Source organism: Mirounga angustirostris, unplaced genomic scaffold, assembly GCF_029215605.1.
Source record: "Mirounga angustirostris isolate CCGP_5_RB_7025 unplaced genomic scaffold, mMirAng1.0.hap1 SCAF_3, whole genome shotgun sequence".
Classification (NCBI taxonomy): Eukaryota; Metazoa; Chordata; class Mammalia; order Carnivora; family Phocidae; genus Mirounga; species Mirounga angustirostris.
The window spans coordinates 704,243-981,401 of NW_026991711.1; the positions used below are offsets into that span (position 1 = coordinate 704,243).

Below are 277,159 nucleotides of genomic sequence, written 5' to 3' on the forward strand. Positions count from 1 at the left end.
CAGCCGGTCGGACGGAGCCCGGGCCTGCCTGCGGCTCGGCCGTGTGGACTCCACCCTGAAGCTTCAGGAATGTGCGCGCGTCTTCAGAACGCTGGCAAGGGCTCAGTGCTTAGAGGTCGCGCCTCTGCGGGGAGGCGGCCGCAGCTGTTGGGGACGCTGACTAAGCCCCCGGCTCGTCGGCTCCGAGCTGGTGCCTGAGCTGACGCGGGAGGGAGGGACGCCGTCCACGTGGCTCCTCAGCCGGCGCGGGAGCAAAGGGGGCCAGGGAGGTTCTCATTGGTGCTGCCTGCCGGCGGAGACAGACGAGGCGTGCCGGGCGTGCCGGCCGTTCCGGAGCTCCTGAGAGCGGCACGATGAGCACGGCAGAGGTCGGTGGGACGCACTGAAGGCCGCTGCTGCGAAGCCAAGGGCCAGAGGAACGGCCTCGCCATGGAGAAGTTCAAGGCTGCCATGCTGCTGGGGGCCGTGGGGGACGCGCTTGGGCACAGAAACGCCCACAAGGACAGCAGTGCCTTGGGCAGGAAGGTCCAGGAGGGGCCGCAGACAAGCGGGGGCCTGGACCACCTGCTCCTCTCCCCAGAGACGTGGCCCGTGAGCGACAACACCATCATGCACCTGACGACGGCCGGGGCCCTGACCACAGGTGAGCCCCCCCCCCCCCGCCGGCCCCCCCCCGCCCCCCGCACCAGCGCCCCTTCGCGCGGCCCCTACGGGTCGTGTCACTGCCTGTCTGCCGTCAGCCTCCGAAATCGTGACTCTTGGTTCCTGTCTGTAAACGTGTCTCCAGAGTGAATCTGTTTGGGGAGAGCGTTCCACCTTTCACGGCAGACAGTAAGCCCTCCGATTTTTTTTTTCAAAAGAATAGGAAATAATAAGCCCGTTTGAAATTTGGACCCATTAAGATAATATTGTTTGGGGATTACTTCTAAATCCCAATGAATTTGAGTCAAAACGCCATCTCCCAAAATAGGATTCAGATATCTGCTTAAACAGAGCGCGTCCTGGGGAGATGCGGTGAATCTGGGGGGACGGGGGCGGGGAGGGAGCAGGTGGACGGCAGGACCGTGTGTTTGCACGACTTACAGATAAGCGCGGCTTTCCCACAAGGTTCAGGCTACCAGCCTGTGCGTGCTATCAGTGGGCAGCTGCAAAGTGAACGCCTGGGGTGATCATGAGGCAATGAGGCCCGGCCTCGGGCCCGCGCCGTGAGCTCACTCAGCTTAGCTCTGTGCTCATCCTGCAGGAATGCTGGCCGCGCCGCGGCCGTTCCAAAATAACCCGGGCGAGGGCTGGGGCACACAGATAAGATAGCGTCATGGTGCATTGAGTGGTGGGGCGCCTCTCTGAGTCTACACAACCGTGACATCCGAGTATTTCCAGTTTCTCGTGTTCTCAGGCTAACCGAAGCAGGGACGCCCGCCCGCCGGCCCCAAGACCCTGCCGGCGTGCGTGTCTCCCAGAGCAGAGCCCTGCGTGTTGGGCTGCACGCAGCTGGTCCTTGCTTCCTCCACGGTGTCTGTGGCCGGGCACGTGTGCTCGGTCCCCCATGTCCTGCGCTCGTCTCTTTGGTGAGGGCAGAGTCCACGGCGTGTCTGCAGTCGCCAGCCGACCAGGACCTGCTCTCTGAGATTAGATTAAGCCCTCCTGACAGAAATAGAACAGAATCTGCCCCAATGTGAAATGTGGGAGGACAGGGGTGTTTGGGGCCTTGTTTCCAAGCAGACACGTGCCCCCTGCCTCTGGCCGTGGGCGGGGGGGGCCGCTGTGCCCTCAGCACCGTCTGGCCCGCCAGCCTTGAGGGGACGCTGGTGAAGACCGCCCCTGACTATGAGCCTCCAGGAGCTCAGCAGGCATATTTTTTTCCAAGTCACTAAAAATCTAAGTTGAAATTTTATTTAAATGTAGTTGTCAAACAGCTGGATCTTTTTTCAATAAATAGCAAATTGTTGGGGCAGCTGGGTGGTTCAGTCGTTAAGCGTCTGCCTTCGGCTCAGGTCATGATCCCAGGGTCCTGGGATGGAGCCCCGCATCGGGCTCGCTGCTCGGCGGGAGGCCTGCTTCTCCCTCTCCCGCTCCCCCTGCTTGTGTTCCCTCTCTCGCTGTGTCTCTCTGTCAAATAAGTAAAATTTTTATTAAAAAGTAGCAAATTGTAGCCTATAAAGGGGCCTCTGAGCCCCATTTGCGGGGACCACCAGCCCTGGTTGCTCTGACCCTGCCTGTGTCCTCGTCTGACCCTCACATCACCCTGAGGGTTGACATCGTTATTACAGCCCGTCCAGACACAGGCACGCACAGAGAGGGGTCGGGTAGCTGGCACGATGCCCCACAGCCACGGCATGAGCAGGGACAGGACAAGATAACTCGCTTCCAACACACCAGCTCCTCAGCGCCGTCCCAACCGCCTGCCGTCAGTGGCCGCACAGGGACCTCGAGGATCCTGACGGACGGTGGTTCTTCACCACTTTTCCCAAAGACCCGCAGACTTCCATCAAGTGGGTTGGTATTTTTAAGTGCGGCCCCCTGTTCCGTGCTGTGAGGGCGTGGGGTCCTGCCGTTGTGAGGGAGATGCCGGGTCGTGGACAGCCCGCGTGACCTCCTACTTTGGGCCGTGTCTCTGGCACATGCAGAATTGGATGAGATCAGATCCTGGCCCCGGAAGTGGTGTCCTGTACCCCATAGGCCAGTGGGCAATCCAGTCTCCACAGGGTGCCCCGCGTGCCCACTGCACACACCACAGGCTGGTGTGTGTGTGGCCCTGTGCCCGTCACCCAAGGATGGGGAGGCCCTGGGGCCTGGCGCTCCCTGGCCCTAAAACTCGTGAGCTTGCTTTCCCTCCTGCCCTTCGGGATGTTGATGCCTTCGTCACAGGGTTAAGTGAGATTAAGTGGGGCAGTGCGTGCACGCAATCAATTATTTTTTTTTTTATTTTTAAGATTTTATTTATTTGCGAGAGAGAATTAGAGACAGCATGAGAGGGAGGAGGGTCAGAGGGAGAAGCAGACTCCCTGCTGAGCAGGGATCCCGATGTGGGACTTGATCCCGGGACTCCAGGATCATGACCCGAGCCGATGGCAGTCGCCCAACCAACTGAGCCACCCAGGCGCCCCACACGCAATCAATTATTAAGGGAAGATGGCTCATGGCAATGTAGTTAATGCCTGTCTTTCTAAGTGTCCTGGTCTGAGGGTCAGCAGCTCCATCTGCCGTGGCCACACAGGAGGAGTGGGGGCGTGAGCCCACTGGGGACCACGGCAGGTGCCATGGGCATGTCCTACCTGCAGAGGAACGTGGGCCTGGCCCACATGTGAGCAGACCAAGCCTGTCCAGACTCACCCTCTCTCTTCCTCCATCACTGGCTCCCTGATGGTAACAGCATTTTGAAAAGTTGACATTTTTACTACAAAGCAAGTTGATAAGGGTAGTGTGCCTTTTCTTTATGGTGACATTGGTTGGGAGACATGTCTCTGAGGAGATTGGGTGGGAAGGCGGAGAAGAATGGGCTGGAAAGCCATGTCACAAAGTGGAGAAACTCTGACAAGGGGTCCGCGACATTGCAGCTTTGGAAAATCCACTTCTAGTTTGAATTTTAACCTGAAACAAACAGAAGACTGTTGCCATTTTGTTTTTAAGGAGGTTTTTTTTTTTTTTCTTTGAGAAGGATGTGATTCCAGAACAAAATGAATTATTAGAGGGACTCTGGAAAGGCCAGGCTTGCTAACCCGGATCGAGCTAAGACAGACGCTTGTAAGGGAGGTGCTGGTTCCCCAGGGTCAGGACGACCCCCGCGGCTGCGAGCCCCGCCAAGCCCACTCCTCCCGCCCCTGGGTGGGCCACACACTCTCCATCCCCACTCAGACCCGGGCCACGCATGGTGCGTCCCACAGGATGCCCGCCATGTGGAGCTGGGGACAGAAGGACTGAGGACCGAGTCCTGCTTCCAGAGCTTCAGGGCCCGAGGGCCCACCGGCCCTGATGGTGGCAGGAACTGCGGCTCCAGTCCCAAGCAGGGAGAGACTTGGCGAGTGCACCTGTCTCCCTCACCCCGACGTGGGAGTCCAGCCCTGGGGTGGCCGAGAGGGGGCTCCCTCCTTCCGTCCTCCCCTCTCACACACCCCCCAAAAGTTGGGGTATGCGCCCCACACAAAAGAGGGCAGTCCCGGCTCCTGAGGCCAGCCCAAAGGCCTGAAATGCAGTTTGGGTACAGAATGAGTTTGCTGGTGGCTATGAAAGTCACATTGGCGCCCTCCACCTGCCCAGCTGGCCCAGCACAGTGGCCCCTCCACCACCTGGCCCTACTCTCTGATGGAACAAGGCAAATGGGACCCCACATTTGGACTTTGTGGCCTCCATCCACCACACTGCACATTTACTTGATGACAGCAATGCTCAGGCCTTGCACCCGAACTCCGTTTACCATCATCTCTGGCCTCGGGCAAGTGGCATAACCCACTGAGCCTTACCTGTAACCCCAACACGACAAGACTGGCGGTGTTGGGGGGGGCGCCTGCAACCATCTAGGGGCAGTGCCCCCCAGACAGCAGGTGGACAGTGCCTTAGCTCCTCTGCCCTCCACGTCCCTGAGCCTCGAGGGACTTGAGACCACGCTTGTCCCCAGGATCAGATCCTGGCCCCGGAAGTGGTGTCCTGCACTGGGTGCGGTTTGGGACAAACTGGGTCTGCAATGGCTGCTTCACAGGAGGGAGAAGGCAGATGGAAGTGCAGGGGTTCAGCTCCCTGTGTGGAGACACGGGCTTGTGAAACCCCAAGGAAGAGGCAGATCTCAGGCCGGTTTGTCCTCATGTGGATAGAACTGTTGGCAGGAGATGAGGACTGTGGGTTTTGTCTAGATTCTCCTGTGTAACCAGAATGAAAAGCACAATCACAAACTGTAATATCTGAATTCTAAGTACAATCTAGAGTGAACTGTGTGCATGCTGCACGTCTCTAGGGAGCCAGGACTTTGGGAGGTAGGTCGCCAGAAGCTTTCTCCTCTTCTACCCACGTGGGGACACGGAGCTTCCTGCCACCCCGGGGGCTTCCTGCTCGGTCTGACCCCGTCCTCCTCTTTCCTCCCCAGACTACTGGTGCCTGGACGACCTGTACCGGGAGATGGTGAGACGCTACGTGGAAGTCCTTGAGAAGCTTCCGGAACATTGGGCAGACCCAGCTACCCTGGAAGGCTGCTCGCAGCTGAAGCCGGATAACTACCTCCTCGCCTGGCACACACCTTTCAACGAGAAGGGTCAGGGAATGCTTTCTTGCCCCCGCAAAGTGCGTGCTGGACAGCCGCCTGGACACTAACCTGTGTGTCGTCCACTAACCAGCAGCACTGCAGGTTTGCGCAGCAGAGAGGGACGGGCTGGGGCCCCTTTGGGCCGCAGCGTGCCGCCCAGCTGTCTGCTCGACACCAACCCTGGGTTCATCTTAAGGAATACTTTGGACTGCTTTCCCTTTAAGTTTGTATTTTGCCAAAAAGTCAGGAAAACATATACTAGCAACATAAAGGTTTGTCTCTAGGATGTGTTTAGAGGTGACATACGCAGTCAAAGTCTCTGCCTCCGTAGCACCTGCTCCTGGGTCCTAGACCTACCCCTCTAGGTTTATAGAGGATGAACTTGCCCCTTGGGGTTTCTACTGAGGATGGACCCCCCCTTGGGGTTTATACTGAGGATGGACCCCCTTGGGGTTTATACTGAGGATGGACCCCTGTCTGGGTTTATACTGAGGATGGACCCCCCCTTGGGGTTTATACTGAGGATGGACCCCCTTGGGGTTTATACTGAGGATGGACCCCTGTCTGGGTTTATAATGAGGATGGACCTCCCCTTGGAGTTTATACTGAGGAGGAAACCCCCTTGGGGTTTATACTGAGGATGGACCCCTGTCTGGGTTTATACTGAGGATGGACCTCCCTTTGGGGTTTATACTGAGGAGGAAACCCCCTTGGGGTTTATACTGAGGATGGACCCCTGTCTGGGTTTACACTGAGGATGGACCCCCCCTTGGGGTTTATACTGAGGATGGACCTCCCCTTGGGGTTTATACTGAGGAGGAAACCCCCTTGGGGTTTATACTGAGGATGGACCCCTGTCTGGGTTTATACTGAGGATGGACCTCCCTTTGGGGTTTATACTGAGGAGGAAACCCCCTTGGGGTTTATCCTGAGGATGGACCCCTGTCTGGGTTTATACTGAGGATGAACCCCCCCTTGGGGTTTCTACTGAGGATGGAACCCTGTCTGGGTTTCTACTGAGGATGGACCCCCCTTGGGGTTTCTACTGAGGATGGACCCCCCTTTGGGGTTTATACTGAGGATGGACCCCCCTTGGGGTTTATACTGAGGATGGACCCCCCTTGGGGTTTATACTGAGGTTGGACCCCTGTCTGGGTTTATACTGAGGATGGCATCCAATCATGTTACTTGGCATGAAAGAAGCAGGAAAATATAATCTATATTGAGGAGAAAACTCAATCGAAACCAATTAAACCTGATGCAGAGGTTAGAGTTATCAAACAGGTATAAAATAGTATGTATTCCATAGGTTGAAAAGTTAAGTAAGGACATGGATGTATAAAAAGAACCTAAATCACATTTCCAGAAAAAACACTACAATGTCTGACTTTCTAAATGCATTGGCTGAGATTAACAGCAGATTAGGCATTTCAGAAGAAAAACCTGGTGAGTCTGAAGGCACGGCAATAGAAACAACCCAGAAGGGGGCACAAAGGAAAAAGAGTCCAAAAGTATGAGAAGAGCACCAGTGAGCCATAGGCAACTTACAGCAACCTCACGTGCCTGTGACAGGGCTCCACACAGAGCGGAGGGCAACAAAATGATTTGAAGAAATGGTGGCCAAAATCTCAGAAGACACGAACAGACATTTCTGCAAAGAAGACATCCAGACGGCCAACAGACACACAAAAAAGTGCTCAACATCGCTCGGCATCAGGGAAATCCAAATCAAAACCTCAATGAGATACCACCTCACACCAGTCAGAATGGCTAAAACTAACAAGTCAGGAAATGACAGATGTTGGCGGGGATGCGGAGAAAGGGAACCCTCCTACACTGTTGGTGGGAATGCAAGCTGGTGCAGCCACTCTGGAAAACTGTATGGAGGTTCCTCAAAAAGTTGAAAATAGAGCTACCATACGATCCAGCAATTGCACTACTGGGTATTTACCCCAAAGATACAGATGTAGTGATCCGAGAGGTTACGTGCACCCCGATGTTTATAGCAGCAATGTCCACAATAGCCAAACTGTGGAAAGAGCCAAGATGTCCATCGACAGATGAATGGATAAAGAAGATGTGGTGTATATATACAATGGAATACTATGCAGCCATCAAAAGGAATGAAATCTTGCCATTTGCAACGATGTGGATGGAACTGGAGGGTATTATGCTAAGGGAAATAAATCAGGGAAAGAAAATTATCATATGATCTCACTGATATGTGGAATTTAAGAAAAAAAAAAGATGAACAAAGGGAAAGGGAAGAAAAAATAAAATAAGATGAAATCAGAGAGGGAGACAAACCATAAGAGACTCTTAACTCTAAGAAACAGACTGAGGGTTGCTGGAGGGGAGGGGGGTGAGGGGAGGGGGTAACTGGGGATGAGCATGAGGGACGGCACATGATGCAATGAGCACTGGGTGTTCTATGCAACAGATGAATCCCTGAACTCTACCTCTGAAACCAATAATACACTATATGTTAGCTAACTTGAATTTTAATAAAACCCCCCAAAAAGGGAAAAAAAAAGAAATAGTGGCCAAAATCTCTCCAAATTTGATGAAAACTGTAAACCCACAGATTGAAGAAACTCAGTAACTTCCAAGCACAGAAACATGGGGAACACTACACTATGGCACATGGCATTCAAATTTCTCCAAACTAATAATAAGGAGAAAACCGCGCTGTGTGCTGACAGCCCAGGGAGGAGGGTGTGGGTCTCTTGTGAGAAGCAGGTCATGTGGGCACCAAACACTCACCTGGAGTTCTCCCAGAACAGAGTCCTACAGAAGCAATGGCCACATAGCCCTTTCCAGGCAAACAGAAGCTAAAGGGCTTCATCACCAGCAGTCACACTGTGAGGAAGGTTAAGGGACGGCCGTCATTCGGGCAGAAGGAACCGAGCACAGAATGGAATCCACAGGAGAAGAACTTCGATGGAAATCGTAATCACATGGCTAAATAGGGAAGAATTTGTAACTTACTACTGAAATCTCTTCAAAGGATCTTCGACTTCAAAACTGGTCGTGTACCGCGGGTTTATAAAGTGCTCGTGAGCAGGTGTCGGACGCAGCGTGGCGGAGGCCGGCTGGGGAGGGTGGAGGTGAGCGGCCCCACGGTGCTTGTCCGAGGCGTGAGGGGGCTGTGGTAAGTTACAGGCGGGGTACTCAGCCCCACAGCAACTATTAACATCACAAGACAGTTGTAACTAATAAGCAAACGAAAGAGAAAGTGGAATCTTTTAGAAGTATTTGCCAGGGAAGCCGCCGCAAGTGACCCGAGTCCCAGCCTGGAACGCTCCCGTCTGGGGAGACCAGGTGCAAGGTTGTCCCTTGGCCTTGGACTCTTCCACCTCATCAGGGGAACACTTCCGCTATTCCAGGTATGCATGACCTTCCCTGAACTGCTGAGCGTCACACAGCCCTAACCAACGCCGCAGGAGTGGCTGCCCCGCAGGGAGAGAACGGGCCTCTGCTGCGGCACGAGCCCCACCTCGGCTTCAGGACGCGCCGCCACGGGAGAGCAGAGCATGCTACCAATGCAGGTTTTCCTGCGTGTCTTCTCTTTCCAGGGAGGGAAGCGTCAACCCTGCGTCCCTGTGTTGCGTCCTCCTCTCGCAGAGACCAGAGACCAGAGAAGAGGGCCGAGGCCTGAGGGCTCCTCCTTGTGGTGGCGGGCGTTGCCCCCACATGGTGGGCATCTCATCTCACTGCTCAGGAATATTCGACCCAAAATAGGCAGACAAGAGAGAAAAGGAAGCAAAAACAGGACGACAGACTTGACCCTGATCACATCAGTGATCACATCTAATGTAAATGGTCTAATGACTCCAAATAAATGGCAGGGGCTCAGGTGGGAGGAAGAAGCAAGTCCCAGCTCTAGGCTGCTCATGGGAAATGCACTTTACATATGAAGGCACAGGTAGGTTAGTCGGAGGAAGGGTTCACCATGCGAACACCAGTTGGAGGAAAGCTTGCTCTGTTAATATCACAAAAAGCAAGTTTTGGAGCAAAGACCACTGCCGGGGAAAAGAAGGCAATTTCTTTCTTTTTTTTTTTTTTTAAGATTTTTATTTATTTTTTGACAGAGAGAGACAGCGAGAGAGGGAACACAAGCAGGGGGAGTGGGGGAGGGAGAGGCAGGCTCCCCGCCGAGCAGGGAGCCCGACGTGGGGCTCGATCCCCGGACCCCGGGATCACGACCCGAGCCGAAGGCAGACGCTAAACAGCTGAGCCACCCAGGCGCCCCAAGAAGGCAATTTCATCATGACAACACACCTGTTCACCAGGAAGACACAGCCAACCCAAGCATTCGTGTACTAACAACCAAGCTGTACAATGTAGGAGGCTGAAGCCGATAGAACTGCAAGAGAAATAGACAAACCCATGATTGTGGGCAGAGAATCAATATTAAGGCCTCAATATTCACATTGAGAGACTGGAGAATAAAGGGCAAATTAAACCCTTCAGATCCAAGTGGAAATCAGTGCCACAAAACAACAACAACAACAACAAAAAGACAGAGAAAATTGACAAAATCAAATGCTGGTTCTTTAAGAAGATGAAGAAGTTGACGAACCTAGAGCCAGACCAGTCAGGACAAAAGGGGACCCAAAGTGCCAGCGTCCAGCGGAGAGGCGATCTCCGCTAGAAGATCATTTGACAGGAAATAAGGGAATATTATTAAAAATTCGTTCCAATAAATTTAACAACTTAGATGAAATGGACAAGTTCCTCGAAGGACACAAACTGCCAAAGGTTACTCGAGAGGAAGTAGATCATCTAAATAGCACTATATCTGAGAGAAACTACAAAGAAAACCCCAGGCTCAGACGGCCTCACTGGAAAATTCTACCAAACAGCTACAGAAGAAAGAGAACCAGTTGCACACAACTCTCCCAGGGAACTGAAGGGGACACATGCTCCCCAAATTCATCCTGCTCTCCAGAAGACGGTTGAAAGAATAAAACAGCAAATCACAGATTGGGAGAAAATACTTGCAAAGCACACATCTGATAAATACTCAGAACTCTTAAAACTTAATAAGAAAACAAACAACCCAAAACAGAAACGAGAGAAATATTAAGGGAGCAATTCCCCCAGGAAGAGACAGGAGTGGCCAACAAGCACATGAAAATATGCTCAGCACGATTATTCTTAGGAAACGAGACACCACCACGTATGCTGTTGTGGAAAGACTGACCGTGAAGAGCATCAGGGGCGAAGAGGAGCTGCCGGTGGGACATAGAACACAACAACCACTTTTGGAAGCCTGTTTGGCAGCTCCTCCTCTCATCCGTCGGGTGAGCTAAACGGTCCAGTCCGAGGAGTCTGCCCGCGAGAAAAGAAAGCGTGTGTCCGTACAAAGATTTGGTTAGGAGTGTTCACAGGTCGTCCACCAATGGAAACAGCCTAGGCATCAGCAGGTGTTGGCAGGTATTAGCAGGTGGGAGGGCAGGTGTCAGCAGGTGGGAGGCCACGTGTCAGCAGGTGGGAGGCCAGGTGTCAGCAGGTGGGAGGCCAGGTGTCAGCAGGTGTCAGCCGGTGGGAGGGCAGGTGTCAGCAGGTGGGAGGGCAGAGTGGCAGCCGCTCCGCACGCAGAGTCCACCCAGCTGGAGAAGGGGTCAGCTATGCCGCAGGACGGCTCGGATGTGTCCGAGTGGTCACCCTGGGTGAAAGATGCCAGGCAAAAGAAACCATCTTCTGCGTGATGCCACACACATGCAACTCTAGGAAATGCATACGGACCTGTGGCCCCGGGTCTGTGGTGGGTGGGAGGGCAGGAGGGCACGAGAAGATCTTTGGAGCGACTGGCGGCCAGGTCCACCATCTTTACCGGGGAGCTGGTGCCGCACATCGCCCCGCGTCACAGCGGGACCCTGTCACACCCGGGGCCCTGAAACCCGCGCATTTACAGCTCAGCTGAACTCCCTTCCCAGAGAGCAAATGTGTCCAGCTTAAAGCCTGCTGTCTGCAGCTCTGTGCACCACGTTTTCCCTGGAGAGCATGTTAAGAGCACTTGCCCAAGCCATCAGAAATTCTGGGTTCAATGCCGGAATAACGTTCCAACATACGGGAGCTCTGCAAGTTGCTTACTCTGTGCTCCTTGTCGGGCATTTGGGTCGTCTGCTTGTTTTCACTCACGTAAATGACACTGTGATAAGCATTCCATACGTGTTCGGGTTACATGTGAAAGTTCGGTTGCCGGAGGGGGTTATTGGAGCACTCGTCTGAAACTGGGCATTCTGTGTTCCGTGTAGGCTCGGGGTATGGAGCCGCCACCAAAGCCATGTGCATCGGCATGCGGTACTGGAAGCCCGAGCGCCTGGAGACACTCGTGGAAGTGAGCGTCGAGTGTGGCAGGATGACCCACAACCACCCCACAGGTGACGCTTCCTGTGTGGCGCCCGCGGAAGCCCTACCCACCGTGTGGTCCGTTTGCCTGTCGGCGGACTTGGCCTTCTCCGTCTTCAGGTCTGCTTACGCTCTGTTTTCGACCTAAAAGCAGGCCTGGCATGGAGCGTGGCGATGCTGGAGGGGAGAATCCCCAGCAGGTGCAGGGCCGTTTGCGCCAGGAAGAAAGAGCAGCCCCAGTTGTCTGAGGGAAGCTGGGCTTTGGGTTGACGTCCTGGGCATGCACATTTATGTCACAAGCGTTGGGCACCATCTGCTGCCAAGTGCTGCCCCCGGGTGGGGCCTGAGCCAGACCAACACTCACGGGCCTCGTGAGCGGCACCCCTTCACCACCCGTGCCTCTGTTTGCCCACCTGGATGGAGGCGCTGGGAGCTGGGTCTCCCTGAGCACGAGGAGAGAGTGGGTAGAACAACGGGCCTCTTGGCTGGTGCTTCGGCAGCTGCACCCCGGGGTTCCCCACCGCATGTCCAGCACACGGAGGGAAGGCAGGTGGGGCCCCAGCTGACCGTGAGTCATGACCTAGAAGGGCAGGCAGCGCCTAAGTTTAAGAAAGAAGGACTTGGAACTCCCACACCTGTAACCACCTTGAATCCTGGCAAGGCAAGTGGCGTGCCCTCCCCAGCCCCTGCAGGTCCACAGACTGCTCGCTGCTGCCCAGCCACTGTTCCTTCTTTCAAGGCCACTTTTTTTTTTTTTAAAGATTTTATTTATTTTTTCAACAGAGAGAGAGAGAGAGAGAGAGAGCACGAGCAGGGGAGAGGGAGAGGGAGAGGGAGAAGCAGGCTTCCCACTGAGCAGGGAGCCCGACGTCCACTGTTCCTTCTTTCAAGGCCACTTTTTTTTTTTAAGATTTTATTTATTTTTTCAACAGAGAGAGAGCACGAGCAGGGGGAGAGGGAGAGGGAGAAGCAGGCTTCCCACTGAGCAGGGAGCCTGACGTGGGGCTCGATCCCAGGACCCTGGGACCATGACCTGAGCCAAAGGCAGATGCTTAATGACTGAGCCACCCAGGCGCCCCTCATATAATTTGTTTCTAATGAAAGATTTGATGAAACACTGAGGGTTTGGTGGCATGCGGGCAACGCCAGGGAAGGCATGTCGGCTCCTGTCCAGTGTTCCAGATACGGCTGGCTGCAAGCGTCATGGTCGTGTTACCGTGTGCGCGTCCTAGATGCTGGATACCCAGAGGGGGCGGGGTGATGGCAGGTGGTCAGCATGGTAGTGGGTCTGAGAACGGGACCCTCACTCCCAGCCCATGGCAATGCCTCCCAGAGTGGCCAGCGAGCCACTGAGAGCATCTCTGGAGATGGCCATGCCCTTTCCTGCGTGGCTGTGGTCTCCGTGCGTCTTGGGCTGGCCTGGCGGCGCTCCTCTGTGCTGAGAACCATCTGTCCCCACGACGGCCCTTGCAAGGGGTCATGGCACCCCTTTGTGCAGGAAACAGAAGGCCAGCGTGCACAGGGCAACGGCCCAGGACGCGAGCCCAGATGCCATCGTTGTGTTGTTCTGCCCCCCGCCCTGCAGGCTTCCTCGGGTCCCTGTGCACGGCCCTGTTTGCATCATACGCTGCACAAGGGAAGCCTCTGGAGCAGTGGGGCAGGGACATGATGCGGACGATCCCGCTGGCTGAGGAATACTGTAAGAAGACCATCCGGCACCTGGCAGGTGAGCCCGGCCCCCCTTCCTGTCGCACTTGAACGGGTTGCTCTGATTCAGCCTCGGGGCAGATTTGGACACACAGGGCTCCCAGACGGTTCACCCCACACTGAAACCGAGGGCTGACCCCACCAAGGGGGCCGGGGCACCCCTGGCGGAGGACGACACCTGCCCAGGGGACCCCAGTAGCCAGGAGACCCGGCACAGTGTGAGCTGCTGCAATCCGACCCCAGGCCTCCTGCTGTCTGACGGCAGCTGGAGAGACGAGAGGGGTGCATGCTTAGGTTTGGTTTTCCAGATGGTCCTTAAGTAGCCCATTCCCCGGAGACGGGCGAGGGACACCCACACTGACGTCTGCACTGCTCCTGCACCTTATGGACGGCCTGACCCGAAGTCTGCTGCCACGAAGGCCAGACGGGCATCTGTGCCCACTGGTGACATTTACACCCAGGAATGTCCCCAGTTACCTCAAACCCGCCGTCAAATGACACACACCCTCCTTGGCCCCCAGTGGGGTATCCATCAGCTTGTCCAGCAGAGGTCCTAGGGGATTGCGGTGCGGCTGCGGTTGGGCGAGTGGTGGCCTGACGGACCAGACGCGAGAAGCAGGTGCAGGACTAGGAAGCCCACGGCTTCTCCTCGGGCGGCCAGCCCTCCACAGGGCTCTCTCCCTCTGGGAGGGATGGGAGCTGCGTGAGGATGTTCTCAAGCTGTCCAGGAGGGTTTCTGGCGTAAGTTGCCGCGCTGTGCACCGTGAGCCAGGAGTTTCCGTCGGGCTGGCGAGGAGCCTGCCACGTTCTGCCGGCCCAGCCGCCTGCCGGAGGGACGCCCAGCGGCTCGTGTGTCTACACCTGCGCTGGCGTAGCTGCCGCCACGAGCGTCCCCTTCACCCTGTGGTTTTGGACGGTCCTTTCAACCCCTCTGGGCTTGCGCGCCGGGCGGTCAGCCGGGAGTAAGGAAACGCCTCCTCCCAGGCTGCGTTGCATCAGGGAAGGGATACAGGCTCAGAATTTTCAAGGGGATGCTCTTGGAAGCACTGCAGTCCCGGCCTTGGGTTCGGAATAGAGTCAACAAGGTTTGGGGTCGCTTTGGGCCCCGTCTCCACCTTCCTCACTCTGGTTCCAAAGTAGCTGCAGACACAAGCATGACCGAGCCGCAGAGCGGTCGCCGGGTGGGGCTCAGCCCCCACCTCCCGCCCTGCGCGTGCAGCCCACCCCGTTCTTTATGTTTAGAATACCAGGAGCACTGGTTTTACTTTGAAGCCAAATGGCAGTTTTACTTGGAGGAGAGAAAGATCAGCGACGACACGGGAAGCAAAGCTGTCTTCCCTGACTGCTACGACTCCGAGGCGAGGGACAAGGTGAGTCTTGCCGGGTCCGAGGGCTGGGGACAGGACTTGTCGGGGTCCCACGGCCTGGGGTTCCCGCCGTGTTCCTGCCACGTCTAGCGCCCGGCCTGGGGCTCCCCCGGCAGCAACCAGGGACCCAGAGCAGCCGCGGGGGCGGGTGTGGAAACCTTCCTGGAGGAAGCATGTGTGAAGCAGACAAAACTTTATCTTTCCATTTTCTCTCATTTAAAGCATGGTACGTGCTAAAAAGTTTGGGGAAAATGCGCTTGTTAAAGATGTTCCATTCCACTTCATTTTTTCTAGGGGCTAGGACTTAAAGTCGTACATGACGAATAAGGTTGTGCAGGCCCTTGTCCTCATGCTGAGAAGACCCCTAACTGGCTGACACGGTCAGCATCGGGTTTGGTAGCACAAGGGAAAACCCTGAGTCACTGTGGCTTAGCCAAGATAGACACTTACTACCCGTATGTCCACGGATGCCAAAGCTGAGTTGCAAGTCCCTTGCGGTGAGGAGCTGAGGACATTCTGTGTGGGCCCTCTGTCTTCTGAGGGCACACTGTCCTCCAAGCTGGCCACTCCAGCTCCAGCCAGAGCATCTGCATTCCAGGTGTCCAGACGGTGCAAAGGGAGAGGGAGAGGGAGGGGAGGGGAGGGGAGGGGAGGGGAGGGGAGGGGAGGGGAGGGGAGGGGAGGGCCCACCCTTCCTCCTCGGGTACTCCCTACCGCCCCTCTAAGTGCCCCCCAGGGACCTCCCCTGGACGCAGGAAGGCCCTGGTGTGCGGTCCTGCAGATGGTGTTGCCCCAAACCAAGCTGACTCTGTCTCCAGGGCACCGGGGTGCGACTGGCCAGTCTGCACTCCGGCCCCTGCCCGCTCCTGGCTCTCTCCAGCCTTTCCACTCATGGTGCACCCCCAGGCTTCATTCAGCACCACCACCTGGCCCACCCTTGCCCGCTAGCCCCATGCTCCGCTCAGACACGGGTCGCGTGGCTCCGTCACCACAGACTTGGCGGCTACTCCAACACGTGGTCAGGTTTGTTTGTCTTTGGAATGCCTGCATCCGTAGGAGCACGAGAAGGGGATCTTTCCCGGGCACGGTCACCCCAGTGACCGTGCGGCACAGTGAGTAGGTGCCCAGTGGCACCCTGGACGAACCCAGGAAGCTCACACTCCAGCCAATATTGGCTTCACGTCTCGCATGACCCTGACCCCTGGCTCTTCCTGCAGGCTTACCGAAAATGGAGCTCGGAAGGCCGAGGGGGCCGGCGGGGCCACGATGCCCCCATGATCGCCTACGACGCTCTCCTAGGAGCAGGCGACAGCTGGGCGGAGCTCTGCCACCGGGCCATGTGTCACGGAGGTGAGACTGCCTTCTTTAATGGTCTTGGGTTCCAGGCGACCAGCACCCCCTTCTCACCCCAAAGCACCCTCCCGGGATGTCCAAGGGCCCGGCCTCCTGAGCCCCCGGAATGTTTGTCCTTCTCTGGGCGTGGTGCTACCTCGAGTGGCCGTTGGAGTCGGGGTCATGAGAAAAGGGCACCTGGGGGAACCGGGGTGTGCGTCCCTCTCCTTCAAGGCACCGGGCTAAGAGTGGGGATCCTGCTGGTACAGATTCTGTAGCCGGAGAGGGCTCTGTAGCCCTTTGCATCAGGCGGCTGCGGGTTCAAGCCCTCCAGGGGCGGCTGGGACGAGGGATTCCCCGCCTCCCGGTGCCCGCTCTCCCCTGTGGGTGTGAAATGAGGGGAGTCCTGGCAAACACCACCTCGAGCTGAGCATGGAGTCTCCATGGGCATCCGGGCCCCTCGGTCCCTGGTGCTGAGGTGGTGGAGACGCCAGCGCCCGCAGACATGAGCTCCCCGAGTGCCCGGCCCCCAGGACGGCCTGGGCATCTGCACACATGTGTGTCAGGGTGTGCAAGGAGGGAGGGTGGGAGAGGGACAGCAAGTCCCCTGGGTTGGGCCCTGGGCGGGGGCTGCCCCGAGGGTCTCTGAGACGGGCCACGCCCGACCGCCTCGACCCTGGGGCCCCTAAGGACGTGCGTTTCATTCCAGGCGAGAGCGGGGCCACGGGGACCATCGCGGGCTGCCTGTTCGGGCTGCTGCACGGCCTGGACGCGGTTCCCACGGGCCTGTACCAGGACCTGGAGCACAAGGAGGAGCTGGCGCGCCTGGGCGAGGCTCTGTACCACCTGTCCACGGAGGAGAAGTAAAGCCCTCCCGCCACCGCCCCTCCGTGGGGAGCCGCGTCCAGCTCTGGCGGCCCACGGCCCTCCTGTGTGTGCGCCACGCCTCACTGGCCATAATCACATTTTAACCCTCTCCTCCCCCGATGTCAGAACCCTACCTGCCGTAGGAAATGCACTGTCTGTCCTGCGAGGATGTTTGTCCTGCCCTCACGTGGCCCGGAGGCATCACTGGCCCCACGCCGGGTCTGTGGCCCCGAGCCTCCAAACACGGGAGCACAAACAGTCTCGGGGACGATCGTGTATTTCACTCCGCGCACGACTAACGCTACGCGCTCACTCACGCCAACAAAACTAACCACGCCCGCCGTGCGTGGACCGAGCGCGCGTCCCCGCCGCTCCTGGCCTCAGACGCCGGCAGCCCACAGCGCGCTACTTCCAGCCGGCGTTTTTAATCACACTAGATCTTAAAATCAGCCCCTTTGGAAAGAGTGCCTGAGAAAACTGGGAAATAAAGGGTCCTCGTGCGTCCCCGCTTCTCCTTCGGTGTGGTCTGCAGCCGTCTCGCGGGCCTGCCAGGCCCGCCCTCGGCCTCCACCACCTGCTCCACCAGCCTTGTGGCTGGGGACCCGCAGCTGCTCGCCGTGGCCGGGGCGCCCCTGTCTGCGAGTCTTGAGGAAGAGAACCCTCGCTCTTGCTAGAAATAACCTCGGACACGGTCTTTCTGAAGTAGCATCTGGTGTGAATAAAAGAGCAATTGGTGTTTCACGTTTAACACGGAGCTCTGGCGGCTTGGCAGGGGCCGCTCTCTTCGTGGAAGGTGGCCTCTGAGCGTGGCCGGTGGCCCCCAGAGCCCGCGGGGTCGCCCCCTCGCTTCTCAGGACGGGGGGCGGTAGATCCGGGGGCGGCTGGCAAGGAGAGTCCTGGAGTAACTGAACTAACCTTTGCTGCTGCTGGTGCTTTTCTGTGGGAAGAGGCAGAAAGCCGCGTGGGGGGCTCTGGGCTGGGCGGCCCAGGCTTGGGGGGCGGGGACGGTGCTCAGCACAGCCTTCAGGAGCAGAGGACCGTGAAGGTAAGCTGCCATGCTCACCGTGGCCGAGCCATGTCCCGCCGACCCTGGCGGCTGGAGGCAGGCCCCAGGGGAGGGGCCCGGTCGGGCGCAAGGACACTCCGTCTCCATCGTACCCGCAGTTTAGGAGAATCCGATCCATCCTTGAGTCAGGAAGTGGGTCTATTCACAGGTTGATGATAAAACATTTCAGCAAAAGTTCACAGGACTCCTGAAAGGAGTAGACTGCCTCCCATCTCACTGCAGAGAAATGCACGCGCTGAAGAAAACAAGACCATAAACGTGATGAGGTGAACAGCGCACCTGCTCAAATTTTAAAACATTTAATACTTGTGATTTCATCCTTATTACAGAGGTAATGCACACACACGGCTTCTGAAATTCAAGTGCGGTGCGTACATGGTGGTTTGTGGAGAGCAGGAGGCTCCCAAACCCTCAGCCAGAGTCGCGCTCCCAGGCCCCTCGGGCGGCCCCAGAAGCGGCCTCTCGCGTACGATGCGGAAACATTTGTGCACACCTGCAGGCCTTCCTTTTGGCATTTTTTGGACCCTGTCTTTTTAGCCGCTGCACTTTCTTGGGCACCGTGATTCATGTAACTCAGTTGTTCCTGCTTCTGCCGCCCCGTGTCTGCTTTAGAATGTCGCTTCCGATCCCTCCTGCAGGATCGTTCATCTCCACGGTGGCCCGGCTTCTTCACATTGTGCGAGCAGGGGTCAGGCAGGTCCCCCCCGTGCAGATGGTGTGTCCCCCCCGCACCGGCTCTGCGTGGGCACATGGGCTTAGAGGCTGGGGCTCCAGACCGTGCTGGGCAGCGCCGGGCAGCCCCGTGGCCTCAGGGACATGCCCCCACTCCTGCCGTGGCCCCAATGTTGGAGCAGGTCCCCGCTCTGCTCACATGCGTCTAGACTTCAGGCTGATTTGATTAATCCGTGTCCCCGGACTCTCCGGTTAAGAGGTTTTGCATTTAGATGTTGAACCCTTGTTCCCAGTGTTTTCGTATCTGGAAGCCAGAGCGGCGGTGGGTTTGGCAGACATGCTGCCCCTCTGGGAGCTGGGTGCCCCCACCTGGTAAGTCCCCTGACATGATCGGAAGGGTCCACTCACAACGGCCTCGGCCTGGTTCTCTGGGACCGACCCCTCCGTTAGGGGGTCCCCAGGTTGGGGGCAGGGCGGCAGGAGGGGCTTTCACGGCCTAATGGACACAGGACGGTCAGAGCTGTTCGTGAATGCAGAATGTACACCCCGCTTCTGAGCTGCCCGGCAGCCTCCCCGATGCCCCCAGGCCCGCAGGCACCCAGCGCAGACAGCACCCGAGGCTCGGCCAGGTGTCCGCAGGGGGGAACTGGAAACACCCCCCGTTTCCGAGGAGGCCACTGGGGACACAGGACCTTCTCAGGGCCACAGCCCATGGGGACGCAGACGCCAGGGAGACCCCCCGCCCACCTGTCGGCTCTCGGCCCTGTGTCCATCCTGCCCCATTGTAATAGCTTGTTTTCAAGCACGTTAAAACACACAAAAAGCCACAAAGTGGCCCAAAAAGCCCCATTCAGCAGCTGCCCCGGCTGCTCGCGTGGGCTGATTGCTGCCGCGATAACCCCAGGCCACATTCGCCTGGTGTCTCTCTCGGTGATGCGGCCTGACGTGCCCAGCAGAGGCCGTGCCCCGGGAAAGAGGGAGGGGCACCCGAGAACCCTCGGCCTGCCTGCTTCTACCCCGGGGCCTCCATCCACCGGGGCTGGACCGACGCCCCTCTCTTCCTGCAGCCGGCCAACTGGGGGGCTCAGGGGCAGGGCTGGGGGCGCCGCAGCCCAGATGGCCGCCCACCACTTCTAGCCAGATTGATTTCTAGGAAAACACGGGCTCGGGTTCCCTGACCCTGACTCATGCACAGGTTCAGCTTCACTGCACCTCATGGCTCTGGGCAGCAGGACCGGCCTGGTCGGGGAGGTGGTCCCCCGAGCGCCCGCGGGGAGGGGCTGCAAGGGCGCGGGAGGGCACAGGCCGTGTGGGGCGAGTGGGCAAGTGTGCTGGGCCAGAGGGCAGCAGGGGGCAGGCCCGGCCCCAGGCTCACCCTCCGAAAGGCAGGGAAGGGTGCGTGCAGGTTGGCAAGGAGCAAGGTCCGCCGTGGGGGCGCAGCTCTCTGTGTGGAAGACAACGTGGGAGCAGTACTGTGGGGGTGATCCTGGCTGGCTTCTCTCCCCTTTCTTTCCGAGGATGCACTTGTCGGGGGGTGGTCCCTGCTGCCCTGGGACTCGGCGGTCTGTCCAACAGGGCCTAGGAGACCCCATATCTCAGAAGAGGACACGGAGGCCAGGGACGTCCCTTTTGCTGCCCGAGGACACGCTGACAAGGGCGGACCTGTGCCTGCTGATAAAGCAGACGGTGAAGGCCAGGCGCTGCCCACCAGGAAGGCCCCACTGAGACCCCCGAGGGACCTGGTACTGCTGGCCTTTTGGGGCCAGACTGGGGTGGAGGGTCTCAATCAGGGGGTCGTCCTGCACCCTGACCCTCCAGGCCCTGTATTTCCAGGTGACCTCTCGGTAGCCAGAGGTGCCAACGGAACCGCCAGGAAAGCTTGTCGTGGCCGTGCTACTCACGCTGGCCCCAGAGAAAGGTGTTCCGGTCCCAGCACGGGCTTGGGGAGGCCTGCCTGCACCAGCCGGCAGGGGCAGCTGCCCACCACGAAGCCGCGGACCCCAGACCGCCTCTGGGGAGCGCTGACCAGAGGGAAGCAAGCTGGCTTTGAGGCACACACGGCTGGTGCTCCCCACAACTGTCCTCGTCTGTGGTGCGCAGGGCCCGTCGGTCCAACATGCTGTTCGGGCTGGGCGTATGGGGCTCGGAGGAGAATGTGCTGGGCCTGCCTTCAAGTTCGGGGTCAGGCAGCCGTGGGAGGCCTGGTGAGTTCCCAGAGTGTCAGCCCCGCTGTGGGCTGGTAGGTAAACACTGACACAGAGGGGCGCTCGGCGTCGAAGCTTGGCGATCCCGGCGGGAGGCGTCTAGTATGGACGGCACAGAAATGGGGTGCAGTCCACACCGAGCTGCCCTCACTCCGCACCCCTTCCAGAGCTGCCTCCTGTTCAGACGGAGGGGTCCCGGCGCCCGTAGGCAAGGGAAGCTGCAGGGGCGCACGAGGCCACAAGGCTGGTCCTCGGGGCCTGTGTTCAGACGTCAGAATGACCCCACATCTAGTTCAGCCATCGAGTGACTCAGTCCCCAGTTGTGAAGATGAATGGAAGGGCCAAGTGAGCGATGGCCCCCAGGAGGGTGGCTGGCGGTGCGGCCGGCCCGTCCGGAGGCCCTCATCTGCATCTGCCCCAGGCCCCGCCTGCACACCGAGGTCCTGGGCCCCGAGGTCCCCTTGTGGGGTGCAGGTGGTAGGCTCTGCTGCAGCCAGCCTCCCCCCACGAAGCTGGGACCCGCGCACAACGACGGGCCCTGGAGGCAACTGCACGGTCACGGCGTCGGCCTGCTGCTCGGTCAGCCACGGGCTCAGCCCGCACTGACAGGTGCATCAGGTACGGAGCTAGGGTCTGGACTCCGCAGAGACGGGCGTCCGGTCGTCGGCCCAGGAGTCGGTCTGGCTGGGATGGCCCCACGCTCCAGGTGGGGCGAGGCTTCCGTGGGTGTCTTCCAGAGCGCGGGTCCCAGAAGGAGGGACGCGAGCGTGGACAGGCGGGCAGGGGTGCAGCACGGGGAGGTGGTGACAAGAACTCAGGGCCGCAGCCTCGCCTGCAGAGTTTGGACCCAGTTCTAGACACGGTGGAGGCTGGAGGAGCCAGAGCATGTGGGGGCACAGGAGGAGGGGTGGCCACGCGGCGGAGGGAAACTGGGATTGCAGAGCCTGGCCAGGTGGGTGGCAGCTGTGGGCCGTGGGGGCGCCGGGAGGGAGCTCAGCGCGTGCGATCTGCCTGAGAGACCGAGGTCGGGCCAGCTGCGCAGAGCCGGGTGTCCCGGGTGAGCCCCCCCTACATGGAGCCACGCGGACGGCGGGCGAGAGAGCGAGGTGAAGTGAGATGAGCCCGGGCAAGCACAGGGCACCAGCGGGGCGCACAGCCAGATCAACGAGGTCAACGGCAGAGCCTTGGGGTGAATTGCACTGAAGAGATGCGGGCCCGCCCGCCGCCTTGTGTCTCCGGGAAACGAAGCCGGCGGCCAGCCAGCTACCCGTCAGGCTGGGAGGCCACTGACCCCAGCGCTCGGTTCAGAGACAGAGCCGTGGTGGCAGTCAGGTCGGCAGGAGGGCCTGCGCTGATCAGGGTCCCACAGTGGCCGCTCCTCCCTGTTGCCGCGGGTCCCTGGATGCGTCTCCTCGGGGCTGCCTTCGAAGGCGTGGACACGAAGCTCGCGGGCTCTGGAGGAAGCCTGGACCGCGGAGCCCCGAGTGGCTGCCGACAACCTGCCTTGGCAGGAAAAGCGAGGTCTCTGGTGACCCTGCGGAGGGTAGCGGGCGAGAGGGCATCCCTGCAGGCCTGGGGGCGGGGGAAGCAGCGGCCGGGCGGTGACGCAGGCATGCCAGTTGGGCGTGCTCGAGAACCAGCGTGGAGGAGCCAAAGGCTCTTCGGCCTCCCCTGGTCCCAGGCCTGGGGTGTGGGCGGCGTGGGCGCCCCGTGTGCCCGGCGAGCCCCTTGGCAATCCCGCTGCTGACCGGCAGAGCTGTGGTCCCGGACTCAGCTGGTGCTCACTGTGTGCACGTGTGGACTCAGCTGGTGCTCACTGTGTGCACGTGTGGACTCAGCCGGCGGCCGCGCCGGCTCACACCCCTCTGGCTTGGGAATGGATTCAGGTTTCTGTTTTGTTTTAGGAGCCTAACCCCCCAAACCCACAGTTGTCTAAGGTTGGGAGAGAGCCCGACCTATCCCAGGGGTTCTCAAAGTGGGGTCCCCGGGCCAGCAGCCACCGCGGCTCGGGAGACTGGTGGGAAAGGCAAGTTCTCAGGCTCCTGGCGACGGCAGAGTGAGACGTGGTGGTGGTGCTGCCTGCACTCTGGGTCGTCGTGGTTGTCCGGTGTCTGAGGACAACTAACACAGCCCCTCTGCGCGAACTGAACGCATCCGGGCTGACTGGGGCTCTGGGGAGCCTGCGGGGGCAGGCGTCCACGGTCACGTCCCCCGAAAGGAGTGCTGCCGGGCACTGGGGGCTGCTCCAGGCACCTCCTCACAGCCGTGTAAGAGGACACGTATGGCCTCTATAAGCCCTCTTTTCTGGGAAATGCATAAAAGCACAAAAAGAAAAGTATCGTGTGTTTCCTTCCAGTCTGGCTTCTAAGCCCACATTGGGCCATGCAGTTTGCCGTTCCACCTTCGCCGTGAGCACTTCCCGAGCCAGGATAGCGCTCTCCTTCCGCGGGGATGTGCTGTGCACTAAAGGGCCCGGTGTTGCACGTTTAGAACGCGCCAACGTTTTCATGGCATCAACAGCAGCGTGAAGACCATCTGTGCAGGATGTGGTTCTTAGCTCTGCATGGCGATCGTCTGCTTGGAAGGAATTGCTGGAAGGCTGAATGGCTGGGCTCCATTCCGGTGCATCTTCAGAGACATGCCCCCGCCCACCAGGGAGGACCCTCCCGTGCCAGGCTGTGCAGGAGAGGGGAAGCCCCATCAAGTGCCCGAGACCCACCCCCAGGAGGCTTGTCAGTGGCTGGGTTGAGGTCAAGGGCCTGTGGCCGCCGTGCTGATAAGCGACTCGGGGGGACAGGGGCTCAGGCCCCTCAGCCGCGGGGTACCTCTGGGAGCATTCCGGGGCGCCCCGTGTGCCTGGCAAGTCTCATCTGCTCTGCTTGTCAGCAGAGACTACTTCCTCCAGCTCCAGGGTTCACGGCCCTCCGTTCCTGCCCCCATGACCTTCCCCAGCTGAGGCCCCCGTGGCCGCCCAGGGCCCGCTGTCTGTCCGCGGCTCTTGAGTCAGGATATAACTGTGGCGTTAACATCATTTCTCATACCTAAAGCTAGCTTTGCACAGAACCCCACAGAAAGTGTTACTTCTCTACGCTTACTTTTTCCCTATTCATACAAGTATAACATGTCCGTTATAAAACCAGTCAACCCCCCCAGCACACTTTCGCTTTCCCAAGGGCCTCCATGGAGCTATTAACACCGCTTCCCGAAGCCCTTGGAAGGACAGTGGGCTGGAAGTGGGCAGCGGACGGTGGCCCGAGAGGCCGTGCGCATCCCTCGTCTTTGCGTCTCCAGGCTTCCAGGCCTCTGTCCTCCCCCGGACTTTTGGGGTATTTGAAATGCGATTGCTCCACAGGAAATGTTCTATGGAGTCACCCTGGGAAAAAAACAAAGATAAAATCTGTGACGATTGATTTTTTTTTCCCTGCAGCTCCAAGCGCGGCAAGATTTGTGGTGGCGAGAAGCCCGTTGACGCCCGAGCCCTGAGAAAGAAGGTCAGCAGTGTGACGTGTGGCCTGGCCGCCCGAGCCATCCTCTATAGCCTGCTGCTCTACGTCACTGACCTCCAGGACAGGCCCCCGGAGCCGCCTCCCGCCAGGACGGCAGCCGGCGGGGAGAGCAGGGCCGGCCGCTCGCCCAGGAGCCAGGACGGCCAGCAGCGGCCCACCCGCTTCCAGCTCCTACAGGCCAAGTTCATGGGCGCGGGCCGCGAGCCCCGCCTCAAGAGGGCCCGGGAGGTGGGGAGGCTGATCCCCAAGGACAAGCAGGGCCCCGGCAGGAGCGTGGTGACCGCCACCATCAGTAAGCTCCTGGAGAAGGCTCGGGAGGGAGCCGGCCGCCCCCTGCAGGACCGGGAGCCACGCCACAGCCAGAAGCCCCGGCAGGGCCTCCCCGCCGGGAAGGGCACCGTGAAAAACATTCTGAAGATGTTCCTGGCCGCAGAGGAGAAGGAGGTCTGTGAGGAGCCCAGAGCGGCCAGGGCGCCCCTGCCAAAGCTGGCCACCAAGAGGGGCTCAGTCCTGTCCAAACTGCGGGAGAAGTTTGAGCAGAGCGGCTGTCTTTGCTCAGAGGCCAGGGTGCTGCCACTGCGCACGGAGGGGAGAAAGAAGAACCTGCAGAGGAGGAGGACGCACTGGCCCGAGACCCGCGTGCTCCGCACGGCCACCATGGCCAGCACCTGCATCCGGACACCACTGGCCCGCTTCCTGGCCTGCACCACGGAGCCCATGCTGGCCTTTAGCATCGCCACCGTCATCTGCGGCCCCAGGAGCTGGCTATCCCACTGCGCCAAAATCAGCCACTCGCATCAGGGGCGTGTGCCCAGCGCGGGGGGCGTGGCACCCAGGGGGAGTAGAACGGCGGGACAGAGACAGCCCGGCGGGGGGCCCGCACAGCCACCAGCACCCTGGGCCACGGCTCGCGCGGACAGCCCGGAAACGGTGTTCCTGGGTGGGGGGTCCCTGCCCGTCCCCGGGCCAGCCCCCTCCTCTGCCTCCCACAGTGGTGGGGCCCTTCCTGGCGGTGAGCCCCTGGTGTCCCTACTCAAACCAGCCAGCCCAGGGCATGCTGGGGCAGTGGGAGGCGACAGGACGGGGGACCCCCCTGCAGGGGACACTGCACAGCACACCGGGGCACCTGGGGAAGCCAGCGTGGGCCTGTGGCCTGGGCTCCCGGGTGCGGGAGCAGGGATGGCCCCCGAGGTTGCCCTCACAGTTTGCAGTTCTGAGGACGAAACAGAAGGAGTGACTCTAGGCTCGGAAGGAGACCCCCTGTTCGCTGTCCAGGAGACTTTCCCGGAACAGAAGGTAGCAGGACATATCCTGCCACTTCTGTTGTCCACGGTCCAGGCCCTGCGATGCACACAGTCAGCCGTGGGGTCTCCCCAGGTGACTGTCGCCCGGCCGGACACGCGCCAAATGTCACCACCTCCTGCCACGCTGCCCAAGGCCGTGGGGTCTCCCCAGGTGACTGTCGCCCGGCCAGACACGCGCCAAATGTCACCACCTCCTGCCATGCTGCCCAAGGCATCAGGTGGTAGAGACAAAGGTTCTAGTCTTCTGAGTGGTGGAGGCAGGGGTGGGGGTGGGCTTGAAAGCGCTTGGGTGCCATTTCCCACGGGGACAGATGGTGAGAGCACCAGGGCAGCCGGCATGGCTGGGGGCTCCCTTAGAGCCCTGAGTGTCCCGCCTGGAAGGGCCACCACCAGCGTGGATCAGGACCTCCCAGCGGCAGCTCCGCAGAGACGTCCCACCCGGGGAAAGGCAAATGGGCACAGCTTTGGGGATTCAAAGGAGCGCCGGCGTCCTGAGGGCCCGGCAGGAGAAGACGTGCCTGAGCGGGCCTGTGAGAAGCATCAGTGGCCAGCATCAGGCGACAGGCCGGTCTGTGGCAGGGATGCCCCATGGCATCATCCCATGGTCTCAGAGAATCGAGGGAGAGGGGACAGCTCCTCGGTCCCTGGCCGTCAGCAAGTGCTGCCTGCCGACATGGGACACCCAGCGGGCGTCTCAGCAGCGCTGGAGGCCACCCCCAGAGACAGGACCCCGTCTGACAGTCCCACCTCTGCGGACGAGCAGGTCCTGTGTGAGCGAGAGCTCAGGGGGCCGCCACTAAGGGGCCCTGCCCGGCCCGGCCCACGGGCTGCAGGGAGCACCAACCCCGGCCTCAGCAGCGACAGACCCACCTCCCTCAGCGAACGCCCCAAACCAACTCCCGAAGCCCCCAGGCGGGCGGCAGCCACAGGGGCCATGGAGAGTCACACCGCACCAGCGAGAGGTAACATCCCGAACCCCGTTAACAGCGCGGCCCCAGAGCGGCACCCAGTGCGTGAGGGACAGAGCCGCCCACCGCCTACACACCGCAGCCTGGCAGCCCCGGCCCTGACCCGGGCCGCCAGCCCCCCGCCCGGCTCGGCCCCACCCGGGCCCTGGAGGCACCTGCTCGCAGCCGCCCAGAGCAGCGCCTGTGGGGTCTCGGGGCAGTGCCAGCCCGAGGCCCCCGAGGCGCCGGCCACCGTCCCACTGGAGGCGGGGCCACGCACGAGCACCGTGGCCGAGAGTGAAGCTAGCGTGGTGGGGGGAGGCGGAAAGTCCGCAGCTGCACCCGGGAGCCCCTCGGGGGGAGACACGACCCCAGCCCCAGGCGGGGCTCACCCCACGCCCCAGGGCAGTGCCGCCGTGGGGCCTCCGCCCTCGCGCCCTGAGAACCAACAGGCCGAGGAGGACGAGCACGTCCCGCCCAAAGACCAGGTTCCTCCCGGCGCCGGGGCCCCCCACCAGCCTCCATCACCTGGAGCAGCAGAAGGAGGGCAGCGGGTAGGCGGGGCGCCCCACAAGTGCCCGGACCCCCAGGCACACGGGCCGCCTGCGTCCCTCACAAGGGCTGGCGTGAGGGAGGGAGTCGAGGTCGGGAACAGACGTCAACCGTGGGCAGGCCTGGGGGTGCCGGAGGAGGGGGCTGCGGGGCCCATTGGGCTGGATGGTCCCCCAGAGAAGGGGGTAGCTCTGTGGGGCCAGAAGCCTCGATCATGGGCTGCAAAAGAGGGTCAGACACGGCCCGGGGAGGTCGAGGGGGGCCGTGGCGTTGAGGTGGGGGCTACTGAGGTGGGGACGGGTCACCAACGCAGTGAGAAAGGCCCAGAACATGCGCAGGGGCAGCAGGTGAGGCGTGCAAAGAACCTCCCTCGGGGACACGGTGCCCAGGCTGGAGAGAACCAGGCATCTTCCCCCCCAGAGAAGCCGGGGCGCCCGGCACAGGCCCAGGCCAGCAGGATGGCGCCCCGCATCTCAGCAGGCCCCCCCGACAGCTCATCGGAAGCAGTGCCCACTGCAGGCGCAAGGGGGAGGTCCCGGGGACCGGCCCCCAGGGGCAGCCAGGCAGAGCCTAGAGCGCCACACCAGGTGGGAGAAAGCCAGCCCACGGTGGGCGGGAGCCAGCGGTCCTCCGGCCCCGAGCCAGCGCCTGGCTCTGCAGTGCCCGCACCCAAGCCCGGGGTCTGCGAGACGCCCTGGACCCCAGCCCAGGAGGGGCCCCCAAACACCCCGGAGGCAGGGAGCGGTGCGTCGGAACGTGAGCGCCACCGAAGGCTGGCGCACTTTGCCAAATATAGAGCCCAGAGCTTCGGCGACCAGAGGTCCTTTGATCTGTCCTTCAGACCGACAATTATCAGGGCCAACGACAAGTTCAAACTTCCCAAGTGAGGCCCCGGCTTCTGAACACGGACACGCCTGGCACCTCGGTTTCTGCGTCTTGGCCAGGCTGCTTTCCTGCTTCCAAACTACCCGGCCTCACACGTGTGCATCCAGGGAGCCGTGTGGCGGATCCCTTTCCCTCCAGGTAACTGGCCCCGGGATGGTCCGCGTCCCCGAACTGTGGAGTTCTGCACCGTCTTCCTGGGGCCCGTGTAGCTTCTTGGGGACGGAAGAGCAAGGATTAGGGACGCCCCAGGACATCAGGTGCTTGTCCCCGTGGGTCCCGCTCTTTACGGTGCTCAAGGGCACCCGGGTCCACATTGCTATCTCCACACAGAGCCATGTTGTTTCCACACCTTCAAACTTGCTGCTGAGCTTGTGTGCGTCTCTCTTGTCCTGTCTTGGCGGCCCGGGCCACCTGCCCTTTGTGGCGTCATCCGCAGGCGGCAGCCTCTCTGCTCCGCACGGGCCGGTGAGCTGCCCGCGAAGTGCGCTCGGGTTGGGACGGAACCAAGCACGGGGACACCGCGTCAGTCCCGCAGGAAGGGACGGTGCACAGGGATGGATGTTTCCAGAGGCACAGTCCCAAGGAAGTGTCCCTGTGGGCGCCACGTGCTGAGGACAGGGAACATCCATGGTGCCATGACCCACCTCTGCCCCCGGGGCCTCACTGCCAGTCCTCCTGCCCGGACCGTTCCCTCCTCCCCTGCTTCTCGATCTCTAAAGCATCTGCCATCTAGAATAGTTGAATATCCTATAGAAGTGTAAGGAAGGAAATAAAATCCCTGGTAACCATGTGGCCTCAGGGTAATTTCTGTCACTGTGGCGGGCGGCTTCTCCTTCACGGTCTCTAAGGCACGGCCACACTGGGGTCACATCTCGTGTACAGCGTTAAACTCCCCACGCTACAGCACACCAGGCTCAGGGCCGTCAGGCAGCCTCAGGAAAGCCGCCAGCTCTCGGGGGGACGGCGGCCCCGCGGCCCCGCACACGCTGCGCTCATGACACCCCGTCTGTGGAAGGGGTTCCTGCCTCTCGAGCACGCCCTGCTGTTGGCTGCCCTTCGGGTGAGCGATGTTCTAAGCAATGTCTACTCGTCCCGTAGAAGTTTCCTTGACGCTTCGGGCTGGGGCGTCCACGTGGAGAAGGTGCTTTCTGAGCGGAGCTCCGGGCGGTGCTCAGCCCTCGTCCGGTGCGGGCCGGGGCGCGGGCGGCTGCGGTACCTCCTCCTCCCCACGGTGCACGGAGGTTCTCGCGGGGCTAAGCAGGAGGCAGAGGGTCCACGCGGCCGCTGTGCCCCGTCCAGCCGTGGGCCCACTGCCTGCTGCCCGCCCCTCAGGACAGCGGTTCAAAGTCCGGCAGACCGGCACCTGCCACAGCTGTGGGGGCCCGAGTCCGGGAGTCCCGAGGGGTCGCCAGAATGTGCCAGGCCTCCTCCGTAGAGCAGAGACAGTGCCCCCCGCGCCGCGAGGGCCCGCGGTGGGACAACGTGCTGCAGCTGCCAATGTGTGCGGTGCTGCCCACGCCCTCGTCTGGGCACCTGGGAGCCCTGGGGGCACCTCGCCCACAGCCTCTGGCTCCTACTTGGAGTTGAGGGCCCGTGGGGACAGGGGCCGTCCCACCTCTGCCGGAGGACGGAGCGTCCCCTCCTGGGGGCACGCAGGCTGGGGGCGTCCGGTGCCCCTGCCCCGGGGGTCTCGGGAAGGCTGCACCTAGTTGGCTGGCTCCCTGGAGCTGCAAACCCTGGGAGGCGCCTGGGCTCACACTTGGGGCCGGGGCCCAGCAGAGCCGGGCGGCAGCGCCTGCTCACACCCGCTCACACCTGCTCATACCCGCGGCATCTGTGCGGGAGCTGGAGGGGGACCGTGTGCCACCGCCTTACTCACTGTCCTCCTTCTTCCTTCATCCTTCGTTCCAGAGGATCTGAGGCCATGTTTGGCAAAGAATGTGATGACAGAGGAGATAAAAATATTACATTCACTGAGTGTTCCCTTTTTAAAATAAGCGGTAGGGTTGTGCTGCTATTTTTAAATAGACCAGAAAGTCGGCTGGAGAATGCTCAGGGTGGCGTGAGTCCAAGCGGCGGAGCCAGACTCTGGGGGCACCTCGCAGCTTCAAACCGCTCGGCACCCAGTTCCGCTTGACTCCTGGCAAGCCCGGCGGACCCTGCTCCCTGTTCACCAAATCCGGCCGCACGTCCACGGCCCAGTTGTGTCTCGGGTGCTCCATCCGCGAATGCCCGCGGTTAGGATTCTACAGACGCAGCGTCTCTTCCTTATTTGAGTTTCAATCTCGTAATTATGTGATTATGTAATAACCCACAGCTGTTCAATTCCATGTTCTCTGCTTTATCCCCTTTTGTATACAAACACCTCTAAAATGGGTTTCTTAGGAAAAAACTGCGAATTATATTTTGTTGCATCTGTTGTGTTCTTCCCTTTGAATTTTTATTAACTTTATGCAGCTGGAGATAATTTCAAAACCAGAAATAAAATAGGTTTCCTATCACAGGTGGGGTGGGTCATCTTGGGGCCCTGAGGAAGCCTCCCTACGGCCCTGCAGACCAGGGGCGGGTCTGTCAGCCGGGGCGTCTGGGCCTGGCACAGCCGGTCATGTGGCCACCACAGGGCTCCCGGAACTCTGGGGCGACAGGTGAGGCGGCCTGAGCGCCCCACCCTTGGTGACCAGGGCGCTCAACTGCACCGGGGGAGGGGCCTTCAGAGGCTGCGTGGCTCGCACGGGCTCTCCGGCCCCCCCAGAGCTGGCCTCTGCACGAGACCCTCCCGTGGGGCTCCAGGACAGAGTCACCACGCGGCCTTGGGAGAGGTGGTGGCTCCGGGGGGGGCGATGGTGGGTGTGCGTGCACATGCCTTCCCCACCCTGAAATGAAACCGCCGCTCCTGCCGTGAGACTTGTAGGCACCCAGTTAGGGCCAGTGCTGTGGGTACTCAGCACCCGCCCCGCGAGCACGCAGCGAGCTCGGTGACGGCGGGCGCAAGTGTCACTTGGGCAGCCCGCTGACACAGAACCCCGCTCCTCAGCCCCCACTCTTGTCTGTGAGAAGGGCGTGGGCACCGTGCATCCCTGGGCCTCAAAGTCCAGGCAAGGAGGCCCGCAGACGCCCACACCGTGTGCGAACGACCGCAAACACGTCCGCGCCGCCGCGGGGCTCACCTGCCCCCGATCCGTCAGCTCTGGAGCTTACGACCCAATCAGTATTTCTGCCGCACAGCTTTCCTGAGAAGAATCTCACTGCAGGAGGGAACCCACTCCGAGAACCCCCCAGGCACGCTGTGCACGAATACCCCCTCCTGTGTAAACACACTTCTCTTTTCTGTGGCTTAGGCAAGCGGGAGGTCCTGTTGGCGGCTCCGAGGGGGCCTTTCCTGTCCCACTGCACCGAAACTGCAGACCAGGGCAGCTCACGGAGCCTCTGGGCATGTTTAACCCTCGTCCCCCGCCCCGGACACACGCAGAGAAGCTCCTTCTCCCCACATCCTGGCCTCCCAGCCAGAACCGTGTCCAACAAGCTCGAAAGAGAACCAACAAGACCCCGTCTTCAGGTTAAATGGGCTCCCAGTAGTCAGGACCGCAGGACATCATGTCAGTAGAAACAAGCCCATCACGCAAGCACAGGTCCCTGCAGGAGCCCTACTCACAGCGACAGAGAGCAGGAGGGGCCCAGGGGCGGGGGCAGTATCTATGGGGACCAGTTTCAATTTGGGAAGGTGAGAAAGTTCTGGAGACGGAGGGCGGTGCTGGCTGCACAATAATGGGAACGTATTTAAGGCGCCTGAGTTGTTTGCTCACTTAAAACTGGGTCCAATGTTAGGTTGTATGTGATGTATATTTTAGCACAATTTTGAAAGCGAGAGAGGTTGGTACGTGGCCTTGGCGTCAGTGGGCAGGAAGGGGACACGTCCAGGGGGTGAAGGGACAGCGCCTCGCCTGCACTGAGCCGCCCGGCCCGGAGGTGGCTGCTGAGAAATGTCAACAGGCCTCTAAAAATAACCCCCTCTGGAACTTCTGCCCTGTGGCCGCTCGTGTATTCCCTTGGCAATCAGCGCCTCCCAACAGGTCCCGGGAAGCCAGCGCCGGCCGTGGTCACTGATTCAGCTCCTCGGCGTCCTGGTGCTGGCGGAGTGTTGACACCGACCTCCGCGTACGTGAACATCGCCCATGGGCCGCTCCTGGCCCACTGAGACCCCACGGCTCTTCTCCTGAAACCCTGGGACCTGCTTCACACCTAAGCCACGGGGCGCCGTCAACTTTGCGGGGCTGGCAGGGGCGGGAGGGCGGTGTTAGAAAAATTTAGAGGGAAAAGCACAGAAACGAAGGGTGGTGTTGTTCTTCCTGCCGAACACACTCTCCAAGAAAGATTCTCAAGGAGAAAAGATCTCCTTACCTCTTGTTCGTAGGAGTCTGGGTCCTGGCATTTCCTGTGCGACCCGACCCGGCCGCGAGCCGCAAGGTGGACCGCTCACTGCACAGCGAGCACCCTGCGCGTGCGCTTCACGAGGCGAGAACACACGAACACACGTGTCAGCCCTACCTCAGTGCCCGTGGAGTGGGTTTCCCTGGGTGTGTGACTGTCATTTCATGAACCTGGGACTTCTTTCTTTACATTATTGCTCTTACGCTCTGAAGTGGACAGTGCCGTCACTTTCAGCAGCAGAAATATTTCTGACCGTGACTGCATTGGAGATACAGCCTTTGAAGAAGTAAGGTAAGACAGGTCAGCAGGCTGAGCCCTGATCCCACAGGACTGGTGTCCTAATGAGAAGAGATCAGGATGCACATGCAACAAGGGTGACCCCGTGCGGACACGGGAAGGACACAGCGTCCAGGGGCCAGCCCTGCCATGCCTGGAACTCAGACTTCTAGGCTCCAGGACTGTGCCTGGGTGGCTCGGTCGTTAAGCGTCTGCCTTCAGCTCAGGTCATGATCCCGGGGTCCTGGGATCGAGTCCCACATCGGGATCCCTGCTCTGCGGGGAGCCTGCTTCCGCCTCTCCCTCTGCCGCTCCCCCTGCTCCGTGCTCTCTCGCCCTATCCCTCCCTCAAATAAATGAATAAAATCTTAAAAAAGAAATGAAAAAGAGGAAGAACAGGAGAAAGAATGATGAGGACAGGCAGCAGTGTGTGCCGAGCATGGTGCTGTCCTGAGCTGGTGTCCTGCCCGCCCCGAGGACTGGTCCCTCCATCTGTAGCAGGTTGAAGCAGAACAGCCTGTATCCCATTCTTGGCTTCCTAGGGAGCAGGGTTCTTGCACCTGCCTAGAGAGAAGCACCTGCTCCCCATCCTGCAGCATCTCTGAGGGTTATGATAGAATATGTTGCATCACAATATTTATTCTTTAAAATGTTCATTTTAGCGACACCTGGGTGGCTCAGTTGGTTGAGCATCAGACTCATAATTTCAGCTCAGGTCATGATCTCCCGTTCCTGGGATTGAACCCTGCATCGGGCTCTACACTCAGCAGGGAGTCTGCTTGAGATTCTCCCTCTCCTCTGCCCCTCCCCCACTCGCGTGTGCTTGCTGTCTCTCTCAAATAAATTAATCTTTTTTTAAAGTTCATTTTATCTCATTATGAAATAAAACTTGCTTATGAGTAACACTCCCTCAAAATTGTCTCCAAAACCAAATCATAAGTTTCTTGCAATGCCCAGAACATGCCAATTACCCGATGTTCAAAGTCTGTACTGAGAGAAGGAGAAACACTAGCGAACCTCAATGCCCTGACTCTAAGCCGCATGCTACCTCTATAATTCTGGGCTCCCTGCAGCTCTTATGCTGCACAGTGGACCTGCCATCCTCTGAAACCTGTTTTTCTTCTGTAAAGGACTTCACGGAAAAAAGCCTGGGGTGACTCCCCACAGGGCATGCAGAACCTGCTCTCCAAGGAAAATGTATGTGAGGCGCCTGAGTCTGGGAGGGTCCAGAACAGGAACGCAATACCTAGCATTTGCTGAGCATGCTCCGCATGCCCAGTACCGACTAAGCCCCTCCTGCCTCCTGTCTGATCCCTTCCAGGCATCAGGTGACCAGCCCGGCCGGGGTCACGTGCCCAGAAACCAGGCTGGGAACCAGCACAGCCTCCAGGACCAAGTTCTCCCCACTGCAGTCATGGGAAGGTGCTTTCTCCCAAAGAGAAAGGCCCACATCGGGTGACCTCAAGGCCAGGTGTGCGGGGGCAGGCCCAGTTGTCGCCTGAGGTCCCGGGACGGTGATTCAGTCCAGCTCCTGGGCCAGACCTCACCTGCAGGGACAGGAAGGGTGATGGATGAAAGCGCCCTGAGGACAGGGCCCCACACTTTCTGTAGCCAGGCAGCCGCTCAGATGCAAAGATGTGGGCATTTGGCGGGGTCACTGGAGACCTCATAGCGCCTCCGCCCGGCCCAGTTCCTTAATCCGTCACTAACAGCATCCGCAAGTGTTCCTCCTGGCTTTGTGGGGAGGGCCCTCCAGACCAGCGGCTGCCACAGTGGCTCCACAGACCCAGGCTGTGTGCACAGTTGACCCCTGAGCCCCAGGGGGCCTGGGAGGCTGAGTGCCGGCCCACCCGGACCAGGAGGCAGGCCCACAGCAGACTGGTGGGGGGCCAAGGCCACAGGGCCCGTTCTGGGCCCCCCTGCCCGCATTGGGGGACGGCATTACTCCTTTACTGGCTACATACGTTATTACGGAAATCTCCAGACATGAAAACCCCTCTGTGGACCCAATCCCCAAGCCTCATGGCTCTGCTGTGGTTTCATCCGCTTGTCTCTTCCTTTTCTCTCTTGCTGGAATATATTTCAAGCCAACTCCAGACGTCGTATTATTTCGCCCATCAATATTCTTCTTCAGTCAAACAGAAAACAAATCTGGACTTTGTACTTTATTGGAAAGGATGATCTGGGGGCTGTTGCCATAGCTTCTCCAGGGCTGGGCCTCCGAGCTTGCTTTATGGAGCTCTGCTGGGCAGGGGAGACTGCAGGCGTGGAGGCTGAGCGGGGTCAGCAGAGGGGATGCAAACACCATCTGTTTCCCCATCAGCAGGGAGGACAGTCCAGCACAGCATGGACCCCAAGTCCCACCTGCAACCCAGGGGCCGCATTCTCTGTGGGGTCTTGTCAGCAGAACACAAAGGGGGTGTGTTTCTCCCCCTTCCCTGTCTGCCAGGGTCATGGGGCTCAGCAGAGCTCAACCGAGTCAGTTTCCGCACGGCAAATAAGGGCTTGACCCCATCACCTCACTGTTGGGACCCCCGGCTCCGGCGTCCCCTCATCCATCTGCCCCCCATCCCGGCCCAGCCCAGGCTCCACCCTGACGACACGGGAGCTTCACGGGTGTGGCCTCGCTGCATCTGGAGGTTACATCTCTCCAGCCTCTTTTCACCCGAATCAGCCGATCCCGCGGCCCCTGTTGAGTGTGGGGTCACCGTGTTGCACAGGCCCCGGCAGCTGGAGCTCCTGAGAAATGCAGAGTCTGAGTCAGGGTCCCCATCTGGGTGCATCGCCCGCGCTCGAGCAGCGCGGCTCCCCGCAGGTGTCCACCCGCCTTCCGTGCCCGTGGCGCCCTCGCCGCGCAGCCTGTGCAGAGGCTCCCGTGGCAGGCGTGCACGTGGCGGCCAGCTACCGTGGTCTCCGGGGAGCGCGGGCTCAGGTGCTGCTCCCTCTGCCCTCCGTCACCCGCGGCGGCCGTGACTGGTCCAGGCGACGGCATCCCACAGCTAAAGCTCTCGGACGCCCTTCCTGACTTCTAAACGGTGGCAGCTTCTACAATCAGGCCCCGAGAGCCTGGGCTCCTGCAGGAAGAGGCACCGTGGGGTGGCGCCCAACACCGGGCTGGGGGTCCCCTCTTCTCACTGGAGGGCTGGTCACGACCCCCAGGAGCTTCAGCCTTCCCAGGGGCACCGGGAGGGGGCTGGCCCGTGGGGTGCCGGATTTCGTGTCCTGGACAACTGTGGCTGTCAGCTTTGAGCAGAGGGGTTCTGGCCAGTGAAGGTGCCCGGGGAACTCAGAGCCCTCGGCGTGGGGGGTGACACAGGCATCCAGCTGCCTCCTGGGCGGGGGGGGGGGCTCAGGCAGATGCTGGGCCCAGTGGTCAGCAGCCCTAAACCCCAGGCCCTCTGGCTGCTGGTCGTCCTTGCCACCTGGGGCCCCCTCCTTGTCTCACCTAATGTGCCCCACATGGAATGCTTGCTGTCCCCTTGGTCAGGTACCGCCATCCTGCTCATGTCCAAGGCACACATCCCCTGGTCTGGGTGTCCACTGGGCCATCAGAGTGAAGGCCCACGCTGCTCTTCAAGGCAGTTGTGAGAAAGTGTGTGGCAGGGAGTGAGACTGGATCCTGATCCCCATCAGGAGAGGGGCAGAACTTACAGGGGAGGGAACGAGGAGCATCCCAGGATGGTTGGGCGGGCTGGAAGCTGGGGTGGTTTGGGGGCACAAGGTGCTGAGTACAAGAGAAGTGGGGGGCAGGAGTGTCAGCTCACCAGTAAAGATGGTGACAGGAAGTAGGAAATGGGGTTTGGCCCCAAAGAAGACTCAGAATGGGAGGGGATTCAGGGAGTCATTTGCTTTGACTGGTAGCAACCTACCAATGAAAGGAAGCAGCAAAGACAGGAGGGCCGGGGTGGGCGAGGGGCTGGGTGCTTGTCCTGTTCCGTAAGATCTGGCAGGTGCTGTGAGGATAAGTCGCCCGATCTGTGGACCTAAGTTTGCAAAGAAAGGACCCTTGTTGAGAGTGCCCAAGGAGGTCAGAGCATGGACTAGGGGCCCTTCTTTGGAAGAAGGGACACTGTCTTTCAAAAGCAAAATGCGGTGAATTCAGCTGAGCTTGAAGGCTTTCCCTGGAACCAGGACTGTTGGCAGAACTGGTCTCTGAGGTTAGGTTCAGTAGAGCGCTAAATTTCCTGCAGTCTTCCTGGGTCCTGAGAAGCATGAGAACATCTGGACAGATGTCTCCAGCTGGGGGTAGGGTGTGTTCCACAATTCCCTCTCCAGGTCCTCTCCGGGATGGACCACCCCTGAAACACATCGGGTGCCTGCAGGCCCACCGACACCCAGGTAGACTTGCAGTGGGGGCTGTCACGTCTTCACCACGTCTAGGCATGGCCCGGAGGCACTTCCCACAAGAAAACGCGTGGGGTGACCAAGAAAGTCAGGTCGTCAGACGAGGCTGTTTGCTGGTGCACTGGGCTCCTGCACACAGAGAAGGTGTCTTTCTGTTCGAGCCCATTTTTTCAAAAAGGACTCTTGGGATGAGGAGGGCTGAGGCTACAAAGGTTTCTTCCTTTTTTTTTTTTTTTTTTTAAGATTTTATTTATTTGAGACAGAGAGAGAGAGCCAGAGCACGGGGAGCAGCAGAGGGAGAAGGAGAAGCAGACTCCCCGCTGAGCGGGGAGCCTGACTCAGGACTCGATCCCACGACCTCGGGATCATGACCTGAGCCGAAGGCAGACGCTTGACCAACTGAGTCACCCAGGCACCCTACAAAAGTATCTTAAACCCCCTCCCTTTCTTACCACATTTCTTTTTTTTTTCTTTTTAAAGATTTTATTTATTTATTTGAGAGAGAGAGAATGAGAGAGAGCACACGAGAGGGAGTAGGGTCAGAGGGAGAAGCAGACTCCCTGCCGAACAGGGAGCCCGATGCGGGACTCGATCCCGGGACTCCAGGATCATGGCCTGAGCCGAAGGCAGTCGCCTAACCAACTGAGCCACCCAGGCGCCCTCTTACCACATTTCTAAACCAAAGTGCACAACAGTTTTGGCAAATTTTCAATGGTCTCCCCAATTTGACAAGCAGCTTAGACATGGTTTTCATGCCACAGTATTGAGATCTCAGGACAGAGTAATGGGGCCGGGGACCAGGGTTGCTCTGGAGTGTCGGGGGGTGGCTGACGAGCTGCTTCGGTGGCATCTCTCCGTCCGAGTAACAAGCACATAAAGCCATGTGCCTACATTCTCCTGGGTTGCAAACAGCACCTGTCCTTGACTCCCACTCCCAAGATTCTGACCACAAGTTTGAGAAGAGGCAGCCGGGGAGGGAGCCCCGACCTCTGCCTCCTGTGGGGAGCAGAGTACACCCTGAGCTGTTAACCTCACGTCACCCCAGGGGGCAATCCTACAGGGTAGTGCATTGTACTCCCCAGCCAACCAGAGATTTTCCCAGGCCTGGCTCCCAGGGAGTTAGGGCAGGGCTGGAACCCAGGGCCCCTCTCCCCAGTCTGCTGTGGGGGCACAGGAAGGAATGGGGCAGGTCCCTAGGTGGGTGCAGAGATTACGATCTCATTAATACGCTGTTCTCAGATCGCCACTGTAGCCTGAAAAAGAGCAGGTAAAAAATAAGACTTGCTCTTTTTCTGCATAAAAGAAAATAAAAATATGGGTCATAGGTCAGAACTTTGAGCTTTGGACCTGCCCCGCCCTGAGGTTTGAAGGTATCTCAGAGAAATCCAAACTGGATTTATCTCCCACCTTTGCTCAAAGCCCAGAAGGCCTAAAGGGAGTGAGGGAGATTCCTCAAGACCCACCCAGCTTGGGGGTGGGTGGCATGCACGCCATCCCGCACCCAGGTCCCCGCCAAGCACCCCATCCCTCCCCCAGTTGGCCCCCCACATCCCATCTCACACCCAGGTCCCCGCCAAGCACCCCATCCCTCCCCCAGTTGGCCCCCCACATCCCATCCCACACCCAGGTCCCCGCCAAGCACCCCATCCCTCCCCCAGTGTGGCCCCCCACATCCCATCCCACACCCAGGTCCCCGCCAAGCACCCCACCCCTCCCCCGGGGTGCCCCCCACACCCCATCCCGCTCCCGGGGGCCCCCACAAACCCCATCTCGCGTCCGGACGCCCTCCCACCCCCCACCTACCCTATCCCGCCCCCAGGTTCACCCCACACGCCGCATCCTGCCCCCAGCTGCCCCCCCGCAACCCCCCCGCCCCCGGTCCCCCCTCCGCCCCGATCTCGCCCCAGCCTCCCATCCCGCACCCCTCCCTCCAGGCCTAACCCCTCCCACGCTCCCGGCTCCAGCAGCTCCGGACACCGCCCTCCGCGGGGCCGCGGGAGCAGGTGCAGCTGCAGCCCCGCCCCCGCCCCGCCCTCGCCGCCCCGCCCCCCGCTCATCCCTGGAGCCCCGCCCCCCGCCCCGCCTCCCGCGCCCGCGGCCCGGCGGAAGGACGCGCGCTCCGGTCCCGGGAGGTGGCCTTGGCCCGTCGGCGTCGACCCCACGGTTCCTGCGCCTCCGGGCGCCCCCACCCCCCTCCCGGCATGGAGTCCGCGGGGAGCGCCCGGGACCGGGTCCCCAGGTGGGCGCGTGGGGGCGGGGGCGCGCCTCGCCCAGCCTGGGGTGCGGGATGGGGACCTGGGGTTGCGGGTGCGCCTGGGTGCGGGGCCGGAGTCCCCCGCTGCGCTCCGCCCTGGCTCCACGAGCGCTCGCGGCCTCGTCCCCGCGGGGACCCTGGGCAGGGCCGCGGGGCGCACGAGCGCGCGAAACTTTATTTGGGGCTCACAGGTTCTTTGTATTCTTGGGTTGTAGGATTGATCCGTACGGGTTTGAAAGGCCCGAAGACTTCGATTATGCAGCTTACGAAGAGTTTTTTTCCACCTACCTGGTGATACTCACTAGAAGAGCCATAAAATGGTCTAAACTTCTGAAGGGGAGTAGTCGTGTTCAGAGGAGTGGGACAGGTGAGTTGGAAACAGACGCGCGAGGAGAGGCCCGGGTTCCCTGAGCCCTCAGCTGGCCGCGCAAGGCTTCGAACTCGCTAGAACCTGCTCTAGTAAAGCGCAGGAGACCCTTCCCCCGCTTTGAGATGGGGACCCTGGCCTTCCTTCCAAACAGGGGACCAGATCTGGGGTCTGGGGTATCTGGCAAGAAAACCGCTTTCCTGCTCTCAGGAGTGAGCAAGGTTCTCCCCTGTCCCATACCCGGAGTGAAGCCCTCCCTCCCGGCTTCCCTCAGGGTCAAAGCCCACCTCACTCCAGCTGCTGCCGCCTCCCTGCCCCCACGGACCACCGGGCCTGCGCCTGCCTCACTCTGGGCTTCTCCCCTCCTCCAGGTTTTGCCTGGGATGCCGCCTCCAGGAGGCCCTCCCAAGCTCCTGTCTGGGATGGCAGGTCCTTCCTGTTACACCCACACAGTCCTGCCCGTCCGTCCTGCTTCTGTTGCCTTCTGGCTGTGTAACTGGTGCATATCTGGTTTGTTGCATTCCTGCTGGAATCAAGCCCCCTCCCTGCAGCGGGGGTTGGTCTCTGTAATCCCTTCAGTATTTGTTGAATGAATGAATGAAGTGTTTGCCTTCCGTGTTCCCCAGGCTGCGGATAAAGGGCTGGTGGAACCTGCGGGTGGGGGCTGAGGGCGTTGGTAGGTGTGTGCTTCTAGGAGTTAAGATAAAGGACTTTCTGAAATAGGACATGAATGACAGAGAAGGGGTGAGGCCAGAGGGCAGCTGCAGGGACAGAGCCGTGTGACCAGCACTGGGGATGGAATGAGGGCGTGCTGGACTTGGAACCAGGGTTCCATCACATGACCCTGCAGATTTGTAAGGGTTTGTAAGCAAGGGGGTGACAAGATCAATTTTTGCTTGTAAAGGGGTTAGTGAACAGGGCCCAGGTGGTCCCAGTGCATAGCCCAGTTGAACAGGAGGCTTGGCGGAGGCAGGTTGATTTTGGGGGACAGCACTCGTGGAGGAGGAAGGCTCTTGCTCGACACTGGGCCCCCCACCAACATGCCTCTCCCCTGCTGGGGCCCCTCCTCGGGGCTGCTACTGATGGGGGAGGGTTTGGTAAGCACTCAGGTAAGCTGGCCTCATTCCAGGAGGTTTGGGGGTGGGGGCTGGGAGGGGCTCAGGCTTGTGCCGTGTTGCCCTGTGGATCCTGGAGGCCTGCGCCCTGTGTGCCTCCTCCAGGGATCGCTAATGGCCATCCCTGCGTCACCCCGGTGTTCCTGTGTTTCCACCAGCATATCTGCTTTTGTTTCCCTTTTCATTTATTCTTAAAAGTTGACTGGTCTTTTGTTCTTAAAAAAAATAGAAGTGCATAAAGTAAACGTAACTTATGTACATGGTAAAACACGTTAATCACATTGCAAGATGTAGAGTGAGCTGGAGTTCCTCTCCTGGTCCAGACCCGTATGTGAGGCAGAGGCGATCGTCGGGACCACCCTGTGTCTCCGCCGGAGCAGGGCGAGCACACGCACGCGCACACACGTGCAAATGCAGCCCCCCCCCCCCCCCCCCGCTCGGGAGTTTGCCTTGATGCAGGAGAAGGCCTCCTGCCCGCCGGGGCTAACTCCGGACTGCTGACCAGCGGTCAGGGAAAGCACGGTCCCTGTCAGGTGTGTGTGTGCGTAAGCCTGTGTTTTTACGTGAAACACAAACGCGCCTTCATCTCCCTACCTTTGGTTTTATCGTTTGGTTCCAGTGTGTCCCGTCCTTCCCTTTGAACGAGGTGAGCCCACTGATTGACGGTCTGCACCGCCTACCGAAGCCACACTCGGTGTCCCGTGTCTGTTTTCCAGCATCTGTTCTCTCCAGGTTGAGCAGGACTGAGAGCAGCCAGATGCAGAAGCTTTCAGATGCTCGTCCTTCCCGTCTTTTTAGTTCTCTTATTTTGGCTCAAATGTTTTGTCTTGTTTTTGCTTCTGCTTTCTTTGAGCACTGGTATCTGTCAACTTTAAGAATTTAAGATGGTTTTATTGAACTACTTCTTTTTTGCTTTAGTATTTCTTTGACTCATGTAACCAGTATAAGCGGCATAGTGGGTTTGGAAGCAGGAATGTTTGACTCCTGATGAGCCTGCAGCCTGGGGCCGGGCAGTGAAGGGGGGCTCGTGGCCTGCCGTCTTCAGGAAGCGGGGGCACAGATCAGTCTGTGAGAGGCATGTGGGCTCACACGGTTCTGTGACGCTGGGTGTCGCGGCTGGCGCTTGGCATGATGGTTGGGGAGTCTGGGGTGGCTGTCAGGCATGAACAGGAGTGCACGAGTCATTCCAACGTGAGAATCCAGTTCTCCCACCAGCTCCAGGCTGACCGCAGTGTAGTCGGGCACGTGGCATCCGGCGGCGGTGGCCGTGGCTCGGTGGGACCAGCCAGAAAGCCGCACCTGCTTCCAGCCACACCTGCACGGCCCCCCTTTGGTCCCGTCTTGGGACCGAGTCTTGTTTTCTTCATCCTGCCGTGTGGTACTCTGTTGTGGAGGACTTTCATCTAGACGCCGACCTTCGGTCACCAGTAACACAGGGACCTCTGGATCTCGGTGTCAGCCTATCTGCAGAGGGCAGCCCAGACTTCGGTTTGACTCCCACTTGTGGACGTGACGAAGGTCTGCTTTGTCCTTCTCTTTTTTCTTTTCGTCTGTAGCAAATATCCACGGGAGGCGTCAGGCCAGCGTTGTAAATGCCCAGGACTGAGGGTGCAGGGTCGTACGGCAAGAAATGAACCCTTGCCCTTCAACGTTGCCTCCCAACGGGCAAGAAACTTCAGTCTTGCCCATCTACGGCTTCTTTCTTCTCCCTCCACCTAGGCAACCGCAGTTGGGCAGACTCAGCCCGGCCTTGGCCAACCATCTTTCTGCTCCCGCCCACGCTGGCGCCAGTCTCCTTCCTAGTGGCTTAGAGTATCAGCACCATTTAAGTTAGAATTAAGTTGCAAAAACAGACTTTCAAAGGCAAATACCAAGACACACAGGGATTTGTTTCACCTTCTTTTAAGAGCCTCCCCCCCCCCCCCCCCCCCCCCCCCGCATTCCCTGAGGTCAGGGAAGGTCAGTCTCTGGGGACAGGTAAGCTAGTTTCATTCTCTTCTGAAGAAACATTGTAACTCCAGAGAACAAACAACAAAAGTAGCAGAAGCCTTCGTCCTTGGAAACTGTTGCAACAGCTCAGCCACCTTGGCCTCCTGGCCCGGGCGCCCCTCCCGGCTGGGCTGGCGGGTCCCAGGGGAGCCCAGTGTCCGACTCCAGGGAGGGGTTTAGGCATTTTGCACTTGCCTTTTTTTTTTTCTATTTAAAAAAAAAATTTTTTTTTTAAGATTTTATTTATTTATTTGACAGAGACAGCGAGAGCAGGAACACAAGCAGGGGGAGTGGGAGAGGGAGAAGCAGGCTTCCCGCGGAGCAGGGAGCCCGATGCGGGACTCGATCCCAAGACCCTGGGATCATGACCTGAGCCGAAGGCAGCCGCTCAACGACTGAGCCACCCAGGCGCCCCTATTTAAAAAATTTTTAATTTGCAGGGAAATTCACCCTTACCTGTTGACACTTCTGTGAGTTTAGACACACACAGCCCGGGGGCACTTCGAGCGAGACTGAAAACTGTCCCCTCCTGCTGCCTGGTCCCTCCCCGCGTGCGGGCTGGGGCCTCTGAGGACGGTGCGGGAGCGGCCCCCCGTGGCCCCCTGTGGCCCCCCGCGGCCCCTGGCCTTCCCGGCTGGCTCCTTCCGCCTCGCACTGCTTCGCAGCCGCGTCCCCGATCTTGGGTCTGTCTGATCGCTGAGGAACATTCCAGTCTCGGGCGACCACGGGGTTTGTGTGCGTGCGTCAGCGGGAGGCGTCAGGCCAGCGTTGTAAATGCCCAGGACTGGGGGTGCAGGGTCGTACGGTGACTGTGTGTTTAACGGGCAAGAAACCTCGGTCTTGCCCACTGGCCGTGCACTTGGGGGCTCCCGCCAGCCGCCTTCTTTGCGCGAAAGACTGTTGTGCCTACGTGGGCTTCCTCTGCAACTTTGTCAGAAAGCAGTTGATCCGCTCGTGTGGGGCGGGTTCTGGATTTCCCCTTACGTCCCCGGGCCTGGGTGTTTCACTGGCACCACAGCGTCGGGTTGCCTTGAGCTCAGGTAGTGACTCCAGCTTCACCTCAAGCCTGTTTTGGTTCCTCCAGTTCCGTTGCCTTTCCCCTGGACTTGCAGAATCCGGTTGAATTTATAGATCGGTTTTAGAGTTTCAGTTTGTTGTTGGCATGTGTGTCCTTCCCTTCTGGGGTCCCCACCGGCTCCGCCCCCGCCCCCCCCACCCCCCTCTCCTCCCCCCGCATCATGGTGGCTCCTTCAGTAGAAAGTGCTCGGCGCGCGGGAGAACCACACGAGCTTCTGCTCTTCCCGAACCTGCGCGGCGACAGTACCCGGCACGGAGGCCGCCACGCCGGCCAAGAGGGTTTCTGGTTTCCTTTGGCTTGCACTGAGCGGCGTCAGTCTGTCCGTCCGCCTGCGCGGCGCTCAGCTCCGAGGCCCCACCTGCCCCCCTCCTGGAGCTCCACGCAGGGCGCTCCTCAGTCGTGGGTTCGCCTGCGGTTTGAGCGCATAGCGCTTTGGCCCTGGTGCTTTTCTTGACTGTTACCCGCGTTATCCCTGTAACGTTTTTCTGTTAAATGCCGCTGGTGCCTCAGATGTTTTTTTTCTTAGAGCAGATTGTGGCTCTTCTTTCGTTGTATGACCTTTTATTTTTTCTTAAAGTAATTTCTTTTTACTTTATATATTTTTAAAGTGCATTTCTTTTATAAGAGTGGTACTTAAATATAACCTGGAAGGAAAACAACAATGCTTTGAATATTTCCTTTGAAAATGAGCTGTTTTGAGGGTTAAATTAAGGTCATTAAAAGCATAATGTGGCGCCCCAGGCTTACTGTAATTCATTTGAATGTTAGTCTCACAAATCTTTCCCAGCTGCCTGGGAAATTAGTGATTCATTGAGGTAGTTCGTGGTTTTTGGCTTCTTTCCCTATATGTTTCTAAGGTCATTAGAAAATTAATGATTACTTTTTCACGTATTTATTATCAATAAAAATATTTCGCCCAAAGTAGTTCTCCACTTACACAGATCAGGTGTAGAATAGGACAGTGACCTGCCGCTGAAGCCCCCAGGCAGAGGGGCCACCCAGACCCCAGCCCCGAAACCTGCTGGGCCTCCTCCCGGTCTCTGGCTCACGCTCGTCCTCTGTGCGACCGCAGAGAGCTTTCCCGAACCCCATCTGACCTCGGTCCCCTGTTTCCCGGTCACCCCAGGGCTGGACCATGCATCTGAGCTGCTGTCCCTGCCCACAGCTGTCCCTCAGACCCTCACTGCTCCCCGACCAGCAAGGGCCTCTTCCTGCCTCTGTCCCTTCACTTGGTGTGGCCTCTCTCCCGCCAGCTTTCCTGGTGTCTCCTCCTGTGTGTGGATCCTGGCCTGTGGGGCCCTGACCCGGAGCTTGGGGCCCAGCCCGCGGCGTCCGGCATGTGTGTGTGTACCGGTCTTCTCCTGTCGGACGTGGGGAGGAGTGAGCTGCAAGCATGGAAGTCAGTGTCCTCGGCCCAAAGGCCTCTGAGCCCAGGCAACGCGTGTCTGTCCCTCTGAAGCAGCCCCTTCTCTCCGTTTCAGTGAAGCGCTATATCCGGAAGGGCGTTCCCCTCGAGCACCGGGCCCGCGTCTGGATGGGGGTGAGTGGAGCCCAGGCCCAGATGGACCGGAACCCCGGCTATTACCACCGACTCCTCCAGGGAGAGCGGAACGACAGGCTGGAGGAGGCCATCAGGACAGGTGAGCCGCCCGGGCAGCTCCCCGGAATCGTAATGCTGAAGAGGAAATGCACATTGTTCAAGAGGCACCTGCTGTTTTTAAGTTGAAATTTTATTTTTCTTAAAGGAAAACCAAAGCTTAAGCATTCATGAGGGGAGAACAGTGCTTTTAATTGCTTCAGCCGGCCAGGACGGACGTGGGTGAGGGAAGGCCCAGGTTTCTTCCGTGGAGAACCCGAGGCGGGTGAGCAGGCTGCTGAGCCAGCGGTCAGGGCGCGGAGGGTAATCCCTGTGAGGGATTTGTGCTGATGACAGCGCCCTTGGGCTTACAGACACGGTGACCCGCATGTCCTGACGCTGCACACCACGGCTGCCCGCCTCGGCGTCAAACTCCCGTTGTCATTTGGGGTGCTGATGGATCCCCAGATGTTCTCAGTGGCCACATAGGCTCACCAGCTCGTAAATGTCCAAAGCGCCCAAACAAATATTTAACCTAAACTGAATAATTAGATTTTGAGGAAGTGTCTGCCTTTATGGTTTTGTTTTTGAGAAATACAAACTTAAACACAAAATACTTTATTTTTTTTAAAGATTTTATTTATTCATTTGAGACACAAGAGATACATATATATAGAGAGAGAGCATGAGGAGGGGGAGAGGCAGAAGGAGAGGGAGAAGCAGGCTCCCTCCCGAGCCAGGAGCCCGATGCGGGGCTCGATCCCAGGACCCTGGGATTATGACCTGAGCCGAAGGCAGACACTTAACCATCTGGGCCACCCAGGCGCCCCTATTTTTATTTTTTTTAAAAAAATTTAAAAAGATTTTATTTGAGAGAGAGAGCATGCACACATGAGTGGGGGGAGCCTCAGGGGCAGAGGGAGAAGCAGGATCCCCGCAGAGCAGAGAGCCCGACTTGGGGTTCGATCCCAGGACTCTGGGATCATGACCTGAGCTGAAGGCAGAGGCTTAACCAACTGAGCCACCCAGGCGCCCCACAAAATAATTCTTTAAAACCCAATTACTTGAATGTGCTGAGAGGTGGGGCTCCATGGTGGAGTGAGATTGAGGTGTGTCCCCAGCCTAAGGAAGGGGGTCCCTCGGCCCTCGAGGCAGCCCCAGCACCGGAACCCGGGGGAGGAGGGGCCGCCGGGCTGCCTCAGGTTGGGGGAGGCCTGGGGTCCAAGGGAGGCCACGCATATCAGATAAAACAGAATGTTGCTGTTCATTTGGAAAGTGAATTTAGAGGTTCTGTTCAGTGCCGGCATTTTTGGATAACAATTTTTTATTGTGGTAAAATATACGTAACAGAATTTATTGTTCCATCTTTCCAAACTGAAACTCTGTCCCCCTTAAACACCGACTTCCCCGCCCCCGAGGCGGCCTCCTCCTCTGTCTCAGGTAAGGGACATCATGCAGAATTTGTGCTTTTGTGTCTGGCTCACTTGGCTCAGCGTGGTCGACATTGTTGCGTGTGTCAGGGTCTCCTTGCTTTTTAGGGCTGAGCACGGTTTGGCTGTCAGGACAGACTCCGTCCAAGTTCTCTCTTCTGCCGGTGATGGGCACCCCGGTTGACTCCTGCCTGTGAGAGTCTGCTGTGAGGAACCGGTGTCCAGAGATTTCTTAGAGGCCCTGCTTTCGGTTCTTCTGGGGACGTGCCCGCAGTGGGACTGCTGGGTCACGTGGTCGTTCGAAGTCTGGTTTTTTGAGGGACCTGGAGAAATCACTTTATAGGGACAGAGGGTGGAGCCATGCTGCGTGTGAGCACAGCCTGAACGTCCCTGTCCACACCTCCTTCCACAGTGGGGAGAGGAGGGGCTGTTCCCAGAGAAAAGTTTCAAAACATGTGGAAAACTCCTCATAAAGAATAGTGTATAAGAATGAGCACAGCTGGTCACTCCAGAGTCTGAATTCGTAAAAAACACTAATTTTCTCCTCTGGAATGTTTAGAATTCCAGGAAAAAAACTTCCTTGTAAACAAACATACAATGAAAAATAACGTGCTTTGAGGCAGGAAAGCTTACTGTTCAGCTCAGGTCTGTTCTCCGGTAAGCAGAGGTTCAGCGCGGGCGCCGTAGGTAGGAACAGAAGCACTGTCCCATGGTGGGGACGCAGGTGCGAGCAGAGGCCGGCCCATAGGCGCCTCGCCCGATGGCGGGCGGGGAGCTGAGGGTCCCGCGTGCCCCAGTCCGTTCTGGTGATCACACCTAGCGCGGCAGCAAACACACCACAAATCTCATCTAAGTGAGGTCAGTGGGTTCAGAAGACGCACAAACCCTCCTTCCTTCCTCCGTCTGCAGGCTAACACGTATGAGCCAGGTGTCGGGTCCGCGTGGGGCCTGGCCTGTAGGCGCTGGTGCAGAAGGCGGACCAGGGTGTCTGAAGGGGATTCTCAGTGTGTTTTCTATCTTCAGAATTGGGAAGATTTTCCAGTGTTGTGAACAAGAGTTCACCTGTGGCCTGGGGTCCTAGAGTTGAGCGCCCTCCCTGGCCAAGGGGGGGACATTGGGGGCGGTGGTGCCGATGGGGTGCAGGGCCGAGGACCTTGAGGAGAGGCGGGGGCCATGTGGCGGGAGAAGCGACCTTGGAGAGAATGTGCTGTTGGGGCCGCTGGGGCACCGGGACTGTAGCTGGACAGGGCGGGACACCCCGCCAACACCTTTGTCTTCCATCCTGACTCCTGTTACCATGGCCCTGTTGCCCGTGGAGGGCGGCCAGGGTTGCCAGGCGGGGTTTTAGGCCTCGTCGGGGGTAGACACAGGACTACTTTGTACATCATAGGCCAGTCTTCCGTCTCCACCGTCTGGATAATTCCGTGTCTTGAATTTCCCTGCAGATATGAACAGGACCTTCCCGGACAACATTAAATTCCGGAAGAGTGCAGATCCCTGCTTACAAAAGACACTGTACAATGTGCTGCTGGCCTATGGGCGCCACAACCAAGGTGTGGGCTATTGCCAGGTAAGTTCCAGGAAGTCAGCACACGCCAGTGGGGAAGGTGAGCGTGATGCGCCCGCAGTTTATAGCAGGGATGTTCTCCTGGTGAAGGCTAAGTGTTCAGTCCCGTTCATGAGCCCCAGACGCAGGGCTGTGACGTTGAAATGTTTCCCAGGTAGAGAAGCAGTACAATGTCTACTTATGATTTCTTTTGGTGCCAGACCGTAGGGAGGGGTGAGGCTGGGAAGCAGGCAGGACTCACTTGTGTGAGCAGGGCTGTAATTACTGGAATGAGTGACCAGCACCTCCTGGCCTCAGTGCAGAGAGTGTGCGTGCATGTATGTGTGCACGCATGTCTGTGCATGTCTGCTTGTGCATGTCTGCACATACATGTGTATGTATGCATGTATGTGTGCGTCCGTGTGCATGTCTGCGTGTCTGTGCACGTACGTGTGTATAGTGTGTGCATGTGCGTGCGTATATGCATGTATGTGTGCGTGCATGTGAATGCTTGTGCGTGTGCATGTCTATGCACGCATGTCTGTGTGCATGTGCATGCCTGTTTGTGCGTGTGCATGTCTGTGCACGTACGTGTGTATAGTGTGTGCATGTGCGTGCGTATATGCATGTATGTGTGCGTGCATGTGCGTGTCTGTACGTGTGCATGTCTGTGCACGTACATGGGTATAGTGTGTGCATGTGCGTGCGTATATGCATGTATGTGTGCGTGCATGTGCATGTCTGTGCGTGTGCATGTCTGTGTGCACGCATGTCTGCGTGCATGTGCATGCCTGCTTGTGTGTGTGCATGTCTGTGCATGTACGTGTGTATAGTGTGTGCACGTGCGTGCGTATATGCATGTATGTGCGTGCATGTCTGCGTGCGTGTGCGTGTCTGTGCGTGTGCATGTCTGCATGTACGTGTGTATAGTGTGTGCATGTGCGTGCGTATATGCCTGTGTTTGCATGTGCATGTCTGCTTGTGCGTGTGCACGCATGTCTGCGTGCATGTGCATGCCTGCTTGTGCGTGTGCATGTCTGCACGTACATGTGTATAGTATGTGCGTGTGTATATGCATGTGTGCGTGCATGTGCATGCCTGCTTGTGCGTGTGCATGTCTGTGCACGCATGTGTGCGTGCATGTGCATGCCTGCTTGTGTGTGTGCATGTCTGTGCATGTACGTGTGTATAGTGTGTGCATGTGTGTGCGTATATGCATGTATGTGCTTGCATGTGTGCGTGTCTGTGCGTGTGCATGTCTGCACATACGTGTGTATAGTGTGTGCATGTGCGTGCGTATATGCCTGTTTGCGTGTGCATGTCTGCTTGTGCGTGTGCACGCATGTCTGCGTGCATGTGCATGCCTGCTTGTGCGTGTGCATGTCTGCACGTACGTGTGTATAGTATGTGCGTGTGTATATGCATGTGTGCGTGCATGTGCATGCCTGCTTGTGCGTGTGCATGTATGTGTGCACGCATGTGTGCGTGCATGTGCATGCCTGTGCGTGTGTGTGTGTGCGTGCACACGCGATGTGGCGGGGAGTTCCTTCCACATCATTTCTGGAAGTCAGAGCTTCCTCTGATTGTAGATAACAGCAAGCCTCATTACCTGTCGATTTTTGTCACCTTGTGTGGGTTTGCTGCAGGAAGCAGCACGTCACGTGTGGACGAATCATTCCTCGTTCCTCCCAGACGTCACTCTGCCTGGGGCGTGGGGGAGGGAAAGTGACAAGGGCCCAAGCACTCTCTGCGTGCCTGCGTGGGACACATGGGCCTTCCCGTGTGGGCCTGTGCTGTCGGGGCGTGTGAGTGGCCCATGCACGCACTCTCCGTGTGTGTCGGCACCGCACCTTCTGCCTGTGGCCCACGGTGGGAGCGGCTTCCCGCTTCCCGAGCTCCGGCTTCTACAGTTTCCTGCGGATGGCGGGATTCACGGATGGGAAGTTTGCATCTGACCGTTGTGGGAGAGGCTCCAGGAACTCGGTGGGGGTGGGGGTGGGGGCGAGGGCAGCGGCTGCAGAGATGGGAGGGGCAGGTCCTTCTGCAGAGACCGGCGGCAGCGGTGCCTACCGGAGAGCGCTGTTCGCTGACCACTGCGCCGGGCTGTTCGAGGTTGCTCTGGTACCCGCGGGCCGTGCCACAGCAGAGGAGGCGGGGCTGGGCTTCTGTTGCCGCCATAACTTAGGGCCCTGGACGAGGACTGGCCTGGAGGAGCTGAGGAGGCCGCGTGGTCCAGAAACCGCCTTTACATATTCCGGTTACTGTTCTTGCAGCTTTTTTTTTTTTTTTAAAGACTTTATTTATTTGACAGAGCACAAACAGGGGGGAGGAGCAGAGGGAGAAGCAGACTCCCAGCCGAGCAGGGAGCCCGATGCGGGGCTCGATCCCAGGACCCTGGGATCATGACCTGAGCCGAAGGCAGACGCTTAACGACTGAGCCACCCAGGCGCCCCTTTTGCAGCTTTTAAAAACAGCATTAAAAAAACAACCCATACAGCTTTAAGCTTGGCGCGATGCCAAAGCTCGGGTGTGTATTTGTGAGACTGCACGCGGGCCACAGGACGAGGTGTGCGGCCACGAGGGTGACACCAGGAGTCTGTTCGGTCTCGGTCGCAGGTGGGGGCCCTTAGCGGCCCACGGGAGGGTCTGCTCCAGGCCCCTGGCCTCCGGTGGCCTCTGGCGGTCCCTGGCATGTGCCTCCCTCGTCCCGTGGCCTCTCCCTGCGTGGTGTCTGCGTGTCCAGATTCATCTTGCTGGCTGTGCCCCCGTTACCAGGGGAGGACACACGCAGCTTAGGAAACAGAGACGCACTAGAGGAGGACAGGGAGGACGGAGAAGGCGCAGTCGTGCAGACGCTCCCCCGCGGTGGGTGAGCCCCGCGCCTGTAGCTCACATGCACCATGAATTTCCCCCTCCGTCTGCATCCACAATCTGTCCACACCCGCCGTGTCAGAGGCCACGTTCCTCGTGGTTTTGGTGAAGTTCGGCCACGGGTCTGGTTTCCTGATGCAGATGTGCCGTTAGGCTGTTGTAGGAACTGGTTGTGTATTGTGTCTCATCGTGAGGCTGAAGGCGGGAGGAGAGTCTGTAGGTCTCCAGGCTGAGCCCCGAGAGCTTCCTCACACCCTGTTGTGTTTCCCCCTCTTCGTGCCGAGTGCGTCACTGAAAGGCCACCCCTGGATGGTGCGGATTTTGGGGGAGGGCGAGGGAAATGCAGTTTGTGGGGAGCAGCCCGAGGTCTGCAGAATCTTGAGGTGGCTTAAAACTCATTTTCTCACTTCAGGGAATGAACTTCATAGCGGGATATCTGATCCTCATAACGAAGAGTGAGGAAGAGTCCTTCTGGCTGTTAGATGCTCTCGTGGGAAGAATACTGCCGGGTATGTGGACCGTTCCTGCCGCGGGCCTTCCCCGTCCCGTCTCTGCCGCCCTCAAGGCGGCTCAGCTGAGGAGGAGGGATTTCATCAGGACGGAATGGGAGTTAAAGGGAAGAGAAGGATTTAGGGTGATGGGCTCCAGCTGAGCAGCCTGGCAGTTCTGGCCCTGGTGGCGTTTTCTTCGTGCTGTGTCTTAGAGCTTGGACTGTCTGTGTCGGGGGCTCGGCCCCAGTCCCCAGCCTGAACCGTCGTGGGGAGACTCATGGGACCTCCGTGCGGGGCCCGCTGGTCCCAGAATCTGAGGGAGGGCTACTTGGCTCCGTGCACACACTTGCTCTCGAGTTTGGGAATCGTCCCAAGAGTAATCGTCCACTGGTACTGTTATTGAGGTAAAATTATTCTTTTCACACGTTTTTACTTTTCTTTTTATTAACAAATACTGTTTTAAAATTAATTACAAGTTAATCGTCAGTTTATTGGCTAATAACCACTGGTTTTGGTGATGTGCAGCGTAGATGGAGATCGCTTGGCGAAGACCTGGGCCCTCCAGAGGGGGCGGAGTGACGACCACTCACAGCCTCACGCCCGGCCTGGGGCGCGGATGGGCATGCCCCCGGAGTCGGGCTGGGGCCGCCCCGCGTCACCCAGGAGAGCTGGCTGCGGCCCCAGCAGCCCCGTGCCGGCTCCGTGGGGGCGTGCACCGTGGTTTCTGCCCCGCGGCACACAGCATGGGTCGGCTCCAGAACAGCTGAGACGCACGGCCCAGCTGCTGAACCCACCTTACAGATGAGGACACCTGAGGCCTCGACCCCACGGCTGTCAGACCTTGGCACGTGTCTCACGGAAGCGTGCACTGGAGTGGCACCGTGACAGGAGGGAAGCATCTGGATGGGGCCACCTCAGGCTCCGGGCCGCCATCCGTGAGGGCGCAGCACCCACCCCAGTGGCCCGCCTGCACGGGCCGCCTTCGAGGAAGATGTGAGCACTCGGCGTCCCAGCTCCGCTGCGGGGGGCCTGAGCGGTGGGCGGGGGAATGGCGAGGAAGCCGGGGCAGGACGAAGGGGGGACGGAGCTGCGTCCAGGGACTGAATTACGAGGAGAGTTTCTATCCCGGATCAATTCAGTTCTTGTCTGCAAAGACCTGCCGCCAACCTGCCGGGTCCCAGTGTTGCTCTGGGGGCTTGGGAACATCTGTGAGGGGAGCGTGAGAGGCCCTGGCGCCACGCACAGCGCGTCACCGACGGGGAGGACAGGTGTCGGGGCGGTAAGCGCGACTTGGAGAACCAGAGGGGCTCCAGACTGACCCTTTTTAGCCCATAAAATGTCATTTCCTATCATCACGAGGTGCTGTTGAACCCAGCTGCAGTACAAACAGGCCTCAATTCAAAACCAGTAAACAAAATCGCCAGGACGGAAGGGGACGGGAGGCGCTGCTCGTCGGCCCACAGGCCGGGTGGTCCCAGCGCCAGTGTCCTGCTTTGACTTCTTTCTTTCTGTGTTACACAGAGAGATGCGCTGCCAGGTCCTCCCGCGAGAAGCTGAGGGGCGCGGAGCGTAGAGTAGAACCTCAGCCAGTGCCGCCCGGTCCCCTTCTCCCTGGAGGCGGCCGCGCGGGTTCGCGGGGTTCGTGCTCACACACGCAGAGACACACAGATGACACGGTGAGGCCCAGCAACACGGAGCATAAGCAGTCAGAAAGATGAGCAGAGACGAAAGCAGGTTCTTTGGAAAAACTGACAGAACAGGCAGGACTGACAGAAAAAGCGGGTAAAGTATTCAGAAATGGAAAGGGTGCTGTAATTTGGAAATCTGTAGACTTAAGAACTTCAAGAGAATATGAATAAAATGAAGTGGCCAGATGGAAAACTGAGGAAAATACCGCCTAACAAAGCTGATCTGAGGGACCCAGAATGTCTGAGATGACCCGTGGGCAGACACGCAGGGTCGCGTCAAACCTCAGAGGAACGGGTCATTTCTTTATCAGTGTTGGAGAAGACAGAGGAAGAAACACCCATCAGTTCGATACGGGCCGGCACCTCCTCGCGGCCGTGCATGCACACACAGCCACGCTCGCCCAGCCAGCAGCAGCTGGGATCTTGACGAGCTAGGGGTTCTCCCGGATGCAGGGAGGGCTTAACTGTGAGATACTCGAGGGCAGAGTGAAGCCACGCAGGCTGGAAAGAATCCTGGGGATGCGTCCTGATGCTGTGATTGTGGGAACAGTGTGGTGTCGGTCAGGGATGGACAGCACAGCGTGGAGCCCAGAAATCAGTCTGCTCCTCCGTAAGTCTGTGGGAACTGGTACGGGAGATGGGTCAGTTAATGGGGAAGAGACAGGCCGTCGACAGCCTCATTCTGGGACAGCTCTGCGTGGAAGGAAACAAAGTTAGACCCTTAGTTCTATTCCGGATGAATTCAAGACGTAGGTGAAAAAGCAAAACTTGGGGCACCCGGGTGGCTCAGTCATTAAGCGTCTGCCTTCGGCTCAGGTTGTGATCCCGGGGTCCTGGGATCGAGCGCCACATCGGGCTCCCTGCTCAGCGGGACGCCTGCTTTTCCCTCTCCCACTCCCCCGCTTGTGCTCCTGCTCTCGCTGTCTCTCTGTCGAATAAATAAAATCTTAAAAAAAAAAAAAAAAAGCAAAACTTGGACCCGAGAAAATAAGATGTACAGTGGTTTCACGATTGCTGAGTATGGAGGAAGATCTTGAACGAAATTCTATGAAAGATGTGATTGATAATTTTAATTACGTTAAAATGAAAAACTGATTTTGACATGGGATCGTAAGCCAAGTAAAAAGAGAAGCTGCAGTTTTGGGGAAGGTGTCTGTGATCATGTAACTAACACGTCAAGGATTCCTAAAACTCAGCAGAAGCAGCTCCATAGAAAATCCATCCTTTTGCAGCGGAGGCGGCCTGCGTGGCTGGCCAGGGTCTCCGGCGAGCAAGGAGCGGGCTGGGGCCTATGAGGCAGACGGCAGAGCCTCAGCACGGCCAGCACTGGCCACCGCCCTGGGCCGGTGACACCCCAGGTTCAGAGTCGTGTTCTGGAACATCAGCATGCAATGCCCGTACGCACTCAACTTGGCCCTGCACGTGCAGACCTGGCAGCTCACACCAGCCATGGGGACGCCAGGTGGCCCCTTCCGGGTCGTCCCCACTCAAACCCAGGCATTCGGCAGGAGGAGGAAGGGACAGGAAGAGGCCTCCTGGGCCTGCAGCTCCCTGGTGCTGACGGCGCCGGCCGACCTCAGGAACACGGGGAGCACCGTCGTGGGATAGCGCACCGAGTCACGAGCCAGCGCCAGTGAATGCATATGCTGGCGTCCTGAGAAGCTGGTGTGACCAGTTTCCCCTCCAAACACAGGGAAACAGGTTGTTCGTAGCCCAGCTCAAGCCAGGTGGTCCAGGTGAGGGACCCAGGCAGTGCTTCGGGGAGGCTCAGGGGTCCTGGGGAGCAGAGGGGCCGGCCTGAGTCCTGTGGATGAACGTGCCCTGGAGGGTCAACCCACCTGTGGGCTGCACCTCATGGCCTGTACCCCTGCCTGCAGGCTGGCCGAAGAGCATCAGTTTTGGAATTCGATTACGTAGGCCTGAATCCCAGCTTGGCCGCTTACTACTCCGCAGTAGTCACACGGCCCTTTCTCCATCTATGCGCCCCACCGCCACCCTGCCCCCCAGCCCGGCTCAGCCCTCCAATGTGCTGACATGGCCATGAGGCTGTTTGCAAAAGCATGCCGTCCCCAGGAGAGCCTGACGCGAGGCCCCGTTCAGAGCTACGTAGGAGGTTCCTCCGTTCCGCGCTCAGCTGAACGCTGGCTCCTCTGCTCAGATGGGCCAGAGGCACGGGATCCGTCTGCCTTCACGTCAGGGCAGGATGCGGGGAGGAGGGTGGGTCTTGGCCCTCCTGCCCTGGTGACTGGCCTGGGCCCGTGGCAGTCTGGGTACGAGTTCAACGGGTCTATTTTCAGAAGTCGCTGTAAGCCTCTCTGGGGCCGGGAATGAGGCCACTGTGCTCGGAGCTCAGCAAACCCTCTTACCCATCCAGGGCTTAACCCCGGCTCCCTTGGCAACGTCACTCAGAGAACTGGGTCGAGTGCAGGACACTCTGAAGGGACAACAGAGACTCTCTGCCGTCATCTGCCCGGGTGGGCCAGGATGTTGCTCAGCTTAAGAGGAGGAGACAGATGCAAAATGAGGATATGAGCAGGAAAAACTGAGAATCCCTGGATTTTATAACCGAATTGGCTTTTATTAAATCATTTCCAGGGTCCTTTAGTATTAAATGTGGCCTACTGCATGCTGACTCTTTGAAAATCAGCAACGTGACCACGGTATCATATCAGTGTTCGTGGGGATCCTGTTTCCACTGGGCTGGTTAATTAACATTTCGTCCCTTCGCTATGGTGAATGGCCAGAGTGTGGAGGGGCAGCAGGACCAGAAACTATCCTATTTATTTCTATTATATAGACCACTTTCTGAATTTTAATAGCAAAAACTAAGCATTAAAATTTATTATAATGTGTTGCGTTAACGAGCTAAGAAGTTCTTTGGCAAGACAAACGTGCCTTCCAAGAAGACTCGCTGTGGGAGGTGTGGTTCTTTTTGAGCTGCCCAGGCCCTTGGACGGCAGAAGTCAACTTAGTGGGTTGTGCTTTCTGTGCTCCTATGGCCTGGGGCCCCCAAGCCACTAACCCCGCTAAGGAATTTCTCCAAATTAAGCCATCGGTTCTCCTTGGGAATGAATAGGACAGACTGTAGACCTCACACTACCTGTCCTTCTGTAGTTAGAGGGGTGGGGACGTTTGGCTCCTTCTAGAATTCTGGGAAATGTAATGTCCTGGACCCTCAAGTGTGCAGACAGCATGTAGGACTGACTCTGTGAGCCGACAAGCCCTTAGGGCTCCACGTGTAGACATTTGTGCCCAGAGCCCCCGTCCTCTGTGAGGCTGCCTGGACCCACAGCTTCTCTGGCCTCCAGGAAGGGGCTCACTGTTGCACTGTCCCCAAGGCTCAGGTGGCCCCGGGCCTGCCCCTCTACCCCACGGCCTCCCTTAGTTGGGTGGGCGGGGGGCGGGCCCCGGCTGCATGTGTCGACTCCAGGGACCGCGTGTGACCGGTCCTTCTGTGTCCAGCTTATTTTGTTCACTGAGGACAACGTCCTCGAGGTTCGCCCACGTAGCAGGTGTCAGGATCTCCTTCCTGAGGCTGAGTGGTGTCCATTCCCCCGGAGGCAGACATGGGCTTGCATCCGCCTTTTGGCGGGTGTGAGTGCCGCTGCTACGGACCCAGCGTGCAGGCTCCTGCTTTCCACCAGCAGACTCTCGCTGCTGCCCGCTGGGGCCTCGCTGGGGCCTCGCTGGGGGAGCCGCTCCCAGGGCTCCTGGCGTCTTGCTGCGGAGGCTCCCTGGAACCTTCTGCTTTCCCCCCCAGCGGAGAGGGGGCCAGGGACGCAGTGCCTGGGTTTCTGCTCTCGTCCGTGTGGCAGATTACTACAGTCCCGCCATGCTGGGCCTGCAGACAGACCAGGAGGTCCTGGGGGAGCTGGTGAGGACCAAGCTGCCGGCGGTGGCGGCCCTGATGGATGGACACGGCGTCCTGTGGACCCTGGTTGTGTCGCGCTGGTTCATCTGCCTGTTTGTGGACATCCTGCCCATGGAGGTGAGCGCGGCGTGAGCCTTGCTGGGACCAGGGCTGCGTGGGCCGCCCTCGCATGATGCACCGTTTGTTTCTCTGCAGACAGTGCTCCGAATCTGGGACTGTTTGTTCAACGAAGGTTCCAAGATTATCTTCCGGGTGGCTCTGACCCTAATTAAGCAGCACCAGGCCTTCATCTTGGAAGCGACGAGTGTGGCGGACATCTGTGAGAGGTTCAAGGAGATCACCAGGGGGAGCTTTGTGACCGAGTGCCACACCTTCATGCAGGTGAGTGTCTGGGGCAGGCTCTGCTCCGCGGCCCCGTTAGCCCCGGGGGAGAACCAGTCTGCATGTCCCTGTCCCCTCTGGGCCTCGGCCTCGGCGGCCCCCTCAGCCCTCCCAGACCCATGTCCTCCTGGAGCTCCACAACAGCTGCCCCTCCTGCTGGGCTGCAAGCCCCATGACGGGCTTCAGGGCGGCCGGGACCCCCGTGGGACCAGTCCAGGTTCACTGGGTCAGAGCACAAACCCGTCCATCTGCCATCCCGTTGGAGCCCTTCCCCTGCTGCTGGCATCTCTGGTTCCGGATGGCTCTCCTTGGCCCCAGTAGGGTCGCACGGGTCTGTTGTCCTACCCTGAAGGGCAACTCCCTCAACCGGGTCCTGGACCCGGTACCGGCGTGTAGACCACTCAGATCTGCTGAGTGAATGAAGCAGGAGCTGAAAAGCCTGACAGGCCTTCTGAGGAGGCCGCGGAGGCTGGGAGAGGCAAATTTTAGGTTTCCCCTTTTCCACCTGAAAGTGGGGAAGGAGGAAGTGTGGGGGAGGTGGCGGAGGGTGCCAGGAAGGCCAGTGGCCAGGGAGTTCTGCCTGCCTCCCAGGAAGTAGCAAGCCCCCAGCTCTGCTTGGGGCACGGGCAGCTGTCAGGCGACGACGGACGGGCGGCCTTCTGCAGGCGGGACTGCCCTAGAATCGAGGATGTTGCAGGTGCGCGACTGGTGTCCTCTGGCCGCATGGAGTGAGGCAGCCCTAGGGAGCAGCCTGGACACAGCCAGAGAGAAGCTGGCGCCTGTGCCCCAGGGCTCAGGGGAGGGCGGCCTGCTCTCTGGCTGCAGTGCTGGGGACCCCAGTTGCCAGGGGCTACAAGCGTCTGCTGAATGGTAGGGCCCAGATGGGGAACGCGGGACCTAAGCCTGCGGCCGACTCATTGGGAGGAGCCCATCACGTGGGACCGACTGCCTCGCCCAGAAGGGCTTCTCTGTCCCCGTGAGCCCTTTGGTACCAATGTTAGGGGCAGAGTCCAGCAGCAGAGGGCAGGGGCGTGAGTCTGGGAATGAGTCTGCGATGGTGTGTCCAGGAATGGACAGGACCCTAGCCCACCCTGTCTGTACCCCCACAGCAGGCCCCTCGTGCATCAGAGGGCTGCACTGGGGGTGGCTCAGGGTTTCCTGTTGAATGAGCTAGGGTCCCCCTTTAACACATACGACAGCTCGGGGGTCTCTGGTACACTCCCAGGTTGTGGGGCCGTCACCCACGCCCTGACCCCACCCAGCAGTCCCCAGTCTGTGGGTTCGCCTCCACGTGTGACGCTAGCCGAGGACCTGCGCACGCACACACGCCAAGTGCTCCGGAAGCGCTAGCGTGTAGAAAGCACCGGAGGGAAGCGCGGATAAGCACGAGGCTGCCCGGCCAGCTCCGCCAGTCTGCCCACAGGGACACGACACCGCTGTGCGTGGTCCCGCAGCATGGATGCACCCCTTGGAGGGACGTTGTTGGGGAAGTGGCCCTGGGACAGTGTTTCTGCATCAGAGCACGCCGGCAGAGGAACCGCAGCTCGTGCGTCCGGGCTCTCCGCGGTCCCGCGCAAGAACATCTAGAACGTTCTGGAGAATATAAAAGCAGTGACCTCGCACGAGCTCAGCGCAACCATCGCGGGAAGAACGCAGCTCCATGCCCACCTCCCGGCACCCAGCAGAGGACGTGCCTGCTCCCCTTTTCAGGAACGTGGCCCGTTAGAACATAAAGTCCACCCTGACCTCAGCGCCGGCTGAACACGCACGCACCTGTGGAGGAATTTCAAAAAACCCTTCTAATGCTAGCCTTACGTTTGGCCTAGTTTGTAACCATGAATTTCTCAGCCGTAACTGCCGAACTTATCAAATCGTTAGGCATAGATGATGTGACGGCATGGCCCTCCGCTCCCCCAGGGCTCAGTCAGGCTGGTTTCAGAGCCACCGCAGGCCCTCGGGGTTCAAGGGTCGGCACAAGCGCCCCTCCCCCGCCGCTGGCAAGCCCTTACCTGGCGCGGGTGGGGGTGCCGCTGAGCTGGTTTCTTACGTGGATTGTTTCTCTTCCAGAAAATATTCACCGAGCCCGGGAGCTTGTCCATGGCCACCATCATCAGGCTGCGCGAGAGCTGCAGGGCCAGGCTGCAGGCGCAGGGCTGACTGGGGCCGCTGCCCGCCGGGGCCGCAAGGCTTCATTTCCAGGGCTGACCAGTTTTTACTGCTTTCCCTTCTTAGTGCTGTGAACACTCGATGTCTCTACGCTTGTGAAATTTTTTAAAAGAACGATATAGAATTCTGTCATTCTGTAACTCGGTATGGGTTATGAAGTCATAAATTTCTAAAAATGTGTCTTTACTTGAGATATTCACCCATAAAATGTGAGATGTACGTATTTATAATAAAGTATGTCAACACTATGAGTTTGTGATCATCTATCAGCTTGTCTGCCGACTGAAAATGAAAACCAAAACAATAAACTGTCATTAGCCTTGTTAATGCCAAATCTTCTTCCGCTCCTTTCCAGGGCACAGCATTACCTTACGTGAGGTTTGTGCACACAGCACGTGACTGCTCTTTAGACGGGTGATTTTTTAAAAATGACTTTTGAAGTCACCGTATCTCGTGAATAAAGCAGAGGGAAGTGGGTGAGCCTTGGGGAACGGCAAGCATCTGCCTGGGGTCCGCAAGTGCAGCCGCAGTCACCCCGGATCCCTGGAGGAAGACCCAGCAAGACACCGGTCTCCCGGCCCGGCGGTGGCGCTGCGGACAAAGGCCCACATGGGGGAGGTGTTACCCGTCAGCACCCCCGTGGCTGCGGTTTCACCCCAGATGGAGGCGCATTCCAAGGCACTGGGCGATGGCAGCCGTGCCGGCGGCAAGGGCCCGGCTGTCCTCACTCCCAGCCCAGCCACAGCAGAGGCACTGCCCTTCCCCCTGCGTCACAGAGAACGCTGCCCTGGGACCACACTGCATGTGTAGACGCTCTCGTGGGGAGGGAGTGGTGGCGCGGGCAGGCCGCCAAAGCCTGGGGCGTCCCAGAGGCCGGCCACCCCTCACAGGGCAGTGCAGCGTGGGCTCACCAGCGTGGGGTCGGCACAGTTGGCGGGTGAGGCCTGACAAACACCAGCCGTGTGGCCCCGAGTCCCTCCCTTCCCGGAAGCAGCTCTGGGGCAGGCCCTGGCTGCAGGTACGCAGGCGCTGCTTGGGGACACTCCAGTCCCAGGGCTGCCTGGCAGGCAGGTTGGCTTCAGCCTCAGCCAGCAAGGTCCATAAATCCTCGGAAGGCACAGGTCTTTGCTTAAAAAGGGAAGATTAAAATAAATCTTAGGCGGCGCCTGGGTGGCTCAGTTGATTAAGCGACTGTCTTTGGCTCAGGTCATGATCCTGGATTCCTGGATCGAGTCCCGCATCCGGCTCCCTGCTCGGCAGGGAGTCTGCTTCTCCCTCTGACCCTCCTCCCTCTCATGCTCTCTCTCATTCTGTCTCAAATAAAATCTTTAAAAAAAATAAAATAAAATAAATCTTAGGCTTCAGCTCCTGCTCTGAAAGCTCTTGAGCACAGCCAGTGGGGCCTCCTGCTGCCGCCATCCTGGAGGAGGTGGAGGCGGCCCATCTTCAAAGGGGTGCGGCCACAGGGCTCCAACCAGGAGCAGCCCCGCAGGAGCCTGCGCCACCCTCCTCGCACCCATCCTCATCCTCACCGTGTGGGTGGGACACAATGCCGTCGCTGCTCACTCACAACTCCTGCTTCTCCTTCAAGTTACCCAGCAAGACCAGCAGCAACACAAGCTCTCCCAAAAGCTAGGGGCACTGGCAGACACCTGCCATCCCTGCTCACACCTGCCCTCCACCCGTGCACCTTCGACGAGACCTCACATGAGAGCAGACAGAAGGATGAGGTCCAGACAGAGAAAGAAAGAGATGTTTTATTAGCATTGTTACAGCAATGCGAGACATGAAGGGTCCTCAGTGCACAGCCACCCGAGCGGCAAGCGGGTAGATCAGAGTGTGATACCCAGTATTTACACAAGTGCAGAACAGGATCACCCTGAACCTCAAACAGAAGACTGAAAATCACTTTACAAAAAGGTAAATAAAAATAACACCCATTTATCTATTTTAAAAAAAGTGCCAGTTCTTGAGTGGCAGAGCATGGAGAGACCAAAGGCCCTGACGCATAGGAGCGACCGTGCCCAACTACTGAGCTGTGCCGCCTGGGTGGGCGGGGTGGCCGGGCCTGTCCTGGCTTCTAAAGCTTAATTTAAGCGTTCCAGATTTTCATCTTCTGGAGTACTTCTGTTTTAAGATCTTCTTTCTCTACTAATTTCTTAAGCATACCAGCCTAACACCTAGCCAGCCCTCCTCAGAGGTCCTAAGGTCAAGACCAGGGAACCTCCCTTGGCGAGGCTGAAATCTCAGTCAAGAATGAAGGGGCCAAACACCAGAATCTTAAAAAGCCAAATGATAGTGGAGCCAGTGCCCCTCTTAGAAAAGCACTCTTACCCTCCCACCTTAAAGTTCTACTTTGGTAAATATTAACGTCGAACCATTAGCAAAATATTTAACCCAGTTAGCAAAATTAACACCGTCATTTCAAAGTTACTCTTGTGCATAGTAAATGTTGCAAGATGAACTTCACATTGGATAAAGCAGATTTGAAATCAGTTTGCAAGAAAGTGTGCCTCTCTCAACACCAATCTAAGCTCAGGGAAAGGAGCAGAGACCCCGCAGCGGCTGCTAGTCTGTGCCTCTCGAGGCCGTGCTAAATCGTCTGGTAGCCGGCATGGCTCCTCTTCCTGCCGATGAGGTAGGCGATGAGGACGATGAGGACCAGCCCTGCCAGGGCACCCCCCACGGCGATGGGGATCAGCATGCTGTTCTCATCCAGCTGGCATTCCTCCACTGCGGAGACAGGGAACACACCGTGCTCACACCGGCTGTCACCGGGCGACCTCACGGGCCTCCCCCTCCTCCCCACCCATTCCCACAGCCTGGCTGGGAGGCTTGAGTTCTCGTCGACTACCGCGGGGACACAACACACCACACGGCCGCATCCCTATATCCTGCTCTCACAGGGGAAGACACATGCCAGCTCTGAAAAGGACCTTTGCGCAACAGTGCCGCGTGTTCACATCTGTAGATGCTGGGCCTTTCAAAGGCAGGGGGACTCAGGAAGGGGAATTTGCTCTAAATGATTAAATTTCCAAACAGAACCACAGCCTGCAGACCCCGTGCAGGGTCTGAAACGCTGCCGTCGGTGCTACTCACCAGACCCAAACTTGTCTCCTTGCACCTGGAAAGCCTGGACCCACACTTTGAAGATATTGATGGAGAAGGCCTCTGTGACCTGCACGCGCTCCTCAGCGTTACACTTGTACGAATTCCCGATGGTGGCCTGAAGGGCCCTCAGAGAGCTGTTGGCGGCCTTGAAGGTGGGGTCTGCAAAGGCAGGTGAGAGTGAGTGCTCTGGGGCACCTGGACGGGCAGGGGAGTTGTGGGGGTCTTACCTCTGGCGTCAGGAAGAGTCATATTCAACTGGATTCCTTGCAGGAAATATCGGCTAGTACTTGCGTTCTTAAAGAGAAGAAGATAATCCTTAACCACTTGCCAGACACATGCTTACTGTCAAACCTGAAGGGTCATCTGATAATAAATTTGACTCCCGTATTTCTACCTTCAGCATGAAGCTGTGGGGTATGCGGTCTGTGTAAGGCATCGCATAAATCTCGAGAACACAAATGCTATGGTTAGTTCCTTCTAGACCTTTTTGCACAATCAGACTCTGCTAAAATAGGGATTGAAGAAGCCACATTCTAAAAAAGCAAGCTTTTCTCAAAGTTTGCTGAACTTTAGGGACATAAACTTTATTAGGAGAAACTGGACTGTTAATCAGCTCAACTGCAGTATGTACTATAAACACTCGCAGACGGTACTTCTATTCTTCCCATATGATTTTGCTAACTTCACAGAGGACTCATCCCTGACGGGTATAAGGAAGAGAAGAGCCAAGACCCAGAGACGCTGCCCCTCAAGGAAGGGGTGACGACAGTGTGTGAGGTGGGAGGCTGAGCTGAGCACAGCTGGGCGCGGAAGGTGGCTGTGAGCAGGCCGCAGGTGCTCCCTCACATCTGCTGCATAAAGAACCAACCGAGGCATTCCTTATAAAAACAGGATGGGGGGGGGGGGGCGAGGATCCAAAACACCAGCAAAAAAAGAAGGCGGAGAAAGCAGACTCCCCTTCTTCACTAAGGCAGAGCTGTGGGTTTTGGCACCTTAATCCGATCTTCACTCTGGCCAGTGCACAGAGCACTCAGCCCAGTGACCGCCGTGCAGCGGTTCTGGCATCAAAGCCCCCAGAGGACACAGGAACGTGGAGCCTCACCATTCCAAACTGGAAGGCCAGGAGGGGGATGCTCTCGCTGCGGAGCTCCAGGGTCACCAGCTGGGGGCTGCAGCTCCCTCCGGCAGTGGTCTTGTTCGGGTTGATGCTGAACACTCTCGTCATGGTCTTAAGTGAAAAAAGCAAACAAGTTACCATTCTGTTTCATGCCCTGGGTCCTCCATACTCTGGGAAAAACAAAAGTAATCTTAAAGTAAGAACTTCAAGGCCACCATCATTTTTAACCAAAACCAGAAAGAAAACATCCCAAGTTTACTCTAGCGCAGACTTCTGGGTTCCAAAACCGTTTTTCCTGCTCCTCCTGGTTGCTATTTTCACAAGGACACACACTTGCCCCTCCACCCCATCTCCCGACAGCCACATACTTCACACCCATCACGAACACGTTCCCTGCGTAGCCCCAAAGACTTGGTCACCAGTAAGGAGAAATATTTCAAAGGAAAAGCACAAAAAAACGTTGCAGTGGTAGCGTTTTAAAGCAAAATCTAACGTTCTCTTTGGGGTCAATAAACTCGTCCCGTAGGGTGCCGAACACCACACGTCTGGCATGTGGACAGACGGGTACGGTGCGGCCGAGTGCCGAGAGGCTGACCGCAGCACAGACACGACCACCATTCTCAGACCCACACGCAGAGTCCTGCTGCTCACGCACCAACACTCCCACCACAGAAGGAAGGGCTCTGGGGGCTCAGCCTACCGTGTTGTCCTTCTTCTTGTAGGTGACGTTCAGCTGCAGCCCCATGCTGGCCAGCAGGCAGGTCCCGTTGGTGCCACTCACATTGTACTTGTACACGGGGGGGTTCTCGGGCGTTGGCGATGGCGAAGGGTGGGGAGGCGGCGGTGGCGCCGTTGTCGGGAAAGGCCCGTCTTGCTCACAGCGCGTCTCTGGACCGACAAGTGGGAAGAGAGACAAAGTCCCAGTTCCTCAGAGCCAGCGGGAGCTAGGCACCCCCTCAGACTCTCAGCTGGCCCCACCCGCAGAATGTGATTTCTCAGTCTGCTCCAGGATGGCACGTGCTGACCCCACTCTGGAAGTACAGGACTGGCGGGCGCCGCTGTCCCACAGGGCCATCCCCACTCCTGCCACCGCGCCACAGTTCTGACTGGATGCTCTTCCAGCTCAGCCTCTGGGCAACGCTGCCCTCACAGACCTACCCCTCTGCACGACAAACCTTCCTTCGTACTGTGAAATAAAGAAAACCTTCATTGTCACCTGCCGCCGGGACAGGCGGCCACACACCACTGCAAAGAGCAACAGTTCAAAACCACGTTCTCCATGCGGCTGCATGCTAGGCACGGTGCCGGAGAGCTCGTAGGCTCTGGAGGGACAGACAGCCCTGGACACATACAGCAGGACAAAGCTGTGCTGTCAGCATGGAGCCCGTGGGAGAGAAACCCAGGAGGCCCTGAGAAGGACGAGCGTCAGGTGGGTCCCTGCGGGACAAGACCAGAGCTGAGACCAGGTACACGAGTCAGCCAGCTGCTGTGGGTGATTCGGAGCAAGACGGGGTGAAGGCACCCACAGGCAGGCACCCTCATGCAGGGAGAAGGCCCAGTAAATGCGAGTGAAGACTCCCAGGAAGGAGACCACAATCCAGCAGTGAGGGAAGCTGGAGCAGGACAGGCCTTGGCAGAGGGCACATGGTGCCCCCAGAGATCTCAAGAGTTTAAATGTGATTCAGGCTCTCAGGATTTGATCCACTGTGATTTACAACAAAAATTTATATTCAAAATCAAGGCCGACTGAACCAAAAGCAAAGATAAACGAACGTTCTCTGCAGGTGCCTCCAGGACAGACAGCTGCCTCCTGTGGAGATGACCCGGCATCCCTCAGCACTCCAGGAGACCGTCAGCCCCAAACTAAGCTCTCTGTTTAACCACGCTGTTTCTGTGGGTAATCAAGGATTTGATTTCTGTGATCTCCATCCAAGTCCCACGTCCACGTCATCCCCATTTCTGCCCCGCGGAGCCGCTGGAGCAGGCCCACCACATCCAGGGCTGTAGCACCCACTGGGAAGACGCTGAAACTTCTGAACACCTGACCACTTCTTGCTCCAGGCTCAAAGGAAGCTTTGCCCTTCCTCCTCCACATCCCATCTACCTGGGTGGGGGGGTTGAGATGGGGAGAGACGGGAAAGTTCACCCTGCGGGACTGACGAAGAAGGGATTCCACGCACTCTCTGGAAAGCTCACGCATGCAGCGTGCCTTCACACAACACAATCTTGTATGGTCCAGTGCCTTTCTAGACAGAAAACAAAGATGGAAAGAGCATGATGGAGTGGGTGTAACCTGGGCTCGCGGCGGCAGGACAGGTGCTGCCAGAGACGTACCCCTCAGGGTGTACCGGCCACAGCACCCGCGTCTCCCCCGGCGCTGCTCTGTTAAGAATAGCCTCATCAGTACTCTACAGACTGTCACACGACGTGACATAATTAATGCGAACAACAAGAACAACAACAGGCGGCCTCCAAATCCTGGCCTAGATGGGCACACAGCACGCACGGGGGAGACTAACCTACACGGATCTGACCAGCATTTTTACACACGACCCACTGTTTTCATAAAGCAGGCTGCAAAACATCAGCCTGGGAACACGCACAATGTACCGTCAAGACTGCGGAAATCTGCACGGACAAAGCGCCCTCCTCCTAACTGCAAATGCAGAGTCCGCACTCTGAGCAGCCCGTCCTGAAGCAGAAACGACAGTCCTCCTTTGCAGAATGCTCAGTCCAAATGAGGAAATCACAAGTAAAATGCATGGAGTGTGCTAAGTGCTACCCACGCATGAGGAGGCCTCTGGGAAGACCAGGGGCCCCAGGAAATGCAGGCTGCACATCCTTCCACGATTCCTCTTCACATGATTTTCAAACGCTTCTGTGCCCTGGAGGCCCCAAATGATCTGGCAGCAGCCGACTTTCAGGGAAGCTTGCGTGCTAAAATCAGAAAGAGTCTCACACGGAGAGAGATATTTTAGCATCAGTTCCTTCACTTTGAGCCACCCTGGGAGTCACTCCTAAGGGAGAAATGATGCCAAACTGTGTGGGATTGGGTGGGACGTGAACTTGGGGTGAACCATAGTGAAGAGTTCCTATTTTGAACTAACGGTCACAGAAGCATCCACAAGTGCCACACGTCAAATCTTAAAGATGCAAAGATGAATAATAGGAACCCTCTGCTGCGCCTGGGGCAGGAAATGCCATTCCCACAAACACAGAGTGGGACACACTCCCCTGCTCAGACTACTCCAGAATGAGAACCACCTGCCTTCCTTTACAGACCTCTGGGAAAGACAACATCTGCTGCTTTCCTCAGCACTCACCTTCATCAACAGAACTGACAGGACAATTCGGCAGCCTTGGCCTGTGCTCGATTCCTTTTAAACTGAAATCTGTAAGTACCAGAGGCTTCTCCAATAGGACAGTGCACGTGGAGAGGCAGAGTGAACTAATAAGGCTCTCTGGTCCAGGCCCCCACAACACTACAGACGAGTGAGGCCACAGAACCTGCCCCAACACTTGCAGTCCATCAAATAAAAACTTTACATGGGTTTTTATGACCAAAAATTTACTAATTCTTGGATAGATCTTCATATAACAATTCTTTATTAAGAATCCATAAGTACAGCAGACTAGGAGAATATAAAATATACTTAACATATTTGAGATGGACTCTCTTCCCTGAAGAAGCTTACAATTTGGTGACAAAAAACCAAACCAAACCAAACCAAAAAGGACTGTGCCTAAGAACCAAAGAAATGAAACTGGCACAAGAGGAGATAAACAAATGGCTCAATTTTAACAGAAACCAAGTATTTCTAAAAGCGATTTATGCTGTCTTGCTATACGTGGTCAGTTACATCAAATCTCCTGCTTGTAGGGAAAATACACAGGTCCCTCTGAGTGCAAACCACGGTCAGAAACAGCAACACAGACAGAAAGTGGTGCGGCAGGTGCTGGCCAGCCAGGGGGCTCTCCAAAGATCAGACCCCAGGCTCACAGGGAGCTGAGGAACAGTGGAATACGCTACCAGCTGAGCTTCAACATGGCTCAGGTCGTGTCATCAAATACAGCTGACCCCCGAATGACAACGGGGTGAGGGGCTCTAACCCGCGAAAAGTCGAAAATCCACGTTAACCTCTGACTCCCCCCAAAACTTAATCATAAAAGCCTACTGCTGACCAGAAGCCTTATCAATAACACAGTCAATTAACACACGTTTTGTATGTTATAGACATCGCATACTGTATTCTTCCAACGACGGCAGAGGAAAAAAAATGGTAAGAATATATTTACAGTACCATACTGCATTTACTGAAACACAACCACGTGTAAGTGGACCCACACAGCTCAAGGTCTGCTGCAGTCAGTTCTGGGAACGGTGCAGCCCCCGCCCGTAGCGCAGACACCCGCTCCGGAGCTCCTCCCTGCCGACACGGCCACTCCAAGAACTCCCCTAGGGACTAGGCCTGGACCCAGGCCACCAGAGGACCACATCCCAGAAAACTAGGAAGACATCACGGGGTGGGAGTGGGGAGGGGTGTGGTGGTGGGGGGGTGCCTGGAGCTTGTCTGCTCATTTCATTTCTTAGCACTCCAGGTAAAGACTGATCAGGGGTGACCTGATGGTGACAGGAGCCCAAAAGCCCTATGGGGACTCCTTCCTGTCCAGTGAAGAGTATGTAGGCGTGCCATGACCTCACCAAGCCCTCCGGCCTGTCACAGGGGCATGCCAACTTGTACAGGACATTCTGTGCATCTCTGGGATGCCTCTTACACTCCTCTTCCCAACAGATTCACTAAGAGAGCGCTCTAGAGTCTTTAAAAGGCAGCAAGTTTCCTTTCCAAAACAGAGACATATCAGCGAAGGCAGATTGAACATAAAATGAAAGCTTTGATGAACCATAGGACACAAAGGGAGGTGGGGAGTGAGGCTGAGCTTAGTGACCAAGTTTCTGATCAACAACTCACAGAATCCTCTGTAGGATGGGAGCAGACCTAAGAACAGGGGGCCAGCGGCTGGGACACAGGTGTAGGGAGGGACGGCCTCCCTGAAGCAGCTTTTCCACTTGGAATCACACGCATACATCCTCCACTGGGAGTAACGTGAAGGATGCTGACAGTGAGGGATGGTGTGCATGGGGGGACAGGGCTATGTGGGAACCCTGCACTCTCTGTTTAACTGTGAACCTAAAACTGCTCTGAAAGATAAAATCTATTTAAAAAACAAAATAATTAACCTTACAAGAAATTAGCCTCTCCACACTGTCAGGTGATTTTAGACCAGAAGCTGGAGCCCTGTCCAGGGCTCTAGTGCCCTCAGGAAGCCCAGCAGCTGGGCACCCCAGACAGGGGAGGCCAGGTCATCGCTGTCTGTGGTCAGAAGCTTTCCACGCAGAAGAAAACAAGTTGTATAGGTGAGAAGCTCTACTCCATGAATGCCTGAGGCCCAGGTGGTAGTGAAGTCACTGCACCGAGCCAGCAAACCAGAATGCTCTCATTGCCCAAGGCCTCTGGCAGTTTTTACTTTTCCCTTCTGCTCAAGACTGGAGGGAGAAGACCGTTGGGGACGAAACCCAGCCACCCAAGACCTGAAACCGTGAGCATCAGCCCCTGAGGCATTTCGTGGGACTCTAACCCCCGTGTCGTCACTCCTCTGCTTGAGCAGGTGGGGTCAGTGGGCACACTTGGGCCTGCTGACGGCCATACACACACGCAGCTCCCCAGACAAGGGGGTGCAGAGAGGGCCCGTCTAGCCGGTCTCCTCAAGAGCTGCTCCAGCTCACACAGACCTCCTTTCCACCCTGTACACTTGCTGCTGGACGTGTTTTTCCCAGTCACAGACAGCAAACGTTTTAGACTCTGTGGCTGTCCGGTGGCTGTGCCCGTCCCAACTCTGCCATGAGAGGGTGAAAGCAGCCATAGAGAACAGGTGTGTGAACGAACACGGCTGTGAGCCAAGGAAACTCTAATTACAGGCACTGGAATTTGACTTTCGTCATTTTCATGTGCTGTGAAATGTTTTGATTTTTCTTAACCTTCAAATCGATAAGCACAACATCCATTTTTAGCTTCCTGGCCGTACAGAAACCGGAGATGGGCTGGATGGCACCTGCAGGCCAGGTCCTGGCCCTGCTAAGAGCATGCATGCCTCTCAGGAGGGCTGCACCCAACTGCACAAAGTGCTAACCGGTCCATCATGCCCTTCAGCACCAGTGACTTGGTGCAAATCAGTCACACGCCAGCAGGCACCTCTATGGATCCAGCCACACCACTGGGGACACTGCAAACCGAAGGCTCACAGGAACATGGCTAACCACCGAGAAGGAAGGACGACTTCCTTGACGCGGTCACCCTTCCTCACCCTTCAGGAAGAGGACAGTGATCTGGGAGCTGACTGGTAGGACTGAGGAAGAGAGCTTTCTTCAGTCATAGTTGAATGACAACATGCTTTACTACTAACTGAGCCAGGCCCTGACATATGCACTTTGCATAAATTTCCTTTTTAACCTTAAGGACCTGCTAACACAGGCTATTATTCTTACTTCACAAGGGAAGGAAACAAGAGGCTGACCACCTTACCCAAGACCACAGAGCTAGGAGGGGCCCGGAGCCTTGTCTTGTTGGAACCCAGAGCCCACCAGTGGAGCTGGGCTGGCAGGTGCCTCCCTGGTACATCATCCGCCCAACACCTGGCCCAAAAGGCACTCAAGGTCCTTCACCATCTGCCCCTTGGCCCCCCAAGCTGGACAGAGCTTAAGCCTAGGTCTTGATGAAAGGACACCTGGCTTAAACTGGAAGAGATCCTGCGTCCTGACCTCATCAGCTCCCCAACAAGGGATGTAACTGCTTTGCCCTTTTAAATCAGTATTAGTCCAACCTCACCTAAAGAGATCACCTTCTTTAGAGAAAAAAATGTTCGCTGCGCAATTCTAAGTGCGAGCTGCCAGCTCAGTCCCTGGCTGCACCAATCTTCACATACACATCGTCCTCAGGCATGGGCTCAAAGCCATGTCTGCATGCACTGGAGTTGGGCCTGGGCATCCGGGTCAAAGGCAGTGTCCTACCTTCCTTGCTGAAGCTATTGTTGGCAAGGTATGCCTGGATGGTGGCATCATGGAGTGTGACAGTGACATTGTGCATGTGAATCTGGTTGTTGCTCACACATCTGTATTTTTTATTTATGTCAGCCCTGATGTCAGTTGCAGATTCCACAGTCTTGATAACTGTAAAGAAAAAAAAATCAATTTTTAACTACTTGAACTACTTGGTTAAAATTTTAGACACTCTCCAACCCAATTTCCTTAACTTTATAACTGGTCAGTTTTGGTTCTTACCCTTGGAGCTTGCATTGGGGAAAATCTGTGTGTCAGACAAGTTATAAATAAAACTCATCAGCTGAACACTGTAACGTGTTGCATTTCTTGTGAAATTGAGGGTCAGTCCATGTCCTCTTCCAAAAGCAATCATGAGACTGAGGTCAGAAGCGTTCTCTCTACCACAGGAGCTGCTATTTAATACTGCTGCATCAGATGGCAGGTCGAAGGTTACATTCTAGAACAAAGGACGACAGACCCAGTCAGAATGCAGGTCACGAAAGGGATTCAGACGCGCCAAAGGAAGACCTTCAGGAAGTCGGACCTCAGCTCCCTCTCAGATGCCGTTAGCATATTCATTTTTAACATAAATAAAAACACGAGGAAAATCAGTATTACGTGTCGGTACAGACTGAAAAACAAAGTGTAAGATAAAGCTGACAATTATTTAATTGAACGTTCTTTGTTAACATAATTTTAATTTACAGCAGAATTAAAACTAAAATTACCTTGGTAAACTGAAATAATTCTTATCAGGCTTCAAGTGAGCTCTGTATTTAATTTGAAAAAGGCACTACTACTTGTTTGCTATAAAAATGTTTAAGGAACATGTCTCTTTATGGGACAGATGATAGCTACATGTGTAGTGAGCACAGCATAATGGATAAACTTGTCAAATCACTAGGTTGTAACCTGAAACTGATGCAACATCACGTGTCAACTGTACTTAAAAAAGTCTCTTTAAACAAAGAGAAAAGGGTGTTTGCTGCAGAACTATTTGAATTGACCACTAAAGACAAAACAAACCACTACAAAACCACCTAGAGACCCCCAAAAGGAACTGGACCAGCTAACCCAACTGTGGTGATGCTGTCCACTAATGCTGCTCCCAAAAAGTGACAGAACTCCACGAGGTGACAGAGATACGGTGATAAAGAGTAAGGCACACAGCAGCATGCGGGTGATCCCATTTGGGGAACACAGTATTCTTCAAAATGACATTAAAAAAACCCAAACACAAAAAAAGTAAAGTAGCAACGACCACAAAAGGCGTTTGGACCAGTCTCTGTAACCTGAACGCTTCTGCGGGACAGAACCTGCCCAGGCCTCTTCTGTCTTGGGTGCAAGCACGTTTACGTGGAGACCCGCACACACGAGCTGATGAGGCCTGAGCACCTGGCACAAAGTCCCGAGTTTTCCAAAGGAGCTCTGTCCTTCCCACCAACACCGGGCCCCACCACTGCCCCTGAGTGGTAGTAAGATGATCCGATGCTGTCAACATGGGGGCCGGGCAGGAAAAATGTGGTATCAACAAAGAACTGAAAACATTTGGTTTAGAGATACATTTAAGAGTCAATGTTAAATAGAAGAAGTGAAATTGAAAAAAAAAGAAGTGTCCACCAACAGGTAATTAACAAAGAAAGAAACACAATTGCACCCTATTTGTTAGAAATCTACAAATGCAAAAAGCCTTTTTTATCCTGCAGAAGTACAAGTTGTTTTAAGAGGACAGCTGAGGGGCATCTTAAAGTAGGACGGTGCTTACAGACGGCTTGGCAAACAGCAGACACAGTGGTGCCCTGAGCCTGAAAGAGTATGAGACGACTGGGGTCCCAGGAGAGGCTCTGACCCATCAGGCTGGTCAGCACTGTGACCACAGAGGGGAGTCGCACACAAGTCTGGGACAACGCTCCCACGGGGCAGTGAGAGCAGAAAGCAGGATAGTTTACGAGTCACGACTGTGGCTTCAGGGTACACGGAGCACAGGCCACGGCCCAGCAGGGCACATGCACATGCTACGGTGTTACAGTGACGTCCTTCTCCAAACACTTACTTAAAACAATAATTTAAAAGACCTTCACACACACCCCACACACTGCATGGAAGACCTGGTGTTTCCTACCTTAGGCCCGCTCCTGGTGTCATAGCTGGCCATGAAGGCAGCGGAGAAGTTGGCCATGATGCAAGCTGTCCCGTTGGCGTCCTTTACCACAAACACCGCTGCTGCGCCGTGTACGAGACCTGCTAACTCCAGGAAAGACAGAAATATCCAAACACAGTTTTGAAAATACAACTGGATGCTTCTGTTGCCTCTAGCCATGGCAACAATGGGCTTTATTAGGAAACACCACTGTACTTCTTAAAAAATGAGATACGTGGGACGCCTGGGTGGCTCAGTTGGTTAAGCGTCTGCCTTTGGCTCAGGTCATGATCCCAGGGTCCTGGGATCGAGTCCCGCATCGGGCTCCCTGCTCAGCAGGGAGCCTGCTTCTCCCTCTGCCTCTGTCTCTCTCTCTCTCTCTCTCTCTCTCTGTCTCTCATGAATAAATAAATAAAATCTTAAAAAAAAAAAAAAAAAGAGATACGTGGATCACCCAGCCTGGGTTCAGCTGGGTCTCTGTCCTGTCCCTCCTAGATACAAGTCTGGAAACGTTAACTCTAAACCTATTGATCAGTTTGCCAACCTGTTCGACAGCTCTTTAATGCTTGATGTCAGGACACTGAGGGGAGGTCACCTGCCAATTTCCGGGTCACCCCTGGGCACATGTTGCTCCACGCTCAGTCCTCAGAGGACCTCTGGAAGATGTGGGAGGGTCCTGGAGGCACAATTCAACCTAAATACTGACCTTCTGCAGAAGCCCATGGGACAACTGGGGCTATCTTTCGGCATGGTCCTAAACTACTATTTAAAGTTGGACCTCTTGTTACCTCTCATGGGCTGCTGGCATGGCCGGAAAAGCCATGGAGTCACAGATCTGAGCTCTTTGCCCAATTTCAGAAAGCGTCTCAAAAAATAACGATTCGATTGAACCTGGACTTGGCTATGTGATGTTAGGACATCAGTCAACATGTCTAGGTAGGGCTGCCATATCCCAGAAAGAAGGGAAAGAATGAAACTCTCACAGGTCCCTCCAGCTTGGCAGCAATGGTGGCTATTTCCTCCTTAAATTCTCAGGGTCAGTGCCATGTCTGGCTTCATGACGTGCTAGAGCAGTAGGTAATTCCTCCAAGCCACATGTGTTAGTACACTCTTCTTCTACAGATGGGCAAAAATAGGTGTTTTCACTAGTTCTAAAGCCAAACACTGTCAACCAGCATCGCGTACCATATGATTCAGAAGTGATGTGCCTCCCTCCTTGCTGCAGCCAGTCCCTGCACGCCCTCTAGCCATCCTCCAGCCACTCCGAGTGTCAGCGTGACACAGGCACATTTCGAAGGCTCAGTAGACACTCAGTCAGCGTTTCATTCTCAAATCCCTGTCCCTAGCAAAGTAAATGTCTCCAGCAAACACAGTTCATTTTACCCTTGGAGCTTTCACAAGACAAAATCTTTAAAGCCAACTGCTATTGAAGCACAAAGCAAAAAGTAGCCAGAAACCCCACATCCCTTCCCATGAGCTTCTGGTACGAGAAATACCAACACCTACGCTCACAAGAAGCTGCCGCATGAGAATGCAGCTAACTAGGGCAAAGAAGAGACCTGCGCAGTTTCTGTCTGGTGTGCAAAACTGTAACCTACATCCTACAATATCCAGGCAAGACTACACTAAAGGCAACTCTGATAAATGAATTTCCATTGTAAAACCTAAAGAACATTCCACAGCTCGTTTCTGACTCAGTGAAGGCTTTAAAAAAAGACAAATCACCCTCACGCCTTCAGAGAGGGGCAGGTTTAGTATACCAGCGGTCCAGAGAGACGCTAGCAGGGCAGAAGCAAGCGTGTTAAAGCACGGACACTGACTCAGATCATGTGTACATGGGCCACTGTCTGCTCCAGTCAAAGGCTCTCTCGGGCCTGAGGCGCCCTCACATGGCTGTGGCCCTGGCCCGGCTGCTGCAGTCATACGTGACTGCACATGCCATGGACACAGCAGGGCGCTGCCTCGCATGGGATCGTGCACGTACCACTTTTTACCAAGCTGCACTTCCATAAACGAGTTCCCTAAATCATTAAAACACTTTCTACGGACTCAAAGCACTTGATTAGGAAATATTTCACATTAAATAACTTCAAACACAGAATTTTTTCACTTAGTAAATATGCTGAGGGTATGAGCCTTCAAAGTAAAACAAAGATGTATTACAAAAACAAAGTTAAAGTAAGTTTTACCACTACTAGATACCCACAATTATTCTGGAGAGGTCCAGAAATTTTCAATTGTTCAAACAAGAAACTTAGCCCTAGAAGCCAAATTTTGGTCAAGAAAAAGAGCTCTACAAGAACATTAGAACATAAAATTATAAGAGAAACGTGTTTATGCTAATGGTCAGAAGTTTTTTTTTTAAAGATTTTTTTTTTTTAATTTATTCATTTGAAAGAGAGTGAGAGAGAGCGAGAGCGAGCACAAGCACGAGCAGGGGGAGGGGCAGAGGGAGAGGGAGAAGCAGGCTCCCCGCTGAGCAGGGAGCCTGACACAGGGCTCAATCTCAGGGTCCTGGGATCACAACCTGAGCTGAAGGCAGACGCTTAACCAACTGAGCCACCCAGGCGCCCCTAATGGTCCAAAGTTGTTTTTTTTTTTTTTAATTCTGTAACAGTGATAGCTGGTTAAGAAGAAAAAAACTCTTCTTAAATTAATTAAAATGTCACAGTGATTTGAGGAGTGTGTGTCCCTCTTCAAAGCTAGCTCCCTGGCCTGCTGGCAATGGCTAACCTCAAGCAGTCCTTCCCACAGGCATGAACTTAATCATTTCTCCAGGGATCATACAAAGGAGTAACTTTGGCTTCAAAGTACTCCCACTGGTAGAAATTCCATTCTCTAAAACAAGTACAGCTGTGAGAAGCATGACTATGACAGACTCCTCCATCACTTACTAGTTGTGTGACCTTGGGCCAGTAGCAATCGCTGCCTTCAGTTTATGCGCCTATGAACTGGAACAAGTGCGCTGACCCCTCGGGGTTATCAGAGTATCAAATGAGCTAGTGTACACAGAGCACTCAGTACAGGGCATGAGCGCTGGCTTTAATGCTCCCTGACGTTATTTAAATAAAGCTATTCAGACCTCATCTACCGAGTTCATCACTGAATCCTCAGTACCTGACACAAAATGTCAAATAAGTAAATTTTATTAAACCAGCACTTGCCATGTGCCAGGCCCTGCACCAAACACTTTGCAGTTAACTATCATGACAACTTAACAGGTAAATGCTATTATGACTCCCTTGTACAGCTGAGGAGACTGAGACAGAGACATTAACTTGCTCAAGGTCACACAGCTAGTGAGTGGTGCTGAGCAATCTGGAACTGGGTGCCACATCTGAACCGTGCTTCCTCTCCAACACTAGCCAAGTGAGCAAACAGGTTTCAAATTATGAAACACTCATTTCTGAAATGAAGACACTGCCATCCGAAGGAACAAGTCAATGAATTTCTACATTAGAATTTTTATAAGAGGGGTTAAGCATCTGACTCTGGCTCAGGTCATGATTCTGGGGTCCTGGATCGGCCTCCCTGCTGGGCAGGGAGTCTGCTTCTCCCTCTCCCTCCGCCCCTCCCCCCTGCTCATGCACACTCTCAAATAATTAAAATCTTAATTTTCTTTTTTTAGATTTTTATTTATTTGAGAGAGACAGAGACAGCGAGATAGAGAGCACAAGTGGGGAGGAGAGGGAGAAGCAGGCTCCCCGCTGAGCCGGGAGCCCGGTGTGGGACTCGATCCCAGGACCCTGGGATCATGACCTGAGCTGAAGGCAGACGCTTAACCGACTGAGCCACCCAGGCGCCCTCTTAATTTTCTTTTTAAGAAATACTTCCTAGTTTGTCTTGGCTTGATGCTTTTAAATCCAGTATTTTTCTTCTTAATCAGTAATACATAATCATCTATGAAGATTTAAAGGAAAAAGGAAAAAAAGACCAAGGTTCCATCCCTCACAGGGAATCACAACCCACAGAGGCAGAGCCCGAGTAGACACTTCTGAAGAGCTGACTTATGCACATCTGATTAGGGACTGCTGCTGTAAAACCGGGTGCTATGTGTACACACGAAACACTTCCTATGTGTGAGGCACAAGATGGGCTGTAAGATGAGGAAGGGAGACCTGTGTGTAAGTAATCACAGCACAACTAAAATGATGTTCTAGGAAAAACTCATGCTACACATGCATGTAGCCAAGATCCGTGGATGCAGAGAGAAGGGAGCGTCTAACAACAGAAATTTGAAACCATGGACCCCGAACACTTTGACTTCAAAAATAGTTAAGAATTTGGTCACCAACCCAAGTAACTGACAAAAGTCCCACAATCAAGAATAACGTTAATTAGAATAAAACTTTTCAAACTTCCCAAGTGACAGTTCTTCATTTGGAAAGGGGAAGGAAATCATCTAGTTGACACCAGTGGTTTAAAGAGTCACATTACGAAATGTCACCTAATCCCAAGCGTTGGACACTTTCAGTTCACCCCCACCTTTGCTTTCTACCAAGTATTCAAACACAAATGAATGCAGGAAGAATTCGTAGTTTTGAAGTTCGAATTATTTTTCAGGAAAGATGCTTTTTGGTAAAATTATGCATCAAAATAAACATTTTAAAAAGACCTAAATCCAAATGAATATACCTTTTCTAAAAGTTGGATTTCAACTGAATATAAATCCTAAAAAGACAATGGAATAAGCGTCAGAAAGCTTATGACACGTACAGCTCCCCCAGCTATCACAATGCAGGGAATTAAGGCTGTTTCTCTTCATTTTCAAGGTGACTTTTAAAATATACAATACGAAAATTCCAATGCTTGTGAGCTCTTCTAGTAAAGAACAGTGCTGCCGTCCTGACCTGACAGGACTTGTTCCAGCAACTCCTCCCGTGGTAATTACACCTGCCAGGGAAGGGCAAGCTCCGGGTGTCCTCCGGAATAAGGCCGTCCCTTGCGGCTATTCACGCAGCTCCGAGAACTCATTTTACACAACAGGCAAGACAAAAACGTGAAACGAAAGCCCATCCAGTCACAGTAACAGAATTTTAGAGTTTAGACAGAGACTTCGTGGGCACGCAGGTGCCGTAATGCGTATGCGCGTCCACCTCACTCATGCGAGCTCCCACGAGCAGTCTTCTGTGTCCTACTTCGGGCTCTGCCCTTTGGATGATCTCCCCGTGTTATCTGGGAGGGGGCGCAAAGCGTGCCACAGAGAGAAGTTCCTCAAGCATGAAAACAGCCTTAAAATCAAGCCACGCAGTGATTCCCCTTTAGGAGACAGCACAGACTCCTCTTTCTTACTGATACAAGGAAGAAGAACAAAGTCCCTCACCCAGTAACACACTGAGCACCCGGCTGCTTCTGAGGTCTGTGCTGACGGAGTCCCGCGTTCGGACTCCGGAACCAGCGCCCACGGACCAGGCGCAGCGCTCTTTACGAGCCCTCACTCGAAACGGACACTGCCATTGTGAGGCCGAGGCCCGGTCTCGTCGCCTCTCTACCACCGTGGGCTCCGCCAAGCACGGAAGGGTAACTTCTAAGTTCAGCCACACAGACACACGTTGGGTAAGCGCTCCGAGCCCGGCCGCGAGGGGGAGAAGCTTAAAGCACAAGAGGCGAGTTCCAAAGGGCCGGGATCGCCGCGCCGTCCCACTCTCCCCCGGCGAGATCCGTGCCGCCGGGAGCCCGGAGGACCACGCAGGTCCTGCCGCCTCGGCTGCACAGCTTCACGTAGCCCCCGAGGATAAACCACAGCTGTCCCGAAACCAACGAGCCACTTACTTTCCAACTGAACACCCCGAAAACGAGTTTAGGGACCCCACAGCGGGACCGGCCCTTAGCCGACCTCCCGCCCCAAGTCCTCAAGCGGCGGCCAGAAGGCTCCGCGCCAGACCCCAGGCGCCGACCTCCGCCGCGGCGAAGACGACTCGCCGGCCCGCCGCCCCCCTCCCCGGGCCCCCCATGTCGTCGGCCACCCCCGGCCCAGCCGGCACCCCCGGGAACTCCCTCCCCGCCGCCCCCGGCCCCTCACCGAGCAGCAGCAGGAGCAGAGGCCGCCGCCGAGCGCCGCCGAGGGCCGCCATGGGCGCGAGGGCTGCCGCGGCCGGAGCGGGAGCCGAGCGGGTCAGGGGCGGTTGGGCCGCGGGCTGGCCCCAGAGGCGGGCGGGCCGGGGGCGGCGTGAAGGCGACGGTCCCGCGGTCCAGAGGCCCGGCCGCTGCGGCGCCCGCGGGAGGCAAGAGACCCTTCGGCCGGCGGCGCCCGTCACGTGAGCCCGCGCCGCGCCCGCGCCGTCACGTGACCCCGAGGGTCTCGCGAGATCACGAGCACAGGACGACGACGCCCCAGCCAGGGCCCGCCTCGCACGTGACCCGCAGGCACGTGACCGTGGCTCCACGTGACCGATGGCCCGGCTCCCGAGCCGGGAAGGGGTCTGGCGGCGTGAAGCGGGAAGTGGGCGCAGCCGGCGCGTGGGGGGGGGGGGGGGGGGGTCCTCAGCGGCCCTCCCCGCGTCGGCCACAGTCGGAGACGGGTGTGCCCCGGAGAAGGGCGGCTGTCTGCCGAGGCCCGCGGCCGACACGCTGCCCCGGGGGCGCAGTGAGGCCCGCGCTCACCGGTCGCGCCCGAGAGCAGTGAGGGTTTCCTCGAGGGCCTCGGCACTGACCATGCCCTGTCCTGTGGGCCTGGGCACGCTCACGGGGGCTCCTCTGGGCCGCTGATTCGCGGGGGGGCTGGACGTGGGGCGAGGAGGGAGGGGACGACTTGAGCGCGCGTATTGAATGTTCGAGGCCAAACATCGACGCCGCAAAGGACCAACTCAAGGCGAGACAAAGCCCTGGTCGCAGGGGGTTCAGCGGTTACAGGACCTGCAGCGGTGACACCCTCCTAAGGACGGATGGGGACGGGGCGAGGGGCCTCAGTTATCGAGAAAGTTCGGGGACACGGGTGCAGCGCGTACCCTACGTGCTCCCTGCTCCAGAGCCGTCCCGGAGTACCTCTCCCGCTCACCGCCCGTTACCCGAGCCCTCGATTTGCCTAGAGGCTCCCTGGGTCTTCTCTTGTCCGACCGCGGTCTGGAGCCCTGGCCACACGGCCCTTCCCTCAGCGTCTCCGCCCTTGGCTCTGCAGTTCTGCAGGCACTTTCCCGGCTCCTCCTCCCTTGCCTTCTGTCGGGCCGCCGCGCTGAGGCCCTCACTCTCACCTCCCCTGGAAGTGTTCCTTGAGCCTCTTCAGCGCAGTCTGTGGACTGCAGTCACTCTACCGAGCAGTCCTTGGTTCTTGGGGCTTTCCCCCTTCGTTTTACATTCGCTTGCTTTTAGTAAGTGTTGTCTTCTTCCTTGTTGTCGTGTTTGTCCAGCTTCCCTTCCCTCCCCTCCAGCTTCTGACATAGAACCAGACTTGCTGTTGGGTCTGCATCTGGGGACAGCGGCAGGGCATGCACGTCCCCTTGCCAGCCCCAGGCTCCATTCTAAACCAGGTTTCCCTGGGGCGGGAGTTAGCAGTTCTTAAACTACTTTGTATGTTTACTGGTGTTGAACGAACAGGTAGGTATTTTGCAGATAACCGTAATTTGCAGGTTTCTCCCTGTGAAGAAAGAAGCTACAAATAAGGAGAAGGGTGGGTGGGTGAGAATGGACCCTGTGATGCTGGAACTGCCATGTATTTAAAGACTCAGAAGATGGACAGTCACGGAAGTAAACAGAATAAATGTACTAGGTAAAAAGCAGTAACGTTTAGTACATTTTGGCAGTTTATACGCCCACCAGTGACCGTTAAAGGGCGTGACATTTTCTTTTGCCTGGTCGTTCATCACACAGGCTGGATCATTTGTTCATATTTTTGTTTTGCGCAAGGTATCCGTCATTTTTCCTTTGCCCAAGAACCAGCTGGCACACAGCCGCTGAAAGGTGAGGTTTGCCAGCACCAGGCCTGCGAGGAGGCAGGGCGCTCCGCGGTGCCGCTCACGGTCACGGCTGGGTCTGTGCCCCGCGCCTCTCATTTACTACCAGGAGACAAGATTTTTCACTTCTCTTTCCCAGTTCTCTTGCCCATTTACCTCAAGAATATCTATTTTGGTTTATTAATGGTCCAAAAGGCAAGTAAATCGTGGCTGGAAAAGTGTAGAAGTTTAAGTCATAGGGTAAGTTAGTGAGGAACATGTCAGAGAAGTAGGAAACTGTCAACTTTCAAGTGAAACGTGTGCTCTGGGGTGGGGAGAGAAGCGCGAGTCACGTGAGTCACACAGCACTTCTGAAGACCAGCCCTCTCCTTTAGGACACTCAGACTGCTGGTACTTTTGCTGTTTAAAGTCCACTGACGGTTACGCGTCTGCCTCGTGTGCATCTCTGACAACTTCCTTTCCATAGATTCCTTGAAATACTCCAACCACGGTAGTCTTCCTTTTAGATGGTTATGAAAAAGGAACTCTCTCATAAAAAAAGAACCAAAACACTTACTTTCTTGGAAAGCAGTGTAACTCACCCAGTCCCAAGTCATTTGCAGCAGGAGTGACCGCCTAACTTCAATTGAGCTCATGTTCCCAGTGACACGCTCACCTGGTCGCGGTCTGTGGGCCCTGGGGTCGGGGGTGGTGTTACCTAGGGCCTATGCTTGTTTGAGAAACGAAATGTGGTTAACCAGAGCCCTTTCCTAATAGTGGGAGACACTGGGAATTGAAATCAACACAGAGATATTTCAACCTTTGTAACCCACGATGGTGCTCAGAGGGGATGGGGTGGATCCCACTGCAAGACCAGGAGTTCACCTGCGCACCTGCAGAAGGACATCTGGGTTGTTACCAATTAAGCTGCGGTGAACAATCAAAACCACATCATTGGGTGGACCAGGCTCTCATTTCTCCTGGGTAAATGTGTTGGAGTGGAAAAGCTGGGTCATCAGGGAGTGCATGTTTAAGAAGAAACTGTCGGACGCTTTTCCATCCATACCAACGTCCTTGTCAACACCTGGTATCAACGGTCTTTCCGATAGCCATTAATTCTCTCGTGACTAGTTTGTGTTTTCCTGAGGACTAGTGAGATGCAAAGATCTTTCATGCGCATCACCATTCACGTATCTTCCTTGGTTAAGTGTCTGTTCAAACTTTGTCCTAGTTTTTAAAAATGGTTTATTGCTTTTTTTGAATTCTGAGTGTTTTTTAAAAATATATTCTGAGTGTGCTACTTCCCAGTACTGTATTATCTCCCATGACGTGGCTTGCTATTTTATTTAGTAGTATCTTTCAAAAAGTAAAATTTATTAATTAAAGTCCAGTTTATCAAATGTTTGTTTCATGACTCATGCTTTTTATGTCCTGAGAAATCTCTGCATTTCCCAACATTATAACAGTTTTCTCCTGTTTTCTTCTAGAAGTTTTATGGTTTAGCTTCTACAATTGGGCCTATGATCAAATTAAATTTTGTGGATGGTGTGAGATAAAAGTCAGTAGCAGTTTCTGTACATTTCTTCATTTGTTCACCCCCCCCCCAATAGATAGATAGCTCTTTGATACAGAGACTTAGCCCCAAGTCCCCTTGGCACCTTTACTGAAACTGACACAGCTGCACCCGGGTGCACGGGTGGGCATGCTGTGACGCTCCCTGCTCTGTTGGCACATCTGTGTCTCTGTCTCTGGCTTCAGAGCAGGTCTCTAAATTAGGGAGAGTTAGCTCTCCAGCTGTTCTTCTACAAGGTGCTTTAACTCCTTCAATTTCCATGTACATTCTAAGATGAGCTTATCATTGTTCTATAAAGGAAAACCCTGCTGGAATTTTGGTAGGTACTGGATTGAACGCACATACCAACTTGGAGAAAACAGACACCTTGACATGATGCAGCTCTTCATTTGCTTTATTCTTTAAATAATTTTCAGCAATACTTTGTAGTTTCTAGTGTGTATGTTTTTGTGCAGTTTGTAACTTAAGTATTCCACACATTTCTGGGTACAGTTGTGAATGGGGCTGCACCTTTAAATGTCATTCTCCAGTTGTTGCTAGAATGTGGAAATACAGTTGACCTTTGTTTAGCGACCTCTCGTGACTTTGCTAAGTTGGCGTATCAGCTCTAGTAGCAGTTCTGTAGATTTCTTCATCTGTTCTACCCACATGCTCATGTCATGTGTGAAACACTATTTTATAAACTCTCTCCCACCTGTATGTGTTTTCTTTCTTTTTGTTGTCTTAGCGCAGTGGCTACCAGCTCCTTCTGTGCCCCGTCCCAGCCGCAGGGGGAAAGCGTTCTGCCTGTTACATTAAGCATAATGTCAACTCAAATCTTTTGTGAATGTCCTTTCTCAGCTTAGGGAAGTTCTTTTCTATTCCTACTTTGCTGGGAGTTGTTTTTTAAATCAACAGTGTTGAATTTCATCAAATGCTGCTTCTATTCAGATGATTATATGTTTTTATTTCTTTTTTAGATTTTCAAATGTTAACCTTGCACTTCTGCACCAGATTTCATTTGGTTTTGGTGTATTACTGATTTTATATATTGCTGGATTCAAACTGCTAATATTTGGTGAAGGGCTGGTCTGTCGTTTTCTTTTCTTGTAATATTTTTGTCTGGTTTCTGTGTCAGGGTAATGCTGGACTCATTCCCTCCTGTGTTTCTGAAAGACTGTAAGATTGGTGTTGCTTCTTCCCTAAAAGTTTAATAGAATTCACCAGTACACCCTCCAGTTCTGGAGGGTTTTTTTGTTTTGTTTTGTTTTGTTTGTGGAAAGATTTAAAATGACAAATTCAACTATTTTCTGTTTCTTCTTGTGTCCATCTGGACAGCTTGTGAATCTCACGGAATTTGGCCATGCCAGCTAAGCTGTAGAATTTACTGGCATAAACCGACTCACAGCCTTCTTTGTAGGACCTGTAACCGTGTCCTTTCAGTCCTGGTATCGATCATTTTTGTTTCCTCTCCTTCAACTAGTCTGGCTAGAGGTTTGTCAGTTTTGTGGGTCTTCTCTATCTGCTCATTTTCTAGATCTTTAATTTCTACTTTTATTATTTCCTTCCATTTACTTTGGTTTAAGTTGCTCTTCTGTTTCTAGTTTTTGAAGGTGGAGGCTTACATCACTGTAAACCTTTCATCTTTTTTTTTTTTTTTTTTAAGATTTTATTTACTTATTTGACAGACACAGCAAGAGAGGGAACATAAGCAGGGGGAGTGGGAGAGGGAGAAGCAGGCCTCCCGCTGAGCAGGGAGCCCGATTGGGGGGCTTGATCCCAGAACCCCGGGATCATGACCCGAGCTGAAGGCAGACGCTTAATGACTTAGCTACCCAGGTACCCCTAAACCTTTCATCTTTTTTAATATAAACATTTGAAGCTATGAATTTCCCTGTAAGCATTTCTTTAGCTGTTTTTTTAAATAAACTTTTACATGTTGTGTTTTCCTATTCACTCAAAATATTTGCTAATTTTCCTTGTTTTATTTGACTCATGGGTTACTTAAAAGTGTGTCCTTTAATTACATTATCTATTTATGTTAGAATTATTGGATTGTTTATTTAGAGGTGTATTGCTGGGGATGCCTGCCTGGCTCAGTGGAGTGTGAGACCCTTGATCCCGGGTTTATGAGTTCGAGCCCCACGTTGGGGGTACAGATTCATTAAAAATAAAATCTCAAAAAAAAGAAGTGTATTGCTTAATTTCCAAACATTTAGTAATTTACAGTTATCATTGTTAGATTTCCAATTTAACTTGTGGTCAGAAAACATATTCTGTATAATTTTATCCTTTTAAACATGAGACTAGTTTGATGTCTCACCGTAGGCCTCCCTTGATGCATGTCCCCTGGGCGCTGGAAAAGAATGTTCTGCTGTTGGTGCAGTACTCCGTAATTGGCCGGTCACGTTTCGGGTTTTTCCTGATTTTCTGTTTATCGAGTACTGAAAGAAGAGGGCTGATGCCCCTGACCACAAGCATGGATTTGTATGTCTCCCATTGATCTTCTCCGCTCTGTCAGGTTTTGCTCCGTGCATTCTGAAGCTCTGTTACTAGAGGCCTGCACAGTCAGGGTTCAAGGTGACAAATGTGTCCTTTCTCTCTCTGAAGTGGGCTCTTCGTCCCTGGGAGTACTCCTTGTCCTCAGGGCTGCTTGGTATGAATGAGGCCACTCCAGCTTTCCTGATCAGTTTTCGTGGTACATCATTTCTCATTGTTTATTTTACCCCATGTGTGTTTTTCTATTTATCATTGCCTGTCTCGTGGATGATGGAGACGCTGGTCTTAATTCTTGGTCTGGGAATCTTTGTCTCTTAGGGTGTTTGGGTCACTTTATTTCTGCTCTTTATTCCCTTCCCGCACTTCCTTGCCCTCCTGTGGGCAGATTTCATCTGTGATGCGCACTGACCCCACTCACCCTTTTGTGGCGGGCGGTACGGAGTAGGAGTACCTTTGTACACGGTAACTCAGAACAGCTCCACGAGACAACTAGCATTATCCCCTTCAAGAAGACAAGAAAACCAGGTTTAGAGCATTTAAGTAATTTTTGTACGGGCACCCGGACGGTGACAGAGCCAGGCTCGGACCCCTGGGCCATCTGACTTGAAAGCTGCAGCCTGAAACCATCTGTCTCTCCACTGACTCTGGCGCCTCCACAATGTTCCATCACGAGAAGCTGACCCAGAACACCGTGTCCACGGTAAAACGCAAGGTCTCGGCCTATAAAGCGGTGGACCTTGATTTGTACATCACTGGTAACAGGAATCCTTGCAAATCTGCTCAGGTCCTCAGCCTGTTGCTTTGCATTCCTCCGTATCTGTGCCTACGTTTACATAATGACCTGTCTCGGCAAGAACATACACACACGTACAGACGTACCCAAATATACATGCACACATACAAACACGTGTATGCACACACACACTTGCACACGCACACAAATACACATACGCAGACACGCTCACACACACACACTCTGGAGCCCCCTCCTCCCAGTCTGCACACCTGCTCGTGTCCTTGCCCAGAAGCAGCGCTGCCTTGCCCCTGCCATGGAGCAGTGGCCCCTGGTTACCACAAAACCTGGACGATTCCCAGCTCCCGGTGCAGTGACCATTTCTTCCCGCAAACTCCCTCCTCAGTTCCTGGCACCCACACTTGTGTTCCTTCTTCGGCTCTACTCCTCATTCGCGTCTCGTAGCGGCGCCTCGGCGTGCACAGCAGCGTTTACTGAAAGTGTACCGTGCACCAGACGCTGCGCACGCAGGGCTAAAATGTGCCCGAGAAAGTCTCCTCGAGGAGACGAGCGCAGCCCCCGGCGACACACGGTACCGCCAGCGCTGGGGCCGGAGGGGAGCGGGCGGAGAGGGGGTCCCGAGGCCGGCCCCGCGACCCTCACGTACGCTGGAAGTCGGATAGAGGGGGGGACACGGCAGTGACCGCGCTCGGCCCACCGAGCCTGGGCTCCCTACGTCCGGCCCTTCACCAGCCCTGAGAACCTGACAACTTCGAAACCGGGCCTCTGACGTGCAAGAAGATACCGTGGCCACGAAAGGGTCTGCTGCTCCGATCGAGGCCTCAGGAAACAGCAACGACAGCCCACTGCAGAAGCACGCGTGGAGAGGGGCGCCGTGGGCGGGGTGGGGAGGCCGCCGCTTCGTGACATCCGGTGGTCTGTCCGCTTAGCGAGCTTCTCCGAAAGAAGGTGGGACGGGAAGACGCGGGGTAGGCAGAACACCTCCCGGAACCGAGCCGCGAGTCCTGGCGGGGCAGCAGCACAAAACTCAGGAATAGAAGACTTCGATTGTGTGGAAGAAACTCCAAAAAACAGGTGAGTTACAAAATGGCAGTAGACGCTAGAGCTGGAAACTCTTGGCGCAAAGCCTTCCCAGTTCTGAGGAAGATGAGCTGGACCCTAGGGTTTTCTATGCAGTCAAGCGAGCAGAAGACAGGCAGGGACCCGGACGAGCGTCGCCCGTGCGTTCTCTCGCAGTCTCCGAAGGGCAGGCACGGCCGGGAGGGGACCCGCAGGGGAAAGGGCAGGCGCTCGGGACACGCCGACCCTGGTGACAGGACGAGGCAGGCGCTTCTCCGTCAGCAGAGCGAGTAGAGACGGCAGGAGAACACAAAGCCACGGCCCGCTCAGCGCGGCGACCCGGGACGCGGAGGGAAGGAGCCCGTCTGTCTGGGGTGCTGAGTGCGCGCGCCGGGCGCTGGTGCAGGGCCACCCTTGGTGGACTCGGGGCCAGGGTGATCGTGACAGCACGGCCGGAGACGAGCATTCGGCTTTAGACGAAACGGGCAAAGTCTGAGCGTTAATACAAATACGTAAACATCAAAGTCACCTGACCAGAGTGGTCAGAAATCGGGAGAAAGGGGCGCCTGGGTGGCTCAGTCGGTTGGGCGGCTGCCTTCGGCTCGGGTCATGATCCTGGAGTCCCGGGATCGAGTCCCGCATCGGGCTCCCTGCTCGGCAGGGAGTCTGCTTCTCCCTCTGACCCTCCCCCCTCTCATGTACTCGCTCTCTCTCATTCTCTCTCTCTCAAATAAATAAAATCTTTAAAAAAAAAAAAAAGAAATCGGGAGAAAGACGTGGGGAGAAGCACGGGGGGGAATACGGGCCTAAGGTCCTCTTGTTCACAGCAGATTCTCTTGAGAAACAGCAAATTCGGGGAGCAAGGAAACGGAGGTTCGCGCGATGACAGGAAGTAAATGACGCGTGGCCGGCGAGCTGGGGCCCGTGCCAGGGGCCGGGGGGGGGCGGGGGGCGCCGCTCTCTCTTTCTTAACTTGTCATTCATTTTCCTTACGTTGCTTTGACAGAAATTCAGACGGCACGAAGGGTACACAGTGCGAAGTCCACTCTGCCCCATCCTCACCCTCCAGGACGCCACGCGCCCTCGCGGCCTGGCACACTCCTTGCCTCGCACGCTCTGCCACGTGCCGGCGGACGCCCGAGAATTCGGTGACGAGACGGCATCACCGCGAGTGAGCGACACGCCGCTGAGTAAGCGCCTGGAAACGGACTCTGTCGGGTCAGAGGTACGGGCGTCTCCGGAGCTGAGATATGCTTGCACGTTCGCTGAGAGGCCGTCACCCCACATCACCGCCCGGTCGGCCGCACGGGGCCTCCCGCCAGGCCTCTTCAGTTCCCATGGCAGGAGCAGGAGGCCGGGGAGGCGGGCTGCGCACCGAGTGGGGATGTTGGCCACGGGCCTGTGGGCAGTGGCCTCCCCATCCCCGTGGCTCCCCCACCACCTCCACTGCCCCCCAGGCCCTGCTTTCCTGCAGCCCGGCACTTCCGGGCCGTCCTTCCACGGGGCCCCTCACCCTGGGCCTGGAGGTGGGCAAGGGGGCTTCCCTTCCGCTCACTGCCACCAGCAGGCCAGTCTCCCCACTCCGTGAACCCCGGCTTCTCTGAAGCACACACCTCCCGTCTCTCCGCCCCGTCCCCTCCAGACACGCGCAATTCCTCCCCCGGCGGCCAGCTTTCGTGGAGCCGGCTGCCCCCGCCCCTGCCCACCTGGGCGGCACCCCCTCCTGGCTCGGGAAGCCTCTCCACACGACGGTGCCCAAACATCTGCAGAGCTCCGAACCGACGTGTCTCCGAGTGACCTTTTGGAGTCCACCCGGGCGCCAGCCGTGGCTTTTCTCCTTTCCGGAAATCACAGTGGGTGGGCGCGCCCATACCCACCTCCTCGGCCCGTCCCGATCCTTGAGGCTCACCCAGAGCACGCACAGCCTCCAGACCCACACGGGTCGCCGGCCCACACTCGCCCACTGGCAGCTCTACGCACACTCACGTAATTAGTGCCGAGTCCTATCCAGCACCCCCCAGGGACACTGTTCCCCACGTAAACTTTCAGAAGGCCACTTGGCACTTGAGAAATACATGTATCTTATTGCACGGTTAGACTTTTTTCCAATGAGAATTTAAAAAAATCCTGGATCTCATGTTTTCTTCTTATATTTATGGCTTCATCTAACACTTAAATCTTTGACCACTGGAACTTATTTTGGTGTCGAGGAGGATAATCCACCTGTGGTTTTCTCGAGGTGGTAATTCAGATCCTGCCCGACGACGCACCCCTCACGTTGCACCACGCTCCTGTGTGTGGGTTATTTGTGGACTATTTGGTTCCGGGAGGCCGCTGCGTGCCAGGAGCATGTCGTTTCACTGATACCACGCTAGGACAGGTTTTAAAGCCACTTGTGGCTATTTTTGCCCATCTGCTTTTCTCCTGTGACTTCGGGATCACCTGGCCTGTGTTCTAAGGTTAAGGGCCGTGTGGTGTCCTCAGATGCTGCAGATAAATTAAGATCAGCCACTCTGCTCCTTCCTCAGGCTTTCTCTCTGCTCCCATGTCATTCAAACACACCTTTCATGTGGCTATTTCCTTGTTTGCTACTAGGAATTTTGTCATTGTTTTGTGGCTATTGAAAACACGACTTTCCATTATGTTTTGGCTTTTCTGCTCATTTTGTGTTCTGTTAAAAACTTAGGTCTTTTTTTGGTCACAGCTTCTTCTCTGCTTCTCTTAGATTTTTTGCGCTCACCGCCTCTCCAGTTTTGCAGCCCCTGCCCCCCCTCACTTCCCCTACACCATCTGTTTGGCCGCGTCGGCCTTTCACTGCAACAACAGCCTCCCCGACCCCTGATTTGTGAGAGGACGGGACAGCTCGACTCCTGAGAGGGTGGCCCCGTCTGCCCCGCTGTCCTGGACGTGGATTTTAAGTCGCTGAAGAGTTATGAAGAATGTAGTTTGCATACCACAGGTTTTATTAATATAATTTTAAGGCCAATTAAACTAATTTTATTCAGAGTTAAGTCTACATTAAATTACAAGATTAACAATCTCTAGAGACAATAAACGTAAAATTTAAGAAGTAGAAATCTATTTGGTCTTTTACAGACCACATATTATAGAACTGACAAATGAAAATTTACAAATATAGAAATAATGATACTTCAAGGGTGAGGATTTTCACATGGAAACCCATAAGATGTCATATTTTAAACACGCATGTTTCAAAAAGGGAGAAATTTTTAATAATTTAGCACAAAATTAAATTATATAAACTTGGTATATTCCAGAAAATATTGCTTTAAACACTCATACCATGATCAAAATTCCTTTGGTAGCTTTTAATCAAAATGAAACATGCTATTATGTAAAATATAAAGTACTTTTAAATGTTACCAGAAAAGTATCTTTGTTACAGTTACGTACTAACATCATCGTCCCCCTGCTCAACCTCACCTACACACACACACATGAAACCAGGTGCCAACAAAGTCCTTTTAATCTTTTGACAAAATAACCTCTGCTTCACAATATCAAAACTTGGAGTCTCCTAGAGAACTTTTTACAGTGGTCACAGCACAGAGAGCAACAGCCGTCCCTGCACAGGACTGTAAAAACAAACCAAACTTTATTCGAGCAATTAAACAAATCAAACAGCAGTTACCCCGATGCACAAACGGGCTGCTAGACGCAATCCTGGAAGAGTAAACACAAACACACCGTCCCCCAAACCCCTAAACAGAAAATTCACAAACAACTCAGTGGAAGTAGAACAAAGATGCGCATGGGTTCCTGCGGCAGGTACGCCCGACCCGGTGTTGTCCCGGCACACGGGAGTGGTCTCACCGAGAAAGCTCGCTCTAAAAAGTCAGCCATCGGAGCTTCAAACGTATGGAAAGTAAAGCAAACAAAGAGATGCCAGGATTAGGTTGCATAATCCATCAGCCAGTGTCTGACACCGACTGCCTCTTCCTAATGCTTGCCCACAGAGGGCTCTCGTTCCTAATAAGCGTCCGTCAACTAAGAGAGCCTGCCTTCAGGACCTCTGCCGCCCGCAAATGCAGCACGGAGGGTCTTTTCAGCCGTGCCTTCATGACCACACACGCACCAAACCAAACCTTCAGCTTTCTGCCACAAGAGCACCATGTGACAAAGGACACTCTTTTAACCAACATCTTCTTGTCCAATCTCAAAGTCATTCTGCAACAGAGCAACAGAAACGATTTAAACACCAAAGAGAGTTAAGAGGAAGAACTGGAGGGAAAGACACATATGCCATTCGCAAACCCTCAAACTTTGTGAAGGGTGATCCAAGAATCATCTCTTTTCCCTCGAATCCCAAAGTCTCCGTGCTGGCTCAATGTCAGAAGTCCTGGAAACAGCACGGAAGTGCTTCACTGCTCTGAAGATACATTCTAGTGTCTCGCTGAGAGAAAAGGGCGGCCGACACATCAGGCCACGTAGTGGTACTGATTCGGATTGTCCTTGTCTCTCTCCATATAGTCTCTGTCTATAAGAGATTCAATTCTCTTTTTCAAATCTCCAGGCTGAAAAAGAAAAACAAAACCCCTCCATTACAGCAGCATTAAATTTACAAACATAGGGGAGCAGAACGTATGCAAGAAGTTTGTGATTATGATTATGTACATATATTACATACATGATTACAGAAAACGTATGTATCTATATGTAAGCTATTTATAATTACTAGCTAATTACAAAATGAACCCGATGGAAGTCCCTACACTTCGAAGACAGTGCTAACCTTACTTCTTGATGGTAGCGCTCGCACGTGAACGGACGGTCAGAGCGGGCCGCGCGTGCTCAAGGGTGAACGCGTTCTTTACCAGCACGCACTCACGCACTCACTCCCACAAGCATGGCCGACCCTACCCCAGGGTAGGACATCCCATCTGTGTGACGGGGAACCTGATGTTGCGTCAGGGCATGTCTCCCACACTGTGTTGTGTTACTGCGTCCTGACTGTGCTCTGGGGAGGGGGTGGGAGCCCAGGCTGCGAGCGCTCCCACGTGAGGAGGCTGCCCGGGAAGGGCGCCCCCGCTCTGCTGCGGGAGGAAGCACACTCATGTCGCTTATGAACAAGCTTCTCCCTGTCCAAGGGCACACGCTCTCTATCAAAAGGCCTAGCCTTCTGTTCAGTTCATACGTTCACAAGATACGGGATCAGGGCTGAATCGCCGCTGCGGCCGCTGCACACCTCCCCCACCCTTCAGTCCTTTAACTGCTGGGTTTCTCATCTGCGAAGGGAAAGCGAACACTCGCCCTGCTAGAGGTAGGAAAGAATGGTGCCCACGGCAGGGTTTCGTGACCGCCCAGGCACTGTGGAGAATGCGCCGTCTCTGGAGGGCACAGCTGCCCCGTGCTTGCTCGGGTAAGACAGCTCCAGCTGCGTCGGCGTCTGCTCACTGACCCACCTCAACTTGACTCCCTCAGTGAGGATGGAGGGTGAGCTGCTCTTCTACCAAACTGGACAACACAGAATCGGGGAACTTCCACCCCAAAGGAACACAGGGCCAGGCTCAGGCACTGAAAAGCCAGGTCTCATGAGAGCCCCATACTTTCCAGGTGGAGGCTCATGTTTCAAAGAGCTTTTCCTAATGCTTCCCTAACCGGTCCGTACTCCACATATGTCCATACGTCCAGGGCAGTAGCTCTCAGTCTGTTCAGGGTCAACTTTCTCATGCACAGAAACAAGGAGAGATTATCAAAACAGAAAATGGTCTGGAGCTCGTCAATGCTGAGTAAATGAGCTGTTAGTGGGATTTCCTCAGAATCCCAGGGCATGACCTGCACAGCTACACTACTGAGAAACATGGTCTCAAGCTCTGCCACGCGCCTCCCCCTCCTAAAAAGGTATCAAGTACAACATCCCTGCAAGCGGGAGTTTAGGGACCTCTCGTTCCCAGATGGTGACAAACAGCATTTGGGACAGAGACTCTGCTGTCATCACTTGCTGGCTGTTCGACAGTCGGTGGGCACACAAAGGTAGACTCGTGCAAGCAAACGATCACCTGTGATGCAGGACAAATGAGTCTACAGTGTTAAGAGCTGAACGCGCTTTTTCAATGTTCAGCACAATACTACAAGTTTAATTAAGCTAATATACATTTACCTTTACTGGAAATTTCAGCTGATTATACAATTCAGAAACTAGAAGATTATGACCAAGAGTCTTTCTCATCTTCATTATTCTGACAATAGCGGCATCAATCTGATACTGTCTGTCCTGAAACACACGCTCGGTGGTGCTGACTTGTTCTTCCACCTGCATTTGCACACAAAAGAGCGAAGCTTAAAGATGTATTTTGGCGTTATTTCATATTGTTGAGTTTGATGAGAAACTTCTGATGCAAAGAAAGGCCAAACTTTGGGTAGATCCTGTTCTGTTATGCATTTTTATTTGTTCGAGCAAAACCTAGCTTCCCAAGGACAACACGACTTCAGTACCAGACCTTGAAAAATAAAGTTGTATTTCCCTTATAAAAAGGCTACAAAATACTACATAAACTCTATATAATCCTGGATTAGATCCAGTAGCACAGTAAAAACAAAACAAAGCACAACAGCTATCAGAGATTACTCTGGAAATGTCAGCTTTGCTCAACATCAGGAAACCTACTAATGTAACTAATATGACCACAGCAGTTTCAAGATTAGATCATATGATCATCCTGACAGATGCTGCAAAGGCATAGTAAAACTGAAAATCTGTTCTTGATCTAAAACAAACTTTAACATATAAGGAGAAATTAAAAAACAAAAAACCAAACCTGAACATTCAGGATAAAAAGCTGTTATCAGAGGCAAACAGTGGGTGGGAGGATGGGTTAGCCTGGTAATGGGTATTGAGGAGGGCACATTCTGCATGGAGCACTGGGTGTTATGCACAAACAATGAATCATGGAACACTACATCTAAAACTAATGATGTAATGTATGGGGATTAACATAAGAATAAAAAAAAAGGATAAAAAAAAGAAAAAAAAGAAGCAAACAGCAAATACTGGTAACAATTTCATGTTAGTTACACAGCAACCTAATGGAGGTCCGCAGATCACGGGTGGGCAGGGGAGAGGGAGGGCTGTGCATGTATGTGACGTGTGTATGTTTCAGAAAGACAGAAGCCATGCTTTCCAAAGGGATCCATGACCCTAGAAAGGTTAATGTTCCCTGTACTTAAGAAAAAATGAGGAAGTGAAGAAAAAGCCTGGTAACACTATTATTTCCTAAAAATGTTGTTTTGGGGGTGGGGGCGGGGTGCCTGGGTGGCTCAGTGGGTTAAGCGTCTGACTCTTGATCTTGATCCACACTGGGTGTGGAACCTACTTAAAAAAAAAAAAAAGTTATTTCAGAGATTCTAGCTATGCACTAAGAGAACTAAAGAGGTATGCTGAGGGCGCCTGGGTGGCTCAGTTGGTTAAGCGACTGCCTTTAGCTCAGGTCATGATCCCAGGGTCCTGGGATCGAGTCCCGCATCGGGCTCCCTGCTTTGCAGGGAGCCTGCTTCTCCCTCTCCCACTCCCCCTGCTTGTGTTCCCTCTCTCGCTGTGTCTCTCTCTGTCAAATAAATAAATAAAAATCTTAAAAAAAATAAATAAATAAAGAGGTATGCTGAAAAGGAGCAGACACATGATAATTCTTTGTAGATGAGCTACAAATCCAAAAATCCAAGAAAATCAACTGAGAAACCATCAAAGACCATGAGAATTTTATAAAGTGGCTGGATACAAGATAAATACACAAAGATAAACGGTGTTAATATATACATACTGGTAATAATTAAACATGCCAACCAGGAAGATCCCCTCTATCAGGTGCCAGCACGTTATTGGCCTTCTTGCCTAAAGTCTTCAGTGCCTTGCCCAAATCCCTCACAGGTGTGACCTGCCTCTTCAGGCCTCACCTAGCTCAGCTTTGCCTTTGGTGGGAAAGCCTTCCCTTACCCACGGTATTAGACTGGCTTTCCCATACTTCTCCATTGTAACTGTGACCTCAAGTCTAACGAGCGCAGCAGTGTGTAATCATCTGGTACCTGTCTGCTCAAAGTTCCCTCAAACAGAGACTTGTAAGAGTATGTTACTGTTAATGGATGAATTCTCAGCGCTTCAGAGAGGACCTGGCCCAGAGAAGGTGCTTAATAAGTATGTGCTAAACTATCTACTAAATAGGCAAGGCTTTTAGTAGAAAACTCCCATGAAGAGATTTGTATTCATATATATACAAACACAGATATGAATCAGATTTAGTATGGTAAAAATGAAAACTGGAAATTAATGTAATGCACTCTGAATAAAAAATGTCCGTGTTCTTATTTGGAGGGCAAAGACAAGATAAAATTATTCTCAAGCTCACTGGGAGAGTAAGTTTATAGGAACAGGTACATTAATTAAAAGACTTTGGGTGCTGGCTATGAAACAGCAATAGAATTTGCAGAACAGAATTGAAAACTGACCCATAATATCTGAATTTAACAAATAAGGGTGACAATTAAAATAAGTTGTCAGACAGTGGTATTTTCAATTCAGTTTTAGAATAGGAAGAGTAATTAGATTGCTTTTTGATATTAAAATATTTTCTACGTTGCTCAAAGAAAAAAATGTAAATACTAGAAAAATACAATTATTATTATTTTTTTAAAGATTTTATTTATTTATTTATTTGAGAGACAGAATGAGAGAGAGAGACAGCATGAGAGGGGGCAGGGTCAGAGGGAGAAGCAGACTCCCTGCTGAGCAGGGAGCCCAATGCGGGACTCCAAGATCAGGACCTGAGCCAAAGGCAGTTGCCCAACCAACTGAGCCACCCAGGCATCCACAAGTAATTATTTTTTAAATGTTGGGGTAAAGGAAGGTTTTTCCTAGGTGTGACCCCCAAGTCAGAAACCATAAAGGAAAAGACTATGCTTAAGAATTTAAAAACTTCCACGTGGGGAAAAACAAAAAAAATCTCAAAACACAAAATTATCTGTCAGAAATGATGAAGGGTCAATCACTTTAATATATAAAGGATGCTTACTAATGAGAGAATGAATATGCCAACAAATGTGCCAGTGACCTGAACAAGCAATTAATTAGAAAAATCTATAAACATGAGCCACACCAACATTTCTAAGGTGCTGAAAGGTGCTCGGCCAAGAGGTTTCGTAAACACTGTTCATGTAATTCACACAACCTGTGGTGGTATTATGTCTATTTCAAAAGCCAAAGACGTGAGGATCAGAAAGACTACATAATTTGTGTAAGCTACTAACTGGCATGAAGATGCTTAAAGAAATTCAAGCTAAAATGGCAATGAACTACTTCTGTGCCTGTAAGAACAGGGTGGGCAAAGGGCCCTCTTGTGAAACTGGACACTGAAATCTGGTAAAAATCTGTCAGACTTCCATTTGGCAAAGGGTGGTCAAACTAACAAAAGTACACATTCTTTGACCTTATATCTCCAGGGCAACAATTTTATTTATTTTTTTAGGTTTTAAAAAAATTCATTTGAGAGAGAGAGAGCAGGGAGAGCAAGAGAGTGCACAAGCAGGGGGAGCGGCAGGCAGAGGGAGAGGGAGAAGCAGGCCTCCCGCTGAGCAGGGAACCCGATGCGGGACTTGATCCCGGGACTCCGGGACCTGAGCCGAAGGCAGACACTTAACCCACTGAGCCACTCAGGCGCCCCAGGGCAACGATTTTATACTAAAGAAACATTCTAACAGGCACACAGGAATCTCTGTGCCAGGATGTTTAATGTAACGTTATTTCCAGTAGAGATGGAAAGAACTTAAATGCCTTTCAACATGGGCACTGCCAAGCTCCCACAGATTCACACAACCAACAACTCTGCACCCATGAAAAACCCAAGTCCTGACGTGGAAAGAGGCCCATAATAAAGAATAAGAACAGCTTACACAATGGTACATACAAATGGCATATATAGAGTAATCCCATTAAAGAAAAAAAAGATTTTATATTTACATCCTAGGAGAAAGCGGCATGAGTGCAAATAAAAGTGGCAGTAGAGATTATCTCTAGGGGACAGAGAGAACAGTCCCACTTTGAGATTATAACTCCAACATTGTACACCTTTTAATCACTGTCAGAAATTCCTAATATTAAAAAAAGATGGATCAAAGGATATATGCATTTAAATCCTTAACAAGTATGTCAAACTGCCCACTAAAAGCATCTTTTAAAAGGTAAAAACATAAAGAGAATGCCTGTTTTCTCACATACTTGCCAACTCTGGATATTATCAAACTTTTAAACATTTCCTAAAATTGATAGATGAAAAGTGGAATATTATTTTAATTCGAATTAAAAAAATTACGCGTGAGAATGAACATCTTTTATGTAGTTTACTGGTCTTCGGCCTTTCTTTTTGTGTAACCTAAACTTCTTTCCAACTGGGCTACACCTGAACACCTGTAGGTAAGTGAAGCAACCGCAGATCAACTGAAGCTGTGCCTGTGCTTCTGGAGGGACCTGGAGCCTTCACAAGGCCTCTCCACTCACGTACATGCCCGGGGGCCGGCTGGACGCCCTGTTCTGTATGCGGTACCAGGGGTGCCACCGCCCTCCGGGCCTGCATGCCGACAACACCCCCGGGGCGCGAGGGCTTCCGCATTAGGAAGGGCCTGAGGGCAGCGGTACAGAACGTGCTCTGGACACGAGACAGCCGAGCGCCTCATCAAAGCTCCAGACGCTCCACCTGCACAGACCACAGCCACGATGTCCGTGGGTCTGTGACGCCCACGACCCCCAGCACTGTCACCCCAGACCCTGGCTGAGGCCAAGGCTGCAATGCGCTGTGCAAAAATAAGAAGGCAAGTGACTGGGTTTTGGACAAGCTCTCGACGCCAACGGAATCCGGCACAGGAAGATCTCTCACTGCACTCTTGTGAAGAGGATGGTAACTTACACGCATTTCCGTCTCACGTTCACTCCTACCGTGAATACGAAGTTGACCAATGCTATGCTAGGGTGCTCAGAAAGGACTCTCAAGCACCAAGGGCCCCTCAGCGAGTGCCCTGCGGGTGAAACAAGGAAGTCGGTACGTACGGTTTCCTTCATCTGGATCTGGTTGATCTTTATCCGAAACAACTTGTGCTTGAACTCCCCATTGAACGTGAACGTGTCCCCGTCTTCCACCTCCTTCCCTTTGGGACTTTTAAGCAGAACTCGTGCTTTCCCACAGGCCAGGGACTGGAGCGTCCTTCGCAGTTCGCTGTCCTCTGCAAGGGAGAAAACCAGGCAGCGGCCACCACCACAGTGAGTGAGACTCAGCAAGAGCCAAAGGAGCTGCGTGCTCAGTGTGGCTAGCAGAGGCTGAGTCTGCACCTTCGCTTAAACAAATACGTGTTGTAACAACACCGACACCACACATTCCACACAACAACACAAAACCACACATTCATCCCGACAGGAGGACTCTTACCTATCCCCGTGGCCATTTTTATTTCTTCAAAGCTGAACCCGTCCCCTTCATTGAACATGAGGAGCACCAGCGTCTGGAAGAGGGACACTTGGAACTCCTTCTTTCCCTGGAAGAAAACGGGCGTAGCACGTGGGGAGTGGTGTGCACAATCTCTGGAAAAGCTGAAGAGGTTTCTTTTTGCTCTCAAACCGTGTGGGGTGTGGGGCTAGGAAATTACTAATCAGCCAGCAAACAAGAAGAAGTTAAGCAATCAATTATACAAGAATAAAATGAAACTGGGCCTTGGACCTCACACCATCTCCCGCTCCTATTCACTGAGTGCCCATGGCAGAGGCCCGCACACGCACGCGGGGAGCACGCACGCGGTGAGCTCCGTGCGGAGGAAAGCGGCAGGAGCTGGGGGAGGGCCGGCTGTGCGGAGGCAGGTGCGGTGTGTAATTCCCATACGCTGTGTACGGGCTGCCTCGTTTACAGGGTACAATACATCAGTGCCTTGTAACGGTAGCAAAGTAGAAATTTTGTAAATTTTCTGCTTAGTGTATACAACCAAATTTTATTTACAATACGGAAGTTAAACAGGAGCATGAAGGCTCTCTTGTGACCTGCTTCTTTCCGGTATCAGTACACAGAACGCACTTTCCTCTTGTATCATGTCCCTAGCACTGCAACACATGGGCTTATTCATTACGCTGTGAAAACGTCTCATTAAGATGAATTTCTAGAACTGGCATTACCGTGACAAAGCCTGTGACTAGAGGCTGGAGATGCGCTGCCAACCGCCCTCCCTAAAGCTCACACGCTCCCCCTCCCACTAGCGAGAGGTGCTGTTCTTTTAAGTTTTAGCCTTGATCAGTTCTGTAGTTAAAATGTGGTACTTCACTGCATTTTAATCTGCAACGCTGTGACTAGCAGAGAGGTAGAACATATTTTCATTGAATTCGACTTTTTTAAGCCTTGCTTTCATGAGCTACCGCTACACATCCTTTGCTCTTTTTAAAGTACGAATGCTTCACGAACTTGCGCGTCATTTTCTTGCAGGGGCCATGCTAATCTTCTCTATCGTTCCAATTCTAGTCTATGTGCCGCCCAAGCCAGCACTCCTTTGCTCTTTTTTCAGTTAGGTAAATGCTTTCCTATTTTTATTGATTTCTTATTGACTTTTAGAATATTAATCCTTCAACTATTTAATTCTATTGACGCAGAAAAGCCAGTGCCAAGTTACACTGAATAATCTTTTTTTTTTGTTTGCTACCAAAGTTCAACCACAATTTAAAAAATGCTAGTAACATATTTATAAAAAATAAATGAAACAGACAAAGAACTTACTTCCTTAAACTCTGCTTTTAAAACAGCATGCCCCAATGTAGTTTGCCACTGAAGTTTTCGACCACTGTGCTTTCCGAGATAAAATGTCTTAAATACTTCCTGAAGTTTAACCATCTGCCAAGCACAGGAAAACAACAAATGTAATGATGCTAAACACCATTCGTTGAAATACCACATACTGTTCAATTTACAGAATTTTTACAATTCTTCAAAGCTGAATCTGGAAGGATAAAAGATCAGTTCTGTATTTTGACTGCTGTTTTTCTGGATTATTCTATGGCCTGTGAAGATGTGCGCCATCCGGGGTTTCCTCCCGCCTGCAACGCTGCAGGGAGTACTTGATGCACCCGATGTTCACACAGGCTGTGCTCTGCAGCGTCCACACCGCACACTGGGCACCCCCAGCCTGCGGCACAGACCGTCCGCAGCACCGAGGCCAGCCCCGGTCAGAGCGCCAGGTCTCGGAGCTGCCGGGTGGGTGCTGTCAAAGCCCGCAAGCGGGCCTGCACAGAAGGCGTGACGTGCCACTGTTTCCATCGTTACTTTCTGGGAGGATTTCCCGTACCTTCCAGACCTTCTCCCACTTCTTTATTGCTGTGATCTCACTTCTAAGTTCCCGAGCCCCTCCTCCCTCCTCCTTGTCCAGGTGCCCACCCCCTCTGCACCCCGGCGGCATGCCACTCTCCCTGATGGACAAGCTCTCTGATCTCCAGGACAGCATTTCCGTGTGCACTCTCAGGGGCACCACACGCCCCCCTACCCTCTCCGCTTGGCTCCCTGGATGTCGCCACCACTCTGCACCAGGACAGCCGACGGTCTGTGCTGCTTCAGGCTTCAACGAGCGAGATGACCCTGCGTGACAGCTTTGAGCGCACAGCCTCCCCTGCCCTCCGTGTCTCCGTGTCTCGTCCATTCCTTCTGAGCCTTCCTTGGTTGCTCTCCCACCAACCCTGGACACAGTGGCACCCTCAGCTCCCAGTCCTGTGTGCTGGCCACTTGGCTCATTCCCGTCAGTATCCTTGGCTGCTCCCAAGTTCTTAGGATAGAGGTGGAAACTCTCCCGAGGCTTGCCAAGGGCCTTTCCTTCCAAACCACTGACCGCACTGGCCTGTCCCGTGCCTCCTCCACTTGACCAAGCGCGCCATGCTGTCCTCGCTCAGGCTGCCACGGGAATCCGCCGCCATGCCCGCTCATCTTTAAGAGCTCCTTCCTCACAGAGGTCTTCTCCAGCTGCTTGGCTCTGACAGCATTTACAGCAACTTGTGAATGTCCCTCCGGACAGAGAGCTCAGGGGGCAGGGCCGAGGGAGGGGACACCGCTCTTCCAGCCCGCGGCACCCTTCCTTCGTGCTCCATCCAAGTCAGAATGCCCGTCGGCCTCGCATCCGCACAGCAAACCTGTCCTCACGCTTCAAAACTATCCCGCACACCCACTACCCATCGCCAACATCAAATCCCAGACACGACGGTCATTTCTTTTCTAAGTCTTTTAGTATATAATGAAAGGCAGTTACTCTTTCAGAACATGTACCTAATACCGTATGACCCCCCAAGCAATAAAAGCCAATACTGTGATAGACTTCTTAGAAACTTTCTCCCTGAGATTAATTCCTGGGAGTGGTACTAACAGTGAGAGGACAGAAGCTAACACTGAGGGATTACTATGTGCTAGTTACAACCCCAGGCTCAAAATGGATCAGAAACCTAAATGTAAGAGCTAAGACTATAAAACTCTCAGCAGAAGACAGGAGTAAATTTTCATGACCTTGGATTTGGCCATAGTTCTTAGACATGAGACCAAAAAGTAACAACAGAAAAAAACAGATCAGACTTCATCAAAATTCTAAAATTCTGTGCAAAGAACACCATCAAAATAGTGAAAAGACATCTCACAGAATGGGAGAAGATATCTGCAAATCACATACCTGGTAAGGATCTAGTGCCCAGAATATATAAAGAACTCTTGCAACTCAGCAACAGAAAGACAGGTAATACAATTACAGAATAGGCACAGGACTCGCACAGACAGTTCTTCAAAGAGAGAACAGTGGCCAATGAGCACACGAAATGACGCTCAACGGTATCGTTATTCATTACGGAAAAGCAGATCAAACCAAAATGAGACACTGATTCACACCCATTAAGATGGCTAAATCACAAATGTGGATGGGGATGTGGAGAAACGGGAAGGCCTGTGTGCCTCCAGTGGGGGTGGGAAAGGGAGCAGCTGCCGTGGAAAACCAGTAGTTTCTCGAACAGTTGAACAGGATTATCACACGACCCAGCACTTCTACTCCCAGGCGTGGACCCCAAAGGAACTGAAAGCAGGGACTCCGGTATTTACAGGGTCCTGTCACAGCAGCGACACCCACAGTGGCCAAAGGTGAAAGCAACTTAAGCGTCCATGGAAGGACGATGGATGGTCAGACAAAATGTGGTCTGTGTGTACCCTGGAGTATCACTCAGCCCTAAAAAGGAAGGAGGCACGACGCGGGGTGAGGCAGATGGGCCTTGCAAATAGAATGTCGTCGAGAGGAAGAAGTCTGACACAAAAAGCCACACACGGTGTGTGGTTCCCACTATGTTAATAACGGGAACAGAGAATCCAGAGACAGCAGGTTGGTGGGTGCCTAGGTCTGGGCGAACGGAATGGGAGGGAGGGCGTGCTCAACAGGCGCAGGGCTCTGTCTGGGATGAACTAGATGGAGATGCCACCCAACTGCACAGGTTAAAGTGGTAAATTGTAGGTACGCTCCACCTATAATTGCGTTATTTGTATTTATATTGTAGGTATATTTTTAAAAGGCACAGTATGGTAAGCCTCAAACATCTTCTGCTAGAAAACAAAAAAGTACTAAAAAACCCACAAGGGCCTGTAGAAGGACAAAGGGCCTGTAAGGCGCTCCAGCAGCCAGATGCGGGACAGTGTGAACAAGGAGACAAGTAACCAAGAGTCTGTGAGTTCGTACAGATAAAGATAGAAAGAGCCACTGTTCGTCAACAGGACTCAGGAGTCACCCCGCAGGAGAGTCTGATGGGGAAGAAGAGGAGTATCTCCCCACAGGTTACTTCAAAATCACAAAAGGAAAAATACTAACCACAGTCGAGAAACCAGCTAACACCTTAACCCAATGACGACATGGGCCACCACCAACAGACGGGGGCCAACGGACAGCACGGGCCTCCTGACGCAGCGCTGAGCAAACCCGTGTGTGATTCTGGCTGGACAAGCATGGCCTGAATCGAGTCACACACGCCCAACGGAGATAATTCATGAAAACACGTGAGCCTCAAGAAAGGAGGAGGGTGGTGTAGCTGTGACGGAGAAAGGAGACCACGGCTAAGTGCAGTGTGGGGCCTGGGCTGGGCCTGGACAAAACTGGAGAGGGCTCCGCACGGGATAGTCACTGCAGCAGCGTCAGGGGTCTGACTCAACGACGTGCTTGGGGAAGCACCCACTGAGGTAGTAAGGGGTAGGGGGTCTCTCTCACGTGGCAGGGACACCCCACCCATCCACGCAGAGGGAAGGATCACCACCAGCAGCAGGGCTGGAGACACAGGCAACAGCTTCTGGGGACACTCTGAGCGGTTCTCACGAAGTCCCTGTGAGTCTCAACTACCTCTGAGTAAGAAGTGAACAAACCGGCAGCACCCCAGCAGGCACAGGTGTGGCTGAGCGCGGTGAGGAGGTGAGGAAGGGTTTCTGCAGGAGACTCCATCTCGGACAGTGACACCCCGCGGCCGTGGAGAACGTGGGAACGGGGGCGGGGGGTGCGTGGAGCCCACAGGCAGCTTGGGATGGAGTCTCTGCATCTAGCAGCTGCACTCCCCACGGGGTGGGGACTCAGGCAGGGGGGTGGGGGACGACAGCAATCTGGGGTGCTGAGCCTGGGACGTCCGTGTGCACTCAGGCCCAGGGACTCACAGGCTGGAGTCTCAGTGCCTGTGTGGGCTGAGGAGGGAGCTGAAGGGCTCTGGGAATGTCAGTGTCCAAAGCAGAGGCAGAGGCAAAACGAAGACAGTGTGTAGAAGGGTACATCAACGGTACTTCAACAATAAATTAAAAACAAACAAGCAGTAAGAATAAAACCACAAAGGCAACCAGTGGGGCCAGAAACAAGAAAATCCTGAAAGACCTGGTCTTGGAAATGGAACAAGCAGCCTCCAGAGGCACTGTTTCCAACCTGGGCTCCCTGTTCCTGCAACTCCATGCCTTCCTGGGCCCTTTCTAGAAGGTCCTCGTCCCTGCTGCTTCTACTTCCCCGAGCCACACCAGAAGCAAGCTCTCTTCCACGTCACCTGGTATTATGATTGACGGTGCTGGGGCTGGTTTTAAGTTCCCGAGCCCAGGACCCTCCCTCCTCTCTGCAAATCCCCAGCAGGCCCGAAGTTGTGGCCGACCTACGAAGCCCTGAGCAGCGGCGCCCATGAGACCCGGAGTGTCCACACTGGGACTGAATGACAACCAGCAAGCAGCGCCTCCCAGCACCTGGGCCGCTGCCTTCTCGATGGTCAGCCAGGGGCCTGGCGGGGGGAGGGGGGGGTGTCAGAAGGAGCCGGACAGGGTCACAGGCAGTCACTGAGCAACGCTGCTTTCCAGAGACTACAAGGACACTGGGTCCGTGATAGTGGGATTTAAAACCCTCTCATTAAATATCTCGTGACAGATAACGCATCTGTGCACGGAAGGCGTGTAAGAAGCCTACGGCACTTTGGCAGCGCTGACACAAGAAATGCGAAGGACAAATGCTCTTTCAAACACTCACTTCTGGAGTTAGATGCACTTCCATAGGCGTGTATGTGGGCCAGTAGCCCATCGTAAGTATGTTCACTGTTAGATCTATAGAGCCCGGGTCGCTCTGATTCTGCATATACTAAAAACAAACACAACAAGATAAAATAAGTACTGTAGAATACCATCCAAAACAACTAGCTCATAAAAAGGTAAGTGGTGTTAATTTTCAAAATACGGTTCAACATGTGTTTGTATTTAGTCCCGAGAACACATTCCACTGAAGACACATGACACGGTCCAAAGCCACTTGGGGTATTTCTCCTTCTTCTTTGGTTGTTACCAACACAGGATACTATTACACTTATTAAATTGGATTTCTGTTATACATTTTTAGGGATTATTTTTTTTTTCATTTTGAATTTAAGTTACTCAAATGTGTGAGGAGTGTCACTTTTAAGGCCGAGGGCTTGACATAACGTAAAGTGGGATCGCTTACATACAGCTGTTCTACTTGAACAAAAACACAGCTTGCCTGCTTGAACTGGACCATGATGTCCTTGGAGAGCTCCATGTCCTTGAACATGCCTTCCAGCTTGCTGGTGAAAGCGGCGCCACACTCTGAGACACAAGCAGAGGGCGTGAACACCACTGGGGACAAGGCCCAGCACAGAGGAGGGACACACCCCGGGGCCCACACACTTACCATGCTTTAGTTTTGACAACATCGATTTCTCAGCATCTACTGAGGCGCTTTTCCCAACCAGGAGTCTTTTGGCCAAATCTTTTTTATAAAATGCTTCAAAGACATCTTTCCCTATTTATAACCAAATGAGAACGACACGAGACATCTGACAGTTAATACGGAAATCTTCCCTCCGACTGTGGACAGTCTAAGTGTCCGTTCTGCGGCATGCTGCCCTAGCACGCAAGCCTCCTGGGACGCCACCACAAAAGAACACTTGCAATGCAATAGGCGGCGGCCATCCCTCTACCTCCTGTGCTACCACGAAGGGGAAAGGTCTCAGTCAAGCTTCCTCAAGAAAAGACAGGGCCCAGGGCGCCTGGGTGGCTCAGTCGGTTGGGCGACTGCCTTCGGCTCAGGTCATGATCCTGGAGTCCCGGGATCGAGTCCCACATCGGGCTCCCTGCTCAGCGGGGGGTCTGCTTCTCCCTCTGACCCTCCCCCTTCTCATGCTCTATCTCATTCTCTCTCTCAAATACATAAAATCTAAAAAAAAAAAAGAAAAGACAAGACAGGGCCCAAATCCAGATTTCTGGACCGGGTAACCTTTTCTCCATGCTCAGTGTTAATAGGAACAGCGTAGAGGGTATCTCACCGTGAATGAACCTGAATATTATCATGACCTTGTCAAGAATCCTCTCCAGCTCTTCGTCTGTTGCTTCTTTATTACCCGCTCTCAACTTTGAATCAACGTGCTTTGCTGTGAGATTAAGAGTTTAAATTATTTGAAGAATAAGTATTTGTTATATGATACATTTTCTAAACAAAAAAGAACATCTCTAATTCCTACAAGCAAAAAGCAGATGGCAACCCCCTGGAACCTTTCCAAAATGACATTATATGACAAAAGGCAGATAATTTGATTTTCTAAGATATTTTCAAGTTATGTGAGAATAAATACTTGAATCACACGCCTGGGTTTCACAACGCATTACTGCTCCACTGGAACAGCCCGTCTTTGACACGTGGCATCCCTGAACCCAGGGGAGAGCAGGCCACTCGGCCTTCTTGTTGCTGAGACCACACGGATCAACCGTGCGGTTTGGCCAAGAGTTAAATATCCATCTTTGGAGAAACCATAGTCCATAAAGTGGTACGAAGGCCAAACGAAACTGCCTTGTATATTTCTTTTATTGCTGCCTTTTAAGATTTTATTTTTTTAGAGCACTCTACGTTCAATGTGGGGCTCGAACCCACAACCCTGAGATGCAGAGTTGCATGCTCCATCGCCTGAGCCAGCCAGGGGCCCCTCTTGTTGCTGCTTTTATTAATTTCTTCCTTCACGATTTTTTATTATGAAATACTCTGAACATACACAAAAGTAGAGAACTGCATGATGAACCCCACATTCCCATCACATATCCTCCACAATAATCAATAAGCCCAATGTTGAATCACTGTATTTACTATTTCTTTCTTTGCCCTTTGCCTAAAAACCTTCACTGATTAGTGAGAGGCTATGAATCCTGAAATATGTTTTGGTATTACTACAACATAATTGGATAAAGTGATCATTTAAAAACGGTTTCATCTTAAACCATGTTCTTTTTTTTTTTTGTTATTTTAGTTTTTTTTATTATGTTAATCACCATCCATTACATCATTAGTTTTTGACGTAGTGTTCCACGACTCACTGTTTGCGTATAACACCCAGTGCTCCATGCAGAACGTGCCCTCTTTAATACCCATCACCGGGCTAACCCATCCTCCCCCCTCCCCTCTAGAACCCTCAGTTTGTTTCTCAGAATCCATAGTCTCTCATGGTTCGTCTCCCCCTCCAATTCCCTCCCCTTCATTTTTCCCTTCCTACTATTTTTTTTTTTTTAACATATAATATATTATTTGTTTCAGAGGTACAGGTCTGTGATTCAACAGTCTTACACAATTCACAGCGCTAACCATGTTATCTTTTAAGACCTCATCCAAAAAAAAGAAAAAAGAAAAAAAGACCTCATCCAATTTTATCTTATTTTAGTACTGATGAGAGGATGCAAAGGTAGGGACTGAGTAATATCTTCCTGCTAAATGTACTCTAGAGATCAATCAAGTCATCCTCATAACCCAGAGACATTCGTGTGGAACAAATCCTCTTCATCCAGTTTCTGAGCACAAATTACTTGCAATCAAGACAGAACCAGGGCTCATTTCTATCAAATACAGCTCTGGAGCTGCCAGTGTAGGAAATGCACACGAGAATAAATTTTTGTCTCTTCCTTCTGTGACGTCAAGCTTCATCTTCACAAAATTACTACTATGTTCAGCATTGCGGAAATGCCATGTGCTTATATATGTACATAACATACACACACATTTCTGAAAAAAACGTGCGTCCTAATAAGGTGTAATACAAATCCTTCCTCACCCTCCCCAAGAGGAGCTTAAACATTTTGGGAAAAAACGTTTGCTTGAGCTCTGCCTTATTTTCCTATATTAAAAAACTGTATGGAAGTCTGTTTTCCTACCTATCAGCTCCGCGGGCTTATTTGGCCTCTTGTTGATAAACGTTTCGAAGGACTCCTTCATCAAGTTGATGAACTTCTCATTTCTCTGGAAGCACACGTCTATCACATGGTCCACCCGATCCTTAAAATCCAGCAGATCCTGTACCATGTCTTTGTCTTTTTCGGGATTGATCACAATTGTTGTCCCAAAAGTCTACAAGAACACACACACACACCCCAACTCATCCACAGGCATGGTACCACACATTTTCTCCTGCTCTCAACCAATCATAATACTTTTATATAAATTAATTACTGTTGGTGTTAAATACTAAATAATTTCAAGTTTCAGATTCGGCCCACATTCAAAAAATTAAGTGAATATACAATTAATGCTTCAGTGTTACAATTCTGCTTCTGGAAGAATTTATAAATCAGTGTCCACGGTTTTAAAAAAACCTTTTACATATGAATTCCTAAACAGAAGTTCCCATTAACCCAATACACCCACTTGGGCTTCTTGACTATAGGGTTCTTTCTCCCCCACTGCTAACCAGCAACAGCTCAGTTTTTAGCCTGTATTTTTAAATCAAACACGCCCTATTCAACATCACGAAAAGTCTGTACATGGCAGTAACGGCTTCTGAGGAAATGCGCTCCCAGGTGGTGTAACTCATGCTGAGTACAGCTCCTCTCTGACGTGTTTACAAAGAGAGAGACGGCAGGCCCCGAGTGCAGTCCCCGTGCTCAGCCCCACGCCAGCAGACCGGGACCTGCGGCCTGCCCCTCCAAGGAATGGAGTCCTGGAGCGATCAGCAGGCTTGCCAGCACGAGGGAGGACCTCTGCCAGACAGATCCCTGCCGTCCCCCGAGGAAGGTGACCTTGCCACACCAACTGCTCTTTACTACAAGAACTTCCTGTCCTGCCCGCTCCCGCCTGTGAAAGTCTCCCTTATCTCCTGGGGCTCCTTTCTATCTGCTGGATGGTGCGCTGCCCGGTTCATGAGTCACCAAGTACAGCCAGTAAGATCTTCAAAATGTACTCAGTCGAATTTGGTCTTTTGATAGAAATAATATATAGGTTTTTGGAAAACCGACCTCAGTAGCATATACATGCAGACTCAGGTGTCACACACGTAAGTGGAGGGACACTGTATGACCAGCAGGGCTGGGACCTTCTGCTCTGTGTTTCTGCACTGACGGCAAGTAACACACACAGCGCCAAGGGTCATCTTCCCTGTGACAGCCACACACCTGTGTTGTGTCTCGGTGTGACTGCGTATCCCTGATGGACACTCACTTTTACTACACTTTTACTACCCGGACTGAAACTCCCGAGGGAACCTCCCATGTTCGCTGCATGTCCCTGCTCCCTGGAGGGCTACTCGTCAGCAACACCGCACTCCCCATCAGACTTCCCGTAACATGAAGCTCTGTCGCTGACCCAGAGCGAGCCCGCTATGACTTTCACCTCCGATGCTGCTGTATACGTCTCGGGGGTGTGGTGACGTGTGCATGAGCGTTCCACGTGTACACGGATATGCACTCTTAGGACTGACTGTTCCGTAAGGCAGCATGCAAGCTTCCCATTACCCCTTCTATTTAATGGAATTTTTTCTGGTGATAATTACAGATTCACATGCAGTAGAGAGTGAAGAGATCCTTACACACTTTGCCTAGCTCCCCCCGATGCTAACATTTGGCAAAACGATAGAGCAGCATCACTGTTGGGGTATGAGCACTGATACCCTACACCCACCTTCTCCAGACTGCCCCAGTTTCACCTGTTTCTCCCTCCCGCCCCCCGGTGTGTACTGTTCTCCGGACTTATCGCTGGGGGCAGCCTTGTGCACCCATCACCGTGGTCGGGCATGAGCACTCCAGCCCAAGAGCCCTCCTGCTGCCTTCCCATAACCACAGGCCAACGTGCCAAGAAACATCAAAGTATTGTGAAAGTAAGAGTCCTGGATGGCTAGAAAATGAAGCAGCATACATAGTACACGGATGTTCCAAAATGTGTAATAATTCTCATGAGCAAAGGCACGGATGTTTAAAAAGCAGATTCACAAAATGGCAACTCTGAAAATCGTGGTTGGAACTGGAACTGGAGCCCAGGCAGCTGATGAATGGCAGACTTTCATCACACCTGGTTGTAGGCGGTGCTCGCACTGTTGGTGTTATCTTTAAAAAAAAGGTTTGCACCAGCGATCTGGAAGGAAATTCAAGACAGCTGTCCACCCAAGCACCTGCCACAAGAAAACCAGGGTGTCTCCAGACTGCCCAGCTCCTCTGCCAGGCACCGCACGCCCCACAAGGCATGGTCATCGCCCGCCGACACGGCCCCACGCACCTTGATGTAGTCACTCCAGTGCTGCAGCAGGATCTGCTGCCCGCCCTTCACGCGGCTGAACAGCTGGTACATCTGAGTGAGGTCGGGCACTCTGTTCTCATCAAGCAGGTGGTCCAGCCCTGAGACCGCACAGCAAACGTAAGCACATCATGTTAGCGAGTCGGCGTGGTGTGCACCATGCAACCGCGCTAGTATGTAAGTCACAAGTGCAGGGACTGCTGCTTATTTCTATGTAGGCAAGTTGGTCTCCCGAATCTGAGAAGACCCTGTCAGGCAGGGTCATTTTCTGAGCAGGCGGGCAGGTGTGTTCCTTAATCCCTCGGGTCATGGAAGCCTTGGTCTCACTAACAGCGGCCTGGCCAGTGCTCCCCGATCGCCCCCGGGGCCTCACGGCCCCATGTTACCTCTGATCAAGTTTGTCGCTCAGATCTGTCACAGGGGGAGTTACCAGGTCTCATCTTTCAGCTGATTATTTTTCTTTTAATTTCTAATTTATGTTTATAATTCTGGGTCTTCCCATGATTAAGCTTTAAGGTCTCTACTATCTTGAAATAGATCCTGTAGCTCCAACCTGACTTTTAAGTGGTAACATTAAATACCTGAGAGCTATAAAAAGTAATGCCAAGTACAAACGTGTTATAAGAGGTGAGACTGGGCTGACTCTAATGTCCAGGGAAGGAAGCACACCTTGAAGGGCAGGAATTAATGAGGAGAGCAGACTGAACAAATCAAACAGCAGGAGCATGGTGGCTGCTGGAGTCGCTCCTCCCCAGGGCTTGAAGAGCGACACGAGGGATGTAGCGCGGAAGAGAACACTGCTCAGTCAGCAATGTCATGTGCTCGCTCTTCCAGGAGACTCAGGATGGGAAAGTGCACTCTGGCTTACATCCCCAGCCACCTGGTGGTTCAGCTGGCATTCAGCTGAGCGGAGGGCATGGGGAGGAAGCCCCGAGACAATCTAAGGGCCTGTCCAAGCAGCCTACACCCGTGGCGCTCTGCGTGGGCCAGCACCGGTGAGCACCGATCCAGCGAAGGAGGACAAGCGCCACACGAGGACCCAGCCGCAAGTTGTGGATGGGAGGGTCTCTCAGCAGCTTTGGTCACGAGCGCATTCCACGGGATTTCTACCAGAGGCTGTTCACTATTTCTCTGAACTCATTTTCCCCAAGGGCTAACATGTTTGTTATTCCTAATGATTTTTAATGATTGTCGTATTACAATAAAAAATGTCCTTTACGTTGTTATGTGCGATGTCTCACTTGCTTTCTTAATATATTAAAGACCGTCATTCGGTCCAACTGACACAAGTTAGGAAAACCTACCTTTGTGCAGAATTGCTGTTAAATGTTCTCCTAAGAGCTGCTTCTCCACACAAGCAATCAGCGGTTTCCTACATGAGACAAAGATGAAAAGTCAGAGATGAAGTAAAAGGAGAGACTCTGGTCAGCTGTGAAGAAGCGGAGTTGACAGTCACAGACATCAGGTGGAGTCAATCAGAGACCAACGGACACCACAAGAGCCATTCCCTCTGACCACGAACATTCTCCCTGCCGTCCGAGCAGACGCCAAAGTCTTTAACTATCTACTGAATAACATAAAGGGACCGGGGGTCCAGGGAGAGGGGGACACCAGCACCCACCGCACCCCCAGCTTGGCCGGTGGTTTTCGAAAGAAGACTTTGCCCTTTGAGTGCAAGGCACCCTAGCCTCCCCATCTTCCATTGCTTGGCCTGCTCCGCTCCAGCCCCATCACCTTCCACTTGGACAGGCCTGTCCCCTCCCATGACCACTTGTCAAAAATCCTACTTATCAAGGCTCCGATGTGAGGCTCACACCACAGGAGTGTCACGCAGAACAGAACGTCTGAGAATCTGGAACGTCCGTAAATGTGGCTGCCACACTCACAGGGACATGTGGAACTACTCTTCCCGGGTGTACCATCCACAGTTCCTTTACTTTCAGTTGTTATTCAAAGGTCACAGCATGTACTTTAGTCCCAGGATTATTAATTTTGGGCATCTTCCTGAGCCTTTGCTTCATAAAGAACTTTTCAACAGAGTAGCTTAAACCTCATGGTGACTCTAGAGAGAGGCGCAGTAGATGTTGTCTCCAACCCCCAGCCCCTACTCCGCAAGAGGTCAGAGGTCAGAGACTGGGCGGATTGAGGAGCAGGGTGAGGGGCGAGGGGCCGGCCAGCACCTTCCCAGTCTGCCTCCAAGAGGGAGAGCAGGGCCATGGGATTTGGGGTGGAGGTCAAAGGTCAGAGGTGGACAGCAGGGCCAGCGGTGCACCTGCTCTTGCCCTGAACAGTGTCACCCCCGCGCATCAGCGGCCAACGGGTGGTCTCTACCCGTAGACTACGATGAATACAGCTGCTATGAAAATCTGCATACAAGTTCAGTGTGAACGTACGTTTTTATGTACATATTTAGTAGGAGAACTAGTGCATCGGGAAACCCTGTAACTCCGGACAGCACTCTGAGGAGCTACCGAGCTGTCTCCCTAGCAGCTGCCCGGTTTACGTTCCTGTCGGCGGGGCACGAGGGGTCCACTCATCTGGTGGGTGTGAAGTGGGACTGGGCGTCTGGTTTTGAGCTGCACTTCCCTGATGACTAACGATGCTGAGCAACTCTTCCTGTGTTCACAGAATCCCTGCTTCTAGGCAGCCTATGGCCTAGACCGCCGTTCTAGAAGCCCGACCATGGTCTTCATCCCAACAGTCCGTGTGACGCCTACCGTACCGCAGGTGCCGGGACAGGCCCCGGGCTAAGGGCAGACACCACAGACCCCTTGTGACCAGAGGGACAGTCCTGCGGAACTCCCTGCCTGAGCACCCAGGTGCCCAAAGACTGACCTCCTAGTCCACGGTGACAACTCACTGATTCTGCAGTATGAGAATTCCTGCCAACCAACGGGAGAGCGGGTCCTTCCCGCACTGAGGGGCACACAGCAGCCGTCCCTGGGGCGAGGCCTGCTAAGCGAGTCGCGCTGTCCAGCGTGAGGTGGGTCACATGCTGCAGCCGGAGACAACGCCCTGGGGCTCTCAAGCATGCTCTTCATCTGCATGGGCTCCGTCCTTGGTGCTCGGACCGAGGGCAGGTGGGGCTGGAAGGGGCACCCTGAGCCCAGCCCTAAGGCTGTTGTGGCTGCTTATTTGTCCTCAGTCTCCCTCTTCCTGACGACAACTTTTTATTTTGTGGTGGCAGAAGCCACCTCAGTCAGTGTTCCTTCGACCCACCTGTGCCTAAGCCTGGGGGTGAACCACCTAATACTCCTTTCCTTAAATCATTTACAAATACTCTTCTAAGCGATGCAGTTTTTAAAACTGGGAGGGAGGGGTTTAAAGTAGAGCCTACATACAAGAGTGCATTAGCATATACAAAAGGGAAGGGGAGCACCGTGCCCAGTGCCTCTGGGTCATAACGGAGAAGTTCCCAGCAGCGCCGGTACCCCACCCTTCCTCCGACCCGAGCCCGTGAGGGCAGCTCCCTTGCTCTGCTACAGGATCTACCATATACAGAGCTCCCTAATCAGTACACCGGCTAGCTCGGCCTGTTCTTGAACTTCGTGCTACACGGAAAATATCACTAAAAAAAAAAAAAAAAAAATGTAGCAGATACTCAACCAATGCTTTTATCCATCCTTGACCTGACCCACTGGCGTGATCTGATACCATTTGTCATTTCCTCTCCTACTCCTTGTACCTCCCTGCTGCCGGCCTCCAGCCCCTGTGGCCCCTCACACTCCCCAGCTGGAGCTCTGCGTCCCCACAGCACCCCGAACAAGGCCATCCTGGCTTCGGCATGACTGTCACTCTCCGCAGATCCTGGGCTCCCCCACGGGCCCCTCAAATATCTAAAGGCATCTTTCCTCTCCTGACCCTCTATTCTCAAAGTGCCTTAACTCTGCTCCTTTCTTTCATCCTGCCGGCTCCTGGTGAGTCACAAGTTTTGCACGTTTTATCCTTCAGTCTCTTTTCTATCCCCTTTCTGTTCTTACCTCTTCTCACTTGAATAAAGGTTATGTGCACAGCGAGAGGCAGACATTCACACAACTTTTCCCCTTTTTATTCCCTAGCTACTTTTCAACCTCAGGTAGAGAAAAAAAAATTGGATGAAAAGAGAAAATAATATGACTTAGTACCATAAGAATTACAGCTATCTTACATGTCTAACAAAAAGTTTATAATCCGGGGCGCCTGGGTGGCTCAGTCGTTAAGCATCTGCCTTCGGCTCAGGTCGTGATCCCAGGGTCCTGGGATCGAGCCCTGCATCGGGCTCCCTGCTCGGCCGGGAGCCTGCTTCTCCCTCTCCCACTCCCCCTGCTTGTGTTCCCTCTCTAGCTGTCTCTCTCTCTGTCAAATAAATAAAATAAAATCTTTAAAAAAAAAAAAGTTTATAATCCAAATTTTCCAATATTCAAGGACACCCCATGGATTTAATAGAATCCCTGTCTCTAAACTCAAAGATGCCAAGCCCCTTGGCCTGAGGTGCTCTGTTTGGGCGCTATCTCATGACACAGCCCTTGTCACTCACAAGTACTGAATGATCACAAATAATACAAGCAACAAAAATACTCTCAGGTAGTACTGAATGCCAGCCAGGAAAAGGGTTCACTGTGCTCAAATTGCAAGAACCAAGTAAATGAATAGTACTTACTGTGTGCTGTGGTCTAAATACGTGATGACTCGGTCTCCTTCTTCCTCTAAACGCTTACTTACATGGTTAAGATATTCTGGAACCTTCCAAACACAACATTTAAACATGTCAGTAACAAAGATTCTTTTTTCTTTTTTTTTAGGTAACAAAGATTCTTGGTGTTACACAAGAAACTGAAACACTGTTGTCCTTACAAAAATTTAAAAACGGAAAGCAGAATATATATTCAAGCCAAATATTAACACAGATGAGTGGGGGGAGTGAAAGTGGCCAAGTGGGAAGCGTAATGGGGGATAGGCGGGATATGTAGAAGAAACTTCCCTTAAACTCGATTCTGGAGAGTAAACTGGAAGTCTAGGAGGGACGGCACAGCACGTCACTGCTGTGCCCTGCTCATCATGAAGCTCAGGGACAACACCACGGGTCCCTCCTATCACTGAGGCCCTGTGGGCAGGTGAGCAGCAGCTGGGTCAGAGGGTGCAGGCCTAACGCACCCCCTGGCCCACAGACAGCAGGGTCAGCAAAAGCTAATCAGAAGACTGCGTGTTCATTCGAGGACGCCAAACAGCCCGGTTGCAGAAGATCTAAAAGTGCACTTCATGTTTCCAGGGGTAAAGGGCATTCCTGCTGTCACCTGACGGCACAGGAAAGGCCCCATGACATGCGTCTTTGGCGTTCTGACCTCGTGGTGGGGCAGGGCTGGGTATGGGGCCTGAAACTCCCTCTCCAAAACCAGGATGAAGAACCAACAGTCGGGCCATCCTGTGCAATGATGAGTGACATTTGGGGGAGGGTCCAGGGGAGCTTCCTTTCCCTGCTCTCATACTTTTGAAACTGGTTACCAAGATTTTGGGTTCACATTACTATTTCATGTTTTTTCCTGTGGTTTTCTGGAATAACTTTTTTCAATGTCTCACACAAAGGGAAGATTTGGGGTGTGTTTGACTTATCTTTCTTCTTTCAGATTTACTTTTTATCCTCTTGCTTCAACTTGAGTTACTTTATTACACATTTCAGAAGCTACCTTACTGGCTTTTTTACTTAGGGTGGGGGCAGGGAAACAGAAATAAAAAAGTTTCTAAGTTAAAAGAAATTAAATCTTTACTGTAATAAGAATGCAGCTCATTACTGAGAATTTCAGCTAGACTGTGTCTCTCAGAAGACTTCTAATAAAATGTTTAAGTGGAAAGACAACTTTCTAGAAATTACACTTAAGATGCACATCTACAAAAAGAAAAAAGTTAATTCTTTGTCTCACCTCTCTTTCTTGCATTAATCTCTGGCCTTCTGCAGCATATAAACAATTAGTTTCTTCCAAAAATTTCAGTTCAAATGAATCTTTATACACCTAAGAAATGAACAAAGTTACCGACCACTTACAGTAAAGAAACCTACCTTAGCAAGTGCTGATATACCCAAGACTTCCACGGAGCCCAGGCTGCCCAACGCGCTCTCTGCTCTGAGTGCCGCAGGTCCCCGTCCTTTCCCGGGAGGGCCGAGCACGTGTCGTAAGGGCTCTCTCCTTTGTGGTCTGCGCTGTACGGCTAGCCTGAGAGTCACTCCCCTCACACATATTCCACACCACGTTTATGATTTCGTGTTTTGCACTGAAACCCTGCTTACATCCACTTGTTTCAGCGTAAGCAGCTGGGCAGGGAGGCCTTACCTGGAGGTCAGACAGCATACTCAGCAGGCTTCTCAATAAACTGCGATCCACTGCTTCGCCATTTCTCTCTCGTTCAATTAACAGCAGAATTCCATCAATACTTTTACTCTGAACCATTTTATCGCTGATGATATGGTTTCTAAAAAGTTCCAATCCCATATCCCTGTATAAACAGTAAAAACAAAACTATATTTCAGTTTCCCTTTTTAGAATTCTAGGTAAAGCTACAAGCGACACCGTGACTCTCATCCCAAAACTGTTCATCTGCTAACTCTCTAAATCCACGTGTCAAGTATGCCTTTGTTGTGTTTTCTGGTTTTGGCCAGTCTAGTGTGCTTTGTACTTGCTTCCTCAAGGCTGTTTCCTGGGGTGGGTTGGGCTTGTCACTGAAAAGTACATGGATCTTGCCAACACTGCGGCTCACATCCTTCTTCCTGGGGCGGGATTTAGGAATCTCCACCCACCCAGCCCCTCTGTCCCTCCCTTTTCCAGCTCCGGCCCCTCACCAGAGCATGTCATCCAACTCTTCCTCCCCTGGCACTGGGGCCTCTCCTCTATCCGGTCCTCTCCATTGGTGAATGGAGCGTACAATGTGACTCTATAAGTCTATCATCCTCCCTCGGCGTGTCGCCTGGGGAACTCCAGCTCGGTCACTGTGCACAGAAACCCTGGGGTACCAGGCTCTGTGCAAACACCTCCACGGGTCCCTTACGTGCCAAGCACTGAGTAGCCAGACAAAACCGAGCTCCCGGACCTGGCCAGGTCTTCTCAGCGGGCGGCTGAGGCGGTGGTGGTGAGCCATGCCTGGGGCGGCCAACAGTGTGCAGGGGGCGCGGGTTCTGGAGAGCCCCATCTGGGGTGAACCCTCTCCCACAGCACACACCACAGGAGGCCTTTCCTGTTCCCTGGAGGAGCTGCAGGCCTGCGTGTTCTGCGCTCGTCCAAGACACAGCAGTCGGGCGCAGGGGTCAGCGGTGCAGCTCAAGCCGGCCACCTGGGTCGGAGTACTGGCCCCACCCCTGGCTCGCAGTGCCTCTGGGTCCCTGCCTGTCCTTCCTTAACCGTAAATGGGATCACACATTCGGTCTCTTCCGCCTGTAAAGCCCTTCCACACTGGGCCGGGCAGGCGGCCCGTGTGGGGCTTATGAAGTGCTCACTGTCTGCTCTCATCCACCTGCTCCTCTAAGGCGAGCCGCTGCTTTCTAAAATCTCAATCCCGTCGCTCCCCACCATCAGCAATCAGGATGTCCTGTAGGCCGCATGTCCCTGCCTCCCCAACAAACAGCTCACCCTGGGCAGCTCCCGTTTCCACAGAGGCTTCCTTTTCTCTATTACCACCTCTTTCTGCCTCACCTACCTCAGCACTCCTGCTCATTGTGCAAAGCTCAGGCCTAGGATGAGGCTCGCCCTCCCGCCGTGTCCTGCCTGGGGCATTTCTCGTGCACCTGCAGTGAGTCTGGCTCTACCAGACGTAGCTTTCCCACCTGCTGCCGTGGCCGGAGGCCAGTCTCATCGATGCTGTGATGTTTATAGGTTCTGACATGGTTACGCTATGAACCATGTTTATGAACTAACAGTTCAGACTAGGCAGCCCAACAACCTGGGAACAGCAAATTATGGGAACCCTCTGCCTCAGTTTCTCCGTCTATAAAACGGAGAAAACGGTAACCCCTCTAGAGCCATACTGCAGACTCGGTAGGCTGGCAGGTGCCGGACCTCTTAGAACAGAGCCTGGCACAGACTAGCAGCCATGCCATTCACGTCGTCCTCAGTACAGCACCCTTATCGTTTCTCTGGACAAAGGCCACCCTCTCTGTGCGGGGCCAGCAGACTGCAGACGCATGTGGGTGTCTAGCACAATGGGAACGGGAGCAGCGGCTGGAGAGGGAAGAGGAGCAAAGGGGGACCGAGGAAGGGGAGACTTTCAAGGAGTGTCCAGAGCTGCACAGATGTCAGGTAATAGAAAATAAAAAGTATCCACAGGATCTGGGAACCAGGGGTCACCAACACCTCAGGAAGAGCAGTTCTAGCCTCAGGTCAGAAGGAACCAATGCTAAGGAAACTGCAAAAGCAAGCCGCTTTTTAAAGAACCTGAGTTTAAAGGGAATGGGAGAAGAGCCCAGGAAGAGCCCGCGGACGACACAAGGGACAAGTCTGATCAGGTCAGGCAGGGCTTTGTGGAGGCAGCAATGGGTGCTTAGGGGACGGACAGCGTGGTGAAGGGCGTTGTACAGGGTGTGGAAGTGGGTGACAGAGGGGGGAGCTCCTAATTCACCCCGTCCCCGAAAGATGCCACATGGTAAACGGGCAGATTGAAAGGTCTCTGTGCATGTGGTTGGTCAGCGGGATGGGGAGGCGCTGGGGGGCTTCAGGAGCCCGGGTCATGACCTCACCAGCCCCAGTCCTCCTCAGACCTTCACCAGACCACTGGCTGGACCAGCTGCTGGACGGTCCCGGAGGGCCTCAGCCTCTCCCTCCCCCCCGTTGGCTCCGGACGGTCCTGACGCGCAGAGCCCAGTAACAGAAACGGGCCTCCCCACAGAGCTGCCTCGCTGGCCTGCCACCCCCATGGTGACACTCAAGCTGGGCAGTGTGCCAGAAGGGGCTCCCCCGGGTGCGGCCCGCCCCGGCTCTGACCCCAGGACTAAGGTCCAGCTGGGTCTGGATGTGTGCACTCGAGATCCTGGCTGACATAAAGGACCAAATGGCAGCAGCAGACACAGCTCACTGACTCACTCACCAGAGAGAAGGAAGCATGGAATTCTGAAGGACGTAAGTGCGATCCAAAAACAGGAAAATACTTCTGATCATGATCTGGCAATTAGAAAAGCATTTATTTACATAACTTGCTAACTAAATATCCAAGATTAGGCTTTCTGAACCACAACTATGGTAAATGTCTCATCTAACAATAATTGTTTCTTGATGTTCCCCAAGACCCTCATGATTTTCACCTCTTTTATCCAGAAAATCTGACTATAAGGATTTTAAAGCATTTAACCTACAGGATACCTTTGATATCTGGTCATCTCTTGACTAATGTGGTAAATCTCATGGGCCTAAAGAGACACTTTAAGCTTTTTAAATAGTTAGTCCTTATTATGTTGGCACAAGGCTGTTGGCCACGTGGTTGACTCTCCTTTGCAAGCAGAGCATGGAGTGCACAGAATCATCAGCCACCCTGTGATCCTCTTATTACGGAAGCTACCGGACTCGTGAGCAAAGCCTTCCTGGCAGACGTTCATCTATTCTGACCATCTACCAGGTGCCTGGGCCGGAAAAGAGGCGCATTCATTGTCCCCTGTTTACCTCATTTAGGAAACAAAAGAATTCAACCTACTTAGCAAAGCTACTGATACCATGATTTCACTTACAACCAGGCCACATGAAAAACTCACATACATAAAAGATTAATTAGAATCAACACACGTACAAAGTCTAAGACTCTGTCCAGTTACAGTAAAAACCTAGAAGTTAGACTCGATTGTGAGGCACAAACTGGGATCAAGGAAAACTTGAGAGACCCATTCAGGGATCACGAGATGTCGGGTTGGTGTGAAGATCAAGTCAGCAGCCACTCCAGTCCAGAACAGCAGCATGCACACCCTGCTTTGCTCTGCTGTTCAGCTACGTTGAGCTGGATGGAAGCATTTGACCCTAAACAGAACTTCCCTATCTCAGCCCACGGTCTGGCCCACACCATCTTTAGGTGGGTAAGGGAAGGTGGATGAGGCCATGCTCTGATTAAAAAGAAAAAAAAGACAGCTGTATTAAAAGGGGCACATCCTCCCCGCTATGCCATCTCCCGTCTGTCTGGCTCCACCAGAGGTGAACAGGACCAAGAGGGAGTGTGCAGGGGAGACCAGACAGCAGAGCAGTGGTGATGAAGGTGCCGGGACAGCACATGTACTTGAAAACAAGGGTTAACAGAAAGTCAGTACGCTTACCATTTGTCTGCAATGATCTTGCCAGCATGTGTTAATCTTCTTTAAAAATAAAACACTATCTAGTGAGTCTGTGCAGATCTGCTAAGGAAAACATGACGAATGCCGGCCAGTTTAGTCACTGCAGTTCTAACTTCTTCACTGCCACCCTTGACACACAACACTGCCCACCACTCGGTTGTCACAGGACCAGAGACGTGGATTTTCTCCATCACTGCATCTCACCCTGCATTCATGATAAACGCAGCTGCACGCCCCTGCCCTTCCCAAGTCCCTTGAGGAGCCCTGCTGGCTGAACTAAGGCCCAGGTCACAGGCTTCTGGGCGGCTGGACCTGGGGTCCTCTCCCAGAGGACAGAGGGGCCGATCGTGAGCCAGGCTGTCCCAGTGGTGGGGAAGCAGGCCGACTGTTCATAGCACCAGGGAACGGGCAGCTACAGGGAGGTGGCTGAAGTCTAACTTTAACTTACAGCCTCAGTGAGAACTGACGTGAAATCCCATTCATGCACCAAATTAGGAACGCTCTCAGCTTGATAATTAGAATACGTTTTTTAAGAAAGGCTCAAAATATTGCTTATAGGAAAAAGAAACCCCATTATGGGCTCTCAGAGCAAACCACGGCCAAATGCCTGGAGCATGGCCATCACAGGTTTGTGCAAAGTCATGGTCCTAAATGTTTGCCTGCTGCCTCGTGGCTTACGAAGCACCTTTCACACGTGTGCTCAGTCAGTCTCCCCAGCTGCGTGCGGACGGCGCTCCATCTGTGCAGATCAATAAAGCAGCTGCTCAGGTGGAAGGACCTGCGTCTCCTAGGCTTCTGTCCCTTTGGTCCTAGCTCTAGGACGCTGGGCCAGTGACAAGCTTCCCTTGGCCGCTTCCCCAGAACGGGTGTGAGGTTAGATGTAAAATCCACAGCACATAGAGGAGAAAAAGCCCACGGCCAGCGTGTGATGTGTCAAAGCAGACAGGCGGCGGAGTCTTCTGTTGGCGGGGAGGTGTGCGGAGGGTGGGACACAGCCAGCACTTACAGAAGGTCAAGAGAGCCACGAGGGACCGACGGGCACATCTGCATCTTGTCACACCAGTGAGGCGAGCTGACCACAAGCACAATGGTCCTGGCCAAACATCTTACTTCTTTTCTCTTGAGGCTTTGCTAAGAAATTAAAAATTGTAAATCCCAGCAAAGACCTACCAGTTCAATGGTTAACACGTTATTCTCCAAGAAGTATTTTACAATTGCTCCAATTTATGGTGGCCTATGGGATTACCACCTTATACAAATCGTCTGAAAAAAAAAGGACTGAGTCACAATCACATCTGGACAGGTGCCACTGCAGTGGGGACCCAGCAGCCCGGGCACCTGGTGCGGGGCACAAGCCACTCACTGTGTGGCCGATACCCTGGCCAGCCTCCACGGGCTGTCTGCACCAGCTGGGGGCCAAGGTGTCGGTGAGGGCGCCCAGGGCGAGACGCACACCAGCCGATCCGACCGCTGCGGACAGGCCAGGTGCTGAAACTGAGCAAGCGGCACCCTGCCTCGTGCAGGGTCTCCTTGGGAGGGACGGGCCCCACGTGCAGAGCTCACTAATGAGAGATGCTGCTCCTCAAACAGCTGGGTGGAGTAACTTCTGGCCACTCCCATAGAAAACAGCACAGAATGCTCAGCTGGGCCACACAAGGGGGCACGTGTGGAGCTCCAGCCCTCCATGAATCAAAACCTAGAGCCTCACATGAGCACCGCTGGGGGGGCACGCCACGCAGCCATGCTGCGAGCTGGTCCAAGGGCTTGCACTTCACAGGTTCCCCACACCGTCCACTCCCGTCTGGAGAAGGTTTAAGCAGCCTACTGAGAGGAGTCAGACAAGTCTTCAGATAGCAAACAAATACCCAGTGGCAACATGCTAATACAGCATGGAAAAAACTACATCTACCTGCGACTGCAAAGATTAAACAAAGAGAAGAAAGAAACCAGAAAGGGAGTGCTTACGCCGGAGGAGAAAAGTGACAGGTTCTATCTGTGCCACGTTTCCTAAAGCAGGCTGTCCTGCTCTGAGTGCACAGAGCACGGTGCAGCTGAGCTGGTCCCATGGCAGCACACAGAGCAGGAAGTCGGCCGTGGCTCCCCAGAGGCACTCGTGAACTGAGCCTGGGCGCACGGCACGTCCCTCCTGCTGCATCATCTGACGCCTGGTTCAGGGCACGCGGCAGTGGCTGAGGTGCGTGGGGACGGCCCTGGCTTGGGGAAGAGGCCTATCACCGACAGCGGGTAACCTATTTTGAAAGGAGCAGGTGAGTGCAGAATTCATCACACACGTGAACCTCCTGGTCTCCCCAAGCACTCCTCCTGCTGGCCTCAACAGAGCATGAGGAGGGGGGCAGTCCTTCAAGCTTAGAAAGCAGCCCCACACGGAAGACAGGAACACCCCAGACACGAGAGAAATCCGAGTACGCTTACCCTGGACTATTCCCGCCCTGAGTGTCCAGGCACCTGCAGCAGCTCTGATGCTGGCCCCTCATCACCCACCCCTCCTGCAAGCACAACATCTCCCCTGCACGGATTGGCTGCCCTGTTCTCACCACGTAGTTTCAGAAATGCAGACTCTATGCTCCTGCCAGCCCCCCCACCTCGGGGTTGAAGCTCTGTCCTCCTGTTCGTTGCCAGGGCCTGGAACGCAGTGGACACTGGCCTCCCTTGCCACCGGTCTCATCCTGCTGGACTCTTGCACACCCCCCCCCCCCACAACCTGCGAGGGCTCAGAGACACACACAGACTGAAGTCCAAAGCCTGCGGACTACATACACAGATTCAAATCCAAGCTGCAACCCAGAACTACAGCCTCAAACTCCAGCAGTTCTCCCGGGTTCCAGTCACGCCAAACTGCTCCGGGTCTTCACGAGCACCCCCTTCTGATGGCTCCCTCCCTCTGTGGCCAGCTACCCTCTACCCATCCTGTCTGATGTGACTCCGGCATCACCTCCACTGGGAAGCTCTGCTCCCGATTCTAACATTTGAGCATCTTAGAATTCCAGGTGCCTCCTGCTCATAAAGACGTATAACGTGGCCGAATGTTTTTGTCTTTTGTCTTCATTGAAATACACGGTAATTTTTATGGCCGTGGTCTGTCACGGTACCGAGGACACGCGGCCACCATCTTGTACCGTTTGGTGGTGGTCTGGACAGGGAGTGAGGACTTGCTGAATGAGTGACTTCATGGACGCATCCGTGTAGCCACAAGATAGGGTTAGCAGGCAGGAGGGTGAGTTTATCAAGGAATCAGGACGTGGTCTTGGTTAGTTTAGGGCTAGATGAGCAATAGCTGCGGCGGCTCTCCCTCACGCGTGCCCGTCTGGGAACGGGAACTTGGGGATCGGCTGGAGGCCTGCAGGAAGCCTGGGCCCTGGTAGTCTTCAGACGCCAGCACCCTGACCGTGGCTTCCCAGGCCCGTCGCCCAGCCCCCCGGACTGCCGAGCGGCGGCACTGAGGCGCGAGCATACATCTGGGACGTGGCACGCTGGCCGTCTTCCAAAGGCCCGGCAGTGTGGTCACCGGTGTCCCGAGGGGCAGAGCTGTGCTTACAGACGCCGAGACGAGACAACCAGAGGGGACCCTGCTCACCCACTTCTGCGGGGACCCCCTACCCTAAGCCACAGGGGCTTCACGGCCCCTGCGAATCCAGAGCTGAGACAGCGGGCGGCAGAGCCGTGGAGGCTGCCTTGAAGGCTTCGACAAGCTCTGAACGCTTCCGTTTCTCAAGGTGAGGCCATGGGACGGAAAGCCTCCTTCAGCTAGAAAAGAAGTCAGAAGTGAACAGGCTGCAACTACCTAACCCCACCAGAGAAGAGCAGTCACAAGCAGGTGCCTGCAACAGGAAGCCCACGCAGGAGACGCGTGGAAGGCTGTGATCATGGGAAGGCTGCAGACGTGGGCGGAGGCCAGACTGTAAAGGACTGTCGACAGGATCCAAGGAGCTCTGTTTCCCTGACAGACGCCGGCCCTCGAGGGGGTGCTGGCTAAACCGCCCCCACGTCCTAGCCTGTAACTCCCTCTCTCAACCTTGGGAGGGCTGGGAACACGAGGGTCACACCATACAGTTCTGTCTCAGCAGACCAGAGTGGGGCATTTTCCTCTGGTTCGGATGAAGCATATAACCATGCTGCCTAAGAAGAGGCCTTGCGGCGAGAAGCCAGGGGCGGCCTCAGGGGCCGAGAGCACCATCCTGCAACGGAGGGAGAAGACCTCTGCACCATGGTGGTGAGCCTGGAAGGCGGCTGCAGGCGAGACCCCAACTGGCTGGCCCCATGCTTTCAGCCAACCAGACGCTGAGCAGAGAACCCACTGAGCCCAGCCGTGGCTCCCTACACACGCGGTTGAGCCTACAAATGGGTGCTGGCTTATATCACCAAGTCAGTGGGTATTCGACACATCAGAGAAAACAGAGAGGGTTTTTTTTAACAAGATAAAAGGATGGCAGCATAAAATTAAGACATTTTCCAGAATTTTTCCTAAATACTTTAACCAGACCCAGTAAGTGGACACTCTATTGCTTTAATGAGTAATTTAAATGTAAAAATTCCACTGGAAAAAAAAATCTTGTATTAGATCACATGAAACAAAAGTTAGGTTTTGTTGTATAAATAAATGCGAATTTTGAAAGCTGTTGTTTTAATATTAAGGATACTCATTAGTTCTTTATCCTATTAATGTTCAGTCTCAAAGGACTTAGGTAATGAATAGAAACTCATGAGCCAAAAAAAAGGATATTCTCTAAACTGAAGGATCTGTGCTTGGACATGATCTTCACAGACTTGGCGTAGCTGTTTGTAGAGTGTTGGGGAAACTCTGTGAGAACAGAGATTTTCAACAGCCTAAAAACAAAAGGAACAAGTGAATTATTCACCATGAATAACAAATTAGGTCTTTAAAAAGCCCTGTGTGTACATACAGCTAAAATCACCACCATCACAGAGAGGCACCCCCACCCCCGCTTCATACCTACATAACCTACAAATACACAGTCAGGGTCCAGTGTAAGGTGATTACTGTCTGAACCCCGGGGTCCAGTCAGGGCTTGGTAGGAATGGTAACAACAGTGGATGTGGAACACGGATTTCACAGCATGCCCACGACAGCCACATGGCGTGGCTGCACGTCTGAGCATCCACAACGCAGCAACCTCTCAACCTGGCCACACACCACCATCACCTGGGGACTTCAAAACAAAGCTGGACGCTCCCACTCTCTCCTCTGAGGTGGAGGACGCAGGAAAGGTGTGTGATTCTAATGTGCAAGCAGGGCATGAAATCACTGCCCCCGACCCTCGGTGACCACCTCCAAACAGGTGGGGGAGCAGCAGGGCAGTTTCCGCCCATGAGGAGCCAAGGAAAAATCGTGATTGCCCAGGAGACACAGGCTATGTTGTGTTGTTTCCTATTTACCTTTCTCAGGGTACATGTATAAATTTACTTAAGTTTGTCTTATGTTAACGAAGAAACAAGTTTTTTGGGCAGAAACATTTTCTTAAAATATTTTTACCCACATCAAAAAAAATATTTGTAGATTCTCACCAGTTCTAATAAAATTTTCCAAATTTCATGTACAATACCAGCATCTCATTCAATCCAAATGAGATACTAAAAACAATGTCGTTTTTTCTACTGACTAGCTCTGAACCATTTTAAAAAATATTGGGGACACACTGCATAGAAACAGTGTGAATCTAAATCTAACTCAAATACTATATTCCTGAGGAAATAAAGATAACTCGTTTTTATAAAGCTGTTCATTGTAGTAATACTTAAAACATTAATAGTCCCCACACTTAATGTTACAAGAATTGCTACATATTAACCTGAGTTAAATAAATACAATAATCGCTGCTATGAAATGCACCCATGTTTACAAAGGCTAAAGGAGAACAGGCAAGGATGACATTAAAAAGGACAACTTGTTTTTTAGCAGGTTTATTATCAGTGTACCACCACCACCATAGGAAAGGCCCTATTTTGTCTTGCTCTAGAAATAAAGGCTCGTCTACATTCTGTGTTGAAATCTCTGATTTCTTTCTCAAACTTTGCAATTCCTTCACTTTGTAGCCCTTTGTAATTCAGAGATCTATCCCTTTCCTTCTTAAGAAACCCAAGATAACCTGATGACAAATGTTTTTGCTCCAGTAAGTTAGTCATTAGGGGATCCCAAAAACATAATTATCATGAAATGTTTTTAATGTAATACACAAAGAAAACTATTTTCTTTGGTAAAAATCAAGATAAGCTTAGCATGTCCTTCATAGAACAACATCTCACTGAAGGAACCACTTTGCTCTAATTCCTGAAGTGGGAGTCAATGTCCTCACAACAGTCTTTCCCCAGTTGTGACATGCTGTCACTGTTGATTTTAGAACCCTGTTTCTCATCCTATTTGGACATACTGTTTACCTGAAGCACACAGATTTATTTTGTATTTAAGACTGAGAGTTTGGGGGCCTCTTACCACCACCAGGCAAACCCAGAGGAGCCAGGTTTGCTGTGGGCGCTGTCCCTTCTCCGAGTCTTTGCTGAGTCACTGCTGGTGTCTTCATATTACAGGCACCACAGAGGGGCCGCCCCGCTCTCTCAGGGCCCTGGCCAACTTCTCCGTTACAGGAGCTCCACCGCATAGAAGCCCCCCGCCCCAGAGTAAGTTTGCGAGATTTAACTAGTACTTTGGGATTTAGAAATGCCTTCTCTGGACTATAAAGTACTGAATCTGACCTGTACGGGGAGGATGACTTTCACATTCGCCACTCACCACTCCTATTTTCAAGAGTCCTAACAGAGGAAAGGAATTTAACTAATCCAATGATTAGAGGTGGGCAAGCAGCACCTGTGTCAGGATAAAGGCGTTTTCCTTGCTCCCACTTGGCCGTGGTGGAAACCGCTTGTCTGAACCGCCCACAGCTCGGCTCTCTAATCAAGTGGGCCAGGCCTCCACACCCAAGCCCTCCAGGCTGTTGTCTGTGTTAGGACAGCCCAGCATGGCAGGATCAAATGCCTGTTTATCTGCAGGGCCAAGCCCTCAGCCCCGAGCGCACTTGCCCCTGGGGGCGGAACACCCAACATGGTGTTAAAGTGAGCTGCGGGGTGGGGAGAAAGCACAGCATCGCTGAAATGAGGGTACGTGGTTCTGGAAGGTGATGTTTCACGTAAGGGCCTTGAGGGCCAAAGCTAAGATTAGAGAGACAGAAGAGTAAAAGGAGCCATAGCGTGAGAAATCAGAAAGGAGAAAAGCAGGCTGGCACCAACAACTATTTATGTAGGTGAAGGGAAAATGAGAACGAACCCCCAGCTCGGGGAAAATCACACGCCGGGCCACGCCCTATAAAGAAAGGCGCACTGGCCGGGGCCCGCCGCAGGGCCCACTTCACAGCGAGACCGGCACATCGCCCTCTGACACACACACACTCGGGCACACGGGCGCGGCTCAGGGTGGACGGCGGCAGCGTTAGCCCCCCGTTAAGCAATCACCAGTCCTGAAGATGGACCCTACTCAATGGCAGGCCCACTGAAAGGTGATGAGCTCACCACCTGGGAAGAAGGCACCGATGGGGCTCTATGCCACCAGATTCCTACCTATAAGAAATGAGTAAAGAACGTAAAAATCCAATCAGAACTCAGATCTGAGTGGATAAATTAAGAGAGGGAAGTCCCATAGAACAAGGGCTTCCAGGAAAACCAGGACCCGTGTGGCCGTATTTACCAGCTCTGACTACACAGCAAACTCCCCGTCCTAGGTGTTAGACGTAAGCCACCTCCAGAAACGACTGACCCTGCTGAGTGCTGACACCACTGATTTATGAAATCCTTTCTTTCTTTTTTTTTAAAATTTATTTGATACAGAGAGAGCACGGGCACAAGCAGGGGGAGCAGCAGAGGGAGAGGGAGAAGCAGAAGCAGACTCCCCACTGAGCAGGGAGCCTGATGCGGGGCTCGATCCCAGGACCCTGGGATCATGACGTGAGCTGAAGGCAGACGCTAACGACTGAGCCACCCAGGCGCCCCTATGAAATCCTTTTTATTAAGCCAAACAGATTTGAGTTTGCAGATTCTCCTGTTTTTTGAAGAACTTATGTATTGAGTTCACTGTTAATTTGTTACCTTCTCAAATTGGTCCATCAAATAATGTGTTTATATGTGTCTACTATCCAGTCCTTTTCACTCTGTCTCATCCATTTGAGCCATTCTATTAATGCATTCAATACCTAAGTCCACATTTTCCTTCAGTAAATTATCACCAGGCAGGAGGATTTCAGAGACCTTAGTCCGACTCGAGACAGCACAGCCTTCCTCAGAACAGCAAGTCCCCCATGACGGCTCTGTTTCTGGGCACCAAAACTGCCTGAAATCAACATTAGCCCTTTTCTGAAACCCTTCTCGAAAATGCAGTCTTTAGTTTTCTGTTGTTCCATCAGGCTGACAACAGGACTAAAACGTATAGACTGGAGACACACAAGATAAACTTTCTTCCACAGGTAGTGATTACAGGTCTAAACTCAGGTCTTTAAAAACAGACTGAAAAGATCTACGCATTCAAAATATTCTCCTCCCAGCGCTGTAGGAGAGAAGTGACTGTGGACAGTGCATGTGTGTGTTTGTGAGGACTTTCCCATCACCACACTTTGAGCCTCCCTCTTCACTGAACAGAGGGACAGGGAAACAACAGGCAGACTACAGCAGACACACGGGGTGCTAGGTAGGCCTCCTACAGGGTCTGTCTGGGTAAGGGATGCCCTGGCGGGGAGATAACCCCACTTTGGGAAAACTAATAAACATCAAAACATCCTGAAAATTTCCTCAAAAAAAAAAAAAAAAAAAAGAACCCCAAATAACTTTCATACTTTGGGGGACACCTGGGTGGCTCAGATGGTTAAGCATCTGCCTTCAGCTCGGGTCATGATCCCGGGGTCCTGGGATTGAGCCCCACATCGGGCTCTGTGCTCAGCGGGGAGCCTGCTTCTCCCTCTCCCTCTGCCTGCCTGTCTGCCTACTTGTGATCTCTGTCAAATAAATAAATAAAATCTTTAAAAAAAAAAAACAACTTTCATACTTTGGTAAGAATGGTTACTTTCACGTAAGATTCTTCAGCCAAGTATATACCACACCACCTCAGCAAAAACAGACTTTATTTCGAAACAACAGGTCAAATGCACTGCCTACTTCATCACAGATCAGGATAATACAAGCGGGCAATAACTACACAATGACGTCACTTACTATTTCTGTCCCATTTGCTTCCAAAAGATCTGAGCAGCTCATTCCATAGCCCTGTACTTGAACTCCCCGGGGAACATGTCTGTGAGTGGCCAGGAGCCTGCCTGTGCCCACGCCCCTTTGTAAGTCAATCAACTGATGCCCAGCGGGCTTTCCTGCGGTGCCTCCTAGAATGTGTAATCCCATTTTGAGGGTAAGCACCTCTGGCCCTCAGGGTCTCAAGACATGCACATGGACACCCAGGGCGTTTACAATAATATCTATGGCGACCATCACGACACATCCTGCTGGGTAAAAGGTACGGCAAGGTCATTCCACCAAGAAAAATAATGGGTCATCGATACCAGATAGTCAAATCTCCAGGAAAAGAGTCCCTACCTGCAAGGTATAATATTTTATTAAACTAAAAACCTATGAATTTAGACACTTGACAGGACTCCTACTTCTGGTCAAGATGAAATAAAGAGACTAGGCTAGCCCTTCTGCCTGATTTTACCAAAAACCACACAAAATATATGAGGGTCACCTGTGTGGCTCAGTCAGTTAAGGGTTCAACTCTTGATTTCAGCTCAGGTCATGACCTCAGGGTTGTGAGACTGAGCCCAGTGTTGGGCTCTGTGCTGGGCGTGGAGTCTGCTTTGCTTAAGATTCTCTCCCTCCCTCTCTTTTTGCCCCATTCTGCCACCGCCCTGCCCTCTCTCTCAAAAAACAAAACAAAACAAAACTGAAACACCAGTTTTCAAAGCACTGCACATTGGCCTATGACAGACAGTGATCTCTGGGAGGTGGGAAACAAGCCCCAACACTCTGACTTCCTACATCCCTGTTTCCAGGCTGCGGAGCAGGTGCCGTGAGCTGAGGCTTCAGTCTCCAAGACGAAGGCCCAGAGGGAAGAGATCCGGCCAGAGAGGATCTTGGAGATGAGCGGAGACCTCAAGTGTCTCCCTGAGGATTCAGCAGAGCACTGACCAGGACCTCTGTGTGAGGAAACTCAGGTTTAGAGACAACAGGGTCTGGTACCCAGAAGGGACCTGGAATAACACCTCCCCCCACATGCCAGAGTGGAAAATCACAAGATACTAGGCACTGAGTACTCATCCAGGAAGGTTTTGCCCAGCCGTGGGGCAATTAGCCTTGGACAAAATACTGCTCTAGTCCTGCCTAGCAAATCTTAATAGTAAGACTCTAAAAGATCAAACTGCTTCCAAATAATTTAATAGGTCTGCAGTGAAGCTCAGAATATTTATAGAGATACAAAAATATCACACTAATGAAAATTCACAATGTCTGACAATCAAAGATTATCTGACATGCAAAAAAGAAGAAAAACACAACCCTTAGTGGGGAGGAAAAGCAGTCAAAAGCGGCCTGGAACTGACACTGAAACAGCTTTTCTAAGTCTATTCTCCGTGTTCAGAAGTTACCTAGCGACAGGGAAGGTACAGAAAACATTCAAAGTGAGCACCTGGAGAGAAAAACCAGTGCACGAGACAAAAATTTCACCAGATGGCAGTCCTGGCAGATTAGACGTTGCAGAAGATTAGTGACCCTGAAGACACGAGTGACCTGAATAGTTCTATAGCCACTAAAGAAATGTGTAGTTTACGAGCTCCCCACTAAGACAGCCGACATTAACGATTCACTAGGAATTCTCTCAAACACTTAAGGAAAAAATACCAATTCTATACAAAGTCTTACAGAAAACGAAAAGGAGGGAATATTTGCAACTCTGAAACCAAATGCAGACAAATATAGTACAAAAAAACAACACAGCACTATCTTCTGTGATCACAGATGCAAAAACTAATGAAATACTAGCAAAACAAATCCAACAATATATATAAAAAATAATACACCACTACCAAGTCAGATTTATCCGATGTCCGCAGGATGGTCTTACCATCTGAAAAGTCAATCAATGCAATAAACTGAAAAAACAAGAGTTGTATGATCATCTCAACAGTCATAGAAGAATTCATCAAAATCCAACAGGTACTTCTGGTAATTTCTCAGCAAACTAGGAAAGAAAGGAGCTCCCTCAACCTGACAATGGGTATTTTTGAGAAAACCACACCTAACACCATACTCAATGACAAAAGACTGAACGCTCTTCCCACAAGGAATAGCCGCCCAACAAGGGCGTCTGCTTTTACCACTTCTACTCACCATCATTCTGAAGGTTCTGAACAGGGCATGGAGGTAAGAGAAAGAAATAAAAGGCATGCCGATTAGAAAGGAAGAAGTGAAACCATCTCTGTTCATAGGCGACATGACTGTCTATGTAGAAAATCTGATGGAATCTACAAAAAGCTACTAGAAGTGAAGTTAGCAAGAGAGCATACTAGAGCGATACATAAATAATCCTACTTCTAAATACTAGCATAAACCAGAAAGTAAGTTATACTACTACTTATAACACCACCAAAAATATCAAACGCTTATGGGTACATTTCACAGAAGATGTACAAGACTTATACACTGGAACTAGAAATAAGTAAAAATCAAGGAAGACTAAACAGAGCTGTGCCTTGTGATCAGCTGGTAGGCGTGGAACCATCAAGACATCAACTTCCTCACACTGATTGAGAATTTGACACAACCCTAATAAAAATCCTAGTAGACATTTTTGTGGAAACTGGCAATCTAAAATTCACATGGAAATACAGAGGACCACTACACAAGCACTCAAGTGGCTAAAACTAAAAAAAAAAAATCTGATAATACCAAGCGTTAGCAAGAACATAGAAAAACTGGAGCGCTCACACACTGCTGGTACAGACAGAAAATGGTATAGCCATTTTGAAAACAGAAAATGTCCTAAAAAGTTAAATACACCCTTCCCTTACGACTCTGAGACTCTACTTCTAGATATTTACCTAAGAGGGATGGAACACGTTTCCACACGAGACTTAGGCGTTAACATTCATAACAGCTTGATTCATAACACCCCCTAACTGGAAACCCAAATGTCCCTTACCCTGGAGAAAGGTGGCACCCATTCTCCCCAGCAACAAACAAACAAATTACTGTCACGCAGTAGGCCTGAGCGAGACACCAGGTACAAACAACTGCAGGATATGGGTTCCACTGACGAGACTCTAGAACCGGCAGAATGTACCAACAGAAAGGTCATCAGTGATCTGCAAGGATGGGGTCAGGGGAGAGGAACAGACTCCCTGAAGTGATGTAAATCTTCTATATTTTATTGTGGTGATGGTTATTTATACCTCAATATAAAACTTATTGAAGTACATGTTATATGTATACCTTAAAAAGTTGATCAAAAAACATACTAAACTCACACAAACTTAATACAAAGAGGGGTTGTATGTCCATCGAACTGTCAATAGTGGTGTTCCTTGGGTGGTGGGAGTATAGGTGGTTTTAATTTTCCCCTTTGTACTTTTTTGTAATCTCCACAATTTTTATAACAAACACTTCTAGGCAAACAAAAAACTTTTACTTCAAGTCTCTTCATAGAAATTGTGGTATCATATTGTTACCTAAAACACAGGTGATAGACTAGTTAATGAATGCTATTCTTGAGAAATAAGATCAGGAAAAGCCAGTCTGCTGATAAACAGAAAATGCAAAGTAATATTTACTTATGACGACTTATGTTGGAAATGGAACATCTTTAAATTAAACGTAACAAAATCTGTTTGCATATCTTAATTACAGTAATCGCAAAACAAAAAGGAGAGAAAACCTATGTTAACAAGTAAAACCGTAGTAAGTGTCGTACATACACAACGTAATCTGTTGCATTATTTGGACAGTGATGAGAGCCAGGTGGCTACCAGAAATGTATCTTTCTCCCGTAACGAGGTAACTTCGAATCTCCTTCCCGGCAGCATGAGCGCGACAACTAAAAATGCCACAGCCACCGGCTCGGGGGACCGGCGTCCTAGGACTCCGCTGCCCTCGCAGGAGCAAGTCTCGCCCTGCTAGGACACGCTCCCTTATCGGCTCTGAGGCAGCCCCGAGGACCACCCCATCCGCGCCCGTGCCACCCTCCGCTGGAGCCGGCCACTCACTCGCGCGCTACCTCCCAGCACGCGAGTACGGGAGCGGCCCCGAGGCCAGCCCTCCAGGCCTGCAGCTCCACGAACGAACACTCGAGCGCCCGCGACGTCTCCCTTCCGCGCGGGCGGAGCCTCACCTGGTAGAGCTCTTCCAGGTTGTATCTGATGGAGGTACTACTTTGTATGGCTTTCACCGCCTCGTGAAGCTTCCGCCAGGTGTCCTGAGTGTAGTTGTCGGGCAGTTTGGGTCTGTCTGCGAATCCAGATAGCACCAGTGAGGAAGAGCGCCACACGCATCGGGCCGCCTTTAAGGAACACTCCGCGGAAAGCACTTAGGAGGCACACAGGTAAGGGACACGGAAACGAGGTTTGCCCAGGACGTGGGTCGCCGGCCTGGTTACACTCCGCAGCCGAACCACCTCTGCTGCGCGGAAGGCGCTTAGCACCGAGACGAGGGAAACACAGCTGCACACATCTGCGTCTCCCTCGGCAAGTCGCCCTCGTGACCGTCTGGGTGGCACCGGTCACGGCGGGGCCGGGACAGCGGGTGGAAAGTGCAGGAAGGCCCGTTACACACGACGAGCTCGGGAGCGGCTCCGGCCCCGGCTCAAGGACGCGGCCGCGCTGCCCGCCGCCCGCCGGCTCCGGAGGCAGGCGAGCCGCCGCGCGCGCCCGAGGACCCCCGCCGCTCCCCCGGGACGGGCACTTCCGGCGGCCGGGGACCCCGGGCACCCCAAGACCGGCACTTCCGGCGGCCGGGGACCCCCGCTCCCGGGACCCCTGCTCCCCGCCGCTCCCCGGGACCGGCACTTCCGGCGGCCGGGGACCCCCCGCTGCCCGGGACGGGCACTTCCGGCGGCCCGGGACCCCCGCTCCCGGGACCGGCACTTCCGGCGGCCGGGACCCCCCGCTCCCCGGGACGGGCACTTCCGGCGGCCCGGGATCCCCGCTCCCGGGACCCCAGCTGCCCCGGACGGGCACTTCCGGCGGCCGGGGACCCCCCCCTCCCCGAGACCCCCGAGACCCCCGCTCCCCGCCGCTCCCCGCCGCTCCCAAGCACCCTGGCTCCCCGCCGCCCCCAGGACGCGCACTTCCGGCGGCTGGGGGGCGCCGACCCCGCCCCGGCCGCCCGCCCCGCACCCACCTCGGAAATTCTTGATCACTAGTTTCTTGGAGCCGCCGCCGCCGCCGCCGCCGCCGCCGGGCTTGGAGGAGACGGCGGCCGCGGCGAGGGACGCGGGCTTGGTGAGGCCGTTGGTGTGCCCGACGAGCGCCGACAGGGCGCCTTTCCTGGGGGTCTCGTCGGCCATGGCTGCGGCCGGGAAGCAGCGGGCGCCCCGCCCCGTCCCGCCTCCCCGGCCGCGCGGGCGGGCGGGCCTCGCGTCAGCGCCGCCCCGGCCGCCCAACCGCCGCCCCGCCGGCCCGGCGCGACCCCGACCCCGGCCTGACCCCGCCCCGCCCCCGCCCCGGGCCGCCGGGCGGCCGCCGCGCTGCGTGGGGAACTTGCAACGGTCTGGGGGGCGGCGGGGCGCAAGCCCGGTCAGCCCCGGGGGCCCAGCGTGCCCCGGGCGAGCCCGAGCGCCCAAGTGGCGCGCACGAGGCGTCCTCGCCGAGGGACGGCGGCGAATCGTAGCGCACACACCAGCCTTTCTCGGCCTGGGCGCGCCGGCGTGCCGGCCCGGGGCGCACGCTCCGGCGGACTCTCTCCCTCCGGAACCAGGGTGCGGGGAAGGCGGGGCGGGGGGCGCGCGGGCCGGGACGGACTGTGGGCCGGAAGTGAAGCGCCCGCGGCCGGGCGCGCGGGCCCCGCCCACTTCCGTCGGAGGGAGCGGCCATGGCGCACATCACCATCAACCAGTACCTGCAGCAGGTAGCGCGCGCGGTCAGTAGGGTCTGGAGCGGGAGCCCGGCGGCGCTGGCGACAACGTGTGGGCCGGGGCGAACCGGTTCGCCCACTGTGCCCGGGTCCTTGGCCGCCAGAGGGAAAGCGAGGACGGCCGAGCAGGCGCCCCGGCAGTGCTGCCCGGGGACCCGGGGGTGCGCCGATGGGCGTTGGCCTCAAGAGGGGACGTGCGGAGGGGTCCGAGCGGGCCCGGGAGGCCCGTCAGCCGCGCCTCGGGACAGACGCTGGGAGGAGGTGGAGGCGGCAGGCGGTGCGGCTGCGAGCGCTAGTCCAGCCATCACCTGGGACACGCCTCGGGTCCCCTTCTGGCAGTTAATAGCCTTCGGGAGGTGCGTCTCCACGGAATTCCGCCCGGACAGCCTGTAAACGCCAGAGCCATACTTAAAACATGGGTGTTTCTGAGCTCAAAACTGGCATTCTTTCCACTAAACTGCGCTAATTCCCAGAACTAGAACCGTGCTGATAGGGAAAAGGGGAAGTGGATTTTTAAATGTCTGAAGGAAGCATTCCATTGGTGATTTAGAATGTATGATTGAGGGTCTGGGAGGACAGTGAGCCCCAGGTTTCTAGCCAGGGCAACAGATGAGCAGAGCAAATTTGGAGGGAAAGTTTACAGACAGCGTTTTGGACATGTTGAGTTGGGGGTGTCTGTTGACAACCAGGTAAAGATCTTTAGGAGGCAACTTGGAGATAGTCTGGCACGACTGGTGATGAGGGAACAGAAGGCCAGCTGAGGACAGGCAGAAGCTGACACCCCACAACCCCCCCCCCCCATGGGATATACCTGACATTCCTCAGGCACTCCTGGCTGCCCTAAAGGAGAAACAAATAGTTAATTTATAGAGATTATAATCCTGCAAGACATGAGTCTCCCTCAGTTTACAAGTGTCTTAGCAATTTATAAGAACAAAGGTTTCCTATCATCAATAACCTAGCTTCCAGAAGGGAATGTAGATACAATTAAATGCCCTTAAAACCTGCAGCCCATTGACAGATTCTTGAAGCGGGGGAGGGTAATGTTCCTCCAGGAAGCTCCCGACTATCTTCATGGTAATGCCTTGCTAGGTGGAAAAAACAACCTTAACTTGGCAATGGCAAGGCCTCCAGTATCCTGTGAGTCTTTAACATACAAAAATCCTTTTGAAACCTCCCTTTTCCTTACCTCCCCCAACTCCCAGGTGTATAATCAGCCACCCTGCACAACTATGGGCAGCATCTTTTTCTGCCCATGGGTCCTGTACCTGTGTTTTATTAAAACCACCATTTTGCACCAGAGACGTCTCAAGAATTCTTTCTTGGTCGTCGGCTCCGGACCCCACCCCACCAAACCTCACCTATATTCCAAAACCGCATCGTTTGGTGCCCAAACGTGGGGCTTCCGAGTGTTTTCATCTGGACTCTGAGCCACGGTGCAAACTTGGTGAGTACTTTCTCTTCTCTTCCTTTACTCTCATTCCAGGGGCTCTTCAAGGAGTGTGGTGTTATTGGAACACTTTCATGTTGATTGCTCAAGCTGCATTCTTTTAGCCTGTGGCTACTCTACGGGGAGGAGAAAGTCTGCTTTTTGGCTGGAAATTAGTACCCTGGCTGGGATGGTAATAAGACCCAGAAACTTGATGCCCTCTCTTTACTTCTGTCCTTATACGAAGTTGTCTGTCTTGGGCATGGGACGGCCACCTAAGTCACCAGGATGGCTGCCAATCTTAAGACTCCTGTGTGAGGTTTCCTCCCCCAACTTTTTTTTTTTAGAGATTTTATTTATTTACTTGACGGAGAGAGAGACAACGAGAGAGGGAACACAAGCAGGGGGAGTGTGAGAGGGAGAAGCAGGCTCCCCGATGAACAGGAAGCCCGATGCGGGGCTTGATCCCAGGACCCTGAGATCATGACCTGAGCCGAAGGCAGACGCTTAAAACTGAGCCACCCAGGCGCCTCAGATTTCCTCCTCATTGATCTAAGGTGATTCCTTCCACATCCCTGGTCTAGCTGCTTCTGGCCATGGGACCTCCACTCAGAGCCGGCCGAAACCAGTACCCAATGAAATTAAAACCTAACTTCCTAGGGAAGTTGGCTGTAAAGACCACATGTGTTGGAATGTCACTTAGACCATGATGGATTTCAGTTTTTACAGTTTCTAATCAATGTCCTCTACTAACCACTTAAATTATAAAATTGGGTAATTTCCCCTTGTAAAACTTTTCTAGTATTTTTCATGGGTTAAAAGTGGCAGGGTGATAACACAGCTTTCAGGGCTTAGGACTGCATGGCATGGGTATTTTAGTCCATTCGATAGCACCCATCTGTAGCCTAGGATGTGATGGGCAAGGGGATATCGGCATCCCGCCGGCATCCGCCCTACGGGGCCTTTTATGGCAGGAATGCCTTCAGGGGAAGGCAGAATGGTGATCAATAGTGGTTTCTCATTTGAGGGACTCCTCTGGTCGCTTTTGACAGCTGGAACCTCTGACCTGTCCTGCGTGGGATGCCTCCCGGGAGTCGGGGGGATTTGGTAATGGACCTTCTTTACTTTTCTGGGAACATGGCCTCAGTAGGCTTCTTCCCTTCCCAAGGACTCTCCCTTAGGATGCCTTTTTAACCCATTGGAAACAATTTGGATTGCAAAATTTAGGAAAGGACTGATCTGTAACACTGCATGGCCTCAGGAGATCTGTCAGCTAGATCTCTTCTGCAGGAAACAGGATTGTAATCTCTGTAAGTTAACTATTTGTTTTTCCTTTAGGGCAGCCAGGAGTGCCTGAGGAATGTCAGGTATATCCCATGGGGGTGGGGGGGTTGTGGGGTGTCAGCTTCTGCTTTGTCCTCAGTTTGCCTTCTCCCTCATCACCTACGTTCTCAGAGGAGTCTTATTTGATGAAGTAGTTGGGGTGATGGGAGGAATAACCACTAGTGCTTGTTGAACTCGTACTAAGAACCAACGACTCTCATGTACAGTGGCTCGTTATTACCACTTGTCCTGGGAGGCGGGTCCGTTGCAAGCCCCATTTTACAGAGAAGGTTCAGTGGTTTTCCAAGGCCGCTGGGCTAGTTAGTAGCACATTCGGACCAGGAGTTCTGGCCTTAGAGTCCGTGCCCTTAACATGAAGCTCACTGCCTCTGTTAGCCTAGGTTTCAGGCACCATTTCCTGTCCTAGTCAGAACCTACCTATTTCTCAGGTTCCAAAGTGTACTGTTTTTTGAATCTCAGTGACCCTCTCAGTTAGGACACATTCCGTATTTCATACTCCACAGCATCCTCAGCCAGTAGCTATCTGTGGACAAGTCATAGGTCTTTCGTTTCCCTTCTTTGTGATCGCTTCCTAGTAGCTATCAGGTTGGCAGTTTGGTTTTATTCTGCTCATAAGTTTCTGAGTTCTCTTGTTGGTTTCTTGGATGCAGGCAGAACACATGCATTCGTGGGTCAGAGACCAAGGGTCTTGTAGCTCAGCTCAGCGCAGCTGGCAATGTGGGGTCAGCCTGCCGGTTCCCTTGGACCAGTGGGCCCAGAGGGGTGCCTGTACCTGCATCCAAGAGAGAAACCTGGAATTTGGGGCATCCATCCGTTTTGTAGCAGGCGGTGAGCAAGCCTGCTTTTTGCTTGGGGTTAGGGAAGGGGGGAAGACATTGCTTCGTTTCTCAAAGTAATAAACAGCCCTGAACAGTGGCCCGAGTGAAGGAGCTAGAGGTCGGGGCCTTGTGGGCCAGCACATCAGTTTGAGAGGCCCAAGGAGGGCTGTCCTTCCTAATGGTTGGCGGTAGCTGGGATGTCAGCGTTCGGCACCTCAACACGCCTCCAGTTTCGTTTCTGTTTGGAGAGGACAGGTTGAGTTAAAGTTTTCCAAGTATTCTACTTTTAAAAATTGTATTTAGAACAAGATCAGTTTGCGTGTACAGTTGACCCTTGAACAACGTGGGGGTTAGGGGTGCTGACCCCCCCGTGCAGTTGAAAATACATATATAACTTTTGGCTCACCAAAAACAACCGATAGCGTGCTGTTGACCAATAACATAAACAGTGAATCAACTTGTTTTTTGCGTTGTGTTCTATATTATGTTCTCACTACCGAGTTAGCTAGAGAAAAGGAAACGTTATTAAGAAAATTGTAAGGAGGAGAAAATGCATTTGTAGCACTCTGTTGTAAAAAGTCTAGGTCAGACCTGCTAGTCGGGGCAGCTGTGCTTCTCCCCACAGCTGGAGCTGCTCCGTATTCCTGGAGTTTCTTTGAGGGCTGGTATTCTTTGTTTGGTGTCCTTTACTTCATTCTTCTGTCCATTCTACAAATTCTTATTTCAAATGGCAAGTTACTTTTTAAAAACTATTTACATTTAAAATTGTAATTTTCCTCCAAATTTTTATCGTGAAAATTTTCAAACCTACAGAAAAGTTGAAAGGAGAACATTGAAGATGTGGACACCCTCACCTGATGCACCACGTTTCTGTGTCCTTCCCTCCGGGCACGCGTGCTTCTCTTCCCTGAACCATCTGAAAGGAGGTCGCTGCCCCCGATGCTCTTCCCATGGGCCTGAGGCTGTGCTGCCATCTGGCTGCAGGGCCTTTAGCCCAGCCGAGAAATGGAGCGTCAGTGTTTTCTGAGAGCGCATTCAGACTCCACATCCACCCACGGTGCTGTTCAGAGCCTCCTTGTTACCTGCAGGGTCCAGTCAGGTCACACTCCAAACATGGTGGTCTTGCTCTTTAGTCTTTCATCTAGAAGAGTCCTCCTGCCAGTTTCCAGGAGTGGATTTGTTTTATGACAATTAACTTTTTAAAAATGTCCAGGGCAGTGGACTCATGGCTGTGTCACTATCTGCCTTTACTTGACTCTAGTGAATAGGTTTGGGCGAACCTGGCTAGTGTAGACGTCCTGTAGCCTCTGGAGGCTTGCATTCGTGCTCCCAACTGCCCACTCCGGCGTCCAGAGACCTTTTCCCATCTTATTGATTCATAATCTGTTGGACGGACTGTGAGAGCCTGTGAACATTCTGCCCCACACCCTTTCCAAAGTGCTTTCAGCTTTTATTCGTGGTCTTTTCCCAAGTGGGTTATTGCATGAGTGTTTGCCAAGTGGTGATTCTCTCACTCTGTTTGTTAGCTACTACTTCATCTGTTAAAAATGCTTTTCCCAGTGCTCCTTTTTAAAAAGTATCATAGATTGTTGTTAATGCCAAGTTATAATCCAGAACCAATAATAAGATTATTCTTACTCTTTCTGAAGCTCAACTTGTCCCAAATTTGGCCACTAAGAACTCCTTCAGACTGGTTTCTGGGGCTTTTTGACAGGTCTTCCTTGAGCCCTGCTTTGCCTCCTGGCACAGTAACGTCCATGCCAAGCTCATGGATTTCTTCCCCTGTCCCAGCACTGGACCAGTCCTTTCTCCAGGGAGCTCTGGTTCCTCTTAGTGGTCGTGGAGTTTGGGAAATGAATCTGAGTGCTGGTGTGTTCATTGCCACTGCAGGGCGTAGGGGGGGTCAGTACTTCAAGGCCTTGTTAGCAGATGGAGCTAGTAAATGTATTTTTTAAAACATTTTTAAAAAAGATTTTATTTATTTGACAGAGCGGGAGCACAAGCTGGGGGAGGGGGGCAGAGGGAGAAGCAGACTCCCCCGCTGAGCAGGGAGCCCGATGCGGGGCTCGATCCCAGGACCCTGAGACCATGACCTGAGCCGAAGGCAGACGCTCCACCGACTGAGCCACCCAGGTGCCCCTGTAAATTTAAGAAATTATGTGTTCTGGGGGCACCTGGCCGGCTCAGTTGGTGGAGTGTGCAACTCTTGATCTCGAGGTTGTGAGTTCAAGCCCCATGTTGGGTGTAGACATGACTTTAAAAAAAAAATTACAAGTTATAAGAGTAGATGAGTTCCCCCCTCCCTGCAACCTCCATCTACCGCCTTAGAGCCAGGAGGTCACGAGGTGACCAGCAGTAGCCAGGAAAGAGAACTTTTTTCTGGGTGTGCCGAGAGCCAGCTGCACCTGATGAGGTCTGCAGTCTGTGGACCAGGCCCTAGGGACACCACGGGAATGTTGCCACCGGGCTCCCCTGGAGTGCCCCTGCACGGTCCACTGGGGGCTGCTTACGTGGCAAGGCCATGGCGTACTAACAGCCACTAAAACAGGTGACTGGGTGGCTGTGGCCCCAGTGTCCCCTGAGCTGTGTATTAGTTCTTTGAGATTTGTCCGCGGTCTGTTGTCGTCTCTTCTCCTCGGCACCTGCTGTGACAGTTTTGGCCGCCTTCATCAGCTTCCTTGAGGTAAGGGCGGCGATGGGACCAGTACTTTGTGATTATTCATAATACCTCCCACAACCCTACACAAATATCTTTTGTTTCTTGTTGTAAGGTAGACCGTAGACGTGGGATTGCTGCCTTCTGTGGTTTTGCTGGGCAGTTGAGTGCCATATTCTTGATCACATTAGTTGTCTTAGGTGTAAACTTTCCCAGCCGATGCCCTAAGTGGTGTTGAGAGTCCAGGAGCTGGATCCGTTTTGCCTGGGGGTAGGGTTGCTGCATTGGGGGGAGAGCAGGTGCGTGCCCTCCCTCGCAGGCCGATCCAGCCACTTCTCGCCTGCAACGTGGGGGAGCTCCAGTCGCTTTCTGTGGTTGGTCGTGGCTAGTCCGGCCTCCCCGGCCACGCTTACCGCTTCTGGCGGTGCGTCTCGCGACGGGAAGTGATGTGAGCGCCTGCCGCGGGTGTGCAGTCCAACTGCACGTCGTCCCTGACCGCGTCTCGTGTGGGCATCGAATGGACAGAGCTAACCCCACCGTAGATGAACCATGCTGTGTGTGCAGCTTTCTCTATGCTTGTCTTCCTCTGCCCGTTCGGATTTCTAAGTGCTTGTTGGGTAAATAAAATCTTCAGACCTCGTTTGGTTTTCTGGTTACAGAGGTCTGCCTCAGCACAGGCCCCCAGGACGGAAATCTGTAAAAGCCTCCTGAAGGCCCAGCCTGCACCCCAAGGGCCCAGGGGCAGGCACTTCTTCCTGTGCTCCCATGTCATACGCAGTTTTTCTTTTCCTTCCAGATTGAGTTAGGCACTTTCCTGTGACTTTGCGTTTGTCTTTTTGTTTTGTTTTGGGTTTTGTGTGTGTGTGTTTGTTTTTGCTTAACAGTAAGTACATTGTGGACGCTGGCGCATCATCACCGCTGGATCCATCTACCCCTGTGTCACCGTCTGCTTAGCTTTGCCGTTCCCTGTTTCAGTTGATGTGTAGGTTGAGTGGAATGTGGCTTTTAAGCCCTTTTTCTCCCCATAAGCTTTCTAAGTGAATTCTCAAGTGTCTGAACGACTGAATAAAACTAAAATAACGTGCCTTCCTTAATCACCACTGGCTTACCCTGCTTGTTTGCTGTTTCTGACAGTAAATCACGTGTTTCTTTGCCGCCGAAAGATCTCATTTTGAAACGTTGCTCTCGTTTGCTGCTGCCAAGAGCCCGGTGTGTTCTGTCGTTGCTGTGGCTCCTCCCGAATCAGGAGGATGGATTTTCGAGGCGTACAACACGTTTAGGTTCTGTGAGGACAAAACGGTTTGTTTTCTACTCCGCTTATCTCTTTTCAAATGTTTCAGGTCTATGAAGCCATCGACAGCAGAGATGGGGCATCCTGTGCGGAGCTGGTGTCTTTCAAGCATCCTCATGTCGCCAACCCACGGCTCCAGGTGGGCGAGGGAGCCGCACCCGCAGGTGCTCCCTAAGAGAAGCTGAGAGTTTGAATCAGATGGAAACTAACATTGCCGCTCTTTTGAAAAATTTTGAAAATTTTAACGTTCATTTACTGTATGTCTATAATTGCAGTTCATTTATCGAGCACTGTGTGTTTGATACCAGGCTGAGGTGTGCATCTTATGCTCTGTAATAACTCCCAAGGGACCCTCTGAGCCTCAGAGACATGCAGTGTGGAGCAAGGTCGTCCAAGGTCATCCAGCAGACAGGCAGTGGGCTAGGCTGTGCCCAGGCCGGTCTGTCCCCAAAGCCCACAAACGTGTCCTGTTATAAGTAAAGCTTAGTGGGGCTGAGCCATGTCTCCTCATTCCTGTGCTGTCCATGCCACGGACGCATAGTTGGCTGGGTCAACAGAGATCTATAGCCTGCAAAGGCGGGGGTGTTTACCATCTGGCCTTTTATGGAAAGCATTTGCCAAACCCTGCTCTAAACCATAAGTGTCCTTGATTTAGCAGATAAATGATATGCAAGCCCTGTCTTCTGTAGGAAGTATTCTTGGCATTTGGGGAAGTCCCATTTGCTCATTGGTTCCCTTTGTGAAACTGGAATGTGGTCCTGTTGGGGCAGTTTTTCTTTTGAAAGAAATAGGAGCTCTGTATATTAGAGATCATATTGGGCAGAGTATAGGCTGCACCTTAGACCAAATAAACCGGTTTGTGGAGTAGAAGCAGGCTCTTTTTAAAAGGTAGGGTTCCCTGGGTGGCTGTCCTGTGTGACAGTGTTGAAAACCATTGCTCTAAGGGGCTCGCTGGCCAGACACTCCTCAGCCTTGTACCACCGTGGGTGGGTCTGCCATCCCTCTGTGATCCAAGGCCAATCCCCGTTGACCTACTGAGGTAGCATTCCATTCGCTGGTGGCCGTTGTCTGCCTTAGTTATTTCTTTTTTTTTTTTTTAAAGATTTTATTTATTTATTTGAGAGAGAGAGACAAACAGCATGAGAGGGGAGAGGGTCAGAGGGAGAAGCAGGCTCCCCGCTGAGCCGGGAGCCCGACACGGGACTCGATCCCAGGACTCTGGGATCATGACCCGAGCTGAAGGCAGTCGCTTAACCAACTGAGCCACCCAGGCGCCCTGCCTTAGTTATTTCACCAGGGACGGAGGATGGGGATTTTCCTGCTGCTGTCCTTTTCCTTCCCACACTCATGCACATGGATATGCATACGTATTAGTGCATCAGGGACTCACAGACTTCTTTAATTCTCTGTTCTGTGTGACCCCGTGACGCTCATATGGTCTAAAATCTGGCCATGGAGAGGGAGGAGGGCGTTGGAAGTAAATGTCAGCTAGCCTAGCCCAGGACGTAGAGCAGGTGGCTCTGTCACCAGGAGGTGAGGAGGGGGGATTCCTAACGTGGCATCACCTCTCACTCACGCCGCCTTCCTTATGGAGCACACAGTAGCTGCTTCATAAACACTTCTTCACTGACTGGCTGCTGAATACTAAGGTCCACACGAAAGTGCCCGGAGTATTCCTTGGACTGTGGTAGGCACGGCAGGTGTGTTTGGTGCCCCGTCACCCTGTCACTGGCCACGACACGTATGTGTGAGATCACAAGTGCCAGGTGCCCGCCCTTCCCCTAACTGTAAAGTGTGCATTCTTTTGAAACAGGTTCGTCTCAGTGTCTTTCTGCACATTGCATTCTTTTGCTGCCTTTTAATTTTATTTTTGTCCTTTTTCCTCTTATCATTTAGATGGCCTCCCCAGAAGAGAAGTGTCAGCAGGTTTTGGAACCCCCTTATGACGAAATGTTTGCTGCTCATTTAAGGTAACCCTGGGGAGGAAGAAAAATAAAGCAAATCTGGAAATTGCTGAATCGACTAGGGATTTTATTTAACATCATCTTAGGCTTGAGAGGCACCCGGGTGGCGCAGTCGGTTGAGCCTCTGACTCTTGGTTTTGGCTCAGATCATGAGATCAAAGCCCCAAGGCAGGCTCTGCCCTCAGTGGAGAGTCTGCTCCCTCCCCCCCCTCACACGCATACACTCTTTCTCTAAAATAAATAAATAAATAAAATCTTAAAAAACACATCATTTTAGACTTGAAACGATGGATAATTTGCTTTGAAAAGAAAGTGTATTTGTTTTTTGGAGGGTTTTTTGGTACTTTTTAAATTTAAATTCAATTTAATTAACATATACTGTGTTATTAGTCTTCAGAGGTAGAGCTCAGTGATTCATCAGTTGCGCATCACACCCAGTGCTCCTTATATCAATGGGCCCTCCTTCATGCCCATCCCCCAGTTACCCCAACCCCCCACCTCCCCTCCAGCAACCCTCAGTCTGTTTCCTGTGATTAAAAGTCTCTTATGGTTTACCTCCCTCTCTGATTTCATCTTGTTTTAAGAAATGTGCATTTGTAATTTCACTTTGTTAAAGCCTATGAAAATTTTCTGAAGCTTAAAATCCTTTAAATTTTTTTTAAAGATCTTATTTATTTATTTGATAGAGAAAGAGAGCACACAAGCGGGGGAGGGGCAGAGGGAGAAGCAGGCTTCCCTCGGAGCAGGGAGCCCGATGTGGGGCTCGATCCCAGGACCCCGGGATCATGACCCGAGCCGAAGGCAGACGCTCAACTGAGCCACCCAGGCGCCCCGATACTTTAAATTTTTAATGAACGTTTCTTCATTTGAAAGCGCACGTATGCTCTTAAATGTGGTAGAGGCACTGCTCGCGTGGGCCGCGTGGCAGTTGTGTGTTGAGGGGCGCACGGCTCACCACGGCCGTCTGTTTCCGTGGAAATAGGCCTGTGCTTCACGTCTTCGCCTTGCCGGCAATGGGGCTAGAGCTGCAGAAAGTGCACGAAAGACTTGCTCTTCGGGGACATCTCATGTCTGCTGTTTGCCCTTTGGAGGGTGGGGCCGGGCAAAGCCGGATGTCCTGAAGCACGAGGCATTGGCTCGCCCTCCTGCCTGTGCCCCTCCAGGGCTTCCTTCTCTGGAGAAGTCGGGGCGCCACTGGGCTCCTGGTAGTGTGAGGCTCCCTGCCATCTCCTGTCTGTAGGTGCAGCGGGAGGGCCGTGCTCGGCCGTGACCAGTGCCTGGCACTGAGAACGTGCTGCAAGTAGGATCTCCTCCCGGGGCCAGAGAGCAGCGTCCCAGAACAGCATGTGGGTTTCCTCTCCCCCAGCCTGTTTCAGTTCAAAGTCACCGGTGTGTTTCTTGTCCTCCTTCTAGTTCCTGTAGCCTGTAGCAGGATAAGCGGCACGCTCAAGCGTTCTGGATGGAAGTGAGGGGTGGGGCACGTGGGGCTCGATTGCAGGTCCTGCTGCCTGTGTCCTCAGCCTGTGAGGTTTTCTTCACAGATGCACTTACGCGGTGGGGAACCACGACTTCATCGAGGCGTACAAATGCCAGACTGTCATCGTCCAATATCTTTTGTCGTTTGCGTTATGATTTAAGATCTGGAGACATCAGGCCACTTTCATTCATACCTTTAACTAGAAAGGAATTGAAACTAACTTTGGGAAGAGAAACTCGTTTAGCTATTTCATTCAGGTGCTTAGATGTATTCTGGGCCTTAAGACTGTCGTCCAGTTACCCGTACAATGAGGGGGAACACGGGTGATGGTTAAGGGTTTTACTTAATTCTGTTGTGAACAGTGGTATTTCCTTTAAAGCATTAAGTAGAGCTACAGGGACTAGTTAGTCCCTTTGGCAAAATAGGAGAACGCCAGATTCCAGGCATAGATGGACAAGAGTGGACTCCACATGTCGTCACTGAAGTGTGGCCACTGAGACCTTCAGCCAGCCAGTGTCTGATTTAAGTCATTTAAGTGCTATCTCCTAGCTAAGGCTTCTGTCAGTGAGTGTTCTAGTATTTATGTGTAACTCTGGATTTTTAGTTTGCTTATTTTTTAACTTTCTTGTTTAAGTATACAAAAGAGAAAGTTGGCCACTAACTAGCTTAGTCTCCTTTGAATTTAAGAATTCTGTAATCAAGGAAATAAACTTTATACTACAGATTCTAAAGCCTATTATATATGTGATTATCTGGGTTCAGAAAAACCAAATAAAATGTTTGAGGTTCCCAATTAAGAAAATCTTACAATAGTCTCTTTGGGGAATGTATGTGTAAAGCAAATATATTTACTGTACTAATACCTAATGATATTCAGATATTTGTAATTTGTACATTTTTCCTTCAAGAACTTGCCCCTATGATATATAATCTTCTAAACCTAAAATTGAGAATACTTCATATTTCTTACTCTTATCACTTCTAGCCTTGCCTTAGATTTTGTACGTTGTTCCTTAATGTAGTACATCGTTCCTGCGTGCATTTCAAGCCCACAAAGAAGAAAACTGGTAAGTATGAACAGAAATAACTGGAAACTGGCAAATGGCAGGGTTTAGTTTTTGGGTTTTTTTCTTTTTTCTTTTTTAGCAGAAGCTTTTTAAAACTTTAAGTAAATATGTGTTGTGTTTTCTGTATGGATATTTAATGTTACATGTTGACCTAGGATAATATCAACACGGATAGTGGAGTTTTAATGGTCAGTGTAAACTTTAAGTGGCGGACCAGCCAGATTGTTTGCAGTGTGTTCACATAAACATAAAGCCTTGTTTTTATTTCAGACCTTCCATACCCCAGAATGTTTGTTATTTGTCAATTCTGAACTGAATTTTGATTTTAATTTGGATAAAAGAGCAGGTCAGCTGCAGTTCATGTGGAGTGACTAGAGTGAATAAGTGGTAATTGGGTTATTTTAAGTTCCTTGACAAACTGATTCTTAATTTTATGATTTATTAACTGTAGGTAAATACTGAAATTTTGTGTTTACTAAAATAACTGAAGGCTTGCAAATACCTTTTACTGAAAAAACAAAATCAAATACCCTCTTTAAGTGAAGACTTGTCTTAACACATAAAAGTATTTCCACCAGCTAAATTTAAAAAAAAATCCTTTTACGACATTTTGTCCATTACGTTTTCTGGGTCCTGTTAGAAGGTCTTACTAAACCACATCTTGCTTTAACGGAGCTGCTTAGAGAGTGGTTGAAGGGAAGGAGAAGGTCCTGAATAGCGTGAGGAGGTGCTGTCTGGGGCTGAGGACCCTGGACGCAGCGGGATCTAGGCTTCTGGGGAGTCCGGGGCAGCGGGTGAGGGGCACTCCAGTGCCTGTGCTGTCAGGAAGCCCTGGCGCCGCAGCCTGCCCTGACGGTGGATGAGAAGGCGGCAGGAGCCTCGGGTTCCTGGAGGGGTGGTGGCCCCCGCGGACGGAGGTAGCTCTGGGTGTCGGGAACGGAATCTCGGACCTCGTGGCCTCTTCCAACGTGCTTGCTTTCCTGCCCCGCAGGGCTCTGCCCGTCATGTATGCCGTAGCACTCGACCTTCGAGTCTTCGCCAATAACGTAAGTTTAGTTCTCGTCACTGTTCTTTTAAAACTCAATCTCAGTTTCTATCTTTTGCTTAATTTCATGTCATTCTTCCAGAAGTTTTGAGGGTTAGGATGTGGGTTAGCACGTACCTGGTGTAGCGAGCGGAAGGGCGGGAGGTAGCTGGACTGTCTGGGTTGGTGGGTTTTCCTGCCGTGGGTGTAGACGGAGGTTCTCTGTGTGTGTTAACCCGTTATGGCAGATGGCAGATTTTTTTAAAGGGGCGAGGCAGTAACACGAGCAGGTCTGCGTTCTCCTCTGCTGTGAAGATGTGGCTGTCCCCCGTCTTGAGGAATCCCACCCTGATGTAGATGGGGGCAGCAGCTAGGGGTCTCTCTGGTGTAGGGGGTTGGTTTGCCCTTGGGGGTCAGCGTAAGGCAGTTCTGGAGCGGCAGTTCTGAACTAACACACCTTTATGGCTCTAAAAACTATAACTTCCCATTCTGAACAAGATGGGGTAGGTACAGTTTTCCTTTCCATCCTGCTGAGAATTCGGAAGCCAGCACGACTTGCAGACCAGCAAGTGGTGGGTCTCCTGCATTTGCTTCTTGCTTCCTATCCTGGACTGGGTCCCAGAGGAGCCTCAGATCCAGGAAGACCGACAGGCAGAGATGAAGAGGCCCCAAGGAAAGCAGGAGGGGGGTTCTGGACAGACTTCTTCAGCAGTCCCTGCCGCAGCCCCCCAAACTGTGCCAGTCCCCAGCGCTTCAGCAAAGCCCTCGGGGAGCCGGACCCAGCCAAGCCAGCGGCAGCTCCCCACTAGCATGGCGTCCGCTGCTGATGCGAGATAAACAGGGTCCACGTGACCTCATACCCCAAATATCACTTACGGAGAATCTCAGCCTGTGAAGAGAGACGATCCACAAACACCGGATGTTGGAATTCCTTGACTTGCTCGTACCCCGGCCATCCTAAATAAGTCTCAGGAAAAGTCACGAACACGCTTGAAACAAATGAAAACATAGACGGTCTCAGCAAAGAAATAGAAGATGTAAAGAAGAACTGTGATAGAAATTTCTAGAACCAAAAAATATAACTTAAACGCAAATTAGGCTCCAAAGAGCTTTGTTTATATATCTGTTTGTATTTACCATATTAAAAATTTTTAACTGGGATTTAAAAAAATATTCCTCTAAAATGACAAGCCTTTTATGTGGTAACATAAGTGACGTTTTAAGTGAAAAATACCTATATTTTCCAAATGAACAAAATGTGCTGAGAAGAGTGCTGGATTTTTATTTTAATCTTACAGAAGCCGCCTGACCCCGTGTCCTTCTGCAGGCATGGTGTTGCGGCTTGAATATATGAAGACGGTCTGGCCTCACCCAGGTGTAGATGGAAAGGAGAGGAGTATTTTAATAGCCTTTCAGATGATTGTGGATACTCTTTTCCTCTATTACCAAAGCTCCAAGGGGTTGTTACGGTGTGTCCTCCGAAGCTTAGCGTTGAGCTTTTTTTGCTGTTGTATTGGAATCTGCTGGGTGTCCTGGTCTCTGGGTGGACTGTGTGCTCTCGTGTGATCTTGTAGCATCAGACGTTGATCATTTGGAAAGTTCTGGTTCACCGAGTCACAGAGATGTTCCAAATGTGGATGTGTTTCATTGTGTAAAAGAAAACCCCAAACCAAAAAAACTCCCATTTGTTAATGTCCCCAGTGACCTTATCTGTAAAGTTTTGGAGTAATGAAATGCTGCCACGTTCGTGGTGGTTGATGACAAGTTACCCAAAATTCAGATTTTTTTTTTTTTGAAAGCACAGATGTCATTGGCCACAAATACTGTCAGGTGTTTGCTTGGAATTGACTGGTTGTGTTTCACTTAAGCAAACGGTCCTTCGGCTACCCTCGCCTGGACCGCCTTGCTCGTCTGTCAGTCGCTGGTTCCGCACGCTAGCTGGCAACTCCAGCAGCTTCCCAAGCGCTTTTCCTGGAGAAAACCATACTGTCATTTCATCACAAAGAATGTTAAATATTTGTATATTCAAGAGCCAAGACTTAGGATTTACTGTGTCGTCAGGGACAGTTTGAAGTGACCTTGGTGTTAGTGTTTGACTGCAGGACTGTGCGGGGTGATGTTAGGGACATCGTGTTGCTGCTGCAGTTTGGTGTCGCTGGAGAGGCCCCCACGTTTTCACCTACCACAGTGCTCGCATTGTCAGTGCAAGTGACGGTACAATAAGGGGACAAATACTGGCCGTTGGTGTTGTCATGGAGATAGTTCTGACCGCATGGATCATGTGCAAGTGTTTTGAAGGCTCCCAGGGTTTCATAGACCGTACTTTGGGCACCTGTGTTAGGCGGTGTGAGCGGGAGCCAGCAGGTCCCAGGAACAAGGGGAGAGTCAAACCTGGAGATGACTTCGGTGTCTGTCGGAAGTGTGTGTTTTGGGGTTTTGACTGGCTGTAGGCGGGGGCAGAGCGTGAGCCCATAAGGAAAGGCTCCTGGAGGGGTGCAGGGCCCCGTGCCCCAGACTTAGAGAACAGGCCAACTCACTAGCTGGAATTGGTTGAAGAGTTGATTTGTGTAAGAGTCAGGCTACGCTACCGATTTCTCAATTTTTAACAATGCTAACATCAACTAGAAGATTTCACCAGAGCTGCTCGGGACTCTGACCCTCGGTTGCAGCCATTTTTGCTTCTAGCAGCAGCGGAGGTTTCTTTCCCACTCAGGAATTGAGAGGAAATTAAACGTGACTGTTTGTGTTCTATCAGGCAGACCAGCAGTTGGTAAAGAAAGGGAAGAGCAAAGTCGGGGACATGCTGGAAAAGGCAGCCGAGCTGCTGATGAGCTGCTTCCGCGTCTGCGCCAGTGACACGTGAGTACGGCGTGGAGGTGGCCGCGCTGGCGGGTGACGCTTGTGTTCCTCCCGCGTGTGCGCGGACCCCATGGTCGTCATTCCGATTTGCTTAGCTAGTCCGCTGCTGTGTCCAGGATGTGAGAGAGAGAGAAGGTGGTGTGTGAGGTTTGCCTGGCATGGTGTCTGTCGAGCGCTTTCCTCCTGCCCCTGCGTCCCTTTTGCACCTGGTCCAAGCCCTGTCCGCTGGGAACGCGCCCAGCGGCTTGTGCTGAGTGCAGGTCTGCGGACGCTCAATTCTCCAACCGTCTTTACTTTGTCTTCCTTTTTGTGTGCTAGGTGGAGAATTCTAGATAGACCGCTTTTTCTGCTGGCGCTCTGGCCGCGCCGCCTCCTCACTGTGTATCCCGCCGTGTGACTCCGTACTCCCCTTTGTTAGGGTCCGTCCAGCGTCTCGGATCTCTGCGCTGATGTGTTTTGTTAGAGCCTTCCAAGGGTGATTGCCACATCCTTTCTCCCACTCCCTTTTGTCCGCATTCTGTCTCCTTTGAGACGCCAGGCTCACGTATGTTAGACGCGTGTCCTGCCACGGACACGGGTGCCCTGTGTTCCCCTCTTGAGCTGTACGTGTTTATCGTGGGATAACTGGCTTTCTTGATGCGACACCCAAAACACAATAACCTAAGAAAAAATAGATAAAGCAGACTTCATCAAAATTAAAAACTTTGTGTTTCAAAGGATGCCATCCAACAAGTGAAAAACAACCATAGAATGGGGAAGATATTCGCAAATAACGTAGCTGACAGTAACCTGTGTCCAGAATGTATGAAGATAAGTAATACGATTTATGTGGGCAAAGCCCCTGGATAGACATTTCTGCAAAGAAGATAGACAAATGGCCAGTAAACCCACAAACAGGTGCTCAACATCCTTAGTCAGAAAGGAAGCGCAAATGAAAACCACGGCGGGCCGCACTTCACACCCAGCAGCGTGCTGAGCGTGCGGGGGGACTGCAGCGGGCTGGGCCTCAGAGAGACCCCTCGGGGGTTGCTTCCTGAGTGTCACCAGTATTAGAGTGTTTGGTTTGTTTTCTACCCTCCGAGGCAGGCAGTGTTCATCATCCCCGTGTTGATTTGCGGTCACGGCGCCAGTGAGCGACAAGAGTCCTAGAGGGGCTGGCCGCTATCACAGAACAGACTTTGTTTTTAAACGCTGACCGCGGTGCTACACTGAATATTCCTATATGGGAGGGATCTTAGGGATGGTCTTGGGAGGGTTTCTTTGTCCCTGGCTTGTGAACAGCCTGTGGTTCCATACCGGCGTGTTTATTTCATATGCTTTGACCCCATGCCCTGGGATTTCGAGTGTGCAGGCGGCCTGCTGCAGGCCCCCCTCTCCGGTGCCCCGTTGGTGGGCGTGCAAGCTGCACCAGAGAAGAACCAGCGCAGGGCGCAGATACGCGGCAGGCTCCACTGTGCGTTGTGTTTCAGCACTGTCGTGAAGATCCCCGAGCGTCTGACCGCGTGGACAGAATTGCACAGGGGACACTGTAGACTCCCCACGTGCCCCGTTGGCGTTTACTGTACATGCCGTATCCTGTCTGGTCACGCGTCTTTCCTTCTGTGCATCTAGCAGTTTTTTTTCTTCTAAAGGTTATGCGTCGGTCAGAGACTTCCCTAAGTGCCACACTCTCCTTTATAGTTTGAGGTAAAACTTACTGGCAGTGATTCACACGGATCTTGACTGTATTTTGACAAGTGTGTGTGCGTGTGTGACCCAACCCCTCCCGAGGCCGAGGACATTGTCATCACGCCGTCCCCTTCCCAGGCGGACCCACACCACGGTTCCAGTCTCCCGTTGGTGGCCGCGTGCACTGCGTCTTGTTCCACGTTGTCGTGTATTTCCGAGTCCGTCTTGCCCTCCGGATGAGCGAGCACACGTCCATTGAAAATAATAGACGTGTTGCCGATGAGGCAGTCAGAGGCGGCCCACACGCGTACTGGGGTCGTCTGTTGTGGCTGGTGGTTCGACCTCTGCTCGGGCTGCTTATTTCATGGGCACGGCTTGAGCTGTGGGGTTTTATCTCAAGGTATTAATTTTGTTTAGGCAGATTTGTGTGTGTGTGTGATTTATAAACACTGATTTCCTGGGTAACTTAAAAAGAACTGTTTTCCCGTAGCCGGGCCGGCATCGAGGACTCTAAGAAGTGGGGGATGCTGTTCCTGGTGAACCAGCTATTCAAGATCTACTTTAAGGTGTGATTCCACATGGGCGCCTTAAATACTCTGTGGGCCTTTTCCTTCTCCCTGTCTCCCTGGATGCCATCTCTGTGCCGGCCTCCCTGCCATCGCCGGGAGGTGATCCTCACCTGGCCGTATCCAGTCGAGTCTGTGGAGCTCCTGCTAGGTGCAGGGACTGTCCTGTTTCAGCCTCCACCCGAGGAGGGGAGCCCTGCATCTCCTGGGGAAAGCAAGGCGCCAGTGCCCTGAGCGGGTGGGCTTTCACGTGAGGGGTATGACCCCAGGCCTTCACCCGCCGCTGTTAACAATTAGCTACGGAGCAGGTGGCGGGTGGGTGGGTCAGGAGGTCCTTCCTGCTGCACGAGGTTGTCCAGCGAGGGGCGGCCCCATGGGGCACCAGCAGCTGGTGCCTGGCCCTCTGGGTGTCATCTGCACCACGCAGCGTGTGTTTTAGTGTTTCTTACGGACACTTATTAATCAGTTTTGGTGATGTAATTGGCTTTGTAATTCCCACTTTAAGGAGGCAAATAGGGGCGCCTGGGTGGCTCAGTCGGTTGAGCGACTGCCTTCGGCTCAGGTCATGATCCCAGGATCCTGGGATCGAGTCCCGCATCGGGCTCCTGGCTCGGCGGGGAGCCTGCTTCTCCCTCTGACCCTCCTCCCTCTCATGCTGTTTCTCTCTTGCTTGTTCTCTAATAAATAAATAAATTAATTAATTAAAAAAAAAAGGCAAATACTTGGTAAAGCGGAAGCTTTTGTTCGTCCTGCTCGTTTTGTTGCGTAATACTTGGAAGGGCTTGTTCCAGATCAACAAGCTACACCTGTGCAAGCCCCTCATCAGAGCCATCGACAGCTCGAACCTGAAAGAGGACTACAGCACTGCCCAGAGGGTGACGTTCAGGTACTACGTCGGGCGCAAGGCCATGTTCGACAGCGACTTCAAGCAAGGTTGGTCCTTAGTCTTTCTTGCCCGTGTTTTAGAGACCCTGGATCCTGAGCAACGTCCAAGAACGCTCACTGCCTCTTAGCAGCATGTAGGTGGCAAGCGGGTGGGGCCCCTGTCCTGCGTGTGCGCGTTTGTTGCTGATGCTGAGGTCGGTTGAGCGCGGGAAGGCCTGGGCCGTGTCTCTCGAACTCCTGCCGGAGTCGCAGTTACCGCGGGCGACTTTCTCGTGGGGGTGATTCGGCACCACTGTTCTTCTCTGGCATGTGCCTTCGGGGCGGCCCAGGATCCGGGACAGGGAGCCCAGGCAGCCCACCGCGTCTGTGTTAGACACGCCAGGGGCCGCCAGCACGGAGGGTTGCTGCGCGGCGAGGTGCTCGGGCCCTGCTCGTGCGGGCAGCGCTCTCGGAAACCTTGGCGCGGGGAGCGTCTGTGCGGGCTTCTCAAGAACACGAAGCCAGGCTTTTTCTTTTCAGCTTTGTGATTAGCTGACAGCGGTTGTTCTTTACGGTCTCCTCGGCCGTACTCGGACCAGACTCTGTAAACCCGCTCCTCAACAGCTGTGTGCACGTGAGGACCGGGCCTGGAACGGCTTCGCTTTCCGTGTGTTTGGGCCGGGGATTCTCGGCCGGCCGAAGTGACCGGCTGCGGGGGGCGTGCCCTGGTTTCTCTCCGGCGGGCTTGTGCCCACCAAACTCGTTCTCCTTCACAGAAGTTTGAATAGACCCACGGCTCTTGAACAAGGGCTGTCCTCCGTGGTTCTCCCGTCTTTTTTTTTTCCTTAGAATAGAAAGCCCAAGAGTAGAAACTTTTAAGTTATATTCTTTTGAAGTTTCTCAAGTTTGGTGTTGATGTTTTTCCTCCAGACTCATTTGAATACCCAATACAGCAATACAGCGAGAAATGATTGATCACTGTTAGCGGTAGGAATTGATGGTTCCCAAGACAGCAGCGTTTCAGGGGGTGCAGGGGTGGGACGCGGTGCGGGCGGGGGCCGTGGTGAGCGTGGGCGGTGTGACTTGTGTCTACAGCGGAGGAGTACCTGTCCTTTGCCTTCGAGCACTGCCACCGCTCGAGTCAGAAGAACAAGAGGATGATTCTGATATATTTGCTGCCAGTAAAAATGCTGCTGGTAAGTGATTCTACTCCGCTCTTTGAGGTCTCAGTGCTCAGTGAAGAGGTTGATAGAGTTTTAAAAATGTAGCAGGTGTCGCGTAGCTACGTAGTCTGACCTGCGTGTGAACACACCCCAGAAATGGAGAGTGGAGGGTAAGCTGCTTGGTGTGTGGCTGGAACCATTTATCTCCATGGCTGACGCTTTCTCTTAAAAGTATCTGCCTCAGAAGTGCGACGTATGTAAGAAAATAAATGTATGTTATTTTTATTGCTCCTAAGAACGTAAATTAATAGCGATGGATTAAGCAAGGAAGAGAAATGTGCCAGCCTCTCTTTAGGTATCTTATTTAGTCACCCAAAGTTAATTTGATACTTGAAAAGAAATGACAAGTAACTAGCAAGTTAATTGACTAAAACTTACTCAAAGTGATAGAGCTTCCTTTCCTCCTACTTAAAAATTTTTAAAAAATTATCCGAACAGTACACATGGCTCAAACTTGAATAGCTCAGGGTAGCTTGTAAGGGAAAAGCAACAAGTCGTACCTTTCTCCCCACGTATGAGCCTGCTTCCCAGAAACAACCAGTTGTAAATGGCTCAGCCGATTCTTCTGGAAGGCATTTTCGAGTTCCCAGCCCTTACACCGGCCTGTCTTCCGCCACGTCTTCCCCCTTGGATATGAGCTGCGAGGGTGTGAGGGGCTGGGCCAGGTGTCCCTGGGGCTCTGGCTGCCAGACCCACGTTGGTTTGTCAGCTGCTTCTGAAGAAACAGGTTGCAGGTTTTTAAGATGTGACTTCTTGATAGGGATTTTATAATTCTGTTAAAAATGAAAGACTCTTACTCTGGGAAATGGGCAATCTGTCTCAGGGTCACATGCCGACCATCGAGCTGTTGAGGAAGTATCATCTCATGCAGTTTGCCGAAGTGACCAAAGCCGTCAGGTACCGTGTCCTTTTCCATTTGGGGCTTTCAGACGCGGAGTTAATCATCAAAAGTCTCACACGTGTTGTGCGAGGGCTGGTCCTGGGCCTTGGTTTTCCTGACTGTGCATGCACATTTCTCCCCACACCCAGCGAAGGCAACCTTCTGCTCTTGAATGAGGCCTTGACGAAGCACGAGACCTTCTTTATTCGCTGTGGCATTTTCCTTATCCTTGAAAAGCTGAAGATCATCACCTACAGGAATCTTTTCAAGAAAGTGTGAGCTAAGTGTTTCCTTTATTAGTAAGTTTAAGTTCTCAGTGTGACTCAGCCCCCACACTGTGAAGGGCGATGACCTCCCGAGACGGGAGTGTGTGCCAGTGTGGACGAGGCCCCAGCACTGCCTTGAGCTTGTGCGGATGCACTCAGACCTCCAGGCCGCCCACGGCCGCCAGCTCCACGCACCCCAGCACCTCGCGGGCACGTGGGCACACCTCCGTCAGGTGTCCTGCGTTCTGTCCCGCGAGTGGGACAGGTGCTCTGTCCTTCATTCATAACCAACTAAGCCAGCCCCGCCACTCCTGTTTGTCAGAAAGTTGAATTCTGCATCCGTCCCTTTCCCCAGCTGTGGGTAGTATGTCCAGAATCGTGAGGGCCACGCGTCCTCGAATCCATAGGGCACGGTTCGTGGTAAGGGGTGTCCTGATCACAGAGACGTCAGAATGTGGGATCACGTGCTTCTTGGACTCTGAGATGAATATGGGGAGATGGAGACACAGGGTCCTGTTTTCCCTCCTGACTCGGGATGCCTTCTCGCCTTCGGAGTGCTTGAGTCCCGTCAGTAACCCATGTGGCCCTGTGCTTGCCCCCCCCAGGTATCTGCTGCTCAGAACACACCAGTTGTCTCTAGATGCCTTCCTGGTCGCCTTGAAGTTCATGCAGGTGGAAGACGTGGACATTGATGAGGTCCAGTGCATCCTGGCCAACCTGATCTACATGGTGAGACGCCCTCCCCAGCCGGCCGGGTCTGGAGCCGGAGAATCTCATGTAGTGGCTGGAAAGCCGTTGGTGTTTGTTAGAACTCCTGTTATCCCGGGAAGTGACCGGGCTTTGAGGGGCCGCGGGTGGGTGGACATTGTCTGTACGTCCCTGTTGTGCAGCGTCTCTGCATTTCTCCGTTGTCTTTGGAGCAGACCGCTGACACCTGGGGCTGAGGAGGGGTAAGCCAACAGGCTTGTTGTGACCCCGGCCGTCTCTCTCCCCCAGGGTCACATCAAAGGCTACATATCACATCAGCATCAGAAGTTAGTTGTTAGCAAGCAGAACCCGTTCCCCCCACTGTCAACAGTGTGTTGACTGTGCATACACTCCGAGGACAGGACAGCTGTGTCTCCTCTAGCTTTTGTCTGCGTGGATGGACTCGGTGTTGTCTGCAGCCGGACTCTGGGGCTCGTTTGCTGGCGCACATGACTCCTGGAAACCTCCATGGTCACTCACAAGTAACGTCCGCCGTGTAGACAGCTGGAGCTCCCTCTTGAGAAAATGGGCCTGTCCGTTCCCATTGGAGCTGGGGAAGTGTCCATGGAGGGCTCCGGCTCACTCTTCTTAAAAGCGTCTTCCTCAATTTTTATGTAACTTTTTCTGTAAAACGTCATCCTGAATTTATACAGATGGTGTATTCTTTATTTTATCTTAATATTTTCATTTGTTAAATTAGAACATTGTACATGATTAAAATGCTTGGTTAACTGAAGGCTTCTTTTTTTTTTATTCTTATGTTAATCCCCATACATTACATCATTAGTTCTAGATGAAGTGTTCCATGATTCATTGTTTGTGCATAACACCCAGTGCTCCATGCAGAACGTGCCCTCCTCAATACCCACCACCAGGCTAACCCATCCTCCCACCCTCCTCCCCTCTAGAACCCTCAGTTTGTTTTTCAGAGTCCATCATCTCATGGTTCGTCTACCCCTCCGATTTCCCCCCCTTCATTCTTCCCCTTCTGCTACCTTCTTCTTCTTCTTCTTCTTTTTTTTTCTTAACATATATTGCATTATTTGTCTCAGAGGCACAGATCTGAGATTCAACAGTCTTGCACAATTCACAGCGCTTACCAGAGCACATACCCTCCCCAGTGTCTATCACCCAGTCACCCCATCCCTCCCACCGTACCCCCCACTCCAGCAACCCTCAGTTTGTTTCCTGAGATTAAGAATTCCTCATATCAGTGAGATCATATGATACATGTCTTTCTCTGTTTGACTTATTTCGCTCAACATAATATCCTCCAGTTCCATCCACGTCATTGCAAATGGCAAGATCTCATTCCTTTTGATGGCTGCATAATATTCCTTGTATATATATACCACATCATCTTTATCCATTCATCTGTCGATGGACATCTTGGCTCTTTCCACAGTTTGGCTGTTGTGGACATTGCTGCTATAAACATCGGGGTGCACATACCCCTTCGGATCCCTACTTTTGTATCTTTGGGGTAAATACCCAGTAGTGCAATTGCTGGATCATATGGTAGCTCTATTTTCAACTTTTTGAGGAACTTCCTTACAGTTTTCCAGAGTGGCTGCACCAGCTTGCATTCCCACCAACAGTGTAGGAGGGTTCCCCTTTCTCCGCATCCCCGCCAACATCTGTCGTTTCCTGACTTGTTATTTTTAGCCATTCTGACTGGTGTGAGGTGGTATCTCATTGAGGTTTTGATTTGGATTTCCCTGATGCTGAGCGATATTGAGCACTTTTTCATGTGTCTGTTGGCCATTTGGATGTCTTCTTTGGAAAAATGTCTGTTCACGTCTTCTGCCCATTTCTTGATTGGATTCTTTGTTCTTTGGGTGTTGAGTTTGATGAGTTCTTTATAGATTTTGGATACTAGCCCTTTATATGATATGTCATTTGCAAATATCTTCTCCCATTATGTCGGTTGTCTTTTGGTTTTGTTGACTGTTTCCTTTGCTGTGCAAAAGCTTTTTATCTTGATGAAGTCCCAATAGTTCATTTTTGCCCTTGCTTCCCTTGCCTTTGGCGATGTTTTTAGGAAGAAGTTGCTTCGGCTGAGGTCAAAGAGGTTGCTGCCTGTGTTCTCCTTTAGAATTTTGATGGATTCCTGTCTCACATTGAGGTCTTTCAACCATTTGGAGTATATTTTTGTGTGTGGTGTAAGGAAATGGTCCAGTTTCATTCTTCTGCATGTGGCTATCCAATTTTCCCAACACCATTTGTTGAAGAGACTGTCTTTGTTCCATTGGACCTTCTTTCCTGCTTTGTCGAAGATTAGTTGACCATAGAGTTGAGGGTCCATTTCTGGGCTCTCTATTCTGTTCCATTGATCTATGTGTCTGTTTTTGTGCCAGTACCATGCTGTCTTGATGATGACAGCTTTGTAATGGAGCTTGAAGTCCAGAATTGTGATGCCGCCGGCTTTGCTTTTCTTTTTCAACATTCCTCTGGCTATGCGGGGTCTTTTCTGGTTCCATACAAATTTTAGGATTATTTGTTCCATTTCTTTGAAAAAAGTGGATGGTATTTTAATGGGGATTGCATTGAATGTGTAGATTGCTCTAGGTAGCATTGACATCTTCACAATATTCGTTCTTCCAATCCATGAGCATGGAACGTTTTTCCATTTCTTTGTGTCTTCCTCAATTTCTTTCATGAGTATTTTATAGTTTTCTGAGTACAGATCCTTTGCCTCTTTGGTTAGATTTATTCCTAGGTATCTTATGGTTTTGGGTGCAATTGCAAATGGGATCGACTCCTTAATTTCTCTTTCTTCTGTCTTGTTGTTGGTGTATAGGAATGCCACTGACTTCTGTGCATTGATTTTATATCCTGCCACTTTACTGAATTCCTGTATGAGTTCTAGCAGTTTTGGGGTGGAGTCTTTGGGGTTTTCCACATAAAGTATCATATCATCTGCAAAGAGTGACACTTTGACTTCTTCTTTGCCAATTTGAATGCTTTTTATTTCTTTTTGTTGTCTGATTGCTGTGGCTAGGACTTCCAGTACTATGTTGAATAGCAGTGGTGATAGTGGACATCCCTGCCGCGTTCCTGACCTTAGGGGGAAAGCTCTCAGTTTTTCCCCATTGAGAATAATATTCGCTGTAGGTTTTTCATAGATGGCTTTTATGATATTGAGGTATGTACCCTCTATCCCTATACTCTGAAGAGTTTTGATCAAGAAAGGATGCTGTACTTTGTCAAAAGCTTTTTCTGCATCTATTGAGAGGATCATATGATTCTTGTTCTTTCTTTTGTTAATGTATTGTATCACATTGATTGATTTGCGGATGTTGAACCAACCTTGCAGCCCAGGGATAAATCCCACTTGGTCATGGTGAATAATCCTTTAATGTACTGTTGGATCCTATTGGCTAGTATTTTGGTGAGAATTTTTGCATCCATGTTCATCAGGGATATTGGTCTGTAATTCTCCTTTTTAATGGGGTCTTTGTCTGGTTTTGGGATCAAGGTAATGCTGGCCTCATAAAATGAGTTTGGAAGTTTTCCTTCCGTTTCTATTTTTTGGAACAGTTTCAGAAGAATAGGTATTAATTCTTCTTGAAATGTTTGGTAGAATTCCCCTGGGAAGCCATCTGGCCCTGGGCTTTTGTTTTTTGGGAGATTTTTGATGACTGCTTCAATTTCCTTAGTGGTTATAGGTCTGTTCAGGTTTTCTATTTCTTCCTCGTTCAGTTTTGGTAGTTGATACATCTCTAGGAATGCATCCATCTCTTCCAGGTTATCTAATTTGCTGGCATAGAGTTGCTCATAATATGTTCTTATAATTGTTTGTATTTCTTTGGTGTTGGTGGTGATCTCTCCTCTTTCATTCATGATTTTGTTGATTTGGGTCATTTCTCTTCTGTTTTTGATAAGTCTGGCCAGGGGTTTATCAATCTTGTTAATTCTTTCAAAGAACCAGCTCTTAGTTTCGTTGATCTGTTCTACTGTTCTTTTAGTTTCTATTTCATTGATTTCTGCTCTGATCTTTATTATTTCTCTTCTCCTGCTGGGTTTAGGCTTTATTTGCTGTTCTTTCTCCAGCTCCTTTAGGTGTAGGGTTAGGTTGTATACTTGAGACCTTTCTTGTTTCTTGAGAAAGGCTTGTATTGCTATATACTTTCCTCTCAGGACTGCCTTTGCTGCATCCCAAAGATTTTGAACAGTTGTGTTTTCATTTTCATTGGTTTCCATGTATTTTTTTAATTCTTCTTTAATTTCCTGGTTGACCCATTCATTCTTCAGTAGGATGCTCTTTAGCCTCCACGTATTTGAGTTTTTTCCGACTTTCCTCTTGTGATTGAGTTCTAGTTTCAAAGCATTGTGGTCTGAAAATAGGCAGGGAATGATCCCAATCTTTTGGTACCAGTTGAGACCTGATTTTATGACCTAGGATGTGATCTATTCTGGAGAATGTTCCATGGGCACTAGAGAAGAATGTGTATTCCGTTGCTTTGGGGTGGAATGTTCTGAATATGTCTGTGAAGTCCATTTGGTCCAGTGTGTCATTTAAAGTCTTTATTTCCTTGTTGATCTTTTGCTTAGACGATCTGCCCATTTCAGTGAGGGGGATGTTAAAGTCCCCCACTATTATTGTATTGTTGTCGATGTGTTTCTTTGCTTTTGTTATTAATTGCCTTATATAATTGGCTGCTCCCATGTTAGGGGCATAGATATTTACAATTGTTAGATCTTCTTGTTGGATAGATCCTTTAAGTATGATATAGTGTCTAAAGGCTTCTTTTTATAAAATGAATTTACCTTGATAATTTTCCACAGTTTACAGCCTGCCATTTTCAGAGTCTGCACATTTCCTCTGTTTGTGCAACACTCACTAAAGAAGAAAGTGTCCTGGGCTGTTGCAGCTTTATCTTTGCAGCCTCCTCAAGGCTGGGAGCCACTTACCCCGCTGCGCAGAGAAGCTGCCCTCCAGGCCGCGGGTTCCTGCTCCACGTGGGCGGAGCTCGGCTCCCGCTGCCCGAGGGGCCGCCCCGGGCGTGCTGGCAGGAGGGCAGCATCCGCAGGAGCTCAGGGCTCGGGGGAGGTGAGGCTGGCTGGCCCGCAGGGTGACCGCTGCAGGTGCGTTGGCACTGGCCTCGGGCTCCCAGTTCCAGTGCAGGCGGGCCTCAGCAGCGGTTGCTCCCGCCTCTTCACGGCCTGGAGCGGGTTCTAAGAGCAAGTGTCCCAAAGGGCCCAGCCAGCCTCCGCGTCACTCTGTCACCTGCTGGAGGCACATCCAGATTCCAGCTGAGGGACGTGCGCGCCCTGGAGTGCGTGTGCAGAGCGTGTGCTGCGGTGTTATGATCGCCAGGTTCTTGACCTCAGGACAGTGTGGCGTCCCGGCGGGCAGGGCTCACCGTGCGCCAAGGCTCGCTCGGGGGCTGGGACCCTGCCACCCCCTTCTCCGGGGCACCGTTCTCTCACGACGGGCGTGAGGAAGAGCGAGCTTGCGCTGCTTCCCAGGGTCGCCCTGCGGCCTAGTGTAGACCGGGGTGCTCCTTCGAGCCGTGGGTATTGACCCCGAGAGTCCGGGCTTGGCTGGTACTGCCGCGGAGGAAACAGACCTCGGGTTCGGTGCCTGTTTGGACTCAGCCTGCGTGCACGGTGGCGCCCGTGAGGTTCGCGGGCGCGGCGCCTGCGGTTGGTCCCCGTGGGGCCCGGGCGGGACGCGGTCTGGCCCCTGGAGAGGCCCCTCTTCTCGAGGTGTGCCCGCCTGGCCCGGCGCCCTTGCAGTCAGTTGTGCGGCAGACGGGGCAGGGCTTCGGTCGCAGCTGCGGCCCCGCCGGCCGCACGGAGGCCCCCACTCGGCAAAGCCGGGCTTGCGGTGGGACAGCGCCGCGCTCGCCGGCTTCTCCCGCACAGCTGCCGAAGCCTCCTGACCCTCCAGCAGTTTGAAACCGTGCAGCCCCGCTGCCCAGACTTAACTCACTGCCCGGCCGCCCGCCTCGATGAGCCGCGTCTTTCCCGGGGAATGGGCCGGCACGTAGGTGTCAGAGACGGACAACGTTCGTGGTGTGTTCAAGAATTGTAACAGTCGGGGCGCCCGCTGGCTCAGTCGGTGGAGCGAGCGACTCCTGATCTTGGGGTTGTGAGTTCGAGCCCCACAGAGTGCAGAGATTGCTTAAGTAAATAAGTTTAAAGAAAAAAAAAATCGCTAACACTTAAAGATCTGAACTATGTTTAAACTCTGTGTTCCACTCAAAAGAATATTTCAAGCAACACTTAATCCCTTAAACGAGTCCTCCCTCCCGCAGGCCGTGGTGCGCCTGCGCGTAGCGCCCGTCCCGGCGCCCCGGGGAACAGGTGTGCCACTTCCGTAAGGAAGAGGTGGCAGGCGCTCAGGTGTACGCGGCCCTTGCGGCCGCCTGCTCTCGCTGGGGCCCATGTGGTGAGCTCCGAGGGCAGGACGGTCTGGGGCCGACCGCGCTTCCGTGTCTGCTCGTGTGAGCCACGCGTCCACGAAGGCGGTGGGCAGTGACCGGGTCTGCGCTCTCCAGCTTGGTCTCGGCCCTCCTTGGAGAAGCTGCTCTTCAGTTTCGAGACGGAGGCGCCGCGACGCCGACGGCCTGCCGAGGGCCCGCGGGCGGCTTCTGGAGCAGATCGGACCGCCACTGCCGTGAACCGGGGCTCCCGGGCCCGGCGGGAGTCGCCCGGGGCGCAGCCTGTGGGAGGCCCGCTGCCTCCCGACCTCGTGCTCCTGAGCCTTCCCCTACAGCGCCTCCAGCCAGTGTTTCCCTCGGTCTGGTGGCCTGCAGGCCCCCGCCCCCATGCCCTGGGTGGCTGTGGCGTGGCCACGGGGGCTCGGAGAAGCAGCCCCGCTCAACAGGAGCTTCCCCGCTGTCCTTGGCTCTGCGGGCGGAGGATGGTTTGCGCCCTGACCCGGAGCTATCGGGGAAGCAGCCCGTTTGGCTAAGACCTTGGGTGCGCTGGGAGGTGTGCTGGGACGGGAAGCTAGAGGCTGGCAGGTACTTGCTGAGCCCCCTCCGTGTGCCAGGGTCTGGCCGGGTGCTGGGGGTTGAGCAGGAAGCCGGACCGGGGCGGCGGCCGTGTGGGGCCAGGACCTCACCAGTCATCCCGCACAACGAACCAGCCTTCCAGGCAGAGTGCAAGTCAGAGAGCCGCGGAGAAGCCATCGGTCAGACACCAGGAGAACCAGGTGCCACGACGGCCGGGCTGGCGCGGGCGTGAAGCCGCTTTCCCACTGAGCTGTGAAGGCTGGGTCTGCGTCAGCTCAGGAGCCAGAAGGGTGGGACGTGGGAGCATTGCAGATGGAGGTAAAGGATGGCAGGGGGCAGCCTCGCATTCCTGGACCTGCACCGGGGGGACGCAGGGGGTGGGAGTGGGGCTCCAGGACAGGAGCTGGGCATCAGGATGCAGACAGAAGGGCCAGGCCACAGCTCCTGGGAAGCTTCTTAAAAGATGACTGTGTGGCCCTTTCTTTGTTCCTCCCTCCATCCTGCTGCCTCGAACACAGGTGTGATGGCTGGAGCTCTAAGTGCCATTCTGGAATACGAGGATAAGGGCCACTTGATGGAAGACTGAGCAGTGATGACTGGGGTCATGCTCACCTTTCTTTCGTTTTATTCTTTTGCTCCTCCTGATTTCTTGTCATCGTGCCAGCCGCGTGACGCATTTACCAAAAGTGATATACAATGTTTGTCCACGTTCCACTTTACTGAGGGCATTTCTAGCTGCCCCTGTGATCCACAGCCCTTCCAGAACTGCAGTCCCACGGACCCCCTTTGGTGGAAGTTCCTGTGACTGTTCCGTGTTGCGGAAGATTGTGTACCGTGCCGCAAACGGTCTGATGTCAGGCATGGGTCTCTTACAAACCACGCTGTCACGGGCACGACGTGGTGAAGGTTCTGACCGCTGGAGGGACAGGCCCACTTGGTGTTCCCCAGTCCTGCTACTTGCTGTGTGGAGGGTGCGCTTGACGGGGCCGTGCGGGAGAGACAGGCATGTGCCCCAGGGGTCAGAAGAGCGTCCCAGCACCACATTTAAAACATCAACAGAAAGGGGGGCACCTGGGTGGCTCAGTTGGTTAATTGGCTGCAACTGCCTTCGGCTCAGGTCCCGATCCCGGAGTCCCCGGGATCGAGTCCCGCATCGGGCTCCCTGTTGGGGGCGGGGAGCCTGCTTCTCCCTCTAACCCTCCCCCCCCATGTGCTCTCTCTCTCTCTCATTCTCTCTCTCTCAAATAAATAAAATCTTTAAAAAACAAAAACAAAACATCAGAGAGAGGTTAAAATAATGTTAATAACGTACTCATCTAACACAATAGATCCAAAATAGTATCATTTCAACACGCAGTTTGTTTGAAGATTATAAATTCGGGTTTATGTTCTTATTTCTGTGTGTGCAGGAGGGTGGGGGCGCTGAGGGAGAGCAGGGCTGAGGGGCAGGTGTGCGGAGCAAGCTGGGTGGTGGCGGTTGTCGGGACCGGCTGTCAGCCCGCCGCTGGCTAGGCCCTGCGCGCCCATGGCCGTCTGGGCGTCGCTCCAGGAGGACCTGCGTGCATCACTAATAAGAGAGACGGGAGGGCCCTTGCAGGCGAGCTCGGATCTCGCGGGTCACGCTGGAGAAAGCCCCGCCTGCCCCCGTGGCCACAGGAAAGGCCGAGTCCGCGGAGCAGAGCCTCCCCCAGGGCTAGGATGGTCAGGACAAGGAGGCCCAGGAGCAGCCCCACACGGCCCGCCAGGCTGCCGGCCCGCCACCGCCGAGGACGCGTCTGCAAACACGGGCCTGAGGACGTGGGGCTGCTGAGAACGGCCACCGGCCCTACAACGGCACAGATGGGGACTTCATTGGATCGATTCAGTGTCTTCACACCTCTTCGCCTCCGTGTCTTCCTGCCTGAGGTCCCTGAGGCAGCTCAGCAAGCGTTTCTGTAAAGGGACCTAGTGGACCACAGGCCAGGGCCTCGCGCCACGTGACCAGTGGACCCAGGTGGCGTTTTGTAAGAACCAAGTGTGTCCTCCAACCCGAGAATCGCTCTCAACACCGCGGGGGGAGCTCACAGCCCATTCCGGCCCAACCGCACAATCCCCACCGACTCCCAGGGTGCTCTGCTCCAGAGAAACCACCTGTCCTGTCTGTGATGAAAAAGTCATTCCTCGGCGATGCTCTGAGACTCTGAATATCGTGCTTCTCGAGGATGTTCCCACCGGGGTTTGGTGTCCTCGGTGACCTGCCTCAACCAGCAATTCCTGTGGTGGCCCTGGCTGTGGGGCTGCCCCTACACAGAGCCCAAACCCACCGCCCTCCCGATGAGGTGGCTCCATCCCGCCACCGAACTCGGGCTCAGCCTGCGGAAGCCCCTCTGTGTTTGGGGGTGACTGTGACCCTTCACAGAACGGGTGGGCTCATTGGGATCGTCCTGCGACCTCTGCCTCTGTCTCAGGAGCAATGCTCACGCCCCGCCTTCTCCCCCTGTGGCTCCCGGGCCCCAGCCCGCCGCCGCTGCCTGTGTCCCTGAGGGACCAGCCTGGCGCAGTGCCGTGTGCTTGAGCGGCTCCTTCAGCTCCGTCCCCAGGCAGACAGCGCCCCTCGCGGGAGGTGAGCGGTGCGGGGCACGGGGGCGAGCAGATGAGCCCCATCGTGCCCCACCACCTCCTCCAGAACGTCAATGAACTGAGTCTCTTTCTGGATGAGGAGATAAGTCGACCCGGGGAGGCAACGGGGCTCCCCTCGCTCTGTCCTGCCTCGGTCTCCCCCTCTGACGCACTCGGCAGCCCGGGCGCCGATCGGCGGCCAACGGGGATGGGAGCCGCGGCAGTGAAGGCCGCTCTCGCCGGTGGGTCTTCCGCCAGTTCTCTGGGCCCCAAACCACCGGGGACCTCCTGACCTGCGCAGGGCGCGCGGCTGCACAGAGCGCGGAGGAGCCGGTCTGCGCCGCTGGGGCCCCTCTCCGGGAGGGCCTCTGACCCGCGCGGCCCTTGGCTTTCTCTGCTTTCCTCAGACCGGCTCTGGGAAACTGCATCGCCGTTCACAAAGATTTTCGTAACCTTGCAATATCTACTGTTTACAAAACACTCTGCCCAGCTTGTGACATTTGGGGGCGTCTTCGTACTGGAACTTTGAAACTTTGTTTAGCGAAGTTACGCAAAACACAAACTGTGCAGGGCCATTTGGAAAACGCTCCGGCGGGTCTGGTCTGAGGTGACCCGTCGTGTTTTCTAAAGCACTTCGCTTCTCATGGCCACTTAGTTGGGGGCCTGGAGCGCCGCGGACGGTGACGGGAAGGGCTTGCCGCGTCCCTCCCACAGTCCCGCCCGCGCACCATGCCCTCGTGGGGTCACTGAGGGGCCACGTCCACACTGATTTAACGCTGGGGGCTGGGGCAGCCAGCCCTGGGGGCGCAGTTGCTGCTCAGGGGGCGGCGGTGGCCCCGGCTGATTACAGTGTGAGGCCAGAAGGGAGAAGCAGCTAAGTCCATGCAAAAGCATCCTTGCCCGTGAGAGGCTTTCGGAGAGCCTGCCCGCGAGGACGCGCTCCCGCCCCGTCTCAGTGCTGGGACCCCCGCCCCACCCGATCCCTGCTCCCAGAACCTAGTTACTCCAAGGGTCCTGAGCCACGCGGCAGCCTCGGGCACTCAAAACCGGAAGCCCCCGCTGCATACAGGAACGGCCCATCGCGGGTTTGGTCATCCCGGGGGCCCCGATCCTACAAAGGATAGCGTTTCCCGAAGAAGCCCCCCAGCCCGGGGAGGGAACAGGAGGCTCTAGTGTTCCAAAGGAAAATTCTCCAGGGCAGAGCCAGAGAAAACCAGGACAAGGGATCCACACAGACCTCGTCACCGCAGACGGGAGACCTGCTCCAGGCGCCGCCCGTGTGAGCACAAACGAGACACCAGGAGGTCTTGAGGGAATGACTTTAATGGGGGTGGGGCATAGCGTCCCCCGTGCGCACTGGGGCCGCGGACCTGGCTTTCATGGATCTGTCGATCCACTTGAGGAAGTTGGTGACCTTGGTGTAGACCCCATACTTCCCTTTCCGTGCACATCCTTCTCCCCAGCTGACGATGCCGGTGACGAAGTAGGTGTCCTTGAACCGGGTGACGTGGGGGCCCCCGCTGTCCCCCTGGCAGGCGTCCTGGGTCTTCGAGTCGTAGCCGGCGCAGAACATGTTCTGGGTGATGCTGAAGCTGCTGGACAGCTTGCACGTGTTCCTGTCCACGTACGGCACCTCCATCATCTTGAGGGTGCTGGACGGGCGGCCCTTCTCGTGGGTCTTCCCGAAGCCGCTGACGATGCCCGTCTTCTGTGTCATGAGCGTGGCCTCGGCCCAGTCCTTCTGGGGCAGGCAGGCGGGGGCCACGTTCCTGCGGAAGGTGATGGGCGTCTTCAGCTTGATGACGGCGATGTCGAAGTCGTAGGTCTCCCTGACGAACCGGTTGTGCTTGATGATCATCTCCACCTCGTGCGCCACCTCGTCGCCCTCCTCCTTCTCCGTGTCCCGTTCACCTGCAAAGCGGCGAGGACATGGGGGGGCTCGGCTCAGGATGGGCCGTGCGCTCACCTGCACGTTGCTGCTCAGAGCACCTGTTACTGTGTTTGTATGAAAAAGTGGAATATGGTCACTAGAAAACCTGAAAAACGAAGGGAAGCATAAAGCAAATAAAAGCGACCTCCAGTGTCGCTCCCCAGGGGCGACCATCGGTCACACTTTATAACCATGGCCAGCGCCTCAGGCAGGCAATTCCTGAGACTCGTGCGGCAGGGGTGCCGGCTCCGGACCCCGCGGTCGTCGGAGGCGGCGCGGCCGGTCGGAACGGGATGTGCTGTGTCAATTCTCAGGGAATGAAAACAAATTCAAAATGTCTCATTAATACTTTTAAAACTGGTTACACACTGAAATAATAATATTTTGGATATACTGGATGATGAGATATCACTAAAATTAATTTCATCTGGGAACTTTACCACCGTATCAGAGAGAACTAGTGATCACACGGGTGGCTCATTTGCGGCTGGTAGAGAAGGACAGATATTACAAAATGTGACGGGCCACGCTCCGGGCTCAGACTGTTGAGGAGGAGCTCTGGAAGCCTTCCTGGAGGAAGGGGCACTGAGGGGGGCTCACGGCACCGGGTCTGGACTGGAGCACGTCAGGGAGGACCCCCCCCCGCTCCGTGACACCCCCCACCTGTGCCCTCAGGGTTCCGTTGTGTCAACCCACGTTTCCAGCTAGCAGCTCTGAAGATAAGTGCCAGGGGGCCCTGCAGGGCAGCGGAGGGGTCGTGCCGCCACTTACCTACCCTCACCGTGAATTTCTTGGCTTGTTGGAGACAGTGAGCCGCTGTGAGGACGTAGTACTTGTTCAGGATGGTGCCCCCGCAAAACCCCTCATTTTCCTCATTGATGAGCAGAGCCTGCAAGGAGCACAACTGAGTCTGCCAGGTTGGAGAAGAGGAGTGGGAGAACTTTCCTCTCGGCCTCCTGGCCTGCGTCAGGGCCTCCCCCTGCCGGCGTCCAGCCTGGAACCTGCAGACTCCTGCGAGTCCCAGGGGCGTTCAGCTGCCGGCCTCCCTCACTGTGGGGCTCGCGGTGGGGCGGTGGCCCCGGCCCCTGCCCAGCTGCCCCCCAGCCCGTGCCTGGACCCCGCGCGGGTTTGGGCAGCTCCTGTGCACGGAGCAGCGCCCTGGCGGACTCAGCGGACGTTCGCCGAGGCCCCACTGAGTGCTGGCGAGGGCACCGGGGAGCTTTCGGCCGCGCTTCCCCTGGCTTTCTGCGCCTGAGCCGCGGGCTCCCAGGACGCGAGCAGTCGCACACCCTCCAGAGCTCCCGTAGAAACACGGTTTTCGACGTGAAAAACCTTTGCTATGTGGCTCTGAATTAGAGCCCAGACCAGGCAGGGGCCAGGCTTTGGGGACAACAGTTTCTGGTGTCGGGGCAGGTGTGCCCCCGTTCAAGGGCAGTGTCCTTGGAATCCATGTGGCTCCCCCTGGAGGTGACCTTCTCCCCGCCAGGACTGGAGAGGGAGGGAGGGAGGGAGCACCAGCAGCGCGGCAAGCACCACCCCTTCCCCCAGAGAGCGGGGCTTGCAAATCGGGAGAGGAGCCCTTTTTGCTTCTCCTGGGGAGTTCCACACCCTGCGAGCCAGTGGGCGGGAGTTCCTGGCTGGGGGCGTATGCCGGTCAGTGGAACAGGGAACAACCTGAGGCTCTGAAAGAGCCCTTGAAGACCGCCGTGACTAGTGGGGAAACGGTTGCCGCCTTTCCCTGCGTGACTGATGGAGAGTCAGGCTCCCCGTACCGGCACCCCACCTCTTCCTCCCAATAGGGAGGGAGCCCAGGAGTCAGGAATCCCCTGGACAGGACCCTGTTCCCCGGACGCATCCCCCCCATCCTCTCTGCCTGCGACCAAAGCCACCAACATGCCGCCCGGGTTGGGGGTGGGGGCAGCTCCTCTGGCTGCCTCCCCACCGCCCCGCGGCTGCCCCACGCAGCTGCCCCCCGCGGCTGCATGTGCGAGTCACACACCAACCACAGCTGGGGTGGCTCGGGTGGGCTCGTGGCCCTTCCTGGATCTAGACGTGCACACGTCAGGGGATAGAGCGGATCTCATGTCCTGCACTCCACGCCCAGGGCCCCGTCGGAGCCACAACAGTTCTCTGTGAATGCACGCTGCCCGCAAGGTGACCGCACCCTGAATCGCTCCTCCCGGCCTCCCGATAATTCAGGCAAACGCACGCCCATCGCGGAGCTTGGAGTGGGAGCAGGCTGAGCTCCTTTCTAAAGGTTGTTGGAGTTTTGCTTGTAGGTGAAGCCATTTTGACTTCTAAACCCTAAAGTCGAAGTTAGGATTGCCAGATAAAATAGAGGACACCCAGGTCAACCTGAATCAGATAAATAGCAAACAGTTTTTAGTGTAAATGTGTCCCCCGTAGTCTTTGGGACATACTCACATTAAAAATTGTTCATTGTTTATCTGAAGCTCAAAGCGTAAGTCCTGTGTTGTTCTTTGCTAAATCGGGCAACCTTAGTCCAAATCAACAAGGGAAGAGGGACTTTTTTTTCCGTGGCAAACACACGGATGCGCTCTTCTCCGAATTACTACCTGCCTTGGCAGGATTTACATTTTGGTAAAAAATCTTTTTACCAGATTAGAGAGGAAGCAAGGGGAGTGACTCTTTCTGCTGGTGGTCAGAAGAGCAAGCCCAGGGCATCGCCGCGCCGGGCAGCGCTCTCCCCTGCCGACCTGGACCTGCAGCCCGGCCAGTAGCCGTGGCGGGACTACCTCTTCTTTCGGTCTGTGCTTCACGGGCACGCAGATGGGGACGGACGTGGGGTGGGGAGGGACAGGGCCCACTTGTCATCTCCGCACCGCCCACCCCGGGGCAGCGGGGTGTGTCCACCGCCTGCACCACCCCGGCCCGCTCCTCGGTCACCTGCCATGGACACTCGCCGTCTTTGCAGTCCTGCCCACCCACGATCCGGACCAGGCTTCTCGTATCCTCCTTAGAGCTGGCGTCTGTCCTGTTGAAGGGCAGCAGGAACATAGCGCTCTGGGTGGGAGGCAGATCCTCAGGGTCAGACTGCTCCTGCATGCCGGCTTCGGCTTCCGAGGGGCCCTCGCCGCTGTGAGCGGTCTCCGCTGACCTCTTCCGGCGCCCCATCGTGGTTTTCCCGCAGGGGAAAGGCTCTGAAAGGACGGGCCGGCTTCAGCAGAGCGAGAACCTCCCTGCCTCACAGGCACAACTCTCCCGACCTGACCTGGGGGAGGAGAGTGGGGGGGAACAGTGGGGACCGCCGAGGGCCCGGGTTACAGGATGGAGGCCATTGTCACAGGCAGGGAATGTGTCCAGCTTCTGGAACGCCCGAGACTCTGCACCCCGACCAGAGCTGTGGGTCAGGCAGGGCACCAGGCTTTGAGGAGCACGTGGGGCCACCGTGAGAAGCAGATGGAGTTAAGAGAGAGAGGAGTGGCCTCTCAGAAGCTCTGGCCCAGGTGGACCCTGCAGCGGTGAGGACCCCTTGTGTAGGTCCCCTCACTAGGCCATGCCCTCTGGGAGCCTCCGGGCCAGACTCAACGGCCCGGCTCTCATCACAGAGAAGGAAACTAAAGCCCATCGCTTGGGGCCTGCCCAACCTGCTCATTCTTGGGGGCCCGTGGTACCCCTTGCAGCTCCTGCACCCCCCAAGTCCACGGCCCTGATAGTCCACCCATGCTGCCCTGCACCTGCTCACTCCCAGCCTTCCAGGGCGACAGGGTGTGCCTCGGTCACAAGCAAGTCGCGGCTCCTCAGGGCTGGCACTACCCCGCCTTCACCGGCACCCGGGGAGCTAGGCAGTCCCGCCGGTCCCAGTCCTGAGCTCCCAGAAACAGTGGGACGCTGGCGGGCCCGCCCACTCCGGCCCACGCGCTCCTACCTGTGGAGATGCAGGACTTGCCGTTGTCCCCGAGGATGTACCCGCTGGTGCAGGAGCATACCACCGAGCTCTGTTCCTCCCTGCAGAACTGCTCACAGTCCCCGTTATCCACGCTGCAGAGCTTCCGCGTGGCTGCAGGACACGACAGCCTGGGGAAACTGAGGCCGCACTTAGCCCGGAGGAGGGACGGCAGCACCAGGAGCCCATCCATGCACCCGCCAACCCCACAGGGGACCCGACACCTGCAGCAAAGGGCCAGGACCACGTGGCCGATGCCTCTGAACTGGGCCCAAGCAAACAGGACAGGCACCCAGAGCAGGCGAGGGGCTGGTGTCCACTCCTCTGTGTCCACGCTGCTCCCGCCCCACCACTCCCCAGACCACGTGGGGACGGCATGGGCGCCAGACTTCCAGAAGGTCCTGCAGAAAGCCCAGCACGCCCCCGGAGGGCCCTGGACGCTGGCGGGTCACAAGTTCAGCCCTCAGAAGGGCACGCGGGCCTCCCCACAGCTGCAAGCCCATGTGCGCAGGCCGCATGCACGAGGACGGGCCCTGGGGCTAGGTGCTCAGGCAGGGAGGGGTCGCATGGCCACGGGCCAGTCCACTGAGCCTGGAGGATCCCCCCGCCAGAATAAAGGAGCCGGAACACATCTCAGAGACTGGGGTCCCGGCTCCGGTGCGGCAGCGGGAGGGACGGGCGGGGGCGCGTGCTGGACTCGGGCCACCTGGCGCGTCACGGGACGCTCTCGGCGCTGTGAGGCCGTGGAGCTTCCGGCGGCTTCGAGGCTGGGCCGAGCACGCCACACCCAACCCCAACTCACGTCACTGACGCCACCACGGCAATTTACCTTACATTCCGCATTTGGGTTTGGATGATGAAATAATTACAGTGAGAAGATCAACGTTAGTGCAGCTTTAGAAATGACGCACGGTGGCTCGGGGCTGAGCCACGCGGGGAGCCGCAGAGGCGGCTCTGGGCTTTGGGCAGCGGGATTCGCAGCTGACAGTCCCCAAGGGAACCAGCCCCAAAAATGCAAGCTAAGAGCACACTCTGCAGATTACAGAGGAAGTTACCCGGGAGAAATGTGAATCTTCCTGTATTAGGGGGAAGCTGGCCTAATACAAATCTAATTTTTATTAAATTAATCACCATATCAGGAAAACTCTCACTGACTTTTTCATGTAGAATTCATTAAATGTATCAGATTTTTATAAGTGGACAATCCCAGACGGTTTGGAGTTGACATTCGCACTAACAGACGTGAGTGGAGGGTGGTGATTCAGAGCCGCTGCCGGGACCGCAAGGAATCCCGTAGCCGGTGAGGGGGAGCGCCACCCCGGGAGAGAAACGGCCCCATCTCGTCTCTGAGTTATGGGCCCAGCGCTCCACGAATGTGCCACAAGCCCCTGAGAGGAAGGGACATGGCTGCGTGTCTCTCACTGTACCCTAAAACCGAGCAGATTGTAGGAGACATTGGGCTCTAACTTTACTGCATCTGCTGTTCCTACATGGCACAGCACGTGGGAGTGCAGACTTGAAATCGGGAGGAACCCGAGACTGTTTCCCTGGGAGGTTTGGCTCCTTCCCTGGTTCCTGATGTCAGGTGAGCCCGAGCTGAAGGGACACCGGGAAGAGAACTCACACAATTCACAGTTTTTGCCTTCGTATCCTTCCGAGCAGGTGCACGTGTACTCCCCGAGGCCGTCTGCGCACTGGCCCTCGTTCTGGCAAGGACTGCTCTCACACTGGTCGCCGTCTGCGGAGACAGGGTTTGGGAACCCAGCTTGCAGGCAGCTCCCATGATGGTGGAAATGGCTTTGCGCTGTTGATCTTGGCACGCGCTGTTCAGATAGCTTGAATAAACCTGAAATCTTCCCGTCTCCCTGTAAACATTTCTCCCATCTGGACCTCATTTTACCCCCACCTTTTGCGGCTCTACCTACGTGATGCTCTTATCTAACTGGGCCATTGATAAGCTTTTCTATTTCTGCGGAGATGTTTGGCAGTGTGTTTTCAACAGAGTGAGGAGCTCTGGGCTCTGGGCTGGTGACCGTGTGGGACCAGCTGGGAGGTCAGAGGGCGGGGGATTCCCTGACACTTATTTCTAGGCTCAACACTGACAAGGCCTGTGTTTGGGGGCCTCTTCCCAGATGGTCTGGAGGTAAAATCAGAATGCAAACATTACTGTCCAGCACTAACATGGAACTTCACATTTCTTGGTGCATTTGGACAATCTAATTTAGAGACAGGTCCAGTGGCCATTTTGAGAAATTTGAAAAGTGTTACCAGAATGAGACACGAGTCATGATTTATACCATTTCACAAGCTGCAAACATTCAATCTTCTTAGAAGACCTAATCTTTCAGACTCTATTCTTTGTTTCTACCTAATACCTTAGATTAAGAAAATTATCAGAGAGTTTGGTACTCCTCAAATGAGAGTGAACTAATTAAATCTACATTTAAGTAAGTAACCAAACTAGAATTAGCATAAAGTTACAAAAAATAATTTCACAATAACTGTTATGAAAACACTCAGAGGGGAAAAGTCTTAGGTGAGTAAGAAACAAGCAGGAGTGGAAAGGAAATTCAAAAAGTAGTTTAAAAAACTCAAATACAGCCTCTCTCTATTTCAATGTCTGAATGAACCCCACTCAACATTAAAGTAGAAAACATCTCACCTCTGTATTTATTCCAGAATTCAGTCTAAAAGGGGAAAGAAGATGTTAAAATACATTAGGGAAAAGACAGACATTTCACACAACCACCACGCTCTGCCTGAATAGGGTGCTTTCCCAAACAGAGGCCTTTCCTGGCACTCTTTGCTGCGGGGCTCCTCGGCCTAAGAGGGAAGTTTTCAGATCTGATGTGTCTGTATAGATGGGACTTGGGTCATCCTAGATGCACCAGCTCTGTTGAATGTTGAAAAACTATTTTTAAGTTAATCACTGAGGAATGGATTATACCAGAAGTGGTTTGCTCTGTTTGCTACACCCAAGCGGATCAATGAATAGTTTTGAGTTAAGATATCTGGGTCAAAGATTCAGTAAGGGATCAGATGCCTGGTGAATAATCATGTTAAATTGAAAAAATGGTAATTGGTGATTAGGTTAAAAGAGGGCGCCAAAAGCCTATATTACACTAAAAAAATGTTCATGGTCTTAAAAATCATTTTTGCGGTGTTCCGTAGTTTGAACAGTGTACGACCCCCCCACCCCAACTTCAGGTGCAACCTCAGGATGTGGTCTTAATGGAAATAGGGTGTGGGCAGTTGTGATTAAGGTTGGAGAGGAGACCCCACGGGCTCAGGGCTGACACTGAGTGCTCTCAGGAGAGATGGAAAGGGCACGAGAGCCGCACGCGGAGACGGAGCAGAGCCTGAGGGATGTGCCCACGAGGCAAGGAGGGCCCAGGACCCCTGGCAGCGCCCAACACTCGGAGAGGGAGGGGTGTGGAGCTCGTTCTCCCGCAGACCTCCAAAAGGAACCTTTCCACTTCCACTGTTTGTGGGCCCTGACCCTGGGCGCCCAGGGAAGCTACACTTTCACAGGGACCAAGGTCGGAATGACTTGGCAGGACCTCAGGGCATGGGCTCTGTTGCTGCCCCCAGCACACATCGTACTTCGTTAGCAGATAACCGAAAAGACTAAACTAAAGACAAACTAAAGAGAAGAGTAGAAGCCTCCCTGGGGCTCCTGGGCGGCTCAGTCGGTCAAGCCTCAGACTCTTGATCTCAGCTCAGGTCTTGATCTCAGGGTCCTGAGTTCAAGCCCCGCGTTGAGCTCCTTGCTTGGACCCTACTTTAAAAAAAAAAAAAAAATATATATATATATATATATATATATATATAATTAAGAGTAAACGTCTTCCTAAGTTCCCATACCTCTGAAGCCTACAACTTTGCACATACTAAAAGCATGAGATAAAGTTTGGAATTTTCTGGGATGTTCTTCATGATGATTTGTAATTCTTGAAGAAATAAGAAGCATATATAACCCTGCATTAAACATTCCTTCCCCGGAGCTCTCTCTTCTTTGGGAAGGTTGTGTATCCTGGGCAGCGGTCCTCACCTGGGCTCAAACAAGACTCTCTTCCTTTTTATTTGCAAAGCAATTCTAAAGGGTTTGTTCATTTTGTGTTGACACCAGCTAACACCTGGATTTGGACTTGTGGCCTCCAGGACTGTGAGAGTGGATTCCGCTCGTGCTAAGGCACCCGGTGTGTGGTGCTTTCCAGAAGCCTCAGGAAACTCAGACACTGTCTCCTTAAAATTTCAGTGAGAAAAGAATCACACAGCAAAAAACGACTGTTTTGGTGTACAATTCTGTGAAATCCAACACACGCGGCTTTTGTGCCACCACGACTGCAGTCAAGACGCAGAACAGCTCCAGCCCCCCGACACTCGCAGCCCACGGCAGCCGCACCCCCAGAGCCACGAATCTGCTCTTCGTCCCGGCCGCGACTTCTGAGCCCCTTGCACAACCTGGGGAGACCAGCTCCTTCACTCGGCACGGCGCCTCCGAAACTCACCCCAGCGCCATGCGCACCCGCGGCTTGTCCCATTGCCGAGTGGAACGTCGCCACCGTTGATCCAGGGGCCACCCAAACAGGGCCACCGGCATCACTGCTAGTTTGGGGCGATGGTGACTTGTTATAGACGTTCACACCCAGGCGTCCACGCTCAGGAGTGGGGTTGCGGGGTCAGAGGGCAATGGCGTTAGGAGACGCGGTCCAGCAGCATCCGGGCCCCCGCACCTGCCCGGCGCGGGACCCGTCAGTGGTTTCCAGCCTGCAGGGGGGCGTCTGCGCTCCTGTAAGGGCCCAGGAGGTCGCGAGTCTGCTGTGCGCACTTGCCAACGGGGCGTCCGCCCTTGTGACGGGTCTGTTCACGTCTTCCGATCCGTGTCGTCAGTCGGTCGTTGATGCTCTTCGGCTGAGTGTGCGAGTTCCTCATATATTCTGAATACAGATCCTTTGTTGGGTGTGTGGCTGGCAAGCGTTTTCGTAGTTAATAGCTTGTATCTTTATTCTTCACGATTTTTCACAGAGCCCGTCTTAAATCTTGAGTAAAGTCTCATTTACCCATTTTCTCTTTGATGGGTTATGGTTTTGATGTTGTGTCTAAGAAATTTTGCCTAATTGCATGTCATGACAATTTTCGCCCTGAAGTTTTATGTTTTACCTTTAGATCTATGATCATTTTGAGTTAATTTTTGTTCCGTTGTGAGGTTTAGGTCAAAGTTGACCTTTTCTGTATGGAGATAGGCAGTTGTCCCAATGCCATCAGTTGAAAAAGACAATTCTTCCTTCACTGAGTTGTTTATGATCTTTTGTCAGGTAGCAATTGGCCATATTTTCATGGGTCAATTTGTGGACTTTCTAGTCTATGCCACTGATTTCTGTATCTGTCCCTTTCCCGAAACACACACTAATGCGTCTGCGGTTAGCGTAGCTTTGTGGGGAGCCTTCAACTCACGGAGGGTGATTCCTCTCCTTTCTCAGAATTGTTTCAGCTACTCTGATTTCTTTGCTTTTCCATACTTCCAGATTTAGAATCGGTTCGTCTCTGTCTGACGGAATGTTTACTGGCAACGCGTTAACTCTACAAGCGTGGCTCCTCGGGTGTCCACGTCAAGTGCGGCGGCGGCCGTGGATTTGGGCAAAACCCGCCGGCTCCGTGTCCTGGTGTGCGGCCCAGCCCAGGGAGGCATGACTCAGCCGTGAGTCATTTTTAAACGAACACCTTACCTTTCAGAGTTGGTTTAACAAAACCTCTGGACGGCCTCACGGCCCTCCTACCCGACGGGACCTCACGCTGCCCTCAGTCGCCCCCACCGCCCCCCGCGGGACAGGTGGCGGAGGAGGACTGCCCTCTCCCCACCCTGCACCCACGGGGGGCCCGGGGCTGCTCTGTCCCGGCCTCCACCCTGGGGAGCCCCTGCTGCAGGGTGCCTGCGCACCAGCCCTTACCGTCTTGGCGGTGTCCTCAAAGACTTCGCGGGCCTCCTCGAAGGAGCACATCTCCTCCATACACTCTCTTTCCAGGTTCCCTTTCTTCATCTCTTCCAAAAAGGAGTTCGCCCTGCGGACCCGCCCCAGGATGCTGCTGGCGCGCTCTGGGCTGAGGAACACTAGCGACAGGCAGGGACTTGTCGCCCAGAGGGCCTCAGCAGCGGCCTGCTCTGCCCCCGCAGGATCTGCTCACCCCTGGGGCCCTTTCTCACCCTGCACCCCGTCTGCCTTCTTTCCTGCCCTCACAGAGGCTCTCCCTGGAGGGGACCTGCGTCCTGAGCTCCGTCCTCCCCTCTCTGCAGGGCCGGCGGCCTGCCCTCTGCTCAGAGCGCCCACTCCCCACGTGCAGAGCCAGACACCGGACCCGGCAGCCAGGCAGCCGAGCTTCAGACGCAGCTCCATCACCGGCTACTTAAAGCTGACAAAAGGGGTCACTCCCTGCGTCTCAGAGTCGTGTGAGTTTGAGGCTGGGACACACTAGGTACTCACTAAACCTTAGCTTCACTCCCGTCTCAGATCGCTTTCCCTTCCAAGGCGACACCGAGCTCAAACTTGTCTGTGGACACCCCATCACCCCAAAGGTCTGCTGCGCTACTGAGCACGCAGGTCCCTCCCTGCTCCGATCTTCTCTCCCCTCCTCACTTCCCACCGCCTCCTTGTCCTTCCACACCGGGTCCCCTCAGGCTCCGGCCCTCCCCTCCATCCAGGGCACGAAGAGCCCCCGGGATGCCGCTCCCCTGCCCTCTCCTCTGCCTTTGCTCTGCTTGCCCCCTTTCTGGGTCTCTTCTCTCTAGACAGCCTAGGGCCTGGAAGGTGCAGAAACCCCTCTCTGTCCAGCCTTGAACCGGGCACCCCCTTTCCTGACCAAGCCAGCCTGAGGGTGGGGGCACCGGCTTCTATCTCATTCTCTTTCCGCCCCGGAAGCTCCTCTCTGCTGTGACCCCCGCCCCGGGCCCGCCCCAGCTCGCTCTGGCCGCGGAGGGGGCACGTCTCTCTGTCTCTCTTGGTCTCTCCCTCTTTCTCTGTCCACGAGCTCTGTGTGCGACCACTCGTCTGCCATCTGACTCCCCACCCACAAGGAGGGAGGCACGCCTGGCCCTGGGCTACCCTTGGCTGAGGCCACCAGGCCCGGCCATGTCACAGCACGGGATGAGCACCACTCTCCCCACTGTGGAGATTCGGGGCATCACCCTGACTTCCGCCGTCCCTCCTCCTCCCCGGGGGCCATCTCTGCAGTGTGCGGGGCGAGGGGGCACTTACCACTGCCCCCTGGCAGCAGGAGTCCGGCCAGGGAGGCGCCGAGCAGGACGAGGCACAGTGGGCCCGCCATGGTGTGGCCAAGGACAGCGCGTCCGTCCCGCTGTGACAGGTCTCTGGGGCAAGGTTCAGTCACCCTGGCTCCAGGCGGCTGGTCGTCTTTCTCTTATCACTGCCTCCTGATTGGAGCCTGGGCCGCGAGGGGGCCGGGGGGCAGGTGACCGCGCGGGGCCATGGCCGCCCTGCCCCTGCAGCCCTGGGGAGGTCCCGGCGGGCCTCGTCCTCCTCAGATACCGCGCCCGGAGGGGCACAGGGCGTGTTAGGAGGCAATAAAAGCGTCATTTCATAGTTTCCAGATGTTCTGTCTGCTCTTGTTTCATCCTCACGAGCACGATGAGAGCCAAGGGTCGTTCCCCGTCTGTCCTCCAGGTGCAGAGTGTCAGCCCACGGCCGCCTGACGCACACGTGGGGCTCGAACCAGGACTGCGGGCCTTGGCGGCGCGGCTCGGGGCCTCGGGCTCCGGGTGGTATCGGGGTCTTGTCCTGTGTTCCGCCTGCGCGTCAGGCTGGTGGCCCCCCCGAGTCCAGGGACTCCAAGAGGCAGGCGTGTCCCTCTGGGCCACAGGCTGCTACACGCACCTCTGGGAGGACTTTCCCGGGCCAGCGTGGCCCTGCCGCCGGCCAGACGCGTCGGCCCGAGACCCAGAGGGGCTGCGCCCCGGCCGGCCCTCCCAGCCCCAGCGCTGAGCCACGGAGGCGCCCTGGAGGCGCACATGCCACCGGGCCCAGCTCCGAGGACCGGGCTTCGCCTCGCACACCCTACGGCGGGCTCGCAGCGCGTCTGTTTCCCTCTCACACCAAGGCCAGTCCGGCCAGCGGCAGTGGAGGGGAGACCCGCCACCCCACGGCCCAGCCACAGCCCCTTGGGGGCAGGGAAGTGTAGAGGGCACCCGGCCGGCTCACTGACCGCAGAATGTGGGGCGCTCACCTGCTTGGCTTTCACCCCGGGGAGGTCCCACCACCAGGGCTGTGTCCCCCCAGGACACACGACAGCACCAGGAATAGCTCAGGTCTGTGCCCGTGGGAAGCAGCTCACCCCACGGTGGTCAGGCCAGGGAGGGAGGCGTGCGGGCTGCGCGTTGGGTGCAGGGCCCCTTGTGGGGGGGCAGAGACAGAGACGGGGACAGAGAGGGAGAGAGACGGGGACAGAGAGAGACAGGGTCAGAGAGGGACAGAGACAGAGACAGAGAGGGAGACAGAGACAGGGACAGAGAGAGACAGAGACAGAGACAGGGACAGGGACAGAGACAGAGACGGGGACAGAGAGGGAGAGAGACGGGGACAGAGAGAGACAGGGTCAGAGAGGGACAGAGACAGAGAGGGAGACAGAGACAGGGACAGAGAGAGACAGAGACAGAGACAGGGACAGGGACAGAGACAGGGACAGAGACAGAGATAGAGACAGGGACAGAGAGAGACAGGGTCAGAGAGGGACAGAGACAGAGAAAGAGAGAGAGACAGAGACAGGGAATGAGAGAGAGACAGAGACAGGGACAGAGAGAGACAGAGACAGGGACAGAGACAGAGATAGAGACAGGGACAGAGAGAGATGGTCAGAGAGGGACAGAGACAGGGACAGAGAGAGACAGACACAGGGACAGAGAGGGACAGAGACAGAGAGAGACAGAGACAGGGACAGAGAGGGACAGAGACAGAGAGAGACAGAGACAGGGACAGAGAGGGACAGATGCAGAGAGACAGAGAGAGAGACAGAGACAGGGACAGGGACAGAGACAGAGACAGGGACAGAGAGAGACAGAGACAGGGACAGAGAGAGACAGAGACAGGGACAGAGACAGAGATAGAGACAGGGACAGAGAGAGACAGGGTCAGAGAGGGACAGAGACAGAGAGATGGAGACAGAGACAGGGACAGAGAGAGACAGAGACAGGGACAGAGACAGAGAGAGACAGAGACAAGGAATGAGAGAGAGACAGAGACAGGGACAGAGAGGGACAGAGACAGGGACAGGGACAGAGATAGAGACAGGGACAGAGAGAGACAGGGTCAGAGAGGGACAGAGACAGAGAAAGAGAGAGAGACAGAGACAGGGAATGAGAGAGAGACAGAGACAGGGACAGAGAGAGACAGAGACAGGGACAGAGACAGAGATAGAGACAGGGACAGAGAGAGACGGTCAGAGAGGGACAGAGACAGGGACAGAGACAGGGACAGGGACAGAGAGGGGGACAGACAGACTTCACCGTGCGCCACACGCCCACCACAGCGGATGCGTTCTGCACGTGGCGAGTGGCCACCAATGCCCATGGTTGCCGGGACACCAGCCTCACTGTGCCTGCTTGCTCCCGCTCTGTCCCCAGCACCTCCAGGGGTGTCCGGCACACAGTAGGTGCTCAGCGGAGCCTGACAGACTGAGGGCGCCGGGCCAGGGCCCGTCTGCGGGGCGATTGCCGTTCAGCGCCGAGCCCGGCCCCGCGGGCAGCCTGCGGGGCTGACACAGCCCGTCTCTGGTGCGGTCAGCTGGCTGGGGGGCCGGGGCCGGGGTGAGTCCCTGCCTGTCTCCCGCCCCCGGGGCTGGGAGAGCACGTGAGAGCCACGCGCGGACGGAGGGAGGAGGTCGGCAGCCGGCCGCGTCCGCGCACGCCAGGTGTGCCGGCCTTTAGGGACAGGGCTGGCGTCGCCGGGCAGCCATCTGCGGCAGCTCCCGCTGATGGCCGGGGAGACCGAGGCCGGGCCAGCAACCCCGTGTGCGGCGGGCTGGGCTCCCGGGGTAGCCCTTCGGCCCAGCCTCCCCTGTTCTTTCCAGGAAGAGGGGTGAGCCAGCTCCTGCATCCTGATGCAGAAACCCCCCTCAGTGTCTGCAGCCCGAGCCGCGGAGCGGAGGACCCCAGAGGCTCGCAGACCGCTTCCCCGGCCGTGACACGACGGGGCGCTCCCAGGAGCCTCCTTTTACGTGCTCAAGACCCATCCTGGCGACCAGCATCAAGGCTCCCATTTCGTAGACAAGGAGCCGCGGCTCGGAGCGGGAAAGCGGCGTGGCCAAGGGCAGGAGGCAGAGCCCGTCTGGGACAACGTCGTGCCTGCTCGCTGAGCCCCGGGCCGGCGGCAGGCTGCGCGGGCGGCAAGCCTCTTGTGTCAAGGCCCGGAGGGTGGACACGTCGGCCTCTGGGGGCAGAGCATGGTCTCTGTCCTAACGGCTCTGGGCTGCGGTTCCGAGCGGCCAAGGATGCGGAGTAAGGAAGGGGCGTGTCCCGATGACACCTCGGCAAAACCAGGTGACGGACCCGGTGGCCGGAGCGGGTGGCCCCTGGCCCGCCCTGTGCTGGACACGGCTTGACTGTTCAGCCCAGCAGGTCCCGGCGCCCGAACGCACAGGTGTTGAGCACTGTTGGTGCTCCAGGCACCCACCCCCGAGTGTGTCCCGAAAGGGGGCGAGGTGCCCACAGGCTGTGCTCTTACCCACCTGGCCGCGTTCGGGCCCCGTTTTTGCGTCAGCTCCCCCCATGGACGGCTTGTCTCTCACTCCTCCGCAGCCTATGTGACTTTAGGCTGAGCAGATTGCACACTCAGCTGAAGCGCTTGATAAAAATGTCACCGGGTCCTTCCCTGATCGCGCTCGTGGGGCGGGACCGAGGAACCTGGTGTTACAGACCAGGGCCTTGGCAGGAAGAGAACACCCATTCTGTGGTGTTTCGGGAACCCATCAGGGTGCTCTTGGATTCGAACACCAGCCTCCATGGAGGAGGGCTCATCATAGGGGCACTGTGAGCCCGAGAGCAAGATCGGCCCCAGGACAAGGCCAGGGCCTCAGCGGGGTGAGCGTGGGCAGACCGTGGATGGCGGGCAGCCCCTGATGTGCGCTCAGGGTGTGTTTTATGGTAGAAGCGACATAAACAGAAAGATCCGGAAGGATAGCCACCGAAGTGAATGGATGGTGCTTCCAGGGTATGTGAGGGGAAGTTGACATGCTCATGCGCGAGAGAGAGGCCACCCCGGGTGTGCACCGCAGGGGCTGGCCCGTGGGCGTGGGGCCCTCGGGCAGCAGGGCCTCCCTCCTGGCCAGCCATGTCTGTCCCCGTGTCTCCCGCCCCCTCCCACCCCAGGAAGTGCAGGGGTGTTTCCGGGTTTGAGGGAGGGACGGGCAGCAGCTTTATTTGGGGCAGGCGCTGGCCCTGGGGCTAGGGCAGCGGGGCCCGGAGGAGGCCTCTCAGGGTGGTGCTCGAGCGCATGAGCCTGCGCATCCACTCGATGTACTGGGAGACCCTGGTGTACACCCCGAAGTGGCCCTCGTTCGCACAGCCCTCCCCCCAGCTGACGATGCCGGTCAGGTACCAGGTACCCTGGAACTTGGTGGCATGCGGGCCCCCACTGTCCCCCTGGCAGGCGTCCTTGCTTCCGTCCAGGTAGCCGGCACAGAACATGTTCTCGGTGATGGTGGGGGAGCCCTCCCGCCTGCGTGACTTCTCCTGGCAGTCCTGGGTCATCACCCGGGGCACGTCGATGGCCATGAGCTGGATGGCCGTGGCGCCCCTGTCCAGCAGCTGGCCCCAGCCACTGACAGTTGAGAAGCGGACAGAGGCCAGCGTCCTCTCGGAGAAGGCCTTCTCGGGCAGACACAGGGGCACCACGTGGTCGGTGAAGGTCACGGGCCTGCTCAGGTGCAGCAGGGCGATGTCATGGTTCGTCTTGCGGGGGATGTACTTGTCGGGGATGATGACCCGGGTTATGTGCCTCTCCTGCTCCTCACCCTCATCCTCGCCGAGGTCATACTCGCCTGCAGGGGACCAGCACCGCTCACGCCTTGCCCCACAGCCTCCTTTTGGGGCAGATGGGCACTGCGTCCAGCTCCAGGCTGGCGGGAGCAGCGCCCCTAGGCGGCCACCATAGGCTCGGTGCGGAGTGTGACTGGGGGTGAATCTGGGGTGCTGAGGGTGCGTGAGGAGGGGCTGCCGGGCCAGGCAGCTGTGGGTGGGTGAGGAGGGGTGCCCGATTGCCCCAGTCTTGCCCACCCCCTCCCCGGGGGTGCCCAGGATCCCATAGCCCACCAGGCGGAGGGCGCATGCCGTGACCCACGCGACCCGGGGGGCTCTTGGCCCAAGTGAGATGGGAGGAGAGCACCACCCCTGAGATGTTCCGTGGGTGGGACAGAGGCTGGGGGACCGTGGCCACGGGGGGACCTGGGGGCACTGGGGTCTGCCTGGACATGCTCATCTGGTTGTGGAAGCTGGTCCTGTTCACAAACCACTCTCAGCGGGTGGAGGAATCACAAAACCTACCCAATACCACGGTCAGGTTTCTCCAGTTCTTGACTGTTTCAAAGCAGTGAGCTGCAGAGACCACCCAGGCAGCGTCGAGGAGGGTGCCCCCACACAGCAGCGCCCCGTCCACCTTCAGGACAGCCTGCGCGGGCACAGTACACGGAGTTCACGGCCCCAGCACGCTTCCCTGGGGACCCGCCTCCCCAGCTAGCAATGGCCACGGAGAGCTCACGGACACCAGCCCGACCACGGGACGTGGCCACTGGTGCCCCCACGTGCCCAGCATCACCACCCAAGCCCGCCCCAGCAGGCCCGGTCTGCGAAGGCCGGCCCAGCGTCGTGTTCTGGGCACGTGGGGGCGAGAGGTAGTGAGCTGAGGCGCCCAGTGTGACTCTCAGCACACGGCAAGCCCTCCATACATGCCCCCGTTTCTTCTTCCTAAAAGCAAGGAGGGTGCTGAGCAGGGCCTGAGTGAGGCTCTGGGGAGACATTTGCCCTGCGGTGGTTTTGCCGCGGCCACGGAAGGAGCCGGAGCCTCTGGCCGGCCGGCCTGCAGACAGGGACGAACTGAAAGGCCAGAGGGAGGCCTGGCCGAGGGCGAGGCAGGGGCCCGCGTGTCGTGGTGAGGCGGATCCACCAGGGAGGAAAGAGACCGGACGTGGGGTCAGCGCGTCGGAGGCCTGATGTCCCGAGCGTGGACAGCAGGACCAAGGGTGTCAGGGACGTGCCGCCTCTTCCCCCGAGCCGGCAGCTGCTGGGCGCCTCGGAGGCCAGGCCTCCCGAGCAGGTGAGAACAGCCGCTTGGGGCTCGGGGACACGCCCCTGCCTGTTGAAGGCAGGACACCGGTGCCCGAAAATCAGCCTGGCTGACAACGGCTCTGCGCCACCCCTGGAGGGTGGGCTGGGCCTGAATCTCTGTGGGCCTCAGTCCCCCCCAACCCGCTAACACGGGCAAGGAGGCCCTCTCTCCTGGGGGTGGGGGTGAGTGGTACTGGGGGGTCCTGTGCGCGGGTGGGAGGACGTGCTTGCTGCGGCCGCCCAGACGGCCCTCCCAGGGCTCTCTGCTGTACACACAGAAACCCGCCCCCATCACCCCGCCCCTGCCGCACAGAGGCGCGGCCAGTTCCGGGCGCTCCGCGGAACACTGAACACGTCCGTCCCGTTCGGATGTGTCCAGCTCGCATTATCCCTCTGAACACCAAAACGCGGGGTTCTGCCAAGCTGAGGAGTGGGCCGTGGACCACGCAGGCCCCACGCAGGCCCGGCTACCGTGGGAGGTGGGATGGGGGTGCAGGCTGGCAGGCCGGCCCTGAGGCCCCTGAGGCAGCAGCAGAGTGGGAGGCCTGGGGCTGCTTTGAACCCGCGGTCAGGCCACGGTGAGCAGGGAGCCTCCAGCGTCCCCGACGAGGTTCTCGCACGTTGAAAACTCTTAACAGTTTACCTCGGGCGTCCCCCATGAAGGGTCCCGAGGACCCCTGGGTCGGGCTCGGACACCCGAGTGCGGCGCCGATTTTGGCCCAGTGGGGCTGGGGCCTGAGGCTCTGCATTTCCTACAGGAACCAGCCCACAGGTGGGCCCCCCCCCCCCCCCCCCCCGGTAGGAGGCCGTGTCGCAGCTCCAGAATCAGTTTCCGGAGGCAGATAGTGATGGGCTTGGGCTGGGTTCAAACCTGCCTGGGCCATCTGTCCCTGGAGGCCTCGGTTCCCTCACCTGCGGAGGGCAGTGAGGCCCGCAGCCGCGCGGGGCCGGGGGAGGCCGGAGCCGAGCTGACATCCGGACGGACAGAGGGGAGCAGGCAGCTGGGGCTTCACAAGGAGGAGCAAGTGCCCTGCACCAGCAGGGGAGACTTGGCGCCGGGGTCCAGCAGCTGACCGCCCCCTGTCCCTTTGGGGGCCCCGGAGCCTTACCTGCCACGGACACTCCCCTTTAGGGCACACTTGGCCACCCACAATTCGGCCTTGAGGGTTGCTGCCATTTCTCTTCTCCAGAACAGGTATTTTTCCACACGGATATTCCACTGTAGAAAGCAAGTCATCGGGCAGGGGCGTGAGGGGTTCATGCCTGACGATGAGCTTGTGGGGGTGGGCTCTGAGGGCCGCCCAGGCAGGGCCACCCGTGTGGGAGCTGCGGGGCCTGCAAGACCTGGGGCTCCTGCCGGAACAGAGGCTCCCCCCTCTGGAAGCTGGGCTCTGCTCGTTTCCCAGCGGAATGAAGCGCTGCCTAACTGACTGAGGAGGATGAGCAGGCCTTGGACAACGGCGCTGCCGTATGGAGGACACTCTGAGCTCTCGGTCTCCCCAGTAAGGTCCCTGGGCCGGAGGAGAGACCGTTCGGAGGTGGCAGCTGAACTTCGGGCTCTAGCCTGGGGGGGGCCCGTCTCTCTCTGGACAGACAGGCCTCGCGTGCCCCGCTGTTGGAACTGTATTAGCTTGAGACTGGTTTGGGGAAACTTTGCATTTTCCTAACAGTGCTTGCCTTTCAGAAAGACCTGGACTCTGGACTGAGCCGCAGTCAGTACCACGCTGGGTGCGGCGATGTGCCCCCAGCTCAGGGACCTGCGGCGGGGCGGGCAGAGCCTCGCTCTGCTCCTCTGGGCCTGCCGTGAGCAGGCAGGTGGCCCCGCGCCCTCCAGGGAGCTGCCCCAGGGCTCTGTCCTGCGCACGCCACCGTGGCCTGTTCTCGAGTGGGCGTGGGCGGGGCAGCAGGTACTAGATCCATCCCACCCTCTCGTCCCTGCCAAGACGGCTGCGGCCATGCAGCAACGGGTGGCTGCTCCTTGGGAAGGAAGTAGAGCACAGCCCCTGGGGCTGGGCCCTGAGGGCCCATTACCTGTGGGCACGCAGGACACCCCGTTGTCTTGGAGCGCGTACCCCTCGTGGCAGCGGCAGGAGCGCCCGGCCTCGACGTGGTCACTGCAATACTGCTCACAGCCGCCATTCTCATTCACACAGACCAGCAGGTCCTTCTTGTCTGAGGACAGGAAGGGGACAGACTGAGAGGGGCCCCTGCCGGCCAGGGGGAGGCCAGCCCCCGCTCTGCATGACTGTGGTGCTTAGCTGCTGCTGCAGGGACAGCCAGGTACCAGCTGGCTCTGTGCTTTCATCCAGAAGGGTGACCTGGGCTTGGGATGGTCCCACGTCTGAGCAGCTTAGCCAGCCGGGACAGAGGACTGGCACGTGGGGCCTCCGTGCTCCCCTCCCAGCAGTTGGTGGGAGCGGGGAGGGCCCAGGGAAACCAAAAGGCCGGTGGGGGCAGTAAAAGTGTCCACTGAGAGGGGAGACCTGCTGGCAAGAGGCCAGGCAGATGAGCTGGTTCTACAGCCAGACCCTCCTGCCCCCGTGAGCTGGCCGGGACTGACCACTGGCTCAGACAGATGGAGATGAGGAACATTCCTCCCGACTCGGAAGGGCAATGCTACAATGTGGGACACAGGGTTAGCTCACTGTGTCTGTCCAGGACCCCAGAAGGAAGGCTTGGCCTGGAAGTGAGTTCACACCAGGGCTCCTGAGGTTCACGGTCCTGGGGGACTCACACCAGGGCTCCTGAGGTTCACGATCCTGGGGGACTCACACCAGGACTGCTGAGCATCATGGTCCTGGAGGACTCACACCAGGGATCCTGAGCATCACAGTCCTGGGGGACTCATACCAGGGATCCTGAGCATCACGGTCCTGGGGGACTCACACCAGGGATCCTGAACATCATGGTCCTGGGGAATTCACACCAGGACTGCTGAGCACCATGGTCCTGGAGGACTCACACCAGGGATCCTGAGCGTCATGGTCCTGGAGGACTCACACCAGGGATCCTGAGCATAAAAGGCCAGGCAAAGACACTGAGGCTTTCCAACCCCAGATAACTGACAGAAGCCTCATCCCTTGGTTTTGCCTTTCCTCTCCCTGGCCTCTGGTTTGCTTAGAGTGGAAGGTGGTTGTGACCCAGAAAAGCACTTTGGGTATAAGAATGTACATTTGTATGGTAAAGGATTGAACTCGCCCAAAGAGCTCCTAGGCGGTGACCTCCACACCCTGGCTGGTGAGGTTGGACACTTTTAATTTAATCTGCCTGATAAGAATGTTGTTTCCCTGGGGGCTTTGGCCCGTACTGGATGTCTAACAATGTGATTCATGGTGGGGTCTTGGGCCACACAGTGTCACCTCCACCTCTGGAGGGGCTGGAGACTAAGGTCAGCCATGTCTACATGACTGAGCCCGGTACAGTCTCTGGATAAGGTGCTTCCTGGGGTGGTGGTGACACTCCCTAGGTCTCGTCACACATTGTTCTTGGAGAATGGAAGGCTGTCCGTGGTACTTCACTGGGAGAGGACAATGGGAAGCTCATACCTGTCCCTCTGCTGACTTTATTCTGTATCCTTCCACTGTAATAAGCTGTAATTTTGAGTATATCTGATGGTCTGAGGAACCCCTGAGCTTTGCAATACTTTAATATTTGAAAGGTGAAAAAATACCTCACAGTTTTGTAAAGCAGGAAGGGAAGACACAGCTTTCCTAGCTGTCTCGACTGGAAGCTGGGCAGCCCTGCAGAGCCCTCACTGGGCTCTCTCCAGGTGTATCTGAATCTCCCAGCACTGGGAACCCAAGGGTTTTAGGATTCCCAGAAGTGGATAGGGGGCGACCAAGTTTGAGAACCAGCACCTTAGAACCAAGACTCTCGTGTTGGCGGGGGAGCAGGCCATGCCCATCAGCCTGCTGGGGGCTCTGTCTGCAAACTGTGGGGTTCCTCACTTGTCTCACAGTTCCGGCCCTGGAAACCGTCGAGGCAGAAGCAGATGTAGGACTGGAGCTGGTCCTCACAGGTGCCTCCATTCCGGCACGGGTTCGAGGCACATTGGTCCCCATCTGTGGAGAGCGTCAGTGTCAGTATGCTGAGGAGAGGGGCTGGTGGGTGGGATGAAAATGGGCCATTTACCAACTCACCAGTGTAAGAAATCCAGAACCGCTTCTGAGGGAACAAGAGGAAGCAGTGTGAGACACGTTCACCAGAAGCAAATACGTATGGTGTCCACAGACTGGACTTGGGAGCTGGGGTGAACGGTGGTGGGCCGGGGGCTTCTGACCTGGGGCCCTTTGAGGTGGGCTCTGGAAGCCAGACTTTTCCTTTGGGGATGAAGTGAGTTTTTCCAGGGGGAGGAAGTTTTTTCTAATCCTATCCCCTCCACCCCAGTTCGCTAAGACCACCAGAGGTCACAAATTTCCCTCTCCGAATTCAGAATTCCTGAGTTTCAGCCCCAACTCTGCCACCTCCACGATGTGAACTTGGGACAGGACATACGTGCTCTCTGAGCCTCCATTTCCGCCTCTGGTGATGAGGAGGAAATCCATACACATGTGTGACAGGAGAAGGCGGCAATGGATGCAAAGGGCTCTAACAAATTTATTCCTGAGGAATCTTCTGGCCAAGCAAACTGAAACCCAGGATTACCGTAAGAATAAAATAACATGAGAACTGTGGGACATGCGTTGAAAAACCAAGTAGTGCACAAATGCAAGGAGTGACCATCCTCAATGTACCTGAAAAGGGTCATGTTAGCCTCTGTCTCAAGTAGCCTTGCTTCCTGTTGAGTGTGAAGTGTGTCCCATGAGTGTGAGGTGTCCTATGAGTGTGAGGTGTCCTGTGGGTGTGAAGTGGTGTCCTGTGAGTGTGAGGTGTCCTGTGGGTGTGAAGTGGTGTCCTGTGGGTGTGAGGTGTCCTGTGAGTGTGAGGTGGTGTCCTGTGAGTGTGAGGTGTCCTGTGGGCGTGAGGTATCCTGTGGGCGTGAGGTGGTGTCCTGTGGGTGTGAAGTGGTGTCCTGTGGGTGTGAGGTGTCCTGTGAGTGTGAGGTGGTGTCCTGTGAGTGTGAGGTGTCCTGTGTGTGTGAGGTGTCCTGTAGGTGTGAGGTGGTGTCCTGTGGGTGTGAAGTGTCCTGTGAGTGTGAAGTGGAGTCCTGTGAGTGCGAGGTGATGTCCTGTGAGTGTGAGGTGTCCTGTGGGTGTGAGGTGTCCCGTGAGTGTGAGGTGGTGTCCTGTGGGTGTGAGCTGTCTTGTGGGTGTGAGGTGGTATCCTGTGGGTGTGAGGTGTCCTGTGGGTGTGAAGTGGTGTCTTGTGAGTGTGAAGTGTCCTGTGAGTGTGAGGTGTCCTGTGAGTGTGAAGTGGTGTCCTGTGGGTGTGAGGTGTCCTGTGAGTGTGAGGTGTCCTGTGAGTGTGAAGTGGTGTCCTGTGAGTGTGAAGTGGTGTCCTGTGAGTGTGAGGTGTCCTGTGAGTGTGAGGTGGTGTCCCATGAGTGTGAGGTGTCCTGTGAGTATGAGGTGTCCTGTGAGTGTGAAGTGGATCCTGTGAGTGTGAGGTGTCCTGTGAGTGTGAGGTGTCCTGTGAGTGTGAAGTGGTGTCCTATGAGTGTGAGGTGTCTTGTGGGTGTGAGGTGTCCTGTGGGTGTGTGGTGTGTGTCCTGTGAGTGTGAGGTGTCCTGTGAGTGTGAAGTGTCCTGTGAGTGTGAGGTGGTGTCCTGTGGGTGTGAGGTGTCCTGTGAGTGTGAAGTGGTGTCCTGTGGGTGTGAGGTGTCCTGTGAGTGTGAGGTGATGTCCTGTGAGTGTGAGGTGTCCTGTGGGTGTGAAGTGTCCTGTAGGTGTGAGGTGGTGTCCTGTGGGTGTGAAGTGGTGTCCTGTGAGTGTGAGGTGTCCTGTGAGTGTGAGGTAATGTCCTGTGAGTGTGAGGTGTCCTGTGGGTGTGAGGTGTCCTGTGAGTACGAAGTGATGTCCTATGAGTGTGAGGTGTCCTGTGAGTGCGAGGTGATGTCCTGTGAGTGTGAGGTGATGTCCTGTGAGTGTGAGGTGTCCTGTGAGTGTGAGGTGATGTCCTGTGAGTGTGAGGTGATGTCCTGTGGGTGTGAGGTGTCCTGTGAGTGTGAGGTGATGTCCTGTGGGTGTGAGGTGTCCTGTGAGTGTGAGGTGTCCTGTGAGTGTGAAGTGTCCCGTGAGTGTGAGGTGTCCCGTGAGTGCGAGGTGATGTCCTGTGAGTGTGAGGTGTCCTGTGGGTGTGAAGTGTCCTGTGGGTGTGAGGTGTCCTGTGAGTGTGAAGTGTCCTGTGAGTGTGAGGTGATGTCCTGTGAGTGTGAGGTGATGTCCTGTGGGTGTGAGGTGTCCTGTGAGTGTGAGGTGATGTCCTGTGAGTGTGAGGTGATGTCTTGTGAGTGTGAGGTGTCCTGTGAGTGTGAAGTGTCCTGTGAGTGTGAGGTGTCCTGTGAGTGCGAGGTGATGTCTTGTGAGTGTGAGGTGTCCTGTGAGTGTGAAGTGTCCTGTGAGTGTGAGGTGTCCTGTGAGTGCGAGGTGATGTCCTGTGAGTGTGAGGTGTCCTGTGGGTGTGAGGTGTCCTGTGAGTACGAAGTGATGTCCTATGAGTGTGAGGTGTCCTGTGAGTGCGAGGTGATGTCCTGTGAGTGTGAGGTGATGTCCTGTGAGTGTGAGGTGTCCTGTGAGTGTGAGGTGATGTCCTGTGGGTGTGAGGTGTCCTGTGGGTGTGAGGTGTCCTGTGAGTGTGAAGTGTCCTGTGAGTGTGAGGTGTCCCGTGAGTGCGAGGTGATGTCCTGTGAGTGTGAGGTGTCCTGTGGGTGTGAAGTGTCCTGTGGGTGTGAGGTGTCCTGTGAGTGTGAAGTGTCCTGTGAGTGTGAGGTGATGTCCTGTGAGTGTGAGGTGATGTCCTGTGGGTGTGAGGTGTCCTGTGAGTGTGAGGTGATGTCCTGTGAGTGTGAGGTGATGTCCTGTGTGAGGTGTCCTGTGAGTGTGAAGTGTCCTGTGAGTGTGAGGTGTCCCGTGAGTGCAAGGTGATGTCCTGTGAGTGTGAGGTGTCCTGTGGGTGTGAAGTGTCCTGTGGGTGTGAGGTGTCCTGTGAGTGTGAAGTGTCCTGTGAGTGTGAGGTGATGTCCTGTGAGTGTGAGGTGATGTCTTGTGGGTGTGAGGTGTCCTGTGAGTGTGAGGTGATGTCCTGTGAGTGTGAGGTGATGTCCTGTGAGTGTGAAGTGTCCTGTGAGTGTGAGGTGTCCTGTGAGTGTGAGGTGTCCTGTGAGTGTGAGGTGTCCTGTGAGTGCGAGGTGATGTCCTGTGAGTGTGAGGTGTCCTGTGAGTGTGAGGTGTCCTGTGAGTGTGAAGTGTCCTGTGAGTGTGAGGTGTCCTGTGAGTGCGAGGTGATGTCCTGTGAGTGTGAGGTGTCCTGTGAGTGTGAGGTGTCCTGTGAGTGTGAAGTGTCCTGTGAGTGTGAGGTGTCCTGTGAGTGCGAGGTGATGTCCTGTGAGTGTGAGGTGTCCTGTGAGTGTGAGGTGATGTCCTGTGAGTGTGAGGTGATGTCCTGTGAGTGTGAAGTGTCCTGTGAGTGTGAGGTGTCCTGTGAGTGTGAAGTGTCCTGTGAGTGTGAGGTGTCCTGTGAGTGCGAGGTGATGTCCTGTGAGTGTGAGGTGTCCTGTGAGTGCGAGGTGATGTCCTGTGAGTGAAGTGTCCTGTGAGTATGAGGTGTCCTGTGAGTGTGAGGTGTCCTGTGGGTGTGAGGTGTCCTGTGGGCGTGAGGTGGTGTCCTGTGAGTGTGAGGTGTCCTGTGGGCGTGAGGTGTCCTGTGAGTGTGAGGTGTCCTGTGAGTGCGAGGTGATGTCCTGTCAGTGTGAGGTGTCCTGTGGGTGTGAGGTGTCCTGTGAGTGCGAGGTGATGTCCTGTGGGTGTGAGGTGTCCTGTGAGTGTGAGGTGATGTCCTGTGAGTGTGAAGTGTCCTGTGAGTGTGAAGTGTCCTGTGAGTGTGAGGTGTCCTGTGAGTGTGAGGTGTCCTGTGAGTGTGAAGTGTCCTGTGAGTGTGAGGTGTCCTGTGAGTGCGAGGTGATGTCCTGTGAGTGTGAGGTGTCCTGTGAGTGCGAGGTGATGTCCTGTGAGTGTGAGGTGTCCTGTGGGTGTGAAGTGTCCTGTGAGTGTGAGGTGTCCTGTGGGTTTGAGGTGTCCTGTGAGTGTGAGGTATCCTGTGGTGTGAGGTGTCCTGTGGGCGTGAGGTGGTGTCCTGTGGGTGTGAGGTGTCCTGTGGGCGTGAGGTGTCCTGTGAGTGTGAGGTGTCCTGTGAGTGCGAGGTGATGTCCTGTCAGTGTGAGGTGTCCTGTGGGTGTGAAGTGTCCTGTGAGTGTGAGGTGTCCTGTGGGTTTGAGGTGTCCTGTGAGTGTGAGGTATCCTGTGGTGTGAGGTGTCCTGTGGGCGTGAGGTGGTGTCCTGTGGGTGTGAGGTGTCCTGTGGGCGTGAGGTGTCCTGTGAGTGTGAGGTGTCCTGTGAGTGCGAGGTGATGTCCTGTCAGTGTGAGGTGTCCTGTGGGTGTGAGGTGTCCTGTGAGTGTGAGGTGATGTTCCGTGGGTGTGAGGTGTCCTGTGAGTGTGAGGTGTCCTGTGAGTGTGAAGTGATGTCCTGTGGGTGTGAGGTGTCCTGTGAGTGTGTGGTGTGTTTCCTGTGGTGTGAGGTGTGTGGCCCGTGGGTGAGGTGTATGTCCCCTGCGAGGTGAGTGTCTTGTAAGCGGGAGACGTCCCGTGAGGGGAAGTGTGGTTTCGTCTCCTCAGCATCTGAGGGGCGCCCCCGCCCAAGGAGCTGGAAGGGCTGTGGTACAAGTGAATGTTCCTCTTTGAGGAGCGAGAAGAGCAGCGAGCCCTCTCTCGGCATCGGGCCCCGCGCATGTGGAGGCCGTGGCGGCTCCCTAAGTCTCCTCACACCAGTTGTCCCGAGGCGGCGTCCGCAGGCGGGCGCTGCTGTGAGGGGCTCGCCCAGGCGCGGGTCTCCGAGGTGGGCTCTGTCAGCGGCGCCTCCCCAAAGCACGGGCACTTTGGGGCTCGGGGACCTTCCCTGGGGAGGCACGGGACACGTGGAGCGCGCCGTTCACACTGGATTTTCTGAGGCCGAGTTGGGGCGCCCGGCGTGGCAGCGAGGGGGACGCCCCTGGGAGCGGGCGGGCGGCCGGGGCGTCGCAGGAGCGCCGACCGACCCGAGGGCAGCTGTCCTCAGGCCCGGGGGACCGGGCGCCTGCGGGAGCCCTGGCCGCACCCGCGCAGGGAGCCTGGGCGCGCGCCCCTGCCGGGCGGACTCACCGTCCTCTCGGCGTCCTGGAAGATCTCCCTGGCCTCCTCGAAGGAGCAAAGCTCCTCCCTGCACTCCCTCTCCAGGGAGCTGGGCCTCAGCTCCTCCAGGAACAGGTTGGCGCGCCTCTGCCTGCGCAAGACGCCGTGGGCCTCCTCCTGGGTGAGGAACACTGAGAGGTGGGGTCCCGTGAGCCCCGACACCGCCGCGCGGCGTGTCCCGCCGGGTCGCGGCTCAGGGCTCCCGGGCCGGCCGCAGCAGCGAGGCAGCTCTGAGTGCGAGCGTGGGACACTCCTTCGCTATCTTCTACCGTCACCCACTCGTCCCTTCTGGCCCGGTCGCCACCCCACGGAAGGCCTCCGAGGCGGGCACGCAGACCTCGCGGGAAGGAGAGCCTGGCCACACGATCTGAGCCAGTCCGTGACGGCGTCCCCCGCGCCATGAAACGTAATATTAAATGAAATGAGATAATCAAATCACACATACTGTTAATAAAATGTAAAAATGCACATATATATGCAGATGTAACTTAGTGAAAGAATGTACATAAAAAAATTAACTTTGGGGATTAAAATTCATTCTGTTTCAAAACGTGTACAATCAACTTCTATAATGAAAATATGCGTCCGCTGTGTCCTAGCAGCTGGGACGTTGTGTGGCAAGTGGGATGACTGCGCGGGGGTCCCACCAGGGACTGGGGGGCGGCTCCGCTGGAGGTGAGGCTGCTGTGGCCAGGCGGGAGGAGCCAGGAGAGGCCTGCCGGGCGCGGTGGCAGGGAGAGGGGTCTCTCGCACCCGGGCCATCCTCCCCAGCTCTCCCCGAGCTCCAGCCCGTCCCTGGGGCTCGCTGTCCCCCCGCCCCGCCAACCCGGACCCTCGCTCTGCTTTACCACAGCCTCCCCTTCCTTTTTTTTTTTTTTTTTTTTAAGATTTTATTTATTTATTTGAGAGAAAGAATGAGCTAGAGCATGAGAGGGGGAGGGTCAGAGGGAGCAGCAGACCCCCTGCTGAGCAGGGAGCCGGATGTGGGACTCGATCCCAGGACTCCAGGATCATGACCTGAACCGAAGGCAGTCGCCCAACCGACTGAGCCACCCAGGCGCCCCAGCCTCTCCCTCTTCGAAAGCATGTTCCTGGCCTTCCATGGAGATGCTTACACTGACTTCTGTGTCCAGTGTAAGCAAAGCCACCCAGGACCCCTGCTTCGGAGCAGTGCAGGCTCCTCGGGGGCCTTTCTTGGTGGCAGGAGGCCTGCTGATGCTGTCTGGCCGCCGGGGGCCTTCCTGGGTCCTCTTCCCCGGGTCCTCCTCTCCACTCTTTGCTGCCAGCCCTTGACTTTTGATATCCTTCAGGGTTGGGTTTCCTTTCTAAAGATGCTCAAGCCAGGCACCCCACTTCCACTTCAGCCCTCCCTCAAACCACCAGAAGCTGCATATGTCCCCGAGCCCCAGGTCTCTAGAGGCCACCTCCCTGCAAGCCGAGGGACCCCCGCGCACAGCCACCCCGTGGGCCTGGCCTCCCCACCTCCGCCCCACCGGGCCTGCTTTTCCCATCCTCGTCCCGCCTTGGTGAACGGCTCTGCTCCCTCCCCAGAGTATCTGAGCTCTCGCAGCCAGCTCTGCCCTGAGCTCTGTGCACCTGCCCCCACGACCCCAGCTCAGGGGCTTGTGCGTCCTTGGGTCCCCTCTCCAGGCCCTGGCCTGCTGCCTCCTTCCAGCTTCTCACAGTGACCCCGGTAGCTTCTTGCAGGTAGCTGTCCCCCATTTTGCTGATGAGGAACAGGGTGGGTGGGGTTTAGAGCTCACCCAAGGCCACTCAGGTGGGGAATGGGGCCAGTTTGAACACCTTGGATTTGAGGTTTCTTTAGGACACCCAGGCAGACATGCAGACTACGTCATCCTAAGAGAGGACAGGGTGACGGAGACGAGGACACTGAGGTTGGTGACAACCATACAGAGACCGAGGCTGAGGCTGGGAAAGCCCCCGGGGCCCCCGGGGCAGACTGCACCACTGGGGGTGGGCTGTGTGAGAGCAGCTGGGCTGCAAGAGGGGATGGGCAGGGTGGGAGCAAAGCCAGGACTGAGGGGCAGGAGCAAGGGGGAAACTGAGTCCCAGAGGAGAGGTGAGTGCAGCCTGGAGACCCGCGGACTCGGCTTCCGGGAAGGAAGGGCTGTGTCCGGTGGGGAGGCTTCGCAGGAGGGGGCGGGGCAAGGGCGAGGGGCAGCTCCCAGGCCGCGAGGCCGAGGCCGAGGGGACCACCTCTCTGCTTTACAATGACGGCGTTTCGTGGGTGTGTATTCCTGGGGAGCCCGCCTGGTCTGGAAGGAGAGGTTGAGGGAAACCCAAGAACTCAAGGGTTGGGGGGTGCTTACACCCACCGGAGGCGCCCAGAGTGGGGACGTCTACCCTCTCTACCCTCGGAGGACAGCAAATGTGCACCCGACAGCCCTCGGGAGCCAGAGGCAAGTCTGATAATTGTGGGCAATCAGTGAAAGCCGGGCGGGGCGGGGGACGATCCTGGCCAGCACTGTCTTCCTGCCCTGAGGAAGGATAAAGCAGCCCTGCCCTTGCCAGAGCCGAGGTGCTGTCCTTTGGGCGCCTGCAGGAATCGGGCCGGCGCCCCGTCCCGTCCCGTCCCGGGCTAGCTGCTGGTGTGGGACAGTGTCTGTGTGGTGACCACGGCCGCCCTGCCGGACCTGCAAGTCTCCAAGGGACCGCTTATAAAGCACGTCCCTCTATCTCCGTCTTTTGGCCCCTCAGCGCCGTGGTGGCGGGGAGGTGTCTGCGGTCACAGCCGTGTCCCTACCCTGTCCCTGGCACTGGCCAACTGAGAACCAGGAGAGCAGAGCGGGAGGGGGGCATCCCAGCCCGCACCCCTGAGCCGGGATCCTGGGTGCAGACCACATGGGAGCCGCTGGCCACGGCAGTGTCCACCACGAGGTGGGCCGTGGGAGGTGTGGGTGTCAGTGGCCGCTCACACAGGTTTACAGGACCCCTCCACCCTGACATACCTGCGGCCAGAGACCCCTGCAGGCCCAGGAGAAGGCAGAGGACGGCCAGCTCACCCGCCCGGGAAACCATGGTGAGATGGGTGGCGTCACACGGTCTGATGACATTCCGACGGGGGGTGGTGGGCAAAGTCCTGGCCTCCACGCAGGGCAGAGAGGTGGGGGAGGGAGGACTCGCCTCCCAAACCCAGGGGGCGGGGCGGCGCGAGGCCCCTGCCGGGAAGCCCCCGGTCCCTCCAGCACAGCTGTGTCTGCGGAGCGGGGGCTCCTGCAAGGAGATGGCAGTGTTGGGATCTGCATCGGCCGCGTGCACCTCAAGTGCCGTTGGGAACCCTGAGGCCCCCGGGACTTAGCGCGGCAGCTGGCCCCAGAATGGACGTGGGTGGAAAGCCGCGCCACGGTAGTAACTCCGGGGAGAGAGAGGATCTGGGGTGTGGACGTGAGTACTCTCAAGAGGGCGGCTGCGGACACCTAGCCCGGGGGCCTGGCTTCCTGGGTGACCAGAGAGCCTCGTGGGGATGACCAGGAGGAGGGGCGCCTGCCGTCCCGGGCCCAGGCCGCCAGCTGGAGTGACCCTCCGTCCAGGGTTGGCGGGCATGGAGGGCTTTCTCAGGATGCCAGGCTTCCTGTCCCGACCAGGACCGTCCTGAGCCCCCGGCACTGTCGGTTACCCCAACCGGACTGACATGGGAACCCTGAAGCCCCCGGGGGGGCCCCTCCGCTGCGGCCACTGTGACTACAGCACTAGGAATCTGTCCTCTGCCAGTTCTGAAGGCCACAGGTCCTGGAGCCAAGTGTCTGTGGCAGGGCCTTGCTCCCTCCAGAGGCTCGAGGAGGGCACCTGCCTGCCCCTTCCCGCTGGCCCCTGCGTCTGCATCTCGAAGTTCCGTGGGCGGCAGGCGGCTCCTCGTCCGGGGCACCTGCAGACACCGCACTCCCATCCCGGCCTCGGCTGGCACATGGCCTCGCCGCTGGGTGTCCGTGCCCATCTCCTTACAGAGACACCGTCCATCCTTGGGTCGGGGCTCCTACTCAGGCTCACTCATCTAACCAGCCACAGCAGCAAGGCTTCTGCTGCCGGGCGAGGCTGCGTTCCGGGTTTCTGGGTGATGCAAACATAGGGAAGGCTCTCAGCCCGTGTCCATGCTCCTCTTGAGCGGACTGGAGCTGAGGCTGTTGTCAGAGCAGTGGCGTCTGGTTGCAGACTCGGGGCGACTGGCCGGGAGGTGCAGGAAAGGGACGTTCCTTCTCTGACTGCCCAAAGCTGAGGGGAACAGGATTTCGTGGGCAGCACCTGCCGGACAGCAGAGGTCCGTGTGGGTTTGGGACACGCGCTGGACTGAGCCCTTGAGTCCAGGGGTGGCGTGGGTCCTCCGGGGAGGTGGGGGACAGCACAGGCCAGTGGGGGATGTGGCCTTCTGTCCATGAAGGACAGCAAGCGCAGGCAGGGAGCAGTCCTACCCCAGGCCCCGGTCGGTGAGCAGAAGCAGAATGGGGCAGCCCCAGGGCTCGCTGGCATCAGAGAGCTAGGCTCAGGGAGCAGGAGACCCCCACCCGGACCCTACACCACAGCCACACAGTCCACTGAGCAAGGCAGGCCCCAACAACAGTGCAGGGTTGGGTCTGAGCCTGGGGCCCAGGCCGCGGGTCCGCAGAGGGCTCCCGGGAGGTCAGTGTTTGCTACATCTCTGTTCCGGTCTTTACTTCCAGCCCTTGTGCGATTTGGTTGTGCGGTGTCTTTTAGCAATTATCTGTTGCATCTGGTTTGATCCCCTCCCGACTGGTCGGCTTAGCAAGATTCTGGGGTGTGGGTGAGCGCAGCTCTGACCGGCCTCCGTGACTCCTTGCTTCCGTGGGTCACGCCTCCCTCCCCACCACTGTCCCTTCTGCCCCCGGACCCTCCTGGCTCAGAAGCCATCTCTTGGACTCTTGTTCCAACATAGTGATTTCACCATTTCTCTTGTTATCTTTACACTGTGGATACAATATGCGTGTTATTCTATTTCCATCATCTTCTGACAAAATGAAGCGTATGGGACATCTTCTGGGTCAAGCTCAGTGCCTGCCTCATTTCTCATGGGAGCTCGAGGTGCTGGGTGGACGTACGTGAGCACGATAAACACACGGCGCGTGAGGAATTCTGTGCAGACAGCGAGAGGGGCTGATATTTATTCAAATTCCATCCACACAATAAAGAACTCTGATTTTTAAATTTCATTTACATCAGCAGAAAAAAAAAAAAAAAGACCTGAAACGAAACAAGAAGCAGTGACGGGACGGGAGGTTTTAAAGTGCCTTAACGAAGATGGGCCCCCAGCGGTGGTGACGTGGCCGAGGCGGCAGGGGTGGACTCTGGACGAGCTGCGTGCGGAGTAAACTGTCAGACACGTCATGGTCTCACGACCGGACACCGAGGAAAGCTGCTGGGACGCACTGCAGAGGTGGGCCGGTGGGGGCCTCGTGGGCGGTGGGCATGGCGGGCGCGGGGCACAGGGAGGGCTGTGAAGTGACAGTTTCCAGCATCGCGGGGGCCGTGGTGCGTCCCTGACACGGGACACCTACGTACACACACCCACATATGCACACGAATAAAAATATCTGCCCCCACCAGATACAGACGGTGTTTCCAAAGAACAGAATTTGTTTCCGAAACACAAAAAGGTAAAACGCAAGAGTTTTCTTTCTGGTTCTGCCTCGGTTTCAGTAATGAACTCCTTGCGTTTCCAAGCTCGGGGGGTTTACCGAGTGCGGGAGGTGGTGGCGGAACCCGCCGGAGGCTGGCGCTTCTACCCAGCCCGCGTGGGTAGCGCTCGCTCAGAGGGTACCCCACAAAAACCGCATCTTTACTTATTCTTTAAAAACAATAAAAAATCCTAATTCAGTGAAGCTAGGTAAAAAAATCAAGTTCCATTTTTTTTTGTAGAAAAGAAGCTAAATATTTTAAATTATAGTTTAAATTTTCTTTTGAAAATTAACCTACACAGATAAGGGACTCTCCTTGGTTTCCACTGCCTCTGTTTGTAGAAACGCTGCTGGATTTTATTGGGGGCGTGTGTTCACCCGCCTGTGGCCAGGCGGGCCTTGGCGAGGGCTTCCGTCCCCACGAGAGCCCCCAAATCTCCCAGCAGTATAAACAACGTGCTGTCATGTAAACCCCGGTAACAGAAAATAGTTTTGTATCAAATTGTCATTTCATGTAAACACAGTGATTCTTGGTAAAGATTAGTGGCCAGAGTACCACAAAAAATGGCCATGGAATTAATCCCTGCTTTAAAAAAAACTTGTAAAAGACAAAACAGTCCCCCCACCAAGCTGCTGGGTCAGTGGACTCGTCACTCCCACGACGTGCCTATTCCTGCAGGAAGCACCAGACCAGAAATGCCCGGAACCACGCAGAGCGGCTGGGACGGGCTCCTCGCGGCGGCCTGGTGCCCTCGGTCCATCCTGGTTTTCCTGGAAAGCTCAGTGCAACTCTGTCTTCGTGCAACTGGCTTCTGCACCCTCATCGGGGGTGGTCCTGGCGTGGAGGCCGCAGGGCAGAATCTTCCAGAACCTTCCCTCTGCGGGCCCCTGCGTCTGCACCTTGAGGTTCCGGGGGCGGCAGGTGGCTCCTCGTTGGGGTCTTGTCCGGGTCCTCCTTCCCCAGGCTCTTAGAGCACCGTCCCCTCACCAAACTAAGCAAGCCCAAGCAAAGGAAAACTTAGAGGCTCGCAGGCCGCACGGCCTCCTGCGGGGCCCGGCGCTACCCCTGGAGGTCTGAGAGGGGGGCCCCACAGCTCTCGCTGCAGCTGGAGGAGGTGCTCAGCAGGGCGGACCCCGCACTGGACTCTGCGGGAAAACCAGGCAAGAACGGCTGCGGCTGCGTGTCTGCATGCTCAAGCTCACGGCTGTGGAACCCCGCGGGCTCGGGGCGCGGCCCGTGTGGGCCGGGGGTCTTACCTGAGCTGCTCAGGCACTGAGCCGAGCCGGACGTGCTGAGGAGGGTGGACAGACTGCTGGCCGGCACCCAGCTCTCCTTGCTGGAGGTCAGGTTCCTGACATACCTGAAAGGGGCGTGGGCCGTCAGGGCTCCAGCCATGTGCCCCCCGCCCCCCCCGGGCGTCCTGGGCCTGAGCCCACTGCAGGCATCTTACCAAAGGCCCTCGTCGCCCTCGTGGACCACCTCCACCACGTCCCCACTTCTCACGGCAAGCGCGTCGGGGCTTTCCTTCTCGTCGCCCGTCACGACCGTGTACTTTCCTGGGACCTGGTGGCGGAGGAGGCGGCGCATCAAAGGGGACAGTCCGCGGCCCCCACACCGAGCGAGGCCGCAGTGGCTGTCTGCCGCAGCCAAGGTCCCAGGGGGGCGTCCAGCAACAGAAGGACAACGAGCATTTCGTCAGGGCCCTGCTGTTTGTGGGGCTTTTGATGGGACTGTCACCTTAAATGGGAAGAGCTCCTGGTCGTAAGAAGATGCCAAGTCTCTCACTGCCACCGTGTTAAAAACCCAACCAACCGGTATAGTGCCCCTGGCTCACGGCTGGTGGTCTGGCCTCAAACACAGCCCTCCGCCCCAGGACCTCGGCACCTGCCGTCCCCTCCTCATGGCACGACCTCCCCTTCCTTGGCTCCCATCCTCACCTAACACGCCCGCCTGTATTTGACCACCTTTTACTTTGTTTCCCTGTGAGAGTGGAGACTGTGTCTTTTGTTCTCTGCTCTGTTTGGTGTCTAGACTGCCTGGCACCCAGTGTCTGCTCAGCACGTTCACACGGACGAAGCGCTGCCGTGTGGAGCCCTGGAGCTTGGACCAGGACAGCGCCAGGTGTGCACTAAGTATCTGTCAGCGTAACCCCACTCTGACGGTTCATGCGTAAATGGCTTCTCCTTGCAGCTTGTGTTAAAGAAAGGGCCTGTTGGGCGCCGGGGTGGCTCAGTCGGTTAAGCGACTGCCTTCAGCTCGGGTCATGATCCTGGAGTCCCGGGATCGAGTCCCGCATCGGGCTCCCTGCTCGGCGGGGAGTCTGCTTCTCCCTCTGACCCTCCCCCCTCTCATGTGCTCTCTCTCTCTCATTCTCTCTGTCTCAAATAAATAAAATCTTTAAAAAAAAAGGGGGGGCCTGTTTAGACCCCAAATCCGCATTCGAACAGTTGAGCTCTCCAAAAAGTGAGGGAGAGCCGTACGCACAGCTTTGCGGATGGTCCTAAGGGCATCCTCCTTGTCTGGAGGGCAAATCAGGTGTGTGCGAGAGAGCCTGTCTGCTGGGAGCCTGACGGTGGAGGAGGGTGGGCACCACCACGGTCGCACTCTGGAGCTCTCCCACCCAGGAGCCCGCGGTGCCGGGCTGACCACCCCGGGGGACCCAAGGTTACCAGCTTCCTGGGGCCCACTCTGCCTTCCTCCTCTGCGTCTGAGGAATTAATCAGCTCTTCGGCACTGGACCAGCCGTCGTTGTCCTCAGGGGCCTCCAAGGGCTGAGACGTTTTGCTCCAACCTGAGAGAGAACAGACTCCAGTGAGGACCACCCTCAACCGCAAGCCTGTCTGAAGGTGGTCCGCACAATTCCCGCCACCCTGCAACGTGCGCCCGGAGGGGCCTGCCCCCTGGAGCGGGACACACGGCGGACTTCCAGAACGCCTGCTGACACACGTGTCCCCACTGTGCACCGTCCGGGGAGGCCCCGAGCACCGGCGAGCGTCGCCAGCCCAGCCCAGGGGAGGCAGCGAAACCAGCCCTCAGGGAGGTGATCCTGCAGGCTCTGCCGCGATGCCCTGCAGACCCAGGGAGCACAGAGCCCTGAATGTCACCAGTCGGAGACGTCACTACCCATCCGTGTTGGAACAAACACCCCCAGAGGGAAGGGGTTTGCAATTAGCGCCTGGAGCTCGCACACGCATCAAGCCGCCTGGAGGAGCACTGCTCACAGCAGCAGCTGAGGCGAGCGGCGCGTGCCCCGTGCCAGCACCGTCCTGGCCCATGAGCTCGGGGCACCGTGACCCTCACGGCACAGACCAGCAGACGCCACACGCAGACCCGAGCCACGCCTCTGCACTTCCGGGACCACAGAGTGCGGCTGGGCCAGCACGTGTGGGGAGAGAACTTGTGGGGACTTTATGAAATGTGCTCATGTCCCCTCATCAGTGCTCCCCCTGCCCTGCAGCCCCAAAGAATAACATCTGTATTTCCCATTTGCAGGAAATTTTGGGAAGAACGCAAGCGAGGGGAGATGGGGGGCGACGGATTCCCGATTCTGAACACCATAAATGCCAACAGTAACGTGAGAGGCAGGAGCCCACTCCTGTGGCATGAGGACCACGGGCACAGCCTGGGGTCGGTGGGAAGACCGCGCGCTGGCTGTGGGCTTGGCATGCCAGTTCCAGATCCCATGTGGCCTGGGCAAGTGTGCTTTCCCCGAGGACGAAGGGCTCGCTCTCCTGTGTGAGGCAAGCTGCCGGACAGGCCCGTCCCCGAGGCCTGTGGTGTTTCAAGTTGGCCATGAAACGCTTGTGCTAAAGGGACACTAGGAGTCTCATCTTCATAGGAAGGGAGCTGGGGCCTAGAGCTCCCCATCAGCCAGCAGTGCTGAGCCCGGAAAGAAGAGTGTGAGAGCCACAGAGGCCTCTGGAGCCCCAGGACCCCGCTCCACACCAGCAGGCCCAGCATCGGAGAGCCCCTGAACCCGGCCTTCTCAGGGCTAGGCCGCGGGGCGAGTGGCGGGGGGCTGGTGTCCGTGCAGGGATGGGGCACTGGGGTTTCCCACTGCAAACCACCCAGCCTAGCCCCCTCGCTCGTCTGGGGGTGTGCACAGCATGCCAAAGGCAGATGGGGGGGCCTTGGGGCCCCAGTGCCAGGCGGCCTGGCTGGAGGGTCTCCTGCTGCAGCCCACCACCACACACGGGGCTCCGGGCCACACAGAGGCAGACGTGGGCCTGTGGTGCTCCCCTCTCTGCCCCGGGGCCTCGGGGAAAGCCTCTCTACCAGGCTCAAGCAGCTGCCTGCGTTAAAACCACATTCAAACAAGGGCGTTAGGAAGGTACCGAGGCCCAATGCACGTGAGGTACCAACTGGGGGATGAGGAGACACATGTTTGGAACCGGACGGCACCCCTCAATCTACGCAGATGCTGGCGAGTTTGTAGGACATGACGCCAACACGACCGTGAACGTGGTCCCCTCTATTCTCTGCAAAATCGTCCCTGATATTGACACTGAGTAAAACGATGGGCAGATGAAGCTTCTCGGGGGGCAAGCATGTAAGCGTTTGTGAGAGGGCCCAGGAGGCTGGTGGCTCGATGTGGTCAGCCACAGAGCGGGCAACGGGGAGCAGAGGAGTTGGAGGGGAGGGGGACTGGCGGTGGGGCCCCAGGTGCCACGCTCAGGTCCCGTCTATGGTGACCTGCGAAGCCGCCTCATTTTCCTATCACAGGCGAGGACATACAACTTGGCTGAAAGGCGGTAGGAACCGCGGGCAAGTGGCCACAGTGGGGCTCAGGCCCCTTCACCAGCTTCCTGCGCGAGGGACGTTAGCCAGGGCAACGCTCAGACGTCTCCAGGTCTTAAGTAGAAAACAAGGCTGTCAATGGGGAAGTGACCCCTGTCCCAGGCCCTGGGACCTCAGCGGCAGCCCCTGGATGCTGTCCACCCACATGAAGGCTGTGGGAAGCCCCTGGCCTCTGAGCTGGTCACACGGGGGCAGGCGGAGAGCTGCCATCTGGGTCCCGGGCACACAGACCTGTGCTCAAGGCCAAGTGTGCTGGGTGACCTCTGGATGGTCCTGGGGTGGGGGGGTGTGAGGTCAACTGCACCCCTTGGGAAACTTCACAATTACTGGAAAATTCAAGAGGATTCAAAGTGAATCCCTCCCTGCAAACTTCAGACCCTCAGCCTTGGCCGGGGGGGGGTCTTTGGATTTTGGGGGGGACATGCTTTACCTTCGTGATATGAGGGGCAAAAGGTAGAAGGCCTGAGGTCCAGTACAGAGCTTGGCCCCACCTGTCTGTACAGCCCGTCATCCTCCCATGAAATGGGGGGTCAGCAGGACCCCACTGGTGGCTACCTTCTGTGCTTCCAACAAGAAGCTTCGGGACAACTGGCGCTGCCGGGGCGAGGCTGGTGCTGCAGGGGCCCGAGGACGGGGTGCCCCACAGCCTGCCACGGCTGCCGTGACAGCCCACCCCAGCCCGCGTGCTGGCCAGGCGCCAGCAGCCTCTAACGGGTGGCCCCGGTGCTTCTGCAGGTTCTGGGCAGAGCCGGCGCGAGTCCAGCTGAGACGGGTCCGCCATCACGGTATGTCGCCAGAGCATCATGCTTTTGGAGAAAACAGTGAATCTGCCCCTGGCTGGGAGAGACCTATTTTGTTTTGTGTTTCAGTGGCGACGAAGGGCAAGACAGTGTCCCTAACCGGATGGGTAAACGGAGGTCCGGCTACGTTCAGAAGGTGGAGCCACTCTACCTCGTAAACCAAAAGGCGTTGGGTCGCTCTTTACTTCGTGTCGCTTAGCTTTTTTGTCAGGGCTGGTAGGAGAAGCTGCAGAAGGAGGAAGAGGCAAAAATACGTGAGGACCTGCGTGCAGGGTGCAGGGGGAGGCGAGAGGAGCAGTGTTCACGCTGGGAGGGGACACAGACCCCCAGCGGGCTCATCGTCACTGTGCAGAGTAGCTGCCTGTGAGCAGAACGAAGCTAGCGGACGTCCCTCGCGCGGGGGACAGGAGAGGCCCCGGAGAGCAGGAGGGGAGGCGGTGCCCGCGTCCTAGGGGCCACGTGGAGGCGCGTTAACTCTGCACAGAAGGACGCGTGGGACACACACTTGCCGTGCTCATTAGCCAACTGTAGAGCTCCAGGACGTGTCCTTTTTTTTTTTTTGGAAGTTTGAGGCCAGCTTAACACTACTTTACAAATTGAAACAAAATCGAAACCAAAACCCTCCAGTTAGTTTCAGGCAGGGAGTCCAGTGCTTGCTCCCTGAGCTACCTCCGAGAGCGCCCTCCGCACGGCTCACCGCCAAGCAGCACTGAAAGGCGGCCCAGCTCTCGGAGATGTCCGTGCGAGGGACCCTCTAGGCGCCCTGTGCCTAACGACCGCCCCTCAGGGGCAGGCGACACCAGCTGGCGGCACCGTGGGGAGCAGGACACCTGCGGGCCGAACAGGACCGAGCAGGAAAGGGGCGGGGGCGCGGGGGGCGCCGCCCCGAGAAAACCAAGAAAAGCAATGACACTCCGGTTTCTGAGCGAGCCTTCGCTGGAAAAGCCAGCTTGCGCCCTGTCAAACCAAAGGCCCCGCCGAGGGAACCCGGCCGCGTGTCCCGCAGACACACCAGCACGAGGACACGCGGTTCGGTGGGGAGCGCGCAGCAGCCGCCCACACAGATGAGCACCACACGAATGGATGACAGACAGGCCACCACGGTGAGGGACACATCCACGGCATGGGTTTTAGGTGGGTGCCTTTTACCTTTCTGACCTTTGAGGTTAGCAAAGCCCTGCAGAGTAAAGCGCTTTCTGGAAAGCGCGGAGCTTTCTGAGGTAGAGCTAGTGACCGTGTCATCTACAAAGGAAGAGAGAGGGATGGTGTGGGGGCGCTCGGGGCACACGTCCGGTCACGCGGGCTCTCCTCCGGGCACCCCGGCCGCCAGGAGGGGCGCGTCTCTGGGAGGTCCCGGCACGCCGTGCAGGCAGCGGTCCGTGCGTCCCGGACACGCCGCTCACAGACACCGTGACGCAGCTCCCGGCGCAGACACCCACCTCTGCCCTTCTCGGGGGGCTTCGGCAACGACGTGGGGCTCACGTATCCTTCCAGGCTCAGGGGGTCAGTTTTCCTTTCTTCCAACTTCTTGATGTTCCTCGTGCTCCCTTTCGAGGGACTAATGACGTCACACACCCCGGAAAAAGAAGGGGAAGTAGAACGTTGCAGGTTAGTGTTTCAAGTCCTCCCTGAGGATCCGAGGCTGCGCCGTCCCTGGGGCCCCACCGGGTCCTTCAAGCCCCTCTGGGTCCCCGGGGGCAGAACCACACGAGAACAAACCCCACATGCTGGGTGCGAATAGGAGGTGGGGGTTTCTCTGAGTTCGGGGGGCGGTCTTTCTCTTTTCAAAGTGTTGTTCTGCGGATCATTTCCCTGGACCATAGCCTGTCCCACCGAGGGTCAGAGGTGGCTCACAGCAGAAACAGGAGAAATAGTCACAAGGCCGCGTGAACGCGTACAGTAACGGGAAAGCTGAGGGCAGAGAAGGCACGACGAAGCCAGGGGAGGATGAGGCCGGCGTGTTGGGCTCTGCACCTCGGCCCCCACGGCCCCTGTCCCTGTCCGAGGCGCCACCGTCGCGGAAACATGGCGGCTGTCACGCGCGCCAGCCGCACGTCCTGTGCTGACTTAACAGGAAATGACCCACAGACGGAAATCAGAGACGGTTAAGAGCTGGCCTCTGCCCAGGGTGGGGCCAGAGACCCCGTCCCCGAAGCTGGCCCGCGGGCACGGACCCCCGCACGCAACGCCAGGGGGCGCTCCCGGGCCCTGCCGGCACACCTGGGGTGACCCAAACCCCAGTAAGGAGAGGCGGGTCACCGGCCGCGTGCACGCGGCGGCGCATGCAGACCCGCGCCTGTCCCCGGCTGGAGGCGCTCACCTGGTGCTGGGCGGCACGGGCAGAGGCAGGCTCTGGGACTGCTCGAGCGCTCTGTGCTGGCTGGCTTCTGCAGGGAGGGAACAGCCCCACTCACCAAATTTACCCCTCACCCTGCAGCACCGCCGAGAGCTCAGAATTTGGGGGGCGCTCTGGACGTGCGCAAAAATGCGCCTGGAGCCAAAGCCCAGAGCAGCTCGTGGCCGCGGCGGCTCTTACCTCGGCAGGCTTGCAGCTGGCTGGTCAGCACCTTGCGGATCTCACTCACCCACGCAGCTTTGATTTCAGGGCTCGGTGCCTGAGGCCGGGAAGGAATGCCAGGAGGTGAGAACGCACGTTCCCTAAAGACACTGCTTTTCCTTTTACTCCTGAAGCTTCTGCGGACCACTTTGGAATGGACCATGGGAGCACTGCCCGGGAGAAAGGAGGCGATGGACAGTCCCCTTGCCTCAGGACTGCACCATGGGCACGGCACAGAGGGAGGGCCTGTGGGCCACACGGGCGGCGGGCTGACCGCCCGGCCTCCCCCGCCACACCCTCGCTGGCGTCGGACTCAGTGGAAACCTGGGGCACAAACCCCCCTTTGGGAGCACGTCTCTCCGGGAAGTGGTCCACGGCATCGTTTTATGACGAGGAAGACGGGAGAAGCTCCCAGGGCACGAGCGGCGCGAGCCGCTGTCCTGCATCGGTACCGCGCGTGCGGCCAGAGGGCAGTGACAGCTGGGCTCTGGAGGCGGGGCCGGCAGAAAGCCAGAGTGCCGGCCGCCGTCCCCACAGCTCCTGGGGGCTGGTGCCCGAGCCGGAGCCGGGCACCATCTCTGCAGGGCTGCCGTGCTGGTGGGCACGCCGGGACAGGGTGCCGCGGCCACCGCATCCCCCGGGGCTGCCCCCGTGTCTGAACATGGAGGGCAACCCGAAGAGACCAGCCCTGAGTGCTGGCCGACCCGATCACAGGCCCCAGGGACAGGTCACGTGGGCTCAGGGCGCACGTGCAGTCCTCCCACCTCCTGCCCTCACCAGCGCGGCCGTGAGGGCCAGGACAGCCTGGTCACGTGTGTAACACACGAGCCCGTGTTCCCGGCCACGCCCTTTGTGCACCCTAACTGTGGGTTCCCCATACTTCCTCCTGGGTCCAGCTCAGGGCAGCCCCCCTACAAGGCCTCTGGGAGATAAGGCTCCACGGAAGCTTCCAGACGCCTGCCCTCGCCGGAGAGGCCCGACAAGTCCCTGACGCCTGGCCCCGGAGAACGCGGGGGCCCCACCTGTATGATGTACACCTCCTCCCTGGCGTTGTACCAGATCTCAAACTTCCTCACGTCGCCCTTCACGTTCTCTGTTATGCCGACGGCCGCCATCTGACCACGCAAAGCAGGGAGACAGACGTTCGTTATGTGTGACATGAGAGCACGCCACCCTCCCGCCTTTGAAAGGGGTCGGAGCATCCTCCAGATGCTGGAGGTGGTTTTGGGGTGGGGGCTGAGGCCGTCAGGGGGCCCGGACTCCCACACCCAAAGACACGAGCGGCCTGCGCCAGAAGCCGGGAGGTGTGGCCACGGCTGCTAGGACCTTGACCGCTGGCCCTCTCCCCTCCGCAGGGCCAGCGGCTGTAGGGAGGAAGCCTCCCCTCCGCAGGGCCAGCGGCTGTAGGGAGGAAGCCTCCCCTCCGCAGGGCCAGCGGCTGTAGGCAGGAAGCCTCACTCACGTTCAGGGACTGCTTGTAGCTGTAGGAAGGGGCCTTCTCGTATCCCTCCCCGTTCTCCTCCCTCTTCTTGCAGAAGAGCACGGCCTTCTCGTGCAGGAAGAGGTGTCGCTGCATGGGCTTGAACCTGGCCAGGTCCTTCACCTTGGTGTGGCCCTTCTTGTGGTCTGTCCAGACGCTGAAGGAGCCCTGCATCAGCAGCTTCCCCAGGTCACTCAGGTTCCCCTAAGCCCAGAATGAACGTGGGGACTTATACGCACGTTGCCGAGGAAAGCAGCCCCCCTTGGAGAGCTGCGTCCTGTAGGACCCCCGCTCCGTAACGCTTGGGAAAAGGCAGAACTGTGGAGACAGGTGAGGGGTCGGGGGTGGCCAGGGGCTGGGGGAGGGTGAACGGGTGGAGCACGGGGGCTTTCGAGCAGTGAAACTCTGACACCGTCCTGGTGGACACAGGGTGTTCCACGTCTGTCCAAACCCATGGGAGGCACATCCTGGACTCTGGGTGGAGATGATGAACCAGCGGAGGTTCATCCCTGTGACAAAGGTCCCACCTGCTGGGTGTGGGGAACGGGGGGGCTGCATGGGGGCGCGGGGGCGTGGGGGAGGTCCTCGTGCCTTCCCTTATCCTTCTGCAAACCTAACACTGCTCTAAAAATAAAGCCTGTTAAATTCAGAAGAATAGGGCAGGCGCAAATTGACTTACAGAGAAGCAACAAAACTGACCTAATTCGGGCACAGGAGGAAAAAGCAGAGTCTGACCTTCACGCTCGCTTGTCCCCTGTCCCCAACCCACAAGCTGCAGCGAACACAGATCGGCTCTGAGCACCGCCGCCCTCAGGGCTCCTGCACTGACGGGCCACTCGGAGGGGTGAAGGCTCCCTGTAGTCGGGGGCACGCCCCGAGCTGGAGGTCCATTCGCCCTGGGCCCGCCCCAGACGCCAGTCGGAACTGGGTTCCTGCCAGATTGCAGGGACACGCAGACACATGGATGCTCCCCGCACAGCTCTGCACGGATGGCAGGCGGACCGTCACCAGGCTCGTCGGCAGGAAGGGGGAAGCCCTTACGTCGTAGCCGGTGATGGCGATCAGGTGCATGGAGTCGTTCACAGCCTTGAGGATGCCCAGGATGGAGCTCAGTGCCTCCTGCAGGTCCTCGGCCCCCTCGCAGCTCTTGCTGTATTTTAGCATCTCCTGGGGGATGAGGATGCCTTCACACATCCGTGGGACATGGGACTCCCTGCTCCGGCCCTGGGCACCTGCGTGGACCCTCAGGACATCCAGGATGCCACCCCCCACAGCCTGCCTGTCCCAACGGTCCTGCCTGGTGCTGCAGACAGGGACATCCCCTGAGCCAGACGCTCAGCCAGGCCTCCCCGGGGCGGGCGCCCCTTCTGCAGCTCACGTCTTCCCACTCCTAGACCTGTTATTCTTTCCTTTCGAACCTGACACCCCCAAACCCGTGATGGCTAAAGGCATCTGCGGGTCCACTGGCTCGTTCACTCTGGCCCGAAAAGGAAGCTGGACACAGGCCGCCTTGCAGGGAGGACCACGTGTGGGCGCACGGCCTGGGGTGTGTGCGTGGAGACGCCTGGAGCGCGTGCTCCGTGGGGCAGGTCTGCCCAACTGTTTGCCCCTGTGTCCACAGCCCCCCAACAATGGCCGGCACACAGTAGGTGCTGCACAAAGGTCTGTGAAGAGCCAGGGCCCTCGCAGAGGGGCTGGGACCGCAGCGCTCCGGGGTGGCCGGGGCAGCTGCAGGTGGGGGGCTGCGAGGCCGCGGTGGGGGCAGGCAGCTCACCTTGAGCAGCAGTTGGTACTTGGTGATTCTCTGGACCGGTTTCAGCAGGTAGGAGTCCAGACTCAGCTTGTGGTCCAGCTTCCTCTGACATTCCTGCAAACCCAGAGCCCGCCCGTTGGGACCGTCTCCGTCCCTGTGTGTGAGGGCGGCAGTGGGGGAGGCCGTGCGCTCACGGGGGGCTCCCCCAAACACACCTGAAAGAATGGGCAGTCGGAACACTGTCTCCACAGGCTCTCGGAGCGCGGCTTGTTCTGACAATACTTCTCGTAGATCTGGAACTCCTCCATCTGACCCGGGGACAGAGCACGTCACAGGGCGCACCCATCCCCGCCTCCACCTCCACCTCCCATGCCGCATCGCAAGCCCACCAGGGTTCGCTTCGGAGCTGCGTTAGTCCCTCCTTCACACAGACTAGCACCACACAGCTGGCTTTTTGCCGTGAGAACAACAGACTAAAAACAGTGGCTGACCTTCTAACGAAAGAGCCTGCAGAGCTTGGTGCTCAAACGTGCGTGTGCACGGAGCTGCCCGGGGGTTTGTTAACACAGAACCCCCTGGAGGTTCTGAGTCGGCAGGTGTGGGGTGGGACCTGAGAACCTGCATTTCCAGTAAGACCCCAGGATGCTGATGCTGCTGGCCAGGGCACCCACTTTGAGAACCACGGACCTCCAGCAGGACCCCCCCCCCTCCACTCTCAAACAGCGCCGAGGAGGTCAACAGCGACCAGACCGAGTCGGAGCAGAAATACAGGTCCTCCTCCTTCCTTCTGCCTCTCGACCCCAGTTCACGCTGACGTGTCTCGACCTCTACATTATCGTATCGTGAAAATGGCTTGAGCTCAGCTACACTGTCCATGTCGCCCAGCTCACAGTGTATCCGGACGGGCCTGAGAGGAACACCCCGTCCTGCTCCCACCGCTTCTCCCAGCCCGGAAGGAGCTGGACGTCGGCCGGGTCAAAGACGAGAAAAGGAAGGAGACCCGTCCTAGGCCCGCTCGCGCGGGAGGGCTGGTGGCCGGGCCAAGACCAGACACAGGCACCAGCTCGAGGAAGGTCAGCTAAGCTCAGCTGCACAAAGTCTGCCGTGTGCTGTCGAGACAGACGCTTTCTAAGTCTGGCGCTTCTGAACCAGCTACTGGGCTTTAGATAAAGCCCCACCTCAGGCAGACCGGGAACACCTGCCCTTCGTGATTTCAGTGGGCTAGAAGGAGACTGTGATAGGGTTTAAAGTCATAATTGTTTCATGCAGTAATTTTAACAAGGTAGGCACGGCAAGGTGCACATTGAAAAAACACATACCCGTTCCAGGAAACACCTTCCAACCAGCTCTGGGCAGCCTGCGTAGTCTTCCAGCTCCCTCAGGAATATTCTAGACAGAGAAAGTGCGCCTGAGGTCACGTGAAGAGCAACCCGGAGGAGACGCCGGTCACAGATGAACAGATGTTATTTCCCAGGTCACGTTTATTTCTGACTCTGGACAGTCAGGAGACTGTGAGCGGGGCCCTGCAGCGCAGGCCGGGCTCTCCTGGGGGCCCGGCTACAGCAAACTCGGGTTTAAGCAGACCTGGCCCCTTCGTGGGTCCCTTCAGGTGGCTGGTGTTGGCGTTCACACAGAAGTTAGGCCTGCTGCTTTCTGCACGCCGGACGGGGACGAGGAGGCAGACAGAAGCTGGTGCAGCTGTGAGAGACCCGCCCAGACCCATCGAGCTCCGCAGGGGTCAATCCTGCCTCGAGGGAGAGCTCCCTGGGGTCAGTTCGCAAGCACTGAGGCCTGGCCCAAGCCGAGGACGCTGAGGGACCAGGCTACCTGACCTGTGCCCCCTCCGTGGAAAGGGAGTGGTCCGGGCGGTCCGGCGGCACACTGGTGCCTCCTCCGTAGGCAAGTGGGTGACCCAGGCTGAAAGGAGTCTCAAGCGCCCCCACAAGCCCAGGGGAGGCTTTCTCAGGACGCACAGGCCTGTGCTGTCTGTCTGACTGCCGCCCATGCATCCTGCGTCCACCCCCTCACGTCCTTGCCCACGAGCTCCCGCAAACTGCAGCGAGGAGCCAAGGGTGGGGGGACGGCCGCGGGAGCATCGTTCGTACTTCCCCCAGAGCCACGGCGACCACAGACGGTGCTCGCGGGGGGAGAAGAGGCAGGACAGGGACGTCTGCAGCTGCCTCCTTTGCAAGGATGAGCTTGGGGACAAAACGGGCCTTGCTGAGTGGTGTGGCGTTGGTGCCACCCAAAGGGCCAACACACACACTGAGCGGGACTGGTCGCTGCTGGCCTGGCAGGCGTGGGGCCGCTCCTACGTCCTCAAAGCCCAGGTACTTCCCAGCACACCTGTAACGGCCTGGCCGGCTCCTCCCCCCTGAGCCCACTGCCCCACAGCAGCCCCTGAGAGCCCGTCCCCTGAGAGGAGGAAGGATGCTCTCCACCCGCAGACCACAGCCCAGGGCCCGCATGTGGTCTGGCTCCCTGCAGGCCGCTGTCTCAGAGGCAGACCCCACCGGACAGGTGCGGTCAGAGGAGGGCCTGACCTGTTATGAAAGTGGTAAATCTCTTCCATGTTTCCGAAGAGAATGTTCTTCTTGTTTTGGAGGCCTGGTGACACGAGGTGCGCCATGAGCGGGTTATCCAGCTCAGCAGCATAGCCCTGTGGAGGCGGGGAGAGGTTGGGAGGCACGCCGGGTTCTGTAACAGGCTCCGTGGGCTGCCAGCAGGTAGGTGACGCCTCTCAGGGCTTAGAAAGTGAATCCACCCTTACTTATTCACTGACCGTTTCTGAGATGACCACCCAGACAACAAGCACCGAAAAACGTGAGTCAGCTACAGATGGCACCATTTTTAGGAGTTGTGTTGGGAGGGGGGGGAGTTCCATCCTCTCCCTTTCAACCTCTTAAAACTCATATAATTGGTATGAAGGAGAAAAATGTTCTGTATACACCTTGACAAATCATTCAAATGTCTACACCCCTGTAACCACCACCCAGACCAAGATCCAGAACATTCCAGTGTCCACAAGCCCCTGCCTTCCTGGCAACAGCCCCCGAGGCCTCCACTCTGCTCCTCCACCCAGACCGGGTGGCTCAGCTGTTCCTGCAAGGGAATTGCACACGGTCCTCCTCCTGCTCCTGCCACACTCTGGGGTCAGCCATGCTCTCGGGTCAGCCACGCTCCGGTGTTGGCAACACTCCATGGTCAGCCACACTCTGTGGTCAGCCACGCCCCCCGGGTCAGCCACGTTCCCGGGGTCAGTCACGTTTGGGGTCAGCCACACTCTGGATCAGCCACGTTCCGGGGTCAGCTACACTCTCAGGGTCAGCCACGCTCAGGGACAGCCACACTCCAGGGTCAGCCACGCTCTGGGTCAGCCACGCTCAGGGTCAGCCACACTCCCGGGTCAGCCACGCTCCCGGGTCAGCCACACTCCGGGTCAGCCACATTCCCGGGGTCAGCCACGCTTGGGGTCAGCCACACTCCGGATCAGCCACATTCCTGGAGTCAGCCACACTCTCGGGGTCAGCCATGCTCAGGGACAGCCACATTCCAGGGTCAGCCACACTCCAGGTCAGCCACGTTCCCGGGGTCAGCCACACTCTCGGGGTCAGCCACGCTCAGGGACAGCCACACTCCAGGGTCAGCCACGTTCCCGTGGTCAGCCATGCTCGGGGTCAGCCACGCTTGGGGACAGCCACACTCCAGGGTCAGCCACGCTCCCAGGGTCAGCCACACTCTCGGGGTCAGCCACGCTCAGGGACAGCCACACTCCAGGGTCAGCCACGCTCCCAGGTCAGCCACACTCCAGGTCAGCCACGCTCCCGGGGTCAGCCACGCTCTTGGGGTCAGCCACACTCTGTGGTCAGCCACGCTCCCAGGGTCACCCACACTCCGGGTCAGCCACGTTCCCGGGGTCAGCCACGCTCGGGGTCAGCCACGCTCAGGGTCAGCCACATTCCTGGGTCAGCCATGCTCTTGGGCTCAGCCACACTCCGGGTCAGCCACGCTCTGGGTCAGCCACACTCTCTTCTTTGCTGCTGGAGTAGGTTCCTGTGCAGATGCACCTACGTCTCCTTGTTCCTGGTCCCACTGATGGACACGTGAGTTGTTTCCAGCTTAGGGCCGTCTGAGTAAAGCTGCCACCCTCCTCTCATGCTCTGTATGTGGGGTGAGCCAGATCACAGGCTCCCGGGGTGCCCCCGCCACCCCTGGCACAGGCTCACCTCCAGGACACAGAGCAGCTCCTCCACGTAGACCCGTTCCGTGTCCAAGAGCTCGTTCATCACATGCCTGTGAGCAGAGAGGGGTTAGGGCAGGAAGGGGTGCAGACAGAAGACCCCCAGAGCGGGGGTGGGCATGGGAAGAGGAGGGGGTCAAGAAAGAGAAGCGGCACAAGGAGGCGCCAGGGGGCCGCCAGGGGTGGTGAGCACTGCTACACACCCGTCTCTGGGGAATCACACAGGCTCGTCACCTGGGGCTTGAGGAAGGGGGGACACAAGCCATTTCAAATCATCAAAATCCTGCCTGCGGATCCAGGGACAAAAGGCTTTTCTAGGAAAAACCAGCTTTGTCTTGGCTGTGGACGTGGACTCGCCAAATGGACAGACGCATGCCCGCCTGCACGCAGCGTGGCGCATGCCCGTGTGTGTGCTCCCTGACGCCCGCTTTGCGGTGGACACTGACAGATCCCACCAACTCGGGCCTGCTGATGTTCAGACTCCCCGTGGCCAAAGGCTGAGATCTGAGACGGTTGCACTTGCCGTCTCTGGGCCAGAGCCACTCACCTCCGCAAGATGGCCAGGCTTTCCTCCTCATCCCCCGTGGAGCTGCTCCGGCCCTGCCGGCTCTCACTCATCTCGCTCTGCGGAGAGAAGAGCATGCGGGGCAGACACGAGAAGGTGCAGCCCTACGCCTGACTCCGAGGAGCCCAACCTCACTCCCCACTGGGGAGGGATCGGAGGTCCCACGGCACAGGCAGGGCGGGACTGCGAGGAGAGCCGCTGCGCGGGGGCGGCCTGGACGGCGGCCTCACCTTGGCCCTCCTGTAGGGCCCTCTTCGGAGCGCGCTGCCCTCAGAACTGTTCTCAGAGCCTCTCCTTCTGCCTGGTTTGGAAAGAAATGAAGAAGGGAGGTGTGGCTTCGTATCTCACTGCCTGGAGGGGAACTACGACACCTGGGAGCGTACGGTTGTAGGAACAGGAGCAAGCCCCCTGCCCACGCCCGACGGGGAGGAAAGCAGAGGAAACGTGGAGCAGAGGAGGGCAGGTGGGAGCCCCGGGAGGGAACATGGAGCCCGTGCACACACATGTGGGACCCGGACACCACTGGGCTGGGGGGTAAGGTCTCCTCTGACGGATGCCCCATGCTGTGGAGGGGGAAGCCGGCTCTCCAGGGTCTCACCAGCTTACAACACACTCGCCAAATCCCTGAGGTGGATGGCAGGCAGACGCCGCCGCAGAAGGGGCTCTGGGAAATGGTGTGGCCACCTGCTCGGCCTCCGAGGAGGAAAACACGAGAGACCGGGGCCACTGGGGGCTTTGGGCTGCGGTCGGAGAACTATTTTGGCAACAGCACTGAGGAAGATAGGCTGGGGCAGAGACCGGAGTCAGGGAAGAGCCCCTTGACGGCTAGTGGATGGCACATACTGGCCGTGTGCCAATAAAACTTTATTTACAAGGGCCCACCGTGGCCTGGAAGGACGGTGACGGCACATACCTGGGGAGGGGCAGGGCGATTTTGTGAGCGCCTCTGGCCGGGGGGCCACGGGCTGCACGGGCCGCGTCTGCTTGGCTGCCAGCTTCTTCAGGCTTGCCTGTCTCCGGTGGAACATCTCCTCCATGCCCTCTTGCTTCTGGAAGACTTTCTGCACGTGCTCCTGAAGGGACAGGGTATACAAACTCGTGAGCAAGAGACACCACCAATTTCAGAAGCACACCCTCCGTTGAGCTTGGGACACAGCCCCATGGCAGCCACATGGCAATCCCGCACTCCTGCCCTTGCTGCGGTCGGAAGAGGTGGGACCCCCGTGGGATGGGGGACTGGAGGCTGAGAGGCCGCCACAGGTCTGCAGGCCCCTGGAGGAAGGGTGCGGACAGCTGGCTGGGCAAGAGTGGGGCACTGGGCCAGGGCCGTATGCAGCAGGACTCGCAGGAGGGGGCCCCCAGCAGGGGCTGCTCCTCGCAGGACCCTGGGGGCAGGGAGACTGCCCTGGGAGGGAGATGCTGCTGGAAGGGACGCTGAGCCCCATGACTGCCCAGGATGCTCTAAGAGGTCAAGCCGGGATTCTTCCACACACCCCAGAGCAACTTCCCGCCGTCAGCACAGGGGCCGGCTCTGCTTACCATCAGGTCTTTGGTGAGGATGGACTCATAGTCCTGGTAAATTTTATTGAGCTCCTGGATCTTATTTTCTGCACCAGTCTCCAGGAATTTCTCGATTTCCTGCAGGGCCGCCTCCGCGCCGTCCTGGGACTGGCACTTGTCCACAGGCTGCGAGGCTAGCAGGTAGATCCCCTCATCACACCACCTCATGGACTGGGCAGGGAGAGGGGGGCGCCGTCAGAGGCCGTGTCTTGGCGTGTCTGGTAGGCATGCTCTGCCCGGGCCCCGCCGGCCGCCCCACCCGCCGCCGGCCGCCGCCATGCTCTGGGAATCTCTGGGCTCGACTGTGCGGCGCCCGGAAGCCACGCACACCGCCCAGACGGACTCGTTCACGCAGAGAAAGTGCAGGGAATTAGCCGGCTTTGGCCCTTGTGGCAAGGGAATTCTAGAAAACGGCAGCCATGACTGGCTGGGCTCAAGAGAGGCCCACAGACCGCAGGGCGTGGGCCAGCTTCCAGCCCGTGCCTGCGGTCCGTGGGGAGAGAGCGGGCCATGCGGGAGCAGGAGGGCGAGGACGGGGGTCTTACTGCTTCCAGGAGGCCGTGCAGCTCCAGGGACTTGCTGAGCAGCCCCCTCCGCCTCTCCACCTCGGCCGCAGACCTCTCACAGAGGTGCTGGAGCTCGTGGCACTTGGGGCGGATGGAGTCCACAGCGTAGTGCTTGCTGTCAATGAGCTTCTCGCCCTCCAGTGCCAGGGCGCGGGCCCGCTCCACAGAGGCCTGTGGGGACAGTGCCCAGGCACCCGGCTCAGCTTAGGTTGTGAGCGCGAGCAGCGTGTGGTTTCTGGGAGGGATCCGTGGGGGTGGGAATGAGACTGGGAGGGGTCGGTGGCTGGGGCCGTGCGGCCTCCACTCGTGACGTCCCCCCCTGATGGCAAGAGAGCCCCCTTCCCGTGCCTTCCTAAGTGATGCCATGGTGTCGTGAGCACCACCCGCAGGCTGTCCCCTGCCCACACCAGCCCACGTCCCAGGCCTTACGCTCGACTTCTCCTCAAAGCTGGTGAGGTCCTTCAGGAGGTGCTCTGCGTGCGCCAGGCTGTTGCCCACATCGGTGAAGGTTGCTATCTTCTGGGCCAGTGTGTCTAAGGAGGCTTTGACCTGAAACACAGGAGGGGCAGGAAGGCCCGGGCCCATGTCAGCTATGGAGGCACGGCCCAAAGCAGGAAGGGAGGGAGGAGAGAGGAGCCAGGTCCTTCTCAGGAAACAGGGCAGAGGGACACATCCTCAGAAGTCTTACAGCCTACCGGACGGCTGTCATGGTGGTGAGAACACGCCTTCCTTCTAAGACCGGGAACAAGGCAAGGATGTGCACTCTCACCACATAGCCAGTGCAAGATGGCGAAATGCACGCATGCACACATAAAAACACAAACAACCCAGAGACTTACAGATGGAAAAGGAAAGAATCAAGCTGTCCCTGTTTGCATGAGACCTCATCATCTATGCAGAAAATCCCCCAAACCCTACAAAACAACTAACAGAGTAAGTGAGTTCAGCAAGGTTTCAGGAAGCAAGATAAACATACAAAAATCAGTTGTATTTCTAGGTATAGCAATGAATACATGGACACTAAAATTAAAAACACCGTCTACAGTTGCTTAAAAATGAAATACTCAAGTGTAAATCAAACAGAACACATACTAAACTGGTTTGCTGAAAACTGCAGAACATTGATGAGAAAGATCTAAGTAAAAGGTGTGACAGACATGTTGTGTTGATTGACTGCAAGACTCAACGTAGGAAAGATGTTGACTCTCCCCCAAATATAGATTTAGTACAGTTCCTATCAAAACAGCCGCAAAACTTTATAGATCTAGAAAGATTTTTTGCAGAAAGGCAAAGGAACTGGAGAACCTAAAATGATTTGGGGACAAAGAGGCGGTGGGAGGAACGGTCCACCTGATTTCAAGACTTAGTGCACGGCCCCAACCAGCAAGACTGTGTGGGGTCGATGGACGGACGGGACGCACACCTGGAAGCAGACCCAAATGGATATGCCTCACTGACTTTTGACAAAAGGGGGAAAGCAGTCCAACGGAGAACAGGAATCCTTTGTGATAAACGCTGCCAGAGCCCCTGGACGGACACCCAGAGAGACTAAACACTGAACCGTGACTGGATTCTCACCCCACACAAGAGCTAACTCAAAATGGATCAGGACTTAAACCTAAAACTGTAAGACTTTTAGCAAGAAAAGCCCAGGAAAACATACTTGGGACCCAGGATTTAGGATGGACGCCAAAAGTATGATCCTTAAAAGAAAAAATTGATAAACTGGACTTTCTCAAAATGAAAACATGTGAAGTGTTAAACCGTGGCCTCCCTGCACCCCAGAACCCTAATTATTCAGCAGTAACAAGAGTGAACTTGCAACACCTGCATTGATTCTGCGGCATGAAGAGAGCCAGGCCCTGAAGGCTACATATGTATGACCCCATTCTAGAACATTCTTGAAATGACAGCATATGGAAACAGAGCAGATCAGTGGTTGCCAGGGGTTCAGGAGGGGAAGGATGGCTGGGGAGGGGTTCAGCAGGGGGAGGGGTGGGGGCTCAGCAGGGCAAAGGGAAGGGCAGAAGGGGACGTGGGCTCAGGAGGGCAGGGGTGGGTGGGTGGGGTGGGAGGGAATCGTGTCTACAAGAGGGAAACCCGGGTCTGTGTTGGGGCGGGATGTTCCGTGTGCTGACCGCGTGGTTCTGGCCGCAGCTGGCTAGAGGGTAGGTGAGGTCTGGCTGGATTCTTTCACAACTGTCCTCAGGTCTACAGCTATCCGTAAGTGTCGTTTGTCGTGTCTGGTGGGCCCTCCTCAGCGCCCCCGGAGGAGGTCAGGCAGGACCATCTTCTCTGCTCCCACGGTTCGCACAGGCGGGGTTACCTCTCTGGTCCCAACCAGGGAGGCTGGTCCCCTGCACGCCGAGCTCCCGCACATGCTCAGTGCTACTGAACCAATCCCGTGTTCCCGAAACGGTGACATTTCAGGACTCTGGGGGGACTGGAACGCTTGCTTCTGCTCCCCTGGCCCTTACCCATGGCCTTGGGACGGCGTTCGCGCTGGACTTGGGGTCGTTACTTGCTTCTCGTGCATTTGGAAGCCCCCACCCCACCTTGACCAGAAGGACCAGGAGAAACATCATGGGGCAGGACGAGGGCACATGGACGGCTCAGCGTGCTCACGCGCATAAATAAGTGATCAACGGCTTCTGCTGAGTCCTGTTGAGACCTCTGACCCCACGGCTGCGTGTCAGCCCCGCGTGTCACCACCAGGCGTCACCCCGCGTGTCACCCTGGCGCGTCACCCCGGCGCGTCACCCCCGTGTCACCCCGGCGTCAGCCCCGCGTGTCACCGCCGGGCGTCACCCCGCGTGTCACGCTGGTGCGTCACCCCGCGTGTCACTCCCACGCGTCACCTCGCGCGTCACCCCGTGCGTCACCCCAGCATGTCACCCCGGCGTGTCACCCCCGCGTGTCACCCCGGCGTGTCAGCCCCGCGTGTCACCGCCAGGCGTCACCCTGCACGTCACCCCCATGCGTCACCCTGCGTGTCACCCCCGTGCGTCACCCCCGTGTCACCCCGGCGTGTCACCCCTGTGTGTCAGCCCCGCGTGTCACCGCCAGGCGTCACCCCGCGTGTCACCCCCATGCGTCACCCCGCACGTCACCCCACACGTCACCCCACGTGTCACCCCCGTGCGTCACCCCCGTGTGTCACCCCGGCGTGTCACCCCTGTGTCAGCCCCGCGTGTCACCGCCAGGCGTCACCCCGCGTGTCACCCCCATGCGTCACCCCGCACGTCACCCCACACGTCACCCCGCGTGTCACTCCCACGCGTCACCCCGTGTGTCACCCCGACGTGTCACCCCTGCGTGTCAGCCCCGCGTGTCACCGCCAGGCGTCACCCCGTGTGTCACCCCCACGTGTCACCCCGCACGTCACCCCGTGCGTCACCCCCGCGCGTCACCCCCGCGCGTCACCCCACAATCCCTGAGCTATGGAGCCCAGTGTGGCTGTTGCTCTCAGTTCAGGGCACCTGGGACGTGCGAGCCGGCACAGGACAGATGCCCACTGGGCGAGGGGGCATCCAGATGGCTCCTGGACTCGGCCGCGAGGAACGCAGGGAAGTGCACGCCCATGGCAGAGAGTGGAACCTGCGTGGGCAACGACTCCCTGGCCACACGCTTCAAGGTCTGGTCCCACGGGGTCTCGCAGCTCCGTGTGGCGGACGGAGACCTGGGCAGCTCGGCCCCAAGCGGCGGGTGGACCTGGGCCGCCTCGCGGCTTCCTGCGCCCACGGCCAGCTGCCCCCGCTCCGGCCACTCACCTCTCGAAAGTCCTGCTCAAAATGCCGAAGCTGCAGACACTGTTGGAGTTTCTGCTGATGCTTTGCCCAGAACTCATCGAAGGCAGCCTCGGTCTCGCTCAGCTGGGCCAGGAGCCTGGGGAGAGGAGAGGCTCTGTCTGCGCGGGTGTGGGGCGCGGGGTGCGGGGTGCGGGCTCCGGCTCCGCGGCCTGCCCACACCCTCGCCACCTCTCTCCGGCGCTGGATGCGGGATTCGCAGGGCCAGCTGTGCCCGCGGGAGAGGCACAGCAGGGGCGACCCCACCGGGCCGCCGCCCGCACACCTCATCGCACTGGGCCACGCCAACGCCCATCGGGAGCCCGGGGCAAAGGGCTGGGCTGAGCGTGTTACCAGCTGAGAGGGCAGCGGTCTGGGCTTCTCACTTCTAAGTTCGGGGATGAAGGGTGCAGTGAGCCGCCACCATTCACTGACCCCGCTCCCAGGCCAGAACGCCTGCCAGATGCCCATGGGTGTTAGCCCGTCAGCCCTGGGGTCAGCTCCAGCCCCCTCTGTTCATGACTCCACACCTGCATGGGGCCCCCTGAGGCCGCCCCCCATCCCTGGCACAGCACCCCGGCCATGTAAACTGCGTGTAAGAGTCCGCCTGGGTCTGTGCCTGGGTCAGCCCGTGGTGGGCTGGGTGTCACCCTCAGGCCGTCCGGCTGCTGGGTTCCCGTGCACGCCTTGTCCCCCGCCAAGGGCCGGGCCTGTGCGTGGGGCTGTGGGTGTTCCGGGGTGCTGGGGCCAGTCCGCACAGGCGGCTGGAGCTCAAAGAGGATGTGCACGTTGTCCTCTTTCCAGGAAGGACAGCATCCCTGGGTCTCGAAGGCACAAGCCAGCCCGGTGGGCGGAGACAGGTGGGTGCGGAAGCATTAGGGCTCCACAGCCTGCAGGACCGGTCAGCACCAGCTCCCTTAAGCATCCCCCGTGCTGGCAGAAAAGAACCTTCGCTCTAAGACAGCTTCCTCCCCGGAACAGCTGCTTTCTTTGGGGTTTGGAAGACAAGCGTGTCAGCAGTAAGGACTCGCAGTCCCCTTGCTTCCCGTTAGGATGAGGACCTGGGGGCCCCTGTGTCCTCTGTTGCTCTGGCCTCAGCTCGGGCCTCACCTCTGCACAGTGGTCTGGTTATCCAGCTGGTCCTGGTTTAGGCTCTGCTCCCCGCCCTTGGCCAGCGGCTCCCTGATGTTCTCCAGGATGCTCTGCCCCTCGTCCAGTGCCGACCTCATGTCCTCCTGTGGGGACAGCGCGTGCCTGGCACCCCGGGCTCACTCCCACCTCCTCCTTAGAGCTGCCGAAGGACGGCAGGTGTCTGGAGACTCCTCTGCTGTGGCCAGGGCACGGCTAGGGCTACGGTTGCCTGGGGCAGCGGGAGCAGGGAAGACACCAACAGGAAACCAGACCTCTAGGTGCCTGCTTCCGCGGTGTCCTCACTGCCAGGAGCGAAGGGAGTGTGGGCTTCTGGGGGTGGGGCCAGCCCTGACCCCAAGCCACACCCCGCCCAGCTCAGGCTCCCCGGGAGTGTGGCTGGCTAGCGTACAGACCGATGCAGTCCCCTGGGTCAGCCCACAGTCCCCCACCTGCTGTCTGGGAACTGCGGGCAGACATCCTGCCCTGCTTGTGCTAACAAGCAGCAGACGCTCATGGCCAGTGGCCCGGCCGTCTGGACGCCCGGGAGCCGCTCAGAGGGAGGCTGCTCTCAGACCCTGCGGCACTCAGGCCACTTTCAAGAAGGAGCACTTTCCGTCCTCGGAGAGCTCGCCGGCTCACTGGCACGAAAACGCGCCTGTGACGTGGCCTCAGCTCGGTTTTGCCCGATGCCCGTCCCCGTCCCGCACAGAAGCCACGCGTACCTTCGCTCTGTCCTTCTTCTCCGTATGCGCGCAGAGCACCAAGCTCGTCGACTGCACGTCGTTGGGCAGCTCCGTTTCGGCCAGCTCGGTCCCGAAGGACTGTAGCATCTGAGCTGTCTGCTTAACCATGAGGGCGAAACCTTCGATCGCCTTGGGAAGAAGGAAAACACCCTCACCGAGCTGTGCACGCGTGCATCCTCCTGCCGCCCGGAAAGCAGGCGTCCGGTGCGGAGCGCGTGGCCATGCTCGGGGCGGGGGCAGGGCAGTGCCCAGCCAGCTCCTGAGCCCCACAACTCCTCCAGAAGCGTACCGGGCACCGTCTATGCGGGATCTCATCAGCTAGAGTCACTCTGTGCTCCGTCTCTCCCCCACCCAGGGGCTTTCCTTTCTGTTCTGTCTCTGAGCCCAGAGAAAACCACTCCCGAACTTATTACTCATGTTGTTTCTTTAGATGACTGAGGTCCACTGAGACCATCTCCTCATTCTTGGGGAACAGAACTGAGGTACTGGGAACATGTCTTTGGAAAAGGCAGCATCGTCATGCAAAAGCCATTCAGCCGATCAAGTCGGGATCAGGGGGACCCACAGCACACGCCGTGTGCGGCCGGCCCGGAGGACTCACTGTGCGGTGAGACAGCCACCTGGTGTGGCTGTAATCCAGGGTCCCACCCAGGTCCTCGGTCAGCTGGGACTTGTCGATGTAACCGTGTAATTCTGGTACTGAGCTCAGCATTATGACCTGGAGGGGGAAAGAAGCCGCCCCCATAAAGAGACCACCCGGCGGACCAGGAGCGACGCTCTCCCGCTGGTCCCTAATGGTGGCTGCGCGGGCAGGAGGTGTCTGGCTTTGGACCCTGGCTTAACTCCCAGCTCTACCACTTCCGGGCTGGTCGACCTTCTCTCTGTGCCCCAGCGTGAAATGGGCCTGCGATGACTGATCTCGGCATTGAAGGCAGGCGTTCGAGCCCCGACAAGAGCTGGGCACACAGCCAGCACCAGGCGTCCCACAGGTGCGCTTGGCTCCCGGGCGGGGGAGCTCCTGGCGGCAACCGAGCAGCACTCTGACTCGAAAGGACGTCGTTTTGTCCCTATGCCCACGGAAACCCGGTGGGCTCATCACAGGTGCCCTTCCGTGGGACCCAGGAAGCGCTGCACACAGGCTTGTCTATCTCTCTTGCCCTTTCCGGGACATTCTGTCCATGAGTTCTGGGTAAAGACATAGCCTTTGCTTGGCAAGCCATCGGACAGACGCTACAAAACAGGTCTTGAGAGGTTTAGGCCAAATGGTATCGGACACCATCTTGTGTATTATTGAACGCCGTATTGGTTTAATCGCCCAGGAGATGCCTGACGCCATCTGGAAATGTTTCTGATCGTCACGATGTGGGGGTGCTGCTGAATCCCACCCCTGCAGGACAGCCCCACCACAGAGGATAATGCAGCCCAAACCGTCCACAGGCCGCTGAGATCCTGCGAGCCATGGCCTTCAAGCAGAAGAGGCTGAAACGTCCCAGAGGTGGGCAGCGGACTCAGCAGAGAGGATTCTCTGCCCCTCCAGCAGAAAGCCCCGTCTCTCGACCCGCATGACCAAAGCCTGGCCACCTTCCTCATGACTTCTGCATCTCACCTAAACCCTGCACACGCTCCACGTATGTTTACTCGTGACAGAGAAGGTGTAGGGACCGTTTCTCTTAACGTTCTCTGTCCAGCACGAGGTCAGCACACAGCACCAACACCGGACATGTTGCTAAAGTGAACGCGTTTTAACAACGGCATTCTTGAGAGGATGTTTTCTACGCTTTTAAAGGGTTATCTAAAATGGATCAGCACACTGAAGAGCCAGCGATGATTTTGAGAACTCACTGGGGATTTGGCCCAATAGTGCCATTTGCAGGGGAGACCACCACCCTTAGGACAGACCCCGTCTGGTTTCCTCGGACGCGTCTGTGTCGAGACCTTGCTAACGAGGTTCACTTGCCCCTTGTAGGGCAAGGCTGGACACCCGGGTGTCACGAGGCTGGAGGAGCCTGGGCACTGGTGGCTTTCATGCTGGGACACCACCGTGAGCGGTGTCTCGGTGGTTTTGTCCTTGCCCATCCCCAGGAAACGGGCCATCAGAAATAAAAGCATCCAGGCCTGCAAACAGTGAGTGCACTGGTGTCCCCAAGACCCCGAAGCCCACGGTTTAGGGCTGCCGAGTGCGACTTGCTCTCGAGCCGGGGACACCTCACTCACGTCCCCTGACTGTGCAGAGCGCCCGGCATCTTGTACACCGAGGAGCGGGTATAGACCTCACGGACAACCACCGCCACGGACCCTCAGGTTGGCCAAAGCGATCTGGTAGATACTGTCGGGAGCTTACGAGGCTCCTGGGACTGGCCCCGTACGTTCTCGTCCTCTTTGCAACAGAGAACAAGTGATTTCCCGGAGAACAAATGCACCTGGGGGGGTGCTGCCTGGCGGCCCCCTGCCCCATGCTGCTCCCAGAGGAGCTGGTGAGACTCGAGCAGGCTTCACGGGAAACAGGCTTCCTGGCGGCACCTGTCTAAGGGACCCTACACGGCCTCGTGTTCTCAAGGATGGGGGCTGGCGGCAGGGAGTGCCCTCTCGGGGCCGCCGGGGCCGCGGAGCAGGAGATGAGGCAGGGCCACCCACCCGCTGGACGCTCCCTCTGCAGGCCTGGGGACACTGGCCCCGTTCCCCTGGCCCCTGGCTTGTCCCCGGGGACTGGTTGTTCCTCACTCGGAGGCTGACGATGGCTCTCAGCCTGCTGGGCTCTCTTGTTCTTCGGCCTGACCCTCGCTCGGCGAGAATGTTCTAGACTCGCGGCTCTCACACCTGCACCTCCACAGTGACCCGTACCCGTCCGAGGCCCAGTGTGGACACGCACTTCCCGGGAGCGGAAAGGAGGGAAGGGCCGTGTGAGAGGACAGCAGTTCCTGATGGGTCCGCGCGGTCTGTGCGCCCGCCTGCCGGGGGTGCGCCCTGAGAGTTTCCGTTATCGAGCGTGGGCCCAGAGTGCATGACTCCCACTCAGTCCGCCCTGCAGAGCGACCAGGACGTACTCACCGGCACCTTCATCTTGAAGTCATCTCTATTGAATTTGAACGCGAGGTCAGAGAGAGTCCTTTGGAAAAACCCCGTTGGGCGCAGAACCAGGACGAGCTGGAGGTTTGCTGGGAAGGACGCCTGCAAGAGAACAGAAGGGCCGTGGGCAGACGTGTGTCTGGGCACGGGGTCCTCGCACGCCTGCAGCTGATGGCGTGGTCTGGACGGGGAGGACGTCATGCCGGAACAGAAGTGGCTGCTGACACCAGGCTCTGTAGAGACAGCCTCCTTCTTAAAAGAAAAGGAGAAGGTCACGCTGCCGGGGCAAGCATGCGATGTGGGTTATCAACTGTAAAATCAAAAGCTTATGACACTTGTTCCAGGCTGCATGGCATCCCCCCAAATTCACATGTCAAGTCCAAACCCCAGTGCCTCAGGATGTGATTTGGAGACACGGTCTTTACAGAGTCGACCAAGTTTACGTGAGGTCATTCATTACTGAGGCCCCTAAGCCTATCTGCCTGGTCCTTACGGAAGGGAGACTCTTGGGCATGGACACCCAGGGAGACGCCGCGTGTGAAGACGGGGGACACGTCTAGCCAAGGAGTGCCAGGGATCGCCAGAAACCTCCAGAAGCGGGGGAAGGGACAGCTTCTGCCTCGCGGCCCCAGGACCAACCTCGGACCTCCAGCTCCAGACCGTGGGGCAGTGGCTTAGGCGTTTCCAGCCCCCCACTCTGTGGGCGCTTTGGGAGGACAGCCCCAGGGAACCAAGACACTTGTCAAATAAAAACAGAGCCATAGAGACACATAGACGTATTCCTAAAACAAAGATAGAAGAAAGCTCACACCCCAGTGGACACGCCTTTAGATAGTTACATGAATATATTCGGCTACCAGCTCTGCTTACAAGGTGCGTGACCTCGGGCAACTTGCCTCCCCTGTGCCTGTTTCCCCATTTGTAACACAGGGACAAAAAGTGCCTTCCCAACGCACACTCGTAACGCACACGCAGCATGCCGTCCTTGCACGAACCCTCAAAAACGAGGCATGACAGATACTTAGTAAAAGCCTATTCTAGGTGCCGATTATTCCTAGATGCTGATTTCCGGGGAGAGCCCATTACTAAAAGAAGACATTCTGAAGGAACGGAGTTTGATTTCTGGGTAACTGGGCGGAATGCAGCTGAAACATGATATATAGCAAAGATCGGCACAGCCCGAAATGGACAAAGGAGCACGGAGCGGGGCGGGAGACCCCAGCTTGCCCAGAGAGCCTGCTGGGAAGCTGTGCCCGCCGCGCTCCCCGCAGCCCACACACCCGAGCGTCTCAGCGTCTTCACCGTCCACCCGCCGATGGACGCTCCGGCTGCGGCCACACCCGGGGCCCCTCACATCCACCCTAATCTGGGCAGGACTGGCGCACGTGAGCCCCAGGCTCCCGGCCTTCTCCCCCTGGCCCGCCCCGTCCCGGCAGGCGTCCTCGGGAACAGACACACCGCCAGTCTTTGTGAGGCCCTGGCAGCAGGCCCCCGACGGCATGTGTGCCCCGGGAAGCAGTCACTGCCTGGTGCGGCCCCCTCCCTGAGTGTGAACCACCACTAAGCAGGTGCCGCCCCTGGATGGCCCTCAGCCCTGGGGCCCCCTCGAGCGTCTGGTCCAGTGGGTCTCACGGGCTGGAGCTCCTGGGAGAAGCTGGTGCTGTAGGAGCGGGGGCCCCGGGTCAGCTGCTCCTGACCCCCAGGCCTCAGGGTCACCCAGGTCAGAATAGCTGCCGGTGGGGTCCTGGCCTCACCCCCAAAGCCCCAAGGCTGGATCTGCCCTGAGTGAGCCCCCGGGGCCTCTGAAGCCAGGCCTGATGTCCACGTGACAGCAAGTGCCTGGAACAGAAGAAAAGCCAGGAAAAGCTGGACCCGTGGGTACCGGGGTGCCCCAGGCCGGCGCCCTGCCGGTGCCAGTGACCAGTCAGTGCTCGGGCCACACCCCGGGCTCTCCTGCCTGCGCCTTCCTCTGGGGCCCCACAGCCAGTCCCAAGGCCTGGGCACTGTCCCTCCAGCTCCTGCCCCGGACTCCTTCCCCGAGCAAGCTCCGCTCCCCCGCCCCCCCCGACCGCTGCCCTGAGCTTATTCCCCACCAAGTGCCACTGGGACCCCTGTGGGGCATCAGCTGCATCACGACCCCGTCCTGAGCAAACCTTCCAGACACTTCTGCATCCTGTAAACAAACCAGAGTCCAGAGCCCAGCCTGCGGCGGCCTTGCTGACCTCCGCCCCGCCCCGCACCCAGTGCCCCCGCTCCCGAGGGCCTCACTGCACAAGGGGACACCTACCTGCCCCCTGCCTCTCTTCAGGTTTGCCCCCCAAACACGCGGTTCCCACCCCTGCGTCTCTGCTGCACGTGCCCCTGACCCAAGGCCGCCGATGGCTGGTGACCGTCCTGCGGCCCCGTCCCGGCCGCCGCTCGCGGGCCACCACGCGCTCCCCGCCACGTCTGCGGATGCCCCTGTGCTGTCTCGGGGTTTGAAGCTCCACCGCTTCCTGGTGACTCGGGGCTGCGTCCCCGGCCCTGTGCTTCTGCGGGAGGGCCCCCCACACCTGCGGGCTCCGTCGTCCCCAGAGCCCCCAGGACGGTGCTCACACTCGGCCCCCCCCCCCCCCCCCCCGCGGCCCCTGCAGCCAGGGACAGGACGTGGGCAGCGGGGCGCTGAGTTGTGGCTCATCGGGCTCATCACGGGGCCGCGTGCACCCACTGGGCCGCAGCCGGGCCTGGGGCACCCCGAGGGCGCCCGTGTGCCAGCGAACCGCACCAGGCGCCCACGGTGAGGCCGGCGGGGCGGGACTGGAGCAGCCCCCGGAGCAGGGCGCCCATCCTCGCTCCCGACCACGCGGGGGCGCCCTCGCGGTTGGGCTCCTTTGAGCGGACAGGAAAGAGTGAGAGGAGCAGCGCTGAAGGTGGGAGGCCCCGCGGGCAGGTTCCGGGGCAGGTTCCGGCCCAGCTGTCCGCGAGCCGGCTGCACCCGTGAAGCTGGCCACCACTATTTAAGGAAAGCCCCCTCGGAGGCGACAATGAGTCATCCCTTCTAAATTCCAGTACCGTTCTATCCCCCTCGTTTGCTCCTCTCGGCTGCTGTGATGTGAGGACAAGAGCTGGGACTTAGAAGAGGGGACTGCGCCTGTCCTCCTGAGATTTCCCGTAGATTAACTCCGCAGGCCACGGGGGCCACAGCTCCGTCAGCTGGCGGAGGCGGGAAACACCCCCTCTCCTGCCTTCCCTCTGCTCTGGTCTTTCCGATTCTCTAACTTCCCGAGTCTTCCACGGACGAGAGTAGCCATAAGATCCTGGCCACGTGACAAGGCGTTAATGATCTACACAAACACATATTTCGAACACAAAGAACAGTAACTAAACTTTCTCTGGGTTGGAATCAACTGTATGTGCTAAGAGCTGGGAAAACACCGTTGACGTTTTACTGTACAAACAGGGAACTGGAAGAAGGATTTGGGATGAGGGCTGCAAAATTCCTCCGTGATCAAAGAAGGATTGCAACAGGTTTTGTAAGGTCAAGTGATATTGTTTACTTTCCGACCTAGGAACACCACAGCGTGATGGCCACACAAAGGTCATCTGGAGACAGAGAGAGAGTGAAGTGGTTTCTGGATAAACATCCTAGAGGCTCCTGTGCATCCAGCATCACCTCCACCAAGAGGCCCTCCTGGTGCTCACACTGTTCCCGTCTTCACCTCCATCGGTACTCAGCACTTTGTGCTTAGACTAGCAAGCAGCACATGGTAGGAACTCGTTAGCTTGTCTAAAGCGAGATTATTTGCCACGTTGGAGTATTTACTGGGTGACCTAAAGGCCTGCACCCCTGGACACTTCACGTTCTACCTGTCCTGCAAACGCGGGCAGCACTAGCCTCACAGGCAGGAGCCATGGCCCTGCCCCACGCAGACCGAAAGCGCCTTCGGCTGGAACCTTCTTCAGCAGCACGCTCTGGGACACAGATGAGCTTGACTCAGGTCATACGTACACTCCGGTACAAATCCCCAGGTGCTCACAACCACCCTCGCACGCACCTGTGTAGTGCAAGTGCTAAAATGGGAAACGGAGCCCCAGAGGAGCATGCCTGGGTATTTTCCAAAAGACACCTTCATCCGCAGATGGTGCAGACGGAACGGGCGTGGCCTCAGCACCGCGGCTCCTGGTTTGCCCCTTTGTTCGCCAGCTATGAGCACGACTGGGACGGGCGAGCACGCCCATCGCCCCCGCCGCCCCCGCCAGAGCTGACGCAGGAGACACGCAAGCCTGATTTTGGGGACTCTGGACTTGGGCCCCTTATTTTTCTCCTGCAAGCCAAGCTGAAGGCTTCCGAACAGAAACAACGCCTCGCCACGGGCAAGGCTCCGCTCAGGAGCTGGCACACATGGTGGCTAAAAACAGCCCCCAAATGACCGCCTGTATGTACGTGCCGCATCGCACTCGGGCGGCCAAGCACATCTGGAGATCCAGGGAGCCCTCGTGCCACCAGCTTGCCGCCAACCGTGGCCTAGGCACTCGGGGGGGCCGTCCACGGGGCAGCACCGGCCCTGGGGCCCAACCCCTCTCGAGGGTGGTGGCCGGGCTGGTGCCAGGTGGTGGCTTCCCCAGAGCCCCCCAGACAGAAGCACAGGCCCACCGAAGCTGGTGGTCTGGGTCCACAGCCCCAGTTGACAGCGTCAGTGGGTCAACTCCGTCCCCAGCCCGCTCTCGGGCACGGGGACAAGCGTGCCAGCTCCATTCCCACCTCCCGTCCCCACCGCAGAGCCATGGTGGAGGCCTCACCCCGGACACCCTGGCTCAGCGATGGGACACACACACAGGGCAACGGGACCTGGCTTGCAGCCTCCCGACCTCCCTGCAGGACTGCCCGGCGCTGCCTCAGGCACCCCTGCGTGTTTGCAGCTCACAACCCACATCACAGCATCTGTCAGCTGTCTGCACCCCACCTGGCTGGACACTTCTAATGCTTATTCCCCGCTTACGTCTCCCATGCCCCAATGCCTGCCCAGGACCAGGCACATAACAGAGTCTCAATAAACGTGCTAAATGCATGCACAGATTTTTGGGCATTCATGGGATCAGTAAATTCATGTAATAAAAAGAGTAGGAGTTAAAGAAAATTTTTGACAAGTATGTGGGGAAAATGTTAACTTCTGGGGTTTCCAAACCAGTACCGGGGAACCCCAAAACTTATGGGAAAAAAGAGATTCTAAAACCTTATTGTTTTTATTGTGTACAAATTTGTGCCAACATTAAAACTCAAACATCAACATTTCAGTTTTGATTTTCACAAAACAAAGTTTTAAAGATGAGCCAGCACACTTGAGAATCCACCTGGTCACGAAGTCAATGACACAGGAAACCGGGATGGCCGTTGGCGGGAGGAGGGCTCTGCGCCCCTGGCGCCTGCAGGTCTGCCCCGGGGCCACGCGGCTCAACGGCAGGGGGCACTCGCAGGCTACTTCAGTTCTTAAAAGTAATGCATCTCTTTCTTAAAAAACTATCCTGTATTTGGGGACGCTCCTGTGTCTAACCAGGAGTGACCGATGGCCTCAAGAGACACGCAGGGAGAACCTATCTCGCCCGGGGCCTGGGCTGGGTGCCTGCCGCGGCAAGATGGGCCGGACTTCCAGGAACGAGAGATGTGCAGGCAGGAGTGGCGGTGCCTTCCAGGGCGGGAGGCCACACGGAGCACTGCGCTGTGGGGAGATGGGGAGGCGGGGAGGCCGGGGGAGAAGGAGGAGCAGAGGACCCCGGAGAAGGGGATCCCTGTGGTGCTGGGACGAGGTCCCACCTGGGACAGGCGTGTGTGCAGACGAGGAGACGCCCGTGACCGCCACATGATGACGTGCCTGAGCACGTGTTAGGTCAGGGCTAGATAAACGTAGAAGACCTGGAGAGAGTATTTAAATTTGAAAAACGTTGTTATTATAACAGCGTTACCTTCTGAAACAATGACATACTTGACTGGGAACATCTTGGTACTGAACCCAGGACTAATGTAGTGATTTAAGGAATATTTTTAAGTCTATTGTGCATCTGACCCAGTGGTTCTTACAGTTTAATTCTTAATTTAGCCTGCCATGTGAGGTCACATGCAAACTGATTTTAAAATTTGAAACAATGAAATGGACACATTGGCTGTTAACTGCTCATGGCATATCAAAGTTCTTTGTAGGCTTCACAAGATTTTAAAGCAAAAGCTAATTTTATAACAAGTCTACTTCTTTTGAAACATTTCAAAGTGCTTTGATTTGTTTCAGATAAATGACGGCACAGGAAGTGTGTGAGGGGTGTAGACCAGGAGCAGGAAACCCACGTGGGGGGTGTAGACGAGGAGCAGGACACGCGTGTGGGGGGTGGGGACGAGGAGCGGAACACACGTGTGTGGGGTGGGGACGAGGAGTGGGACATGTGTTTGGGGGGGTGGGGATGAGAAGGGGGACATGCGTGTGGGGGTTGGGGTGAGGAGCGGGACACACGTGTGGGGGGTGGGGATGAGGAGCGGGACACGTACTGGGTGGTGCAGGGAGATATTTTTCGGAAAGACAAAGGTGGGACCCATCAGCCCAGGGCCAGGTTTGCGCCGAACTGATGCAGGTGTAAGAGAGCAGACAGCAAGCCTCTAACTGCTGTTAGGACGGAGAGTGAGGCGATCTGCGGGGGAGGAAGCGATTCTTCCGTTCCACCCAGAGCCTAGCACAGCTGCCTCTCTGGTCAGCAACCAAAGACGGTTTGAACTCAAGACCGAGCAAGAGGTTAGCAGGATTTTACCCGGGGGTTAGGTGTTTAAGAAATGCTTGGGAGCAGCAGAGCTGTCCCGGCCATCGAGCCCGGCCACAGTTGCTGTGGGTCCCCCTGCTGTCGTGAGTGAGCGTGGGTGACGTGCTCCACATGGAGCTCGTGGGCAGGGCAGAAGCTGCTGACTTAACTCTTCCCTCCCGAATTATCACTGCAGGCTAAAAACAGCCACACAGGATCCGCAGAGCAGCTGCCCTTCTGCGCATGAAAGGTGGCCGCGGGGGTCCCTGGCTGCGGGCATGGGTACCCAGGAAGGTCGAGGTGTCTGGGTTGTTGGAGAACTAAAGGGTAAACAGCCCTTTTGGAAAGGAAAAATTCAATTAGGAAAAGCTGTTCAATACAATTTCAAACATGTAGCCTGAAGAGTCTCTGTACGACATCGGACGTCCTGTTAATTAAGGACTGTGTGCTCCATTTAAGAGCAAACACACGTTCAATCCTCAGCACCGCCCATACTCAGTGTCAGAACAAACCAGCTGGTGGGACTGTTTTTAAATGATAACAAGCCTGCTAAGAGTGAACCATTTAGAGTACACACATGCACATGCACGCACGCACATGCACGCACACACATGCACACACATGCACACGCACACACATGTGCGCACACACATGCACATGCATGCACACACTCCAGTGGCTCCAGCAGCCCAGGGGGTTGTGGGCTCCCACGTGGCCCCTGGCCCTGCCTCAGGCCACGGGGGCTGGTGCACCGTGCAGCGCGGGCCGGCAGAACACAAGCTGTCCCCAGCAGACGGGTGGCTAGGACAGAAACAGTGCTGTCACCTGGCCCAGGGGATGAGCAGAGGTGTCACAGAGCCTGGGCACCAACACTTACTGCTATTCGCAGGATTGATGCCTTCACCGAGGTCCATTTGTCCTGCCTTCGGTCTATGACCAGGATGAATCCAATGCCAGCATCTTGTAAGCTGAAACGGGGAGAGAGATCTGCAGTTAGCATGTGCAGCAGGCTCACGGGCTGTCGTGTAAGCTCTGAGAAAGCCTTACACTCCTATAATCCTGGGGCGGCTTCCACCCTGCATGGTGAAACGCATGCCAAGTAAGCATCTAAGCAGACTGCAGCATTTCCCTGAGCCTTGCCCGGGCAATTTCCAGAACGTGCTCTTATCCAAAGACGGACAGATGACCCCCTGTGTGCTGCTCACACTCCCAGCCCCACACCAGCCATCTCACGGCGCAAAGACCCCGGCAGACCCCCTTCCCAGAGCTCCGTCACCCATCGTGGTCCTTTCCGGGTTGACCAGCTGGCTAAACCCTCCAAAACCGGTTTTATGATCCGTACGTCACCTCAGTCCTGGCATCTGAGGTCCCCCTGTGTGTCCACGTTATAAAATCGCTCTTGATGGCATTGCTACACCTTTGGGAGTGTAAAATCCCCGAGGCATCCGCAGGCTCACAAGCATCTGTCGCAAGCGGGAGGCAAGAAATGGCTGCTTGCAATAGCAACATCTGTGGTCAAGAGAACGCCGAGTCGCTGTGGAACGACAACTCCGTCCTGCCTCAGCCCAGCGCACGGGCCTGAGTCACAGTGGGGAGCGGGGAGGTCCGCTTCCGTCGGGTAACTCCACATCCAAGCCAATCGTGCAGAGCCAGCTACTGCCTCCGCCAGCCAGTCCGCGGAGGGAAGAAGGGCACGCCCGAGGCGCCAACTTGAATTGCTAATTTCCAAATCTGCGAACATAGTGAGGAAGCCACTCCGGGTTTAAATGAAAATCAGAATTACACGGAGCAAGTGTAAATGACGCAGTCCGGAAATACTCTGCGGGCTGCACACATTACATAACAAAGCCAGGGCTGTCCACGTGTCCTTCTGCCTCAGGTTTCAGGGGGCGATGGCAGGGGCGCTGCTGGCTCTCGGTGCTCCCCCCGCTCCAGCTGTTTACACCAGTCGGGTTCAGTCACGGCAGAGGCCTTCCAGGTGAATGCACACACAGGCATCAGCTTTCATCCGGAGTAGCCCTTCTGCGTGGACACACAGCGAAAAGCCACGATCCCCCTTCACAGCCGTGTGGCCGCCCCACAGAGAACTGTCTTCGGAGCTGCTTTAGTTCTTTGGCACAGAAGGTCTGTTTGTCACTTGAGCTTCATTGCCAGGAGTGGGGGCTCCACAGCAGCCATGCTCCCCACACCCTGCCTGCCAACTGCCTGGTTCGGGCTGGGCAGGCCAGCGAGGAAGCCGCGAGGCGAGGGAAACCCTGGTTCCCAGGCTCTGTGCTAGGCCGGCCGCAGGAGTTCAGAGAACTCCGGACCGCTGCGGGGGCGTGCTCCGTCCTGGGCCGGCCGCGGGAGTCCGGGGGTCCGCTGTGGGGGTGCGCTCCATCCTGGGCCCGCCGTGGGAGTCCGGGGGACCACGACAGGGAGGAGAGGAGAGAGCATCTCCGGGCGAGCTCTGTCCACAACAGGTGTTCTGCTGAGACTTCCCCTCCCAACCAACCAGCCACACCCTCCTTGGAGGGGTTCACACCGCCTCAGAAGCCCTGAGCGGAGACTGTCACCTGGGTTCTCACCCTTCCTGATGCAGGAGAGCAGAGGGCCGAGACATTCGTTTCCACTGTGCACACCACCAACCTCCAGACCAACAGAATCCACCCCATTCTCCAGGAGAGGCACTGCCAAGGGGGCGGCTCCTCAAGGCACCATGGATCATCTCAATTTCCGTTCCTCTAAAGATGGGCACCCAAACAGTGTCCCCGTCTTGGGGCTGCCGAGAGGGAAATGGGCCGATCCTGTAAACCCACCAAGTGCTTGGTAACTGTGGATTCTCACTCTCGTTGCCCGACCCCATGTCTCCCCTTCTCGCTGAAACGGAGCTTTGATCCTGGTGGGGACTCCCTGTTGTCCATGACAGGCAGGTTCCCTTTGCCATTCCTCATCAGACCTCACAACGCCATACCTCATTTGAGCTTCCAAACCCAGAACATTCTCTCTTGCGGCCCAAACACACCCATTTTCTGCCGCAGAGCCCACCATGCTGGGCCCTATGCCCTCAGCGGAGTGTTCGCGTTTATGCAAATGCACAGCCACTGGTAGGCCCCAGGGCCTCAGCCCCACGCCCCTTGTCCCTTCCACACTGCACTGTTGTGATCGGAAGACCAGCATCACAAATAGGCATTGATCAGAATGCAGCAAAAAACCCATCATCAACAGCCCAAGTCGAAAAATAAATAAATAAAATTAAAAGTGAAATACAAGGGGGTGGTGGTGCCTGGGCGGCTCAGTCAGTTAAGCGTCTGACTCTTGGTTTCAGCTCAGGTCTTGATTTCAGGGTCATGAGTTCAAGCCCCGTGTTGGGCTCCATGCTGGGTGTAGAGCCTACTCAAAATATACATACATACGTATATGTACATATATATACATATACATACATACACACATATAAAGGAATTGAACATTAACTTGTCTCCCAGGCCAGGCCAGGACCCTCTTTCTAGGAAAGGAATTTCTTGTGCTTTGGGGCTGCCAAGGGCAGATCTACTTCTTTTAATCCTCATGACGGCCCCATGAGGTAGGGACCACTATCTCTCCAGCCCAGAGTTGAAGAATGGAGGCTCAGAGAGGTTGAGTCACTTGCCCAAAGTCTCACAGCAGATGAGCACGGACGGGGTGAACCCCGTGGTCTGGCTCCGGGTGCTCTCAGTCCCCTGCAAAGCTGCCTCCCAGGCCAAGTCCACCCTGTGGACTAGAGCAGCCCCCCTCCCAGCCTCCCGTCCCTGGACAGCCTCCTACACGGGGCCAGGCAGGAGCCCTCCTCCTCGGGGTCCCTGCACCACTCCTGGGTGTCGGGGGACACGCTGAGGGAGAGCTGACTCCAGAAGCAGACAGCGAGGCTGCCCACATGCCAGGACCCAGGACACCCCTCCTGCATACCCATCTCGTCTGCCACCACATTGGGGACACTGACCCACAGGTGCACAGACTTAAGAAGCTGAACCATCTTCAGGATGTGGAGACCTTTCTAGCCTCCCACGCGCCCCCACAACTGCTGTCCCCGAGCAAAGCCGCTCGGGGCTTTGTGCCGCCAGCAGCCGGGGCCAGCAGCACCACCCCCACCTCATGGAGGAGGGTCCACCGGGGGAAAGGACTCTGAGGGGAGCCCTGCTTCTGGTCCCCAGCCGCGGGTCTCTGAGCTCATATGTCCAGGGGACAGGGCAGCTCATGCGTGGATCTCTGAGAAGCTGCCCCCCAGGACCCTGCTGCTGCAGGCTTGGGCTGGTGGTGCTGAAGGGGGGGCAGTGGGAGAGACTGGCAGCCTCTGGGGCTCCTAGTACGCAGGACACACACAGCCCGGACGGCTGCCTCCCACCCCAAAACAGCTGGCTTGGAGGGGCCGCCCTGGCCACAGCCCAGCAGCTGAGTGAGGCTGATGAGCTCACTTTTGGCACAGAGCTCGAGTGAACTCTGTTTCTGGGATTCAGCCACACTGGTGCCCTCTCCAACACCTGGGTGGCCTTGGTGGCCCAGGCCCACAGCCCGTCACGTGGGTGCAACCTCCCCATCCCCGGGCGGGAGCAGGGAGCAGCCTGAGAACAGTCTGGAAGCAGGGGCTGGGCAGTCCCCTGACAGTGAGGTCTGCGGTCAGCTGCATCCCATAGTCTTGCTCCTGGCCAAGCTGCATCTCGTTCTCCAGACCCGGCAGGGGAGTGGGGGACTCGCCTGTTTACACCAGTTCGTCACAGAGCCGGGGCGGGTGGAGTCGCAAACACAGACCAGGACTGTGGGGCGAGAAACGGCAGAGAGCGGCCGTGGTGGGGACAGCAGAGGGACGGAGCCGGGGCACTCTGACAGGCCACAGCATGCTGCTTCTCAAACTGCAGCGTGCACATGGGACTCCCAGGGCTGGCAAATACGCAGACCCGGGCTCAGGGCGCCTCAGTGGGGCCACCTTGCTAACGAGCTCCCAATGCCGCTGCTGCTGGTCCAGAGCCACACCTGCCTGGCCAGTCCTGCAGACGAGCCCCGAGGGCCTTCTGTGACGCAGAGATGCCACCCCTGACCCGAGCTTCTGTCCCAGGAGAGCCCGGAGGAGGTCCGGACACTGGGGGGGCGGGGGTGGGGCTGCTGGACCTGGCGCTGGGCGGGGTCAGCAGGCAAGTGAGGACAAAGGAGGGGTGGTGAGCAGCCTGAGACTCAGCTGCCCCCCGACTCACAATGAGGTGACGTCAGGATGGAGCGGAGTGGGGGGACCCAAGGACACAGCAGGGAGGTGTGGGGGCGGTGGGCGTCATGCTGGCAGGAGGGGGTAGAGGGGAGCCCTCAGGTGGGCAGTGGCAGGGGGTGCACACTGGGGACGCCTGGAGGAGAAGCCCTTAGGAAGAAGTCTCAGGGTACCAGGAGGGTACTGCCTCTCCAGGTCTGAGATAGCTGGGGGGGCACAGCTTCCGGGAGCAGCAGAGGGGCCATGTGGGGTCCCCGTCAGTGCCCCTCCCGCCCCGCGCCGGTCCCCTTCCTCTGGGTGGCCTCCACAGGGCAGCAGGGCTCTCGGGAGACAACTTGGGGGGCAGCTTCCCACGCATGGTTTGGGGCACGCGGGGTGCCCGTCACAGACACCCATAAGAGCCCATCACCAGGATGAAGAATGCGTTCTGACCAATGGTGCCCTCCTGTGGCCGGAAGTGAGTGCTGCCTGCGACCCAGGCGGGCCCAGGGTGCCCCACCAGGAACATGGGGACAGGCCAACTTCACAGGCTGTGCTAGTGGGCAAGTCCGGGAGCCCTCCTCCTCCCCCCACTCTCTCCTCCCCGGGCACGGCCACGGGGTCCCAGCTGCCCGCCAGGACGGGGTGTTTGGGAATCCTCCCTTCCCAGCTGTCTGAGGGGTCAGAGCAGGCTTTCAAAAGCTGGGATGATGGGCTGGTCCTAAGAAAGTCCTGCTTCACGGCCAATCCGTCAATGCTAGAACGTCTGTCCCCCCGTGAGCTCAGGACAGATTTCCAAGCACCGGAGGGAGTGGAGCCTGAGACTGTCCCCGGGATTCAGGGAGGCTGTGGGCGGCCCCTGCTTTCCCACTGGGCACTCTGCATGCTTCCTGAGCCCCGGCCCCACTGGGAGAGCCCTCACCGCTGCCCCAGCCGGAGCATCGCCCAAGGGTGCTTGACCCAGTTGTTTGATGTTAGAGGATGTGGAGGGGGCAGTGGGCTTGGTCCACACCGCCTCCTTCCCTGGGTGGACAAGAGTCTTCTCAGGAAAACAGATGGTACTAAGCCGATGGTAATGGACAAACCATGGGCTCACTTTTCTGCCTTCCTTTTAAATTGGGAATCCGTGACCCCACTGCTTGGAAGGACCGGGACAGGATCACATGACCCTCTCACTGGGCAGGCCCAGAGGAGGGCCTTGCCGGGGCTCCGTCGCTGGGCTGGGGTACACCAGGAAGGACTCCCGTGGCCCCAAGCCGCCTCTGTCCCTGCGTGCGTGAGGGAGAGCGTTTGGTCACATGCCATCTCTGGTGGCCGCTACGGGCCCTTGGCTGCCCAGCCTCCTGTGCTCTGAGAGCCTCATCCACTGACGCTGACCGACCACACACCCCACACGGGTGGCTTCTGCCAGTCTCCTGCCGTGCCTGACCCCCAACCCGCTCTCAGCACATGGTATGAACAGGGCTCAGTGATAGCGTCAGCCCCCCGGTGCAGGCCCAGCCACAGGGGCCTCGGGTTCACCTCTGCCCAGCACTGAAATCGGGGGCCACCGCTCCCCTTCCCACATTCTTCCAGCCCACCGAGGGCAGCGCCCCTTTGCTCCTGAGCCCAGTGCTGAGGACCTGAGTCTGCTGACCTGCACCAGTCCCCCGCCCGCCAGGGGTCTTTCCCCCAATCCCAGGTCCGCACTCACGCACCATCCACCGCCCTTCGCCAGCCCCACCAGCTTGCAACTGTCTTTCCATCAGCAGCAAAACTGTCTCCTTAATTGTGGCTACAAATCCCTTTAAAGAAGTTAAACTTTGTTACCATTGCCTCCAAAAGACTGAATATGCAGATGGACACAGTCAGGTGTCTATAAAAATAGCACTCTGACCCACGACCTGCAGCCACAGCCCAGAAAACGAGCCACTGTGTCAGCCGCAGCCCAGACAGCTGGGCTGCCGTCGAGAAGTCACTCCTGCAGGTAGCTGATTCCAGCAGCAATCCTGGAAACCAGACACCCCCACCCCCCGGGGCCACCTGCCCCTGATGTCCTGAGTCCTGGGACCAACCAGGGAAAGCCCAGGGTGCTTCGCTGACCCATCCCACGGGACCCGCTTCTGGTTAGCTGCCCCGGTGTCCCGGCCCCTGAGCCGTCCCCGGCCGGCGCCCCCATCAGCACCCTTCACCAGCTGTCCCTGTGCCACCCTGAGGTCTCCCCGCCCCACCTGCCGGGGTCTCTACCACATGCACGTGACGGTGGCCTGGCCGACGGCCTGCTGTGGGGAGCTCTGAGTCCACAGCCTCTGCTGTTCTCACCTGGTGGACTTCGCGTGTCTCCACCCCTCTAACGCAGAATAGATGCACCTATATCAGTCAACGCCTCCAGCAGGGAACTGTGTTCCTCTGGGCCCCAGAGTCAGGGTGCCCACGGATGAGCACTGGGGCACGCAGCTTCCCGTGCCTGGTGAAGCTGCGGTCTCCCCACCTTGGAGTGGAGGGCTCCCGAGGCCCCGGAGTGTCACCGCAGCCCTGCACCCTCGAGTCTGCTCCCCGGGGCAGGACCCCGGGGCCTCAGGGTGGATGCAGCCTGAGGGTCCCCCACTGCTAAGTCAGGTCCGTATCTCTGAGCAATGTTTTCTGGAATGCAAACACCTACAGGTCACAACCGGGAGGCCTCGCAGTCCGAGTGCGTGGAAAGAGAAGGTGAAGAGTTTAAGGAGAGACAGCAGCCAGGCGGGGCGTTTCTGAGCACCCACAGCTCCTGCTTGGCCCGGGGCTCAGGGCTACACTGGACGCCTCCCCAGCGTCCGGGCTGGGGTGACCGTGAGCACGTCGGAGCCACCCGCAGGAGGCCAGCTCAGCCTGGCACCGGCGCGGCAAGAGACAAGGCCAGGGCGGTGGGCAGGCCCCTGGCAGGAGGCAGGGTCACAGGCTGGTACGTGTCCCAGACCGTCCCTGGCCGGGGGCAGGACAGCTGTCAGGGGTAGCGCGGTTCTCCATGGCAGGGCCCCGGGTCCCTGAGGGCTGGGCAGCCCTGGGGCAGGCAGGTGTCTGGGAGTGGCAGAGCCGCGGACGCCGGGCCTCAGGCAGGAGCCGCCCCTCCCAGGCCCCATGGGACCGAGGCAAGGCCTCCCTCCCTCTCTCTCCTCCTCTCTCTCTCTCTCTCCCCACGGTCAGACACCGGTCCACAGACATTAGCAAATGTCGAAGAGACCTTGTCTTCCTCTGTAAGGAAATGTCATGGGCGTCTTCTCTGCCCGTGTGACTCACAGGCCCAGGTCTGAACACCGAGAACATGAACGGTCCCCTGAGCTGTCCACAATGAACTTCCGGGCTGTTTCTTCTCTCTTCTTAGGATTCAGAAACTTGCCCTGTTATGATACCGTTTCTGCACCGTGTTTATCTAACACCTGTCAGTGTTTCATCCCAGTGAAAACAGTGAAAAAAACTCCAAGCGCCGTTTAAAAACTCTCCCACACACGGTAACCCTTCCATTCCAAGTAACACGGGATTCCGTCAGGGCTGCTGAGGCTCAGGCACGGGCGCTGGTCACGAAGCGGTGACTTAACCTCTCCTTTGCAACCAAAGGAACGGCCCGTTTAAAAAAAAACCCACAGGAATTTCTCTGAAGAGCCTGAAATCTTGCTTTTTTTTTTTTTTTTAAAGATTTTATTTATTTGACAGAGAGAGAGACAGCGAGAGAGGGAGCACAAGCAGGGGGAGTGGGAGAGCGAGAAGCAGGCTTCGGCTGAGCAGGGAGCCCCATGCGGGGCCTGATCCCAGGACCCTGGGACCATGACCTGAGCCGAAGGCAGACGCCCAACGACTGAGCCACCCAGCCGCCCGAAACCTTGCTTTTTTATGTTCTTTATATTCCACCTCCCACCCCATGTCAATTGGTATATTTTTTTTGACAAAAATGAACACAGAAAACCCAAACTACGATATCCAGGTGAATCACCCCGAATGCACCTGGAATTTAACTCGTGACCGTGGGGTGGGAGCAGGAATGTGCGGATCGCCAGGAGCTCAGCCGTCCTGGTTTACGTGACCTGCACAGCACACGAGGAAGCTGAGCATCTTATCTATTTTCAAAGGCCGATTTCTAACCCAGCTCGGAAACATGGCTTCCTCCACCAACCGAAGCCTGGCGTGGCAGCGCGGTCCGTCCACGCGGGGGCGCGAGTCATAGACGGAGCTGGTGGACACGCCACAGAAGGACACACACCGCAGGATCCTGCTTCCGGGAGGCTCCTGGAGCGTCAGATTCACGGTGTTGAACGGGACGGTATCACTTCGGGGAAAGAGAAGGTTCCGGAGACGTATTGCACAACAATGGGAACATACTTGGTACTACTGACCTGTGCACTTAGAGATGGTTATGATGGTAGGTTGTATGTTATGAATATTTTACCATCATTTTTTAAAATGCTATTAAAAAAATCCTAAGAACCACATAAATCCCTTAAATACATTTAAAAAAGGGGAGGTGCTTACTGTCAGCCAGGTCTTTGCAATCGTGGAGTGACCTGCTCCCCAGGGCCATATAGGCACCACCCTGGGAAGTCAGACCCATGCAGAGAACCTTCTGGAATCTCATTACTGGCCTCAGGCTCATGCTGCAGGTCTGGATCACGGCGGTCCAGGACCCGGCCCCTCTTCTGTCCTGATGCTGCTTGCAGCCCGGACCTTATCTGGTTCCTGCCTCTGTGTCTGCCTCAGGTGTCTCCTCTCCACCTGCGGCTGAAGCCCGAGCACCACGTGCCCCCTGCGCCACCTCCAGCCCCGCGGGACAGACGTGCTTTGGGATGACAGTGGCAAAGGAAAGGCTTCCCGACCCGCGGCCCGTACCTCAGTGTGGCTCCCTCACAGCAGAGTGTCCTTATTTCCAAGTAGGGCAAGAGCTGTGGTCTCTGCTCTTGGGCAGGGAGTCAGGGTGCTAATCTCTTGCCCTTTTCTTCATAAATCAGGGCATGGTCGCTGGTGACCTGATCCCCCCCATCATGGACAGAACTGTCCACATCTGAGCTGCCAGCGTGGCCACTTGTGAACGGAAATACGGGGAGCATGACTGACTCCTGAACTTTCCCATTCAGTTAGTTTTCATTTTTAAGTTTAAATGGCCACACATGGCTAGCGGCTATCGCACCGGATGACAGTGACAGAGAAAGGTCGTTGCAACAAAGGAAGAAGGTTGCAGGCGACGGGCAGCCTCTGGCCCTGGCCAGGAGCTCACAGCCCGGAGGACAGAGAGACAGGGCCCACGTGGAGGAGGCCAGCTCGGCGGGCAGTGGTCACTGACCTCCCAGAGCTTTAGACCACGTGGGACGACGGGCTGAGCAGAGTCGTGGACAGCAAAAGTCTTTTACTTGCTAGTCACAGGGCTGGGGGGAAGGACCTTCTGACACAGCGTCTGGGAGGTGTGCACATGGGTTACCCTCAAGGCGTTCCATCTCAGAACCCCAGAACCAGCTACACCGGGGACAAGGCTGTTCGTTCCTGAGGAATCTGAAGGGAGTTGGGAGCACAGGTGGAGTTGAGATCGGCTGGGCAGGTTTCATATGATGAGCTGTTAAAGCACAGGAGGCTGCTGGGAAGGGTCCCCGTGACTCGCTCTGGATAGGAGCCGGGCGCACCTGTGCCTCCCAGTGTGGGGGAGGCACGTGCACTGGATGGAACAAGGTTTCGACAGCACGCAAACTCTGAACTACGTGGGCAAGGAGGCCGGCGGTCGGTGGGAGCTTTCACTTCTCACGTGCACAGTGTGAATTGTTTAGTACATACTTACACGTGCATTTTCTGTCTTTACATTCAGACGTCATGGCAGATTCAATCGGAAATCACACCGGCAGCAAGAAGTAAGGTGCTTCCAAAGGCACCGCTTCTCCCCTTCGTTACAGTCCATGCACACTCTGTGTGTGCACGCATGTCTGTGTGCTTGCATGCTTGTGCACACACGTGTGTGGGGCTGTATGTGCCCATCATGGAGGCCAGCTGGGGGACTGGATCTCTATCTCCCTAGCAACTCGGTGATTTGAACCAGGTTCAAGGAAAGTCGACCTCGTTATCAGCTTCCGTTAACTCCAGAAGCTCCTCAATTAGGATTTGATTGTGCTAAGGAGAGACTACAGGGGAAGGTTATCTTCCAAACCCTGGAGGGGAGGGGTGCATGCAGCCTCCGGGGCCCAGCACGGTGGGCTCCTGCAGGGTTCCTGTGTGGAGCTGCAAGTCCAGGGCTGCTAACCTGCCTTTTCAAAGAAAAGTCAGAAATTTATCTCAATGTTGGCAACCCTATGCACGTGTGGCTCTGAACAAGTGTGCACGTGTGTACGTGTGCATGTGTGAATGTGCATATGCACATGCCTGTGTGAAGGAGCCTCCCACGACCCCATTTGTGGGGATGGACAGGATCACACTGAGTGTGGAAACCACTTCTGTCACTGTGGATGGGGCAAGACTGGCTCCACCACCAGGTGAGAGGAAAGAAGGAGATGGACTGGGGGCATGCTTGGAGGGAGAGGGGTGGAACCGCGGGAGGGGGACGGGGTCCAGGGTGTGGAACCGCGGGAGGGGAACGGGGTCCAGGGTGTGGAACCGCCGGAGGGGGATGGGGTCCAGGGTGTGGAACCGCCGGAGGGGGACGGGGTCCAGGGTGTGGAACCGTGGAGGGGGAGGAGGTCCAGGGTGTGGAACCGCGGGAGGGGGACGGGGTCCAGGGTGTGGAACCGCGGGAGGGGGAGGGGGTCCAGGGTGTGGAACCGTGGGAGGGGGACGGGGTCCAGGGTGTGGAACCGCGGGAGGGGGACGGGGTCCAGGGTGTGGAACCACGGGAGGGGGTCCAGGGTGTGGAACCGCAGGAGGGGGACGGGGTCCAGGGTGTGGAACCGCGGGAGGGGGAGGGGGTCCAGGGTGTGGAACCGTGGGAGGGGGAGGGGGTCCAGGGTGTGGAGCCACAGGAGGGGGAGGGGGTCCAGGTTTAGAACCACAGGAGTGGAGGGGCCGAGGGGTTCAGGGACTGGAGCCTGGGGCATCTGTGCCCCCTGGACGGATTCTGTAATCCCTGTCCTGGTTTGCTTAGTAATGGACTCAGAGGCAGCGCACAAAGAACAGGGTTAGATGTAAGAAAAATCAGATTGTTGCCACTTTTCTTTGTTTTTATGGAGTAATTTCTATCAGCATAAATATGTCATGATTTCTCTCATCTTAAAAGAGAACCTGGTCCTCATCTGTCTCTCCAGCTGCCCGTTCTGTTTCTTTGCTCCCCTAGTCTCCGAGTCTGCTCCACCAGTTTTTGTTAAATTTACTCCAATCGACATCTCGCCTCCAACCCTCCATCAAGACTGTTCTTGCCAGGGCCCCAGCGGCCTGTTGTCCTGAGACTCGTGCTGAGTTCCTGGCTTTCATGCTATCTCCCCACGAGCCGACCATACGTGCAGGGCTGCAGCCAGGACACCTGGGAGGGAGGGGCTTCTAAGCAGCCACAGGCCCCACGCAGGTGGTCGCCCCAGCCGGGACATCTGAGGTCTCCCCTCCTGGCCCCCACCCCACCCCTGGGGGCCTCACCCCCCAAATGCCCATGACTCCCAAACCTACAGGCTGCTGGGGCCGAGCTCCCATCCCTGGCTCACATGCGGGCTTGGCCTCCCCCGTGCTCCTTCCCTTCTCGGGTGACCGCTCCCTCCAAACCTTGGGGCCAGCTGCACTGCTGCCGCCTGGTGGGGACACCATGCCCGTCCCGGAGACTGCAGCCCCTCCCACAACGCACCTTTGCCCCATTTCACTGGGCAAAGGGGGCCCTGAAGGCCACGGGCCAGGGTGCCCGCCGCTCCCCCCACGACCGGGCCCCTCACCTCCCTTCTCTCTCATTCTTCCCTTTCAAACTCCACACCCCTGTGCACAACCTACTTCATTTCCTGAGAATGTAAGTAGCAGGACTTTGTTTACTGTTGGGTCCAAGTGTGTCAGAACCCGGACATTTCTCACGGACAGCGACGGGGTGACTGGCCCAGGGCGCCTGTGTCTGACTTCCTCTCTGCTGTGCGCAGGTCACAGACGCCACCCTGGGCAAGGCTGGGCGACGGTGCTGAGTGAGCCCCATGAGGAACGGCCGGCGTCCTAGGGATCTGGATGGCGAGACCCGGCCCTCAGGCCAGGCGAGAGCTCCCAGGGTCGCCCGCCGAGCAGCCACCACGCCGCTGGACGCCGGCTGACTGCTGCCCGCCCAATCCCAGCACCGTACCACATTCCCTTGACTGAGGTTTTCGGAAGACCACTGAAGCGTTTCCCACGTACGTGCGTGGGATGCACGCGGACAAAGCCCGCCGTGGTGCGATGCCGTGTTTCAACCGTAACTACCAGTCAGCGCCGGGGCTGAACTCGGGCCGTTTGCATTAATGACGAGGACAACTGACGCGGCACATGGCACGTTATTTTCAAAGATGAAATTAAAGCTGGGTTTAAAAACTGTGACTTATCGTGAAGCAGCCAGTGTGCGAGTTGTGCCGTGGGAAAGCCCACGCCAGGCCGTCGTGCTACCCTTCCACCTGGAGGCCACGCCGGCCCGGCAGCCCCAGCCTGCCCGGTGAGGGGCTCCGGCCTGCCTTCTGGAAGGGGCCCCGCCCACGTCCCCACCCCTGGGGTCAGGACAGAGATCTGCGCGGGGGAGGCAGTGGGGGCACCTCGGGTCCCCCCAGGAGAGCCGAGGCACGGCCCCCCTCGCATGCCACGTTCTTCCCCCGCACCGGGCTGGGCACGGCTCCGGCCCCGTGGTTTTGGTGAGCGCCCGTTGTGCGGGAATGCAGCGGCCCCGTGCAGGGAGACCGCCCGTTCCTGTACTTTAGAGCTCCACCTGAACAGTTCCCTCTTTCAGAGCCGCCAGCCTCCACGGCAACGCTCACGGTCAGGACTGACAGCCCGTCGAGGAGGTGCGGCGGGAGCTCGGGGTGAGGCCGCGGGTGCCCGCCTCAAGCTTGCTCGGCCATGCCGCCTTCCCGCGGCCGCACACCCAGCACCCGGTTCCTCTTCTGTGGGCCCCTCGTGCCCTTGGGGCTGCCTTCTCAGATCACGGGCACGTGGGGTCGGGCGGGCCCAGATCCAGCTCTCTGGCACTCGCGCTCGCGCCCTCCTCCGGGAAGAAGGGAGACGTGAGTAAACCACACGCTGACCAACGCCGCTGCACACCCTTGTCTCCGGAGATGGAGCCCAGGGCTCCAGGCCTCAAATACGCGAAGCGGCCTCTCAGCCACCTGGCCAGCGCCGCGGAACGACAGACCCAACCGCACTTCCTTCCCTCTGCCCGCACATGAGCCATGCACATGCTCCTGGAAACCGGGGTCCCGCACAGCGCTCGTTCTGCTGGGGATAGAAGAGGAGCCGGAAGGTTGCTGTCCCAAACAAAGGGGAGCACGGGGGCCTCCGAGTCAGGCAGCTGGCCCTGTGATTGACTTCGTTCCTCCGCACATGCAGTCTATGAGTCCGCACACATTTACCACGGGCAGACGTGGACTGAAACCTCGCAGACAGCACGACCATTTCACATAAGATCCGGGAAGCCTGGCGGGTGAGGGGCCCTGAGGGTGGAGGGCCTGCTTCTTTCTCTAGGAGGGTGTGATGGGGGCCTCCCTGAGGGGGTGGCCTGAAGCATGAAAAGGAGCCATCTGAAGTGGTCCACCGAGGGGCAGCAAGCGCAAAGGCCCTGAGGCCAGAAGATCTGCCAACTAGTGAGGATGGGGACCCCGGGGTGAGGAGACGTACAAGCCTGGAAGGACCGAGAGTGTGTTGGGGGTCCCGCTGCCCCCTCCCAGCATCGTGCCTCTTGCAGCCTCGACATCAGACCTGGGTCACTGGCTGTTCACATTTCCAGATATAACATGATTCTTTGCCTTTCAAAACATCTAGGAGTGCCCGGAAACACAGGGCCCTGTGACCCCCAGCTCAGCACTGAGCCAGCTCTGCAGTCAGGCCGCCTCGGCCCGCTCCGGCCACCGTCTCCTGCACTCAGGACGGCCCCCACTCAGAAGACCAGGGACTGCACGGGCGTCCACGGTCAGCAGCCCACCCCAGCCGTCCCCGTTTTCTCTCCAAATCCCTTGAACTTGTCCTTCCCTAAAACCACTGCGTGTTCAGTCATTTCACACTCAAGGGGCTGCCCTGTCCCACGTGCCCGCCGCGGTGCACACGGGGGGCCAGAGTTACCGTCCTGGGTACCCCCCATGTCTTCGAACCCCGGCATCCTAGTGTCCCTTCCCCAAGGACCCTCCCCAGTGCTTCTCCGGGGAAGCCCGCATCTTCCGGCCACCTCACAGCCGTGAGCTTACACTCCTGCCCCATGGCCTCGGGGGCTGAGCAGGCCTGAGACCGCCGTCCTGTCTCTGATCCCAGGGCCCAGACAATGAACAGAGATGCTCTGAGGTATTGCAGCCCCACCAGGAAGCCCCTCAAGGGCGCACGGCCGGCCCAGGGGTGCTAAGGAAGCTGCTGGGCTCCCAGGCCGCCCGTCCAGAGCCCGGTGCTTGGAAAGAAAGGACGGCAGACCCCATGTGACCCAGGCCGTGGCCCACCTTTCTCCTGCCAGGAGACTACTCAGCACCCACGTCCCTGAGGAGGGCTCCCCCCCAGGTTGCTAGAAGAATCTAGGACCCCGCAGCACTGATCGGTGATGGGCTGTCACTGGTTGGCAGTTTTCATACAACAGGAACCAGTCAATCGAATTTGCTGTTTTGGTCTGTTTTCTGGATTAGACTAATTCACGGAGCTTAATTTACACAAATTCAGAAACCTGTCCTTATGGACGCTGAAGAATGAGGGTGGCGTCTCCGGGGACCCGGGGGGCTGAGCTCCTACACTGCAGCTGACCTCCTCCTCACCCTGATGTCACCGGAGGAACGAGATCACCCACGAGGCTCAACAGCCATGGTGTTCGCTCATCAGGGTGTAAGGTCCACATCCTCACCACTTCTCGTGGTGGAGTGGGCGCCCCGGGTGGTGTGGCGTCCGCCCAAGTGCGGCCGGGGAGCTACGGGGGAAGTTTCCCTGCCTTTCTGGAAGAAGGGCTCCAGCTCTGCTCATAATAAAACAGAACCACAGTTGGGGGAGTCGCCTCTGGGGTCAGTTCTCCCCCCGCGAGAGCGTGAGGGGGACGACGGGTCAGGCCGAGCCCCAGAGGGTCTCAGAGCCACTCTGTGCTGTGGCCTCCTTCCAGTGGCACGAAAGCCCCTGCCATTCACAGTGGCCCGGTCTGTCGAACGGATCAAGGGAAGGTCCCAGGCTCCATCGGACCCCAGGTGCTGGGGCTGGAGCCGACACTTCCCAAGGGCAGGGGCAGGACGCAGGCTCTGGACCCCGCCGGCTCTGCGGGGCCGTGAGCCCCTCAGCACCACCTCCTTCTCTGACAGCCTGGGGCTCAGCGACACGCACCTGGGGATGCTGGTGAGGTAGGTCATGACATTCTGGAACTCCTTGTCGGGGACGTCGCTGAAGGCTGGGTAGTCCGGGAAGGTGATGACGGGGCTGCCGTCCTGCCCGCGCCCACCTGGGGAGAGAGTGAGGCAGCGCTTAGTGCGGGCGCCTTCCCGAAGCACCAGCGTCCGCTTAGAATTGATGGCGTTTTGTCAAGGCTGTGCTTGCTTATTAGGAAAGACGTGTGTGCTTTCCAAGGAACCCCTTGGTGTGGACAAGAGTGACACGCATTCCAACAATCCCCCATTATTCTGCCGCCACGGGGCAGCTGCCAGAATTCGTGGCCCGTTTCCTCCAGAATGTTCCCTGTGCCTCTTTCCACACGATTGCGCTGCTGCTTGTCCTGTTTGCTCGCTAACGCCAAGAAGTACGGCTCTCTGTGCCGGGAGCTGCTTTAAACCCTGCACAGTGCCCAGCCTCCTACCCTAGCCGACCTCCTAAGGCTTCAGATAGTTGGGGTCTGAAGGGGGCCATCCCTTTGGCAGTGTGAGGGGGGAGGGCACCAGGCGGGTGGGAGACCTGAAGGACTTTGCTGGTCGGGTGTGGGGTTCAGGACCTGGGAAGAGGAGCTTGAAGAGGAGGCTGAGTTTGGTCTGGGGCTCACGTGGTCTGAACCGTCCTGCAAACAGTCCAGGGAAGGGCTGAGAGCACGCAGGAGTCACTGGGACCCAAGCTCCAGGTCGGCCTGCTCGCCGGTGCCGGGGTGGCTGGAGACCGCCCCCTTGAGGGATGGGCCCATCTCTCCTGCCCCGGCCCCCTGTCCTGGCTGTCGGATGCAGCCTAAGTCATGCGGCGTAGCTCTCCGGGCTGGACCGCAAGACACGCAGTGTCCACCCTCCCTGCTCCAAGCTCCCTCCTGGGGAGGAAGCCCGCACTGCCAGGGAGGGAGCGGCCGGCGTCACGCAGGGGCCCCGGAACGCCGCATGTGTGAGGGAAGCCCCCTGATGTTCCAGCTGGCCAGCACCACCCGGGGAGAGAGAACCACACGGCCGGCCCTTCCAGAATTCCCGCCCAGGGAATTAACAACAAACCAGTAAAAGGGCTTGTTTCGAGCTAAGCTTTGGGTCAGCCTGGGCCGCAAGCATGGGCTCCGCACATCCTGGATCTCACTGAAGCGCATACGGGCAGCCCCCTGCTACGGCTCGGGCCACGGGGCACCTCCTGGTGTTTCTCAGGCGTGTCCTGCATAATCCTGCCAAATTACGATGATGTCCAAAAACAGCAGGTATCATGGCCATTGATGGAATGATGCTGAAAACCTGACTGTGTCTGGGAGACCCGGGGAGGGGGGCAGATCCTTCTGACGCGTGCAGGGCACACCGTATGGGCACTACTGGAGAAGGGGTTGGGCGCACCCTGAGCCACGCTGACATTCTCCGTGGACGGTGCCGGGTGTGGCATGACATGGGACGGGTCCCCCGTCAGTGTCACTCAGCCAGATCCCCGGACTCATGCTCCTTCTTGTGGGAGGAGCCTGGCCCTCATGAGGCCCAGCCCGCTAGGTCAGGCCCACAGGGCTGATCTCACAGCCACCGAGGGGGTCCTTCGTCACGTCCACATAGTCCCCTCCCAAGCTGCTGGCTGGAGTTTGGATACTAGAGAAAAGGTGTGTCTGGGGGGTGGGGGGCTCGGGGCCGGCCTGCGGCCCTGCTTCCTCCCCAAGTAATGCCAAGAGCGGTGGGATTATCACCTGCAGGAAGGTCAAGGTCATGAATCTGGGTCACTGGTGCACTAGAGCCGTGAGCCTTTGGGGTCCTGAAGGGGCAAGAACAGGTTGGGGAGACGGAGGGAGCCGGCAGAGGGCCCGCAGCCTCCTGGCTAAGCATCTCGCCGCTGGGCACCATGACCCTCGTGTTGTCAAGGGGTTCTCACTCCTCTGAAGGATACCCCGCTTCTCCCCGCTGGGAGCAGTGCCTCTTCCAGTGACCAAGGCACCACACGAAACAAACCTGCCTTACTGCTGACGTGTCCCCACAGAGACCCCCATCCTGCTGACAACCTTCAGATCCCACGGGGACCCCTGAGCTCCGGGGCCACACGTCAGGGCCATGCGCCAGGGCCATGTGTCAGGACCACACGTCAGGGCCATGCGTCAGGACCATGGGTTAGGACCACGCGTCAGGATCATATGTCAGGGACCACACGTCAGGACCACATGTCAGGGCCACATGTCAGTGCCACATGTCGGGGCCACACATCAGTGCCACGTGTCGGGGCCACATGTCAGGACCACGTGTCAGGGCCCACGCGTCAGGGCCACGCATCAGGGATGACACGTCAGGGCCATGCATCAGGGCCACATGTCAGGGACCACACGTCAGGACCACGCGTCAGGGCCACGTGTCAGGACCAAACGTCAGGGCCACGCATCAGGACATGTCAGGACAACGCATCAGGGCCACTTGTCAGGGCCACACATCAGAACCACACATCAGGGCCACACGTCAGGGCCCACACGTCAGGGCCACGTGTCAGGACCACACGTCAGGGATGACACGTCAGAACCACACGTCAGGGACCACACGTCAGGGCCACGTGTCAGGACCATGGGTTAGGACCACACGTCAGGATCATATGTCAGGGACCACACGTCAGGACCACGTGTCGGGGCCACATGTCGGGGCCACACATCAGGACCACGCGTCAGGGCCATGCATCAGGGCCACGTGTCAGGGCCCACGCATCAGGGCCATGCATCAGGGATGACACATCAGGGCCACGCATCAGGGCCACATGTCAGGGACCACACATCAGGACCACGTGTCAGGACCAAACGTCAGGGCCACGCATCAGGACCACATGTCAGGACCACGCATCAGGGCCACACATCAGGGATGACACATCAGAACCACACATCAGGGCCACATGTCAGGGCCCACACGTCAGGGCCACATGTCAGGACCACACGTCAGGACCACGCATCAGGGCCACGCGTCAGGGCCCATGCGTCAGGGCCACGCATCAGGGCCACACATCAGGGATGACATGTCAGGGCCACATGTCAGGACCATGCATCAGGACCACGTGTCAGGGCCACGCGTCAGGGCCACGCATCAGGACCACATGTCAGGACCACACGTCAGGGCCACGCGTCAGGGCCACGCGTCAGGGATGACACGTCGGCCACACGTCAGGGCCATGCGTCAGGACCACACGTCAGGCACCATACGTCAGGGCCCGGCTGGAGGAGTGGCGCTTCCAGCCCAGGGGATGGGCAGGTGAGCCAGGGAAGGGCCAGGGCAGCCCTGGGGGGTGCGGGGCTGGTCTGGGGGCTCATGAGGGGAGAGGGCCGTCTGCATCTAGGGCCACACGCCAGAGAAGGAGAGGCCCTGACTGACAGCACAAGGAACCCATGGGAGGTTGTCTTGTCCAGATGGGGGCCCCCCATGCAGCCGTGAGGGCGGCTGCACAGATGTAATCATACCCTTAGCACCCACAATGCACTAGCACCGTCCAGCAGCTGGGGTCGCACACCACGGCCAGCCAGGCAGGACAGCAGGTCGTCCCACAGGGTGGAGGCAAACTGGGACCTGAGGGGAGTGTGGCAGCCATGCAGCGTCTGAGGATACAGGGGGACCTCAGGATAGGCTGCTGGGGCAGAGTCGGCCGCTTGTCCATGTCGGCTGCACTCTGGGGCCTTCTCTGCAGAAGCCAGGTGTGCTTGGCTAGGGAGGCCCTCAGCCCCTGGACGCTGCAAGAAGGAGGTCAGCTATGCCCTATTTCTACATCACCTGCCCCAGGAGCGTTCTGGAGTCTGCAGGCAGGAGCGCTCGGGCTGCGTCGCTCTCAGGACCCCGAGCTGCCCTCCCCCAGCTGCACAACATCTCCCGGCCCTCGGTGAAATCCAAAGCAGGCCATGTCCTAGGCCTTGTCCCTGGTTCCCAGCGCTTGGGCCGGGCCCACGTAGTCACAGGAAACCAAGGGGTGCCCACAACCTGGCACGCGGACCCTCCCTCCTGCCCACCCCGCGCTCACCAGACAGATATGCAAAGCGCTTCTTCAGCTGGTCCTGGATGTCTGCGGCGCAGAGTGGGGTGATGTCCCGGTGCATGATTTCATCTGCAGGGAGAGCAGACAGACACCACTGTCATTCGGTGGAAACCGCCTTACGCAGCCGCGCACATCCACGAACACCGAAGGGGACCAGCGGTCACGTGCTTGGAAAAAGGGATTCCAGTTTCCAATGCGCAGAAACCTTTGTTTCTCAGCGCACAGGAAGCTGTGTGCTGGGTGATTCATTAATATTTAAGATGTGGTGTGTGTGAGAGGCACAGAAAGGAGGCGCGCAGGCGGGAGGAGGGACGGATGGACGTGTAGGCAGAAGGGCGCAGGGACTCGAGGGTGGGAGTGAGGACAAGCCGCCAGCAAGGAGCACCCAGGGGGCACACAGCCTCCGCCCCCGCTCTGGAAGTGGTCTGGGCACCCCCAGGGCCAGTGCAGTTGGAGCAGACACCTGCAGGTCAGCGAGGAGCCCCGGCCACCGCTGCGGGTCTACACCCTCCATACACGCACGCGGGAACGTGCAGAGCTCTGTCCCATGCACGGGCCCCCTGCCTGCCTGACGCAGACACAGAGGAAGGGGTGCCCAGCTGGGTCCCTGAGCCAGACGCCGGCGGGAACGGGGGCTCAGCCTGCAGGCCGCAAGTCCTAGATCAGGGGCCTGGGGTGGGGCTGCCGCATGTCTCTGTGGGGCGCCCGCCCTTGCTCTGGTGTCTGCCAGCCTCGCTAGCAATCACGTGACCCCAGCTGAATGGCAGAATTTGCCTTCTGGGACACTAACACCATTTCTCCAAGGAGACTCAGGACCCATGCTGATGCCTCGCAGATCCTGCCACACCCAGTTAAAGACCCAGGCCGTGAACAGCTTGGAGATCCGGGTCCGAACTCTTCCACCCGGAAAATCCCTATGGCGACAGCAAGACGCTCCCTGCACGGACCAGCCTGGAAGCCTGCTCTTCTGGTCTTGCAAACAAGCCAGGATAAACGGTGACACACTGGGCACACGGGCGGGTCCCCTGTGGAGCCGCCACCCACCCCGAGCCCGCTCGGCCCCACAGGGCGGCGGTGGCGGTGGCTGGGGTCAGGAGGTGACAGTGGTCAGTGCTCATCACGCTCAGAACGCGGGACCTGACAGGGAGGCCGCTGCCCACGGGCAGTGCAGCGTCTCCGCAGCGGCTCTCCTCTGTGGGAGGAAAACAGGGCTGAGAACAACTGATCTGAGAGCGTGGAGTGTGTTTCTAAATTCCAGACGATGTCCGCACGCACTCGTTTGCAGCTCGCAGCCTGGACGGTGGGCGGGGGGTGACGTTCAGATTTTCCTCCCCTCGGAAGGAAGGAATAAGTGTGCGGTTAATACCGCACCTGTGCCCGGCTCCTCGCATTCAGCCTCCGTAACCCCGGAGACGCACGCCATGGAGCACAGGCCATGGGGGGCAAGGGCTCCGGAAGTCTGGAGATGTGCCAGGGCCGGGGGAAAGCTGCAGACACTGAGTGGGCAAGTCCCTTAGCGGGGACCCAGTGTCGGTGACGAGCGTTCCCCAGACCTCACCATCACCGGCACCTAAGACTCCCGCCAGACTCCACCAGCCCACAAGGAAAGACGACTACGGGTGTCCAGGCCTCTGACGGTGGACACTGCACGGTCATCCTCAGGCCGCGTCCACCTGGCAGAGCCTTCTGGGCAACACCTCCTCCCCAAGCTCCCAGAGTCCTGAGCTCGGTCCTGCATGAGTAGTCTGCTCTGTGCCCAGCTCACCCGATGGCACAGGGCTTTCCCACGTACTAGGGACAGGCCTACTATTACCAACCATTCCTGTGCTGTCTGACAGAGAGACGGTCCCATGGGCCAGATAGCTGTCAACACGAATTTGGTTCCTTGGGAGAGACATCTCTGGGCCTCGTCAACCACCGTCCTCCACAGGCGCTGGCCACTCTCGTGTTCCCAGAGCTCCTCCAATGGGTGGACCAGGTCCCTCAGGCCTCAGGGCCTTTGCACGAGCTGCTTCCTGTAATGTGTCTCCCATGTCTGCCAGCCGGTCCAATCTTACTCTATTCTTGGCCAAGAGGTCATGTCTTCAGGGAGGCCTTTCTCCACCTCCTGGCCCGAGCTGGGCCTCACAGCGCCCTGCACGCCCACCGGAGCGTCTGCAGGCCACTACGCAAGCCCAGGGCCCGGCCCAGCACCCGCTGCGATAGGAGCTCAAAGAACTTGCGCTGAACAGGGGAAGCGAGGGGCGCGTGACACGGTGACTTCCCACGGCAGCATTTGGAATCCAGCTAGTTCGGCAAAGTTCTTCCTGACGTGCACACAGGCTGGTGCAGGATTTCTGGAGCCCGTGGACTGCTGACCGCGGGGCCGTGTCAGCTTGCAGCCGTGCTGTAGATCCCACACTCGTGAGGTTGCTGGGGCAGAACGCATTCTAATACTGTGTCTTAGGTCGAAGGCCCCTTTTTAGGTGTGAACGATAGTGTCACTCTGTGCACAGCCCGAGCCGGAAACAGCACACAGGTGGGTCCATAGGCATGGACTCCATCTAGAGGTCCTTCCGGCTTATGTGGTCACTGCCTACCCCTCAGAGAGCTGGAAATAAGTAAGGACCATGGCGCGAGGGGCTTGTTGCTGTCACCTGCTTGCTTCTGGCCCCCGGGATCTGGACCTGCGGGTGCAGTGGGCAGTTCTTCCATGTGGGCCAGGCCCGCACTTTGCGGCAGAGGACATGGTGACTGCTGGCTCAGCAGGAAATGGAGGAACCCTCGGGGAAATGGGCAAGCCTCCCTGGCACTCCAGGGTCAGAAGTCTGGACAGGAAGGGGGTCGCCCCACCCGCGGGCCCAATAAAAGGGTCAGGCGAGGCCCCGCGCCTTCACAGAACGGCTCTGTGTGAGCACAATGCTGCACAGATAACTCCCCGTTTCCAGCATTCCTGTCTCAGCCAGATGTGAAAGGAGACCCCCGGGCAAGGAGCCTGTCACAGAATCACGTCCGGGAGGTCAATGAGGGTCTGGTCGCAGAGAGGGCAGCACTTCCTTTTGGGGCTCTGCAGGGGCGGGGCTGGGGGCCCAGCACAGGGCAGGGGACACGTGGCCCACTCACCCCTTCGGCGGGAACCACCCCTCGCCTCACAGTTTAGCCGCCCTGGGACCCGGCTCAGCTCCAGACTAGTCCACCCCCATCTGGGAGCCCTTTGGGACCATAGTGGCCCTGGGTGCAGATGAAGACGTGCAGCCCTGAGGCCCACGCCCCTCCTCAGAGCTCCAGGCCCGCATCTCCCAAGGCTGCGCGCCCTTGCCTGGCGGGTCTGCGGCTCAGGCCTGCGTGGGAACCACCTGGGGGCCTCGGTAAGGTGTGCACAGAATGGGTGCCCTGCATGTCCTACCCCGCCTGCCCCATGCTGGCTGCAGCCCCAGCACGAGCTGTGCCTCCAGGCGACGCGGTGCTGAGGTCAGACCCGTGTCCAGTCGGATGGACGGCAGGTCCGAGGCTGCGCTGTCCATGGCGCACTCAGGGACGCCAGGAGGGGTGCCTCTATCTGCCATCAAGCGGACGTTTGCCCGTTCATCAACACCTGTCTTATGAAGGGTGTCAGCCAGGTGGGCCACCGGATGCCCTGTGTACGCCCACTGCAGGCCAGGCCCCGCAGGGCGTCCCACTCACACCTTATACCGGGGCTTGCGGACACTCACAGCACACACTCCGTGGGCTCTGAGCGAGACACAACTTGGTACAAAGTAGCTTTTGGAACACTGTCCCATAGGAACGTAGCGGCGTCAGCCCGGCCCCGGGGGCTGCCTGAAGCCAGGCCTTGGCGGAAGCCCAGCTTAGCGGCCCCACACCTCTGTCTTTGCCACGGGCAGACAACCAAGTCCCAGTGACCCTCAGAGTCCTCCTCAACACAGGCTCCAGGCTGCTTGGGCAAGCACGCGGAGAGGGCCCAGGGGCCCAGGCCGGGGCAGGGCCCCCGAGTGTAGGCAGTGCTCACGACCTGCCTCCCCCCCAGCCCTGAGCGTTTCTCCGGCCCGGCTCCCGCGGTGGGGCCGCTGGGGTCGGAGCCCCCAAAGGTCTCTGTGCGCGGGCTCCACAGTCAGGGACAGCAGGGACCCCTCCTGACTGAGTGGACCCCGGGTTCCGGGGGCTGGCGGGGCGGCCAGGAGCTGCTCCAGTAACCGGTGGGGACGCGCCCAGCTCGTCCTCGCTAAAACGAAGACATGACTTTCGGGGAAGTCTGACACAAGCCCCAGCTGGGCCAACGGCGCAGAGAAGGAAAAACCTCCCCCAAACCCACCCAGGCCTCAAATCAGTCAAGAAAGCAAGCGTTTCTTGAACGTCTACTCCACGGCCGATTGGTGCAGCGTAAATACCAGCGAAGTGCAGGAATCTGCTCAACTCAGGCTGGTGAGAGCAGCCACGGGACTCTCCTGTCAACGCCCGAGAAAACCCGTCATTGTAGAGACGTCACTGCTACCGGAAACTCTTCGCGTATCCGTGCATCTGTCACAACCACCCGGCAGGCGGGAGCATTATATTCCGTCTGTTGGACGAGCAGCCTAAGGCACAGAGACGTCCAGAGACTTGCCGGAGGCCACACAGCAGGGAACGTGGAGATTCTAGGAGCAGAGCCTCAGAGGGAGGGACAAGATACTGTCCATCTGAGGCTTGTCACGCGGGTGACCTTCAGAGATGGGTTAGTAAGTGCAGACGCTCCTTGGGGCTTGAAGGGTTCGAAGGAGCAGAAGCAGAAGTCGGACCTCTTGGTGAGCTTGGGCCACAGCAACAGCGGACGGCAGGGTCCTGACCATCACGTGCTTCGGTGGGTCCCCGACCCTCGTGTCGGTGGTCAAAGAAATGACATTCAGCCGATCCCAGAGGCATTGAAAGTCACCCCATAGTTCTGTATTTGTTTTTCTTCGTTAGAGTCTGAGTAGCGTCTGACTCGAGGTCGTAAACGCTGTCCCTGCTGCAGGTGGAGGAGACTGCGGGGTGGGTGGCAATCGGGCTCCTAAGCCCACGGTCAGGCCGCGGCCTGGGGGCCCGGCTCAGGGAGCAGCCGCTAAGCGCCTTTAAACCCGAACCCGACTGCACACCGTGCCCAGGCCCCCAGGGCCCCCGGAGTCCAGGGCTGCTGGTGCGTCTGTGTGGCCTTCTGGAAGTCGCTCTGATGAGGGGCTAGAGCCAGGGGGCCGCGGCCCGCGCGCTGACTCGCCTTTCCCGCGCGGCAATCCCTGGTTTCCTGGCGTTCCTCTGCCTCCTGAGCTAGTTTTCGTGGCATCCCACTCGCAGGGTGGACGTGCGCAGTGCCTGGCGTGTGGGTGGGCGTTTAGCTGTCACCAATACTCGGGATGCGCAGCTGCCTTGGGCCCTGGCCGGCGCCCGGCTTTCTAAGTCACCGGGGTGGGGGGCATCGAGCCCACAGTTCTGCCCACGGTGTTTTCTCCTCAGCCGCCGTTACCGAGAACAACAACCATGGGAGACGGTGTTCGCTTCCACACGGCAGAGGACGCGGACGGCAAGTGTCACCGCTGCCCGCAGGGGTCTCCGCGGCGGGCGCCAGGGGACTGCCAGTGTCCCCCCGAGGTGCAGCCTTGCACACACACACGCAGGGACTGGACGGGCACGTGCGGAGGGAAGAGCACACCGGACTACGCGGACAGTGCTAACGCATCAGAACCGGCGTGAAAACATCTCTCCCCTTAAGTCAACGTCAGACGTTTCCTCAAGACCTTGTTTCAGAACCAGATCCGAAAACTGGAAGCCCTGTTAGAGGAGACAGTTCCCGACGTGGGCTCCGATCCCAGCCTGAGAAGACAAAGACCCACGTGCGGCGGGTACACACGCTGACATGTGCCCACGCCCTGCTCTCCCAAGTCCTCCTCACGCCCTGGATTCTGTTTTCGGGTGCCACTGTCAGGCCCACCTCTGCCCCGATCTGGGTGAGCCCACGGGAAAGCGCTCCCTCGGCTGCAGCAGGGAGCCCAGGACCCCCAAGCACAGCACCGCCCAGAGCACACGCCCTCCCTGCGTTCACACCACCTTGGGCCATTCCGGGCCATTCTGGACCATTCCTTGGGCCTGCCCTGCTCCCCCGGGGAGTCCCTGTGTGGGTGAGAAACCTCCTCATACCCTCAGTGCACGTGGGTCATTGCGTCCGATTCTGGGCAGGGGCGGGCCCCGCGCTCGGGAGGCCCCAAGGTCGGGAGGCCCCCCGTGGCCCCCCATGGCCCCCCGCTGTAGTTTCAACGCCGTCGCCGGTTCCGGCACTTGAGGGAGGAGAAGCCGGTGCCTGGAGCGGGTCCGGAGTAAGAGAGTGAGCAGCTGTGACATGCAGGGACAGAATGGAAGCTGCTTTCAGGGGCAAGTGGGGCCCCCGGGTCACACAGCGCTCCACCCTGCCCTCCACACAGCGGCCCCTGGACCTTCGTTCCTGCTTCCCCAGCCCCAGGCTGGCCCGAGTGGGCAGTTGTGGAGCTGCTAGAGATGGGGAAAATGGCAGCGGGCCTGGGAACACCTCAGTGGGCTCCCTCCACCCTCCCTGGACCGAGGTGGAGGTTGGGGACCCTCAGGCCAGCCAACCGAACCCCGAGGGAAGCCTCACCTGCAGGCTGGGGGTCCATGCAGGTGGGTCAGGGAGGGAGGCTGGCCTCACGGGACACTTCCCAGGGCTCGGGGCTGCCACGAGGGGGCTGTGCAGCCAAATTGCTCCATTCATGGGACTGTTTGCTGCAGGGCCCTCATGAACACGGCCTTCAGCTACCAGGTGCTCCCTGAGCACACGGGCCCGGTTTTGTTTTAAGGCCCACAAAGGCAAGCACAGAAACGGGCACAGACATGGAGCCTGAGCAGGTGCATGTCCACGAGCCCAGCTTGGGCCCCGCCCTGGACACAGCCCGCTCAGCTCCGGCTGTCACCGGCATGGCAGACGAGAGGGTGCTGGGCTGGGAGCCGGGGGAGAGAGGCCAAGCACTCACTCTTGGGCTGCTGCACGGGACGTAGGGCTGGGGTCCCGGCCAGGGGCTCCAGCGGCCAGGCCCACCTCTGACTGCTGCTCGGGCCACGGGACCTGGAGCCCCTGGAACTGAGAAGGGTGCTCTTGCCACAGGCGAGGGCCTCCTCACACCCACACCTGGGTGTCTCCCCGCCAAGGCCGCCGTCACACACCTGTCCTTCCCGGAGTGCTGACGGGGCTGGCCCCCACTTTTCCCAGAACCTCCCTGCAGCCACGGGCCACTGTGCTCGCAGCGGTCAGATCGAGGATGGAGCACAGCCAGGAGCTCCCTTTGAACTTTTCTGAGTTTGAAATTCCTGTGAATTCTGAGTCACACTTCTGTTTAATTCAACAGAGCACCAAGTCGCCTCCCTGGCTCTGTGGCCAAGTGTGCACCTGCGTGGGTTTGGGAACCAGGGACGGAACCCAGAAGGTTTCCAAAGTCCATGCCCCGTGGGGCTGGCGATCAGGCCGGAGGCCGTCCTCCCCTGTGGGCAAGAGCAGGTGCAAGGGCTCACTGCTGGCCCAGACGCCGCATGGCCAGGTGAGGCCAGCCAAGGGGCTTGGGAAGCTGAGAGCCCCCCTCTGCTGCCAAACGAGCGTCAGCACAAGGAGGCTTGAAAGGAGGGTGACAAGGGCCTCTGGGCCGCGGCTCAGAAACCTGACGGAGGCATAATGACAGGTTTTAAGGCACAAATATTGGGGAAGAGGAGGCAGCCATAAAACTGAGAGTGCTGTTTGCTTTCGAAGCCATCAGGCCACACCGTGCCACGAGGCCGTCAGGCCACACTGTGCCACGAGTGCCACCGTGAAGCCTTCCGTGCCTGCCGCACCTGGGAGCTGGCGACCACAGAGCAGGGACGGCAGCACCTCACTGAGCTCCCAGAGAAGTGGCACTGGCAACACCTGAGGCCAGAGGTGGGGCCGACGTGGCAGGCCCAGCAGGGAGGCCACGTGGCCACCCTGCGGTCTGAGTTTATTGCCCGTGGCTACACAGTGGGTTTTCAGTGCCCGGAACAGGAGGAGGGGGCGAGGGAGATGCACGAGAGCAGCTAGGCCTCAGCCACACCAGCCCGACGTGGGTGGACAGGTGGGCCAGGTGACATGGAAGGCGAGCCAGCCCCACCCAGAGCTCGCTGACTGCAACCAGCTCCTGCATCAAAGGTGAGGCTCCGTACTCGAGTCTCTGCACAAGGTATGTGCAGACCCTTCATTCTTGGTAAGGCTCCTGCTGGTGAGCTCTCTATGCTGTCCCAGGACAGAGGAGCATCTGCTCAGGTGGCCTGGACGGGGCCCCAGGACAGGGCAGTGGCCATTTCGGGCAGAGCCGCTGGGCCCTCCCTGCAGCAGAGCCAGCGCCCGTGTCCCCAGGAACGCTGAGCCCAGCAAGCTCCTGGAACAGCACCTGGCTAGCCCTTGGGAGAGGCGTGCCGTGTGGACCAGCCCTGGAAGCTGAATAGGCTGATGCCCGAGGATCTCAGCGAGCTTCTGGGGCCGGGGAGGACGGGAGGGAGAGAAGATGAAAGAACCAGCCCCATCCCAAGTGTGTCCAACAACCAGCCGCACATGCACCCCGCAGAGTCTGACCGACGTCTCCTGCTCCTCAGAAACCGAGACTTTGGGTCGCAGCAAAAGCAAATACCGTCAGCCCAGAGCAGCGTGGTTGACAGCATGCCGGCCGCACGCCCTGGCTTTGGGCTGAGCCTGCCATGGCACTGGCACCCCGAGAGTGGAGCACCCGGCCCGGAGTCCCCCGGGTCCACGCTATCAGCACCAGCATCTCCGCTGACTCTCAAGTAGCAGGTGCACTTACGTGTCCCTCACACACCAGGGACACACGCCCCATCCACACCAGCCCCTGCCACACACACCAGGGACACACGCCCCATCCACGCCAGCCCCTGCTGTTTAAAAACAAAGGGAACGTTTCTGATGGTGTTTTCTTATTTGTCAACATTAAAGAATCACAGATGAGGAAAATCACTGCCTCTGGTCCTTCCTCAGGGCAGGTGCTCACGAGCATCCTTCCTCCGGATCCACCCTCAGAAGGCGGCTCACAGAACACGCGTGCAAGAAGGGGAGGCGCGATGCAGCTCGTCACTGACACCAACAGCAAGTCCTTCCAGGAATCCCAGAGGCTCTCCAGAACTCTTCCCTGAACTGTAAGCAAGCACTTTATTCCCACCTTCTAAGCACCAAGAATTCTATAAATCTACAAGCAAACAAGAGGTTGACTAACCTTCACTGAGACCTTGCACGTCTCGTCTACTCCAGGCCTCACCGCGGCGGCCTGCAGAGCAGGCGTGCAGGTGCTCCAGAGACACTGGCCCACCAGGAGCCCCAGCACGCACACGGGCCGGCGCGGGAGGCAGGGCCGGACGGGAGGGCTGGAGGGGGTGGGGCAGGCTTTGGTGGGGAGGGGTCACGCACCACTGTTGACCTCACTGAGGTCATGAGGACAAGACGGGAGGCACCCAAGTCTGTGATGCGGTCGCGGCTCGAACGCGCCGTCCTGCTCTGTGGTGTGAGTCGCCCTGGGACACGGACACGCCTGTGGCCTCCCCTTGGTCTCCTGTTGACTCAGGGCAGGTACCACCTCGGCTATGAGGACGTGAAGGGCGACGTGGGCATCCTTGCTGGTAAACAGCAGGTGCCAATCAAAGCCAGCATGCCACGACACAGGCCTGCAGGAGCACCACCTGTGACGTGTCCTACAGCCCCTGCAGGACCAAGACCCACCGCCACACACACCAACAGCTGCTTCCTCCTCGGGCAAACACACACCCTTGTTTTTGGGAAACAGCAAAGTTTGTGCAGATGGGAGACCCTCCAACCCTTATTACCCAGGCCCTTGCGGACCCTCCTTTGAAAACCCGCGACAGCAACGTCTGCTGGAGGAACTCAAGTTACAAGAACCAGAACCAGTCCCCACTTAGGAAAACAAGCCGCCGTCTGAAACGGCTCGTGGTCGAACTGAAGAACCTCCTGGAACAGAATACACGTGTGGGGCGGCAGGGCACATGGCGGGCGCCCCGAGAGCATGGCCCACCCACAGCCAAGCCTCGTGCAACACAGCGTCTCCCCCAGAGCCTCCCCCCGATGTGCTGACCCCAGGCCCCAAGTCCAACACGGCTCACCACACATGCGGCGCTGGTGTCCCACCCATCCCCGTGGCCACCTCAGCGGCGGGCACATTCTCCACAGACCCAGGGCCTCTGTCATCAAACTGGAAATTTCGGGTATTTACCAGTTGCCACTGATAGCTAAGATTTGACCGATTCGTCAAATTTACAGGAATAGTTGATGAGCTAATTTGCCAACCTTTGGCAGGAGCACCTGCTGGAAAATGTACTTACGACAAATCACTTCAAAATGAGCACCCTTCCAGGGCGCCTGGGTGGCTCAGTTGGTTAAGCGACTGCCTTCGGCTCAGGTCATGATCCTGGAGTCCCGGGATCGAGTCCCACATTGGGCTCCCTGCTCGGCAGGGAGTCTGCTTCTCCCTCTGACCCTCTCCTCTCTCATGTGCTCTCTCTTTCTCATTCTCTCTGTCTCAAATAAATAAATAAAATCTTAAAAAAAAAAAAAATGAGCACCCTTCCATCCTCAGAACGGCAACAAGGGGACGCGGGCCGTGCCCACCCTCCGGCCGGGGTGGGAGCAGGTCCCACAGAGCCCGGGTGGCCGGCACTGTCTCGCACTGGGCCCCCAGGCCTGCTCGGCTGCCAGACAGCCCTCCGTCGGGATGCGTGAGCATCGGCAGCCGTGAGGACAGCGCTGGCCCGAGTCGCCGCCAGGGACCGCAGCACTGCCCCCCAGGCCCTGGGGCTCCGGCCAGTGCACCACAAGCCCATCTCCCGGAAGGCTCGAACAAAGGAGCCCCGGAGAGAGCTCCTTCCCACTTCCCGGGTGAGCACTTTTACGGCACGGCGGGCACCTGCAGGGCCAGGTGGGGGGAGAAGGCAGTCACAGCCCCCCACCAGCGGCGGCGCCCGACACGCCCCGCCCCGCAGCGGGGCTCCTGCTCTGGCAAGGCCCCAGCCTGGACCCCGACAGGGCCAACCGGCCTCCGTCTGCACAGCCTCTGCTGGGCCCCCCACGCAGCGTCCCCAGAAGGCCCCTGCCTGCCCCCGCGCCCCGTCCCCCAGCCCCGCAGTGCCAACTGCAGCCGGACACACCTGTGCTGGTCTTCAGGAGCAGCCACAGCCCGGAGAGGTCCTGCGACAGCAGGGAGATGAGGCTTAAGGTCATGCTGTCACCACCAACGCGCCCGCGTCAGGAGGCGACGGCCTGCCTCCCGGAACGCCCGTCCTGGGCGCACAAAGGAAGGCGGCAGGGCTCCATTCCTGGGTGGTCCGCCGGCCTGCCCCCGGGGCCTCAGTGCTAGAGCCTGGGCTCCGCTCCCTAGATGTGACTGCCAGGAGCTGCCCGGCCCCTGCGGGGAGGCTCCCGCGGTCCCAGTTCCATCCCCGCCGCCCGTCAGCACCCTCCCTGCGGGGCCCCCAGCCCGCGGGGGCGGGGCAGGGTCTGCACCTCCTGGCCCAGGGGCTCCAGTCTGTCCATCAGTCAGTCTGTGCTCCTCCAAGAGCTGTGTGCGTGCACGGCTGTTCACGCATGTGAACAGGTCCAGAGCAGCTGGGGCCTCAGACGCCCCCAAGGGCTAAGAACGGGAAATGTAAGGGGGAGGGGGACCCCTGAGGAGCTCGTTAAAATGCAGGTTTGGTTTGGCTGGGGATGGCGCTAACGAGCTCCCAGGTGACCAGGCCACTAGTGGAGGACCAGATCTTGGGCGGGAAGAGCCCGAGGGGCTGGAATGGAGCCGGAGCCCACGCCCCACCGTCCTGAGGGGACCAGGCTCTGGGCAGAAGCCTTCACGGGCGCCGGCAGGTTTGCCCCACGGTTGGAATATAACGTCGCAGACTCGCGTGTGTTCCCACCTGCCTGGGCCTCAGGGGGCCACGGGGTCGCCACGTCATGCTGGGGGGTACACTTTCACTGCAGGGGCAGCCGCCCCGCCCCCGCTGCACACACCCCCCCCTTCATGCCTGTCACGTGGCCAGACTGACCTGCTGGACAATTCCAATCCCCTTCTTCCTGTCCACTCCGCCCCAGGCTCCCCCGCCGACGCCCGCAGGCACAAGGCTTCACGTACTGCCCCAGGGACGGGCTGGGGCCATTCAAGCCCACCAGGCTGCAAGCCCCTGGCTCACGGCCAGGCCTTCAGAGCCAAGCCACTCCAGCCTCTCCCTTGGCCACACTCGCCAGCATGGCCCCAGCCACAGGGCAGCAGGTCCCCCAGGCCCCAGACCCTGCACAGCCCCCCAGGTGTCCCCTGGGGACACCTCCAGGTCAGCAGGCAGAGAGGCCCACACCGCATGAGGAACCAGCAACCAAAGCGGCTCTGGGAAAGAAGTACCAGACCCAAGGCTCCACCACCAGAGGAGACGTGGCTTTTCAGCAGGAGGAGGACAGGGGCGCATGGTGGAGGGAGGGCTACAGTGACAGTTCTCCCCGCACCCCCCTCTCCTGCGCCACGGCAGGCTCTCGGGGCCAAGGCCTGGGTGTGCGGGCTCAGGGCCGCCAGCAGCAGGCTGTGCTCTGAGGAAGACAGCAGCCACCGTGGGCCGTGACCTCAGCCAGGGTCTGTCTGCACCTGGGCCGCCCGCTCCCTCATCCTGCATCTGGGAATCTGGGAAGGACAGCCACAGGTCCCTTCAGAACCGCGACGTGCAGTTTGCGGAGGAAGCTGCTGGTGGAAGGTCTTCCCTCTGCAGATATGGGATTCATTCATCTGAGAAATGTGTGCCAGATGCCCTGGGGGGCGCCGGGGCAGGACGTGAGTGGTCAGACACCAGCGCTCCAGAGGTGGGGCTGTGGCGTGCGAGCTACGTAGGTCCCCAGTCCTGGCCACGGTCAGAGAAGGGCCAGAACAAATCCCAAATTATTAATGGGATAGACTAGACTCTGCCCCGAACACCCACAGAGCTGATCCATCACCCACTTTGAGCTCTCCCCCAAATGTGTCCTTCTCTGAGGGGCACCCCTCACCCGCCCATCCCAAACTGAGACCCACTTTCATGCCCTGCAGGCCCACGTCCACGGCACTCAAGCCCACCCTATCCTGCCCTCACGGCCTGCGTCTACAGCGCTCACGCCTGCTCTGAGTGGGCCCTTGGGCGGCCGCCGCAGAGTCCCAGGCGGGCTTTCCCTGCTTCAGCTCCCGCCGCAGGTCCAGCACCCAGAGCCGGCCCAGCACATGCATGTTAAGTGGCTGGGGTCACAGGTGGGGATGCAGAGAAGTAAGGAGGGCGCAGAGGCACCACGTACGCAGGCATTTTCTCTGTAGAGCATTGTCAGGGCCTCGCCGCCGCCCTGGAGGCCCTGGGGGTGCAGTTCTGGCTCCCAGGAGGCAGGTACACCCCAGGCCAGGGTCACTGCCCCGTGTGCTCACCACAGTTCCGGAGCCTGGCCCCCCACCCGTCTCTACTGCCTGTTGTGTTTTGTTCCTTGGCGCCCGCCAGGGCTTTCTTCTCAAGCACGAGCCGTCCAGCTGTCCGAGGACCTGCGGCTCTGTGTCTGGCTTCCACCTGTCCCTGGAGCTGTTCTCTGGGGTGCAGAGCATGCAGGGAGCCTATCCTCCAGGGCAGGCTGTGGGGCCCGAAGGGCACGCGGGCCTTTCCAGCCAAGTCTGCAGGGCCAGAGACCAGCTCTGGGAACCGGCTCAGCCTCTGGAGCCCTGCAGAGCCTCAGAGGATGGCCAGGGGACGGCACTCCATACTGTGGGGACAGCTGAGCTTGGAGCCCGGAGCCAGGGTCGGGAGTGCATCCAACACAGGGCTGACCGCGGGCCTGGCGGGTGGGCGCATCGCTCTAGGGTTCGCAGACATGATCAGCTGATGACAAGCTACTTTTCTCAGAAACGGGCAGAGTCCCAGAGCCCATGTTGTGTTCGGCTTCGTGTGACGGGCGGTGAAGCCACCCGGGGCCAGAGTTCCACACACAGAGCCCGCTGTCGGGCCAAGAAGGCTTTCCCTTAGGCTGCAAACATTCTTCACTGGGTCGTGTCGGATACTCAAACCTTTTTCACTATCCAGGGAGACAGCTTAATGTGGCTCTGCCCCACAGTCTGTACCGTAGGGGATGGGAAAGAGGTGGAGACTGCAGAGAATCGAGGAGGGTCAGGCTCCACGGGGCGGGGTGAGCGTGAGCCGACCCCTACGGTGGCCGCCCCGTGGACTCCGGCCTTGTGGGGCAGTTTGCACGACTGTTTCCCATTGCCAGCATTCCTGGCTGTGGAGGTGTTTTCCCTAAGCGGGGTTTCGGGGCCTCCATCTACCTTCCCTGGGGAGAAGCCTGGTGACCGGGAGGCCCGGTCTCTCCGGAGCTGAGTATACAACGGCCCACAGGGGCTGCCTCGGGCTGAAGTAAGTGATGCGCCCTGTACCTCACCAAACAAGGCTTGCTGATCTACGGGAGGAAATGCAGTGGTATTGGTCAAAATCCGCAATATTTAGCAGACAGGGTAGACGACGACACACGAAAACACAAAGTGTGAAGGACGAGTCCGCCCAGCCCCGAGTGTCCGCAGCCCGGAGTACCCACTGCCTTGAGTACCTGCGCCCCTGAGTACCCACAGCCCCCGAGTACCCGCGGCCCCGAGTACCCATGGCCCCGAGTACCCCGCAGCCCCGAGGACCCGCGGCGTCAGAGCACCCGCGGCTCCTCCCACCTGCTGCTGCCCTGGATTGGCACTAATCCCTCCTCATCCTGGGGTGCAAGAAAATCTAGGGCAGGCATGGAGCAATTTCCTCATGGACAAACCTGTGTCCCCTTGGACCCTACAAAAATACTTGCATGACTTGAATATAGGCTCCAGGCACTGAATGACAAGGACGTGGAGGGCAGAGCCAGAGCCTGCTCCAGCCGGTTTCTGCCAGATGACACGGTGGGAGGCCTGCTTCCTGCACTCGGGCACCACCTGCCTCGTCTCATTACCACGGCAACCCTGGCAGGCAGGTGTCTGCTCCCCAGGCGCAGCAGGTGAAGCTAGACACGGTGGTTGCTGGGTCCTCGGTTCACTGTGTTCCTCCTGTAGCCTCCCTCCCACCTTCCTACCCCTCCCCTGCACCCCAGCCCCCCTTCTCTGGATCCTTACAGCCCCATCCTTCCACCCCTGCTGCTTCTCCTGAGATGGTGCTGCCCTGGGTCAGGCTATTTCTCCCTCTTCCTCTCGGGCTTCCTTTCCATCTGACTGCAAACCAGCTCTGGTAGCCCATCAGCATGGTGAACAGTGTCAGTGCAGACCCAGCCTCCTGGTCAGGCACCGGGTACCCCGACCCCACCACCATGACCCGCTCTCCACTCCCCTTCCTCTTCCACATTGGTTTCATACTTTTCTCTGCACGTTTGTTGAGGCCCAGGGGGGAGGAGGCCAGTGAGACCCTGGTGACCTGGCTGGCCTGCCGCCCCCTCCCCCACAGGTCCCTGAGCAGATGCATGGCCCCTGGCACCCCCCGGGCCCGGTCTCCATGAACTAAACGGGAAGGCTCTGTGTGCCTGATTGGAAAAACACACAAGCTGCAGGAACCATCACCTCCATGATGAGCTGCCTCCTCTTCTAGGCAGGGCCTGCGACCCATCGCTCCCCTCTGGGGAGCACAAGCTGCAACCTGGCCTGACTGGCCAGGAGCCCCATTCTCCTCCAGGATCAACAACTTCATGTCACACACCTAACAAATCTGGGCGAGTGCGGGGTTGGGTACACACGGCAGGGAGCAAACACAGCTGGAGCCTTAGGTTAATTAAAATGCCACCGTAGGCGTGGACGTGGCAGGGCAAGGCTGATTCCCTTCATGGGATGCCCGTGGGTCTGGGAGCGAGCCAGCCTCGCCCTGGGGAGCTGGAGGTGGCGGGCAGCAGGTGTCCAGGACTCAGATGGCGGCTCAGGGCTCTTCCCGCCCGGGAATGACAGCAGAGCACCCCCCGTCAGGAGTGCACAAGCCACATTTGGTGTGCGGATTCAGGAAGGTGCAGAGGGGTGACCCATGCTTCTCCGGGCTGGACCATGGTGGCCTGGGTCTCAGGACCCCCCGAGGCTCCCGATGGGAATTCTGGATTCTAAATCCAACCACCGAGCTGCGTGTCAGTTTCCTCATTGGAGAGGTTTGGGAGGAGGGGACTTCAGGCGGCACACAGAAGCCAGGGCTGGTGTCGGGCGTGTCTGAAGGTCTGAGCGGGAGTTTCGTGGGGGTGGTGGAGAGGGAGGAGCCGTCGAGAGGCAGGCAGGGCCTCGCCCGCACCAGCCAGGAAACGGCGGGTTGCTGCAGCTGGGTGTTGGCGCCCAGCGGAGCCTCGGAACGGGCGCCAAGGGCCTGAGGCTCAGAACGGGCGCCCACAGGCCCTCAGATGTGCACCTGAAGAAGAGGTCCACAGATGCGGGAGAGCAGATGGAGGGGCCGATGCGGCCTCAGGAGGACCCCTTAGGAGAGACGCCATGCACCCACTCAAGGTGTTCCCAAGATGTTCCCAAAATAAGTTCCATCTCATGGGAAAGGCAGGACAACGGTGCCCCATGGGCTCACGGCTCAGCCGCACACACAAAGCAGGCAGAGGCAGCTCAAGGCGATCAGTGATGCCCCAGGAGTTCCTTGTACAGCAGGTACTTCCAAAAAGCTCATTTTTAAAAACTGTCCTTTACCTTTGTGCCCAGAGGCCCTGCGGAGCCCAGGGACCCGGAGAGCCCAGTGACCAGGCTGTAAGGGAGGAGGGAGGGGGGATCCTCGGCCTCAGGAGTTTCTGTGGGAAGAGGACCAGTGCAGGGGTCCAGGTGTGCAGACAGGACAGAAGTCTGCACCCTGTGGCTGGGCCTGGGGGTGCCCTCGAGGGACTGAGAGATGTGCCATCGTGCCCATCTTATGGACGGGAAGACTGAGCCCCTTGCCTCAATGCACAGTGAGGAGGGGGCCCACTGGGGATGGGAACCCAGCCAGCAGGCCCCAGACACCACCCAGGCACACTGGGCCCATGCCGGCTGGTCCCAGATGGCGCAGGCTGTCTGTAGGGTGAGGAGGCCCTGCAGAGTACCCCAGAGAACACACACTGCCCTTCTCAGGCCTGCCTTCATCCTGAGATGACACCCATGCTCCGCCCCTCCTCCCAGCAGTCTCTCCGGCGGCACCCACCCTCCGCTGCTACTGCCATGGCTCAGAGCCCCGTGGCCTGTGGCCCGCACTGTCCCCAGGTCCCACCCTGGTCTCTCCATAGGCCACCTGCTTCTACATGCACATCTCTGCCTGAAGCCCCCATGTCTCCGGTAATAAGTCAAGATCCTGGACCAAATCCCCACCTGCCTCTGCGGCCACTGCCAGGGCCACCCCGAACCCCGTCTGTGCCTCGAAGCTCCTGTGTTCATATTAACACGTGTGCTCCTTTATGTGATGTCCCGAGCCCTGGCCATTACAGGTCCTGAGCTCAAGCACGACGCTTGGCGTGTGCTGGTGCAGACAAAGCAAGGCCGGATTGTGAGCGTTTTAGGATTTGCACTGTGCCTAAGTGCTTGGCAGACCTGTAGTCTGAGATGCACACCAGCTGTCCACAGAAAGCATTTCCTTTTATCTTGCTCAGAGCTCAGATACAATGTCAAAGTCAGTTCTCTTAACACCAGAGCATAAAAGAATTTTTTGGTGTTTTCCATGCTGTGCTGATACAATGTTTCAATGTTGTTTTGATGTTGTGTTGATACAATAAAAAGGAACTGATGATGAACAGACTGGCTGAAGGGGGCGCCTGGGTGGCTCAGTAGTTAAAAGTCTGCCTTTGGCTCAGGTCATGATCCCAGAGTCCCGGGATTGAGCCCCACATTGGGCTCCCTGCTCAGCGGGGAGCCTGCTTCTCCCTCTCCCTCTCCCTCTGCCCCTGGTCCTGTACTCTCTCTCTCACTCAGTCTCTCAAATAAATAAAATCTTAAAAAAACAAAACAAAACAGAGTGGCTGAGGGCAGGGGTGAATTAAATAAGTGCCACCAGACCCCCCCAAAACACACAGCAGAATGTTCTGTGTCAGTTTCATAAAGAAGACCTGGCTGAGAAGGTGTCTTACGCCCAGTTCGGCCGGCTCCTGTAATAAGTCCTGTGCATTCCCAAAAATCTGCCCTCAAGGAGCGAGGACTGGACGTTTATCAGAGGGACGGCCTTGCAGCAACAGCCTGGGTTATTGTTAAGAGCACAATGGTTTCTAGTAATGAAAGTAATACTTTCTTTGTTTTAAATGTGACGAGATTACTGAAGAGTAGAGAAAATAAAACCATCTAACAAATTGTGCTCATGGCCTGAAATCCCAAACGTTAGCCAAGAGCTGCCCAGGGGGTTTGTGGCTGGGACCAGAACAAGCAGACCCCTCTTGTGGGTGTCCCAGCTGGAGTGTGGGCGCCCCCGACGACCACCTGCTGCCCCTCTGCTCCCACGGCCTCCACGTGGCTCCCATGCAGCTGAAAGGCTGGGCAGAAAAAGCAAAAGCCTCATGAACTTTTTAAAATGCAAATTTCAATTGCATTTTAAGCTGTCCATTTAGGATGCCTTTTTCATCCAGTCTGTACACAACTATCTGATAGATTTCAGGAATGCCTAACAACTTCTGGTCACATTTCCAACATATTAATGAAATTGTGCTTTAAAAAAATCTGCTTTTATTCCTCCACAGAATGGATAATGCAACTGGAAAATATGCTTGAAAGGTGTCCATGTCATTCAGGAAAATGCCCCAAATCGGGGAATTAGATTAGCCCCACATGGAGCACGAGGAGCCGAAGAGGAAGGCCACTGGCCAGCTCTTGGGCACTTACTCGAGCCCTGTGCCGACACCCGGCTCACTGTCAAGTTAGCTCAGCCCGTGCTTCCTGGAGCAAACACGCCTACAGCTCCCCTCCCTGCCGCCGCCAGGTGTGAGCAGCCTGCAGGTGCGGTGGGCCCAGGGGCAGACCTCGCGGACCGCCCCGTGGCCGCCAGGGGCCGCTCCTCCGAGGGGAAGGAGCAGGTTTCCAGGAGTCCTGTTTCAGCTCAGGAATCTCATCCCATGGGCTTCTCAATACCCCGGCATGTTCTCTCAGCTCTGGATTATGATCCCAGTCTTCACAGAGACCATGTAGGCTGATGATTACCATCCTGCCTGCAGCACCAAGCCTGGGCCCGGCCCACAGCCGACGCTCCCTGTCTGTCGCTAACCGATGAAGAGCAGCCCTTCTCAGGCCTTGGATGTCTTGTGAATTCATTTGTTCTTAGCTTAATACAGAAACCCATTTATTTTCCTGAAAACTTGCTCCTATACAGAAGTCCCAGAGAGTCCTCTGAGCACCTCTTTCAAGCAGTCTTGGAAAATAAAGGTTTCTTTGCACGAGTAAATACTTCACAGGCATTTTGGACGGCGCTGCAGATGGGTGGCATCGACGCCTTCCACCTCGACCGGCCTGGCTCCACGCGCAGGACGATCGTCTGCTGGTTTTTCTCAGCATGCTCTTTACTCTGTGTCTGAAAAATCTGCCTTCTCTAGAGACGCAGGAAAAACTTGCCTCCAGTCTCCAGACACTGCGGGGTCCAGGGCAATGACTGCACGACGGGATTTACACTTGTGTTGCCGACACGGTTTCTGAACCCTCTGGGTCTTCCCACACAGGATGGTGACAAAGAGGAGCTTCGTCCCCCATACTGCCGCCGGGACGCACGAGGCTGGCTACAGATCCCACCCACGGGGCTGACTGATGTGCCACAAGAAAACGTCACCGACTGAGCCCTTGCATCTCGCACGGAGCCTACGAGTTAAGAAAGGCCCCAGACACTGAGCTTGATCTCCTGCTTGATGCAGAAAGTCCTCTGCGGGGTCACCAGGGCCGGCGGCCCATCCGCGTGCCTCCATGCGTATGCACATGTGCACCATGCAGGAAGGGCTCACGCACACCTGTTGGAGGTGCTAACATGACCTTTCTGCGCCCTTTAGGGGAAACGGGAAAGCAGCAGAGCGTAAGTGCCCGGCGCCCCGGCAGAAGCATCCACACCAGCACCAGCGCCTCTGTGACTGGGGCTCGGCTGCTGTTGGGGCGCAACCTCCCCCCAGCATCATGACGATGGTGACGAGGCTCGCTGGGGAATCTTGTCCCAGCTCGACAGACGCCACCCTTTCTAGCACACTCGCACGCCTGTGGCCTCAGAGTGACAGCATCCCTGGAAAGGTCCGGCTCCCACGCCTCCCACCTCACAGCACCTTCGGCTGACCCTCGGGCCAGGCCCGGGCTCCCACCCTCTGCGCAGACGGCCCTCAGCCGTGGCCCAGGCCCCACTGCCAGGTCAGAGCGCGGGGCCGCCTGGTCCTGGGGCTCCAGGAGGGCGACTCCTGTCCTACCACCCTCATTCTGCTCCAATTTCCAGGCAAGAGCTCTGAGCCACCTGCCGTGGTCTCGGAGCTGCGAGGCTGCCGTGCTCCGTCTCAGGAGCCGCATGGAGGGGGCAGGAGCAGAATGTGGACACTGAGGGAAAAATGAAAGAGGAAAAGGACTGAGAATAAAAGAAAATTCTGCTGCAGGTGGGCTGGGGGGCCCTGGGAGGCCGAGCATCCACCTCACGGCACAGAAGGGGCACCAGCTGTTTGGACAAAGGAACTTCCAGGAAGTGTGGCGGGGCGGTGGGGAGAGGCTACCTCCAGAGACTCCTGCCCACCTGGACCAGAAGCACCGGAGACCCTGTCCGCGCCCCGCTCCGGCCATGAGCGCCCCTCCAGGGCATCCCCATGCTGTCGCCCTCATCTGGGGAAGAGACCCAGGCACATGATGTCCGGACCCTGAGCATCTATCTGCCCATGATACTGCAGGCCCAGCGGCTCCAGGGGCGGTCCTGCCCCGCATGATTGTCTGGGGCTAGGAGCGCCGCGTCCACGGGTCCTGAGCTGAGCCACACGGAAGGCCCGCACAGTCCTGTGACTTACTTTCCTGGCACAACACAAATGGAGACACTGGCCGTGAGCGGGCGGCTCCCATTCGCGGGGCCCCCGTCCCTGGGGGATGTGGCCGGGGCCGTGCAGGGCTTCTCTGGACACTGGGTGGGAAGCAAGGGACACCTCTGTCCCCTGTGCTGAAGACTGTTTTGTCTACCGTGGGCTTGGCCCACTCACTGACTTCGGCCCTTAATCCCCAAGGACGCGGTCACCTTCACTCAGCCTCAGTTTCCCTACAGGCAGAAGAGTGTGATCATTGCATAAACGGTCCAGACTTCTGCCTCTGCTCTGCTCGGAGACCAAGCCCCTCTCTGAGCTGAGCCATGCTGGCCCTCCTGGGGGTTCTCGGGGGGCCCCGCTGGGCCCACCACCTTCCTGCGCCCTCCAGCTTGGCGTCTGTCACAACCGACAGAAACAAGAGCAACG

General features: G+C 56.4%; 9 protein-coding genes, 2 long non-coding RNA genes and 1 other non-coding gene across 22 annotated transcripts in view; 6 read left to right on the top strand and 6 right to left on the bottom strand.

Moving 5' to 3' along the window:
* Positions 1-222: 222 nt before the first annotated feature.
* On the top strand, positions 223-17,611 carry ADPRHL1 (ADP-ribosylhydrolase like 1). The gene is made up of 7 exons (XM_045869754.3): positions 223-643; positions 5,078-5,242; positions 11,497-11,622; positions 13,176-13,316; positions 14,540-14,667; positions 15,882-16,014; positions 16,706-17,611. Exons 1-7 carry the CDS (start codon positions 430-432, stop codon positions 16,861-16,863), a joined length of 1,065 nt encoding a protein of 354 aa, XP_045725710.1. The 5' UTR covers positions 223-429; the 3' UTR covers positions 16,864-17,611.
* Positions 17,612-20,699: 3,088 nt separating this feature from the next.
* On the top strand, positions 20,700-28,133 carry LOC123839920 (collagen alpha-1(I) chain-like). Its single transcript, XM_064585866.1, has 2 exons — positions 20,700-20,805; positions 24,233-28,133. Exons 1-2 carry the CDS (start codon positions 20,738-20,740, stop codon positions 27,999-28,001), a joined length of 3,837 nt encoding a protein of 1,278 aa, XP_064441936.1. The 5' UTR covers positions 20,700-20,737; the 3' UTR covers positions 28,002-28,133.
* An 11,006-nt stretch (positions 28,134-39,139) lies between these two features.
* GRTP1 (growth hormone regulated TBC protein 1) lies at positions 39,140-59,905 on the top strand. The gene is made up of 8 exons (XM_045869752.2): positions 39,140-39,286; positions 39,517-39,668; positions 45,332-45,490; positions 48,302-48,426; positions 51,686-51,782; positions 57,268-57,440; positions 57,519-57,704; positions 59,772-59,905. The coding sequence occupies exons 1-8, from the start codon at positions 39,249-39,251 to the stop codon at positions 59,859-59,861; spliced, it is 1,020 nt and encodes a 339-aa protein (XP_045725708.1). The 5' UTR covers positions 39,140-39,248; the 3' UTR covers positions 59,862-59,905.
* A 1,704-nt stretch (positions 59,906-61,609) lies between these two features.
* Positions 61,610-79,607, bottom strand: LAMP1 (lysosomal associated membrane protein 1). 3 transcript variants are annotated; one of them, XM_045869750.1, is made up of 9 exons: positions 79,357-79,607; positions 73,317-73,438; positions 71,435-71,651; positions 71,165-71,323; positions 64,799-64,986; positions 64,084-64,209; positions 63,209-63,275; positions 62,970-63,140; positions 61,610-62,603 (listed from the first exon to the last, which is right to left on the bottom strand). In XM_045869750.1, the coding sequence occupies exons 1-9, from the start codon at positions 79,406-79,408 to the stop codon at positions 62,464-62,466; spliced, it is 1,242 nt and encodes a 413-aa protein (XP_045725706.1). In that variant the 5' UTR covers positions 79,409-79,607; the 3' UTR covers positions 61,610-62,463. The 3 variants fall into 3 exon arrangements, with proteins under 3 accessions (XP_045725706.1, XP_045725707.1, XP_064441950.1); XM_045869751.3 differs by having other exon boundaries at positions 73,317-73,435; positions 79,357-79,562; XM_064585880.1 differs by lacking the exons at positions 71,165-71,323; positions 71,435-71,651; positions 73,317-73,438 and having other exon boundaries at positions 79,357-79,564.
* Positions 79,608-79,756: 149 nt separating this feature from the next.
* Positions 79,757-82,602, top strand: LOC135363801 (uncharacterized). Its single transcript, XR_010409868.1, has 2 exons — positions 79,757-80,641; positions 81,980-82,602. It is a non-coding gene; the product is annotated as an uncharacterized LOC135363801 (long non-coding RNA).
* A 4,339-nt stretch (positions 82,603-86,941) lies between these two features.
* On the top strand, positions 86,942-88,837 carry LOC135363802 (uncharacterized). Its single transcript, XR_010409869.1, has 3 exons — positions 86,942-87,081; positions 88,073-88,291; positions 88,709-88,837. It is a non-coding gene; the product is annotated as an uncharacterized LOC135363802 (long non-coding RNA).
* Positions 88,838-90,011: 1,174 nt separating this feature from the next.
* Positions 90,012-135,062, bottom strand: CUL4A (cullin 4A). The gene is made up of 20 exons (XM_064585878.1): positions 134,768-135,062; positions 133,761-133,876; positions 125,114-125,218; positions 120,356-120,424; positions 119,149-119,222; positions 116,409-116,571; positions 116,001-116,090; positions 114,743-114,825; positions 111,408-111,475; positions 110,086-110,204; positions 107,757-107,949; positions 105,890-105,994; positions 105,256-105,366; positions 105,085-105,170; positions 104,584-104,691; positions 99,819-99,932; positions 98,493-98,598; positions 98,117-98,289; positions 93,188-93,340; positions 90,012-91,601 (listed from the first exon to the last, which is right to left on the bottom strand). Exons 1-20 carry the CDS (start codon positions 134,931-134,933, stop codon positions 91,506-91,508), a joined length of 2,298 nt encoding a protein of 765 aa, XP_064441948.1. The 5' UTR covers positions 134,934-135,062; the 3' UTR covers positions 90,012-91,505.
* LOC123840035 (U6 spliceosomal RNA) lies at positions 99,486-99,590 on the bottom strand. Its single transcript, XR_006789859.1, has one exon. It is a non-coding gene; the product is annotated as a U6 spliceosomal RNA (small nuclear RNA).
* Positions 135,063-135,109: 47 nt separating the features above from the next.
* PCID2 (PCI domain containing 2) lies at positions 135,110-158,378 on the top strand. 3 transcript variants are annotated; one of them, XM_064585881.1, is made up of 14 exons: positions 135,110-135,493; positions 143,087-143,176; positions 144,934-145,007; positions 146,543-146,608; positions 147,504-147,545; positions 148,537-148,591; positions 151,325-151,428; positions 153,587-153,662; positions 154,454-154,595; positions 155,622-155,722; positions 156,573-156,646; positions 156,779-156,904; positions 157,501-157,624; positions 157,892-158,378. In XM_064585881.1, exons 1-14 carry the CDS (start codon positions 135,458-135,460, stop codon positions 157,979-157,981), a joined length of 1,200 nt encoding a protein of 399 aa, XP_064441951.1. In that variant the 5' UTR covers positions 135,110-135,457; the 3' UTR covers positions 157,982-158,378. The 3 variants fall into 3 exon arrangements, with proteins under 3 accessions (XP_064441951.1, XP_064441952.1, XP_045725704.1); XM_064585882.1 differs by lacking the exon at positions 135,110-135,493 and adding an exon at positions 135,585-135,855; XM_045869748.3 differs by lacking the exons at positions 135,110-135,493; positions 143,087-143,176; positions 146,543-146,608 and having other exon boundaries at positions 144,959-145,007; positions 147,464-147,545.
* A 10,130-nt stretch (positions 158,379-168,508) lies between these two features.
* Positions 168,509-181,015, bottom strand: F10 (coagulation factor X). The gene is made up of 8 exons (XM_045869742.3): positions 180,296-181,015; positions 178,994-179,154; positions 175,705-175,729; positions 174,667-174,780; positions 173,025-173,156; positions 172,043-172,296; positions 169,907-170,024; positions 168,509-169,116 (listed from the first exon to the last, which is right to left on the bottom strand). The coding sequence occupies exons 1-8, from the start codon at positions 180,363-180,365 to the stop codon at positions 168,527-168,529; spliced, it is 1,464 nt and encodes a 487-aa protein (XP_045725698.1). The 5' UTR covers positions 180,366-181,015; the 3' UTR covers positions 168,509-168,526.
* A 3,476-nt stretch (positions 181,016-184,491) lies between these two features.
* On the bottom strand, positions 184,492-199,320 carry F7 (coagulation factor VII). Its single transcript, XM_045867863.3, has 8 exons — positions 198,661-199,320; positions 195,662-195,822; positions 190,509-190,533; positions 190,317-190,430; positions 188,401-188,541; positions 187,479-187,588; positions 185,590-185,713; positions 184,492-185,087 (listed from the first exon to the last, which is right to left on the bottom strand). Exons 1-8 carry the CDS (start codon positions 198,728-198,730, stop codon positions 184,492-184,494), a joined length of 1,341 nt encoding a protein of 446 aa, XP_045723819.2. The 5' UTR covers positions 198,731-199,320.
* Positions 199,321-200,804: 1,484 nt separating this feature from the next.
* Positions 200,805-277,159, bottom strand: part of MCF2L (MCF.2 cell line derived transforming sequence like) — a 96,600-nt gene continuing 20,245 nt past the window's right edge. For 2 of the 7 annotated variants that reach the window (XM_064585884.1, XM_045869737.3), the window contains exons 2-32: positions 255,754-255,837; positions 251,737-251,851; positions 236,020-236,110; positions 228,366-228,485; positions 225,919-226,035; positions 225,297-225,446; positions 224,554-224,678; positions 223,429-223,543; positions 220,088-220,207; positions 219,638-219,829; positions 219,072-219,263; positions 218,446-218,605; positions 217,763-217,833; positions 217,515-217,591; positions 216,954-217,020; positions 215,271-215,386; positions 214,047-214,116; positions 212,943-213,035; positions 212,749-212,841; positions 212,016-212,141; positions 210,957-211,178; positions 210,517-210,609; positions 209,474-209,552; positions 209,258-209,324; positions 208,377-208,495; positions 208,087-208,179; positions 207,089-207,163; positions 204,010-204,131; positions 202,791-202,903; positions 202,597-202,700; positions 200,805-202,485 (exon numbers count right to left, since the gene is read on the bottom strand). In XM_064585884.1, the coding sequence (XP_064441954.1) occupies positions 202,400-202,485; positions 202,597-202,700; positions 202,791-202,903; positions 204,010-204,131; positions 207,089-207,163; positions 208,087-208,179; positions 208,377-208,495; positions 209,258-209,324; positions 209,474-209,552; positions 210,517-210,609; positions 210,957-211,178; positions 212,016-212,141; positions 212,749-212,841; positions 212,943-213,035; positions 214,047-214,116; positions 215,271-215,386; positions 216,954-217,020; positions 217,515-217,591; positions 217,763-217,833; positions 218,446-218,605; positions 219,072-219,263; positions 219,638-219,829; positions 220,088-220,207; positions 223,429-223,543; positions 224,554-224,678; positions 225,297-225,446; positions 225,919-226,035; positions 228,366-228,485; positions 236,020-236,110; positions 251,737-251,851; positions 255,754-255,837 (3,467 nt within the window). In that variant the 3' untranslated portion in view covers positions 200,805-202,399. The remainder of the gene's footprint in view (positions 202,486-202,596; positions 202,701-202,790; positions 202,904-204,009; positions 204,132-207,088; positions 207,164-208,086; positions 208,180-208,376; positions 208,496-209,257; positions 209,325-209,473; positions 209,553-210,516; positions 210,610-210,956; positions 211,179-212,015; positions 212,142-212,748; positions 212,842-212,942; positions 213,036-214,046; positions 214,117-215,270; positions 215,387-216,953; positions 217,021-217,514; positions 217,592-217,762; positions 217,834-218,445; positions 218,606-219,071; positions 219,264-219,637; positions 219,830-220,087; positions 220,208-223,428; positions 223,544-224,553; positions 224,679-225,296; positions 225,447-225,918; positions 226,036-228,365; positions 228,486-236,019; positions 236,111-251,736; positions 251,852-255,753; positions 255,838-277,159) is intronic. The other 5 variants (XM_064585885.1, XM_045869740.3, XM_045869738.3 and 2 more) reach the window with 4 other exon arrangements.

Excerpts from the sequence above, each read along its gene's own strand:
- ADPRHL1 (XM_045869754.3), top strand. The coding sequence starts at position 430 with ATGGAGAAGTTCAAGGCTGCCATGCTGCTGGGGGCCGTGGGGGACGCG. Across the intron at positions 5,243-11,496 it reads CACACCTTTCAACGAGAAGG|GCTCGGGGTATGGAGCCGCC; the intron begins GTCAGGGAATGC and ends TGTTCCGTGTAG. Across the intron at positions 13,317-14,539 it reads GACCATCCGGCACCTGGCAG|AATACCAGGAGCACTGGTTT; the intron begins GTGAGCCCGGCC and ends CTTTATGTTTAG.
- LOC123839920 (XM_064585866.1), top strand. The coding sequence starts at position 20,738 with ATGGGGCTCGGAGGAGAATGTGCTGGGCCTGCCTTCAAGTTCGGGGTC. Across the intron at positions 20,806-24,232 it reads AGGCAGCCGTGGGAGGCCTG|CTCCAAGCGCGGCAAGATTT; the intron begins GTGAGTTCCCAG and ends TTTTCCCTGCAG.
- GRTP1 (XM_045869752.2), top strand. The coding sequence starts at position 39,249 with ATGGAGTCCGCGGGGAGCGCCCGGGACCGGGTCCCCAG. Across the intron at positions 45,491-48,301 it reads GGAGGAGGCCATCAGGACAG|ATATGAACAGGACCTTCCCG; the intron begins GTGAGCCGCCCG and ends ATTTCCCTGCAG. Across the intron at positions 51,783-57,267 it reads CGTGGGAAGAATACTGCCGG|ATTACTACAGTCCCGCCATG; the intron begins GTATGTGGACCG and ends TCCGTGTGGCAG.
- LAMP1 (XM_045869750.1), bottom strand. The coding sequence starts at position 79,408 with ATGGCGGCCCTCGGCGGCGCTCGGCGGCGGCCTCTGCTCCTGCTGCTG. Across the intron at positions 73,439-79,356 it reads TCTGCTCCTGCTGCTGCTCG|CAGGTCTCGTACACGGCGCA; the intron begins GTGAGGGGCCGG and ends TCCTGGAGTTAG. Across the intron at positions 63,276-64,083 it reads TGGCCTTCCAGTTTGGAATG|AACGCAAGTACTAGCCGATA; the intron begins GTGAGGCTCCAC and ends CTTCTCTTTAAG.
- CUL4A (XM_064585878.1), bottom strand. The coding sequence starts at position 134,933 with ATGGCCGACGAGACCCCCAGGAAAGGCGCCCTGTCGGCGCTCGTCGGG. Across the intron at positions 107,950-110,085 it reads ACTGGAGTGACTACATCAAG|ACTTTTGGGACAACAATTGT; the intron begins GTGCGTGGGGCC and ends GTGTTCTTGTAG. Across the intron at positions 93,341-98,116 it reads AGATCCAGATGAAGGAAACC|GTGGAAGAACAAGTCAGCAC; the intron begins GTACGTACCGAC and ends GTGCAAATGCAG.
- PCID2 (XM_064585881.1), top strand. The coding sequence starts at position 135,458 with ATGGCGCACATCACCATCAACCAGTACCTGCAGCAG. Across the intron at positions 146,609-147,503 it reads TGCCAGACTGTCATCGTCCA|ATCGTTCCTGCGTGCATTTC; the intron begins ATATCTTTTGTC and ends TTAATGTAGTAC. Across the intron at positions 151,429-153,586 it reads CGCGTCTGCGCCAGTGACAC|CCGGGCCGGCATCGAGGACT; the intron begins GTGAGTACGGCG and ends GTTTTCCCGTAG.
- F10 (XM_045869742.3), bottom strand. The coding sequence starts at position 180,365 with ATGGCGGGCCCACTGTGCCTCGTCCTGCTCGGCGCCTCCCTGGCCGGA. Across the intron at positions 179,155-180,295 it reads CCTGCTGCCAGGGGGCAGTG|TGTTCCTCAGCCCAGAGCGC; the intron begins GTAAGTGCCCCC and ends GCCTGTCGCTAG. Across the intron at positions 173,157-174,666 it reads AGGCAAAAACTGTGAATTGT|CCACGCGGAAGCTCTGCAGC; the intron begins GTGAGTTCTCTT and ends CGTGTCCTGCAG.
- F7 (XM_045867863.3), bottom strand. The coding sequence starts at position 198,730 with ATGGTTTCCCGGGCGGGTGAGCTGGCCGTCCTCTGCCTTCTCCTGGGC. Across the intron at positions 190,534-195,661 it reads TCCAGGACGCCGAGAGGACG|AAGCGGTTCTGGATTTCTTA; the intron begins GTGAGTCCGCCC and ends TTGTTCCCTCAG. Across the intron at positions 187,589-188,400 it reads GGTGTCCTGCGTGCCCACAG|TGGAATATCCGTGTGGAAAA; the intron begins GTAATGGGCCCT and ends TGCTTTCTACAG.